Source organism: Daphnia carinata, chromosome 5 (assembly GCF_022539665.2).
Source record: "Daphnia carinata strain CSIRO-1 chromosome 5, CSIRO_AGI_Dcar_HiC_V3, whole genome shotgun sequence".
NCBI classification, from domain to species: Eukaryota; Metazoa; Arthropoda; class Branchiopoda; order Diplostraca; family Daphniidae; genus Daphnia; species Daphnia carinata.
The window spans coordinates 7,994,507-8,258,118 of NC_081335.1; the positions used below are offsets into that span (position 1 = coordinate 7,994,507).

A 263,612-nucleotide genomic window follows, 5' to 3' on the forward strand; every position below is an offset into this window, starting at 1 on the left:
ATATGTACATGTACCCTCTCTCTCTTTCTCTACATCTACAGAGAAGAAAAAAAAAAAAAAAAGGGGGCGCAATAGATGTATAGGCCTCTATACGGCTGTGCGTGTATACATCTACGGCTATAAGGTTGTTGAATAGGCCAAAAAGAGACAATCATCCAGCTGATGTTGTAGGCTTGCAACGACCAGGAGGTATGGGGCAATAAAAAAAAAAAAAAATAAAGAAAAGGACTTCACCGTGTGGACCCAATCGAAGTGCTGCGCTGCACAATAGGTCCCTTATCACAATGACCTGGCCTGAACTTGAACAAAAAAAACACATGCAGTTGTGGACTGATGATAGAACCGATTGGAAATGTATCCATATCAATTTTTTTTTTTTGCTTTGGCTCGCGCATGTGCTTTCATAGTTCATGCACCAACAAAAAGAACTATAAAAGACCTGTATCTACATATCCCCTTTCCATCATGCTCCTCCTATTTATTTTATTTTTTTATTTTGCTCACAATCGAATGAAAAGACAACATCTATTCTTCGGTGCGACAGCCGGTGTTTTGATTTCATTCCACATGCACAGCACAATGATGATCTATTCAACGTGTATAGTTTGAAGACAAGAAAGAGCAGCAACCTTATCTGCACGATGAATAGGGATCGCTCACTACAAGGAACTTTCACTGGCTTCTTTTTTTTATAGATCTACCTTTGATTGGACTAATGTCTCAACACTTGCGATGGGCGATCTGGTCGCACGTGCTGTTGATAGCATTGATCTCTGTGTTGACGTTTCCCACCCTGCAATTGAGCTTTTATTCTTTTGATTTCCAATCCTGCAGCTCCCACACCTGATGGTACAAAAAAGGCTAACGAATTGATAAAGGTTCAAAATTGTATGTTTACATTGTGCAATGTGCATAGGTACGCAACTCTTATCTTATTTTAATTCAGCGGTGAGAACGGACTGGCTTTAAGACGGGGCTATAGCATTAAAAAAAATATTAAAGAATTCAAATTTAGTACATACGATTGAGTTTTCGTATGTAAAATGGCTATACCATATCTTATGCTTTGATTTTGGAAAATTACGAACATTTAGCGCACCCGTGAAATAATTTCAATGCCAACTTGATATACTGGCGTTTTAATCGTCATAACACGTTTCTGATCGAGCTTTTCTCTAATTTGATTACATTTATCGATGGCCAAGGTCTTCACGTGATACGCTCAGGTGTCCAAGCGTCTCGCACATACGACTTTAGCTGAACAACAATTTTTTTTCGAAGATAAAAAGAAAAACACAATAAATCATTCAATCATTCGTTTATGATTCATTGATATGGTCTTCTCATAGAGACTTGCTTTAATGGAGTTCACCTGCAGTTCTTGTATAAACACATAGTCCATATACCTGCTGGGGATCCTAAAAAAAAACATTGTATAGAGAGAAAGCCAAACCAAGTAACCAACCATTTCACCCTCTGCTATGGGAGGCTAGCACCAATGAGGACAAAAATATTCGTCCTGGCCCAAAAGGTATATACCTGAAGAAAGGCGGAGCTAAGTTCTGTTTGCCTACCTAAACGGGAAAACCAATGTGCACCGAGCATCTTCGAAATGTGTTTTGAATTTAAAGAACTAGCCAATCCCTTATAGTACAGGCCATTCGTCACCCTTTTTTTAAATGTGCGCTTGCCTTTGGCTTTCTTGAAAGGTTCAAAGTGCGCGCAGGTCAACTGGATGCTCTTCATTAGTCGGACGTCTCGGAAAACGAAGGCCTATGGAAAAATCTAAGAAATCTTTGCTAATGAAAGAACTCAGAAAAAATCATTTCCTGCACAGCAGAAAGTATCGACAGAACAAATAAAAATAAATAAAAAGGCAAAGCGCTTTTTAACGCAGCGGTAGAGTGTTCGCCAACGAAAACTACACACCCCAACGCATTAATTTTAAGGTATAAAATCCAAAACATGTGCCATTTTTTTTTATGACGCTGTATAACATCTGGTATAATCTGAATGCCACTGTTACTCTAAGTGGTCATCATTATTTGAAGCTTTTCTACCTTTGGGGCAAAAATGCTACGTATGCTAATACCCACTCACCGTAGGCCTATACTGAATTCATTAACGTTTTAATAAAAAGAAAAATAATATGTGCATAAAGTATGCACCTATAACAAAGAGGATTGGCAAAACATGGGAGTAGAGACAAATGCATTTTGAGGAAAATCAATGCTAATTTTTGGAGTGCTGTTCCAGGTTTATGCTGTTCAGAATTTCCGGTTCGCTTTTTGTTGTTGGGTATTTCGCTTGGGCCTTTTACAAGCGACTGGCAGACGTCTATAGTTTGTTGATTGTTTTTATGGTGCCGGTTTTAAGTTGCTCTGTCGCGTTTGTTGTCCGTCTTCAAAAGTTCAACGAACTTTTTGCAGTCCACCATTCTTTTCCCCTTTCGAACTATTCACTGTATAGTTTGCATCTTTGTATAGCAGTGCCCATTATCGATCCAATGGCGGGCAATGTTTCGGACATTCAAGTCACTGAAAAACGATACTCGTGTAGCATCGTAGGTAGTTGCTTATCAATCCTTTGAGGGACATGATTTTTGGCTATTTTCAATTTCAAATTACTATGACATTTCCAACAAATCCATTAAAAAATTTGATCCACCTAATCAATCGACAGGTTGGCCATGTGCAGCTAATATGCAAATGTGTTTTTTAGCGATAAAATTCTACGTTGCATCGATTGCAAAAAGACGAGCTACATGAGGAAAAGAATAATGTTAGCATTGGATTCATTTGCTATTAGTTTGTCTTACACACTACCGATAGCACTATGTGTACGGATATAACACGGTTGGTTAAAGCAATGCTTACGTTAGTGAAACGCTGGAAAACAAAAACTATAAACAAAGGTGACCTTTGCTGTCAGAAAAGTCAATGTTTTTGGCTGTAAAGTTTAATAATAAAAAGAAAGAAAGAAACTGAACTGTCTCAGCATTTTTCTCCCCCTCTTTTTTTATTTTTTTTTTTCTTTCCCTTGTTTTTTCCCCTCATCTCTTCCGTCAGTGCGCGCGACGACGACGCCCACGTGACATAGCTCCGGAAGTACAATTTTCTTTTCCACCCTCCTCACTTTCTCCTAACCCGAAATGCGCGAACCCCAACGGCTCGTCGTGGTGCACTTGGTTTTTTTTTTAAAGTATTGAGACTGTACCTTTTCCCTTTAAATTTTTTTTAACCAGTTGAGGGTGCATCACCCAGCAGAGAGCAAAGTGATACGATGATATCCATATCCATTCTTCATTTCAAATCGAGCTTTTTTTTTTTGGGGGGGGGGGGGGGGGGGGGGGGGGGGGGGGGGGGGAGGTTACTATCACTTGTTCCACACTTCCTGGAAAGTAGAAATAGTTTTTAAAAGGATTGTGTGTGTGTGTGTGTGCAAAACCGGAATACTTCCACAGGGGGTCAATGGACGATATAGACGCAGTTCCTCGTTTGTATCTGATATCTGTTACAAATATTAGGCTGAAAAATGTGTTGATAGTACGCACAGTTTGCATATCAGGCAAAATGAATTTATATGTCCAATATAATCGAAATGCCCCATATTCATAATGGTACTTCCGTTTCCTCGCAGATTTGCATGTGGACATTAAGAAGATCATCAAACTTTAAAGCTCATAAGTGAAAAGGAAAAAGAAAAACGAATCCAGTTCGTGTTCCAATAACTTTCGACTTGGTCTCCAACTTTTCTTTTGGTGGAATGAGATTTTTTTGTGTGTGTATTTTTTTTTCCCCCCAAGTTCGAAGGGACAGTCTCATTAAGGTTGATGGATGTTCTCATCATCCGACTCTCTTGGCTATACAACGTTCGGCTCCGGCGTCTTGAGCATAGGCTTCGCTCATTTCGCCATAAAGTACATTTCCTGCTTTCTTCCAAAGACTGTCTCATCTCTTTGAAGCACCCAACCATCCAACTTCCACCCCACATCTTCTCCTAGTTTGGTATATAGTCCCTATGACACCCCCCCCCCTCTGTCTCATCATTCCGTTCTTTCCTCTTCTCCCTTTAAGGAAAGAAAAAAAAAACTTAACCGGAATTACGTTGGTCACGTGAATTGTGTTTGCCTCTGTCCCTCCTTTGCCAGTGTGTTCCATGGTGATTTTCCACACAGCCACCTGCAACTCATTAAAAAATCATTTTGTTTGACCTAACGCTCACTAGATGTCTCTACAGTAAACTCAACCAGCGCGCCATTTGAATGCGGAAACGTATCATTTTTACAATTGTGCATTACCGTGCGCATTACCGAAAACATTTACGATGGCTTTCCAACAGTCGTTACATCTAAGTGTAATGCAATTCTAAAGCGCTCGTGAATGTTGGCTGTCAAGAAGAAATGTCAAAAAAACAAAAAAAGAAATCTAATCAGGGAAAAATGGCGACTGTGCAAAACGTTCATTTTTGAAAATATTTTGACGAAAAAAAAAAAAGAAAGAAAATTGAAGACATTCCATGCCGTGTGAAATTCGAAAAGCATTGACTCAGATACACCGGAAAAAGCCGGGGGTTTGCCTCCTAGACACAGGTTGATGTATGTGTTTGGACGCGGATTGTCTATACTGACACCGTTCACGCATCGATGACGATAACGCCTGCCGCCTTTAATAACCGACAAAGGAAAAGCGCTGGCAAAAAAATTTCACTTCCTTTTGCCCACGGCCTTTTTTTTTATAATTTATTTATTTTTTTTTTTTCTCTTTCGTTTTTTTCCCCATTTTTACATTACCGTATATATAGTCAATACACAGAAAGGGGGGGGAGGCAGGCAGCAAAAAGAGAAATGCATGTTCCTTAACTAACGATACAGTGAAGCTCTCAAGTTCAGAGGTCGCGTGCTTTCCTCTCCTCCTCCCTCCCCCCCCTTCTCCGTAGCCGATGTGCGTTCTTTTGCGGGCTTGCGGCTTTTGCTAACTGAAACTTTTGTCACTGGATGCTTCGACTCACAACATACATGTTCATTTTTTTTTTTTTTTTCAAATTCTCATTCTGTGTAACTTGGCTAGACTCTTGCCTCCTCCTCCCCACTGTGCTCCTCTTACACCTCCACTTCATTTTCGTACTGTCAAACAGAAAAGAAAATGATAAGGTCTGCAGACAACACCGATGAGCTCCTCCTCGTCTCCTTTCGAATGCCTTCCGCTTTTGATGCGGTCCGTCAGAAATGAGAGCGAAAAAAAAAAAAAAAAAAAGAATTAAGAATAACGACCCGTCGGCCCGCGTTTCGAATCTCAAACGATCCAATATTTTTTCAAACGGCAGTCGTTTCTTTGTCGAAGCAGGACAAGACAATAACGAAAAAAAACCCTTCCATCGGCATTTATTTTGTGTTTTAACCCGAACTACCCGGTTTTTCTATGTACTATTTCATTATCATGGCGTCTCGGTTCCGCTAGATCGTCTTTCGCCCTCATGTGCGCACAGCCATTCCAAGCCGGAGCTTCTTAGTTCTTTATTTTTTACTTATTTTGTTTGCCGTTATCAGGCTTGAAACGAATTTGAAAAATAAAATGAAGCCATGCATTTGCGTCTTCAAGTTCGTTTCGAAAGCTAATGATTGCATAATCCAGTTTACGCGTCGCTGAATCAATTGGATACGGCTCTTTCTATGGCTTAAATATGAGCTAGTGGGTTCGATACGATTACGAAACTCTTATTGAAATTGATTCGTTAGGTCTGTGTACTCGTACTAATTTTCAATTACCATTTCACTTGTAATAGAGAATAATCCGCTGACGTAGGGAATTACAATAAAAAAGGCATCGACGTGAGGTGGCATATTTACGTGGTATTTGTTTTCATTTTGTTTCACTAATATATTATTGATGTACAATGCGAAAAATGTTTTTTTTTTTTACATTAATGCTAACGTAGATCAAAGTAAATTTTTTTGCTCCGATGAGCTAAAGGTATGAGGTGTTTGAATAGGTACAAGTTAAGGATGATGACGCCACACAAGAGGGCGATGATGCTGCCGAATGTAGCGCGAGGTCCGTACACGGTGTAGACGTTGGTCAGGTAAAGCGGACCTAAAATGCGTGCCAACGAGCCACCGGCTTGATAAATGCCCGTCCACGTTCCCTAGAAACAAAATGAAAATCAAATTGTAATTCGCAGAATAAATTACGTTCGGATTTATGGACACAGTCGGGCATAAGAGTTTGCCTTTGAATTATTTTAGGAAATTCATGCGTCACTTGTTGTTTTAGATGACGGGAAATGCTATGCATAAATTACCTGCTGGCCGTCTGGCGGAAGAACTTGGGTCATGGTGCTCGTACTCATTGTCGCTACAAACGAATATTTAAATTATTTTAAATTGAGCTTCGGAGAGAATAGCATTTTAAAAGGTAAATCACCTGTGAATGCGTAACCGATGGCTATGAACATGAAGCCGAAAATCAGCTGTTGGGCACGGATGGCTGGCGTGTACAAACACCACGTTTGGCTAATAGGACATCCTGAATGCGATAGAGTGGATTGGCTTGTTTACCATGCCTAAAACGTGTTCCAGATTTCGAAAGTCGTTAATCAACTCACCTAAATGGGACGTTGAATTGGATTGGGGCGATCTCGGCTCGTGCAGGCCTAGCGCGACAGGGAAATCGCCACTCTCTGTCATGTTAACTGGTGGCTTCATACTCAACTGTTCCACAACTGCGAAGTCTGTATCATCTGCTAGTACATAAATCAAGATAATTGCGATGCGTTTTTTTCTAAAAAAAAGGGTTACATTACGTACTGAGCTGTTGCTGCATGCGAGGAAGAGGGCCAGGATAGGGCAAAAGAACCACGTGACACAGTAATAATGGAACCAGTCCGAATAATACCAGAGTCTTCCTTTCAGTGATTCTAAAAACGTGTCATTAATTTGCATATTATATTATTGTGTTTAAAATATGCTTGTAATGTTTTTTTGTTTGGTAGGGGCTGACCTTCTGGCCAAAGGACCGGAGGATGCGAATGATATGACGGTGAGAATGCAGCCAATGGATAGGACGATGCCAACTTTCTTAACGGCTTCGTCATCGCTGTAGCCCAGCTGATCCATCGCAATTGGAGTCGCAAGCCTTTTTTTTTTTTATTTTTAAAAGAAAGGAAAGAGCACGTGATTGTATTATTTTTATCTAGAATTTGTTTAAATTTACGTTTCAATCATGATCAAGATGAAGCCAGCCACCGAGAAATTAAAGATGCAAATGAAGACACCGATGAGATCCCTCTTCTTTTCATCTGAGCTATTACTAGAACTGATTCGTGCGAAACCTAAAAATGCGTAATTGTTAGGATCTAAAGTGCATTTAGTAATGCACGAAGGTGAATTTGAATTCACGATCTAAACCTTGATTTCCCAAATTTTTTTTCTGATTGATCAGTTTGTTCCAGTTGGCCTCTTTCTCGGCCATGTTGAACTCCTGGAAAATGCAAGGAAAGAAGAGGACGACTTGAACGAAAGTCAGCGAGGCCGCCAACCATCCAGCGGTCGTGTACATGTTCCAGCGTAGATCCGTCCTTCCCATCGGAATGAGGGCCGATTGCACCGCTTTTGTACCGCACAATTTGAATAGCGAATTTTTGTTTTTCGTTAGCAAAAAAAAGTAAAAGGCCAAGTAGAAAAACGAAGGGAGAGCGTTAGAAAAACCAGTTGAAACCTGGTCCGACGATGAAGCCGATGGTAGACACGAGCGCATTAATGGCGATGAAAGTCGTCCTCTCTTTCGCCGTCGTCGCTTTTGAAATGTACGTGATGCACAGCGTCACAGAACCTAAACAAAATCACGCATCAAACTGATTCATTTGCATTTTTAGAAAGGCCGTATGAGAGGCTCACCTGCTGCAACTCCGACGATGAATCGAGCGAAAATCATCCAGTACCTCCTCGGTTGAGGTAGATCACCGAGGATGGCGTACATAACGAATCCCATCATGTTGAGAAGGCCGGTGGTCATGCACAGCCATCGAACCGAACCCAAACGATTGCCGAGCCAACCGACGATCGGTGAAGAAATGAGTTGGCCTATCGGTTGGGCGGCGATGACCCATCCCAAGACTCTTTTATCAGACTCTTCGTCAATCTAAAAAAAAAAAAAAGGACCAAAAGTTTAAAGGGAAAATTCAATCAATTTCAAATTTGCATGTTTAACAGTTGCGCAACGCATAAATGACCTGCAAGAGATACGGATAAGCTCCCGTGAGGACGATCGAGAATCCCAGGGTAGAGATGAATCCAACGATGTTGATGATTACTAGACTGAGACGACGTCGCAATCGTTCGTGTCGCGTTTCAAAAATGTTTGAAGTATCAGAACCCTGATTTTCATCTTTCCTACATTATTGAAATTAAACAAATTATTATTTTTTATTTTTTTTTTTTAAACTTCAGCGGTTTTTGCCAAGTCATTGCGTATTACGTAACCGTAAAACTCTACACTTGTGCGTTCTTTCTGACAATATGCGACATCATAAAAAAAATAATGTACACACACATAATCAAATGCAGAAACAGTGTACGGTACAGAGCAAAATGTCTTTTCTCCTCTAAACAAGGACACTTGACCAAATGAAATCCAATCCCCGTTGATTAACAACGATGGCGACTATAGTGCCGACATCATCTCCAGTTCAAGTTCGATGTATAAATAAAAAAAGCGAAATTGCTGCCTTGAGAATGCGCACATTTTCATAACGAGATCCAATCTCTTCCTGGAGATGGACACCCGCAAACGTCCACAAATGTGGCGTTTTTTATTGCCATATTGCAACAGGTTTCGCATTTCATTTCGGCTCCGGCATTTTAAAATTATTAATACACAAGCACACACACGCGCAATGTATATACTGGATAGTGTAACACAGCGCAGACGAAACGAGGCCTTCGTAGGCGCGATGGCATTTCAGCCTTGAGTATAAAGCAACTATAAGAGTGGGCAATCTGTCGTTTGTCCGTCAATCAACTCTTCGTTCACGTCTTCCGCACAGCTCCGAACAATCTTCGCCGATCATCGAGAATGAGTCCTAGATTGGTATCACGCTGCATACAGCCTATCCGATCCCGCCAGCGTTAAGCTGGCGGCTGAATCATTTTTGACGATTGTAAAGCAAAATTCATTTAGACTCATTTTTTTTTTCTTTTGTGCTTGAACGTGTGTAGGTATTGTCGTCTGTCAAATGGTTCGGTCTGGCCTGCATCCTCGTGATGGGAGCCCATCCTTCGCTACAAGCGGTATAAATTAAAACTATTTGACGTTGGTTTTTGATGGATGATCGTTGTTACGTGCAATGTTTCGCAGTCCATTATAGCGCCAGGTGGCCCGAGCAAGACCATATGCGACCCGCGTGCATTCCGCCAAGCCATTGTCAGTATTTGTACTTTCCAACGGCGAGACATCCATCCAGTCAGCGCTAGCCCTGACCGGTGTAAGCTATCTACCTTTTTCAATTCAATTTTTTCCTCTTTTCCCCCAAAATCTTTTAAATCGAATGAATGAATGTTTGAGAAAACACGGTTACCAAGCAATTTAATAGAAAAGAGGGGGGAACTATGATTGTTTGTGTGTGTCAGATTTCTACAATGTCAACGAAAGTGAAAGTGGAACGGAAAGCGGGTCGCAAGGTGAACGCCAGCCGTACGACAAGGTGGTGTTTACCCAGTTGGGAAAGGAGACTCTATTCTTCCCAGTGGAGGTGTACACAGCCAAAGTGAAGCGCCATCGTGAGTTCGCCCTGCACCGCAAATGCTGCCTCACCGGATGCTTTCCCATGGATTTTGCTGGTGTTTGCACGCACTGAACTCACCGAAATTGAATTTTTCGTGAAACTCTTGGTTGTGTCTTTTAGTTGTTTTTTTTTTCCCGTAATTCAGTTGCCACTGTTCGTAATTCTAATAACTTGACTCGTCGGGCGATGAACAAACGAATTCCACAAGCTATGACTCATTATTTACGACTCTTCGAAATACATACTATTACCCATTGAAAACAAAACAAACAAAAATGATTTCACTTACCACATGTAACTGTGTCTGTCCGTCATTTTCGTGTTGGCTCAACTGGTCTGCAAGCTGAACGGAATGTAAATCCTTTCAACCAAATTGTACGTTGCACAATAGCACTGGGTTAACGGGCTAACAGTGCACGCTGGAACTGTTCGACGGGCGATGAGCCACTAGCCCACGAGTACAGCTGAGATTACGCAACGTTGTGCACTACCAAACACAAGCGGACAATCGTTTTTTGTTTTGCTGTTGTGTGTGTGTGCGTGTGTGTCCGGCCTGTTGACTACTAGCCCAAAGTGGCGTGGCCTTCGAATTTCTGTTTTCCGGCACGAGCAAGGGAGAGAGAGACCTTTTAATGATTTCGTTGGTTGCGTCGAGTGAGCTTAAATGCACGGGCATGGATGCATGGCCGACATTCATTCGAACGAAGCCCTGCAAACAGGCGAGACAACTCACATTTCCCTCCCAACCCATGCATCCCGAATGACGTCACAACAGAGGCCTGTCCGTAGGCGATGCCGACGAACCGACTTCAATGTTCAATCAAATTGGGGTCGAGGAGAAAAATTCTGACAAACGTTCCCTCTATCCGCACATTCTTCAAATGATTCTACGAAACTGAACGTCAAGTATTCGAATTAAATACAAAATTACAAGATTGATCAGCTTCCTTTTTGTTTTGTTTTTTGTTTTCATGGCAACGGATGTTTTTTAAAATTTATTTTATTTTTTAATTCTATTTTCCTGATCAAGGTTTCTCATTTCAAGTAGGAAAACTGGGCCGTTTGGTACTTTTTTTTATAGAGAACCAGGCGAATGGTAAAAGTAGGTCACACCTCTACAAACTGCTTGGCTAGTTGTTGCTGGTTCACGGTCTGGCACGAACGTCGATATTTGCTGTCAACTTTGAAAGGAAATCGCTCTTTTCTACGCGACTCTTCTCGTCAATGAGGCCACGATTGCACTTATCACAACGGTCTTTTTAAATGCCAATTGAAACTTTTACGTTTCTACGTACTATTGCACTGAAGACTTAAAAAAAAAAGGGTTGATCTTTAATTTGTGCACGGATTCAAAATTAAATGAATATATTAGGTACTGGTTTTCATTCGGTAAGAATTTTGGCTGACATTCCTAGACTATGGCAGAGATGATTCCTGAGGTAGGAAAGGCTTTCAAAATTTCTTGGAGACAACTAAAGAATAAAGAAAGAAAATAAATAAAAAATGTGAACATGTCTGCATAATTTTACCAGTAAGTTGAGATCTAGAAGGCGATGAAGTGCGGAAACACTGCGGAAATATTGGAAGGAGCAATGCTTCATTGATCTTTTGGCCTGATTTGCCTCGCCTTTCAACGCTTATTCTGACAATGCGGCTGATCGCTTAGGCAACAAGAACTTTCAGAAGAAATCCAAGAGCAGCGTACCACATATACCATAATACGATGTAGGGAGCAGTAATCAACTGCTGGCGTGACTACTGTTAGCAGGGCAGAAGAAGAAATTGTGAAAGGTACTCAACGCCGCAAATATGGGCCAGTTCAATCACAAGGATCGTTGGGCCTTAGGTAAACTGTGAACCGTCAAGAGGCGTTGAACCTAGTAAAACAATATTAATGGCATTTATAAAAGTTTACACCAATTTCACGTTAATATCACTCGCAAGAGGTACTTGAATTTGATTGACCGCATACAGTGATGTAAGAGTGGAGATGACTCCAATTAACTGGGTCCATAGAGTACGCCGAACTGACGGATCTAGACAAATGTCAGAGAACTGAATTCGGCCACCTTTGCTTTGGTCAAGCCCAGCCACTGCATTCAGGGCAAGGGCATTGGCATACTATTGCAATGTACAATATCATCTGGGTAACAAATGCAATACTAGCAGCCGCAAGAGCAAAACACAATAATGGAAAACGTATCCTAACTAAATACGTGCGCCCGCTTTCTTAACTACCTTGCTTTGAGTGAAATCCAATGCATCGTCTAAATATTGGACCATACCTTTCTGGTTGAAATATGAAAAGCCTACAACTGATTTCTAGCCCAGCTTGCATCCTCTCCCCCTATCCTCGTATTATAGAACCGAATGAAAAGACAAGACAATTTTGTTAGGTTTAAAGCAGTGCATTTTGAAACTAGAACCAAACTGTGATATATACAAACACATTCACACACACACACACACATCATACGCAACAAGAATTTTGACAAGATTATTCATACCAAAGGTACACACATTTGCACACACACATTCACACAGACATGCACACAATTTTGAAAATGCACGCTACTAATAATTTAAATTAAAGGATCATCACCTTGGCCGTTTCTTTTCAGGAAGAGTTTCTGCAGCATCTTCTTCCCGCTTACGTTTACCCACTGGTTTGGACGGTCCAGGATTGACAGGTGTCACACGCTGAGCCTTAATTTCAGCCAAAATCTCAGCCAAAGTCTTATCATCCTCTTCATCCTCCTCCTCCTTCTCCTTCTCTTCCGCCACATTCTCAGCGTTAGCTGAAATCCCAATCCATGCCGCAAGCAAAGCTATAGCTTCCTCCGCTTCCTCTTTCTCCACATCCCCATCCTTGGCCAAATTTTCTGTCCAAATATCAAGAAAAGCCCGAGCAGCTTCCTTCGCGTCCGCATCTATATCCCAAGTCATAGAAAAAGCCTCAACCTCAGCATCCAAAGCCTCCTCCCCGTCCGCATCTATATTCCAAGCCATAGCAAAAGTCTCTATATCAGCATCCAAAGCCTCCTCCTCCTCCTCTTCCGGCTCATCCACATACCCATCCTCGGCCTTAGCCAAATTCTCATCGCAAGCAAAAATTAACGCTTGAGCCAACTTCCTCACCTCCTCATCCACGTCCGCAAGCCCAACCTTAAACACAAACACAGCCCAAGCATTAGCCAAAACCCAATCGTCCTCCTCATCCTCATTCCCGTCCTCAGCCTTAGCCAAATTCTCAGCCAAAGTCTGAAGGAAAGCTATAGCCGCTTCCTTCACATCCTCACCCACATCCAAGGGCCCAGCCTTAATGGCAAACTCAGCCCAATCCTTAGCCAAAACAACGGCCTTAGCATCAGCCAGAGACCAAGCCTCCTCCTCTTCATCCTCCTCTTCCACGTATCTCTCTTCTGGTTTCGGGAATACAGGTAAAGACATCTTCTTGTTAGCTTGTAAATAGGTTGTTTGAAATGTGGGTTTGAATATGGTAAGTAGGAGAGGTCTGCCTAGCTATTGGTTAGATAGTTCAGCAATTAAACTTTGCTACTTTTCAAATTCAGGTAGACGATTGTATGTAATGCATTCCGCATGGCGCTGAGGCCATACGCGACTGTTCATTCTTGAGAAGGCCAATAAGCCCTTGCCCGTGCAGTCTGTACACCATCCGGCGGACTTTAATTCAAATTGCTCATAGTCCGCCTTGGCTCGGCTCTCCCGCCACTCGCTTCCCCGTCAATAGGGGGTGGGATGGCCTGCATGAGCAAGCAGGCCACCATTTGGGCAATTTATACTCAAGAACGCATTGCAGACCAGGCAAAGCCTGGGTTGGGCATGCTGCAGCCAGTCTCACCTGAAGCGCGCAGGTTCGTCCCGAGACTAGCCCCATTGCCGCAGCATTAATGCTGCGGCCTAGGCCCATACCTAGGTAAAAAGAAAAAAAAGTTTTTTAAATATAGCTCATTGGAATTTAGTCTACTTAAAATGTACGGCTAATACTTCCCGTTGGAGCGGCAGCAATCGCGTTTTCGCTGCTTAATATCTTCGGTTATCACCGCCAGGTGCAATATCGGGATTTCGATGTCTTCGGTCCTCCTAATAGAGGAAAAACAGTCGTGTAGTTACGATACCATATTATAACTTCCGTTTTCGGCCACCAGGTGGCACTTTCCAACGGTGTTGTGTTCTTCGACTGCTATTGTTTTCTTTTTCTTTTCATTTTCAGTCCATTTTTTATTTTCGTTATTTATTAATTTTCTATTCCGTGTGTGTGAAAATTAAATTACTTGAATGTTATTGTGTGGTTGCAATTCAAGCCTTCCCTCTTTGGTGTAGCGTTATTTGGAACGGCTGTCTTACCAAACGTGAAAAACGTCGTAACACAAAAAGTTGTATTTTTTTATTTTGACATGTATCTAAACTAAAAAGCGTTTCAACTTTTTACATAGATCATGTAACGCAGCAAAGCCATGCCCTTAACGTATGCAGTAGCAGTATTGGCTGCTGCGTTGTTCTTTGCTGAGTTATTTTTTGTTTCCTGTTATTGTGGGTAGTGAGATTTAACGGTAAAACTTCCTTTTCATGTTTGCTTTGGTGAAGGATGAGTGGTCCTATTTTGGCTTTGTTTACAGATTCTATTCGCCACTCCCTTGATATTGTCTAATAAGTTGTATGGAACACAAATATTAGAAATGTTAAATTTATTAGTTATCTTGTTGTGCTAATGTTTGAATTTTGTTACAGTTCTAGCGAACCAGCCACAAGGGTGCTGTATCGGTTTGATCAATGATGACGATCCCACCAGCGAGAATCATGGGCAATAGAGCCAGAGCTGCAGAGGATCAATGCAATAAGCAGCCCAGTATGTGCAGCAACAACAGCAGCAGCAGCAGCGATAACAAACTCTGCAACATCAAGCATCATAGTAGATATTAACTTTTATACCATGGTAGAAGTTTTGATCTTTATTCATCCACTGCATAATCAACCAGTATGATATGTCACCCGACTATGAGAGAATGCACAAAAGCATTAGGTAGTTCCTTAATTATATGGTATCTGTCCTAAATTGATTTTTACATTGAAGATATTTTTTTCTCGAATCAAGACATTCTTATGTGGCTGAACCATGGCTGACGTTCAGTAGTTATCAACCTGTGGTTCCTAAAACAGCTTCTACTTTTCTCCTTGAAGGGACGAAGGGGATACTTGTCCACTACTTAAGAGGAAATTTAACAACAAATAGACGTGTAATAATGTTCTCAACAGACTAAACATTCTCAACATACAATTAACAACAATGATGTAACTGATTCATTGAACTAGACAAAAAAAGGCCTACCAAAATAAACAACAGATTTTGATATGTAGATCAGTACGCACGGAGATGAAGCGGCTTTAACCACATAACATGTTAATTGACACGAAAGATTTTGTTATGAACCTGTGGTTTCTAAAACAGCTTCTACTTTTCTCTTTGAAAACGAAGGGGATACTTGTCCACTACTTAGGAGGAAATTTAACAACAAATAGAAATGTAATAATGTTCTCAACAGACTAAACATTCTCAACATACAATTAACAACAATGATGTAACTGATTCATTTAACTAGACAAAAAAAGGCCTACCAAAATAAACAACAGATTTTGATATGTAGATCAGTACGCACGGAGATGAAGCGGCTTTAACCACATAACATGTTAATTGACACGAAAGATTTTAAAACAACGATACTTTTAAGTGTTAACCCTACAAGGTCACACTTGATTTCACATTAAACCGCAGGACTTTACGTTTCTACGTACTATTGCACTGAAGGTTTAAAAAAAAAAAGGAGTTGATCTTTAACTTGTGCGTGGATTCCAAAATTTAATGAATTTACTGTTAACTGGTTTCCAGTTGATGAGATTCTTTCCGAGATTTTTCGGTGAGATTTTTGGACTACAACAGATATTATTCCTGAGCTCGGAACGGCCTTCAAATTTTCGATACAGTTTGGTCTTCGTGGCTCTGTTTTTCTTCGTAATTTTCACGAGAAGTCAACTAAAGAATACGACGACGTAAGGCAACAAAAACAAAACATTAAATATCCTCCATTTAAAATCAAAATGTGTATATTATGATTTTACCAGTAAGTTGGGATCTGGAAGATGATGAGAAGTGCGGAAACACTGCGGAAACATTGGACTGAGCAATTCTTCATTGATCTTTTGGCCTGATACGCCTCGCCTTTCAACGCTTAATCTAACAATCCGGCTAACCACTTGGGCAACAAGAACTGTCAGAAGAAATCCCAGAGGTGCGTACCACATATACGAAATACGATATAGTGGGAAGTAATCATCTGCTGGCGTGACTCCTGTTGGCATGGCAGAAGGAGAAATTGTTGAAAGGTACTGCTCAGTTGTGGAATCAATTGTTGCGTTCAAGAACTCGGCGCAGCCATCGTTTCTTAAAGGAAGACGTGGAATGGGAGGCTTCGGACCACCAAATCCAATCCACAAACTGAATGCCAGTCCAGTAACCAACCCAGTAAGAGCTCCCTGCAAATTAAATAGTGTTAAAATGAAGTTAGGATTCAATGGCTTGATTGATAAATAAACCTTTTGTTCGACGACCGTTGAAAACATCCCGATGGTGAAGAGGGCAAGTAGCGGTCCACCCACGACCCCAAATATGGTCAGAGATGCTTGCAACACACCGCCTAGGTATTCAGCGACAAACGCAATGGCTATGCTGATTCCTCCATAAGACAAAGCGACTAGTTGGGTAACCCACGCTAAACGAGTGTCAGATGTTTTCTTGAAGCAACATGGCTATGCAACATTAAATAAATTTCACGTTGCGGGAGAAAAATCGTAATGAATTTATCTTTAAATGTGATTACCACAAGGAAATCTTGCACAGTTACGGCAGCCAATGAGTTAAGTGCTGAGCTGACAGTACTAAGAGAGCCACTGAAAATGCCCGCTATAAAAAGGCCAGCTACACCGGGCAAATGACCCATTGTATCCACGACGAAATAAGGTAGTAACTAAAAGCAATTGTAATTAGACAATCGTAATCGTAATGTGAAAGGTCAACCTATCACTTGATCAGGAGAACGTATATGTTTTTCCACTAGAGGGTCACAATTGGCGTAGCGCGCAAACATTGAGATACCGGCAAAGGATGTAGTTAAACTCAATGCCGTCAATATCGGCCAGTTCAACCACAAGGATCGCTGGGCCTTACGTAAGCTGTTAACCGTCAGAAGACGTTGAACCTAGCAGAAAAATATTAATGGCATTTATAAAAGACTTTATTTTTTACAATTTACCGTCAAAATCAATCGCAAGAGGTACCTGAGTTTGGTTGACCGCATATAGTGAAGTAAAAGTGAAGATGCCTCCAATTAACTGGGTCCATAGAGTATGCCGAATAGACGGATCTAGACGAAGGTCAGTGAACTGAATTCGGCTACCTTCATTAGCGATGTCCCAAACTTTGTTCATTCCTCCAGCATCAATCGATCCTTTTACACAAACGCAGATCACAGATGCGAACATCAAAACTGACTTCAACGGTAAAATAAATACCAGTGATAATAAGTGATAATAAATTATTAAGGGAAAAAAATTACTAAGAATGCCTCAATACCTGAAATACATCAGTTATGAGGACAGCTTTCATTCCACCAATAGTGGAGTAAAATGTGCAAACAACTCCAACAGCTATTATAGAGGCAACTTTGTCAAGTCCGGTAACTGCATTCAGGGCAAGTGCAGGAGCATACAAAACTATGCCAATGTATAATACCATCTGGGTAACAAATGCAACACTAGCAGCCAGTCGTGTTGCAACTCCAAAGCGAAGCTCTAGATACTATAGCATTTTTAATTTTTTTATACTGTAACTGTACAGCATATATTGAAACTTTTAACACTATTACCTTATACACACTCGCATGTTGCAGTTTATAAAAGACTGAAATAAAAAACATTTATATGGTTAATCACAATCAACTTCAACACTTTACTTAGTACACTGACCTGGTAGGTAAAAATATGCTGCCAATGGTGTACCAATGATGTAAGCAAGATTGATGACAACAAATTGTGTGCCATACATATAATTTTCAGCTGATACTCCTAGCAATGTAATAGATGACATAAAACTAGCCATCAGAGAAAATGCAACTGGTATGAACGACATGTTCCTATCAGCAAGCAAATATTCCTGGAACAAGCATGTGTAAATAAATTTCCATTCATTAAAATATTACATGTTACAGCTTGTTACTTTAGTTGTTCTTTGCTTCCCTCCAGAAAACCGGTAATAGATGCCAATCGATGCGGAGATGAGGAGAAGTGTAGACAAAATTATATAGTCAACAACATTCAATCCACTATAATTTTCGTTCATTCTTGAATTGTTGAAGCGAGGGCAGAATGTTTCACCTTCCAGTTCGCGGTAAGCAAACCAACTAAAACTTTTTTATGGAGCAACCATGAAAATTAAATCTAAACAAAGGAAAAATTGATTAGCATAATAAAAAGGTAATTCACGTTGAAAAACGCGAATAGAAGCAGCATACAAACGAAGGGCGAGCAGTATCGTTCGGTAACAAGTACCTGAATCTCGCTCACCTTGGGCCAGTGTATTCTGCTAGATTCCCCGCGTGCAGCAGACGAACGTGCGGGAAGGATGGGATCGATTTTATGCTGATTGGCTGGTTACCCGGGTTGTACTATTGGAGTCCCATGGGCTTCTGATCGATTTGTCTAACTGGGATGCCTCACTTCTCTTCAACTATTAAAATCCGCAGACCACAGATCCACAGACAAGATGTTAACCTGAACTTCTATCTGAGTACCAGGAGTCCCACCGTCTCAATAACAATAACTCTAAGTTCAGTTTTACGTCGTATTTGTACTGGAAGCCACCTTGTGAACTGTGTTCCTTAGATAAGGAACGTGTTCTTGAAAGTATTTTACAGAGTACAAAGGAGTGCATTAAAAGGCATGAAATCTCAGCACGTTTAAAAATTCCTGGTATTGTTTTATTTGGTAAAGCAAGTTAGCGTTTGTCATCTAATAAACCGGAGCGTTTGCGCTAGTGTCAGCCAGGCTTTTAATTAGTAGATAGAGTTCTGTGTTTGAGGAAATGGCAAGCATAATTTTGAAAGAAGCTGAGCAGTGAGTACAAAGTCTAGCCGAGCAAACAATAAAAGCATGATGTATAAGGATACATAGTGTCCTTGTACTGTACACCCTGATGAAAGTACCCGATATCTACAGCCTAATTTATAATTTGGCAGCGCTGTTTCCCTGCTTCCATTCACAACGTGGAAGCTCTCGACTGTCATATTGGACACAGTTACAGTACAGACTACTGACACCCAATCATTCTTTTGCCATTCTCTTGGTCACATTGCCCCGTCGACAAAAGGTGATTGAAGCACCGGTTCCCCATCTGCATCCCTGTTTAAACAGCCTAACATAATTTTTGTTTCATATTTCGTATTTAGTTGGAAAAATGGTAAACTTTAACGTAGCTGAAGCTTTGTCTCGCGAATCAGTCTGGTATGAGAAGTTTCGCTATGAGGATGCTGAACGTCAGCTTCAAGAATACCTAGCAAAGGTATTTATTAAATATTAGTCGAGTTATGGTTGGTATGTCAAAAATGGAAATTTACTTGTGAAATTCAAGGGTTCGTCAGGAACATCATCCTGTTCAGTTGTTGCTGAAATAATGAAAGCCAGAGATCAAATTAAAAACTCACTGGCTGCTGTAAGTTAAGCAGTCATGAATTTAAAGTAAGCTAATTTCATTGTATTATTGTGTAGGTTGAGGATTTACCTTCCTCTGGCTCTGCCATTCCATCTTCTAACTTGACCAGTCGACTTCATCAGCTGGAGCAAGAAAATAAAGAATTGAAAAAGGTAACTGATGATCTCCGTTCATTGGTATTGAGCTTGGAATCAAGGGTGAAAACTTTGGAAAGCTCCAAACCTGCATCACAATCACAAGTTTCAACTGCTCCAAAACCAGTTGCATCAGAAGTTAAGCCAGCTGCTGCTGATGATGATGACGATGTTGACTTGTTTGGTTCAGATTCTGAAGATGAAGAGGCAGAGAGAATCAAGCAGGAGCGTGTTGCAGCATATGCTGCCAAAAAATCCAATAGTAATTGTGATTTTTGTTTAAGAAACTTTGTAGTCTTCATGTATGCAAAGTCTTTAATTATCTTTTTTAACACTTCACAGAACCTGCATTGATTGCAAAGTCCAACATCATTTTGGATGTTAAACCATGGGATGATGAAACTGATATGGCCGAAATGGAGCGTCGGGTGCGTGAAATCAAATCCGATGGCCTTCTCTGGGGCACATGTAAGTCTAAAATCGTCAAGTATTCTCACATAATCTAATCTTGTTTGTGTCTTAGCAAAACTGGTGCCACTTGCATATGGTATCAAGAAACTTCAGATTTCAACAGTGGTAGAGGATGACAAAGTGTCTGTTGACTGGTTGACTGAAACTATTCAAGAAATAGAAGATTTGGTCCAATCGGTTGATATTGCGGCTTTCAACAAGATTTAAGCAATTTTCCATTAAGCAAATATATCTGCAAACCCTCTTCGTGAGTTGTAGAAATAAAAAGCTATTCCATGGGATTCGAACGGAAAGTTATGCGAATTTATTGTTATAATCAACAGAGTAACTAAATGGGTTGTAGGGTAAAGGTTTGATGAAATTAGATATGAAACAACTGAGACCTTGAAGAATGGAAAAAGACAGGAAGGAGAGTTACAACAACGCAGTGCCTTAGTAACTGTACAATTGCGCAGCTAATACAAACTAGAAGTTAGGGGGATGACCGGAGTATGGATTAACAAAAGGCTGTTGACCCATATTAACAACTCCATAAGGCATTGGGTTGGGGACTTGATTAGGAGGGAACGGAGCAGGCTGGCTGCCAGGCGGAGCAAAAGGTGCTAACGATGGACTCTGCGGAGGAGCTTGAGGTTGCGGAAACGGATATTTCATCGCCCCGGTTGCATGCATAGCGCCGCCAGGCTGAACAGTTGATCCAACGCTTATTCCTGTATACTGATATCCAGGACCAGGCATTCCCATGGTAATATTACCATGAGCTTGTGCGGCCGGCATCTCTCGCATTAGGCTGCGATACATGTCAAGTGATTCTATCAAATGACTTCCTAGTTTGGTAAGATGAGCGTGGCGCCGATCAAGTTTCTCCAGTTCGGCATCAATTAGGGGTCCCATCGCTCCACATTGATCTACAATAATATAGTTGTGAAGTTTTGATATTCAGTTTCCTCGAGGAAAAGAAAGGTTGGTTTGTAGTAGGATAAAAACGAAAATTACCTTCTAACACTTTTAACTCTTCGGGATCGTTTCGTTCTCCTGTGGGGTCTGCTTCATGAAGGGCATGAAGCATTCGATCTATTTTAGCTTCATCGATCTCTACTTCGGCTTCACTACTAGCCGTCTCTTCAAGAGTGGCTACGACTACTTGCTCGTTAAACTGGACTCTCTTAGACGTATCCCTTGCTACCATAATCTCAGGTTCAACATCCAAGTCGGTCGACACAAAATTGGCCGGGAAAAGGCCTTCTCCTCTTTGATTCGATCCCTTCCACCAGTTTGGGTCTGAATCATCAATGACGTGAACTATGCAGACATGTGTGGTTAGTGATGCTAGGTTTAATCCTTTTCTAAATGTAAATTACTGATTTCTCCAGCTTTGAATGTCAATTCATTATCTTCGGCGGCCTCAAAATCATACAGGGCACGAACTTTGCGGCGCTCTTTCACGGGTGAAACTGGAGCAGCTGTTGCCATCGAAGGATACAAGGATGAGGAAACTTTTGTCGTCACTTCTGCTTCTTTGAGTGACAACGCAATTGCTACAATGTGGGGAAAAAGTAGGTCATAGTTTCCAATTATATGTAGAAAAAAAACCTAAAACAAAACATACCTTTTGCTATATCTTCTTCTTCTTTAGCTGCTACATCTGAATTGTGTATAACTACTTTCTTTACCTGGTAGATAAAATGAATAATTTAGATAGAACTTGTAGAATTGTTTGATTTTAACATACTGGATCAGATGTCCCCATGAAATCAGAACCTTCTTGCCTCAAACGATTATATAGGGCAGGTATGAGACTAAGTTGAGAATCAGTTTTGAAATCACCTTCAGCCCATTTTTTCAAACATTGTTTCAGTTGGGAAGCTACTTGAGGGTGTAATTTGTTTTTTATCAGCTTATACAACTCTTGCTCAGAATCTCTTGAGGCCAATTCTAGGTGGAATGGTTTATTGCAGTTGCTAACACAAGCATCTAAAAGCTGTGGTAAGCAACAGAATGTTAGTAAAAAAATATTTGGATTTGCTATGAGATTTTTTAGCTCACAATAACAGCTTGCTTAGCAACATGTGGATTTTGATGATACAAACGCTTGATAATAGCTCTTAAACAATCTTTGGGTCCTGTGGTTATGGCTTTCACTTTGTCGCAGACATCAAGAATCGTCTCCCAGTTATCACCCATATTTTTCTCGTCAGTTGCTTTTTCTGCAAAACAAATAAAAAAAAAATTTATTTTATTGGCATGGGACAAATTACACTAAACATTAAAAAGAAGACTCATTTTCTGTAATGAATTTCCTGCTCTATATTCTTAAAAATGTACGTGAAAATTTTCTTACCGACATCCTGATCGAATGGTGAACTCCCGGAGAAAATGCCCATTTTAAAATGTCCCTTTATAGTAGATATTTGTATTTAAAAGACAGGATAGGAAGAACAAGTTAAAAGAAAAACACAGGAATCGACGGATGAGTAATGAGTAAGCGATAAACTACAGCGCAAATCAAGTTAAGACATCTGTCATTCCAGGACTGCGCTGGTCGTTGTTATATCGTCCGTTAGGTGGCTTTGTGGTATTTTTTTTACAGAAAAATTTACAAACTCTGAATGCAGATGGCTTTGAAAATTTGACCCCCCTAGTCCATCCATAAAAAGTCCAAAAGGCAGTTCGTCGTGCTTATTTATCAAGAAGTAGTCCTCTTGCTTTATTATAAGCTTTACACCAGTCTTGCACGTTCACGTTGTTTATATATTGGTTCTTCTAAATTTTGGGTAAGTACCGTCTTGTGTGTATTTTGTCTATATATCTTGGTGCGGTGTGTAGGCGTATCTGATTCTTTCACAAAGGAAAACGATACGTTAATTGAATGCGCAAAAATTCATTGATGATCAATGGTCATTGACCTAAAGATCGCGTATCTAAATAAAAGGAATTGAATTATTCGTCTTTAATGTTTGGCAAACGCCAACCGTTTAGAATGCGAAATCGGAAGAGATTTTAAACAAATATTCAGAGAAACCCCTAACTACCGTTTTAGTCCGAATGTCAAGTATGAAAAATTGTATTAAAGACGAAGAAACGAACAAGATGGATGGTTAAAACTCGTCATATGTTTGTGTGTAACCCGCTCCATCACACCGCGAGCGCATGTCCTTGAGATGAACCAAAGTTAAAAACCCCTCCCCCTCCAAACAGAAAAAGAAGAAAACAACAAGAAATGTAAGATCATTCCCAAGGTCAAACTACCTCATTTTCGCCCTCTAGCATACTGAGAAATCCAACGTAATTTATTTTTGCACTCGCCGTAATACGAGCGCGCGAGCGGCGTCTCTAATTCCGTTGCATTTCACGTCAAATTGCCTGTAGCTTTTAGCAGAAGACACAAGGGGAGATCGTAATTAATGGCTCCAGAGGATCCACCCCAATCAGACGTATTGAGACAGGTCAATGCCTTTTTGATTTCTGAATCGGCTTACCGTTCTAAACAATGCATGGGTCATCGACGTTTCTTTTCCTGATTCCAATGTAAAAAGCTGCGAATCGTGATGAAAACAATCAAGACGATGACCTCGCCAAACGCCTTCAAGGCGATGAAGAGAAAATCAAGTTTTTTTTTTCATAATGCTATGCTATTGCTTTTTATCAATGGATTTGAATTTATTGGTTGGGTTTTCCATGAGACTGAAACTCGTGCCCCAGCTCACAGTCGATGCGACATTTTGCTTTGGAAATCACACAGGAAAAAAAGATAAAAATGGGAGTGGCCTGGTGGAATTTGCAATCGCAACTCTTAGTGGCCATCCAGAAGGACGACGTAATGAGAGCCAAAGAGTTATTGGCCGACGGAGTCGATTGTGATGCCCGTTTCCTCTTTGGTAGCCACAGGCGACCTGCACTTTGCCTTTGCGTCGAACGCGACAGTCTCGATCTCGGTATGTATTTATCACAAACGTCTACGAATTACCATAAACCGGTTAAGGGAATTCTAACGGAGCTTTTGTTTACTATTGCCACAAACTAGTTCGTTTGCTGCTTGACTGGGGATGTTCTGTCAATCAATCAGATACTCGAGGACAAACGGCGCTTCATTTAGCCGCCAGCAGAGGACAATTTGTAAGAGAAAAAAGATTTATTTATTTTCAGACCTGTTAAATTTAACGAATGACTCATTCCCTTTTTTTTTGTTATGTAAAAAAGGGTTTGTTGGAACATCTTTTGAGAAGTAAAGCCAGCGTTCGTGCTCTTGACGAGCAAAAACGAACACCGTTGCATTGGGCAGCTCAACACACGTCTCCAGAAATGGCTTTGCTTCTCCTTCAACACCAAGCTGCAGTAGATCCCCTTGACCAGGACGGTCGGACACCATTACTGTTAGGTTTGTAACGTCTTGATAAAATGTTTATTTTTTTAAAGAAACAAGAAAATTTATTTTCTTTTTTGTTGAAAAATTATTATTAGCATGCCAGAATCCTTCCAGCTCAATAACAGCTCAACAACTGCTCAGACACGGTGCCAATGCAAGAGCCGTTGATTTATTAGGGAACACAGCGTTACATTTGGCTACTGATCCACCGTTGATAAGGGCGCTCATTGCATCCGGTGCAGCCGTCGACGCTTGCAATCACGCCGGACTGACACCACTGCATTTAGCCGTTCGTCATACGTCATCGCGAAATGAGATCGTTTCCTTGCTGGCTGAAGCTGGATGTCAAGTCGATCAACCAACGCCCTTGGGTATATTTTAAAAGCTCACGTCTATCGCTCGTCGAAAGAAATAGAATGCTCTGGGAAGTCTTAAGAAAATAAGAAGATTCGCTGTAAAAATAGTAGAGGTTATGATTTAAACCCAAGGACGACAAACAAACCGCACACTTCCTGGCCGCGGTAACCTTCCGGGGATATCCTTGTCTGAAGCGATTACGTCGTTTCAGGACGTGTTGAATTCATTTTTATTGCTTTAGGATTTAAAGAAAAATAGTTTGCAATATGGAAGTTTAAATAGCCCTTTGTTAATTTGCTCCTTTAAATTTATCGTATTTTCCAAACTGGATAGAAACATTGGGCATTATTCATGTTTATCCTGAAATTTAAATGCCATTTGTCTTATTGATCCATTCAGGTCAGACTGCCCTACACACTGTTGTTCAAGAAAGAGATGAATCGAGTGCCATTCTATTATTGCGTTACCATGCCCGACCCGATACAGTTGACCGACTAGGATTACCTCCGCTCTTTCACGCTGCCCGCGATGGTAATCTCCGTCTGGTCCAAGCTCTTTTGGCTGCTGGAGCTTATCAGACGCTTCGGGATCCTCATTCGTGGATGCGTCAGCCTCATTTATTAGCTGAAATTCGTGACAAAAAAATTCTCCAACTTTTGCAAACGAGTGCCAACGCGTGTCCTCGATTGACCTGGCTCGCACGCTCTGCATTCCGGGAGCACGCCAAAGAGAAAAGCTGTTTTCTGGCTTCCCAACTCCTTTTCCCTCCATCTCTGATCCAGTTTATCGATTTCTCGGATGTCTTCGAAGACTGGATTTGAAATGAGTTCGTTCCCCTTATTTAAAAACGAAAACAATCTGCAATGTCGGTAACATCAATTGTATTTTTTTTTTTCATTTTTTGTTGTTGAAATTGTTCTTTGAAATAAAGAAAAAAAAACACATTATTAACGTGATCATGATAAGGCATTATTATTATTATACAATGTGTACGGCTTTTATGGTGGAATAGTCACTTGTTCGTCGATTCATCATGGTCTCGCAAAAAAACAACAACAATAAGGGGAGCGGGAGAAAAATAAAGTGAAAGCTAGATGAACAATAGATTTTATATAGTGATATCAGATCTTAGCTTGGTCCCGATCATCTCAAAATACTCCTAGGCTGAATTACAAACTTTCCAATCTGATTACGTTTTTTTTTTTTAACATGAGGAAATCCTTAGATTTTTACGATAACAACTGCGTCATGAAGGGAGATTTTAGGTACTTTATGTTTTTTACTTGATGAAGTCATTATCAATAGCTTGACATAAGCAAAAGGCGAAAACAATGCCCAAGATTTGAGTCACACCCAGACCTACTCCAACACCGATAACAATCTCCATATTCGAATGGAAGTATTCGATAATGCGCGAATAACATCCCTTTAAAAAGATTGGAAAATATTTAGCATTTCGCAAATAATAGAAGCAAATGTATAAAATGAAATACCTTCATACGGTACGAGTTGTCATCAGTGGGGCTCGTCATACATCGCGGGTCTTCTGGCTGGAAATCGATCAACTTGCCACGGAGTTTACAGCACGAAACGGGCAACAAGTGGCCAGCAGTCTTGTTTTTCATCCACGGTGTACCGACAAAGTCAGTAAAGTTGTTGACGCCGCAACATGATAGTTGTCCCTACGCATGAAAGACAATGGGAGTAAATCAAAATCATAAAAGGGGAAACGTTACGCTGTACTGTCATACTTGCATCAAGTTCCACGAAGTCGTCAGCGCATCGGCATCCTGTTGAGTGCTATAATATTCTTTCAGTGCAGTCATCATGTACGATTTAATTTCCTTTTCAGCCTACGTCCACAATAAGTAAGTTGATTCAATAAGCTGAAAATGATATAGCAAATGATATGTTACCTCCTGTTGGTAAGTTGCCGCCAGACTTCCTGCGGTAATTTCCAAGGCCACGATCACCAAAACGAAGGCGCCGTACTATATAAAACATACAATATAATACGAAGAAATGAATGAACACATTCATCAATTAAAAATGATTCGTACCAATCCAAGAAGGACGCGAGACTCTTTGACGGCTCCGCAATAGCCCAGGAAGCTGACGATGAAGACGAAAGCCCCAGCCGCAATCAACAAATAGGCACTCTGGGTGATCACTTGTGGCTGGACCAAGTTCTGTGCCAATACAAGAAAAATGTAAGTTTCGAAAGACAGATGGAGGTAGTTGTAATTGCTAGTGATGTCTGTTTTACCTGCACATTTTCAGCTTGAGTAAATTTGATCAGAGTGAGGAAAGAATTCTGGTCGGCGGCTAACCAGATCCCAATTCCTAAAACAGCGGCTCCAGCCCACTACATCCCATAAACAGTTGTATCCTTTAGAATCTGGTAACCCAATCACGTCTCTAACGTTCTCATAAAGCCAATACTCACAAAAAGGGCAAAGTTGAACAGACACAGGACGTATTTCACCACGGTAGCTCCGCAATCGAGCGGCATTTTGTTTTGTTTTCTTGCTTCAAGTTTGCCTCGTGATAAGTCAAGATGAATGCTTTCCAAACAATCCAAAAACAGTTATGAAATCACCTTTAAATGAAAAAAAAAATGTTGGTAAATTGCCATCAGTTGTGCGTGACGGCGAAACTGACGTCACAGTTTTGTTTCTTAGTGGTACAAGGTAACGGGATTGATGAGGGCCCCTTAACCAACTCTGGGGATATTGCGACATGCTAATGGCGCGCGGGAAAGAGTAGAAAACTCCCATATTTTATGCACATGACTGTTGTGTGCATGCACAATGACGAATTTACAACCGGATATTCAACCACCATCATTTCTATAACAAATATTTTCTCATTTCACGTGTAAGAACACACAAAAAATGCCAAGGAGATGGTTAAATTTCTATGCACACGGTTCAAAACCCAAAATATTCCTGAAAACTTGGACGCCGATGAAAAGGCATACAGCACAAAGACACACCGAAGGCACGCCATCATCGATCAATCTACTGAAACCCGTATAACTTTCTAAACCTCTTGCACATAATGAAAAAAACTGTCCAGTTGAAAACTTTGCTATCATTTCCCGTTCATAAAATGTTACAAGAAAAAAAAAGGGAAATTTGAAACGTAATGATGGATATCCTTTGTTCGGAGGGAGTAAAATTAACAGGGAATGGCGTGTGAATCTCGATACCACACTGTAAATCTTTTTACGAGTACCCTTAGCAAGCAGGGTCGGGTCAAATGTACGTGGAAATACATAGATGTGATGCTAGCTGTAAAGGAGTGAGATTTGGGGAGGTAACACAACACGTACGTTCGTACACCAACGTCAATTCAGTGGGGGAAACGAAAGACAAGAAAATAAAAAGGGGGAGTCCCTCACACACACAACGCCTGGCTGCTGTCGCCACGCTGATGGAACAAACAACCTGATGGTGAAAACTTTCAGAAGACGACTGACCAACTGGCCGATTTATGGCCTTCTTTTCAACTAACCTTTTCCGCGTAGAAAGTTAAGTTACTTGAACAGCGTCGTGCAAGTTTGAAAAGGAATGAGTGCAACAGTTGATTCCTATCAATGCTGGAGGTAGGAAGACACTGCGACACAAGACACACACTCACACGGGGACTCTTTGTGCCTGAAAACTGAAGTTGCCAAGGTACTAGCTGAGAATATCCTGTTTGTGTGCACACATCCACCTAAAACGAGACTGTTGCTTCGAAAAAGGAAAATAAAATAAAAATAAAACGAAAATGCTGTAGGGTATAGGAGAACGCAAACGCCCCTTTTCCTACTTGCACGACACCTAGCGTTGCGGCCAATTTCATTTTGCCGACAATTGTTTGACGAGTAGAAAGTCATTTACTCAAAGCCCAAATCAGGATCAAGTTTTGCTAACGCATCTAGTCAATGCTTTCTAAATTTTGAAATAAAAAACATCTTCATTATACTCGTCTTACGTTTTCATTTGCATAACGACTGATCTGGACCAATTGCAGAGGTCAAAACGGTCACCACGCGATATTTTCGACCTTTTGACATTTACGTTTCATTTCTCACTTATTTATTCAAGATGTAGACTGCTCGCAAAAAACATTCTGTCGACGACGTCGATATCTAACCAGAAATCTAGAATATCAATTTGTCAAATAGGCGGGAAAAATAACGGTTTTTTTCCTAGCGGACGTTTGAAACAGCTTTTACGCCATCTAACGGTTGGTTTAACAACGTGCATTCACGAACGTCGACCGTTGCAGTCGACGGTCGCCTCCAACAGTCTCCAACAATTCACGGTCCGGTAAAGAGTGAATTTTTTTTCGTCAAAGAGTGAATTTTTTTTCGTCATGGCTTTAACAAAGTTGAACCTGTTTACGAGACCAAATCTAAGTAAGTTCTTAATGCCATTAATGTCTCAAAGCAAAAATTCTTAAGATAATCGATAACGCATTAAATTGTAATTTTGTCCTGAAGCTATGCATAACTTCATGTACCTTTACGTAATGGATGTTGACCCGTAAATTACTTAATTTCAGGTGTGCAGTCATTGAGTGTTGTTTTAACTCGATACAATACTACCACTACTGCCCCTCCCGCTAAGGTAAACAAAGAAACAACATTGATGCTGAAAATGTTATCCAAGTTTACCATTAACCATGACTTTTGCTTTTGTCAGAATGCAGACAAAATTTGGGCCACCTAAAGATGAAGACTGTATCTTCACCAACCTTTATGGTTGCCATTATTGGAGATTGCAAGGAGCCCTGAAAAGAGGTGGCTAGTACAAAATGAAAGGAATCTTATTGAAAAGAGTTGATTGGATTCTGAGTAAGCAAACTAAAGTTCTTGTTAGAAATTTTATAGAATGTCATAATGTAAACTTGTGAATATGAACCCAGTAAGAGAATTTATGTTGTTAAGAGTTGGTTTCAGTTAATGGCAAATGTGAACTAAAACAGATAAAATGAAAAAATCTGGCCTACGTAGACGTGGAGGCGTTGGTTTTCCAAGCGGCATGAAATGGATCTTCATGAATAAAGAGATAAAAAACATCTTCATTATACTCGTCTTACGTGTTCATTTGCATAACGACTGATCTGGACCCATTGCAGAGGTCAAAACGATCACCACGCGATATTTTCGACCTTTTGACATTTACGTTTCATTTCTCACTTATTTATTCAAGATGTAGATTGCTCGCTAAAACATTCTGTCGACGACGTCGATATCTAACCAGAAATCTAGAATATAAATTTGTCAAATTGGCGGGAAAAATAACGGTTTTTTCCTAGCGGTCGTTTGAAACAGCTTTTACGCCATCTAACGGTTGGTTTAACAACGTGTGTTCACGAACGTCGACCATTGCAGTCGACGATCGCCTCCAACAGTCTCCAACAATTTACGGTCCAGTAAAGAGTGAATTTTTTTTCGTCAAAGAGTGAATTTTTTTTCGTCATGGCTTTAACAAAGTTGAACCTGTTTACGAGACCAAATCTAAGTAAGTTCTTAATGCCATTAATGTCTCAAAGCAAAAATTCTTAAGATAATCGATAACGCATTAAATTGTAATTTTGTCCTGAAGCTATGCATAACTTCATGTACCTTTACGTAATGGATGTTGACCCGTAAATTACTTAATTTCAGGTGTGCAGTCATTGAGTGTTGTTTCAACTCGATACAATACTACCACTACTGCCCCTCCTGCTAAGGTAAAAAAAGAAACAACATTGATGCTAAAAATGTTATCCAAGCTTACCATTAACCATGACTACTGTTTTTGCTTTTGTTGGAATGCAGACAAAATTTGGGCCACTTAAAGATGAAGACCGTATCTTCACCAACCTCTATGGTCGCCATGATTGGAGATTGCAAGGAGCCCTGAAAAGAGGCGACTGGTACAAAACGAAAGAAATCTTATTGAAAGGAGTTGATTGGATTCTGAGTAAGCAAACTAAAGTTTTTGTTATAAATTTTATAGAATGTCATAACGTAAACTGGTGAATATGAACCCAGTAAGAGAATTTATGTTGTTAAGAGTTGGTTTCAGTTAATGGCAATGTAAACTAAAACAGATGAAGTGAAGAAATCTGGTCTTCGTGGACGTGGAGGAGCCGGATTTCCTAGTGGCATGAAATGGAGTTTCATGAACAAACCTTCTGACGGTCGACCCCGATACCTTGTTGTCAACGCTGATGAAGGCGAGCCAGGAACGTGCAAAGATCGTGAGATTATGCGTCACGATCCTCACAAGCTTATCGAAGGATGCCTCATCGCCGGTCGGGCCATGGGAGCCCGCGCTGCCTACATTTACATTCGTGGCGAGTTTTACAATGAAGGAACTAATGTACAGGTCGCAATCCATGAGGCCTATAAGCAAGGATTAATTGGCAAAAATGCTTGCGGATCTGGTTATGATTTTGATGTCTTTGTTCATCGTGGTGCAGGTATGTTCCCAAAATAGCTGCAGCAACGATAAGTTTCTAAAACTGTTCTGTTATAGGTGCTTACATTTGTGGTGAAGAGACTGCTTTGATTGAATCTTTGGAAGGCAAGCAAGGTAAACCCCGCCTGAAGCCTCCTTTCCCAGCTGACATTGGTGTCTTTGGCTGTCCGACAACCGTCGCCAATGTAGAGACTGTTGCAGTAGCCCCGGTACGCAGCTTGTCATAAATTCTTATAATTGCATATGAACTCATTCGGAAAACCTATTTAGACGATTTGTCGGCGTGGTGGCGATTGGTTCGTGGGTTTCGGTCGACCCAGAAACTCCGGTACGAAGCTTTTCAACATCTCGGGTCATGTCAACAACCCGTGCACCGTTGAAGAAGAAATGTCCATCCCATTAAAGGAATTGATCGAACGCCACGCTCGTGGTGTGATTGGTGGATGGGACAACTTGTTGGCCGTAATCCCCGGAGGTAGCTCCACACCCATGATCCCCCGCAAGTATGTTGAACAAAAAGCCGCCGTTCGTCAGTCATAGTTCTACAAATATTTTCTTTAGAGTTTGCGATGATGTGTTGATGGATTTCGACGCCCTGGTAGCAGCGCAAACCGGTTTAGGTACGGCCGCCTTGATTGTGATGAACAAGCAGACTGATGTCGTTCGAGCCATTGCCCGTCTCATTGAATTTTACAAGCATGAATCGTGTGGTCAGTGCACACCTTGCCGCGAAGGCACTGGATGGATGAATAAGATTATGTATCGCTTCGGTAAGAACATGGCAAAAAAATTCTAAAATGTTATCTATTTATTGGTTTTTCTAATCGCTTTCTGTATCAATGGATTTCAATTTTTTGTAGTTGAGGGTAACGCCAAACCAGAAGAAATCGATATGCTATGGGAGCTAAGCAAGCAAATTGAAGGCCATACAATTTGTGCTTTGGGAGACGGTGCTGCTTGGCCCGTTCAAGGTCTCATCCGGCACTTCCGCCCCGAAATCGAAGCTCGAATGAAGAATTTTGCCGAACGTCAGCAGTGTCAAAAGGTTGCTGCTTGAAAAATTGTAAAAATAAATGGGAGAAAAGTAGAAGCTGTTTTAGAAACCATAGGTTCATATGAACCTAGTGAATGTCAGCCATGGTTCAACCACATAAGAATGTCTTGATTGAAGAAAACTATCATCAATGTTAATGTCAATTTAGGACAGATACAATATAATTAAAGGAACTACCTGATGCTTTGGTGCATTTTCTCATAGTCGGCTGAAATACATCATACTGGTTGATTATGTAGTGCATGAATGAAGATCAAAGATTCTACCATGGCATAAAAGTTAAGAGATACTACGATTACTCCTATTTCGTCAAAGTGTCATTTTCAAGAACAAAGTCGACAGAATTCCAACACAATAGTCCGACTTAACAGGGAAGGAAACTTCGCCGTTGTCATCAGCATCGATCCCTGAATTATGAAACAAGACAAGAGAAGAAGGTTAAAAAATAATGATTAGGATATTACCCCTGAGCTACGAGGCTGTGTATTGGCAGTATAATGGTAACTGGGTGAAATTCCGGCCGACCCCGGTTAGCCACTGTGGTGCGTCGCAGTTTGTTGATGCCGTAAGGCCTGTTGGTGTTGCAATGCCTGTTGTTGCAGTGCGCGTTGTTCCAGTGCGTGTCGTTCGAGTGCATGTTGTTCCAGTGCCTGTTTTTGCAGTGCCTATTTTTGCAGTGCCTGTTGTTGTTGCATTGCCTGCTGTTGATGGCATGAAAAGAAAAAGAAAACAATAGCAGGCGAAAACGTAGAACACAACACCGTTGGAAAGTGCCACCTGATGGCCGAAAACGGAAGTCCCTAAACTTTATCGTCAATGCACGACTGTTTTTCCTCTATTAGGAGGACCGAAGACGCCGAAATCCCGATATTGCACCTGGCCGTGATAACCGAAGATATTAAGCGGCGAAAAACGCGATGGCTGCCGCTCCAACGGGAAGTATTAGCCGTACTTTTTCAATAGCTAAATTCCAATGAGCCATTTAAAAAAACTTTTTTTTCTTTTTCCCAAGGTATGGGCCTAGGCCGTAGCATTAATGCTGCGGCAATGGGGCTAGTCTCGGGACGAACCTGCGCGCTTCAGGTGAGACTGGCTGCAGCATGCCCAACCCAGGCTTTGCCTGGGCTGCAATGCGTTCTTGAGTATAAATTGCCCAAATGGTGGCCTGCTTGCTCACGCAGGCCATCCCACCCCCTATTGACGGGGAAGCGAGTGGCGGGAGAGCCGAGCCAAGGCGGACTATGAGCAATTTGAATTAAAGTCCGCCGGATGGTGTACAGACTGCACGGGCAAGGGCTTATTGGTCTTCTCAAGAATGAACAGTCGCGCATGGCCTGCGCGCCATGCGGAATGCATTACAACAATCGTCTACCTGAATTTGAAAAGTAGCAAAGTCAAATTGCTGAACTACCTAACCAGTAGCTAGGCAGACCTCTCCTACTTACCATATTCAACTCATATTTCAGACAACCTATTTACAAGCCAACAAGAAAATGTGTGTACCTGTGAGAAGAGAAGAGTTTTTCGATAGACCTGGGCCTGGGAATGTGGATGAGGTGGTGATGGAGGCGCTTAGGTATTTCATGGAGGCTTTGGATGAGGAGGCGCTTACATATTTCATGGAGGCTTTGGATGAGGAATCGGCTGAGGATCGGGATAGGGAGGAGGATTTGGCTGAGGATCGGGATAGGGAGGAGGATTTGGCTGAGGATGCGGAGGTGGAGAAGGAGGAGGATGAAGACGAGGGAAATTGGGATAGGGCTTGGGCTGAGTTTTTTAATACTGCTGAGCCTGTGGATGTGAATGAGGAAGAAATAGAGGCGCTTGCGGATTGGCTTCTCGCTTTGGATGAGAAATTAGCTGAGGATTGGGATGAGGAGGAAGAAGAGGAAGAGGAAGAGGAGGATGTGGATGTGGATGAGGAAGAGATAGAGGCGCTTGAGGCTTTGCTTGACGCTTTGAGTGAGAAATTACCTGAGGAAGGGGATGAGGAGGTGGAGGAGGAAGAGGAGGATGTGGATGAGGAAGAGATAGAGGCGCTTGAGGCTTTGCTTGACGCTTTGAGTGAGAAATTACCTGAGGAAGGGGATGAGGAGGTGGAGGAGGAAGAAGAGGAGGAGGAAGAAGAGGAGGATGTGGATGAGGAAGAGATAGAGGCGCTTGAGGCTTTGCTTGACGCTTTGAGTGAGAAATTACCTGAGGCCCTTCCTCAGGTAATTTCAGGCCCTTCCTCAGATGAGGAGGTGGAGGAGGAAGAAGAGGAGGAGGAAGAGGAGGAGGAAGAAGAAGAACCGGTGAATGAACAAGCGGAGAGGGGTAAAGCTTTGGCTAAGGCTTGGCTTGAGATTGGGACTGGGGATGAGAATATGGATGTGAAGGATCGTGAACCGTCCCAACTACTATCTAAGCGCAAGCGGGAGGAAGATGATCCAGCAACTGTTCCTGAAGGTAAACGTCCAAGGATATGAAGCTCCCCTTTGATTACCCTAAATTATTTAAAGCATGTATTGGCAAAATTGTGTGAATGTCTGTGTGAATGTGTGTGTGCAAATGTGTGTACCTTTAGTATTAAAAATTTTGTCAAAATTCTTGTTGTGAATGATGTGTGTGTGTGAATGTTGTTTGTATATATCACAGTTTGGTTATAGTTTAAAAATGCACGGCTTTAAACCTCCTAACAAAATTGTCTTGTCTTTTTCTGTGGGGGTGGGGGGCGAAGAGTGGTTAGAAAGCAGTTGTAGGCTGTTACTATTTCAAACAGAAAAGTATGGTCCAATATTAACGACGAAGAATTTGCAGTGAATAAAGGTCGAGTCAAGGCAATTGCCTTTAAAATCAAACAGGCTAAGAGAACTTGTGTGCATATTGACTAGAGGTATTTAATGTCCTAATATTGCCAAATAGACTACAAAGAGAATCGATGCAGATGATGAATCTGTTGATGACAACCTGTCAGCAAGGATTTTGAAACAAGTTCAGAGACAAATGCAAAATGTATATTGGGCATTGACATTTTGCTTGTCAGCTGTTATTACTTGCTTACTCTGACGATCACAGCAAGCACGTACTGGCCGGACAAACCGATTCAAAGTGTTCAATATTTTGTATCATCCTGCATATTGTACAATGCATTACAATCCAGCAGCAGCGTAGCGGAACGAACGAAAGAAAATTGCCATCGCCTGTGCGATAGTGACAACCGAAATAAGCTCTGACGGGAAATTTACGTCAAGAAAAATGTAAGAGGTTGGCTACTGGCCTAGCCCTCTAACAAACATTGGGAATAAGGAAACATGCTAGATTATAAGCAACAAATTTAGCTGTGGGTGAAACATTCAACTGCAGTCAACCACTGACTGAAGCGAACCCTTCATTCTGCTGTTAGTTTTGCACTTACCGCACTTCATAAGTATTGAGCTGTCAACGCCAAGTTCAATCCAATTTGATGTTTCCTTTCATTGGTAATATAATAGATGTGAGGTAGAGGGGAAAAAAATCCTTTTCCAAACCATGTTTGACCAAATTTATAGTAAAATGATAATACGTTGGCTGTGTGATACATATTAAACATACGAACAGTAACTTTCCCATTCACACCGCGCACATACACACTGACAAAAAGAAAACAAAAATGTGACAATATTATAATGATTTATCAACAAAATGTGAAATTTAAGCGAATTTTTTTTTTGTTTGTTTGTTTTTTTTAAGTTTTTTTTTGTTATTATTTTTCTGTTTTTGTTTTAGGTTTTGTCTTATCAATCCTCCATTCGACTGTCGACAAGGGCTTCGGGTACCACTTGGTCTACAACTGACAACTCGGGCCTGATGGCGCCATTGCCAGTTGCTTCCGGCTTGCTTTTCACTTGATCCACTTTGGCTGTACGCAACGTTGCATTAAACCAAGGATGGCGTAATATATCAGCAGCTTCCAATCGCTGGCAAGGATCACGTCGGAGCAAATGGCGGATGAGACAGCGGGCCCTGGACGAGACAAAGTCGGGGACGGTGAAATGTCCCCGGATGATTTTCGTAAAGAGTCCAAACGGTCCAGAGTCTTGGAACGGATAGCGGCCGACGAGCAGCGTGTAGAGGATGATGCCCAGAGACCAAAGATCAGCTGCACGGCCAGAGTAGCGGGCGCCGCGACTCAACAACACTTCCGGTGTCACGTAAGCCGGATATCCGTGCTTCCGCCAAACGCCGTCGTCCGAATCCGATCGTTCCAGCACAATCGCTTCTTCCAGCGATTCCAATCTTAACTTGGACCTTTTTTTAATCGAAATCAAAATTAGTTTCTCGAAATATCAGAACTTTTTTTTCTTTAAATTTTACCTTTGTGGATCGGCAAATACGAAACGTCTGAGCTTTAAATCGGTTAGCACGACTCCGTGTTTATGACAATCAAACACTGCCTGTGCGGCTTGGCGAAAAAGATTTCTTGCTTCGTTCTCTTTCAGCCTGCGCTTCGATCTCAAGTACGAATGTAAATCGCCGTACGAGGCTGGCGAGAGGAGATAGAGCTTTGGCGTGTGTGCATCTCCTTCGGCATGGATGACGTGACAGACGGGCGTCACAACAGCGGAATCCCTCAAGCGATGATGAGCCTCTAGCAACGTGGCCGTCGACGGCGATGTCGAGCATTCGCGGCAAAAGTAGGTCTCTTCTGTGACCGTGTCGATGCAGCGACGCAGTGGTTGACTTTGAGGAGACACGGCACCTTCGATGCATTCCAGCAGTAAATAACGTTCGTTTAACAGAAGGATTTCAGCGGGGGAGACTTCGGGGGCCGCAGCTGGGATTTTGGACAAGAACGTCGGCGGCGAGAGGGGCGTCGGTGGGATAGCTTCAATCACATTTCCATTTGTGGTATCAGCCGAAACGTCGTCTGATTTTTGAATGGCCGTTTGTAGTGGTTTCCTTTGGGCCAGCTCGATATTGAGGGGGGGCAGAGTCGGTCGAGCCACCTGCATGGTTGCTAATGGCGAATAAACAACTCGGTCGTGGTGGATGGCACTGGGAGAGGTTGACACTAGACACAGCTGAGTCGGGTCAGGTAGGCACCAGCTGTTGATGTGAGTATTTCCAACAGCGTTGCAACGTTAACCAACGATTGACAAACCTGAAAAGGAAACGGGTAAAAAACGACGTTAGCTTAAAATATTTCATCACGAGGTGCGTTTCGTCACAGCTTTTGCTGCTCCAGCCACAAAAAGTGATTTCCCGCACGACACGTACACCAAATCATTGCGCAATAGTTTGACGGGAAGGGAATGGGGGCGGGACTTAGATACTTGTGACGTTTCGAAAAGTACCTCCCCCTTTTTTTTTTTGTTCTCCATTGAGAATGTAAAGCACAACAAAAAAAGGCAAATCCAGAAAATACTCGACGGTGCTGATGACGACACACGAAACAAGCCTTTGCAATCCAGGCCACCATCTTGCATCATGGCGCGATTGTAATACAAGGCCAGCCACAAATTTCGGTTTCCCTCGAATGTGAGAATTTTAGGTCCGAGAGCTCTTGACCGACAATAAGGTTTTCGAGGCCTTCTATTGCAATCATTTTTATACCCATTGTTTGTTTTGTTTTTTAAACTGTGAAAAAAAAGGAAAAACGAGAAAAACATTCACGTCCATAGCAAACCGATGGCGATGGCAAATATTTACGTTTTCCAAATGCGAACCACGGGAAAACCTGCTTAAGTGATATGGATTTGATGTGACAACAAAAATAGTCCTATCACCGAGACTTTGCTCCCACTCAACGTCCCACAACTACGACTGTCCCATCAAGTGAAAAGTCCGACAATGATTTCGAAATCTGATGAACGTTGGTAAACCATTGCACTTGTTGGGTGAAACGTGTTGCCCTTCTTTTTTTTTTCTCTTTGAATAACGAATTCCCAGTCTCTGTAGCATACGTGCACTACGGCATGAACACGTAAATGAAGGGTACGTGCAAAGCAACACGAACAAGTACACGTAGGATACGTGGAAACAAACACGGACGGTTTCAAACGAGCGCACTCGATATCTGCCGCTAGATGGCGAAAGATAACTGCCGGCCTTCATTTCTAGAGGACGTCACGCTAGCACACCCCAACAATAAGGTATGCCCTTTCGTCTTTCTCTTCGTAAACTGGATGGTGCAATCACTGACTTTAATTGACGATTCCAGATGTTCAAAAAGGAAGGAGCGACTGTTCAGTGCCACAAATAAACACGCAAATATTCTAGCAAATCCTAAAGGATTAGCTAAAGAAATCTTACCAAGTAAAACGATGAAACCATAGATGAATTCCAAGTGGGTCAAAATGAACATCCAGTTGCCAAAATGAAAAATTCTTTTCGAGGTTTTTGGGTTTCAGGGCTGGGAACAGGGGTTCCCAATTTTCGGGAGTCGTCTCGTGAATTTGGTAAGCTTAAATTTGGAGATACGGTAGGAAAACTTGAAGGTAATAACGTGTCGAATGGCTTCGACGGTAATCCCCACCGTTAAAATGGAAACAATTAACCAAAACAGAACGACGACGACGGTCCTGAAAATTGGGATTGGCCCTTCCCTTTCCTTCCACCGAAAAACTGAGAAGATGATAGGCGTCACACAAAACGAAGCGGGGTTGCAGTCTGCCCCGGTTGTAAGATTCCTTTAGCCTTTTTTAATTTTTTTTTTTTTTTCGACTTCGCAAAGAGCGACAGCAACAATCCTAAAGTCCGATCGCCATGATGGTCGAGCGATGACTGCGTCTGAAAGGCCGTGAGAGGCGTATGGAATGTCTGATTCTATTGGTGCACAAGGAACAACTCCTACGTCATCAATGGCCGCCCAACCTCTTACACCCAGCTCATTCCGCCTCGGGCCACCCGACGTTCCTTTTTAATGCATGTCGCAATTCCTCGTCTGTTCTTTCATCATACTTCCATAGTTTGAATTGAATCCTCCCCATTTTTGCTTTTAACGATGTTCATTTTCTCGGTGCTATGGTAGACATTTTCTCCTAGTTGGAGAAAGCTCAACGAATTCTTTCAATTTCGAGTAACAACTAGAATTGGTATTGAACAGTCTTGATCGAAATAAGCAGGGCGGTCTGCGCACGCGCAGTCAGCCATCACGTGACGGCTGTTGAATGACGTCGCTGGCCCGATAAAGGCGGGCCAAGTCCAAAGTCTGCCTTTGTAAGGCAAGGCGAAAGACACAACAGTTCGACTTGACCGTCGAGATATTATTTTCTGCTTCTTTTTTTTCTTTCTCTCTCTCTCTCTCTCTTTCAGAATACTTCCAGTTCTTTCCACTGTATTCGATGCTGAAGAGTTTTGTGTGAGACTAGTCTAATAATGTAGCTGTTGCCTCATCACTCTTCCAGTCCATCTCAAGGCAACGACATCACCCTGCAATGCGCGTTGCCAAGTCGCCTGCTAAAACACTTCGTCTTTCATTTATTTAACACGGAAGTTGGTCGGAATTGCTTATAGTTGGCGATGACGGCAGAGTGTTTTTCTTTTTCATGCAAGGACGCGGTGCAAGGCTGAGGTTGCTCAATTCCGCTGATTATTGATTAGGTATAGCTGTTGGTTCGTGTTTACAAGGATAAATGATTATCTCGATTCAAAGTGCATATAAGGATGTAAAGTTTATTTCGATATCTACCAGCATCGCAATAAAACTGTTGGGTGTTTCGACACATACAAAACAACAAATCTATTTCTGCTTGCACTCGTACGTAAGAAACGTTGTATAAACGACGCCTGCTCAGACAGGTGTCGGCAACACCGGGGTGCTGACGTAAAAATTAAAATGACGCAAGTCCATTTCGATATCGCGTTGCAATTGCTCCCACGTTCAAAAAGTGGGGTTGCCTATGACAACCGTCAATTGGATATCATGTTTGTATATTGAAAAAATAATCTTTTCAATATTTGATGGCCAATTTTTTGTTAAGTTAACCGAAATCTTTGCTACTCGAACCCGCGATTTAAAAGAAAATCAAAGATGAGTAGGAAATCTTTCTCGAAGGTGTGGTTGATTTCACGAATGTTTTGGAATACAACTGTTGATCATTTCCTTATATGGCGTCACATGAAAGAACGCGTACATATACATTTTGAAAGCAAATTTTTTTTTTAAACATTTACCTATTTGGAATGGAAAGCGATAAGCATTTCTTCTGTACGAAAAGAACATCTTTCCTAACCAAAAGGAAAACGGAAAATAAGAATAACAAGACGACTAAACTTTAAAGAATCCCCTCTGTCTCCATAGAAATGGAGAATGGAAAGGTAGACGGATGATAACACGACGAAAAAGAAAAAAAAAAGAGGGAGAACGATTGGCCTGAGGACATTTGTTTACCTATTTGAGTAGAGCGTGTTGGCTGCCGGCCCGTGCAACACCTTAGATATAAACGACCGGGGGTTGTGCTGGCTGAGGGACGTGAAAAAAGAACAAGAGGGAAATGAAAGAAGAAGAAGAAGAAGAAGAAAACCACCTGAGCAGGTTTTTTCCTTCTTCTTCTTCGTCTTGCCTTTCGGTACGACAAAACACGGCAGGGGAAATATTTGTATTCAGTCAGTGACGGAGCCAACTTTCCAACAGTCACAAGCTCCACACGCGTTCTCTCTTTTTCACCCAGTTTACAAAGAGAAAATAACAACAATCATCTGAAGATATAACGAACCATCGTTTTGTAAAATCAAGATGGTTATTCCGTGGATGGCATTCGTCATCTCCTCTGCTCTTCTGTGTCTCACTTCCGCATCAAAAGTGTCAGGTATGTTTTGCATTTGTTTTTCCAGTGGGCGCTGCGTTTTCGTAAACAGAAAAGGTGAAAGGTGCTGTTCAAGCAGACGACATCGTATTGCGTAAATTCGAGTTTGGCCATCACATCGACAAAATCCACTTTGATTTAAATGGCAAAACGACATTTTCAATGTAACACACATGTATGTTTCAATCATTAACCCGATCATTCGCCTCGCTCGTGAGAATCGGCTGCTCTTATCCCGCAGAGATAAAAAAAAATAAAAAATTCATTGACGTGGGAATTATTTTCTTGTAATGGAATAAAAAGTGAATGTTATTCCCTAAAAAACCGCATCTTAGCTCAACCAAGGCCATAATCACTGAGACTTGGAATATTCCCTCGGCTAGAGATTGTTAACTTTTGTTTGTTATTTTTTTTCCCTCGCATACAATAGGCGTACAACACAAAGTCAAATGCGACACGGCTGAAATGGCAGTAGAAATGATTCTACCTGATACTGTCACTGATGTTTATCTGGAAGGAATGAAAGAATACGGCAAAGACATTGGTAATCTATTGGCCTTTTCTTTTTCCTGTTCGTTACGGCGGATGGTTTGCAACAGCAATTCGTCAAATTCCGCGTATTTCTTTATCATATCGTTATACAGGTTGCCAACCGATGATGGAGGGTAACACGGCCTCTTTCCGCCTGTCCATCGCCCAGTTCTACCGTTGCGGAATGACCAAAGTCGTCGACCATACGAACGTTAGTTTTTTTTTCTTTCTTCTTCATTTTTTTTTTTTTTTCTTCAATTCGAAATTTTCCACGGCGGGCAAGTATACGGTATTCACATACCGGATGTTCATTTAGCCAAGTATTTTCTACAGGAAAAAAAATCAAAGTAAAAAAAAAATCTTGTAAAAAAAAATCAAGGGCCATCGAGTTTACTATCATCGGATTGTGGTCGAAAGTGAATCGCAAGAAAAGGAATCTATACTCGTTAAATGCGGGTGGATGCCACATCATCCGGAACGCCATCGCGCCAAACGTCAGGGGGACCAACTGTCACCGGATTTCCAGGAAGATGAGTATGAAGAAATTTTTTTAAGGCACAGTCATTGAGTCAAGATGTTAAAAAAGATTTGAAAAAATTATCCTATGAATCAAGGGAGTATGACATCACTGTAATTGAAGGACGAGCACCAGAGCCTATTTTGGGCATAGCCGTGCGCCAAAATGGCCAATTAGTCGGTTCGGATTTGAATGTTCAACCGGGAACCCTCCTGCAAATGGAAGTTTATCTGGATCCTAACAGCACTTCTACTTACGGCCTTAGAGTTTCTTACATGGACGTAACGGACCGACGAACCAAAGAGGAAACCATTATTCTCAACGGGTAAGTGAATTTAACTTTAAAATCATTTTTCAAATCACAATAAAATTCTTTATTCACTTAGATGCTCAGTAGATCCGTATCTCTTTGAGAATTTCAATACCGTCGATGGAGATACATTGACGGCTAGATTTAGAGCTTTCAAGTTCCCCGAGACCAACTTTGTCCTTTTCCGGGGTACCATTGATGTTTGTCTCGACCGTTGTTCGGGGGTTAGTAAACATTAAGATTTTTGAGTGTATATATTGCCCATTACGATTGTCTAACCATGCGTTTCTATTACACAGGTTGAGTGCAGTAACGACCAATTGGCTTTCGGTCGTAAAAGGCGAGCGGCATCACAAACAACAGGGGCAGCCAAGTTGGACCGGACCGACCGAGTTTTCGAAGTTTCAATGACCACCTTGGTCAAATTCGATGCTGAAACAGCCCTTCAGAAAGGTATTGAAATATTTATAAAAGTCATCCTACGTTTCAATAATGTTAAACGTAATTCCATTAGACGTGTTAGAATCAAGCCAGGCCAAAGGAGTAGACACGGTCGAACAACCCATTCAAGCACAACAATCGCAGTCACTGCTCAACGAATCTGAGCCGTCATCGAAAGCGTCGTCTGCTCCTCAGCAACCATCTGGTCACGTCGAACCACAACCAGAGCCTATTGCCGAATCTAAAGTATCACCATCGTTGGCTGCCAAGACTGATTCAACATTTTCGCTGGTCCTTTGCTTTATTGCTTTTGTGGCTTGCTTGTACAACAAGTACTAATCAAACTATTAGAATTTTATAGGGGACTAAACATCGATTAACTCACCTAACCCAAAATTTTTTAAATGTACTCTCCAAAGTGATGCAGTTGCGTTTCACCAGCTATTGTTGCTACCTTTGTACTATTGAATCGATTAAAAGCACCCGCCCGAAAGGCGTTTGCAAAAATAAAATCTAAATTGGTGGTCTCGCTTATGTTTGGGGTAGAGCACACTTGACGTCATCGACCCCGCTCCACTTTCTCGCAAACATCTCTGTGCCTCTTTTCTCTTCCATTTTTTTTCTAAACAGCGTACACATACCATTGATAGTTGCATTTTTTTTGGGGTGGGCTTCGGGTTCATTCTCTCTTTTAAAACGTGTCGTTGGCTTGCGAAAGAACTCCTAGTTGGGTATTGAGGTCAACAATAGGCTACTTGCTTCTAGGCGGGCCGAGGCCCCTCGACATAAGTTTCCCTCTCGGTCCCGTTTTTAACGTTTGATATGACATTATGGTTGTTGAACGAAATAGGCCAATTCTTTCACACGGCCTTTGTGCGCAATACGAAACGTTGGCTATAATGGTTTACAGTTGTCTTTTGTTACTAAATTAGGCAATATAATGTTGAAACTGAAAGGGATTCCATGTGTTCTATATTGGGATTGAGGACTCCCCGTTTGAAAAAAAAACAGGAAAAAAAGTGATAATTTTCCCCCTGCAGTCTGGTTGTTGTTTCTTTAAACCAGTATAGCTTGTTTGAGATGGGAAATATTTCGGCATTTCCGGTGTTTTGCGTCAATGGCCGTCTATTCTTGGCACATCATGTAACTTTTGGTTGGTATGGTACAACCCACAGGATGCAAGTGACGCCCTGCAATGAGGCAATATGGTAATCAGAAATGATTTGCCCAAAGAGACGAACGAAGACGATACGATTTAAATTACTCAATTTCTACGAAAAATCATTTACATTGAAAGTCGGAAAACCCAAGTTTATATTTCGTTTAGAAAGGACAATTCATTCACATTTGTCCTTTACACACTTTTAAGGACGCAGGTTGAATGAAAGCAGATCATCATAACTGAACAATTCCATTCATTTCGCCCTCGCCATTGACCGCTATTGTGGTCAGTAATTACACGAACTTCACTGACAAGTTTCCATTCAAACGCATGAGCCATTTAGAAAGCAAGCTTTAGCGCAGATACTTGGTTTGCCTGTATCAAGCAAACATAGCCTCTGTGGCGCAATTGGCTAGCGCGTTCGGCTGTTAACCGGAAGGCTGGTGGTTCGAGCCCACCCAGGGGCGTAACTTTTTTTCCCTAGAATAAGAAATTTTTCTCTTATGGTTTATAAAATGGGGACTAGTTTAAGACTGAATCACTGGATGACACGTTAAATTCATAGGGAACACGTGTAGGTGTATTGAGAGGATATCGTTTTATAATCGAAAAAAGATACAATTTCACAGATCTTGCCATGTAAGGTGTAAGACAATATATCATTGGTAAATGGACAATTTTCGCATTGACACAGGCGAATGGGTGAAAACTCGGCACAAATGGATGAGAAGACGAAAAGGAGAGAAATAGAAGAAAAATCTTTTCGAACTTGAAGATGAGAAGAAAATCGAAGCAAAGTTTAAGGAAATGTGGCAATAAGCAAGGGAGAAAAAGTCGAAAGATATCGATGGAAGAGGAGGAATGTCAAGACGGCACATATTCATATTTTTATCAAATGTCATGGCACTTGATCTCTACTTTTTCTAGTATCCACAGTCAGCAACTGCAAGTTCCTGTTTTGTTTCCGCCTTTAAAATCCCTGTTGCGTCACAAATACAGTCTCTTGCCATGAGGTCTCACTAAATAAATGTCTCATAAATATCTGGATAAATAGAACATGGAAGGAATGCTTTTGCTCCAATAGTTCACATCACTTTTAAATCAAGAAAAGGGAGAGAAAAAGACTGGTGTAGGGTACGCATTTGGGTAAGTGGGCAAGAGGGGAAACAGACCGACTAGCTCTCGTTACTTCACCATATTACCTCATTGTTTCATGTAAAAGCAAGACTCATTCTTTCCTCTTGCCTCACACAGTGATTTCTTAATAGACTGTGAGGTTTTTGGCGTTGTGAACAAATCTTTTTCAACTTTAAAAAATTAAATAAACTTTTCGAAAAAAACAAAATCGAAGATCATTTCTTCCAATACAACCAGAGAACTACCTGGCACAGGGCCAGCACTAGAACGACCAGGTAAAGGTCACGAGATGTCGATCCACGCGCCATCCTCTTTGGACCCATCATCTGATGTTGTTGCAACACCATTGACTGAATGCTGTTCTGAATCCGGTTCAATTTGTCCTGCGTTTCCCGATGCGATTCTTCCAGGTACTGCAGTACATGATTCCAGCTATTTGCACAACAAAATCTTTTGTAAATGATGTTTATTTTTTTTTGCAAAACAAAATTTACCTGGTAGGGCCACTCCTCAACTGGCGCTTATCACCCATCAATCGACTGTCGTCTTCAGAGCTATGTATCTGATCACCTTCGGCTGAGGAACTGATGCTTCCGTCAACATTCCTTCGTCGTATGGCACTTGTTCCATTGGCATTAGACTCATTCAATGGCTTCCGAAATTCAGCACCGTTTGGCGATAAGACCAACTGTTGCCTAATTGATTCGGATTGCCTTTCGACACTGACTATGCTGGCCTCACGAATCATTGGCGTTCGATGCCGAGTTTTAGTGGCAATAACAAAGTTACTTTCGTACTGGACAACGTCATTGCGCTGATCCCAAGGGCGGACATCGGCATGTCGGTAATGCCATGAATCAGTCACGGGATCCAATTCAAAGCAGCGAGGGATCCACGTTTCATTTTGAGATATTCGCAATTTGGTGGCCTTTCTTTGCTCCTCTTCCAAAATTGTTTTCTCGCTTGTAGCCAATTCCTAATCAATGGAAAGCGGAAATGTACAATCCGTTTTATTATACGAGATGAATAAAATGCTGACCTGATTTTCTTGACGAATGGCGGCTGCGACTTTGCTCCACAATTTATCCGATTCATAGTCAAGCTGTTCTTCCGGTGCTACAGTCCAACGTTTGAGCCTCGTAGCTCTGACTTCTGACGTCGGGTTCCACAGCGTTTGCTTCTCGCCCGTTCGTTTATCTTCGATGGTGATGCAGTCATCCCAATAGCCGGAAATGGTGGCCAGCGTTTCTTTGCCCAGTCGAAGTTTGCCCGTTACGTAGTTCATGAAATCGGCGCCGCCAATCATTGGCTGTAATAAAAATCGGAATGAGGAGTACTAAAAAAAATTTAATGAATTTATGACGTTAGATGGCAGTACCTTGAGTTTGAATTCCAAATCGGCCCGGTAGCCCGTCTTTTCGCATTTGAGATAGACTTCGCCGCCCATTTCCATAGTGAGCGTTCCCAACAAGATTCCCTTACAATGAGCGTAAGGCATGGTGATGACGTAGTCCTCACCACGGGGAAGTAACGTCAGCCGGGCAGATCCATCCAAAAGGGCGGACAACGAATTCCCTACAGATAAACGATGTGTTAAGTGGTCATTAGGTCTACATATATTGGTAAGGTTGTACCGTAAAACTTGGATTTAGCCAGTATAGTGGCCGAGAGAGTAAAGCCATCTTTACGGTTGGTGACGTACAAAGCCGAGATGGGCGGATGGTGAGACACCTGTTCGGCTATATAGAACGTGGTCGATCCATTGGGATGCTTCCAACAACATCGAAAAAGCTCTCCCAGAATAGGATTGTAGGGTTTCTTTAGTCCCTTCGGCTTTTTATAGAAACCAGAGAGATACCATTGAACCACCGTTTTCATTCGCGTGAAAGGATCATCCTCCAAAACCGCCCTACAATGAAAAACAAAAAATGCACCATAATTAAAAAGAATACTAAATTAAAGGTATGGTGAAAGGAGGGTCAAAGTCTCACCTGGATAAGATGTCCGCGTGATAATAATAATCAGACAATTTATCGAGAAATGAGCGCGGCTCTAGGATGAACGTAGGCAAGACTACTTTTGACAAATCCATTCCTGGACGCACTTGTTTGACAAGGAACCAAATTAAGCTCTTGTTATCATCTGCTAATTCTTCCGTCAGCTCGCCAGTCTTTTAATAGAAATTATATTAGGTTATGATATCATTTTTTAAAAGATAAGGGCACATTACCGATCCAAATTCTTCTTCCTGTTGGATGACGTACGTCGTCTCGATAGGCGATTCATCGAGTGATCTCAACTCATCTTCCTCAGATTCCGAATCTGAATGATGCGAATCGTGGCGTGTACGAGGAAGACGTGGCCCCATCGTGGCGAAATCGGCAACATCCACCACAGAACCGGACCGACGCTCAGCTTCCATCATATCATTTTCATCCGTATGACTAGTATCGTCGAAATCTAAAGAGGAACAAAAAAGCCAAGAGCGGCAAGGACTCAAAAAAGCTGTAATTAAAAGCATCTACACTAAGAAAAAACCGCAAATGCCTTGGCCCATTACCACAATCTTGTGGTTCTAACAATTTCCTCAACGAATCGTGCGGAAACCGAGCAAAATAACGAATTTTTCGCAATTGCGGTGAATTGTTTAAACTCGAGCAGGTGGATTGGGCACTCATAGGAGTTGATTCATTAGAGGAGAAAGAAGGTGAAATTATGGAAACCAATGGAACTCTTAGGGATTCAAGTGCTGGATCTAGCGCTATTGTTTACGGTGGCAGGATTGAATTGTTTAAATGACAAACATCATTCACTTCCACCACCAATTGCGCAATGCAAGTTCAACGTTCAAAATATCGTTTTGATCGTACCTTGATCTTTAAAATGTTTTTCGAAATCCGAATCGTTCCAGTGAATTTCGCCGCTTTGAGAGGCTGGCGCACCACAACTTGGCTGTCCAGACGTAAGGTCCGAGACAAGTCCTTCGGCCACATTGGTGCTTCGAGTGCTCATGGACCGGATCAGCAGCGACGAGCACTTCAAGGCTAATTCAAGAGCATCCATCCAACACTTGCCTGCCCCTTGCGACGACACTCGAAAAATCAAATGAGAAGTGGGGAGCGGTTGAATTGGCGCGGCTGTATAAAAGTAAAATGTTTTTAGTTTAAAATTTTTGGGCTATTCTTTAATGTTTGCTAATTATTGCTTACGAATTGTTTCCCCGAGGGGCCCTTTAGGCGCCCATATCGATTGGTCCAGAGGGTGATAGAGTTTGAAACAGAAACCGTCTTTTTTCGAGGGACGTTCTATCAATTTGCACATGCTCAACAGAATCGTCCCCACCCAATCCTGCATGAAATTTATAATTAATAATTTATGGTTAAAAACATGACGTAGGATGGCTAAAATAATTCACCTTTGCCTTGTCACTTTTGTAAAGCAAAATGACACCTGGTTTCAGTATGCACCACAGCTTTGTCCAGCTCTTCAGCATTCCCCTCACTAAAACAAGATTGTGTTTTAAAAACCTGGTGTGTATAATGTTTTACCACGTAAGTGAAATAAGGAATTACCTTTGAGCCAGTCTGCTAAGACAACAACAGCTGGGTCTTTGAAGGAACACAGCAGCTCGTTGGCAGCTTTTTTCTTTTCGAACCTGTAGTTTTTCCTCTGCAGCTTGTAGGACTCTTTCCTTGCCACCATATATCCAGATGCTGGAGCTGTTCCAGGACTGCTAGAAGGCGCTGGATCTCCATTTCCCGGTCCCTGCCAGTCAAGTTGTTGAGTCTCATTGCAAAGAACTGGATCTATAACAGACTGCGGCACCTGGGCACTCTCTGTAGACGAAGCATTTTTGAACTTGTTTGGTGTGGATGTGTAGGGATTTGGTGAAGAAGGCTGTGAAGGAATAGGTTCTACAGAAGAACGATCCATTTCCTGAGTACAGCCACAGATTACCTACCCTAAAGTGAAGTGGTTGAATTTTGTGCAATATGGGAGGTTACCTATTTCAATTGTCCTCAGACTTGTTATAAACAAATACTCAAATAAAATGGAAAACAAAAACACTGGACTGCTTAAACTTCAACATCTCGCAAAGTTTCATTCGAAAAACAAACAAAATCCAGTGATTATGGATCGAACGGATTACCTGCTAGCATTAGCCAGAGAGAGTGTGTAAATGTCAATAACAAACGTACGTCGTGACGACGACGACGAGTAACTACGTTGAAGAAAACACCGGGCTAAAATAGCAAGTTAGGACATGCACAGTTTCACTCGCTCCATTCGAAATGAAGAAAACAAACGATGCTAGCATCACTAATAGAAAAAAATTGTCGTGATAGTCAGTCACGAGATGCTGACGACGGCCAGGCAAGGCAAAATTCAATAAACAGACAGCACGGCACACAGTGCAGCATTAACGAGAGGAGCATACAGTTCGGAGCAGCGACTATGGCAACCGGACAACATGGGGGAGGATCAGAACTAGCAACCATCCGTTGCCTTTCTGACATAAAGCGTAACGCACAGCGCGTTTGTCAAGCCTCAAGACCGAGAAAAGATAACGCCTTCCCTGAACAAGTGTGCATGAGAAAACAACCGCCCGCTGAACCGCTTCTTGCCGTCGCTTGTTTTTTACTAGTGCTCTTTTTTGGATAAGGGAATAGAGCTGATGTTGCTTGCTACGAGTACGATCGTTAACGATGACTTGAGCAAGAGCTCGTTAACGAACAGTAGGGCCACATCCTCTTTTTATTGATCCAACCATCATTATTTTGGCTGACTCTAGGTTTCATTAAAGATCATAGACTGTTGACGTCTCATAAGGTTAAAAGTATCTTTCTTTTTGTTTTTGTTACCCATTCCCATTGTGCAAATGTCTCTAACTGGGTAACTGTAATACGCACTCCATGCTTTTATCGAAACATGAGATAGACTATCAGTTGTGTTCATTACGTCCATATGATCAGATTGCAAAAATAAATTGCTGCATTAACAAAACAAACAATTTGTGCATCGACTCGTGCACTCACGTTCTGCATCAAAGAAAGCCTAACAATAAAGACCTGGATGCTGAACGATCTTAAGCAATGAATCGATCAAGGCAATCGTGTGCTCTTTCATGCGAGATGCGACTGCAAGCTATTTCCTCACAAGATTGGAATGCAATTATTCACGACAATCTGATGTACGCAAGGCATTCGCCAACCAAGGCGCACTGCGCTATATAGCTGCTGCAAACGGACGGCCAGCCTTTTTTGTAAGAGACCAATTTCAACGATCGAAACTTCTTGCCTGGAACGGAAATCAATATCTTTGCCGCAACCCTGCAACTCGTCTATCGTATTCGACGTCCTGCACCAGTACTATTCCAGGTATGACCTCAGGCAACAGTTGACAGTTGCAGCATAACAATAAGTACGTTTCGTGCATGACTGTTCCTTACAAAAAGCACTCACCGTTCTATTAGTTCAATTTAATACTTTGTTTTCCCCATCCAATAGCTGACACAACAACCGCGTCCGAACTTTTTTTTCCAGGTAATGCTAACATGAAACTTTCTTGCTACGCTAGCACGTGAAACAACGTTCCTTGTGGGCAGCCAGAACTTTAAGGTACTGAGAAAAAGAGAGCAAAGGCACAGTCCTGTTTTTTTGCGGTGCTATTTTATCGCCTAGCTTGAAACTACTTGAGAACGTGCAGAAGACGCATATGGAAATGATCGTTTATTCAAAAACGGATGTTTACAGTAAGAATCTGGTAGAAAAGAAGAAAAGCAAAGGGTAAATTTAGCGCTTGTTCCTTTTATTGCCAGGGGGCGGGCTTTGAAGCTGGAAACTGGAGTTGGCGGACTGCAACGACTGCGCAGAGCTACCAAAAAAACCTAAAGTTGCCAATACAAAAACAAAAATAAAGGGGGAGGAAAAAAAAATAAACAAAAATTGAAATAAAAAAAAGGGGTGTTTCAAAACATTCTTCATAAACTGTAAAATAGTACAAGCCAGCAAAAGAAGCTGACAGCTACTGGATTGGTTTATTGAAATTGGTCCATTCTTTGGTCCAAGAACTTGTACCTGCCGATCGGCTTGGCGTTCCGAAGGTTAGACTACCTGCACTACTACTCGGCAGAACAGAACTACTATTAGCTAACGAGGAGCCAAAACTCAGGCCTCCACTAGTGCCACCACCTATGCCGGAACCAGAACTTTGAACAGCACTGGTTAGATGATTCAACGTTCGAGATAGCGGATCCGAAGTGCCTATCCACATTAGAATGGAAATGAAGTACTGAAAAACTAGCGATTAGCAAATGTGTTCCATACCTCCAAATGGCGATGGCCCACTTCCAATTTTGTTCAATTGAGTAACTAATGACGATTTGGAAGGGACATGGCTCTTAGAGGCAAAAATATCTGCCGGATCACCCAAGACCCGTCGTCTGTAAGTTAAATAATCGTCTTTGTAGTTTTGAAGAGAGGTATGAATCACGTGGACACGTCCAGCCAACAACACAAAGGCCTCGTGTAATTTTTTCATCGTCCCCATCAATTCTGAAACGAAATTTTTGCAAAAAAAAAGGGAAAATGTTATACAGAAAGTGCTGTGCCACAATGCGTTCTCTACCTTGAGGTGTTAATGCTTGTTGTTTGCTCATGGCCAAGAGATTTCTTTCTGTATCTTCGATTTGTTGCCTACGAAAGGGCAGAATGAAGTGAAAAAGCTTCAGAACAAAATTACAAAATTAATTACTTGTAAAACTGCATTCGTTGTTCGAAATCGGTCACTAAACGCATAAAGTATTCAAGAGGCGCAGTGTTGTCCAACTGCATGCTAGGTGCTGTTTCTTTCGTACGCTGTGCAATTTCAGCATTTTTGATTTCCTAAACACCAATTAAAATGAGTCCTCTACTTCTTACATGGAACAGCATAGTGCGACTTACGAGTGCTACATCATGCTTCAGCTTGTGAACCAGGGCAGAATGCTGTTGAATGTTATTGGCCAGATTGGAGAGGATATTCTTCAGCGTTTCAACTTCTTCGCCAATTTTTTCTGGGGCTTTGCTACTCCCTCGACTGACCTCGTCTTTTTTTGCTTTTTGTTCTTTCACGTGCTTTCTATATATCAAACAAAGATTTCACTTTTAGAGCAAAGAAAATGCTGGTTGTCAACTTACTTGAATTCTTCTACTGATTGAGCTATCTCAGCAGGGACTGGCATTTCATTAAAAGCTTTGGAATCAGATTTTCCTTGTGAGTTTGATGCTAGAGTCGAAAAACAAATGTTTTTAATGAAGTCAACACATATTACTTGAAAAATGTGACGTGACAAGCTTACCAGCAGGATCACCTCCGAATGGTGTGGAATTAATACCCCCAAGGCCAAGAGAAGGTGCTGTTGTTGTAGTTGATATGACATTGGTAGAAAGCCCAGATGAAGGTGCACTTGATGCTGAGCCCAATCCAAATCCTGAAATGTTTAGTCAAATTTTAAAAGGAAAACATTAGACCAGTTGCTGAAAGAACTTTAGTAATAGAGAACATTTGGTATATTTGGAATACTTCATGACGTTCATATCCAAATGACTATGCCACTAAAATTTAGGTTTATAGATTTGGTAGCATTGACAAACATATTTTAAAAACTATTCGGAAAAGAGACCTTATAACCTAACTAAAAAAAAACAGACTACTTTCCAATGTGAAGAGATTCTGAATCCCTATTCATTAACTTAAAAGGGCCTAGTGTCTATAAATCACCTGTTGCATTAAATCCTCCAAATCCAAAAGAAGCTCCTGTCCCTGATGTAGTGACAGTTGCAGTGTTTGAAGGGGCACTTGTAAAACTGAAAGCCTGTGTGGCTTGTGGTGTTGATCCAAAGCCAAAACTGACCGTTGAAGTAGTATTGGTCGCCCCTAATTGAAAACCTCCAGCTTGCTGAGGAGCAGTAGAGGTTCCAAACGAAAATGGTGCAGCGCTGCTAGTTGCAGTACCAAAGGAGAACGAAGAACTTGATGGTGCAGGGCTAAAGAAAAAGGAAATAAGACAAGAAAAAAGAAAAGGTTACACTACTAGGAATTCAATGTACAGCATCAAGTCAATTCTTACTTGCCAAACGATGGGGCACCAAACGTCTGTGCTCCAAACGCGGAAGGTTGTGAGGGTTGATTAGAAGGAAAATTAAAAGACATAGTGATATTTTTTTCCAAATTTTTTACAACATTTAAATAATGTGGCAAAGCCAAACGACAGCAGAATATACTCAACAGATATTACTAACGTTTATCGTTAGTCATTTGTTTTTTTCTCTTGTAACAGCGCTGCCGGATTGATTGAACTGGAACCATTGGATTGGGACAGGATTACAATAAATTTCTTTGTTACATAACACGCAATAAGTAAAAAAATTCTATAAAAATAATTCAAAAAATGTAACGAAAGATGAAAAGCAGCAGAGAATAACAGCAGACGAATGTCTCCTTGCAGCTCACAACAGTAAGGTATGGTACAGCGGCCACCTGGTGGCCGAAAACGAAAACGGAAGTTATAATAATATGGTATCGTAACTACACGACTGTTTTTCCTATATTAGGAGGACCGAAGACGCCGAAATCCCGACATTACACCTAGCGGTGATAACCGAAGACATTAAGCGGGAAGAAACGCGATTGCTGCCGTTCCAACGGGAAGTATTAGCCGTACTTTTTCAATAGCTAAATTCCAATAAGCCATTTAAAAATTCTTTTTTTTCTTTTTACCTAGGTATGGGCCTAGGCCGCAGCATTAATGCTGCGGCAGTGGGGTTATTAGGAGGACCGAAGACGCCGAAATCCCGATATTTTACCTGGCGGTGATAACCGAAGATATTAAGCGGCGAAAAACGCGATTGCTGCCGCTCCAACGGGAAGTATTAACCGTACATTTTAAGTAGACTAAATTCCAATAAGTAATAATTAAAAAACTTTTTTTTCTTTTTCCCTAGGTATGGGCCTAGGCCGCAGCATTAATGCTGCGGCAATGGGGCTAGTCTCGGGACGAACCTGCGCGCTTCAGGTGAGACTGGCTGCAGCATGCCCAACCCAGGCTTTGCCTGGTCTGCAATGTGTTCTTGAGTATAAATTGCCCAAATGGTGGCCTGCTTGCTCACGCAGGCCATCCCACCCCCTATTGACGGGGAAGCGAGTGGCGGGAGAGCCGAGCCAAGGCGGACTATGAGCAATTTGAATTAAAAAGTCCGCCGGATGGTGTACAGACTGCACGGGCAAGGGCTTATTGGCCTTCTCAAGAATGAACAGTCGCGCATGGCCTGAGCGCCATGCGGAATGCATTACATACAATCGTCTACCTGAATTTGAAAAGTAGCAAAGTTTAATTGCTGAACTATCTAACCAATAGCTAGGCAGACCTCTCCTACTTACCATATTCAAACTCACATTTCAAGCAACCTATTTACAAGCTAACAAGAAGATGCCTTTACCTGTGTTCCCGAAACCAGAAGAGAGATACGTGGAGGAGGGGGAAGAGATGAAGGAGGAGGATGAAGAGGAGGAGGCTTGGTCTCTGGCTGATGCTAAGGCCGTTGTTTTGGCTAAGGAATGGGCTGAGTTTGTCATTAAGGCTGGGCCTTTGGATGTGGATGAGGATGTGAAGGTGGCGGCTATAGCTTTCCTTCAGACTTTGGCTGAGAATGTGGCTAAGGCTGCGGATGGGAATGAGGATGAGGAGGACGATTGGGTTTTGGCTAATGCTTGGGCTGTGTTTGTGTTTAAGGTTGGGCTTGCGGACGTGGATGAGGAGGTAAAGAAGTTAGCTCAAGCTTTAGTTTTTGCTTGCGATGAGAATTTGGCTAAGGCCGAGAATGGGTATGTGGATGAGGCGGAAGAGGAGGAGGATGCTGATATAGAGGCTTTTACTATGACTTGGGATATAGATGCGGACGTGAAGGAGGCTGCTCGGGCTTTTATTGACATTTGGAAAGAACATTTGGCCAAGGCTGAGGATGGGGATGTGGAGAAGGAGGAAGCGGAGGAAGCTATAGCTTTGCTTGCGGCATGGATTGGGATTTCAGCTAACCCTGAGAATGTGGCGGAAGAGAAGGAGAAGGAGGAGGATGATGAAGAAGGTGATAAGACTTTGGCTGAGATTTTGGCTGAAATTAAGGCTCAGCGTGTGATACCTGTCAATATTGGACCGTCCACACCAGTGGGTAAGCGTAAACGGGAAGAAGATGTTACAGAAACTCTTCCTGAAAAGAAACGGCCAAGGCGATGATCCTTAAATTTAAATTATTAGTAGCGTGCATTCTCAAAATTGTGTGCATGTCTGTGTGAATGTGTGTGTGCAAATGTGTGTACCTTTGGTATGAATAATCTTGTCAAAATTCTTGGTGTGTGTGATGTGTGTGTGTGTGTGTGTGTGTGTGTGTGAATGTGTTTGTATATATCACAGTTTGGTTCTAGTTTCAAAATGCACTGCTTTAAACCTAACAAAATTGTCTTGTCTTTTCATTCGGTTCTATAATACGGGGGTAGGGGGAGAGGATGCAAGCGGGGCTAGAAGTCAGTTGTAGGCTATTCATATTTCAACCAGAAAGGTATGGTCCAATATTTAGACGATGCATTGGATTTCACTCAAAGCACGTTAGTTAAGAAAGCGGGCGCACGTATTTAGTTAGGATACGTTTTCCATTATTGTGTTTTGCTCTTGCGGCTGCTAGTGTTGCATTTATTACCCAGATGATATTGTACATTGTAATAGTATGCCAATGCCCAATAAAGTTGTCTTGTCTTTTCATTCGGTTCTATATATGCGGGGTTGGGGGGAGAGGAGGGAAGCGGGGTTAGAAAGCAGTTGTAGGCTATTGATATTTCAACTAGAAAGGTATGGTCCAACATTTAGACGATGCATTGAATTTCACTCAAAGCACGGTACTTATGAAAGTGGGCGCACGTATTTAGTTAGGATACCTTTTCCGTTATTGTGCTTTGCCCTTTAATTAAATTAAATAATTTATACTTCCTTATTTTCGGTAATTGCTGTTATTCAAAATATTTTTCATTTTACCATTTAGTTTAATAATTGATTGAAGTCATACGCTGAGTTCCCATAGCAAAGTCATGATGGGAGGGGTGTATTATATTGCGAAACCTGAACTGCAATGAAGAATGGAGTGTACTGTACTGTATAGTTAAGTCGCCAAATAACGCGAACTAAACACAGTTCTGACAACATAGACTCGAGAAGTCTCATACTTTCGAAGCATTAGTCTACAGAGTAAGTTTACCGTAGCAGAAAATCCATAACTTAAAGGTTTCAAACAGCGTCTGAGTACACTATAATTGGATTTCAAATGTGTAGACACAAGTAGACTAGAAAAAAATTTATCCCATTACATCTGCAACGCAATAAAATTTTTTAAAGAAACTAGTCCTTGCACGGTTGCAGTAGTTTCCCTGTAGATATAATAGGTTTAGAACAAACAAAGCAGTTGCGTATAAAGAGGAGACAGTTTTGTTGACGGTCGACCCAGTTGAAAAAAGTGAACGAACTAGACAGGCTAGCACGCTCTCGATTGCCAAAAGACTGTCATTAAATCGGTGCACAGCTCCGTTAAGAATGTCCGTACAAATTTCAAGTAATGCAGTGTCAGTTTATTGGCAGAATCAAACTGAAAATTTGAGTGAGCTGTTGAAAAGACTCTTCCATAACATTCGCTGTGCAAGCCGTCGTTATCGTGTTCATAGCGAATACGATCGACTCAACGATCCAATCATTTCTAAAGCTTATTCAACAATGTTGTCAGCCGAGAGTACGTGCTCTGGTGGACCGAAACGCCGTTTCTTGAGATGAAATCTCGATCTTCATGGACTTGAACTCCACAATCGCGTAACATCTTTACCAGAACTATTTGGGGGATTTTGCTTTTACAGAGATTTTTTGCTTAAAGTAGATTGATGTAACAATTAGCTTTGAAATCGGATAAAAACATGCTGATTACAGTAAACTTCCCGATAAAAAGATGGAAAATCATAAATATTTTCTCCTAAAACGACCTCATCTGGACCGTAAATCTGGCTATAGAAAAAGTATGGGATAGAATTTTGAATTTTAAATTTGCGCTTAATTGACTGCAAGTAAATTGTAAAAGCTTGCTTTACGTATTTAACGGTAAGACATAATTGGCGCAGTTACTATGGTGACTAGGCCTATCAAGTATTCCGTGAATCGTGTGCGTCTATACGTTCTAAGTAGCACCACCTTTTAATCGGGACATAACTTTATTAGACTAGTTTCAGAAGACCAGCCATCCTAAAAAAAAAATGTGGGGAAAGGTGTAACTTACGTCCTATGTACTTACTGTGCTTCCGTAATTGTACATCTTGCTTATCTGTGTGCCTGGTAATGGTGGTCTTAATGATGACTGTTAAAATTATATCAGAGGTTATTCAGAAGATGATTTTACTTACAATACTACACCTTTTTTTCTAAGGCTTATTTTGAAAATAGGTGCACACGTTAATTTTTAATTAGTTATACTGTATCGTTTACTTTAGATTATTTCAACTGAAAATTAAGAAAAAGACCGTTTTGAAGTTCGGTTCTACTCAGGAAAGAAGCAGTTACCCATACGTTCTATGCTGGCGCCCCCTACCGTTGGACATTATCGGTGCTTAAAAAAGTTACATTTTTTCTGCGTGCACCTGGATTTTAACAATTTTTCCTGGAAACGTGAAAAACATGCATCAAGGCCGGGGTTCAGCTTTTCAACAGTTTCGTGTTTATATTCCATGTCCGTTTGTTTTCTTTTTAATGGTCCCACTGTCATTGCACTGCTGAGCAAAGATGAATCTTGATCACTCGCTGGTTTAATGAAAAAAAAAAACAACTGATCTATTTTCTATTACTGCGTCACATTTTTGTCCAAAGAACTTTTATGGGGTTAATTATTATTATATGTAATTACCAAGGCACTCATACAGCCAAAAAAAAACATTAATTTTATAATAACGATTTATGAGAATTAATATAGCACATGTTATGAAACCTTCTTGATTTGGTAAATATATTCGTCGATTATCTATTTTTGTGTAAACTTTTACGAAAGATATTTTTCGTTTATCACAATCTTTCTGAAGCCGTAGAGTGCTGGTTGCATAAATAACATGCGCAAACTACGAGCGTTCCGCAGCATTTCAAACAAACTGCAACCCTTTCGCGAAATAGGTGACGCGAAAATTTTTTAATCTATGGAATTACTGGGGTGAATAGAAAACAAAGTTAAACATGGCAAATACGGAACTTGTATGGTAATAATATAATGTATTTCAGTTAAAATCTGGAGATTCTGAAAGGTTACAACAGAAGGCTTTTTGCTATTAGAGCTATATAACATTTCATAATAAGCTGCACTTAGTTAAAGATCGTAGACGTATCACAGAGTTTAAAGTCTACAAAATTCGTCACAAAAATGAAGCTCAGGTTAAAAGGGTTGCGACTATTACCGCTCAAATTGTGCTTGCGGGGTTGGATTGTTGAGGAAAATTGTTTGCCATACAGTTTCAGGTATCGCGCTCAGTCAGTATGGTCTAAAACTGTGCGGTCTTATGTTACTAGAATTAGTTTGATTAATTTGACACTATGGCATGCAATGGTAAACTTTAAAAATAAATACAAAACGTGCCCATTGCAGTATGCGAGATTATTATCCACCGATTACGGAAAAATGATCTTTTTCCTGGCCTATAGCACCGCGGATTGCGATTTAACAGCTTTATAAGTTTTGAACCCGGCACGGCGTCGAGTTCCACAGAACAAGATCATTGACGTCACTAATCCCAAAAGCTGCGAGGAAAAATAATAATAAGCTTCACATCCGGAATCTGTATATACCTGATCCAGAATTTTTATATACCTGGATGAAAGCAATAAAGAATCCAATTATGCCCACTAGATAAAGACGCTCCTTGAACCAAATTTGGACTTTCTGATAGCAACCGGAGGGAAACCACATCGAGACTTCTTCTAACTGGCCACAATCTTTGAAAAATATTGTCGTCATTGCAAGAGTTGGTAAATTAGTATTTTACTAACATACCATCCATGTACTGAAATGACGGGATGCAGCAAGAATGGGGCACACGTGAATATCCAGGCCAAGCAGAAATATTGAACCAGTCCTCATAGTGATGAACACCACAGCAACTGAGCTGAACAGAAAAAAATAAGTTGTTACATAAAATATGTAATATCAGGGAAAAATAGATTTAATTTTAATTTACCTGATGCTGAACATGATCCCAAGCTAGAGTGATTCCAGCATAATGTTCAGTTGTATTATACTGTGTCTGAATACCAGTAAGCAGTTCTTGTTGAAGTGATACAGAAAATGTCTCGCTGTACGTGAACCCCAAAATCCCACAAACCAGTTCAGCTCCACATAGCAGAGCTACTAATATGAAGTACTAATTGTGGAAACATAATTCAATGTGAATACAAAAAAACAAAACAAAATGAAAATAAAAAAAAGCTTGAAGTGAACGATCACATTGTTTCATACTGAAATGAGGAGGCAGGAGCTCTTGAACCAGGCTCCAGAACAGCCAAAAAAGGCAGCAACAAATAAAACTGTACCACCCATAAGAACTACAGAATCTAAACTCAGAAGCTCATGTTGAGGTAGAAGTGAAAGATATCCATTGTAAGATATTCGTAGCCAGATGGCAACTCCTATTACTCCACCACCAACTATCTATTTGCAGTTCATGAAATAAAATCAAATGTTAAACAGAAACCTAGGATAACTAAAAATATAATATAAAATTTTTTCTCCATCTACATAATGGGGATTGACCAATTTCAAAATCAATGATCTAAACTCCAACAGCACCACATTAGACCAGCTGGCATATAGTTAGATATTTGCTTTACAGATAGAATAAACCTATTTTGTAACTACATGAATACAGTTTCAAAGTACCCAAATTAATCCATTTAAAAGGCCAAAAATTGTCCTAACACACGCAAAACACATTCTCCGAGATTTCTTCATCTTTGTTTGACAACAAGGATTTGTTTTCGGATAACTGAGGCACCAGAGGAGAACTGTCTGCTATCTCCGCCCACAACACGCATCTTTTTCTGTGTTGCTTTCTACCAAGGCTCGGCACCGATTGCCTGAGACCAGGCTTAGTTCCGGAAGAAACTGGCGTTTAGCTGAAATACCTCCCTCCCGCCTCACCCAGAAAAAAAATAATTTATGAATGCATTTTACGTGTTTCATGCCAGTACCTTTCGGCAGAGACGGGTCTCAGGTAATAGGGCCGAAGCCCAACTTTCTCCTGCACTTTGGCAGTTTTTAGAGTCAACGGCCAGTTTATTTGTATGCGATTTTGCAGTGATGATTTGTATACGATACGCACCTATGATTTCTTTTTTTTTATCCTTTTGTGAATTCGTTTTTTTAAGCAGCACAATTGAGTTTGAATTTTCATGTAATTTTACAATTCAAAGGCGATGATCGAAAAATTGACTCAACATTTCGACATGGTTTTTTTAACGGGAAAGTGTTTCCATTCGGTACGTACCTTTCTCAGCTAATACGATGCTAGAATTTCATTTGAACTTCCTATAGGCTCATTATTCATTATTTTGATAAGCTACCGTTCGGATACATGATGATAAACAAATAACTTATGGATTGCTCAAAAGTACCCACCTCAAAGAGAAACAATTATGGAGCCATAATTATGGTGTTTCGTTTTTTTTTCTTTCTCTCTCCTCTCAACCGATGTAAGGTTTCATCAAAATGGCTCATAAATACTGAATACCGCTCTTACATTGAAACTTCTTGGTAAACGCGATCGTCCATCTATGTAAGTTTTCCAAATGACGGATAATACACCAATATAAAAAGAAATCTGTGGTTTTAAAGATGCGACCTATATCAACAGAATAATCAAATGATGCAGATGAAAAACACGGAGAACAAAAGCTGTATAGGAATAACCAGCGTAGCTTTTTAACCAGTAGACCAGATGAACTCTTCCAGGCGTTCTGAGATCGGCAACTGGCGATTCAGGGTTTCAATGCTATCCATAGCAGTTGCTAGTGCCAAATGACACCGTGTCAAAGAATGTGATACCTCGTGGATTCGGGCTAGTTTTTCAGCATATTTGGCGTACAGTTTTTGCCTTTCTGTTAGAGCCATCATTATTGCTGCTAGTTGGGCTTCAATATCTTTTGAACTTTGGGTTAGCTGATTCTGGTCAGAAGCCACTAGATCTGCATTTTGTTTCATGAGTCCTTCAAGAAGTCCCACAATACTTTGCAAAGCTCCACTATCAAGGCGATCAACAATGTCTGGTTCCCTGGGGTGAGTTGTAGACAATGAACTCCGAATGATTGGCAAAAACAAAGGTATTCTCTAAAAATAAAATCGTAAAAGATAATCAACTTGAGATGAAAACAATTAGGAAAATCATTTTGCTATTACTCCTAAATTAAGAATTTCAGAGTCTTCTTCGCCATCATCAAGCATCGATTTTTGGGAGACAACCACTATGTTTCTTCCTTTTAATGGATGTGCAGGAGCATATGAAACTCCATAATTTTTAGCACTTCTCGTACTTGGTTTTCCTTGATGTTTGGGAGATTCTACACACAATGAAAGGTGGTAAAAATCATTTGTTACATAATAAAAAATATATCCCAAAATGAAGTTCATCCAACACAACTTTAAAAGTATTTCAACTGGTTCTTGATAATATTTTAAATAATAAAGGATAGTGATGCAAAGGCACACCAATGGAACTTAAGTATTTTATCTATGTGAATGATTCTATATGAGCTGCAATATAACACTTAGTTCTCAATAAAAGAAATGATGCTGCCTCTGTACCTCCAATCGGCCTGTTGACGGTATATGAAACATAAGGAACATCAACATCCGAAGAACACAGACTTGGATGTGGAGAAGAGCGGTCATTCTCATCAGAAGTTTGCGCCGTATCCTGTCGTGCTTTATTGTGAGGATTGGTGGTCGAGCTTCTCGGCACTCCTGACGACTGACTAGGAGCACTTTGCTCAATACCCATTTCGGGAAAGCAAGAATTAAAATTCGGGATGTAATCAGGAGAATGCTGTAAAGCAGCCCAAACGACAATAACTACGTGCGTACAGACGAATTTGGGTGGAACTGCGAAAAAGGGATGCGGAACATGGTAGTGACACCGTGCTCTCTGTAAAATGTGGGATTTTTCGTGTATTAAAGATATTCGTCGTCACACCGAAGGGACCTTGAATTCATTCACGATGTCAATGTATCTTTTGCTGCCAGTCTCGAGCCAAAACTCTCATTTTGCAAACAAAGCCCACTCAAGTTACCTGTCGGAATTAAACTTCGACATTTTCTGTTGTTTAATGCCTCTGATGCAAAATGCAAGAAGGACAATCTTAATGTCCGATGGATTTCTACAGAAGGAAGGCGAAGGAACACTTTTGCCAACGTTAAGGCGCAGCAATGGCGGCTTGAGAAATAGAAGAAAATCATTGCTGAAGGAATTTTGCTCTGTAATTAAATCGTACATGAGCTGGATTGGCATAAAGAGTAAAGTATATTATTTACCGAAGGAATTTGAGCCAAGACGTATGTAAGTTCTAGACATTTTAATGAAATCATTATTTTCCTAAAGATGTAATATATCGATCCGTAGTAATAGCCATCTCAGCGTCCCCCAAGTGTCTGTCAAAAAAATTTTGTTTAACAGTTATTTGGCTTTATTTGCAAAATTTTAACTAAACAAAACAACACGGGCTGTGCGAAACAGTAGGACAAATTTTGCAGGGCAGTTGTGGCCGAGTGGTTAAGGCGACTGACTAGAAATCAGTTTCCATCTTGGAGCGTAGGTTCGAATCCTACCAACTGCGAACTTTTTTAATTCTCTTTATTTGTAAAAATCGAAGAATTCACATCATGTTTTGAAAACTGTACGATAGTAGTAACAGGAATCTAGCGTTCTTCTTCGGCTTCTCTATTAAGAACGCGCCAGATACCTCTTTGCGAGTCACCGGATCAGTCAGAATATCTACGTGAACGATTTTTCTATTTACACCCTCTTTCGTCCTAACGGGGGAGTTGTTAATGATTGATTGGCAGTTTTCCGTGAATATCCGACACCGAAAGCTTTTCGTTACTTATTTATTATTTGTTCTAGGAAACCTGCAACTGCAAAGACGAATGCAGACGGAGAAGCCAGATGCACCTTCGGAATTGACATTTAACAAATGGAAGAGAACGCAATTTTCTCTTCGCCTAAGCGCCTATTGCACATCTGTATTGTTTGGAGACGATACTAATGACGAGTTAGATGTAGTTTACATTAACTAAAAATGGTATGTTTAATGTCTATAGGCTACTTTCAAACAAAGTTTAGTCTACTAATGTTTGGTTGCTTGTCTTTGATAGAACGAAATCCGACCATTCACGGGATATAAGTGATTGAATGTTATCGAAAAAAAAAATGAATTATCGCGTGAATCCCCAACTGATAGCCTCATTTTGTTTTGGCCTGTGAAAAGTGAATGCTGTCAACTGCAAGCTTTACGTTAACAAGCACTGACAATATGCAAGTATTCAACTGTATCACAAAGGTATGAGTTTTTTTTTCCATTCGTTTAAACTCCTAATATGAGAACTTAATGATTACTGTTTTGTTATTACAAGCTTTATATTTTATGTTTTTTGGGGGTCATTACCTGTTGAATTGCGATCGACCATGGCACCAGCAAAGGCCTGAATTCACCAATTACTTTGACCGACAATGAAGGATTCAGCCGTTTAACGAGAGACATGCACCCGTCTGATATGGCACGTGACTCTTGCCCAGAAGATTATTCTCCTTGCACTTGCGTAGCAAACGGACCATCCGCCCTATACGTGACCTGTACAAACGCCTCGATCGAAGAAATCCAAGATGTATTTTACCGCACACGAACCGTAGACCTTTACAGAGTTGAATTGTTCCTCACAAGATCAATGTCGGGTACAACTCATTTGCCAGCCGATTTATTGCAAGACAAACGCGCCCAGGAAATTTTAATGTTTTGCCCAGTTGATGCTGAACCCAAGCTCGGTCTTACTTTTGATCCTGCGGCTTTTGAATTTAGTCGGTTCAACACGAATTACTTTGCCCTCGACGGGTGCGATCTTGCATCTCAAACGGACATGCTCTTTTTGAATGATTTTTCTATTCTCGACACGCTGATCCTGTATCGTGTTGATAACATCGGATCCGTCTCAACTCTGCCGACTTTTACTTTGCCAGCTCTGAAGATATTCGCCATTATGAATTGCACTGGTCTGCAAAATGTCACTTTCCCGGATTTGACCCCTGCTACACTAGAACAACTCGTTGTGCAGCGGAGCCATTTAGATGATTCGACAGTGAATGATATTTTGGTATCTGTGGGCAGTTCGTCTTCCGCCAGCTCGTTATGGGCTATCAGCTTAGAAGCCAACGCGTTGACCAAACTGCCAAGGATCGCCGCCTTCTCAAAATTAGTTTATTACGACGTAAGCTCCAATGTCATCCCTTACATTAGCCAATCGAGTTTGGTCTTCAGCGATCCCGTGTTCAGTCTTGATTTAAGTAATAACTCCATTACTGCAATCGAAGGTGGTGCTTTCCTAGATACATAAATCAATTATTATTTGCATTTGTGCTGTATGAAAAAAAGCAATTTTCTCCATAGGTGAACTCGCGGAAACATCTTGGGTCATGCTGGAATATAATCAATTGACGGAATTTAGAGAAGACGTTTTCCTACCAATGTTGCAACAAATGAACGGGACAAGCGGAGAACTCCGCGTTACGGGAAGTAATTCAAAGAACTAATCTTTTAGATCATCAAAGCCTTTTTTATGCTAAAGAACCACTATAACTTTGTCTTTTAGATCCGTTTGACTGCGGCTGCAGTTTAGCTTGGCTGATTCGTGACAATCCAACTCTCATCACCTACGTCAAAGGTGGAGTTTGTGGTGGCTTTTTTAGTTCGAGGACCTCAACCCAGAGTCTTACGTCAACTGCTAGAAATTGATATTTGTCGTGCCACCCGCAAATGGTATAACATCGCTTTGGCTGCCGTTTGTTTGACGTGAGTTGAACGCAATAGAATTCCACACTTTCATCCTTACCTTCCGAAGGTTACGCTTGCACTGATAGGAACCGTTCGGGAAGTATTGAAATAATTAAAAATTAAGTATAGCACCATGCGATTTTCCCATACTATTTTTTAGAACAGAACGGAATTTGGAATATGAATGACCCCTATTTCTATGTAAGACTTGATTCTATTTGATGATATCTGATTTAAGTGAATAACTAGAGCACACATAATTTTTGTTTAATTTTTTTTTATTGAGCAGAATCAATTCACAAGCTAATGCCACCAGACGTCCATTCTTGTTTCTATTTCAGTAAAAATCCAAATTAACCCCGTTCCTACCAACTACCCGCCGTCTTCCAAAGACAAAACAACCTCTGCAACGGCTCTCTCCACTTTTAAACGAAACGACACGAGTCACCAAAACTGCACGTTGTGCAGTTTGATACTCGCCCAGTCGCCTCGATGTGTCCCTTATAACGGTCAAAATGTAGGGCGTCGCGAAGACGGTGGCGATAAAACACAAGGTTATACCGCTTCATCTTCACACCCCTAAACATTTTTACTGATCACAGAGAACACTAGTTGAAGAGTGAACATTGCTTTGGGTGTCTTGCTTTTTCGGACCGCGGGTAATAGTCTGAACAGAGTACATTTGATTTTACTTCTGAAAATTGAAACAAGAATTTAGCCAGGATAGCATAGCCAAGAACAAAACAAAATCATTTAGTGAAACAAAAAAAATGGTGTTTGTTAGACTGCTGGTTCTTTACGTTTGCGAAAGACAAATTTCTTTGCCCATCGTTTTAATTTAGAGCCCTTTTTCTTCTTGATGGTGTCGTCGGTCTTTGGCAAATCCGTGCTACTGATCGGGTCAACGTTTTTTACCTCATCAGCGACGGCGCTTGCCTCCGGTACGACCTCCTCCACTGAGTTGATATCTGTGTCGTTTTGTGCGAGGTCCGTACCGCCCATCGTATCAGTTTCTTTTGCTTCAGTGACGCCACTTGCCTCAGCTACGACCTCGTTGGATACGGTGGTATCAGCCTTCGTTTGCGCACTGCCCAACTCGTCAAGTTTCTTTACTTCAACGACGCTTGTTTCTGCTACAACTTCCTTCAATGTGATGGGCTCTTCAGGAAGCACTGTCACCTGCTCTTCTGCCAAATGTACTGGCTCTTGAGCGGCCTTCAGAGCATCGTTCCGTCGTGCAGCGAGACGAGTTTGCTTCCACATTTTCCAATACAGCTGATTTTCAATCGTCCTGAAAGCTTTTTGCGACTCCTTTCGCGCCTGACGTAATCCATCCATCGACAAGAATAATTTCTTGATTTCAGTATCAACTTCTTGTATCTGTGTTTGTAACTCAATAACTTCGGCAGACGATTGCTGGCTTACATCAACGTCCGATGAAGATGATGGGCGTAGAGCAGAACATTCCAGGAGTGGTTGGTCTTGTGCACAACGTATTGCTGTTGTTGGGGTAGAAATTGTGGCCGCTTCACAGCTATCCAGCACCAACCTCTCGCTTTCTGCGCGCAACGTTTCAAGGAATTCCTTGCGGAAATCGAAAACGTCCTGTTCTTTCTCTGCGACTTTTTCACGCAAACTCGCAAGTTCCTTATTGGCTGACTCGAGCTCAGTTTTAACCAGACCATTGCTTTCCAGCAAGCTCTGATAGTCAGTCTGTAGCCGACCGAGTTTCTTCTTGAGGTCTTCGTTACTTTCACTGAGTTTCAGTTCGCTTATTCGCCAATCGGATTTGCGTTTTCGGACAGAGTCGTTCAGCCTCTTCATGTCCATCTTCATTGCGATATTTTCTCTGTCTATTTGGCCAATAAGCTTTTCGAGATCTGCAATTTTATAAATTAAGTAATCTTTTTCACTTAGTTGTTCGTCTACGATCTGGTTGGCAAAGTCAAGATCAGACTTAAGTGTGGCGATGGTTGACAGGTGTTTTTCAACCAACGCTTCCCCGTCCTCTGCAGATTTCTCGATAGCTTTATAGGCATCCATGATCTTACGATTTTCGGCAGACAAAGAATCTAGTTTTGCCATCAAAAGTTCTTTGTCTTCCATCAATTTTGACTCGTTTTGCAACTGAGTCTCCATGATTTCACGTTGTTTCTCTTGTTCAGATGCACTAGTCCGCAATGAAATTACCTCTTGTTTGAGTCGCTCGTTTTCATCCGTCATTTCTTCCAGGTTTGTCAAGATGGAACTTAATTGTTGAAACTTTTGCTCAAATTGGCAAATTTCATGACGCATTGCCTGGTGTTCTTGTTCCAGGGTTTCAACGTAGTCTTCAATTCCATTCTTGGTTGCTGGGGAATGATGGAGTTGGCGGCTTTCTGGATTTTCACATGAAGGAGGACAGTCAGGATCGAGTGAATCGGGTTGCATTGCTGGTTGAGAGGCCACGGCTATCTCCTGGCTAGAGCTAGGTGACGCTCCTTCTGGTGATTGGGCCGTTGTGGCAACTGATCCCGGTCCGGTTTCTGGTGACTGGTCTGGGTAAAAGTAGTTGATCACGTAAAAGATCAATCCGTGCAACACCCATAAAAGAAATCCGAGAATTACCACGATTGTTTCGCACATTTTCGGTTTCGTAGTTATGAACTGTGTATCGGCAAACGAATTAATTTCGATAGAGAAACGCCCTGCAGGAACCCTTCTTATATGCTTTCGGAAAAGTTTCGATGAACTCACGATTCACGACAGGTCTTGTTTTTGCCAAATAATTAATATCTGTATGATTTCTAACAAATAATGAGTGTTGTAATATTTTGTAGATATTTTTACAATCATGGTTCTTAATAACTTATGCATGCATCTAACTTAATATTTTAACTGCTGAACTAATTCTGAAAATTATTCTGGGGAGAGTTTGTGTCGGTTAAGGTCTCTGGAAAAATTTAATCGTGGCAAACTCCATAGATGGCGTTTGCGCAGGTTAGCTGGAATAAATAAATAAATTTAGTATAAAAATTAATTTAATATAAAAAATTAAATCGAGAGTTTTCGATGTATTTTTTATTATCAGTGGTGGATGTAGGCCAGTTGCTGAATTACAAATCACTCTTGAATTCTTTCACTGAAATCATTATCGCAAACGTTTACTGCGCTTGAACTGGTACGCGAATCTTCAAACTCTCAACTATCGTGTTAAAATCAATCAATAATCCGGCCTATGACAGGTCTCTGCCAGTGATACACGAGTTTTTTTTTCTATCCTAGTACTTATCAACAAGCGGAATATATTTTAGTTGCTGACCATTATGCACGACATGGATAAAGTCTTTATCTATGATACACGACATCGATTTCAAACTGCAATCGTTTTCATATGGCAACAGTGTGGCACAAAAGCGCGGCAAATCACCCGCCAAAGGCTGTTGGCTCCTCAGTGTTCATTGAGCAGTCTTTCAAGCTGACAGTCGAAATACGGATCGTGTAGCTTGAATTGGAATTTAAACTATAGCTTAAGGAAATTCAATATTTTTCTGTTTCTTTTTAAATTTACCGGTAAAACATTGTCATGTCGCCTGCTGCGCAGAATCAAATAAATTTTCCTTGCCGAAAATTAAGCGTACGTCGAAAGATGGATTTTGACCATGATCTCGCCAGTCCTACAAAATCGCCTCGTAAAGGTAAGTCCTTTTAAAAGACTTGATTGAATTATTCAACAATTGTTATCGTTTTTTAATTATATACTTTTTTCTGCAGAAACAAGTGATATAGTTACTGAGACTGAGCAGTCAGTGAGGTTGACTCGATCTTCATCGAGGAGAGCTCAGACACCAATCCCCTCCATACCTCATGCTGTTCGCTCAAGTCCAAGAAAAGTCCATAGAAATCTCTTTAAAAATACTGATGATTCTTCTCCTGCAAAAGGAGCACCATTGAATTTGATGACCAAAATATACAGTCCTAAAAAAACTGCTGTGAGAGGAAATGAAGAAAATCATGAAGGAGGTGCCATTGAAAAAAAGTCATCTAAATCTACTATGTTGAGTTCTCCAGTTAAACTAAAACTGCATCACCCAAATGGTATGCCTCCTTAACTTTACCAAGTCTTTCAGTTGTATAACTTTTCTTTGTTTGAACTCTATAGTTACAAGCTTTGCTAAGGCACGCCAAGCTCTTCATACTACAACTCCAAGCACAATTTTTTGCAGAGATAAGGAGCTGGCCGTAATTGAGAATTTTATGAGGCCACTTATCGATGAAAGAAAACCAGGCAGCATGTACATATCAGGAAGGCCAGGAACTGGCAAAACTGCATGTGTAACACACATCTTGTCCAACACAATTGTGAGCACACTGGCAATTTGAATTTAAAAACACTTGCTAGCATTTGTTCTAATTTTTATCTCCTTTGGCACACAGTTCTCAGGAAAGTTCAAGTCAATTTTTGTCAACTGCATGTTACTTCAGACCCCTGCCTCTATATTCCAACACATTGCCCAGCAGCTGGATCCAAAATGGAATGCTTCTGCCAAAGAAGCGTTACCATTTCTGGAAGACAGACTCACAGACACGGGACCTATGATGTAAGAAAAAAATTCAACTCTTTCGCAAAAGCTCAGATAAAATAATATTTTTCATTTCCTCTCATCTGCAGTGTTCTCGTTTTGGATGAAATTGACCAAATGTCAACCAGAGATCAATCAGTCTTATATTCAATCTTTGAACTGCCGGCATTGAAAAACTCCCGTCTGATTTTAATAGGCTTAGCTAATGCTTTGGACCTTACTGACCGTGCCTTGGTTCGACTGCAAAGCCGAGTAAATTTCAAGCCCGTTCTTCTCAATTTCTCGCCTTACTCGAAACAAGACATTGCAACCATTTTAAGCCAGCGAATCCAGGAAGCTGTCACCGAGGATGTTGGCAATGTGATAGCTCCTTCGGCTCTCCAGTATTTGGGGGGTAAAATATCCTCCACCTCCGGTGACCTCCGCAAAGCCATCGATATCTGCAGGCGAGCTGTCGAGTTGGCTGAAACGACTGCAAAAAAGCAACTGGTGTTGGCGCCGTCAAATACTGAATCTCAAAACGGCGGATCTGTTCCGGCTAACAAATGCGTGAACATTCCTCTTCTTTGTAAGATGATGGCTTCAGTTGAAAGTAGTGCCTTCTGCTCTGCCAACAGCGATGACATGGACGATACTCCTCTGCAACAGAAGCTTATTATTGTGACGCTTCTCGTGCTAGTCAAATTGGGAAAATCGAAGCAAGTGACACTGGGAAAACTTCATCAGTCATACAGCAAAGTCTGTTCCAAATACGGTGTGACAGCCATAGACTTTGACGAATTCGCGCACACCTGTTCTTTGGTCGAGAGCCGAGGCATAGTGACGTTGAAAAAAAAGGGTAATACTCGTCTTGCCCCTATATGTCTACGACTTGACGAGCGTGAAGTAGAGTCTACACTTAAGGACAAAACTCTTTTATCTTCAATCCTGGCACAGGGATCTTTATTTGTTTAAAATGCAATTTGTGAATTTACATAACTCTGCCTATGTCTGCCTAATCTGACGACTGTTCGATTACGTAACAGAAAACTACGCTTTTATCTTAAATACAATTCTTCGATTTTATGCATATGAATCAACGGTCAATTCAAATTTGATATTCCATCTTGATTCACAAGAGTGTTTAGACATACTTTCCGGCCACTTGGACATTTCAGTTGAAAGCTACTCAGAGGTGCAGCAATAGACTGAAGCAGGATGTGTAGAGTAGGACTCATCACTTGAAATCCAGATTTGGTATGAGAACAGCCAAATGCCAAATAGCTCTTGACAAAAAAAGACCTTTGCAATTTGGGAGCCAAGCGAATTTTAAAGTATAACCATTGCTTTGCTTAAAATATTGTATGCAGCAATGGCCTAATGGTTATTAGTTTTTGTCGTTGTTTGCTAAATCTTTTAAATTTACATGCATTGATTCAGACTGCAGAAGCCAAACAAAGACAACAGTCAATCAATAGCTTAAATGACATCAGCTCTCGACTACGAGAGGTGGAAGTATAAGAATGTTTTAGCTTATAATTAAGATTAATTTTACCCAAGGCCTATAACATCAACATCCTTTTCAAGAATCGCCAGTAATTTCAAGTGCCATTTTATTTTTTTGGGAAAACCTCATACAAAGAAGGTTATAATGAACAGCTTCTACGAAAGATGTCAAACGGAAATGGACTCAAGGTCACAATAGGAGGCAAACCGCCGCTGGTTAGGCTGACTTCGCGTGATGGCGCTTTGGAAGACTAGATGGATTGGGTATATGTGCAGCTTTTCAGTCCACGGGCACTGATTAAAACAGGTGGCCATAGCATGTGGGCCGCCGTGCAGAAGCAAAGAGTGGATCGACGGCCAACTGTAATGTACAGTTTGGCGGGTAGTAAGTGGGTCTACGAGCAGAGAGGGGGTTGATGGACAGCGGCTGTGCGGGATGGGCAACTACAGTGGGCATTTTGGCGGGCAGTGAGTGGGCCGAGGACAAAGGGAAATAGGGGATCAACGAGAAACTACGGATGACATTGAGAGGGTTCTCAGGCAGAGATTGCAAAGGGGGTAGACGGGTAGTGGCGAAGCGTGGGTAAGATTGCGGCGGGAACTCTCAAAAAGCTGTCCAAAACTTTGTACTTTTAGACGATCTAAAAACAGTGTGACAGAAAGCAGTTCCTCTCAGTTTTTAGGTTTAGATTGTTTTACTCATTCGATAGAAGATTTATAATCCAGCAACAGATTTTCAGTTATTTTTTCGCGATGTATATTTTTTTTCCATTCTTAAAGTTTGCTCCTCGTATTTGGCAGAATACACAATGTCTTTCGGTCAATTGTATGTCTCGAAACAAGTAAAAAAAAAAAAATAAACATCCCAACAATTAATATCACTGACAATTTAAGAAAAAAAAACGATAGAAAATGGCGCACAAACATAATACGATAGTTGTATAAAAAAATAATTGGCAAATTGAAGAAACGAGCATGTCATTCATTCAGGGTTTTAAACAGATTCAAAAATGTCATTATGGTTCGACGATATCAAAATCCCAACGAACGAGAAAGGTTAGTTGAGATAAAAAAGTGACATTAAAGGTCGAGGCAATTCACATCAGCTTTGAAAAATCAACGATAGATGGACAATGCAAAAACCCAGAGTAATCGATAAATAAATAGTACATGACCATTGCAGTTGTTGATCGCTTAGAGGAAAGAACACGTGAGAGAGACGCTGAAATTCATCACGTAGCCTGCTTAACGGACGTTTGTCTCCATAACTATCACGTCAAGTAATTAGAATGTCAACAAGCCTCTTGGCCTCAGTTGATTTGTTGATTGTTGGCAATTAGCATCAGCTAATCACTGGGTAAACGAATAAAAATATGGCTGATCGTGGAAATCTTTTCGGCCGTCCACGTGGTTGATTATACCCCCATCAAGCAAACCTTGTCCATACTTCTCTGCCTGGCTGCGGTCACGTGCCAAACCCATCAAAAGTAGCCAATCCACCATTTCATTGCCACAAAATACGTCTCTGTATTCCTTGAGTTGCCACCTGTTTTAAATCAGTAATTATGGTTAACATTCATAACAAAGAAGACCGACTTAAATTTTACTTGCGATCGCAGACTAAATCTCGGATGCATTTGTCCATGTAGAACATCATGAACTGTTCGCAAGTGTGATCGACGGCCTGTTCGTTTCTTTTGTTCTCATCATCGGCTGCTGTTAACGACAACAAACTGGCGACTGTCTTCAGTTGGCTGCGTCGTTTCAATCTATGGATGCCACCAATTTTGAAACACAATTTTCATACAGAATGCTAAACAAACTCACCCTGACCAAACGGGAGCAAAGAGACGACGAGGTTCCAAACCGAAAATAACGAAAACAAATATGCCTTGACCGAAATTAAGCGTCTCGTCTAAAAAGAGTAACATGACGTAGATGCCCGTCATCTCTTCCATAACAAGGGTCCAAACGCAGACAGCAATGCCCTTTTGTTAATCAAAAATCGTTGTTTTAAACGTAAACCAATGGAAAATCAAAGAACGATTACGTACGACAAACATGGAAGTGCCAAGAGCCAAAAGAAGGCCAACGTGTCTCGTGATGTGAAATTCATCATCACGATCACGGACAATGCCAGATTCTTCCGGCTCCGTCAGCCGCATTCCAGCCACCATCGCCTGTGAGTTTCTGCCCAACGACGCAAGGGATCCCTTACGACTCTGAAGTTCATCGGCCGGCAAATCCATCCCATAACCGGGTGCATCATCACACGGACTAAATAAACTACGGTAACAGTAATGCACATGAAATTATTGTTTTAATAATTGTGAATATTTTTAAAGGTTTACCTTTCAACCATCAAAGCTGCGGATTTGTTGTATTCGTTAAAAGAAGGATTGCCGGTGGAAAAAGATTCTTGAACTAGCAGGGCACCTTTGCTGATTGGAAGATGATGAAAACTGTTTGAGTCGATGGACGTGGTGCTGGTACGAGTGCTGCTTCTAGGTGTGTACTGATACGCGTCGAAAAGAAGTTCGCTTGGCTTCGACAACGAAGTCGATGATGAGCACGTGGACATTCTGCTGCTGACGCTAGACGCCACTCTAGTTATGGATGGTTGTTTGCTTAACCGCTGCTGCCATACCAAGCAAATGACAGTGACTGTCATCCGTAAGTAAATTGCTATAAACAATTTGTCATCCGATAACGTAATGCCAAATATTACCTAAAAAACTGACGATCAGGACAGTTGAGGCTACCAAAGCCTGTAGTTTGCCAAACTGGAAATTGGGGTTGTCACCCTCAAGACGGTTGTGAGTGGCGAATGCGCAAAGGCAAGAAGACAGCACCACAGGTATTCTGTTAGAAACGTTGTTAATTGGTTTTCTAAATTGATTTATGCGTTCAACATACCCCCATCCGACAACCAGAAGAAAGGGACGACATCTATTGAGGACGAAGCTTAATTTCTTCATGCGCAGAAGAAGTAGGGTAACGGCTAACAAAGCAGACCAAATCCTCGAACTGAAAACGCCGATGGCGAACGTCATGAATTGCAAGTGCTTCTTCCAAGGTTCGTCACGGCCCAAAGTGTACCATAAAATAACACCAAGGCAGGCCATGCTTTGAGTGATTGTAAGGCATAAAGTGATGAAATGAGGTGCCTTTTTCCATTTTTTACTGGCCAAGAAGATCACTTGCATAAACAGCTAAACATCATTAAAATGAATTTTATATTAATTTTTTCTTGTGTCTATGTTAGATGGATTTCGTGGAGCAGACATACCGTGCAAACGAGTCCGATTATTGCGATACGTATTAAAAACGAATCGAGTAAGCTGATGTAATCTGCAGGATTGGCTGATGAGAGTGAAATCATTTTCGACGAGACGACGCTAATTGGAAGCGAGAAGAAAGTCCCGGCTACCATAGCCGCAGCAATCTGTTTCCGGTAATAGATTAAAATAACAATTGATGGATAAAGAGGGGAAATGTGTTTTTTTTTTTTTTTTTCCATAGATGTGTACCATATCAACAGCTACGTTGTATTGCATTGCGTAAAATAGAATTCCGGGAGCTGAAGGGAATGTGCCCAGGAGAAATCCCAAATTACTCAACTCGAGTGATGCATTGCCATTTATCCCCGGATCTAAATGAAGAGTCACTTCACGTGTTACGATAGGCATAACTAGACTGTTAATTGGGATATATCATTAAATGACCTTGGTTTAATTATTTAAAGAAAATTGTTGAAATGGATACCATTTGACACCAATAAGAATGCCGGGTACGACGAATTTGGCACCACCAGAACCTTGTGTTTTGTCAACCTTCATTTATTGCGATTGAATGGCAATAAAAATGGAACGAAAACAAGAAATTAGAAGAAAACAAGCGCTTGGATTTGTTACTAAATTTTGGTTGATGTTTACCATTCGCAAGCCAAGGGCGAAGAGCGCAGTAGCACTAAACGCCGAGCTGAGCACCTATTTATAGTCAACTGGGTTAGAAAAACTCCGAATTGTAAGTCGCATTTTGCTAAATTGATTACCCCACACAGGTTTTTTAGAATGGCAGGTATTTGGTGATCACAGAGAAAGTTGACAGCGATACCCATGACGGTCATTGCAACAATCGGAGTAAACAACATATTTTTCCAGACAGTCAAGAATATCTGGCGTCATTGGAATTTTTGAAACAAGGTTATCAATTTGTAAACATCGGGCAAATTTTTTTTTTTTTTTGGATACCTTGCAGCCATTGGCATGACTTCGCCTTTGATTGGAGCTGGATAGCGATGCAGTGGAAGATGTGCTAACTTTACGGCTGAGCTGACTGTCGCTTCCGGTGGAATCATCCGCCTGTTGAATTGGAAGCATTTTCTGTGAAAGACGTCTGCTCTCTCTCAGCCTTTCGCCCACTTCCATGCAGAGAAAACCCAAAGGATTGAGCAATACTAGCGAAATGGGCGCCATCACGTACTATGATTTTGGGTCAAACCAAAATTTGAATATTATTCAAGAACGAATTATTTCTTAAATTGTTTTTAATTTTACCAGATATTTGGCATATTCTGGATGACTATTTCCGTAAACGGCCGCCACTGTAATAAGAAAAATAACCCATTAGCGTGACGTCATCCGATGATGTGGTTAACAACGCAAAGCGCATGTTTTCAAAAGGAAACGTAGAAATGAACAAATTGTTCTTCCCTATGCGGAAGATTGCATAAAACCGGATTGCAAGAGTTGTATAACAGTGACATCTGTATGATTGTCGCAACCACTTTCCAAGCATATTGTTATACACAGAGAAAGTGCCTTGTAAGAAGATGGGACTAAAAGTATTCAAGCAAGAGAACGGAGCAAGAAGAAAAAAACAGAGGGAAAATGTTGCGAGTCTATCGAAGTGAAAGCGCGGAAACGAAAACTGGTTCATTCGTCCGTATGATGACGTCACCATTTAAGTGTCTCAATCGAATCTAATGGCATTTAAATTTCATCGCCGTCTTCCATCAGGAAATGTACAAGCAAGTAGTGATGGAATGCAAACTAACCGATCGGATATCCCAGAGCGAAATCATTGCTCTGCGTGCAGAATATGGCAAAGAGCCCAGCTTTGGAGAAATTCATCGGTTTGGTCAGCAGGAGCGTGAATATTACGACAGCAACAAACACGGCAGCTTTGCTGATCAGTATGGCCATCAGAAACATCCAATTAACTCGGCTATTTGAAATGGATTATTTAAATCTATGTATCTATTTCACAGTGAATGGTGCGTGAAACAATGTACCTGAAATCCAGCTCGGCCAGAGCCGTGAAAATGATACAAGGCAAAGCAAAATTACCGACAAAGGTATTCAAACCTTTAGATTCCACCTGGCCGATTATACCCCACCTACCACTCAAGTACCTGTACATATTTAAAAAGAATTTTCTTTTTTTTAAACCAAGGTCTCTTGATATGTCCATACATAACCATAACTGGATTTCGATTGAAAAAAAAAAATATTATAGAATGACATACCCAAGGACGATGACAACAAATGTCTGAAGTAGTACAGGATATAAATTTTCGAATTGTAGTCCACCGACATCCACGATGATATTCATTTGTTCGTCGACCTGCTGGCTCAAGTTGGCCATTGTGTTTGCCCACTCAATTGGTCTCTGGATTTCTCAGGGTAAGTGACTTCAGCCTTGCGTGTTCTCGATGGATTGCTAATGGAATTTTTTTTCTGCAGGAATCGATCAATGCGAAATCTCGATCACCTACGCGCATACGTTCACCGTAGAGAGTAGGTCACGGTCAAGAGACGACAAACTGTTTTTGGCGATTTCATGCTTTTTAGAGACTAACCGCGTTTAAATGATGTCGTCGGCTGTGCTTGGACGGAAGGTTTTGGTTTGCTCCCGATTTCACGTTCTAATGCGGACGATGCGCCGTAAGCGGAAAGGCTATAGAGGTACACTCGTAACGAAGCGTGTTATGGGTCTTGAAGAAAATTGCACTAATTGACAACGACGTGCGGTTTTGTGGCAACCATGCAACAGCGTAATTTGCAGGGGAAATCCCGGTACGACCTAACTCTAAAAAGAACAATGAAAAACAAAGGAGCAAACGCACGGTTATATAACATTACATTGTTGCAGAACAATCTCTATATTATTTCAAACATCTTTTTATGAACGCCTCAAGAACGAAGCTATAACCTTGGATGGGCGTGAGATTCAGAAACGCACAAGTACTTCGCCAAAAAAAGCTTCAAATAATCTGGAAAAATCGGGTTCTGTACTAGCATGTATGCAAATCAACGCGGAAGAATTGTCTATTTCTCTTTGCACCCACGCCCACATTTTTAACAAATGTGCAATCGTGTTTGTCACGGAAATCGAGTGTTATTACTATCAGGTAATTGTCCTTCGGTACACTTAAAATTCTTTTAGATTAAAATTAATATGGATGAACCGTCAAGGATTACCGTTACTTCCAATCATCAAAGCTCCATACCTCAAAATTAGGAAAGACACAGCAACGTACTGGACATTTAAGTCAATTGCGCTTAATGTCATCCTTGACTTCATCATATATTCGGTATAGTTGGAATCATCCTTATTCAAATTTGTTTATTCAATTTCATAACTTACCGTAAACGATTTCAAGATGGGGCAATTAAACACCTAAATTCACTGATGAAACTACTTCGCGTGGAACTTTTATATATTGGGCCGGCCTCTAATGGAACCGGTGAAGGGAGAGGTGTGATCTCACGGAAGGTTTGTTGTCGACTGCGTTCCGTCAACCGCTCGAAAGCCAACCTAATTGTGTTCTCTTTGGCTCTTCAGGAGAAAATGATTGTGGCAAAGTGAGCATGACGACAAACACCGTTGGGGACGTACGCCCTACGGAATCAAATGGATATTTCACTTGGCCATCGACGATTTCCAAGGCTTTAAAACAGATCCGGTTCGTGGTATAGTTTTCGATGTTTTTCTCCTTAATCGTTTCACCTTCTAATATGTCGTTATTTAATTCTATTTTTCGAAAGGCTCCAACGGTCAACTCCAACTTCATCTACCGGCCATAATTTGATGAAACTGAGTAGTGAAAACGCTAGTGAAAATGCATTAGACTATGTCCGTCTGGAGTGGGATGGCATTAACATCCAGCCACACGTTATTAGAGAGAAATGAAAGTTTTTGCGTATACTCGTCGCGGCTGTAAGTTTTCCAATTCGCTTCCGCCCAGTCTAGTTTCTTTACACTGACACAGTCCAGGTGTTTTTTTTTTTATTGGCAGATGTGCAATAAGGAAACAGCATAATGATGGTGATATTTCAACACATCATTGTAGAAAGGAAGCCATTTCTAAATTTGTGACGGGTGAAATTGCTTTAACCAAGTCAAATAGAAAACAATCGATCCTTCCTTACGGATACAGCAGCTTTCGATGTTCGCGTGGGATATGCTTTTACTGTTTCTCCAGCGGTTAGTAAGTATCTAGTGTAGAAACGGTAGAATTAGAATTTAAAGTTAGTTTACGTTTGTAACGATCTATGTTTGAAGATGATTGTACTATTTTGAATAGTTACGAAAGGTACACACGCAAAAAAAGGTGAATACCGGAATTTCCGTTCGTATCTCAAGATTCTTTTTTTGTGTGTGTTGTGGATGGCGCTGAAAGGATTTGTATATGATAACCGAATATCCTCAACCTAGTTTTCTTGCAACTGATATGTTAAAAACGTTTTTTTTATGGTTCCTCCATGACCTAAATTCGTTTCCAGGAGGTGTGTATACATTTCACGTGTGAATCTGTTCTAATAATGGGGATTTCCAACACGATTTTCTGAAGGGATTTTTCAGTGTTAGAGGAAGTGATGATCACTTAAGTGTCAAAGTCGAGGCTATTTCCGTGGTTTGTGGCAATGATTGATTCGGGTATTTCTCATTAATTATATTCCTATAGAGTATGGTCTGGAAGGGAAAGATGCAAATCCATCTTCCGTTAGACTGGAGCTTTGTATTTTCATCATCAAGTGAATGCAACTTTCTCTGGGCTCGGCTGATATTGCTAAACTGTTATGATACTCCAATGATTTCCACACGTAGTGCAGATGCAACAAGGAAATGTTGTGAATGGTCACGAGTTTGTTTCTTGTGCCGGCACGGAAATCGCCTACACGCTCACACTTTTATTCACGCTGTTGTGAAATGTCATATGGCCGATGTAGCCATAAAAAACGTTTAATAAACTAATATGGGATATGGAATATTTAGAAAACGAAAGGTAAATAATAAGTCTACCGGCATTTTCCCGCTACTTTCTTTATGGCTACCCACAACATTTTCTCGCTAAAATGTGTGTGTTTTTGCATCATCGTTCTTTCATCACCATGTGGGAAAAAGTCTAAACACGTTTTTCAGAACACACAACCGATTTTCTCATTTTTCGAATAAACACGTACCCCGAGAGATTACGAATTCGATATAATAAAACACTGGTCAACAAAAACATCGAATTTTTCTCGACAGCGTTGGCCATGGGATCGAGAGACGATTCTTATCGTTGAGTAAGGTCATTTAAAAATCAGTCTTGCCCCGTCGAACTTTTAGGTCTATTTACTTTTTAACCACAACATCCTTGTTTTGTGTTTTCCTTGACGTCATGAGAACTGATTTCAAGCATTTCGATTCATTCTCCTTTTTTTGGGTCAGAGTCATTTACTTTCAAACGAAGGCTCGTGTTCATTTCAGGCCCATTATCTGGATACAAAACAATAGTTCATTGATCTCGACTTTAAGAGCTTCACCAACAATACAAGTCGTATAAATAATGGATGTAGTGCTCGGCCCCCACACGTATACAAATTAATATTAGTTATTTCTATTTTGATTTAGTAGGGCGTGAGACATAATACAGTTTTATCGTTCGTTAAACTGAAATGACCTACCCCAAGTCAATGATGTCTCGTCATGGATTGTCACTATCGTCTGATCAACATTGGGGACTAAACTTTCTCTTTTGGATGCCTGCAGAACATGCAACGATGCTTACTATACTCTGAAAGACCCCCATGTTCCAAGTTCTTTCCCCCTATAATCTACCTGAAACATCGTTCGTTTTTTTCCCCTATTGCATCCTTATTGGCGTCGGTCCTTGGCACATCCTGTTCGTGATAAATTCGATGTGATTTGAAGCGTTTCGAAGATAAACTTGAAGATAAATACTGGGTTTTAAAAAAATGCGAAAAGAAAAGGTTTCCATGAGATGTCTTGACAATGAATAGAAAATTAAACATAAGGTGTTATTTTCTGGGTAGTAATCTCGTGTTGATTGTGCCAATTTAGCTAACCAATTTAGAGAAAACTGAAAATGAATTTTTCTGAATACGCTGGTTTTCTACTCATTAACAATAGATCCCGGGCTGGGTCAACATTTCCATCAGCTGGGTGTTACTGGAGATGCAAGAGTTCTCGTTCATTTAAGAATGCCCGAAAAAGAAAGGCAGTTGCGAAAACCATAGCTTATATGACAAAAATGGATTTTATGCACGTTCATTATTTTTTTGATTCAGGGAAACGCGAATTTCACTTGTAAAAAAAAACTAAGACTTCCAAGAGTGAAACTTGGTGTAGCGTAATTTTAGCAGGAAAATGCGGGGGAAATAACATGCACAATAAACGACTCCGCCTTCGTGAATTAACAGGAATAAATTTTTTATTAGTTTTTAAATTAGTGTTTTTTACCTTTTTAGGATTTGAGTTTATGAACGCGCCGGTCAGGCGACGGTCTTCTGCTAGAGCAGACGCAAGTCTTTGGTTTTCGTACTCGCGTGCACAGGCAGGCGGGATTCCCAACAGTGTGCACAACGATATATTTAAATTTTTCTTTAATCTTAAATTTTGGTGTTTCCTAACCAAAAGATTTGTTCTAAAAAAATGTCGGCATATTTTGGCCTTCACGTCGGGCGTACCAACTCTTGCGTGGCCGTCTGCAAGGTAAGTTGCAATTCGGAAAAAATTCTTTCCATGTTGATATAGTGACTACTCTTTTCTACAGGATAGTAAATCTGATGTCGTAGCTAACGATGCCGGTGATCGTGTCACGCCATCCATCGTCTCATTCTCTTCTGAAGAGATAGTAAGTTCAAATAATAATGATGGAAACAATTTCCCATTTTCACATCTTACTAATCAATGCATTACAGGCTGTTGGTCTGCCTGCCAAGCAAGGTCTTTTTAGAAATATGTCTAACAGTGTAGTCAAATGCAAAGAACTTCTATGCTGGAATGGAGAAGAAGATGAATTGGCCAAACTCCAGTCCACATCTGTCTGCCCAGTTATCGTAAAAAACAAGAAGTTGTTATATGAAGTAGAGGTAGATGAAAAGAAGAAGTTCTTTTCTCCGGAAGATGTCTTAGTTCATATTTACAAAAAATTATATGGTAAGTCACTGTAAAAATTTCCCACAGAAAAGATTAATACTACTTTTTAATTTTCAGATATTGCTATTCACCATTCTAATGTGGATGAGGAATCCATGAAAGCAGTAGTGAGTGTACCACTTTCTTTTACTTCTGAACAGAGAAAAGCTGTGTGGAAGGCTGCCGAAAAAGCCGGTTTCAACATATTGCAAGTTATAAGCGAACCTGCCGCTTCACTACTAGCCTACGGAATTGGACAGTCCAACAAACACGAAACTCTGTACGTATTTACCTTAAGAAAATTGCCATTAATCTTTGGATTAGTTATTTATTTATTTTTTCACACAAAAAGTTGCTGCTTGGTGTACCGCTGTGGTGGAGCGACGCTGGATGTCTCTGTGGTTAATGTTCGTGGAGGCATGTACACCATTGTCTCGTCATTGCACAGAAAGCAAGGGGGTGACAAGTTCACGGCTCTTGTAGCCAATTACCTTGCTGACGAGTTTCAAAAGTAACCTTCTTAAGTTTATATTTTTAATGCCAAAATAACTGACCCATTTATAACATAGTAAATGGAAATTGGACCCTCGAGAGAGCAAACGATCCATGTTCAAATTGATGGGTGCTGCAGAAGAGTGCAAACATGTACTATCGACGTTGAACACTGCCCATTGTTTTGTTGAATCGCTTCACGAAGGAGTTGATCTTAGTGCCAATGTGTCTCGGGCTAGAATAGACATGCTTATTACTCAACTTTTCCCAGAATACATTGGACCTATTTCTGAAGCATTGACACAGGCTGGCCTGACTGCTGCCGATGTACACAAGGTAATTTGATTTCCCGCAGTACCGCAAAAGAACAGAATCAATCAATATTTCTACTAGGTAATTGTTTGTGGTGGAACGGCAAAAATGCCCAGGCTGCAACAAGCTATTCAAGAAGCTCTGCCTAAAAGCGAGTTACTCTCCAATTTGACAGCTGATGAGGTGATTGCTGTCGGGTGCAGTAACCAAGCTGCCGTGATTGGAGAACCTTGGGATACGATTTGTCAACACAAGCAAGTCGCAGTGCCATCAATTAGTAAAAGCATTTCAGTGCGCGTAAGTTGAAACATAAAGTTGTTTATCGTTTTAAATAACTTATTGCATTGGCAATGAATACCAGTGCGGAGACGAAGACGAGAGTCAAACAACGATGGTATTTTCTGCTCAAACGCCACTTTCGTCTCGCTTTTCTCTGCCTGTCCCACTAGGCAAGAAACATAATGTCGCCATTCTTGACGTCTTTGAAGAAACTGAACTTGTGGCAAAGGTAACATAGCATTTTACTTGTTTCTTTTCCAAGTTGATGTAGCAATAAATGTTTAATTTTGGCAGCTAACTTTAAACAACCTACCAGAAGCGCCCAGCGTGGCTGCCAATTTTCATCTTTCCAGGTTTAATAAGATGAAAAATTTTGCCCGTTTTCTGAGTTTAACAATTGTTTTTATTACAGTGACGGATCTCTGCACGTAACGCTAACGGAAAAAATCACAGGTGTCACGACAGCGGCGACCATTGGCACAACCATTGTGGCATGACTAAACAAAAGGTGAGGAACAGGTTGAAACATTGAAATCATAAGGCTCGAGGATAATTGCAACACAGTTGACTACTGAATCCTATCACATTCGATCAATAAACAAAAGAAAACGCATTTGATGATTGGAACGCTCATTCGTCTGGTGACTGGTGGATGTAAAAATAAACATAAGCTGGATCTCCGTCAACTGATTGGATATCATCCGCTAGAGATACAGTTAGGATCGACATATCATTGTAGCAACGCCATTCGCCGTCTTCACAATATACGTGCGAAACATAGTGACCTGAGAAGACAAAAATACATCGCAATTTCGCGGGCACATTAGAGAAATATAATTAATACCAAAATTTTTTGTTTCGCCAATGTGAACAATCTGGGCAGTTAGGGCATACTGACTGGGCAGGACATCTTCGGTATTTTCCATGAACCGCCGAACATCCAGTACTCGGGGCGGGACGACATGTTTGGCAAGCTTTGCATCTTTTGAAAAGCGGTTTACCGACATAATCAGCTTGCTGTAAATAGAAATTAAGATCAAAGACCCTTGAGAAAATTATTAATAGCAAATAAACCTTGGCAGTGTTCTGAATTTCGAGCTTATTTTCATGCTGGTTGCTTTGCAATTACTGCATGCCAGGTCACGTTCTTCTTCAGCCATGTAAGCTTCCAAACATTGCTCCAAGTTACACGAACTTTCGGAGAGTGGTAAGCAAATGGAAGTGTTTTTCTGGACGTTTTTCTTTTTCTTTCCACATCTTAGAAATTGCAAATGTAAATTTCGGCCAAGCGAGAGAACAAAATTGCAAGATTATTTACTTGGCGCAGTGGTATACTTCAATCATTTCACACTGGAAGTGTGATTCAACTGGATTTGCAGGTCCAGGCGGAAGCGCCCATTTCATCTGTTCGATGAGCCGTACAAGGAATTCATTGGCATCTTGCTGTTCTCGAACTGAATAGCTCGGATGTAGCGTCCACAGATTTTCAACAAAATTCCTTCAGAAAATGAAGCAACATTATTTGTTGTTCGTTTTGCACAGTGTACATTCGCGTTACTCACTGGGTATTAACATTGACTGCATGAGACAGTCCCGTTTTCCGTGCATCTACAATTTTGGCAAATAAAACACAAAAACATGGCAAATTTTCCACCTGTTGAAAAGCACTGACGAGATCGTCCGTAAATCCAGGTAAAGCAAATAAAACTTGAAGGATTGCGTTAACGTAGCACGTATTTCCGAAATTTCTAAGACTGCAAACAAGAATTGATTTAAAAATCATTTTCATATTAGATTTAAAAAACAACAATGGACATACCCGATTTCGTAAGGCAGAAAAGACTGTGATGACAAACTCCGGCTTCTCGTTATCACTGACGGGCCAGGTTGAGAGATGGCGAGGTTAGGTTCATCATGTAGTTCGTCAAGGTTCACAAGCTTGGGAATGTTGGATACTTGTTTATTTTCAACAAATGTTGGTGAGCGGGCGGTTTGATTGACTCGATTATTTCCACCATAAAAGGACTTAACAGGAAAAGACTGAGTACTAGATTCCATTGCAAGATCCAGTGCTTTTTTATTTTCCTGCTGTTGCTTCTGGGTACTGGTAGGTGAAGCTCGTTTTCGAGAATTTTTAACATTTGTCAGCTCATTTTCAATCAGTGGTTTAGATTTCTTCCTACTGGTGTGAGTTTTTTGAGCACTATAGGTCCAACAACTGGGTTTGTTAGCTTCTAGATCAATAGGATCTTCAAACAATGCAACAACAGGCTCAACAGCCTGTGTGGGGCAAGCTTCTTTTAAATTTAGGTTTGCTGGTTTAGCTAATGGCTGTACATCAGGGAAAGGTTCAATGCAGGTGTTTGCCATCCTTTATCAAAAAAACAAAAAAATTTTCAATGATTGTTGAGAATGCTATTATGTTAAGCAAAGATGGTTAAACCCAAGTTTTTTTTGAAATTGTTCTGTATCTTCTCTGCTATCATCATGGCTAGATGTAGATCCCAAGTTATAAAGCCGTGGATTTGGTAACCAAAAGCTAACACTATTACGTTCTTGATGAGGCAGATGTTTATCTCCTTTAGACCTAAAGAACATATTAAAGAAAATAAACTTTATTGGGTTTCATAAAGATTCACATATGAATGCTTACAATGATGCTTGGCTTATGTTCCTTTTAAGATTATCGAACAAAATTTCACTCCTTTCCTTCGGATTCTTTTGAAAAGAGGAAACGTATCCTGGCATTTCATGAAGACATGGAAATTGAATTCAAAAAGCACATGTAGTGAAGACTGCTCGCTGCCAAATAATGACTGAAACAACACAGCGTTGCGGGATTATATACACCACTAAAGTTTTCCTCTTTTCTTACAAAATGTAAACTGCAGTTTCAATTAAATAGAGAAAGATTAGAATAAGAAGAATGAAAAAATGAAAATAAAAAGAACAACATATAACTTTACATATCGATGAACTTTGTATCGATTTTTCCTGCAATTGTTAAGTCACGTATAGAGCCGCTGCTTCTTTGTAAACGGCTTAGCAGTGGCCAGAGTAGGAGAATCGGCGGTGGCGTGATCGGGCGAGTCTGCAAGGTGAGTGTTATTATTGTTATCACAACTGTTTTCTGTCAACAAAAACAACCTTAATTGTTGGCAACAGATAGCCTAAGGGGGTAGGAACGCATTTGGCCAGTTGTCATTAACTGATTTGATAACATTTGCATCTATTTCATTGATGGAATAGACATTGGCGTCGGTGCTGGAGGGACGCTTTTTCTGTAAACAAAGAGATCCTGACAAGTCTGCGCACAAGGCCCAGCATATTCGCTATCGGGAATAAAATGTTGTTCAGGGGACAATGTCTGTGTGACATTTTAGCCTAGGTGTATCCCTAGTTAGTTGAAGGTTCATTGGCTCCTTTTGGCTTTCTTTTTTCCCTTTAACTGAAACTAGAATAGTCTTTTTTCCGGTTTTTTATGGGGTTCTCCCGTAATTCGCAAAGGCCGACTAGGATTCTCGCTTGTCGCGTTGTTGCAATAGTAATGAAGCCTTGCAAATAGTATCTATCATACTAAGTATTCATTTGTTTTTCTTTTGCGTTCGGTAGGTACTAGTAGTGAAATTAGGCTTCGCATGGTCATTGACTCTCATTTGGGTAAATTCAAACGCCTCACCTATCAAGTTCTCACGGAGATTCGTGTCTCAGGTGGGTTCGCCAATGTAAGGTGTGCAGCACACGAAACGGGAGACAAGTAATAAAAAATAATAAAATTAAAAACAAAAAAGAGAAACAAAAGCCGTGACCCATATTACGGTCATTCGTCTGATACATAGCCGGTGTCGCATGTGTCTTGTTAAGCCTTTGCCTTCTTCTCCGTCTTGGGCGTTATGCAGAGGTTACTTTCAACGACTGTTAGATGGCGTTGCGAATGTTTAGGAATTTACGCAGCAGAGCCGGCCGGGACAACGCGTTCTCGATTGTTCCCGTTTCGACTCGCACTTTCAGAAGCTATTATTGTTGTGGTTTTTTGCCCCTTGGGTTACTGACAAGAATGTCCGAAGATTATACAATCAAAACAAATATATGATCTCGGGTTAAAAGGGAGAAAGTAGATGACATCCATGTATATAGAACCGTGATTGCCATACTAATCTCTTACGAATTTCGCAACGACGAATGGCGTCTTAGACTGCGACTGTATGAGAGAATGGGAAGTGCATAGTCCCGATGAACCGAGTTCAGTGTTTATATCAACAAAGATCGAGGCCATTGGTTTGCGCTATCAGATAGCCTCAAAATTGACATATTCAATCTGCGGAAGATTTGATTTGAAACTGTAATCATTCAAAAATGCCGAGTGGGAATGGGCTTTTCTAGGAAATGTCCACGTTTTGACGCGTAGTTGGCTATTTGTCGTGACAATACAGACACGAAGACAGCAGTGGTAAAGACACTTCTGAATTGAACCGAAACCAAGACTGGTGTGCAAAACCGGTCAGGTTGACCTTCTGAGATTCCATTTAAAATGTTTCAATGTGCAACATTAAACCCCTTTCTCCGGTTGCACATTATTCTTCGGGGGGTGCTCTTGAGGGCTTTTTTCTTTAAATTATTGAAAGAAAACTAAAAGCGAAAAGAACAATAAAACTCCATTGTTTTCGATCTGTTTCCAGGGATCAGGCGTGTGTTGATCCAAGTTGCTGCTGCCGACTCGCAGATTCAAAAGAAAAACGCTTTTTGTTTTGAAAGCGAGCAAAATCCGGAAATATGGATGAAAATACCAACGAGAGCCAGCGGATGCGTCATCAGTCGGTGAGATTTGCTGCTGGCGAAAGCTCGTCGGCATCTCAGCTTCTCTACTCTCCGCGCTGCATGCCCATCAAATCGGCGTTGAAACATTCGTCGTCTTCTTCAGCTGCTTCCGGATCAACCGATTCGGGATTCGCCGGCTCTGCCTTCGCCGACAACGAAGGTGAGTTGTTCTTTCCCTGTGACACTCTTAAAATATATCGCCATCTTGATGGATTGCAATCGGGGGGGAGGACCTGTTGTTGCTTTTGGGGTCTCCCCCTCGTTTTGAACGCCATCCAACCAATTTGGTCAAGAATGGTTGCTGGAAGCCAAAGTTTGTGTTGTGAGAGAGTGTATTCCTTATTCGGGCAGTTGCCAAGGGCGTTTCAAAGTCGTTATTAGGCAAAAGACGTGAAACAGCTTTTGGAAAAGAAAATGTAAATCCTTAAAGAAAAAAATAAAGGCAAATTCTTGAATTGTTTGTGTGTGAAGAAAAACAACCTCAGGCAGTTAAGTTATTAAGCAACAAGTGGATCACAAGAGCGACGAGTCCGCGGTAAAATATTTGGAATAAAATGGAAAAAAGACGGAAAAGAAGAAGGTGACCTTCACCAACTGGTGGCGAATAAATGGGGGGAAAAAAATCAAATGAATGGAGAAAAAAAAAGATATTGCGTAGAAAATGAAAAGAAGAGTAAGCGAAAAAATAAAAAAGACGGTGAAGGTTAAATTTTCGTGTACGCCATCGTGAAGCCCTTCCGGCTGCCATTGCTCTTCAAACGTCCTACTCCCGCCAACTGGTTATAATCGCGAATTTTTTTTATCCCTCGCTTTTCTTTTAACTGAAAGAAAAAAGAAAAAAAAAGCTTTCGACCAAAAATGAAAAGATTCCGCCCGTTGGCTTTCTTCGATAACGTAACGTTCCAGTAGAGCGTCAGGGCTATTAAGTTATGTCACCGTTTTGGCTCTAGCGATGATGAAACGCATCGATGCCAAAATCTCTTAGACTCGAAAAACTAAAAATAAATCGGCGCAGACATAAAGGCTACTGCGCCAAACGTCCTCTACCACCTTAACACCAAACAATTTAGAACAAGACAGCAAACAAATTGGCAAAAGTTTTTCTAAAAAAAGCAAGTCCTTTTTTTTTGCCTTCCATTCTAGTGGCATGGCAACTGTCAACATTTTTCCACTGAATCATCAACATGCGGTGGATCATCCCATATAGTCACACGTGTCTTTAATAATACGCTTTTCATATGCGATACACATGGATAATGTGACTCATTTTTTGTCATTGGACACGCACATTGTAGTACCCGTCGCGAGATGTGGTTCGGGCCGCGTGACAGCTGTGTCGCGTCATCTGAATTTAGAGAGAGAAAAAATAAGGAGCGACCTTGTAAATAACTTTTTTGCACGAATATTATAACAAGCTGATTAAACGTATTTTTATTCCCGCTTGGCTTTTTCCGTTTCCTATCGTTTTGGTTAGATTTGCCTCTAGCTTCTCGACGTCCTCCAACGTTTTCTACAATACATCCCAGACGATCACGTGACATTTTTCTCAGTCTCCACTTTAACGCCCCTATAACATACCCGCCACCAAAACAAAATGGCGTCAAAAGACCTTGGTCAACTAGTCGTTTAGCAAAAAAAAAATAAATAAAAAATAGAAAACCACCGCCAAGGAGGAATAAATCTACCTCCATTCCAGAGAGGGGAAAGACGCAAAAATGTATTATGTTTAGCACAAACTGCGCAGTTTCTGAGCATATTTCGCGCCACGCAGTCAGTTGTTTTTTTTTTTGTTCATCTGCTGCGGACAGGAATAAGGTTTTTTTTTTGTTGGATACACAATGCGCATGCGCAACAGCCAAGGAATGGGACCGGAACTCGTCGATGCGGCCATCTTATCCAAGATGGCTGCGCCCATGCACACCGCCTGCCTTGCTTCTAAACAAAGAGAAACAAAGGTGGGGTATACGTGTCTGTGTGCACGTTTGAAGCCACGCGTTTTGTTTTTGTTCGTCTCGTTGGCATCGAGTGTGTTGGGGATCGAGAGAGAGTTTCAAAATGAGGCGACTGAAATAAAACAACTACCATTCCGCTCCATGGCTGGTTTTGTTATTCGATAACGACTGCACACCAAAATGGTGGCGATTAGATAACCTCTTTTTTTTTTGTTTTCCTTCTTTTTTTTCAATTCTGTTGTTTTTGAGTTGCAAAATGACAGTTCACCTGAGGTCCTTGGGATTTTCTGGAGTGTGGGAGGTGTTTTTGTTGGTGGGGTGACCGAATATGACATGATGAGATAATACGTAATGTAAAAATATTTAACAATTTCATCAGTCGTTTACAATGAGATAATGTCTGATGTGAATGAAATGCTCAATTTCCTCAGTCGTCATTAGGAAAAAGTGCGTTTTGTTTTTCCTGTTGAAGGTGAATTCAAAGTCGTCATATCAGACACCGGACCTCTTCTGGTCCGGTGATCCACACGCCAGGGAATTTTCCTTTTTGTTAGAAAAAAAAAAAAGGGGGGGGGGGTGGTAGAGATTTTCGGGAAACTGGAAGACCCAGACAAATCTCACCATTTAAAAGGAAAAATGAATTAGTTTGAAAAAAAAAGGCGTAAACGATTGGTTGTTTTCCACGAAGGCCAAAACATTTTAGTCATTATCGGAATCCCAGAATATCTGCGCCAATGCAACAAAGAAAATGGGCCGAACTGCTAAAAAGAAAATTGAAATCACATTTAATTTAATGCGACCCCAAACCAACATGTAAGAAGAGAACGGGTTAGATAAAAATCTTGTTTTTCTTTAATGTTGTTTTGGTTGTTTCGCCTCGATGGAACACCAGAGGGCTAAACCACGTTGTTGTCCCCGCCATGATGGCTGTTAAGTGCGCAGTTTTTCGAGAAAAAACACTGTAGAGATGTCGCTAGCGTCGCTGCTTTGGGGATATCGGATGATGTGGTTTAGGCCCACCCTTCCTGTGTAAGCTCCTCCTACCGTCGTGCGGGCACACAGTGGGAATAGCAACGACAGGGGAAGGGTAGGACTAATATATAGAGGACCCAGGTAGTGCCTCGTGTCTGTGTGCGCGTTAGTATTAGTCCGGCATGCGAGTGAAGCGGGTGAAGAGAAAGACGAACGCGGGGCGTCCACCACCAACAACGACATCGACAGTAGACGAGCGAATTGCTGGCTTATCTTGCAGTCGATAAAAGGCAGGGCTGTTCGATTTGAAGTCATCTTGTGTCATTGAAAATCAAAGAAAAAAAGGAAGTCAGAATTTAAAGAAAAGTTAGTTCAATGAGCTACGATTCTTATTCAGCCTACAATTCAGTGCCGTCAAATTCCTTTGTTATCGAAATCAGCTGTGAAAATGGTGGAAAAGTACGGCGACGATAGTTCAGATAATGGTAAGAACTCATATTTACGCCCACGTCGTAATGCCGCCTGTGTGCTATTGATTGTTGCAAAGATGGGGCGTTAGCCGCCATCGTTTTTTTTTTGGCAAAGTTGTTGTTGTACTAGAATTTTCTAGCTCCCTCCTTAACGCCATCTTGCCCCACGTAAAGGAAAACCGGGTCTGGAGGTGACTGACCCGAGTGTGTGTGTGTGTTTGATTTATGTGTTCGTTTTGATTCGCGTGTTAAATTTAGCCGAGTTGGCATTGACCGATATTGTGATGGCGATGTTTGTAATGACAAATGTTTACTGCGTGCAGGAGAAGGAGAAAATGAGATGGTCGTGTTGGCGGCTGATCGTCAGGCGGCCATCCAGCGTCAGAAGGAAGAAGCCAAGAAGCGCCGGAGGAAGAAGAAACGGACTGGATCCAGTCTTTTTGCCTCTACCTTTAATGGTAAAAATAAGGTTTAAAAATGTTGTTGCCATGCAAAAACCGGCTGGAGGATCTAAATTTATCAAAAAACCTTTAGAGCTCTACCGACTGACTGGCGAGTTTTTGGGGCAAGGAGCCTACGCCTCGGTTCAAACGTGTGTCAACATCTGGACTGATGTCGAATATGCCGTCAAGGTAATTCTTTCTCGATGTAATATTACACTTATGGGCATTTAAAGAAAAAAAAACTGGTTATTGACCCCGGTATCCTTGACATGGGTTGTATTTTGAAAAAGTGAAAGTTGAAACCTAATTTTTTTTTTGTGTGTTGCTGTTGGCTGTTTTTTGCAGATAATTGAAAAAGTGCCGGGTCATAGCCGCGACCGCGTCTTTAAAGAAGTCGAGACGTTTCACCACTGCCAGGGGCATCCGAACATCATTCAATTGATAGAATTTTTCGAAGAGGAGGATCGCTTCTATTTGGTTTTTGAGAAGATATTGGGTGGTCCGTTGCTGTCACACATTCAACGGCGCGTCCACTTTACCGAGCACGAGGCGAGCTTGGTGCTGCGCGACTTAGCCGCCGGCCTGCAGTTTTTGCACAAGAAGGGCATCGCCCACCGGGACCTCAAGCCGGAAAACATCCTTTGCGTCTATCCCGACCGTCTGACGCCGGTCAAGATCTGTGATTTCGATCTCGGTTCGGGCATCAAATTCAACTCGAACCTCAATTCGCCCATTTCGACGCCTGAACTCCTCACTCCGGTCGGCAGTGCCGAGTTTATGGCTCCAGAAGTTGTTGACGCTTTTGTCGGCCAGGTCATCAGCGGCTACGACAAGCGATGCGACTTGTGGTCGCTCGGCATCGTCATGTACATCTTGCTGTGCGGCTACCCACCGTTCTATGGCCACTGCGGCGCCGATTGCGGATGGGAACGTGGTGAATCGTGCCAATCGTGTCAGGGCTTGCTCTTTACCAGCATCCAGGAGGGTTGTTATGATTTCCCCGAGCGCGAATGGGCCCACATCTCGCAAGAGGCCAAGGATCTCATTCGCGGTCTTTTGGTTAAAGAGGCACCACGTCGTCTTTCTGCTCAATCTGTCTTGGAGCATCCATGGGTCAAGAACGGTGGTCCCCGTACTCCCCTCATCACTCCCCAAGTCATTCGAAGGTATTTGAGCATTTTTTTAAATTGTTGTGTAATTTAATTGAATTTAATTATCGATTAAATAGGAACAATAGTGCCCGGGAATTGTCAGTGTTTGCAGAGAGCGCCATGGCCGTTAAACGGGTGGTAATGCAACATTTTAGCATGAATTTGGCCTTGGAAGCGAGATTGAGAAGCCTGGACGAAGATTCTGGACTAGGCCAGGAAACCGAAGTCATCGAGATGGATGTCGACAGTCAGTCGGTAGAGGATGACACCATTCAATTTGGCCATTTGTCTCTGGATTCGGAGAATGTTGTCGTGCCCGTCAAATCGTCTATGAGTAGCGCGTCGATGGACCATTCTGCACGCGGGGAATCGCGCAAGAAAGTAACGTTCGGTTTGGCTCCGCCTACCGGATCACGATTGGCTCAGAGACGTTTAAAGTCGTGTCTTAGTCTGGACGCTCTGACTCCCAACGGCAATTAAACGACAAACTTCGACTGTCCCACCTTGTCTACAAAAACCATGATAATTTTGCGTATGACTTCTCTCCCTCCCACTCCCGTCTCTTACCAATGTTTCAGTTATTTCTTTTTTTTTCCGTCTATTGCTTCCATCACCCACAAAAACTAAACAAAAAAAAATAACTACTTTTGTAAATACTTTGTAAATATGAAAAAACAACAAAAAAAAACTTTAAGTGAGCTTTTTTAGTTTGACCGTTTTTCCACATGGTATATATCGTTTGGCGGAAAAAAGACAGAAAAAAAATCATTCTTAGTCCTCGTTTTTTACCGTCCAATTGAATGGAAACCACAAAATGCAAAAATACTTCCTTTTCCCTCCCTTTCCCCTCGAGTGACTCAGGTTTCAATTGGCTCGGACGATAGGGGGGTTTAAAAAAATTGTGTATGATCGTTGGACATAGTTAATCTTTTAAACAATGGTAGATTGTAGGCTCAGCCATATTTTTCCGGTTTTTTTTTTTCTATTTTGATATCGGGTCATATTCAAATCCCCCTACCCCTTCCCGCCTACCTTTTGGTGTTGGTCTGGTGCGATTTCCGACTTTTTCTTTGCCGACAGTTACGTTGTTTATTACAGCCATTTCTTATTTTTCTCTATTTTTGGGTAAAAAAAAATTCATATATGATATTTTAATCACGTTTTGTTTCCCGGTTTATTCTGTGTGACTGTCGAAAAAAGGCTGTTGTAAAAAACACGACATCAACGTGATATATCCACAAATGGGTGATTGGATTATAACGAACGCGGGAGTTTCGGGTTGGTTTATTTTAAATTTTCTTCAATCTTTTGAAAAAAAAACGAATGTACGCTTGTCATAAGTGTGTGCATGTTGTTGTACACCTCCGAGTACAAAAGTGACTTAAAAGTTTTTCCATTGCATGGTGACCATCACGAGATGCGAAACGGAAGGTGTAAGATGTGATGATTCTTCCTCGAATTGGCATGTGCTATTAACATCTTTCTGTTGATGTCACGTATGATGATCATATGTTCCCCCCAGTTTCTCCATGTGTCCTTTTGGGAGAGGACACTACTGGTCTGAAATCGAGATCCTATTTAAAGCAACAAAAATGTAAAAAGACGTAAAAAAATACAATTGGATTTCAAACGCAGTGTTTTTAAGTCTATTTACCTGGGATGTTGATAAATGCAATTGGGGCGAATTTCCTTCTGCGATCAATGCGAATTGTTTCACTCTAGAACTACTACAACAAAGTAGCATTGGCTTTATTTTGGACACTGTCATCGTTCGACAAGGCGAGCTGGTGTAGAAAATCAATTTTCATAGCCATGGACGATTTGGGTGAGTTTCATTTGCTGCTATTTTGAAATAGTTGGTCATTTAAAATTTAAGCCTTTTGTGGGCCTTCAGCTGGGTCAAAGCATTCAGCCATGTTATTTTTATTTCAGCGCTACTCGAAAGGGTATTTCTTCGAGTTGGTAGCGCTGATACCGACGAAAAATTGGAAGCTGTCATCTTAAAATTTCTCTGTCCCGTGTTGCTCAAACTAACCAGCACCGAGGAAAATGTCCGGAAAAAAGTTATGGAATTGTTGGTTCATTTCAACAAACGAGTCAAAAGCAGACCGAATCTCCAGCTGCCAGTGGTTGATTTGATGAATCTTTATCAAGATCCTTCCTGTTCAATCTTTTTATCGGTAAATTCATTCACATATAAGTAGCCCACTTCTCCTTGGTAATTAATTACTGTGAACCTTTCGGCAGAATTTCGCAATCATCTATATAAAAATGGGCTTTCCTCGATTGGACTTGGCAAGCCAGGCAGAATTACTGCCAAAGCTTTTCAACAGTATTCATGGAAAACCCTTACAGCATCAGGACAGTCTTCTCTTCATTGCCCTCCCAGCCCTAGCTCATGCAAACCTTTCCACAGAGGTACAGAAGCAGCCGTACCTCTTTCTGCAAGAGAAGGTGGAACTTGCAAAATACATTCGAGACTTTTTTCTTGATATTGTATTGTTGCCCTACGGGTAAATTGTTTTTTTTTAAACATTCCTTTTGCTGGCTGTCTAACTTATTCATTATGGTCTCAGATTAGTCCACCCCAGCGCAAATCCAACGACTCCTTCTAATCCTCCGCCGGGCATGAGCGAATATGGCTGGAAAAGATCACTTGGAGAGGTTCAGCTCAAGCCAGAACAGCTGGAAGAAACAAAACTTGGAATTGTCAAGTTCGTCTCAAGTGGAATTTTCGGCGAACAAAATATCGTTCCGCATTTGGTTGTTGCGGCAGCCGATACGCGTTTCAGTGTAGCTAATGCGGCCGATAGTTCCCTTAAGAGGATTGGCGGGTTGGTAGCAACGCTTCGGTTATTTTGGGGTTTTAATATTCATATCTTATTCGTGCTTTTTCAATCTTTTTCAGAACTGTTGACTGGAACGATGTGACTGTGATAACCGTGTTGTATCAGCTTTTCCTGGGCACGCGTAATTCAAAAGAAAACATTAAACCAGAATTTCGGCGCGTTCCAGCTTGCACTCGTCTACGACTCAAATTGTTTACCTACCTAATTCGGTCACGCGAAGCCAGCACACAATTCCCTGCTTGTATTCAAGTAAAAATGCACATAAAACTTTGTCCGTCTGGGGTATTAAATATCACTTTTTTGCAGTTAACATTCGAAGGGCTTTTTGGAGAGAATTCAAACGCTAAATTGAAGGTCATGGCGCTCCAATTTCTTCATCAAATGCTTTCCAAGTTAGTTTAGAATATGTTGTGTTAACTATATTGATGTTATCTTTTTTTAAATTTCATTTTATAGCTGCCCAGTATCTCGGCTTTCACCGATATCTCCCGTATTGATTTCTGGTTTAATGAAAATAATCAACGACACACAGGGGGTCAGTAAATCCTGTTATACGTAAACCCCTTGTACATTGCATGAATAGTCGTATCATTCTAATTTCAGGAATCGAAACTGCGCGGATCAGCTTTAGTGGCCTTGGGCAAACTTGGGCAGAAACTTCCCGAAGCTGTTACCAAAGATATGGCAATCATCCAAATGCTCTTTAATGCCATGGCGACCGTACTCAGCATTTTCTATTCTCCTCCTCTCCTCATTGGACATTTTCTTTTTGCTGATCAATAGGAAGAGCCTGAGACGAGAATGGCCGTTCAAGAAGCTCTTTCCATCATGCTACCGGCATTTAAACATCTAAGCAGCTCAAATGCTGCTATACTGGAAGCCTTGTTGGCGACTTCATTAGAATCCCAACAACATCTTTTGCGGCTTATTGCCGTTCAATACGCTGGCGGAATATTTCATCCAACCCACGTTACCTCTCGCTATCTCCTTCTAATCGCCGCCGGAGACGCGTATGCAACGGCATTTTAAATGTCATAGATTCTATTATTTACCTGTGATTCAAAATGTCATAGGAAGGAAGAGGTTAAATCAGAGGCTATGAAATTGCTTTACTCCAATCTGCCGAAATCGGCTGAAACCTATGATACGGAATCCATGGAAGTGGATCAAAACGAAAAATGGCTTCCTGATTTCGTCGAGATGGTTCTGTGCATCTCGGAAAAAGCATCAGCTCGAATGAAAAGCCGCAACGCCGTAACTTACGGAACCCGTACACTTCCGTTTGAGATTGCCGCGTACTCTGAGGTGAAACATTTAAACAAGTCATCGTTTGGATTACGTATTTGTAATTAACATTTCTGTTCAAAGATGCTTTCATATTTAAGGCTATGCTTGGCAAACAGCGCCTTGTTGACTCCCTCGCTAGATTTGTTAAACGAGCCCGAACTGATCAGTTCTGCAGCTCGCCATTACATCGAAAAACTCGTTAGTGAAAACGGACTAGTGACAGCATATCTAGATCTTGCATTAGAACTATTGGCTGCAAATCCATCGAAAATTCCGCTTCAGTGCGTCCTCGAAGTCGTGGCTGGAGTTCCAAAGGTGTCGGTCGTCTTGCTTTCGAAACTCGACATGTTCAAAACGCTGCAGCATCACAATAAGGAGGACGTTCGTGAAATGATTTCACAGCTAATTGCTGTCATTGTCTGTGAAAGTTATGACACGCTGCAGGTTGATGCATTGATTCACGATCTTTGCCGCAACCTCAAAGACAAACCACTGGAACAACAGCACGGATTCATCTTGACGTTGGGCTATACAGTGGGACGAATCGTGCGTAACCATTTGTCTGGGCCTGGAAACCGCATAGAGCTGGAGAAGAGTTGCCGCTCTCAACTGTCACCACGACTTTCGACCGCCACATCCTTGGTGATTGATTTTCTTTTTGAATCACCACATCCGATGACGTTGAGCGCCGCTTGTTTGGCTGTCGGTGAAATGGGTCGTTGTGGTCCGCTGCTCGATTCCACCGGAGACTCTTCTCGCGCCGTGGACAAGCTGCTCAGTGTTGTTGGTGATGCAAAAATCAACGGAAGAATTCGAGAGAAGGCTGCCCTCGCAGCGGGTTATCTCTCGCTTGGCGAACTTGAATATCCTCGTAGAAAATACATTATCGAACACTTCCTCACGTCTACAGAGGTAATTCGTTGTAACTTAAATTTTAGGCATTTATTTACGAATTCACATTTTCAGGAAATGAAAGATGTCGAAATTCAATTTACAATCGGCGAAGCTCTAGTCTGCGCCGCTTTAGGTGTCAATTCACCCGAAAGTCGAGATCCCTGGACTGTGAAAGAAAAAGACTTTACCGAGCAAGAAAACGCTCCTTCCCAACTCGATTTTCTGCTCGAAGAATTGTTGAATAAATATGTCTCGCATCTAAATCCGAACATTAAGCAGGTGAATATTACTCGTGATTCAATATGGCTTTGTCCAACTTAATTTATTATAATTTGATTTCGTGAAGGCTACGTCCATATGGTTGTTGGCTTTGGTCAAAAGCTGCCCGGAACGGCCTGAAATGAAGGAGAGATTATTGCGTATTCAACGTGCGTTCATGATTCTTTTAGCTGAAGGAGGAGATTTAGTACAAGACATAGCTTCTAAAGGGCTAGGACTTGTGTTTGAATGCTGTACCGTGGAACAGCAGAATCTATTGGCTAGTGAATTGGTGGGTTCGTTGACAACAGATCGCCGGCCTGCTATGCAAGTCACGAAAGATACCAAAGTTTTCGAAGAAGGCAGTTTGGGAGCTAATCCATCTGGGTAAACATATATATTACATAAAAAGAAAACATCTTTATTTACATTTCATATGATTTGACCAGAGGCCAGTTGTCAACGTATCGAGAACTTTGTTCGTTGGCTACCGATATGAACCAACCCGATTTGATTTACAAGTTCATGCATCTGGCCAATCACAATGCTATTTGGAATTCGAAAAAGGGTGCCGCATTCGGGTTTGGTTCAATTGCCAAAAAAGCTGGGCAGCAGCTTGCGCCTCATTTACCTGTTATTATACCCAAACTGTACAGGTATCGAACAAATGAAAAGGAGATTGGGATTTCATGCATTTCATTAAATACCGAATTTGTATTGATTTATCGAAAAAGGTATCAGTTCGATCCAAGTCCAAGGATACGACAATCCATGGCGTCAATTTGGGAAGCTCTGGTCAGCGAACAATCCAAGACTATTGACCTCTACTTTCAACCGATCCTCGACGACCTGATTGTCCATTTGACGTCCAATTTGTGGCGAAATCGCGAATCTTCTTGCATGGGCTTAGCTGATCTGCTACGTGGTAGGACGCTTGAAAATGCGTTGGATAAACTCGTTCCCATCTGGAGTACCCTCTTCCGTGTAGTTGACGATATCAAAGAATCGGTTCGCAAAGCTGCTCAAACAGCACTCAGAGCCCTTAGCAAGGTAATTTACCTGTACAAAGAACTTAAAGGATGTGTTGATAATCAAAACATTTCAGATGTGCATCAAAATGGTTGACGTTGATGCGGGTAAAGTAAACAGCAAACGCACTGTCGAACTTCTACTACCTGTTTTACTTCAGGAAGGATTGACTAGTGGCGTTGAAGAGGTTCAAGCAATCACGTAAGTATTTTTTTATTGATGCCTTATCAATTTTTATTTATGATTTGTTTATTACTTCAGATTGGAGACATTGATTAAAGTGGTAAAATCTGCTGGAAATTTGGTGGGAACGCATTTAGCTCCGTTAACGTCTGCGTTGCTGGAAGCGACTCAAGTAGCTGAGGGTCAAAACTTAAACTATTTGAGTGTTCGATTGGGTAACCAACTGGCCACTCAGGAGAAGCTCGATTTGGCCCGTATTTCAGCGGCCAAGAGTTCCAATCTTTATGAAACCATTCAGCACGTAATTCAGCAATAATTAAATATTATGTTACACGTTAATGAAAGAAAAGTACCTTGAACAAACAGTGCATCCAGTATGTTAATCAAGATAACACACCCGGGGTCGTGGCTGCCTTGGTAGATTTATTGAAAGGCTGCCAGGGGATTACCACCAAAGGCTGTGCAGCTCATGTTATTTGTCTCCTAACGCAGCAATGCCAAAATGACATTCAACCGTTCGCAGGTAAAGATAAGTGTTTATATTTTGGTGGCTAATAAAACTTTCACTATCTAACCATAACAGGAAGGCTGATGGCCGTGCTAGTTAAAGGATTAGGTGACCGAAATGTGGCGTTGAAAAAGACGTACGCAATAGCCCTGGGGCATTTGGTTCGAGTGGCCAAAGATTCGAGCGTTGTTAAATTGTTGGAAACGTTAGAAAATCGATATTTGGAAGCAGAAGATGAAGATTCTCGATTAGCATGCATGCACACCTTACAGGCTATGGTACGGCATAATCCAGACGTTGTCAAAAATCATTCAAATCAAACCGTCCCTATTGTGTTTTTGGGTAAACACACTTTCAAAACCCCTGGTAATTACCGATTTTTGAATTTTCACGTATTTTCAACTTAATTCGTATTATCTTCTATTTTTGGAATGCAAAGAGACAACGCAACTGATTCAATTGTGGGAAGAGTTGTGGATGGATATAGTGCCGGGAACGGAAGCCGGCCTGAGAATGTACTCGAATGACATTATTGGTTATCTCCAGCGTGCCATAGTGTCTCCATCGTGGAAATTGAAAGCTCAATCGGCTGCAGCCATCGGATCTATGGCGAATGCCCTCAAAAGTAATTTAAATCCGGCCCAGCGAGCCACCCTTTTTCGTGTACTTCTCGATGGGGTAGCTGGCCGTACTTGGGAAGGAAAAGAACATTTACTCCATGCTTTAGCGTCCCTTGTCGCTACTCAAACCATCAACGATGTTGTTCTCCGGGGTATATTTCATATCTTTTTATATAATATTTTGATGATGTTTATAGAAAAAGAATGATTGTATTAGATGAAATCACCGGTGTGGTGTTGAGAGAGGCAAAAAAAGAAGCACTTCCTTATCGCCGACATGCTGTCCAGGCTCTTGGACAGGTGGCTGAATCTCTGCAGGCTGATATATTTCCTGCAATTTACGAAATGTTTCAACCACTGTTTGAAACAAAAGAAGGTGAAATTGGAGAAGAAGAAGAAGAAAAAGAAGAAACGGCTCAACGAGATATGCTTGATCTCCATGAGGCGGCCGTCCTAGCATTGGGAAGAGCTTTCCCGTCTGATGCAACGGTCCAAGGTATGACGGTCACTTAATATAATCTTTTTGAAATGTGAATATTTATGTATGCAATCACAGGAAATTGCTGGAAAATGTATATGTCGTTGCTGCGAGCTGCTGCAATCAATACCACGCGCCAGGTTCAGTTGTCCATTGTCACATCGTTGCTTCAGGTGGCTGGTCGAATGACCCCCCTTTTCCTTTCGGATTTCCTTAAAGAAGCCAATAAAATTTTGGCTCCCTCGCTTGACGTTGCCAACTACTCAGCACTTAGAATTGAAGGGCTGAAAGTTCTAATAATCGTTTTAAAGAAGATCCCTGATTGTGATCCCCCGACCCAAACGAATTTGATGGATGTTATTCGCGAAGTGTATTCTCTCCGAGTTGAAGAATTTCTGCGGGATACGTCCCCCGAAGTTAAATCGCGAGCCGATGAAGCCAAAAGATTGATGGCCGAATGAGCAACATATGTCCATGGAACTGCATAATACTTCTAGCTGAAATACACTTGTATATTTCTGAGTATTTCCCCATTTCCGCGAAATCATCAAGTGATTTACAATTAGGCAAACCAACGATGCATAATATATAGCTAATTCTTGCAGGAAAGTAGAATGCTGCTCAAAAACCAAGAATGCCAGCATAGTTTTTAATGATAATGAACACATAATATATTACTGCAGGTCGTGTGGCCTAACGGATAAGGCGTCGGACTTCTATATCATCAGTCATCCGAAAATTGCGGGTTCAAGTCCCGCCACGATTAAGAGCTAATTTGCCTACAAAGCTATTAGAATTTTCATTTATCATGGTAATAGAACAAACTCTTTAACGTGTTTGAAAGAAATGGATTGTGATATTTTCGAAACCGCTCCGGAATCAGTACGAACGCTGCTAGATTACAGCGATTAGAATATACGGTAGCATTATGACGCCTTTCGACGAGGACCAACATACAAAGTATGGAGGAGAAAGAAATTCCCTGGCTTAAAAATTTTTTCTGCAAAATATTACGCACACTGGACTTGGTACAATATCAGGGGATACAGTCAAACTTGAAAGCTTATTCCGGGAAAATTGCTGTTTTTTTTGTTAAGTCAGCCGTTTTTTAAGACAGCTAATAGTTCACAATGCTAGCGCGTCAGTATGCTTCTGCGCTAAAATAAAGAGCGCTAGCAGCACTTTCTTTTATTTTATTTTCAAAATGGCTGGTTTTAGGAGAAAACCAATAGCTGAATCGAAATCAGCGTTCAATTTTCATTGTACTGTGTGATCTTCTTCGTAATCCAAGAGATGTCGGTTTTGGCCGATTTTGACAAAAGTGGGAAGACTATACCCTTCCCACTTTTTCATTTTTGGCCAAATTTCAAGTTTCGCTTAAAATACATGATTTCGATGCAAAATTGGATGCTAATCACGGAAATCATATTTATTTTTCAATTGGTCTTATGGTTTATTAATTAAACGTAAAAAACAAAGAATAAGAAAAGTCGGGCTTATTCCGTCGGGCTTAAAATTTTTTTCTGCAAAAACTCACACACCCTGGAATTGGTTGAATATCAGGGGTTATACTCAAAAATGAATGCTGATTCCGCGAAAATTGCTGTTTTTTTTATTATGTCAACCGTTTTTTAATACAGCTAATAGTTCACAATGCTAGCGCGCCAGTACGCGACAGCGCAAAAAATAAAGAGCGCCTAGTATAACCAACATATTCAATATGGAGGAGAAAGAAATTCCACCTAAAACATTCAGCAAAGCTAAAAACCAACTGCAGTCTTCATGCTGGAGTATATTGCCCTTAAAGTTAAGGCTGAAATAAAATAAGTCCTTTGCTAATAAAACGTTGAGAGATTAACAAATCCCTAACTTTTCGCCCGATAAGGGACTTGAACCCTTGACCTCAGGATTAAAAGTACCGCGCTCTACCGTCTGAGCTAACTGGGCTTGGGAATTTACTTTCGTATAATGTTCAATCACTCGCAATGAACATTGTTCCAACAAAAATTTTCTACTATTTGACAGTATTTGGTGAAATCGGCAGGTGCCTAATTCAGTCAATGAATCTCCTGAAGTTTGATAGTCTTCCACGGCTAAATCATGGGACGTGGAATACTCTCCTAATCCCGCATTGTTGGCCAAATATCAAGAATGCAGACACAGTTTTCGATCATAATGAACACATAATATATTACTGCAGGTCGTGTGGCCTAACGGATAAGGCGTCGGACTTCTATATCATCAGTCATCCGAAAATTGCGGGTTCAAGTCCCGCCACGATTAAGAGCTAATTTGCCTACAAAGCTATTAGAATTTTCATTTATCATGGTAATAGAACAAACTCTTTAACGTGTTTGAAAGAAATGGATTGTGATATTTTCGAAACCGCTCCGGAATCAGTACGAACGCTGCTAGATTACAGCGATTAGAATATACGGTAGCATTATGACGCCTTTCGACGAGGACCAACATACAAAGTATGGAGGAGAAAGAAATTCCCTGGCTTAAAAATTTTTTCTGCAAAATATTACGCACACTGGACTTGGTACAATATCAGGGGATACAGTCAAACTTGAAAGCTTATTCCGGGAAAATTGCTGTTTTTTTTGTTAAGTCAGCCGTTTTTTAAGACAGCTAATAGTTCACAATGCTAGCGCGTCAGTATGCTTCTGCGCTAAAATAAAGAGCGCTAGCAGCACTTTCTTTTATTTTATTTTCAAAATGGCTGGTTTTAGGAGAAAACCAATAGCTGAATCGAAATCAGCGTTCAATTTTCATTGTACTGTGTGATCTTCTTCGTAATCCAAGAGATGTCGGTTTTGGTCGATTTTGACAAAAGTGGGAAGACTATACCCTTCCCACTTTTTCATTTTTGGCCAAATTTCAAGTTTCGCTTAAAATACATGATTTCGATGCAAAATTGGATGCTAATCACGGAAATCATATTTATTTTTCAATTGGTCTTATGGTTTATTAATTAAACGTAAAAAACAAAGAATAAGAAAAGTCGGGCTTATTCCGTCGGGCTTAAAATTTTTTTCTGCAAAAACTCACACACCCTGGAATTGGTTGAATATCAGGGGTTATACTCAAAAATGAATGCTGATTCCGCGAAAATTGCTGTTTTTTTTATTATGTCAACCGTTTTTTAATACAGCTAATAGTTCACAATGCTAGCGCGCCAGTACGCGACAGCGCAAAAAATAAAGAGCGCCTAGTATAACCAACATATTCAATATGGAGGAGAAAGAAATTCCACCTAAAACATTCAGCAAAGCTAAAAACCAACTGCAGTCTTCATGCTGGAGTATATTGCCCTTAAAGTTAAGGCTGAAATAAAATAAGTCCTTTGCTAATAAAACGTTGAGAGATTAACAAATCCCTAACTTTACGCCCGATAAGGGACTTGAACCCTTGACCTCAGGATTAAAAGTCCCGCGCTCTACCAACTGAGCTAACCGGGCTTATGAATTTACTTTCGTATAATGTTCAATCACTCGCAATGAACATTGTTCCAACAAAAATTTTCTACTATTTGACAGTATTTGGTGAAATCGGCAGGTGCCTAATTCAGTCAATGAATCTCCTGAAGTTTGATAGTCTTCCACGGCTAAATCATGGGACGTGGAATACTCTCCTAATCCCGCATTGTTGGCCAAATATCAAGAATGCAGACACAGTTTTCGATCATAATGAACACATAATATATTACTGCAGGTCGTGTGGCCTAACGGATAAGGCGTCGCACTTCTATATCATCAGTCATCCGAAAATTGCGGGTTCAAGTCCCGCCACGATTAAGAGCTAATTTGCCTACAAAGCTATTAGAATTTTCATTTATCATGGTAATAGAACAAACTCTTTAACGTGTTTGAAAGAAATGGATTGTGATATTTTCGAAACCGCTCCGGAATCAGTACGAACGCTGCTAGATTACAGCGATTAGAATATACGGTAGCATTATGACGCCTTTCGACGAGGACCAACATACAAAGTATGGAGGAGAAAGAAATTCCCTGGCTTAAAAATTTTTTCTGCAAAATATTACGCACACTGGACTTGGTACAATATCAGGGGATACAGTCAAACTTGAAAGCTTATTCCGGGAAAATTGCTGTTTTTTTTGTTAAGTCAGCCGTTTTTTAAGACAGCTAATAGTTCACAATGCTAGCGCGTCAGTATGCTTCTGCGCTAAAATAAAGAGCGCTAGCAGCACTTTCTTTTATTTTATTTTCAAAATGGCTGGTTTTAGGAGAAAACCAATAGCTGAATCGAAATCAGCGTTCAATTTTCATTGTACTGTGTGATCTTCTTCGTAATCCAAGAGATGTCGGTTTTGGCCGATTTTGACAAAAGTGGGAAGACTATACCCTTCCCACTTTTTCATTTTTGGCCAAATTTCAAGTTTCGCTTAAAATACATGATTTCGATGCAAAATTGGATGCTAATCACGGAAATCATATTTATTTTTCAATTGGTCTTATGGTTTATTAATTAAACGTAAAAAACAAAGAATAAGAAAAGTCGGGCTTATTCCGTCGGGCTTAAAATTTTTTTCTGCAAAAACTCACACACCCTGGAATTGGTTGAATATCAGGGGTTATACTCAAAAATGAATGCTGATTCCGCGAAAATTGCTGTTTTTTTTATTATGTCAACCGTTTTTTAATACAGCTAATAGTTCACAATGCTAGCGCGCCAGTACGCGACAGCGCAAAAAATAAAGAGCGCCTAGTATAACCAACATATTCAATATGGAGGAGAAAGAAATTCCACCTAAAACATTCAGCAAAGCTAAAAACCAACTGCAGTCTTCATGCTGGAGTATATTGCCCTTAAAGTTAAGGCTGAAATAAAATAAGTCCTTTGCTAATAAAACGTTGAGAGATTAACAAATCCCTAACTTTACGCCCGATAAGGGACTTGAACCCTTGACCTCAGGATTAAAAGTCCCGCGCTCTACCACCTGAGCTAACCGGGCTGATGAATTTACTTTCGTATAATGTTCAATCACTCGCAATGAACATTGTTCCAACAAAAATTTTCTACTATTTGACAGTATTTGGTGAAATCGGCAGGTGCCTAATTCAGTCAATGAATCTCCTGAAGTTTGATAGTCTTCCACGGCTAAATCATGGGACGTGGAATACTCTCCTAATCCCGCATTGTTGGCCAAATATCAAGAATGCAGACACAGTTTTCGATCATAATGAACACATAATATATTACTGCAGGTCGTGTGGCCTAACGGATAAGGCGTCGGACTTCTATATCATCAGTCATCCGAAAATTGCGGGTTCAAGTCCCGCCACGATTAAGAGCTAATTTGCCTACAAAGCTATTAGAATTTTCATTTATCATGGTAATAGAACAAACTCTTTAACGTGTTTGAAAGAAATGGATTGTGATATTTTCGAAACCGCTCCGGAATCAGTACGAACGCTGCTAGATTACAGCGATTAGAATATACGGTAGCATTATGACGCCTTTCGACGAGGACCAACATACAAAGTATGGAGGAGAAAGAAATTCCCTGGCTTAAAAATTTTTTCTGCAAAATATTACGCACACTGGACTTGGTACAATATCAGGGGATACAGTCAAACTTGAAAGCTTATTCCGGGAAAATTGCTGTTTTTTTTGTTAAGTCAGCCGTTTTTTAAGACAGCTAATAGTTCACAATGCTAGCGCGTCAGTATGCTTCTGCGCTAAAATAAAGAGCGCTAGCAGCACTTTCTTTTATTTTATTTTCAAAATGGCTGGTTTTAGGAGAAAACCAATAGCTGAATCGAAATCAGCGTTCAATTTTCATTGTACTGTGTGATCTTCTTCGTAATCCAAGAGATGTCGGTTTTGGCCGATTTTGACAAAAGTGGGAAGACTATACCCTTCCCACTTTTTCATTTTTGGCCAAATTTCAAGTTTCGCTTAAAATACATGATTTCGATGCAAAATTGGATGCTAATCACGGAAATCATATTTATTTTTCAATTGGTCTTATGGTTTATTAATTAAACGTAAAAAACAAAGAATAAGAAAAGTCGGGCTTATTCCGTCGGGCTTAAAATTTTTTTCTGCAAAAACTCACACACCCTGGAATTGGTTGAATATCAGGGGTTATACTCAAAAATGAATGCTGATTCCGCGAAAATTGCTGTTTTTTTTATTATGTCAACCGTTTTTTAATACAGCTAATAGTTCACAATGCTAGCGCGCCAGTACGCGACAGCGCAAAAAATAAAGAGCGCCTAGTATAACCAACATATTCAATATGGAGGAGAAAGAAATTCCACCTAAAACATTCAGCAAAGCTAAAAACCAACTGCAGTCTTCATGCTGGAGTATATTGCCCTTAAAGTTAAGGCTGAAATAAAATAAGTCCTTTGCTAATAAAACGTTGAGAGATTAACAAATCCCTAACTTTACGCCCGATAAGGGACTTGAACCCTTGACCTCAGGATTAAAAGTACCGCGCTCTACCGTCTGAGCTAACTGGGCTGATGAATTTACTTTCGTATAATGTTCAATCACTCGCAATGAACATTGTTCCAACAAAAATTTTCTACTATTTGACAGTATTTGGTGAAATCGGCAGGTGCCTAATTCAGTCAATGAATCTCCTGAAGTTTGATAGTCTTCCACGGCTAAATCATGGGACGTGGAATACTCTCCTAATCCCGCATTGTTGGCCAAATATCAAGAATGCAGACACAGTTTTCGATCATAATGAACACATAATATATTACTGCAGGTCGTGTGGCCTAACGGATAAGGCGTCGGACTTCTATATCATCAGTCATCCGAAAATTGCGGGTTCAAGTCCCGCCACGATTAAGAGCTAATTTGCCTACAAAGCTATTAGAATTTTCATTTATCATGGTAATAGAACAAACTCTTTAACGTGTTTGAAAGAAATGGATTGTGATATTTTCGAAACCGCTCCGGAATCAGTACGAACGCTGCTAGATTACAGCGATTAGAATATACGGTAGCATTATGACGCCTTTCGACGAGGACCAACATACAAAGTATGGAGGAGAAAGAAATTCCCTGGCTTAAAAATTTTTTCTGCAAAATATTACGCACACTGGACTTGGTACAATATCAGGGGATACAGTCAAACTTGAAAGCTTATTCCGGGAAAATTGCTGTTTTTTTTGTTAAGTCAGCCGTTTTTTAAGACAGCTAATAGTTCACAATGCTAGCGCGTCAGTATGCTTCTGCGCTAAAATAAAGAGCGCTAGCAGCACTTTCTTTTATTTTATTTTCAAAATGGCTGGTTTTAGGAGAAAACCAATAGCTGAATCGAAATCAGCGTTCAATTTTCATTGTACTGTGTGATCTTCTTCGTAATCCAAGAGATGTCGGTTTTGGCCGATTTTGACAAAAGTGGGAAGACTATACCCTTCCCACTTTTTCATTTTTTGCCAAATTTCAAGTTTCGCTTAAAATACATGATTTCGATGCAAAATTGGATGCTAATCACGGAAATCATATTTATTTTTCAATTGGTCTTATGGTTTATTAATTAAACGTAAAAAACAAAGAATAAGAAAAGTCGGGCTTATTCCGTCGGGCTTAAAATTTTTTTCTGCAAAAACTCACACACCCTGGAATTGGTTGAATATCAGGGGTTATACTCAAAAATGAATGCTGATTCCGCGAAAATTGCTGTTTTTTTTATTATGTCAACCGTTTTTTAATACAGCTAATAGTTCACAATGCTAGCGCGCCAGTACGCGACAGCGCAAAAAATAAAGAGCGCCTAGTATAACCAACATATTCAATATGGAGGAGAAAGAAATTCCACCTAAAACATTCAGCAAAGCTAAAAACCAACTGCAGTCTTCATGCTGGAGTATATTGCCCTTAAAGTTAAGGCTGAAATAAAATAAGTCCTTTGCTAATAAAACGTTGAGAGATTAACAAATCCCTAACTTTACGCCCGATAAGGGACTTGAACCCTTGACCTCAGGATTAAAAGTCCCGCGCTCTACCAGCTGAGCTAACCGGGCTGATGAATTTACTTTCGTATAATGTTCAATCACTCGCAATGAACATTGTTCCAACAAAAATTTTCTACTATTTGACAGTATTTGGTGAAATCGGCAGGTGCCTAATTCAGTCAATGAATCTCCTGAAGTTTGATAGTCTTCCACGGCTAAATCATGGGACGTGGAATACTCTCCTAATCCCGCATTGTTGGCCAAATATCAAGAATGCAGACACAGTTTTCGATCATAATGAACACATAATATATTACTGCAGGTCGTGTGGCCTAACGGATAAGGCGTCGGACTTCTATATCATCAGTCATCCGAAAATTGCGGGTTCAAGTCCCGCCACGATTAAGAGCTAATTTGCCTACAAAGCTATTAGAATTTTCATTTATCATGGTAATAGAACAAACTCTTTAACGTGTTTGAAAGAAATGGATTGTGATATTTTCGAAACCGCTCCGGAATCAGTACGAACGCTGCTAGATTACAGCGATTAGAATATACGGTAGCATTATGACGCCTTTCGACGAGGACCAACATACAAAGTATGGAGGAGAAAGAAATTCCCTGGCTTAAAAATTTTTTCTGCAAAATATTACGCACACTGGACTTGGTACAATATCAGGGGATACAGTCAAACTTGAAAGCTTATTCCGGGAAAATTGCTGTTTTTTTTGTTAAGTCAGCCGTTTTTTAAGACAGCTAATAGTTCACAATGCTAGCGCGTCAGTATGCTTCTGCGCTAAAATAAAGAGCGCTAGCAGCACTTTCTTTTATTTTATTTTCAAAATGGCTGGTTTTAGGAGAAAACCAATAGCTGAATCGAAATCAGCGTTCAATTTTCATTGTACTGTGTGATCTTCTTCGTAATCCAAGAGATGTCGGTTTTGGTCGATTTTGACAAAAGTGGGAAGACTATACCCTTCCCACTTTTTCATTTTTGGCCAAATTTCAAGTTTCGCTTAAAATACATGATTTCGATGCAAAATTGGATGCTAATCACGGAAATCATATTTATTTTTCAATTGGTCTTATGGTTTATTAATTAAACGTAAAAAACAAAGAATAAGAAAAGTCGGGCTTATTCCGTCGGGCTTAAAATTTTTTTCTGCAAAAACTCACACACCCTGGAATTGGTTGAATATCAGGGGTTATACTCAAAAATGAATGCTGATTCCGCGAAAATTGCTGTTTTTTTTATTATGTCAACCGTTTTTTAATACAGCTAATAGTTCACAATGCTAGCGCGCCAGTACGCGACAGCGCAAAAAATAAAGAGCGCCTAGTATAACCAACATATTCAATATGGAGGAGAAAGAAATTCCACCTAAAACATTCAGCAAAGCTAAAAACCAACTGCAGTCTTCATGCTGGAGTATATTGCCCTTAAAGTTAAGGCTGAAATAAAATAAGTCCTTTGCTAATAAAACGTTGAGAGATTAACAAATCCCTAACTTTTCGCCCGATAAGGGACTTGAACCCTTGACCTCAGGATTAAAAGTACCGCGCTCTACCGTCTGAGCTAACTGGGCTTGGGAATTTACTTTCGTATAATGTTCAATCACTCGCAATGAACATTGTTCCAACAAAAATTTTCTACTATTTGACAGTATTTGGTGAAATCGGCAGGTGCCTAATTCAGTCAATGAATCTCCTGAAGTTTGATAGTCTTCCACGGCTAAATCATGGGACGTGGAATACTCTCCTAATCCCGCATTGTTGGCCAAATATCAAGAATGCAGACACAGTTTTCGATCATAATGAACACATAATATATTACTGCAGGTCGTGTGGCCTAACGGATAAGGCGTCGGACTTCTATATCATCAGTCATCCGAAAATTGCGGGTTCAAGTCCCGCCACGATTAAGAGCTAATTTGCCTACAAAGCTATTAGAATTTTCATTTATCATGGTAATAGAACAAACTCTTTAACGTGTTTGAAAGAAATGGATTGTGATATTTTCGAAACCGCTCCGGAATCAGTACGAACGCTGCTAGATTACAGCGATTAGAATATACGGTAGCATTATGACGCCTTTCGACGAGGACCAACATACAAAGTATGGAGGAGAAAGAAATTCCCTGGCTTAAAAATTTTTTCTGCAAAATATTACGCACACTGGACTTGGTACAATATCAGGGGATACAGTCAAACTTGAAAGCTTATTCCGGGAAAATTGCTGTTTTTTTTGTTAAGTCAGCCGTTTTTTAAGACAGCTAATAGTTCACAATGCTAGCGCGTCAGTATGCTTCTGCGCTAAAATAAAGAGCGCTAGCAGCACTTTCTTTTATTTTATTTTCAAAATGGCTGGTTTTAGGAGAAAACCAATAGCTGAATCGAAATCAGCGTTCAATTTTCATTGTACTGTGTGATCTTCTTCGTAATCCAAGAGATGTCGGTTTTGGTCGATTTTGACAAAAGTGGGAAGACTATACCCTTCCCACTTTTTCATTTTTGGCCAAATTTCAAGTTTCGCTTAAAATACATGATTTCGATGCAAAATTGGATGCTAATCACGGAAATCATATTTATTTTTCAATTGGTCTTATGGTTTATTAATTAAACGTAAAAAACAAAGAATAAGAAAAGTCGGGCTTATTCCGTCGGGCTTAAAATTTTTTTCTGCAAAAACTCACACACCCTGGAATTGGTTGAATATCAGGGGTTATACTCAAAAATGAATGCTGATTCCGCGAAAATTGCTGTTTTTTTATTATGTCAACCGTTTTTTAATATAGCTAATAGTTCACAATGCTAGCGCGCCAGTACGCGACAGCGCAAAAAATAAAGAGCGCCTAGTATAACCAACATATTCAATATGGAGGAGAAAGAAATTCCACCTAAAACATTCAGCAAAGCTAAAAACCAACTGCAGTCTTCATGCTGGAGTATATTGCCCTTAAAGTTAAGGCTGAAATAAAATAAGTCCTTTGCTAATAAAACGTTGAGAGATTAACAAATCCCTAACTTTTCGCCCGATAAGGGACTTGAACCCTTGACCTCAGGATTAAAAGTCCCGCGCTCTACCAACTGAGCTAACCGGGCTTATGAATTTACTTTCGTATAATGTTCAATCACTCGCAATGAACATTGTTCCAACAAAAATTTTCTACTATTTGACAGTATTTGGTGAAATCGGCAGGTGCCTAATTCAGTCAATGAATCTCCTGAAGTTTGATAGTCTTCCACGGCTAAATCATGGGACGTGGAATACTCTCCTAATCCCGCATTGTTGGCCAAATATCAAGAATGCAGACACAGTTTTCGATCATAATGAACACATAATATATTACTGCAGGTCGTGTGGCCTAACGGATAAGGCGTCGCACTTCTATATCATCAGTCATCCGAAAATTGCGGGTTCAAGTCCCGCCACGATTAAGAGCTAATTTGCCTACAAAGCTATTAGAATTTTCATTTATCATGGTAATAGAACAAACTCTTTAACGTGTTTGAAAGAAATGGATTGTGATATTTTCGAAACCGCTCCGGAATCAGTACGAACGCTGCTAGATTACAGCGATTAGAATATACGGTAGCATTATGACGCCTTTCGACGAGGACCAACATACAAAGTATGGAGGAGAAAGAAATTCCCTGGCTTAAAAATTTTTTCTGCAAAATATTACGCACACTGGACTTGGTACAATATCAGGGGATACAGTCAAACTTGAAAGCTTATTCCGGGAAAATTGCTGTTTTTTTTGTTAAGTCAGCCGTTTTTTAAGACAGCTAATAGTTCACAATGCTAGCGCGTCAGTATGCTTCTGCGCTAAAATAAAGAGCGCTAGCAGCACTTTCTTTTATTTTATTTTCAAAATGGCTGGTTTTAGGAGAAAACCAATAGCTGAATCGAAATCAGCGTTCAATTTTCATTGTACTGTGTGATCTTCTTCGTAATCCAAGAGATGTCGGTTTTGGCCGATTTTGACAAAAGTGGGAAGACTATACCCTTCCCACTTTTTCATTTTTGGCCAAATTTCAAGTTTCGCTTAAAATACATGATTTCGATGCAAAATTGGATGCTAATCACGGAAATCATATTTATTTTTCAATTGGTCTTATGGTTTATTAATTAAACGTAAAAAACAAAGAATAAGAAAAGTCGGGCTTATTCCGTCGGGCTTAAAATTTTTTTCTGCAAAAACTCACACACCCTGGAATTGGTTGAATATCAGGGGTTATACTCAAAAATGAATGCTGATTCCGCGAAAATTGCTGTTTTTTTTATTATGTCAACCGTTTTTTAATACAGCTAATAGTTCACAATGCTAGCGCGCCAGTACGCGACAGCGCAAAAAATAAAGAGCGCCTAGTATAACCAACATATTCAATATGGAGGAGAAAGAAATTCCACCTAAAACATTCAGCAAAGCTAAAAACCAACTGCAGTCTTCATGCTGGAGTATATTGCCCTTAAAGTTAAGGCTGAAATAAAATAAGTCCTTTGCTAATAAAACGTTGAGAGATTAACTAATCCCTAACTTTACGCCCGATAAGGGACTTGAACCCTTGACCTCAGGATTAAAAGTCCCGCGCTCTACCAGCTGAGCTAACCGGGGTGATGAATTTACTTTCGTATAATGTTCAATCACTCGCAATGAACATTGTTCCAACAAAAATTTTCTACTATTTGACAGTATTTGGTGAAATCGGCAGGTGCCTAATTCAGTCAATGAATCTCCTGAAGTTTGATAGTCTTCCACGGCTAAATCATGGGACGTGGAATACTCTCCTAATCCCGCATTGTTGGCCAAATATCAAGAATGCAGACACAGTTTTCGATCATAATGAACACATAATATATTACTGCAGGTCGTGTGGCCTAACGGATAAGGCGTCGGACTTCTATATCATCAGTCATCCGAAAATTGCGGGTTCAAGTCCCGCCACGATTAAGAGCTAATTTGCCTACAAAGCTATTAGAATTTTCATTTATCATGGTAATAGAACAAACTCTTTAACGTGTTTGAAAGAAATGGATTGTGATATTTTCGAAACCGCTCCGGAATCAGTACGAACGCTGCTAGATTACAGCGATTAGAATATACGGTAGCATTATGACGCCTTTCGACGAGGACCAACATACAAAGTATGGAGGAGAAAGTAATTCCCTGGCTTAAAAATTTTTTCTGCAAAATATTACGCACACTGGACTTGGTACAATATCAGGGGATACAGTCAAACTTGAAAGCTTATTCCGGGAAAATTGCTGTTTTTTTTGTTAAGTCAGCCGTTTTTTAAGACAGCTAATAGTTCACAATGCTAGCGCGTCAGTATGCTTCTGCGCTAAAATAAAGAGCGCTAGCAGCACTTTCTTTTATTTTATTTTCAAAATGGCTGGTTTTAGGAGAAAACCAATAGCTGAATCGAAATCAGCGTTCAATTTTCATTGTACTGTGTGATCTTCTTCGTAATCCAAGAGATGTCGGTTTTGGCCGATTTTGACAAAAGTGGGAAGACTATACCCTTCCCACTTTTTCATTTTTGGCCAAATTTCAAGTTTCGCTTAAAATACATGATTTCGATGCAAAATTGGATGCTAATCACGGAAATCATATTTATTTTTCAATTGGTCTTATGGTTTATTAATTAAACGTAAAAAACAAAGAATAAGAAAAGTCGGGCTTATTCCGTCGGGCTTAAAATTTTTTTCTGCAAAAACTCACACACCCTGGAATTGGTTGAATATCAGGGGTTATACTCAAAAATGAATGCTGATTCCGCGAAAATTGCTGTTTTTTTTATTATGTCAACCGTTTTTTAATACAGCTAATAGTTCACAATGCTAGCGCGCCAGTACGCGACAGCGCAAAAAATAAAGAGCGCCTAGTATAACCAACATATTCAATATGGAGGAGAAAGAAATTCCACCTAAAACATTCAGCAAAGCTAAAAACCAACTGCAGTCTTCATGCTGGAGTATATTGCCCTTAAAGTTAAGGCTGAAATAAAATAAGTCCTTTGCTAATAAAACGTTGAGAGATTAACAAATCCCTAACTTTACGCCCGATAAGGGACTTGAACCCTTGACCTCAGGATTAAAAGTACCGCGCTCTACCGTCTGAGCTAACTGGGCTGATGAATTTACTTTCGTATAATGTTCAATCACTCGCAATGAACATTGTTCCAACAAAAATTTTCTACTATTTGACAGTATTTGGTGAAATCGGCAGGTGCCTAATTCAGTCAATGAATCTCCTGAAGTTTGATAGTCTTCCACGGCTAAATCATGGGACGTGGAATACTCTCCTAATCCCGCATTGTTGGCCAAATATCAAGAATGCAGACACAGTTTTCGATCATAATGAACACATAATATATTACTGCAGGTCGTGTGGCCTAACGGATAAGGCGTCGGACTTCTATATCATCAGTCATCCGAAAATTGCGGGTTCAAGTCCCGCCACGATTAAGAGCTAATTTGCCTACAAAGCTATTAGAATTTTCATTTATCATGGTAATAGAACAAACTCTTTAACGTGTTTGAAAGAAATGGATTGTGATATTTTCGAAACCGCTCCGGAATCAGTACGAACGCTGCTAGATTACAGCGATTAGAATATACGGTAGCATTATGACGCCTTTCGACGAGGACCAACATACAAAGTATGGAGGAGAAAGAAATTCCCTGGCTTAAAAATTTTTTCTGCAAAATATTACGCACACTGGACTTGGTACAATATCAGGGGATACAGTCAAACTTGAAAGCTTATTCCGGGAAAATTGCTGTTTTTTTTGTTAAGTCAGCCGTTTTTTAAGACAGCTAATAGTTCACAATGCTAGCGCGTCAGTATGCTTCTGCGCTAAAATAAAGAGCGCTAGCAGCACTTTCTTTTATTTTATTTTCAAAATGGCTGGTTTTAGGAGAAAACCAATAGCTGAATCGAAATCAGCGTTCAATTTTCATTGTACTGTGTGATCTTCTTCGTAATCCAAGAGATGTCGGTTTTGGCCGATTTTGACAAAAGTGGGAAGACTATACCCTTCCCACTTTTTCATTTTTGGCCAAATTTCAAGTTTCGCTTAAAATACATGATTTCGATGCAAAATTGGATGCTAATCACGGAAATCATATTTATTTTTCAATTGGTCTTATGGTTTATTAATTAAACGTAAAAAACAAAGAATAAGAAAAGTCGGGCTTATTCCGTCGGGCTTAAAATTTTTTTCTGCAAAAACTCACACACCCTGGAATTGGTTGAATATCAGGGGTTATACTCAAAAATGAATGCTGATTCCGCGAAAATTGCTGTTTTTTTTATTATGTCAACCGTTTTTTAATACAGCTAATAGTTCACAATGCTAGCGCGCCAGTACGCGACAGCGCAAAAAATAAAGAGCGCCTAGTATAACCAACATATTCAATATGGAGGAGAAAGAAATTCCACCTAAAACATTCAGCAAAGCTAAAAACCAACTGCAGTCTTCATGCTGGAGTATATTGCCCTTAAAGTTAAGGCTGAAATAAAATAAGTCCTTTGCTAATAAAACGTTGAGAGATTAACAAATCCCTAACTTTACGCCCGATAAGGGACTTGAACCCTTGACCTCAGGATTAAAAGTCCCGCGCTCTACCAACTGAGCTAACTGGGCTGATGAATTTACTTTCGTATAATGTTCAATCACTCGCAATGAACATTGTTCCAACAAAAATTTTCTACTATTTGACAGTATTTGGTGAAATCGGCAGGTGCCTAATTCAGTCAATGAATCTCCTGAAGTTTGATAGTCTTCCACGGCTAAATCATGGGACGTGGAATACTCTCCTAATCCCGCATTGTTGGCCAAATATCAAGAATGCAGACACAGTTTTCGATCATAATGAACACATAATATATTACTGCAGGTCGTGTGGCCTAACGGATAAGGCGTCGGACTTCTATATCATCAGTCATCCGAAAATTGCGGGTTCAAGTCCCGCCACGATTAAGAGCTAATTTGCCTACAAAGCTATTAGAATTTTCATTTATCATGGTACTGGACTTGGTACAATATCAGGGGATACAGTCAAACTTGAAAGCTTATTCCGGGAAAATTGCTGTTTTTTTTTGTTAAGTCAGCCGTTTTTTAAGACAGCTAATAGTTCACAATGCTAGCGCGTCCGTATGCTTCTGCGCAAAAATAAAGAGCGCTTGACGACCTACAAAGAAATTCCACATAAAACATTCAGCAAACCTAAAAACCAACTGCAATTTTTATGTTGTAGCATGTTGCCCTTAAAGATAAGGCTGAAATTAAATAAGTCCTTTGCTAATAAAATGATGAGAGATCATCAAAACCCTAACTTTACACCTGATAAGGGAATTGAACCTTTGGCCTCAGGGTTTAAACTCCGCGCGGTAACAGATGGGCTAACTTTTAAAATTTATTTACATCGCAATGAACAATTTTTCCAACAAAGAATTACTACCGTTTTACTGTAATGGTGAAATCGGAAGGTTTCTGATTTAGTAAATGAATCTCCACGAGATTTAAGGTCGTGTGGCATAATAGATAAGTCGTCGGATTTTTATAGAACTAATTATCTGAAAATTGCAGGTTCAATTCCCGTAACGATTAAGAAGAAAGATAGATACTGACATATTACCGTAAAAGTTTTGATGCAATTTCTATCATGAAATTCTGACTACGTTGTCCGTATCAAACATTTATTAACAGGACGAATAATTAAGTTTACTGTAGAAAAAGTCTATAAACACAGACATACATCTCTGTTCAATTTTTATTTGATTACACGGCACTAATTGCGTGTTTGTACAATCAAAAACCAGCAATCGATGAAATAATTGGTTTCACAGACGAAAGCCAACGTTCTCACATTTTTCATCTCTGGTGTCCGCGAGGCGTGTTGAGTCATATATAAGCGAAAGAGTATATCATAGTTTCGTTGCATCGTCATTATCAGTAAGCTTGCTCGGTAAATGTGCATCACTCGACGCGAACGTTGGGTTGCTTTCGTCTTCTTGTAAATTCGAAACCGGTTGCTTACATATTTCATACGGCTCTTCGCTTAATTCCTGCGTAAACAAATATATTTTGTGAAAACAAGGTTATGTTTGTTGTTTCAGAAAGGCAAATTGTATCTTTAGTTACATAATCATCTCCGACTTCAAATCGTAGGTACTATGGATAAAACATTTTAGTTATTTAATTAATTTTGAACATTCGAATATTTCAAAATCATAAAACTAATTACTTCTCTAATATTCTTTGGCATGAACCAATAAATGGTGTTTCCAGTGTTGCAAACGAGTCCTGGATTAAGTTTCCGGGGATCCTGAAATCCGGTTAGGGCACTGACAATTAAGCCAACGACGATGACTGTACAACAACCAACAGTTGAGTACCACATGTATGAAAGTTGATACAGTCCAAGGGGTTCTTCTGCAGAACTACTAAGGTATCATACAATGCAAATGGCTCTCGAAAAAGAAAGGTAAACATCGCAACTCTTATTATCACTTACGTTTGCGTCACGGATGACGCAGTTGTTGACGAAACTAAGCCGTTCAATCCCACTAATGTGGTAGTTAGAGTGTCGTTCAGTGAACGACATCCTTCAGTAGAATAGACCTTGCTTGTTAACTTAAGAAAACCCTGCGCTTTGACAACTTGCGTTCCAACACCAATCCACAGCATTAAACTCAAACTGGCTATTACGCCTACCCCGGCTCCCTAAAAAATAGGAAAGAATTTAATCCAGTACATCCAAACATAAATTCCTATGAAAAATCAATGACTTAATCGAAAATACTCACAACAGAGTTCGCCCAAGGGAAGAAGATGCCTAAAGTGAAGACTCCCAGAAGAGGTCCGCCAATGATCCCAAAAATACTCAAAGCAGCCTAAGGATCAAAGCAATTAAACATTTAGAAATGATATCATCACCAATGTCCTTCATAGTCTTCATTTCAATTTTCTCTGATGTAATTAGCATACTCTACATGATAAATTCTGTAGCATTCAAATAGAGTAACTAAGAAATACAACTTACTTCAAGGACATTGCCAAGTTGAGCCGCAACAAAAACCAGTCCAAAACAAAGAAGTCCAAATCCGATTGCCAACCCTTTAGATACTTTAGTGGCGCGTTCATCAGTCATGCCCACGCAACAAAAGGGTTTTACAAAATCTTCCAAGCAAATAGCCGCCAAAGAGTTTAATCCGCTAGAAACAGTACTGCGAAAAAAAAGAAAAAGATCACCATAAATGCATCAACAGTCTAGTGGAAGTATAATATATACCTTAAAGCACCGCTGAAGATTCCGGCAACAAACAGACCAGGAACACCGGGTATGTGACCCAACGTGTCCATCACAAATAAGGGAAACAGCTGATCCGGCTTACTGACGTACTAAGAAGGTATTTAAAAAGTAGTGGTCATTAATTTATTGTTACACGGAAAATAAATGTTATTTTTGTATATGTAAACTTTCAAGAAATGTGGCGTCATGGTTTACCTTGGCAGAGAGAGGATCGCAATCGGCATATTTAGCAAAAATGACCATGCCTCCATAACAACAAACCGAAAGGAGGACGGATAATCCAACAAGGTTGATCCATACAGCACTGCATAATACGTATGCAATATTTTAAATAAGTTGTAAAAAGTAGATGGGTTTAAAAATTAGAACTAAAGATTCAAAAAATGCAATACAAAATACTCATCTGAAATGAAACCTCACTTTCTAGCTTGCTTGATGGTCGAAACTGTCAAATAACGTTGCACTTGAGACTGATTAACTCCGTAAATCGTAATCCTGCGTTAAATGTTATGCAAGAAATGAAATGAAATTTCCAAAACTATTAATTATGATGGGCTAAATGTTTACCACGTGAAGTATCCTCCAACAACCAAAGACCAAACCGAATGACGTTTTCCGGGGTTAACATCGAAACTGTTGAATTTAAGACGCAGTAGCAACATTAGTTTTCGTTTCACATGCGCAATTGTTTTAGAATAGCCATATTACTCGGAAAATTCGACCCTTCCGGTTACTTGATTTGCATTCCAAACAGCAGACCAACCGCCCACGTCAACATGTCCCTTAGCAATCACCTGATTTAATACGTAAAGAGAACAACGGAAAAGGACGGGTTGAAATTTGTTTTTAAAACAACAGAAATGGCTCTTTGCCTACCGCTATCATCGCACCATACATAATAATAACTTGCAACGTGTCAGTCCACATAACAGCTTTCATTCCTCCCTATGAAAAGAAATTATTTACATACACAAGAATATATAGAGGCCTACAAAGAATTTACTTACGACTACAGTGTAGAAAATGCATACAACGAAAATGGCTGTCACTGAGAGGTACACATTGATTCCAGTCACTGTAAATAAAAGAGAATTAGCTATTGGGTTGTTCTTTTCTCTGTGCATGGCCGTTTGGGTGCGATTTGGGTTTATATTTGAATCAACGTTAAATTGGATTTTACCTTGGCTAAGAGCCAGTGCAGGGGCATATACCACCACAGCCATATAAAGACTCTAATGGACATAACCAAATGTAAATCAAATAAACGAATTTATTTTAAAATATCATTTTATATGTCTCGTTCCGAAATATTTCCTTTAGTCATCTTACCATTTGAACTGTAAACGTTGCTGAACCCATGCACCGGATCACTTTATGGAAACGTAATTCTAAATACTTCGTGAGAAAAAAAATAAAAAGGATTGTAACTTACACTGTTATTGGAATGATGTGTAAGACAGTTAGGATCTCATACCTCGTATGCAGAAGTGACTTGGAGCTTATAAAATATGGGGAGATAGAGATAATTCGTTGCGGGCATTACTATGAAAAAGATGGCGTAAAAATCTGTTACGATGAAAAATTCGAAAGTTGCTTACCGATGAAGTACGATATACCAATTAGCCAGTACATCGTGCCAAACTGGTACACTTCAGCTGGTGTGCCCAAAAGCGTGATGGCTGACATAAAGCTAAATTCAAAATAGTAAATGTGAAATAGTTTCAGCAATTTTAAACCATTAGCTAAAAGGCTATAGTCAATGACATTAATCTAATTTTTTAATGGTCTTATTGAAGTAAAAGCACCTTGCAATCAAAGACATTGCGACGGGGAAGGTCGACATGCTCCTTCCAGCCATCAGAAATTCAGACGTGGTGCTCTGCTTTCCACCGGCACTTTAAACCAATTGTTTTATTAACATCAATATCCAAGGTGTTGGTTTAAATCAATAAAATGTACATACCATGCATAATATATTCCGATTATGGCTGAAACAGATAGCATAGCCACAAATACCAAGTAGTCAGGCCACCCGAAACGCGAAATCAAAGCCTCGGGGTCTTCTATAACTGTCATTTTTTGTGATTGTCTGAAATTGTGGATTTTGGTGAAGAAATCTTCACAATCAGCAATTTTACAATCCCCCACACTAACTTTTCTTGGCTACTCTTTGCAGCTCAACTGTTATTTTCAAAGAATTGTACCAGTTCTTTCCAGTTCTTTAACAATCAATGTTCGAAATATATTGAAATATTGTGCGCAAGAGCTGTGGAAATTCCCACAGAAAAACTGAACGACTAAATGAACGCACTTTAGAGGAGCTAGTTGCTTACACGATGTAACGATTAACGTAGAATTTTTAATACTGCTTTACTTCTATACAATCAAAACGAGATACACAGAAATTGGGACTATAGAGCCCATTTGTTTTGGCACAGTAGCGGGAACCACCTTTCCGTTGCAACTGACATCGCGTTTGGCCTAACAATTCAATAAATCCACACAGAACAATCAGACAGTGAAATGCGGATCAAAATATACGTATATAGATATAACCTAATCGAGTCCTGTAAGCATGCTCATACTGCTTAACATGCGTTAGTTAAGCAGTAACACAATTCTTTAGTTGGGCCCACGCCCGTTTGCCCAGCGCGCATTAATGTTTTACCTGTTTGTTTTGCTTGTGTCTTTCAAACGGTATAAGCAACGACAAATCCTTCATGCATTATTTATCTGGTTTTTGTGTATGCTAGCAGTAAATAAGTCTATTGTTCGTTGCTTATTGTTTTCGTATTGTACGCCGAGTTTTCGTTAGCGTTTTGTTTTAAAAGCCCATCAACTGTTGTGTTTTCGATTTTCATCGAACGAAAATTGTTGAACGGAACGCTGCGGATCAACAGCGACTGGCAAACTAGAAAAATATGGAAATGGGCACAAGCAAATTCATCAAACGTCTAAATAGGACCCATCTATATATTGGGATACCATTGAATCAAAATAATTTGTGTCGTTTGCTGCGTTTAGATTTGGGAATCCCAACGTTTAATTTGGAATTCAATCAAATCTACCCAGCTTTAACTATGCTTTAGCGTTGATTCCGCATACATTGATTTTCCCTTTGGTTATGTACATTTACCTATAGGCACTCAGTCGAAACTATTCTTTTACCTAAAATTTTGCTTAAAATACCATTATTTCGATTCAAAATTGAATACTTATCATGGAAATCATATTTATTTTTTAATTGGTCTTATGGTTTTGGAATAAAACGTAAAAAACAAAAAAGCCCGAAAAGTCGGGCTTATTTTTGTTGGGCTTAAAAATATTTTCCTACAAAAACTTACAGTCACTGGAATTGGTTGAAATACCACGGGATATACTCAAAACTGAATGCTGATTCCGGGAAAATTGCAATTTTTTTTTGTTAAGTCAACTGTTTTTTAATACAGCTAATAGTTCACAATGCTAGCGGGCCAGTATGCTACTGCGCAAAAATAAAGAGCGCTAGCAGCACTTTCTTTTATTTTATTTTCAAAATGGCTGGTTTAAGGAGAAAACCAATAGCTGAATCGAAATCAGCGTTCAATTTTCATTGTACTGTGTGATTTTCTTCGTATTCCAAGAGATGTCGGTTTTGGCCGATTTTGACAAAAGTGGGAAGACTATACCCTTCCCACTTTTTCATTTTTGGCCAAATTTCAAGTTTCGCTTATTTTTTAATTGGTCTCATGGTTTTTTAATTTAACGTAAAAAAACAAAAAAATAAGAAAAGTCGGGCTTATTTCGTCGGGCTTAAAATTGTTTTCCGAAAAACTTACACTCACTGGAGTTGGCTGAATATCATGGGATATACTCAAAATTGACTGAGGATTCCGGGAAAATTGCTATCTTTTTTATTAAGTCAACCGTTTTTTTTAATACAGTTAATAGTTTACAATGCTAGCGCGCCAGTACGCTACAGCGCAAGAAATAAAGAGCGCTAACAGCACTTTCTTTTATTTTATTGTCAAAATGGCTGGTTTTAGAAGAAAACCAATAGCTGAATCGAAATCAGCTATTGGTCAAAACAGCACTTTATTTTATATTATTCTAAAAGCGGCGTATTTAACTTCCCTTAGGTCGTTTATGGTTTGTCTGGGCCAGAAACGAAACGGATGGTGTCATCTATTGAACGAGCTGTGTACTTTTCCTGATGTTCTGATGTCTTCAGCACAAGTAGTTTTTGTATACACTGCTTTTCGGGGAAACTGCCCACAGTAGGGCGTTCACATTAAATTACGTCAAGCCCCAAAGAAACTAAAATCAAAAACTTTGGTCAGGGAAAGGACGGGAGATAAGCAAAAAAGGGCGGACAAAAAGCGATGGTTAAAGGAAGAGCTAGTTCCACGAAGTCGTGTGACGTCACACATAAACGGCCCGTAGGGGTTGAATTACTCAAGTTGAAGAACAGTTGGCTTCTTCTTATCGTTCGTTGAGCAAGACAAGAAATCGTGTGCATCTTGTGTAAAGAAATCAAATCTAAAATTGTTAGTCCGTATATCCCAGTGTTGTGCCTGCTGTCTGACTATACAGAACTGTTGCATTTACAGGAATCTCGATATTAAAAAAAAACAGTTCAAGCTGACGTATTAAACACAGGCCGAGTGAATCGTCACAGCTGGTATAACAGATATGCATATCGCGTACTGTGACGTTCGCTTAGTTTTGTTTTACGGGTTTTTACTAAATGGCGCGCTCGTAGGTTACGCTCAAGTTTCACATGCTGTTCGCAATGCGGACCCCTCGGCTACATCGGGGTTGGCTGGAAGCTTAGATAAAGAAATGGTAAGTCTTTTGTTTGTTTTTTTAATAAAAAAATATCTGTATATAATGGGCGTGGGATGTGTTTTCATAGTGTATTGCTTTGACTAATCGTTTTCGAAGGTGAAATTGAGATCTGCGTACGAGAAATGTATGGAAGACCTGCGACAACAGGCCGAGGCGATTCAGAGATTGCAGAACCTCGTTGAAACACAGGCTGGCACGATAAGTCATTTGCAAGGGACCGTCAATCAACAGCAGATGAAGATTGAAAAGATTGAACTGATTTTGGAACATGCGACTCCAACGAACAGCTTCGTGGGAAAACCCACTTCCGTTGCTCATGGAAGTGTATGGGGAACATCGAATAGTTCATTACATCACACACCAGGAGGCGATACCGTCCTTAGATCTTGCGATGAGATCCGATTGTCCCGGCAATCAATGCAAAGCGGAATCTACCGGATAGATCCTGACGGCCAAGGCGGCGATGGTCCCATTCAGGTTTTCTGTAATATGCAAAATGGTACATACATTTAACTTATTTTTGATGATTTAAATTTGGTGAACGTTGAATGATGCTAATTAAACGCGATTTGACGATTGCAGGAGCGACTTTAATATCTCACGACGCTGAAAATGTAATAGACGTCAAGTCCTGTCCGACTCCCGGATGTTTCAAACGAACTCTGCATTACCAAAATGCTACTGTGAAACAACTGATTGCCCTGACGGGAATCTCGGCAACGTGTCAGCAACAATTCTACGTATAATACCTGATCATAATGGAAACATTCAATATTAGTAACGTTCTTTATTGATGATATTTATTTGTTTCAGTACGATTCCTGTACGGAAGAATCATTGACCAGGAAGCAGACGTACGGCGCTTCATCGGTTAATACGTCGTGGTGGAAGAATCGAGACGGTATTTTGCGGAACCATTGGCCGGTTAAATCTACTAACCACAGCGACGGCAATTTCGTCACTAATCGGCAAGATCTCCCTGTTATCGAAGTTCATTTCGGACCAGAATATGGTGTCTCTGGATTATGTTCCAGCCGGTTCCACATTGGGAAATTAATTTGCCTTGGACGTAGTCAAGGTATTTCAGAGATATAACTCGATATTCAAATTCAAAATTAGAACCATAAATATTAAACAATTTGAATTTTTGAATTTAAGACTATGCGTCGAGTTCCAAAGGTTCGCATGGAGGAGAAAACATAACAACCCATCGTACTGGATCTAAGGTATGCATTCCTTAAGAATCTCTTGTGTTTTTTTACCGTAAACTATGCTGGAGAGCTGGACATACACTTTGGTTAATTTCATTTTCAAATATTAAACAGGGAGAACCAGAGACAAGCATACGAACACGGAATCGAGAAAAACCTCAGGTAACCTGAAATTCTTCAAATTTCATTAAATTTAAATGATTAAAGCAAAACACTTGGCTTGTTTTCTTTCATTCATTTAGACTGGCCCGGTTTCTGGAGGTTACGTTCGTCAACCCAGTTCAGGTTCTAAGAAATGGCTCGCAAATGAAAATACAATTCTTTGCGTTAGGCTCCTTTGTCTTTAAATTAGTGAATCGTAATCATATTTTTATTTAGGCTGTATTTTTGACTTGCACTCGAGTTCACCGCAGTATCCACCCCATTTAATCGACGAGAATAACAACATCATTCAACCTGTATTGCAAGGAAAATCGCGAATCATTTCGTTGAACGTCGATGAGCAAGTCACGGTGGGTTGCCTGGGCATCCGTCACGACAAAGCCTCCGCTACCAACGTTCTCAAGGCGACCGGATTGCAGATCAACCAGGCATTTTGCACGACCAATTCGACCCTTCGTTTCGATCAAATCGAACTGCCTTATTCCCAATTGGGTTGCACTAATCAAAACAAAGAAATCCTCAAAGAAGATGGCGTCTGCGCCAATGGGCGGGGCGTTCGAATCCGCGTCGGCTGGAATTTAGGCTCAGATTTCATCCCGTTGTACAACACGTGTCACGACAAAATAACGTCGACCAACTATTTCTCCACGCACACCATTATTGGACGATCGGTCGATGCGGATGATAAAGCAAACACGAGGCCATCCTTCCGCGAAGCTGGATATTATCCAGGTGTTGATGTGAACGCTGCATTTGGCCAAGCCCAACAGAACAAGACGATCGCTCGTGTGGTCGGATCGGAAACATTAGTCGCCAAGTATTTGAATCAAAAGAAAAACTTTTTCTTGGCCAGAGGACATCTAGCGCCAGATGGAGATTTCATAGACGCTGGAAGCCAAGATGCAACATAGTTAATTAAATTTTTAAAAATGAAATAGTTTGTGTGACATTGTATAATTGTATTTATCTTTCTATTTTTCTAGTTATTATTTGAATATGGCGCCACAATGGCAATCGTTCAACGGCGGGAACTGGAAGTACCTGGCCTTATTTTATTCCTAATTTCTTATTTTGTTTTAATTTTCATAATTTTTTTTTATTAAAAAAAAGCATGTTAGAAACAGCGGTGAGGCAGATCGCCATAACGCGGGATCTTGATTTGACGGTGTACACGGGAACATTCGGAATTATGACTTTGACCGATGTGAAGGGAAAGCAACAGCCGATGTACTTAACTTTCGACAAAAACAACAACGGCATCATCCCCGTGCCGAAGTATTACTGGAAACTGATTCACGATCCTGCGTCCAAGACTGCGACGGCCGTCATAGGTATCAACAATCCACATCTCGATCGGATTGCGCCTGCCGATATCCTGTGTCCGGATGTGTGTAATCGAATCCCGTGGGTGAATTGGAAACTGACCGACATATCTAAAGGTTACATGTTTTGTTGTACGGCCGAAGAGTTGCGTAAGGCGATCCCGTTCGCTCCCGATCTCGTTGCTCCATTGTTTTTGTGAGATTAGACTTGTCACGAGATGGAGCTAGGATCAAGTGCTTCATTTGCATCTTTCTTTTCTTTTTACCTACCATGCATTTATTCAGATTTCTAAAAGAGAAAACAAACTAGCAGTTGTTGTTCGCAAATCCTGGTTGATAGAATACAATTGCTTTATAAAAAATCTCATGCAGCCACACGGATCTTGAAATTGATAACAAAGAGTCGCTTTATCTTATGAACAGTCAGGTCGCCGTGCGCATGTGCAATCGCAGAACTTGTGTGGACTTCAAAATCGACTTGAATTCCCCGATTGGATGAATTTGAAGCTTTTGTAATAAAATGGGTAGGAAATGCTACAATGCTGCATATACTCTGAAAAACCGAAGAGAAAATGGTATACGATGAACTTGACATTGCTCGCAACAATCATGGTCGTTAGAGGTTTGGATGGAATCAAACACAACATGACAACCTGTTGCGAGGTCAATAGTTATCTCGATAGTGAACAATGGCTTGTTTGCCCATTGAACCAGCCGATTATAAGATAACGCACTAAGAGCTAGGAATGAGATAAAACATGCATCGCTGATCACTTCAATCGGCTAAACAGTACACATAAAGTCTGGAATTGAAGACACGTTCAAACTTAATAAAATATGGTGTCTTTACAGTGGTTCAATCTTCTTTTGGTCCTCTCGCTGACTCAGTTAGTATCAGGTAAAATAAAACAATAAAACCCTTGAATTTGAAGGCCTAATTAAGATTTAAACAATTTAAAATAGGATGTACGTTTAACTTGGATACAAGTTCGCCTTCGAATCCACCTCATTTGATCGATGCCAATAACAAAATTATTTTGCCGGTGATGGTTGGCTCGTCGCGAGTCATCACACTCAGCACGGACGAGAAGGTGGCAGTTGGATGTTTGGGAACAGGCAACTACATCCAAACAACTGGAATGCAATTGGCTCCGGCCACTTGCCTTTCCAACTCCAAACTGCTTCTGGTAGACGGCCGTGAACTGTCGTATTCTCAGCTGGGATGTTTGAAACAGAACAAAGAAATCCTTCTCGAAAATGGCACTTGCGCTAACGGACTGGGCACGAACATCCGCATCGGATGGCAAGCCGGACCTGAATTTATTCCTCTTTACGACACTTGCCACGATAAAGTGGCAGCCGCCAATTACTTCTCGACGAGTTTCATTCACGGCAAGTCGGCGGCCGCCGACGATTCGGCTAATGAACGGCCTTCGTTCAGCCAAGGTGGCTATTACCCAGGCCTCGATGTGAACACCGCCTACAGCCAAACCCAACAAACTCAGACGATTGCCGACATTGTGGGATCCACTAGTTTGGCTAATCAATACGTTGTAGCCGGAAGTCAAGTTTTCCTGTCCAGGGGTCACATGGCTCCGGATGGCGATTTCATCGACGCTGCGAGCCAAGACGCGACTTATTATTTTTTGAATGTAGCCCCACAGTGGCAGAATTTTAACGGTGCCAATTGGAAGTAAATTAATTTATCAACAAATTATTTTCTTTTAAATTTCGAATTAATTGTTTATGTTTTATGAATTTAAAAAGCGTATTAGAGAATGCTGTTCGAAATTTGGCAACCAGCAGAGACGTGAAACTGACGATCTACACGGGAACGTTCGACATTTTGACATTGGCTGATATCAATGGCGTCCAACAGAAAATCTATTTGGAGTTTGATGCGAACGGCAACGGCCTCATTCCCGTACCGAAATATTATTGGAAATTGATTCACGATCCTTCTACACAGACAGCGACGGCCGTGCTGGGCATCAACAATCCGCACATTGGTCAAGTTCTACCGGCAGATGTCATCTGCCCCGATGTGTGTAATCAAGTGCCCTGGGTTAACTGGGCCTTGACCGACATTTACAAAGGTTATACCTTTTGTTGCACTGCAGCCGAATTGTTTAAAGCCATTAATTTCGCTCCGGATTTGGGGGATCTCCCGCTGTTTGTTTGAAATTCATTTCGTGGCAAAAGTTTTTTTTTGAACTTGGCATTTTTTGTTTTAATCACCTTGCTATATATCTGCAATATTTCTAAAGGTGATAAAAAAGAGCTAATTTTATAGGTATTGTACGCATATGGTACTGTAGCTTGCTAGCCATAAATTCACAATAAAACGCATTGTACCAAAAAAAAAAGTAAATTCCTGAAAGAAGATTTTGCAGGTTTGTAACTAAATGTATCTGTAGGTAATTCCCTTTTGGTTAATCGTTTTTGAAATACGCCGAATATTTGAGGCAATGCTAGCGCGCCAGTACGCTACAGCGCTTGCGCTAGGCTGCCTAAATATTTCGTGTATTTCCAAAATGGTTGACTTAATGAAAAAAATAACAATTTTTTCGGAATCAGCATTTTATTTTGAGCATATCCTGTGATATTCAACCAATTTCGATGAGTACCGATTTTTGGAGAAAAAAATTTTAAGCCCGACTAAATAAGCCCAACTAAATAAGGCCGACTTTTTTTATTTGCTCGATTTTTACGTTACACATGGCTAGAATACGTAAAGTTGTATTTAGGAAATTAACTAGAAATCTGATCGGTAGATGGCAATGACAGGGAAAAAGGCCGATTTTTTTTTTGAGGGGGGGGGGCTGTAAAACTGTTTGCAATATTTTTGTAGTTCCTATTTAAATATGGCGTCCCAATGGCAATCGTTCAACGACGGAAACTGGAAGTACTTGCCATTAATTATTCATAATTTTTTATTTTGTTTTAATTTTCATTAATTTCTGCATCTAAAAAAAAGCATATTAGAACAACCGTGAGACAGATCGCCATAACACGGGATCTGGATTAGACCGTGTACATGGGAACGTTCGGAATTAGGACTTTGAACGATGTGAAAGGGAAGCATCAGTCGCTTTACTTAACTTTCGATACAAACAACAACGGTATCATCTCCGTGCCCAAGTATTACTGGAAAATGAATCACGATCCTGCTTCCGAGACTGCGACGGCCTTCCTGGGTATCAACAATCCACCTCTCGATAGGATTGCGCCTGCCGATATCCTGAGTCCGGATGTGTGTAATTGAATCCCGTGGATGAATTGGAAACTGAGCGATATCTCCAAAGGTTACATGTTTTGTTGTACGGACTAAGAGTTGCGTAAGGCGATCCCATTTACTCCCAATCTTATTGCTCCATTGTAATATTACGATAATAAGAAAGGTTATGCCTTTTGTTGCACTTCAGCCGAATTGTTTACAGCCATTAATTTCGCTCCGGACTCGGAGGATCTACCGCTGTTTACTTAAATCTCACTTCTTGAATAATGTTTTTGGCGTGTATTCCTGCATCCTCATTGTGATTAATATTAAGATATTCGACCGGTTGTATTTTTTTCAAATATTGGTGATGATGAATTTTTCATGTATTATGATGAAACTGGAGTAACACAAAAAAAGGGCGGAAACATCTGAGGAATATTTAACATATGAAAACAAAGTATTTGCATGATCAATTTTGCAGCAACTGCAGACCTCTGTATTTTGGTGATAAGATTAAAGTGGAGTCAAATGTCTTTAGTGGTTGCGGCTTTGACCGCTAGATGGATTTTTTTTCTAAATATTTTGATTTAATGTTCAGGTTTTATGCCATTCGTGCTAAGGTTAGGCTCATTTCGCGGCATCTTCTTTTTCCCAAATTTGGCTTTGGCCTCTCTGACCATCAAACGCGTCAGCAGCTAAAGAGATTTGCATATATTATTAATGAGATACCCATGGAGTTTTGTGTGTGTGTGTCTTCAAACTTACCAACAGTCCCATTGCACTGGCTACCATCAGAGCGTAGAAAACATAATCCCAGCCATTTTCAAGGCTTGATAGCGCCCCAGCAATAAGTGGACCAACGGCGGCACCTTATCGAGAAATAACGAGACAAGGAATTAAAAACTTAAGGCTATAAATGGTGCGACAGAATTACGCAATGGAATAAAAAAATTCCCGTATAAAAACGAATCTGACATACAGTACAAATATTGGTATACTACAAAGATGGTTTTTACGGGTTGGATTTAAAAGAGATTTTCTAGGCTTACCGATTGAGCCTGTGCCGTCAATGATAGCTGTTACCTGAAATCATCAAACATTGTACAGATTACACACGTAATTTTTTTTTTTTTGAGACTTTGATACCGTAGCTAAAGCACGAGTGGATCCTTTTAGTTCTGGATGAGTACCCAAATCAGCAGAGACGGCCGTCGTGATGAGGGCGTACGGCCCGTTGGCAAGGAAACCCACCATGAAGAGCAAAAACGTATTCAATCCAGCGCTGACGTCACCAAATTCTCGATAGAGAAATAGCTGAACGAATAAACAAAACGTTTCAATTATAGACCCAAGAAACGTTTATAATTATGCAATGAAAAAATTACCGAGGGTATGGTGAGAATAAAGTAACCGGCGCAAGTAAAAGCGCTCATCCCAGTCAAATCGCTCAGAAGGCCAGCTAAGATGCCGCCGAATATTCCACCAATGTCAAACAAAGTGGACAATTCTGCTGCGTCTTGGCTGCCCAGTGTGTCGCCTTTAAAAAGGGAAATCATTTTTTAAGATTGGTTCCATCAAATAAAGGGAAATAGCGCGTACTCGAGTCCTTAAGATATTTAGGAAGCCAGTAGAGGAAGGTGTAGTTAATCAACTTCGTGAAGAACAAACTGAACGAATATTCAAGCACACCCTGCGGAATGGGAAAGAAAAAATAACAGTTATTGTTTAAGTCGTTTGAACGGTAGATGAGATGCTTACAGGAATTCGAACAGCTCGCCAAAAACTGATGGCTTTTTCATCACCAGAGTCAGAGCTTTTATTCATTGATTTGCCACTTTGCCCACTTTTAATTGATGTTGAATCGTGGCTGTTGCTATCGTCTCCTGCTTCTTGAATGACGATCTTCGGAGGGCTCGATTTCTTCAAACATGTTGAAATTATATGAACGATTCAATTCGGGTGTAATTTTAAAAATGAAAAGCTGTTCTAACGGGTTCGATGCTGTGGTTCGGAACGGGACATCCGACAGCTCGTGGGTCAGGAACGAGGAAGAAGAAAAGAAGAAGTCCAAGACTGAAAATGATTGTAGCAGGAACGGCGAACGAAAGGCCCCACGAGTACTCGACAAAGGCGCCAGCAATCAAAGATCCAGCAATGTTACCAATGCTGTGATGTGAACGCCAAATGCCCATAATAAGTCCTGGTTAATAACGATATTTATTATTATGATTTGAATAGCACAATAATTTGAGTTCTTAATTTGAATATAATTGTTGGAATTTATACGATTGTAATTTGCTTGCATTATACCTCTTTTGCTTTTGCCGAACCAGTTACCAACGGCAGCAACGCAGCCTGGCCAGCCAGTAGACTGAAATAATCCAGCTAAAACCTTTAAGAAAAAAAAAATATGTCTTAGTTAATATCGTTGTTAATTAATCTAGTTCGATTTGATCGGACAAAAAAAAGTGAGGACATCTGCCGAATAAACTGAAAATTGGGTTTGTTTTTTGTTTTTTTCAGAGATAATATAGAAAAATGTTTAAATCTAGACCTGGACAATGATGAAGTACGCCAACGAGTGAATGTCAGTCCAATATGCCAAACCGAAGAGGAATCCAAAAAGTCCAGATAACATCATGCCGATTGACAGAAAATAACGGACATTGACACGTTCACCAAGGGAACCCCTGAAATTGAATGTATTAAAAAAATATTATTCTAAGAATTTTTCATTGGGTTCATGACGTAGAGCCTTTAACTTACATAAGGTACATTCCGAAAGCGTAAGAAAAGAGGAAGGCAGAATCTAAAGCACCCAAAAGCGTATCAGCATCATCTCCATCTGAAGTAAAAACCACGTAGCGTAATTTTGAATGATTAATTATTCATTTAAGTATGAAAATGATTACCAAATGGACTCCAGCTGCACCACGTATCTTCAATGCCAGTTGTGTTTAAATCAGGCGGGGCGGTTAAGTTGGTGCAGTCCTGGTGCAGAACGCTCTTGACCACGCTGGTTGGCTTGCGTGCCATATGATAGCTGGCGTAGCTCAAAAACGTGAGCAACAAAACGTTGAACTTGTGCCTTTTCAATACGAAAAAATGAAGAAAACAAAATGATAGATATTAATCAACAATGTCAAATGTTGAATTTCAAACTCACCATCGCAATTTCCATAAATCAGAGAGATTCCGTAGGCAAGAGACTTTTTCAAGTAGACGGACACCGAGAGGGACATCGTAAACCTGTTCTAGAATCATTTCCCACCGATTCTCAACTGCGTCTGTACAGGCCTAGATTATTATTCAAAGTTATAATTAGTTGGCTTTATGCATATTATTTTTTGACAACACAATCAATTGTTTCTTATTTTACCTGCTGATGTGCAACGAATCGACAATGCAGGCAGCTGTCAACAAGATTTGTCCAGTTGTTGAAAAACAATGGATTCGGAAAGAATGTTTAAAGGTTCCCCGAAACAGCCAGTCTGTTTCACGTTGTTTAAATAGCCTAGAATTACCGGCTTGTAATAACCACGCCTCCTTGTCACTTGGCGCCGCAGACTGTTGATTACAAAAAAACAAACATACATGTTGCAATACGCCCTGACAAGATAGTACTCAATCATCAAGAGCCGATCAAAGATCAACGCGTAATAGGTTCATCCTCCATCGCCGCTTCAAAACTCATAGCACATAACATAAAGGTCAAGGAGAGATTAGAAATGTTCAACACTTAATTGTACGTGTTCTTCACGGTGTCGACGAGTACGATGCATACATCATAACCTCTTTGTTTCGAACTACATTTTTTGTTTAAATGACAGGTAAAACAAAAGTCTGTGTTGCTGACATTATTTATCAGCCCTCATAGATTGAAACGAATAGCCTGAAAAAAAAAATGGTCTTATTAGTTTTTTTCTTAGTCTATAAGGTAAACACGTGTTTTTGTTTCTTTTTACTTATTAAATTTTAACCTAGCTTAAGAAATTATAGCTACTCGTGATATTACATCGATCATTAAAGAATAAAGGCTACAACTATAAATGAGATTTCATCAATGACGGGGCTGTAAATACTGATATTCAACAGTTGATATAAACAAGTTGGCTTGCAAAGTAACAAAACAAAAACTTGTGTATAATAAACGCAACAATTAGCAACAAAAGAATGTCGACTACTAACGAAGGGAGCCTATGTAATTGTGCGAGTTGATGGAGAACTCCAATTCAGCAAGTAAGAAAAACGTTGGGCGGGATGGATTAAAAGCGTTGGGAGTGGCCAACGGGGGACAACAAAAAAAAATTCTTGAAATTATGCGACGTAATTCGTGACTAAATTATTTAAAATATGTAGGTATAAACCAAGGTGTTTAAAAGACTCTTCACGAATAAAATAATGGAGGCGGTACATGCACTTATCAGGGGGGGTGGAGGCTGTTAAAAAGCGAATGCAAAGCTTGCCAACGGATGGGGGGGGGGCAATCCACTATATATAGGTGAACTAAAACGGCGAAAGTCTTTTTTATTTGCTAAGGATTTAAGATATTTAACTTATTAAAAAAAATTTTTTTTTTTGTAGATTTCATTTTTCATTTTCAAAATGTCGTTTGTGAAGGTAAGCGGTAAAAATTTCTATATCATTGGGCTTAATGCCATTCGAGTTATAGTTGTAGAACTACTACGAGTTAGTAGTATTGATCATGTCTGCCACGTATTCATCCTGGAAAGACATGTGGCCCTCAAATTGGCAAATGGAGAAAAAAAACGGGTAAATTATTTGGAATTATTTTTAATATAAGTAAATGTTTTGAAATTGAATTAGCCAACTGTTCGGTTTGCTCTATTGGCTTGCGACAACGCCTATATCAAGTGGATAGTAATGAACTAGCTTACTGGCTATGTAGACTTGTGTGAAGGTCGGCAAACTAACTGTCAATCCATTTGTTTAATTAAACATACGCGTTAACTGAAGCATCAAGAAAAGAGATTTTTATTCTTTAAAAATTTTTTGTTTCATGGAAAATTAATTGTAAAAATTACTTTGGGCATTTTTTTTTTCAGCGGCTTGCGCGACTGTGCGTGGGACGTTACACTAAGTAAACTATCTTAGTTTGTTTGAAGGAGTCGCAAAACCTCGTAATGAAATAAATTGATCAATGTTCATTTCGTCCAAACGCACCTGTCAAATCTATATCGGTAATAGTCATCGCTGAAACCCACTGGAGCAAGATAATTAAGGGGGAAACAATTGCTGTTGATAGCCATGGGTGACGTCCGTCACAAAACGTGGACTTACGTAATTCGTAACACGTGCTTTTCACACGCGAAGCAGGCACAAGAAAACCGGCGGCCATTGTGGCCTACTTTTCTAGCGGTGCACCTTTGATACATTTTTATCTCGAAAGACATTCGTTAACTTAAAAATTGACGTCTCATAAATGAACTGACAGATGCCAATGTTGCAGTGGGATTTTTTATGCAATGATGCAATCGCGTAACAGATAACTCCACAACGTTGCACATTGTCCTAGGCACGTCTACAATGGATACCTTTCACAGACATATAAATAAAAAATTGTACAAATAACTACAATGTTGTAAGGCAACCAAATAATATCAGTAAATACGACCGCACAAATCTTACTGTCCAAACGGTGCTATTTTGGGCGTTATACAAGACGGAAAATAATGCAAGTAACTGCCAAACTTAAGTTAAACTGCAATTAGAAAATGTGGCCCTCAACCTATCCTGAATTGCATGATTTCGAATGATTTAAATCTAACCGAATCTAGCTTTCCTAATCTCTTAATAGCCTATTGCATTATGTCCTTTAGAAGGGTACGAAAAAGTATTGGAGACTTACTTGTTTGCTGTCTTCCTCTGTCAACCATATGAGCCGAAGGGTTCGTTGGATTGGCATGGCTATGTCTCACTGGTGAATGAGCTCTTGATTGTCTAACACCAACTGTTTCTCATGGAGGTGTTCATAAGATAGCAGGAAGGGCTGCGTTGCGGTTCTAAGTTTCCATCGATTCACCATCATGTTGCCATCACATCCACCTGCAGTGAAACGGAAAATTAATTGACGTGATATATATCAATGTCACCGTAAATTAGGTATAAAAGTGAAGTGCGGCAGAGCACTTTCTGACTACGCGTTTGAGGGTTTCTTACGGTGTTTGGCAGACGGTGTGTAAAAAACCTTTTAGCTCATCGTTGAGTGTTATTTACAGTTACACTAGATTGTTTCTGTTATTTTGGGATGGATCGATGTGAACAGGTATAAGATTACTTTGAAAAAAAAATTACAATGATGTCTACTTTGAGGGACAATGTGCCAGCAGTAACGTTGGAGATTTGTGTGCGCCAGGTTACCGCCTTTGTTCATCTAAATTTGACTGAAACAACCATTAAAATTTGAAGAAAGCAGACCACCCATGAGCGGGTCTTAAAACCGTTTAGCTTTGGCTTACAGATAAGCTAGGTTTATACATTATAATGCTTCTTTGTGTAAGGCACTACCGTGCTGATAAAATGGCTGCGGCGATTAAACAAAGAACGGTAGCCAACCTTTTCTTGTAACATTGTGAAGTCAGTTTTTTTTTAATGCAATTATGCTTTTTCAAAATCTAGAATTAATTAGTGCTGCACTAAAGCCACTAAACAAATTGAAAAAAGGCTACCATTAAAGTTTGGTCTCTCATACGAATATCTCGTTGAAAATGCATGCTACGGTTAACAATTATAAAGCCCACGTTCCCAGAATCCTCCTTTTTTCACCAAATTTCCTACCATCTTGATATGTATACGAATAACAAAGAAGATTGCGTGATATAATGCTGCTTTCTGACATTCGCAGCCTCTTATCGTTCACCAAGTTCTTGGCGCAATTAATTTCAGAGCTCGAGAGAAAACTCTTGATCTTATTGTTCGTCTGAACACAACCCGGAAAAAAAATGGCGTCCGTACTGTTCATGACGCCGTAATGGATTTCATTCAGACTGCATGACATACCTCATTATTTCTTCGGCATGTGCCATTTTCCCTGTAGTGGAGCAAACCCAAGCATTTCTCTTGTCACATGTTCGCTGTTCTGTTTATCTACAAACTTTAATAAAGATAAACATCAGAATGGGTTTGCCTAACATGGTGAAAACGAGATTCAAACCTTATGTTTTCTGTCTTGCCTGTCAGAGTAAGACGACAGATATTTTGACACAGATTAGGGAAAGAATTTCTCGTTTCCATTTCTTTATTTAGTTACGGTTTACGTATTGTACTTTTTAACTTACATGCATGCTTACAATGCATGGTTCAGACAGATAAGTCCCAAACCAACCTCAAAGGAAAGAAGACTAAGTGGCTAGAATTGAAGACTTTAATTTTTGCAAACGAAGTGTTTCGTTCTATTCGCAGATGGCGTTGTTTGCACCTTGCGTGGTTTAATAACAATGCCGCATTTTGTAGTGTTACAATGCCACTTTCAATGACGATTTGTAACTCGAAATAGATCTCTTCCGGTCGTACTTGAAATGAATTACAATTTTTTCCACAATTTTGGTGGTATTTTTTGCTTTTTTATTGTGCATTTAGGCAGTTTTCCAGAAGTGCTTCATGCTTGTTCAATAACATATTTTAAAAAGACAACACGTCATGTTACGGGTTTTACCAGTAATCAGTTACAATCTTTATTTACATTACATGCTTAAATAAAAAAAACATTGTTCTTTGAGTCAGTAGTAGTCCAACAGAACGTCTTGTATGTTTTTGTGGATCTTTAAAATTTATCTCCAAGATTTATTTGTGGCACGACCTTCTCAAGTTTTTTGTATAAAGAAACAAAAAAATGCCTATGGCTCTAGCTATTTAATTACCGGGCACTTTACTTGTTCCAGGAACCATTGAAAGCTATGAAACTAGCCAACTGAGAACAGAAGTGCCATCACGTTGTAAGAATAAAAATGCATTAATTCTTCTGCTACTAGATGGCAGCGACTACCAGGCCTGCACTTAAAATTTACGATTCCCAAACATCAATGGCACTTATTTCCCACGTGGTCTGTTGTGGGCTCGCGACTCAGGGTAGCCAATGACGGGATGGGCTGGTAAGTATTTTGATAGAAAACACTCGTTGAATGGTAGTAGGCGACAGGCCTGTAATCTGTATTAATAATAATAAGGTTGATCGTGCAAAGTGATACAAGGCTGCCTTTAATGGGCAGGGGAAATTGCATTAATTTTGTGCTATTCCCGACCCAACATACAGGTATGTCCTTACCCAAACAATTCTGCAATCACATTTAAGTGGAAAGATGAAGTGGATTGTCTCGTTGCTTTTGTCGCTTGGACGATTAATAAGTGTCCATAGCGATTTACTTCCTCGAACAAACTCCTCGAATCTCTGTTCACGTATTCCGATACAATCATGCCTTCATCAGTTCAATAACCCCCACGGCATAGATCGGAATTCTCAAACGTGTAATGTGGAGGTGGCCAACAATACCCATCTTCACCGTTGTGATAATCAAAATTGGGATTATGACAAAGTCTGCCAATCTCATGACGGATGTGGTGTACAACTTGAAGTGTACAGACATATGCCTTCTGAATCTCTCCCCTTGTACAGAACAGCATTCAATCTCACTTTGTCCAATATTTCACCTGGCAAAATTAACCTCCGGTTCCGTGAGACCCTGATTGGAAATTTTTCCTTTTGCATTAATGTTACAACAAGTCTAACCATTGCACAGCCTTTTGAGTCTTTGTGGTATGATTGTGTCTTTCACAGTCGAAAATTTGAGGGTCACCCGTTTCAGTTGGAATTCATCAACAATAACAGATATGGACTCTATTTGTTTGACATTCCCACAGGTAATTATCATATTGATGTACAAAATCTCAGGAACTATTAAATAATTCACCTATTTTCATGCAGAAAAGGATATCAGGAATGGCAGAGGCTTTTTGTATGTCCACATGCATCATAGCCCAAATATTATTATCACTTTTCAAAAAACGTCTGAGCTACATCTCAGCTCCTCCTACGTGGTTGTTGTTTGTCAATGGCTCCAAGACAGTTGCCATGTTACACTCCACCATTTGGTTGATTTAAAGAATGCTTCAACGTTTTCCAACAGGTGGCTTTCATTCAAGCTCCTAATACTTGCCACTTGCAGAATCCTTAATGTATAATGCATCACAATTTAGGTTTAAGGACTTGGTTACAGTTTCTTTGGGAAAGTTGTCCTTGTCTGGTAATTTTAGCATCCAAGTTGAGGATCCTGATTGCAAGAATGAAACTGAAAATTGTTACCAAGCAAAATCAACCTTTTTTATGATTCAAGGTACTAGTTGTTATACCAATTTAGTAGATAATCTCATTGCAAAATATTTTTTCTATTTGCAAAATAATGTCATGCAGATATCCAAGAGAGCTACATAGTGTTTTTACCCGCCCTTGGAATTTTGGCTTTTGTTACGTTTTGTGCGACAATGGGTTACCGCAACAGAATCAAACGAATCGTCTCAGGTTCGTTAACAATGAGTCAATTATGTATTGGTTTTGGCCAATTTAAATTTTTTTTTTAAATATTCCTCCCCGTTGTTAATATCAGGACTACGCAGTCCCGCGACAGAGCGTAAAACGATCCTGTTGGTGCACGATTCTGCCACAAGCGATTGCTGTTGGATAGAGGCTGTGCGAATGTTTCTGCAAAACTGGGGTGGTTTCGACGTCTTGATAGATTTCATCGAAATCCCACGCAGTCAGCATAAAGATCCGCTAATCTGGTACTCTGAAGCCATGGAGACGGTAGACGCAGTAGCTGTCGTAGCGCCCCCTGCCGACGTCTCATCTTTGTCGGATCAGCGGCCAGCCATTTACCATCACACTTTCGATTTGGCCCTCGAATTGGTAGCCATGCGCATCAGCCGACGCTTGAAGCTCAAGCAGCGAAAAGTCCTGCAGCACTTCGTTGTATTGGAAACAAGCGGCAGCGTTGTACCGGATGCATGCTCATCGTTTGCCCGATTCCGCGTCCCTGCAGAGCTACCCAATCTAATAAGCTACGTCGGTCGGGACAGTGATGAGAACAATAGCCTGAAGGCTTTTTTAGCCGATTGTCTTCCGGAGCGCTGCACCCGCAGCAAAGAATCAGCCGCGATAGACTCATTCCATGTGTTCTATCAGCATGTGCAACAAAGCAGTAAGTCACCAGATGGGCAGGTTCGTGACTCTTCCATCGTCGACGATGCGAATCACGTCGCCGAACATTCGGCCCTGCTTGAAACGACGAACGAAGATCGTGACCGGAGGCGCGAACAGCTCGATCGTGAATTCGGTTCCGGTATTGCAAGCTTGACTACATTGACGACTCTCGGTTGAGCATTCGTGCAGAATCGACATACGAAAAAAAGGGGGGAACTGTTCCATTCCTAAAACAAAACAAAATTTAACTACTCTCGAACAAGAGAGGTGATTTCAAACTGTTTCATTCCTGAATGAAAAAGATGAACTTAGTTTTTCTTTTTCTGGACCAAAATAGCACACACAATGAATCTCGTTTATTGTCTGGGGTGTCATTTGCACACTATTGCATTTATAAACAAACCAAAATCAAAATCAAAATGGGGAATGATATATAGGTTGTGAATATAGCATATTATTTTAGATGGGAATCTTGTTTACTCTGTTCGCATTTTTTTTTTTGTTGGCATGGTTGCGTTCTTCTTTTGTTTTGTCTCGGGAAATTAGAAATCCTGTTCTCCATTTTTTTCCATTTGGAATCATTTAGTTGTGGCCCGAGTTATTTCTGTGAATGACGTGAAATCTTTAGATTAACCGAATTCTTCCCTCCCCCCGGGTTATGTGTCATAGATAAATCATGTAATAATAGTAATAATACATCTGTTCAAGTTCGCTTCCTACGTAGTGGCTTGAAGTATATGGTACACTAGTATTATCTAATACAAGTTTATGATATTTTCTTTTCTCGAAAATGTTTTGCGTAAAAGTTCTCTCCGGAATTCAGCGTAGCATCGCGAAGCACCGAACTTTTTAAAGTTTTTTCTCGAATTTTTTTCTCTATACATAGTTTGTTTCTCGCTTTCCAAATGATGCGATCGAAAAAAAAGGAACGAAAATAATTTTACGAAACTTTTAGAGCTGATCAAAAGAACATGAGTGAGAGACAAGTGGAAATGAGAGACATACATCTGACATCTCGGATCATTTGTACGTAATGGTTGTACAAGGGATCTATTCCCAGGGCCGTGTCAGAAACAACACCACTCGCTTGATAATGATGCTTAAAAATATGCATGAAATTAGAAATCAATATTGACAAAGATTTGAGATGTCGAAGTTTACAAGCACGAAAGAGTTTTGCAAACGGGACAGACAATCGCAAGAAAGAAATATGGCTGCCAAAAGTTCAATCAAATGAACCCAAGAAACTCGAGGAAAAGTTGAAAGAATTAAAATGCTAGTCAAAACACGTATTACTTTGATCGTCTCAGACGTCAAAGGAACCGTCAGGTGTGTCAGTTAACTCAGCCGGCATGGGAGGCTGACAGGAATCTGTTTTAGTGTTGTAAACAATTCGCGTGTCCAGTAAGCCTCCGGGCAAAGAGCCAGCCGATGTTCCGCGAGGAACCTGACGCAGCGCCCTCGTTGCTAGGTAACCCAGTACGGCTATGTAGGCCACCAACACAATCTGCACAACCAATAAAAAAAAAACATAGGTCAAACACGTGTGAGTAAAAAAAAAGGCTTTGACTACAAGATTAATCCTTTCAAACCAAAGAATTTACACAAAAAGAGAAGTGAGGATATCAAATGATGTGGGTGCAAATAGAAATCTATGTACAACAAATATGGAGGGTTTGCCGAACGTGTGTCGTACATAATTCCCGTTCGCGTATTTTTTTTAAAGGATTCTCGGAGTGCCAAAATAGATTATGCATTGCAGCGAGTCACGATGCGACATTTTCTTGTTGGCCTTCACATTTTTGATCAGGCGTTGCCGTGATGGAATCGATCCGGCCACGCAGTCGTTTTAAATATATATGGGATTGTCGTAGACCCGGCGACAGGCGCTGACAACATGGAGCCCATTTTACGTTGCTGACAGCCTTGACAGTTTGCAAAAGAGCTGATCAACCGTTGGTATTTGTTTACGCCCGATTGATAGCAACATAAATATCGATTCCAAATTTAAAAAAAAGCGAAACATGGCGTTTTGTCTGCCACGTTCTGTTGATGACAGCTTCTTAAAATTCTCAGGGGAAAAAATGCATATTGGAAGAATGAATTGACACAATACATAAATTTTAAAATGGAATAATTATTGAATTTTAATGAATAACCGTTGGTCAAACGGTTTAAGTGTAACTTGTATCGTATGACCAACTGGCGATATGGCAACATTGTAAGAGATGAAACAATGGCAGTAATGCGTCGCGACCTATTTCTGTCGATATCTCGCTGTTCACGTACAGTTTCGCTCGTCCAGGGATTTCCAATTAGCCGATATGTAGAGGAACTTTGTCCTGCCTGGCTTAATCGATTGATTGCATTCGAAATTGACCGAGAAACACATAGCCATCTCCAACGTCGACGGCAATCATCAGACTCGTAATCGCAAGTTGCACCGGTATGAAATAGGGTTACAAATCAGCGAGCTCGCTGTTCTCTCTGTACACTAATTAGAAATTCATATGCAGTCCCTCAGGCGAGCAACGATTGGTTACAACAAACACGAATTTCAGATGTTTGGAGAAACACAAGAGAAGCGAATGTATATGACATTTAAAAAATTGCACTGAAAATGTGCAATTTTCTGAATGATTTTTTTGTTCTTTTTGAAATGGCGCCTATTACCGCACTTACAGCGACGAAGGTGACGGCCTCCCACGGAGTGTGCGAGATGTTGCGTCCGTGTCCGTAGGGACCGGCGTGATTGAGCGCCGCCTGGTAAACGGACGGCAGCAGTTGCGGCTGTGGGCTAGAGCACGGGTGTCCTAGCATCCTTTTTTTTGCACACCCCGAAAAATTAGAAAATTAATTCAAGGATATTCATTTATTTACGGGCATCAACATTTTATTAAATTCTGATGACCCAATGAATTTAAAAAATTCCATTTTGTTTGTACCTGAATTGAGCGCAGGGATCGGGGTTGTGTCGCGTGCTAGGCATTTCTGAAGTGTCCTCAGTGTAATGCGCCTAGAGTGGTCCTTGAATAGTGTTTTGCTAATTCCAGGGTGGTTCTTCAGAGAAGCATTACATATCTTTTCCGTGGGCGTTGTCGGTGAGCTGTTTCCCCGTATTTAATTAATGAGAAAAGTGGCTTGTGTAGGTGGCGAGAATCACAAAGGAGAAACCATTTCTTATTCCTTGACGTCTCTTGCAAATTTGATGAGCTCTGTGCTTTACGGGAAAGAAAAGAAAGCATTTGTTAACTAAACAGGTTTCAATGTGGGATGCAATTGTGCGACTATATTCAATTATTTATTAGACGAGAATAAAATAGGCTGCGCTTTATTCCTTATACTTACTGTACATAATTACACACATGTTCAAAAATATGTAGATAAGCAAGTCGGTTCTTTAACAGGGAAGATCGTGTCTATAAGCCATACCACATGATATGGGCTTTTATATTAAGCAATAACTTCAACAGAAGACTTATTGTTATATCAACCAATCACTCGAGGTATTTCTTCTGGCACCTTTCTTATTCGTGAAAATAAAAAGTACGAATATGAATAGATTTCTTTTTAATAATATGAGACGAGGGAAAACTTTTGGTTCAACAATAGATCCACACAACAAAAACGAACCGGATTTTATTTTTAGGATCCATTAAGCTCTTTTGTGTAAAGCCTCCGGCATAGTTCGAATACACCGCAGATTTTTCAATTGGATAGTCTTTTTTTTTATTATTATTATTGTAAACTCATCATTTTTCAGCGTCGAGAAAAATAAATCAACGCTTCAGCAGCGTTGCCAGATGATTTATAGCTAACCGTATAATATGACGGGTTATTGTACATCATTTATTCCCGTTGGGGATCCTATATATATATATATATATATACCATAAAGTCTGCAATAATAATAATAATAATAATATTAAAGAAAAAAAGAAAGTTTTCATACCCACAGGGTTTGCGGGATATATTCCCCACACTGTACATTCAGTTTCGTTGACGTGAAATCAATCAGATATTTTATTTTGTATTTTTTTTTTGCAGTAATATTGTGAAAATGTAGACGGGATTATATCTGTATATATGGTAGATATTCGTGTATGATTCCTATTATTAAATAGGCAACGACGTCGTATTTTATGTTTATTGGATTTTTTTTCGGAGAGGGGAAGGCGAAAGCCGGGCGAGAAAAAAAAATATTCAATTGTTTCATTCTGGAACTGTCAAATAGAATAATGTTAGCCAATTTTATTTCTAAATGGAATCAAAACAAAAAAAAACTATTTATTTTGGCCGGATGTTGTCACGCCATCCGCATTTTGTGTCCTTTTATTTATTACGTTTGCGATTTCTTTTTTTTTTATGGCGTCATATAGGAATTGCGTGGCCGACTTCGAGTCACATGGATGCTGTTATCGTTCACGTATAAAACAAAAAAAAAATGGAAGAAAGGAAGGAAATTGATGGAACGCCATAATAACAGGGTTAACGAAGGGCGAAAATCAGTGCGAAAAGCGACAGCAGATGGCATTTATATATATGAAACATGCGGAAACTATAATTTTTGCTGTCAGTTTATGTTATAGCACGTCGTCAGCAGCCGGACGCCCATAAACTATTTCCGGTGTCTATTAATTGCTGTTATTCTTTTCCCTCAATTCTTATTTTTTTATTTTAAACGAAAATTATATTTTAACTGGCTCATTCATTTGCTAAATTATATATATCATATATATCATATATATCATATATATATATCATTTACTAAAAAATATATATATAGAGGCTTGCCTATTTTGAAATGAAATATGATTGCTGAAAGGATTCTATACATGGGACGTCATTAAGTTTTAAGATTTGATCATTAATAGTGGGGAGTCTGTGCTGAGCATTTTGCCCTTGTACCAATTTTGGGACGATAAGACTGTCGCCCCAGGGCAGAGAATCAAGAAGCAAATAAGGGATTAAGGATTAAGTTTCCGTACCTGCCACATAGTGTTCCGGTCGGAAATTTATGGAATATAATTTTGTACTCGTATTCGACATTATCCAGCGTTGTCCACTTTCAAAGTGACATTTTTTTTTCTTACTTCAAATAAACAAGTTTAGAAAATTAAGCGAAATCATCGGTATTTTTATGTTGTATTGACATTAAAGGTCAAAGGGAAAGAAAGTTACTGTTGTTCGATTGCGGTGAACAAAGTTTTGCAACTCTGTCGCCCCAAACGAATCAAATTTGCCGGTCTTTGACGTCAGGACAGCAGGAAGTCTTTTTGCAATGGTGGGGTTAACATCAGTCATCGTTTCCCTTTGATCAGCGAAGATCTATGTGTATCTATACATCAAGTTGAGATAGCAACATTTTTTGCCCGAAGGCATGTCTGAAGCTGCCTGCGGAATTTGTTCCATAGGACCATCTCGGAAAACAACGACATATTGTTATTTGTTCTGTTTTAGTCTTTGTTTTCATTTTACGCAGATCAGGATTGATGACCCTGTTGGCTTTTATTCGAACGGAGGTTCTCAATCAAAACAGATGCCAGCAAATGAGCTGTTATAGATCAAAGGTTATTCATTCTCCGCGCCAGACGCGGTGAGAAAACCAATCAAAAAAAGAGGGAAGGGGTGGAACCAGTGAAATCAAAGAAGCCGACAGCATATTAATGAATTCAACTCATTTAGTCCTGCATTTAGTATATAGGCTGTGTATTCTGGGGTTTCGTTAGATGTTTTTGGCCTTGGATGTGTCATGGCACACGTGTCATTCCAATCACCGAGTAGGTGGCTTTAAATAATTCTGTTGCTAGGTGGAGAAAATATTAGCTGCTATATAATCCGCTATAATATAATTCTAAATATGTTAAATATGCTAAAAAAATATATGGATGTTTAATTTAAAAAAGAAGTTGGTTCCTACAGGATTCGAACCCGGGTCTCGCGCATCACGGCCATTTAGCCACTTCGAAAAGAAAACCTGAGTTTAGTCTGTAAGGAATTGCGGATTTTTGCTTGGATACGCTGTTATAACACTGTTGGTTACCTTAACAGTCAATGCGAGCGTGTTTCGTGGTTTCGTGACATTCATCATTTGCACATTATTTTCGGTTATCAAAAGTTTCGCAGACAAATCTGCCTGCCTGCACTTGAATTTCCCTGGAAATCGTTTTCTCTCTGTCGGATCTTTTGCGTTTGCATTGAAGCCATTAAACCGCCGTTGCCTTGGCAACAACTCCAAAAACCAACCCAATTTTTTGTTTGTTTCCTGTCTCTCGATTTTATGGTTTCTCGCGACCTCGGTAACATGTTTTTTTACCCTGCCTCTTCATCATTATACCCATTTCAACGGAATACACTCACACACAACTATAAATGAGTTCCGATTTCTCGCACGCGCATCACGCAATTCGATGTAATTTAAAAGTCAATCGTCACCTTCGGATGTAACCATTAGATTAAGATTAACCACATCATTTTACTTCGTACAAATTGTAGGCTAAATCGATACGTAATTGTTTGGACACTCGACAATCATCCGTGTTTAGACCTCAAGTATATACACATCACACAAACACGAGGCCTTCCCCCTTTTCCCTATACTACATAACCGTTGTGGCGATTTAAGCATCTCTTGGCGACGGAGAGAGTAGCTTGATTACACACACACACACACACACAGCAGCAGACCTTTTGTATGTGACGCAAAACTATCGATCTCGCTGTTTATATAAAAAAAAAACTTTTGGCTTCGCATTCGTCAATTGTTGTGGGTGTGTGGTTGCCTCGCACGCACGCAGCTATTATGCTAATTACACGCAGCGCCAACGGCGTGTTTAGATCAGGTGTGTAGGTTACACGATCGTCGTTATTAGTTCAGCATTTTTCGGAGAAGATTGTTAATGTACACACATCGTTTTTGGAAATTGGACTCTCTAACATGTGTGTCTATTCATTTTGCATAGACAAATAGCGATGAAGGGCAGCCTGTTGGATCCGCGTTCGAGCGCCATTGCTAATCAAAGATGAAGTTGATTAGATGCGAATCAAAGGTTTAAGGTCAAGTCGTATCTCTATGTAGTATATCTCGGCTGTTTGTAGCCCTGCATCGGCTGTTTAGCACATCGATTCCATTAATGACCCCCTATATATAGACATTATACGTTTAAGCGTAATAAATGAATTGCATCATACCTAATTGCGTATTATAAAATGATGCGTGAAACGTATTACTCAGTCATCTGTAAATAATATAAGGCGAATCGATCTACCATCGTGTTCGTTATACAACGAACAAGACGTAAGACGTATCGTTTGCACTTTCTAAATCGATGCCTTAGTTAAATAGCTATAAATAGCCACCATTATTAGCCCATAATTCGCGTCGTCTATACACGTGGGCCTATAATATGCTATTAATAGGAAACTATTTGCTCACCTATATAGTCTTTAAATAGAACGTAGAAGCTTATAACATAAAAGACGATCTATTCTTATACAGGCCTATAGTGTTATATAGGCTATCTGTAGCTATAAAAGATAAAACATGTTATAGATGATGTGCGTGCGGTCTCGTTAGTGATGTGTCTGCGTCTCTCGTCACACGCGAATAGCCCGGAGCTGGGAATCGGTTTACGACCGTGATTTTTTTTTTTAGGGGAAGGGAGGGGTAGAGGGGAGGTTTGTTTCATCAGGGCTCGATTTTCACGAGAACCGATCAATAAAATAAATAGGGGAGCCGTCATAAGAGAATAGAAGGCGGTCCGAGTGACTGACGATCTATGTACATAACAAAGTCACACGATACGTATATACACGTATATATACGTATATAAATAGATTTGAAAATGAGTGAAATGCATGTGAAATATTATTATAGTAAATATCGGCGCTTATAAATAAGTGGTTTTTTAAATCTACTCTGCGTATGGAATTGAGTGCATAAAAAAACTTGGATGAAATGTTTAGCGACAAAAGACATTGTCGATTGGATAACGCTGAAAAATAGATTGTTTGCATAATCTATATTAAGCTAGTTTCAGATTGGCCTAGCTTTTTTTTTTAATAAACAGAGTGGCAACAGCGAGTGAAAAATAAATCATATGATAATGAAGCTTTGCAGGGCTTAACGGGGCTTAGATGTTGTAACCCATCATATTGACATAGGGGAGGTAGGGCGTGGTTGGAACACAAAACTTATTTTTGTTCCGTACGATTACAAAAATCGTCCAAGTAAACTAAAAAATATATAGATTTGTAGCTAATTATCTCAGCTACATAACCGTATTTTTTTTGGGTGGGTTCGGCAAAGATTAACATCTGCTATGCGTAAAAAACTGGAGGTACCCCAAGTTGTTTCAATTGCCAATTCTACTCGGCAATTGAAACAGGGCGTCTGGGCAATTGAAACGTGGGTTTTCCCATAAGAGAGCTCCCGGTTTTATGAAGAAACTAAAATGGCGATATCTCAGAATCTGGGATACGTATTTTGATGAATTTTTTACAGTAATATAGAGAATCTTAATCTTTATTTTTTAAGATATTTTATAACTTTCTATACTAACTAAATATTTTTTAAATGAATTTTAGTAGTTTTCTGAATTAGGTTCAGAAAACCGTCAGTAATTCAAAGAACGGGTAATAGTATGGAGATCAAATTTTTATAATCGAATATTGCATGTCCAGCCTTACATCATAATTGTTGTTAATGTCCTTAATTTAATTTTTAAAATTTAATTTCTTTCGTCAACGTTGTAAATAAAAGCGCAAACATTGTGGCAGACGACAAATGCCAGCCACCCAGCAGACGAAATAAAACACAAAATAAACAATAATTGAAAAAAGAGCTCTGCTAATACGCTGCGTAGGGAACACTGTTGCCAGACTACATTAAAGGAGACGCGCATACGGAAGGGTCGCAATTGGAACAAGGTGTTCCAACTGCTCCGACCATGGGTCTTCACGGAGTTTTAATGTTTATGGGGGATAAAATTTAGCTAGGAAAAAATTAATGCCATCAATTTATAGCTTAATGAACGACGAACGATTTAAGACCTTTTTTTAATGATTTTCTCCATCGTTTTAGATGTGAAAACGAAAAAATTGCCTGCGAAAAAACAAAAAATGGACAGTCAAAAAACAATTTTCAGGGATAACTCGAAAACGTTTGGAGTCTAAAGCCTCCAGTTTTTTCTAAAAATGTAGAACCCTAATTCCCGTTATTTCAAATTTTTTAAACGAAATCTCTTGCATACTTTAAGTGGTAGAATTTTTGTTTCAATTGCCGCGTGTTCCAATTGCGCCCTACCTCCTCTATTGCTGATTGATTTTCATGTTTCCTTAATAGTGTTCCATAAAGAAATAAGGAAAACGTCGATGATCGACGTTCATATAAAATTGACGATACTGCATTGGCTATCATGACACATGTGCGATCTTTCATATAAGATATTTATTAGATGAATAAACTATGTCATTTATTTTGATTTGTTTATCAGTGGTCATGCTGTAATGTATGTATAAAGGGAGTGGACGTCTATCACGATCGATATACGTGTCATCTATCATATAGCGGATGGACGACAAAAACAAAGCTTTGAAGTCTGCAGTAATACATAAATACGATATAGATAGGCATTAGTGTAAACTCAACTATATCTATATATAAAGCAAAAGAATCACGAGACTTTGTTTCATAAATATAAACAGGACAGTGATTTGAATTTTTACATGATGCTCTGTACATAGAATTAGATGTATCCACAATCGAAGCATTTTTTTTTTTATGTATCGATTATCGATAATTGTGATCAGGTCTGTACAGACCTGGACCTGTCTGACAAGTTGTTTTTCATGTTTCAGCCTGCAGTATGCAATGGCTGGACGTATTCTTTTTTTTTTTTAATCAAAATTTTAAATAGAAATTACTCATTAATCGAGTATTTAGGCAAACTTAATTTGGAACTTGGAAAATGATTTCTATGAATGAATAAGTTCTGATTGATTCACATATACCCACGTGCACTAGTATCTGTGTACGTATACATTGATAATAAATGGTGCTTAATGAACGGGAAAAAGGGGAGATTGCTTATTATATTTTCGTCGTACACAAGCAACCCAGTTTCCATCACGATAAAAGGGGAGATAGAAGGCCAGGGCCAGAAGACGACGAAATACAGAGATGAGTTGATTGATTGCTGGCCGTTCAATGTCTCTTGTAATTCAATGCATCCTCGTCCTGGCTTTATGTTTTGCATTATAAAAACTATTATGTGCAGATATAACATATTGTCGATGTTAGTTTTCAATTTACAAATTAAAAAAAAAAGAAAAATTGCCACATGTCCATGGAGCAAAGATCGTACATTCGCATGTACACCCCATATAAATGGCGAATGAATTCAAATCTTATATTTATTCTTACATAACATCAATGGCCATGATGTCATTGTTTAAAATATCGCCGATAGCTCATCATTTTCTTATTCTAAATGGGGTGAACCTGTGAAAATAAAGCCACACCGTTATAACGATTCACGTAAGGCAATTTCAGCTTCATTCAATATGCGCATAATTTAAATAAATAGATTTTTTTCCGTTACATAAGCGTTATATGCCTATAGATATACCACATTCTATGTACTGTACGTCGAATAAAAAGCCGATGATCTATCTATATTTCTCAACTTTATGTTTAAATATAATTGAATATAGAAAGGTAAGAGAGAGAGTAGCGTGATGTGATGTGCTTTATTTAGCGTGCCGTAGGGCTTTAAGGAAGAAAAAAAGAAAAATATACACGCAAGTCCATCAGCAGTCATCCGGCAACGTTTCATTGCGTGGCCGAGTGCAACTCCTTGTATATAAATGTGTGTACTGGATTACATTGAACGCGTTATTCCCTGCACACACGACAAGTCTATACACGTCTGATAATGATTTTTTTTTTTATTTTTACTGTGGACTATATTCTTTTTTTTTTAAATTTGAATTTGAATAGCATCTATATAATGCGGGAGATCTCGTGCTGTTTAATTCAACAGCTGGTTTTAGCTCTTCGAAATGGATGTTATATAAACAATGCATTTACGAGCCTTCTATTTTATACGATGCACACATTATTTTAAAAAAAGATACCTTTTGTGATATTTTAGTGCGTAAAATCCAACAAAAAAGAACAATGTGCCGGTCTTATTATGTAGCCTATACATATGTGTATAGAAGAAAGATTGATGAATCGATCTACACACACACAAAAAAACAAGCTGCCACGCGAACACTTTGGACGGATGGATCTCTGAAATGATTTTTTTTATAGCTTTCCTGGTTTTCTAATATAAAAAAAGATACCCTTTTATGTTTGTTTATAGACGTATAATATAATCTGATTTAAAATGGGATTGAAATCTCTGCTCGTCAAAAGAGATGCATGTATCCATTTTGTTTTATTAGAATTTAGCTTTGTGTTATTTGAACTTTCAATGTTAAAGAGGTTTATAGATATTTAAACAACGTTGTCAGATCATCGTTGGTGTTTGCAACAGGTATATACAACCTTAAGCTATAATACACAGGCTGCTTATATACATTAAATGTAAAGCTACGTGAAGTTATGTGGATGCTATAAAGGTTACATATAGTGCTTCCTGTTTTAATGCAATTGGGGCCTGTTTGACCATATATAATTTGATTAAAAACTAGAATTCAAACTGCATGACGTCGATGTCATGTTTCTTGCATATATTACACAAAACGTTTTCAAGTGCGCGGACCGGCTAATGAGATAATTGCATTGAAATGATCAGTTGAGGCAAACTAACCAGCAGAGTGCACATCTAATGAAATTATAAAAAATTGAAAGGCAGGCTTTATTTATATGTGCGAGTGTACATGTGTAGACGTTAAGTGAGGGCAGTCGAGCACGAACAGCTGATGTGTGTGTGTGTGTGTGTGTGTGTATGTGTGTGTGTGTGTATGTGTGTGTGTGTGTGTGTTGGAAATGTAATTAAAAAACGGTTTTGAAACTCACGAGCGTCGCAATTGTTCAATCATGCAACGCAGCCTTCTTGCCATTTTCAGTTGAACTCTTATTTGCATATTTCTTAAATTAATAAACGTTAGACCTATACACGTTTTTATTTTTTGGTACCATCCACATTTACATATTCGACGCGTGTATGCAAATAAGTCTTGTGTAACGTTTCAGCTGATTCACATGTTTCACATATAATGGAATTATGTTGGCAAATATGCAAGAACGACCAAGGGACACACGCCCATTTGATGGTATATTCTTAGCCTTATTATAACAGAGAACGTATTACACCCCAAACTCTTGCGTAGATTTTTTCGTACCATGTCTTTACGGATGATTACGTGTATGGATCGATTGGCAAACGGCTGATGGGTACTCGAATTTCTATTACAGCACGAATACAATAGACTTATGGATTACAATGATATTATACATATATAGGCTATACACGATATATGGGTATATTCATTCGTAATCAAAGCCCAATAGATTTATCTAAATATATACTTGGGATATATAAAGGAAGCAGATCGAGGCATCCTATGTATATCTGCACACATTTGTTTTGATTCCCATAAGCAGCCGATCCTCTTCATCCGCCTCTATAATACGTGTGATCACTTCTTAAATACATAATCCTTTCAAATCCCCCCTCCCCCAAATGCATCGATTATACATAGAGCTTATATATGTGATACAGTACTAGGTCCGTATCAGTCGTCCATCCATATTATATCGTTTCAAAATATAAGACCCACAGTCCAATGTCCGTTTTGTTCAAATGCTATATATACGCGACTATCTAAAACTTATAACGTTGTATAGGTAACGTCATGGGCGTGTGTTAACACGACCGATATATATATATAGTCAACAAACATTTTGTATCTTTGTAAAGGAGAGAATGGCACGAAACGTCGTATCATTTATGCAAAAAATTCTCTTTTGAAATTTATAAATCCGAGGGAAAAAAAGAAAAACAGTGTGCCAAGCTTTTCACGCCCTTTTATGTATTTACATATAAGGCAGGGAAGCGATGGAAATGTATCGTGTATCGACAACGACATAAGCTTATATATATATACTATATATGTATATATATAAAGTTTTTCTTTTTGTGTGTGTGTGTAAGACGTATCAGCTCTCTCTTATTTCCACTCGTCTAGCCCTATACTTTTTTCTTTTCAATTTTCTCGAATATCGACGTGTAGATATCAAAGTGCCTATATTTGTTTAGTTCTCATAGATCCTCTTTTCCCTATGCGCATAGACGGGCGAAATAAAGACAGACGTGAAAAAAAACGGAAAGAGCCATGCCACACGTCACACAAAGGGAAATATCACACAGACGGTAAGCTAACTTTGTTTTTGAAAATCACGGTTGACGATTTACGGCCTTCCCTTATCTCTCATTTTGTTTTATTTAAATAAACAAAAAAAAGTCAGCTTTGATTGTGCTGCAACTTTGGCGGAGAGCCCCATTAGTGTGTGTTATCTATTACAGTTTGACGTGCACGTATATATAAATAGATCTATAGAAAAACATCAGAACTATATGACGCGTATAGAACTGTGCGCATTCCAGCAGATGGTGTCCTCTCTTATGTTATCTCATTCTCTTTCTTTTTTGTATAGGTTTTTCATTGGACATTGTTTGGTTGCATAGGGCAGCACCGCTCTATACAGATCCTGATGGATTGGATCTATATAGTTTTGTTTGTTTTTAAACAGTTGCCCGGCTAACACAATCATTTGAGTTTGTTTATATATATATATTTTTTTATATAGGAGCTCTGGTATAGAGTAGAAGCAATCGTTTAATGTCAGATAATAAGTCCTGGACGAAATCCTATAGATACAACATCATTTGTTGTGTTAAAAAGAACGTCCAGGATAGAATAGCAGTCCTCGTTTCTTAAATGCAATGGAGGGGGAGGAAGGAGGGGGTTGCATTAAATGTATTAGATTTCACGCCCATTCGTTTGTATAGGGCAAGATCAGATTGTATAAATGAGGATGTGGAACATATCCACATCATGTTTTTATATCGGACATAATATTTAGAAAACTGATATCAAATAAGCCTCTTGTTTTTTTTTGTATGCAAATTACCCTGTATAAATGTGACTTTTAACAGTTTGGTTTTGTATTGACTTTTCTTCAAGGAAAGAAAAAATGTGTTTAAATTTAAAAAAAAAAGATAAATCCTATCGTTGAGAAGGTATAACAATAGTATAGAATCTCGTCTTCGACGGATACATAGTCCCGTGCTGTTGGTTAACAATAGGCTTTCACTGATCAAACTCGATAGGTTGCAATGATGCGCACACGCGCATCAAACGGATATATACGCAACACAATAGACGTGATGTACAGGATACGTAGACGTATCATTTTATATATATATTTTAGGTCTATACAGACTTTGTGTAATGTGAGAGAGACACTATATAAGGCTTTTCACAATCATGGATATACTCCATTCAGAAAAATCTATTTCTCTTTCTTTTTGCCTTTGTAGGTATTGTGCAGATAGATGGAGAGCGTTGGGTATACGATGTTGGTTGCGGGGCATGAGATTGATGATGAATCTATAGGTATGTGTATAATAGATAATGGACGTTTAAATGTAGAAACAGTTTCGCCTCTTTTGAAAGGTTATATGTTTTTATGTAACGTACTCTACGAGCTCTGACATATATAGCGCACTGACTGCACACATACAAGGACGCGTGGAAAACAAATGTGTGTTTCTATTCTACATAGCACTTTGGATGACGTCAATATGCCCCGAATATATTAGGCGTCCATCGTTTTAAATTGGCCTCACTTCATTTCATCTAAAAATATTTGTTTTTGAATAAAGTTCTCGAGATGTTTTCTTACGTAACTTATTTGCGCGTAGTATGTATATATTCCTTCCATGCCATACAGAACATGAAGCACTCGTTTACATTTGCTGTTTGCCGAGTTTTTTTTTAATTTCCTTGGAGGAAATCCAAACGAGTTTCTATGATAGAAAATGCAAATCATTGCCATCTCGTATTTATTAATCCAAGATTCGTCATCATTTCGATTTAAACCATAAATGAAAGATTCAACAGCTTTTATAAGCTGTTATATGATATGACTGACCTTTGTAATGTTATTACATGTAAACGTTGGCAAAACGAAGCCCGTGTTCTCGTACTCTCTGACATGCAATCAATATGTAAAAGGATATACACTTGGATGTGCTCATATTTAGCCAACGGGAGAACGCCATTTTTGAACGAACCCATATGTAACTCTGTATTCAAATCTGATTTCATTCAATTCAATATAATCATCATTTCTTATTATTTTTTTCTTTAAATGATTTTATATACATACACGTGAATGAACGGTTAATTGCAGAGCCGTAATCAAACAAAAGGGATCTATTTGATGTGCTGCAGCTCGATTTTGTGTTTATAGATATAGTTTCGTGAATTGATATCAATCAAGAAAAATATAACGGGCGATGAACAATGGGGACGTATAAAGAGACGCGTGGTGTATCGCTCTTAATCACAAAAGAAAACAGGTTGCTGGAAAAAAATTTAAAAAAAAAAAGCTCTCCATTTATTTGAATGTGTTCAAACTGTGCGGAATCAAAAGAGAAAACACCCAACTCATTAAAAAAAAATATAAATAAAATAAACAAACAAAGTTTGCCTTGAACATTGGACTTCCCACATTAACTGATGCACGCGCACACATCAAGAGTTTGGTTTTATTATATAATATAGTTCCAGCGAGAAGTTAAATCTGAACGAACTGTTGATTGAAACGTTTTCAGCCAATCTGTATATAAGAGCAAGGAAAGAGGGGGACCACGCACATAGAAATGGCAGAGGAAAGTTGCCCCTTTTATTTTCAGCAGGTCATCTTTTAACATATATACAGTCGTACGTTTATCATGTACAGATATAGAACGTAAAAGTAGGAACTTTTGATTATAGTCGCAAGTTTACCTTTTTCCCTCGCCTTGCTCTGTTTGCAAAGTCTATATGTGTGTTCTTTGTGTGTCTCTTTTGCCCGTGTCCCCCTTTTTTTTTCTTTTGCGAGGCAAGGGGGGAGGCGGAACTCTCTCTATACGCCATTGCAAATGAAACATTCAATATAACGAGTCGGCGCTCCGTTGTGTGTGTGTGTGTGTGTTGAGAGAGAGAGAGAGAAAAAGAAAGAAAGAAAGAAGAGCGATAGACGAAACAAAAGAGAACAAGCGAAAGGGGGAGATTCGCGTTGATTATGTCAATCGTTGATTTAAGCCCAATCCCGCGGGACCCGCTGTGCGTATATTTTGAATAAAGAACTTAAATGTGAATTTCAAAATCAATAAAAATGAATTGAGATGTATCAAGAGTTCGTTTCGGTCTCGCCCAATGGTCTAGGAAATCTACGTATGACGTGAACCAACTGTTGTTTGTATCGATATAGCACGTCCCGATATATATATATATATATATATAAAAGGCCGAAAACAAATAAATAGTACAGTATATATAAAGTTAAATGGTTCACCCGCGCAGCGCATCGAAGGCACTCGAAGAAATCCAATAAAGCAGTCAGGGACAAGTCTGGACAACGGTCGATATATAGTTATATATATAGCCTATATAAAGCCATTATATGAGACTATATCAACGTTTTTGAAATAAAGTGTTGAGGAAATAACGCTGATATGCATTTAAAGATATTTATATGAAATATCTCATATAACAGGATGTATAATAGAAACAGACCTGCCGTGGCAGATAAACCCCCCCCCCCCCCCAAAAAAAAAAAGAGAAACGATTGCTGCCGTCTATTTTTGGCTTCATATATATATATATATATATCGAGATGTATTATAGACTAGCTATCATATATACTGTATATATATATATATATATATAAGTTATATAGGAAAAAGGAGGAGAATAAAAGAAAGAGTGATGTGAGAAAAGCGCGAAGGCGACGATGCGAATAGCCGATTGGATGATTGGTGCGTGACTTGTGGAGAGCCATAGACATCCTTTTCGATCGTGACTAGCATTTCCTTCCATTTATTTTCTTTTCCTTGTTTTTTTTTCTCCCCTTTTCTTTCATTTTAAACCTCGAAATATATTGTGAAAAGCGATATAAAGAATCCCGAGTTTGTTTTCGTTTGTGACCGCGTCGAAATACGACATTCTGATTAGATGAACGTATTTATGTGCGCAACACAAGATATCGATGACATCAAATCATTAAAACGAAATCATCATTGATTTTTCACACAAGAGGCATTTCAACTGACCTATGCCTTTCTTAGCTATTAAATGGATATTATATAGTTTCAGTCTATCGAAATTTATTGCTTCGGTGATTTTGCCTTTTAATATCAAATGCTTTCATGAATTCTTTGATCCTTTTTTTTTCTTTTAGTCGTCGTCTTTATGTGTATAAAGTGCATTCTATGTGCGTTAAGCTCCCACCAGAAGTGACCAAAGGCTATACAGATACCGTAATAATATATAAGGCTGCTGGATATCCAGCTTACCGGCTCCATCTTTTTGTGTATAGAAAGAGTGGGTGCCTCTATAATATCGATGTGCTTTTGGTAGACAAGTTGATATTATATACAGACTACCTCGCAGTTCAATACGTTTCATATAGACTATACTGGGGATAGGTAGATCAAGGTCGTATGATGTTACAAATCATGATCAGTTTAACTCTAAAATTGATCGTTCAACGTGTTGCCATTTTTTTTTTTTTTTTTTTTTCGAATAATATACTGCAGGTCTGTACATGTAGTAGGGCTATATTCGTTGTGCATTATTAGATGCATATTAGTAATGTCCATTACGCGGAAGTGCATCGCCATAGGATCAACGACTTACAATTCAAAATGCGAGTCACATTTGTTCTTGATTGTCTGATCGCGTTGCTAGAAACTTTGTCGGGAGCGTATACAACTTTCTCGATTTTTTTTTTTACACGCAAAAGTTCTACATGTATTTCAAGTTGGATCTATATATCAAAACGACTTATATGTATATATATATATATATACCTATACGTACATAGACATGTAACCTATCGCCATAACCGGTTGTTGTCGGACGTCGTTATTTTGCGAGTTAAAATACAAAAACTTTTGCAGAAAGTTCAAAATGAACAAAGTGCAACATGCATGTTACGTATACATTACGCTGGAGAATTATGAATTTTATTTTTAGTATCTAAAACGAGGGGCAAAATGAGATTCGTAACTGCACGGGTGCGAGAGACGAAGCCAATTCAACTGATGATTTCGCCACACACACACACACTTCAATTTTATTTATTTATTTTTTAATATACTGCTAGATATTTCGTTGCACTTTGCATTGGTGTGTGTGTGTGTGTGTGGGTGACGCGCGTTGTGTTTATTAAAAGCCAAACGGAGTCTGTAATATTACGTGCGCCAGGGACGTCAATCTATTATAGGCTGCAGATGCTTCCGTTTGATATCTGCATATCATAAAGTATCTATAAAGACCGCGACCTCTTTGTTATATATTTAGAGTGTATATCTGGTGGGACGTGCGTTGATATAGAAAAAGCTTGGCAAGAGGGGGGCGGGCAGTCCTTCTTTAAAAGATGAATGGGAAAAAAAATGAGAAGGCGAATATGTCTTAAAAAATAAATAAATAAAAGAACCAAAGTGTGTAAACGCGGAACGATGTTACGAAAAAGAAAAACGATAAAATGTAGTAATATAAGGAGAGAAATAAAAAAACGCGTTGGCATCATAAAAAGAGAGAGAGAGGCCATATTTGGTTGGATGTATCGGATGTGGCTCGATCATTAGTGCCATGTCAGTTTATTATTTATTATACATATATAGAGAGACAAGATGTAATATAAAGCCCCCTACCCCCAAAAAATAAAAAACATAAGGCAAAAGTGTATCATCCAGACAGATAGCCATCAGTGATGATAGGAGGATAGATTTTTTTCCCTTAATAATAGCGGAGACGACGTAAGAGGTCGTATAATGAAGTGCATAATTAAACAGGCTTATCATTTAATTTTAACACTTCTTTTTAAAAAATATAATGCGAGATGCGCTTTTCTATTGTGATGCAAATCAATGTTCCTATAGCGATGAACAAGAAAAAAAAATTTGCTTGTTGATCAGCTGTGCATAGCCTATACGAACAAAAGCGATGGGGTACGATGCGTAAAACGCAGTCTATCATTGAGTACAAACATTTTCAGTTGATTATGTACATATTGTGCAAGATGGCGATGGGCGTGTATGGCTCTATGTGATAACTCAATTCTTCTTTTTTATTTTTTTTTTTCCAACTGAGGGGGGAACCCTTTCAAAAATCAACTGGTACACATGCGACAGTGATTTATTCAATATAGCACGCCATCTCTTTTTTTTTTCAATATAGATTTCTTAAAAACCTATATGAATTCAATTTCTTTCTTTTTAAGATCCATAAGCCTGAAATCTTTTTTTTTTTTACAATTTTTCCTCTTAAAAAGGAACGAAATCCGTACGTAAAATTGTCTAATTGAAACTTCAAAAATGCACGAGGGAATAGTAAAGAACGTACCCAGCCACTCGGTTGATTTTTAAAATAATAGGCACACTTTAAAGTAAGAGATGGAGAAGAAAGAGGGAAGTTTATCGTTGAAAAATTTAGCCTACCTGTGCAATGCGCGCTGTCTCTCGTTTTTGTTCGGCGCACCAAAGAGAAGAAACTACGTAACAAAAGAAGGTAATAATCAATTGAATCGTCAGGTAGGTTTGTTTTTGAAGAAATTGAACTGGGAGATGGCAGCGGGAAAAACACTTGTAGTCGTACGGACGTCCAACGGGCCATTGACAAAATGTTGTGTCGAAGAAAAACCAAAAGGACGTACCCAGGTCCTAACTGACTGGGCGCACGCGCAGTTCGATTTCACATAGCCATCCGATTTATCGCTCTAAAATTATTTAGAGATAAATAAATAAAAATGGACATGTTTGTATAGTACGTCTATTGCAAAAAAAAAAAAAATAAAGAAAATTAATGTGATTTTTGGATCGCAGAAATTTCATGTGGCAGTTTCCATCGATTCAATGGAGAAAGGCAATTTTCAATTCAAAAATGATTTTTTTTTTAGGCCAAATTATAAAGGTCTGATGCAACAGGTCACTTGTTTTGTGTGTCTATCATTGACGTTGATTTATTTTAGTATGTAACACCGCAACTAGTGCATGGCGTACTGTTGATTTCAAATTACACGCTGAAGCCTATACCGACCCCATTTGTTTTTATCTCGTTTCAACAGAAACCCATCCCGCAAATTTATTGATTCAAAAATTGGAAAAAAAACAAAAACAGGCGGACGTCAATAGATTATTCACAAGCTATATATATACTGTATATATATGCGCAACACTTTGGGCTGTATCGCGATACAGACACCATGTGCACTACATTGTATATATCAATGTCGCTTGTAATGTACGAAAACTCGTTCCGCATCGCTACGCCCCGTATATTCACAATTTCGACTGATGCTGAAATTCCAGGCATCCGTCAGCGTGTGTGTCTCTCTCTATACACACGACAAGCAATCTCGTTTGTAAATGCTTCAGGCTATAAATCTACGTAGAACTTGGTAAGATCCATATAGACCCTCTATATGGGAACATCTTAGACCCTCCCCCCTTAAAAAAAAGGTCCACTTTTACTTCATCTATATGCGTGTTTTATACACAAAGCGTGAGAGTGTATAGTATCATGGTAGTGTGTATGTATACGTAACGACAAAGGACAAAGAAATCGAGTCACGAGCCAGCGCCCTTGAGGCAAACGAGTAAACTAGATCAGCCATTGGGCTCTTCATTTTTGCACTGTCGTGCACGTAGGGTACGTGTATATAGATATAGCGAGTGTGTGTGTCAGCGTATACATAGAGATTCGTATTGCACAGAAGAAACAAAAAAGATTGATTGGGATGAACGTTGCCGTTCACGTTCGTTTGCATATCTCTACGAACGGAAATACGTGTTTAATTTTTCGCTAATTGTTTTGGATAGTAATGGCTGTTATACGTGCATAGAAATGCAATCATTTTGTGTCTGGAAAGAAAAAAAAATGAAAGAAATATTTACAAATGAGCAGTAAACACTTCAATATAATCAAACGAAAAATGAACGTGGGTCCAGTGAAAAGCTTTTCGTGTTTTGTTTGTTTGTTTCTTAATTAGTGCACACCATGAGATAGAAAACCAAGTGCTTTGCATCCTACAGTCAGTTGCAAGTACATTTGAAAAAGACGTTCTTCTACTTTAAACACTCATGGTTCTTGTCTGATGCACCATTTTTTTTTTAAAATATATATATTTAGACCATGTACTTAAATGATCAGCCAACGATGCGGATGGCTGCATACTCGTATAATGACAATGAAAATTACAGCTAAAGAGGGATTTTTTTTTATTGACAGACAAGAAAAGTATGGGAAGGGTAGCATCATTACGTGTGTTCACGGATGGTAGTGTATTTCGTTGCTAATTGATCCCCCCTCTTCCGAACAGGACTGCAATGAGGTCCCTGTCGAAAGCACCGTTCTTCCCTTTTTGCCCAGCTCTTTATTCTTCGGTGATGATGGCCGGCCGGAATCGTCTTCTTTCTGGAGCCGATTGAACATATATGCGCGTCTCAAAGGAAACTGACAGCAAAGACTGCATTTTAGCTCTCATCACGACCAAGGCTCTTTGACCGCTATCTCGCTTTGTTGTATATGGAACCATCAAAAAAAGGAGGGAAATGTATTGTCCCGATAAAACCCTGTGGAGCACTCGCGGTATGATGTCATTTGCTCTTGTGAGCGAGAACAGACAGTTAATTTTGAAGGGAGAGTTTGCGACGATTTCACTTCTGATAGTGAACAGGGATAATCTTAAGTGCGTGATGTTGTCATTTACGTTGCACGAATTATTGATCCAACAAAACATCATTTTCATATATCCCTGGGATGTGTGGATTGAACCGTTTCCCCATTGCGCTTCATGGTACGTTTTTTTTTCTTTTTACGTGGATGACTACTCAATTTATTGATCAAACGGGAACACAATTTCTCCTCGATGGGTTTTCCATGGTCACATATGTGTTGTTAGAAATTTGCAATATTAGTTCCAGCTAAGCCATTCTGGTTGGTCCACCTTTCTCTTTTGTTCACTTTGCACCTAGTGCTAGTAGCATTCGAAAGGCAAGAAAAGAGAAAGCCTTACGAAGAAGAAAAAAAAAGGCAAGCTAGCTCACGGCGGTTTGCTAGAAAATATTTGGTCACTGGAGATGTTTTGATTCACACGGTTACTGCCATTTCAAAAGGAATTTTGGTTAGATTTGGACGCTTGAGGCTGTTAGCAGACGCAATTTCAAGCAGACGAGAACGGACCCAATAGTTTCTCCCGCCGAGTTAACGAACCTCGTTTATCGGCAACTTTCACCCGCACACACTGCGTTCAAAATAATTCCAAAGTCCTTGTTATTTTCTCGTGCCAGCCTCACCAGTTGAGATCAGGACAAATGTGGGCTCAGTCGTGACTAGGTCATCTTTTTGCAGTCGCCTAAGTATGCGCTGATCAGACAAACTACTACAAACATTTAAGCTGTTTTCACCGAACTAACGTCCCACTTTTTCGTGACTGATTGGCTAGCAAATAATGACCACCGGAGGTAGTGTGATGTCAAAGTTTTATTTGAACTTTACCAACCATGCCTTATTAATGTGTAGGTATGCCTTCTGGGAGCCAGGGATGCTTGGTTGGGTTTTCGAAACCGACTGTGTTTACTGGTGCCTCAGCCATGTTTTTACTGGTCTACCTGGCATTATGGAAGTACCATGACAGCACCAATCCTCTTTTAGCTAGTGCCTCAAGTTTACCTGGTGATGAGTCAAGACCATTACCTGGTGCTCACAGCCCACGTGACTTTTTGGAGCAAATTATGTCTTGTGATCTGGACGAACCAGTATGAATGCTTAAAAATCATTTGGAATTCATGATCTTTTAATTTTTTTAATTCAGAAAAAGAAAAATGTTTTTCTGGAAAAAAATAAATCCATGCCTATGATTTATTTTGTCACACCAACATATGCCCGATCCGTCCAAATGGCAGAACTGACCAGGCTTGGTCAAACATTGAGCAGTGTTCAAGCTTTGCACTGGATATTAGTGGAAGATTCCACCAAATGTAACCCTGTTGTTGGACAACTTTTAAGGAGATTAGGTTCATATTCAACTAAGCTCATCTCCTCCCACATCTTTTTCCAAGAGCTTTTCTGTTGGCATATTGTTAGGAATTCCATTCACACACTTGGCAAGTGAAATGCCAGCTGCCTACAAGAAGCTCAAAATTCCACCAAGAGGCGTTTCTAATCGCAGAGCTGCCTTAAAATGGATTCGAAGAAACGTCAAGCAAGGTATGTAGCATTTCTTGACGAATAACACTTAAACGAAATCTTACAACTAATCCTTCAATATATCAGGTGTTTTATATTTTGGAGACGACGACAACACGTACGATGTGCGGTTGTTTGACGAGATAAGAGATACTCGAAACATCTCCATGTTTCCTGTTGGATTAATTGGCGATTATGCTGTCAGCGCCCCTGTGGTTCATGATGTTAATCAATAACAAACCCAGTTTTGCCCTTTTTCGAACTATTAATTAATTATTAATTTTCTTTGACAGGGAAAAGTGGTAGGATTTTACGATTCGTGGCCAGCTGGGCGCCGATTCGCTGTTGACATGGCCGGATTTGCGGTTAACATTAAGTTACTGCACCAATTTCCTAATGCGACCTTCATTTATGAAGCTGGCTTCGAGGAGGATAGCTTTTTACAAGAAATAGTCACGGACGCAGATTTTATCGAAGCAAAAGCAGCTAACTGTACTGAGGTAATACTCGTGCAATCACATCCTTGGATTTTTCCACTAACCACGATACATCGCAAACAGATACTAGTTTGGCATACTCGTACCGTCCAAGTGCCTGCAGCGATTTTACAGCCACCCACCCAAACTCTAACAGAGACTTCCATATCGGGGCTGCTTCGTAGATTGAACGACTTGCAGTTGGCCACTATCTCTTCAAAAGGTAATCACAATTGTTATTATCAGAGGTTCCATTCGTCATGTTTTTTTATTCTTTGCAGGCAAACCGAGTTCCGTGCATTATCTGACAAATGTCTGACATTTCACATCAAAGGAAAACAAAATCTGTGTTTACTCAGTGCCATTCGGGAGGAAAATGAGATAGGATAATTGACGAGAGTGCACCCTATTGAAAAATTTTATGTTGTGCGAGACCAAGAGAAATTTATATCATTGCATTTTTTTTTTGACTGATGTGTAGTTTTTTAAATGGGAAAATTTGGATTTTCTTATGTCCCTTATACTCATTTATGAATTCCACCTGTGATAGTTTATATTATTGTCTGAATCTCCTACTGCAATTTGATCTTCCTAATGGCGTAGTTGTAATAATAACTTGGCCCCTTTTTACTGCTAATCCAGAGAAAACGAATTTGAAATACATTGATATTGCGGAGTTAATGAAAGCGTTGCATACGACGTTTTGCCAATTCTTCCATATTCAACTTCCTCTTACGTAATTTATTTCGTAACGCCGAAAAGTAAAACTACAGTATTTCGAATTAATCTCTGGTGAAATGCTACTATATTAAACGGATATTCCAATAAAAAATTTTAATGTCGATGAAGTATTCGCCCCACATGCAAGCGCCGTAAAAATACAATCTTGACCTGCAAAACCCACATTAAAAATTAAATGCAAACCTCCCCTTCTAGTGATGCAGGTACAGTTCTACTAAATTAAACGCAGAGAACGGTTTGCCGTTAGAAACACAACAAGAATTCATTTGTGATATGCAACTACATACTGCTTTAAAAACCTGGAACACGTCACCTAAAGAACATATTTCAAAACGTACAGGGAATCTTCGAAGAATCATGGTTGTTTAAGCTCCATTTCCGATTCAAATGTCGTCGAACCAAATTTTTTTGTTAATTAGTTAACTGAAAATTAACCAGTTAAAGCTTTACCGCGATAGAATTTATTGAGAAATGGTCGTCTGTCTTCGCTTTAGAACGCTGTCTTGTAGAGAAGGCGCTAGAAACTTGGGTAAAATGCAGGGACCCGCAGATCAGTATCGCATTTTACCCTAGTTTTCGATCCGCAGATTTTATAGTTGTTTACCTTAGCTTGTTTACTTTGTCGTCAGCTCCGTACCTAAGATGTTTCAATGGAAACCAAGTTTCCCACAAAAGCCGAGTCCTCCAACCATCGAGCAACAGAATGAAGACATGAATAAATGTATCAACAACCTGGATGCGGTTAAAATGCAATACTTGCAAGGTAGGCTTCTTTATAACTGTAGTACAAAAAACAATTCTCTTATGATTTTGTACATGTTTCAGATAGTGAATTTTCGGCAAATGCTGAAACCAATACAAGTTTCCAGAAACTAGGAGACCTTCTTGCATATAAGAGGAATGTTGATACTAATATCCAAGATTTGAATGACATGTTTCCAAGACTGATAAATATTTCCAAACAGCTACAAGATATGTCTGACAATGTGAGACTTAAGGCTTACCAATCAATAAAATAGGGTCAAAGAGGGGCAAAGTTAGAGTTATTTATATTCATATATCAATAATAACATAGACTGCATGCAAATTTGCAGTGTCATGGATTTGCATGTTTGAATAAGTGATGGCCTTCACCTCAGTTCCTTGAGGATGTTTCTTCAAATCAAACATTTCTCCATAACCAGTGGCTATGATTTTGAAGTTGATACGGTCAAACTCTGTGATCTTCACTTTCTATGTGGAAGAGAAAATGTGTGATGTTATTCTTTTATTGTCTGCTGAATATTTTACCCTTGCAATAAAAAAGGGTTCTGCACTAAAAAGGAAGAGGAATTCATCTAGCAGATGGAAGAGCAATGACTGTAGATCCTCCCCCTGGGCTTCAATTTCATGCTTTTCCAAGATCTCCACTTTATCAATCTCAGTCATGTAACCAAACTAATTAACAATTCAGTGACAACCATAAAGACCATAAAGGTTAACAGCAATTTTACCATTGCCTGAGCACATTGTTCAAAAGCTTCTTCCAAGGAATCTCCCCAAGCATGTAGCCTATGAAAATTACAATTCCATCAACAAAAACAAAAAATAGGCAAGGATACTTACTGAACATCAGCTGTGTGGTCCAAATCTAGAATGTACAATGATGACATTAGAATTCATTTTCAGATGTGACATTAATGCTCATTAGTTCATTACTTACATTCATATTTAATAACGGGAATTTCCTTATCTTCTTTCGTTAATTCAGTCATTTAAATCGTTTCTTGCAAAAGATTGTCTGAGGAAAATTTAAATGTAGTTAGAATACAGTATGAAATTTTTTTTTGCATTGTAATTTTGTTTTTTAAATAAATTTTTAGTTAATTTTTTCATTATTTCTTTTTATTATCCCAAACCTTGTAAAAACGACTCAGAAGAAAAGCAGAGAAAAGGCAGATTCACGTTTTTAAACTTGAAGCAACACTTGCGAAAGCATGGAATCAAAACACAAGTGTTTTCCAGTTTCATCAGCTTCTTGAGGCAGTCGCTAGTTATCGCGGTGGAATCAAGAACTTATTTTTTTACCGCTAGGTGCTTTCCTATTTCTCGGGAAAAGGAATCCAAATCCCAAATGGTTCTTGCCCTTCTCGAAGCGATAGCCACATCCAACGGTCTAGTGTAACTTCTCATTTTGTAGTGGAAATGGGAAATTAACGCCAGAGAATAAAGGAAAGGGTTCGTTGGCTGTCAATTCCCTACGTTCAAGCAACAGACTTGGATGGTCGTCATTGTTGCCTATTTTTAGGTATGAATAGTAGAAAACTGGTCAGTATTAATTGTTCTAACCTTGACTTTGTTTTATTTCAAGTCTCAACGTGGAGGACGGCTTTTTGCCTTAATTCTCTCTTCAACCGCCATTGACTATTTGTTTCCACTCGCCGTTGGTTTTTCTACTTCAATGTGCTCAGGCATTAACCAGGTAAAAAACCTTATTATGAAAATTTTGTCTCGTCATAGACTTCCATAGTAGCCAGACGTACCACCATCTTCTTAAAGCACAAAATATTAGGATCTGTGAAATGTTTGTACTGGCTTGATACCATTTGGCAAAATTAATTATCTTACCATTTCCAGCTAGTTTTAAAGCCACTTTAGCCACTTTAGATGAACCTACACTGTTCCACTTAAAAGTAGAGAAAACTATAAATTGGCGATTACAAGTTCTGTATTTTCATTATTGTTCTGACCAAACTGTGCTTATCCTCTAAAGATGAATGAGTTTAACAACTTTGGTCAGTCAGAATTAAGCTTCTTGAGGAAGCAGAAGCAGCAAGAATGTAGAGCAAAATCATCCAGTTCTTAACCAAAACAAATAGTATGTTTAATTGATTTGGCTCACAGGGAAATTTGCCAAAACGTTCGAATCGTTTTCAGCCGAGCAACAGTGTTGCGCATTGGCGAGCAAGTGGCCAAACTGAGTACGCAGTTGATTCTCGTGACTTTTCGCCTGCGAACAAGCAGTTATTTTTAACGTAGTTGGCTTGCATATTCGCGTTAACGAAAGCCCCTTGAGAAATTGCCCTGGTTACACCTATGCGTGCTCTTGACACGACAACAGTACGTACATGTGAACTATCGACTATAAAATCACTTAGATTGTGTTCCAGGTAAGTTGCTAAAAAGAAAACTGTGTGACCTGTTGACCTTGAGGCCTGTTTGACTAGAACCAAATTTGAGGTTAGTAGGTCAAGCCCTAATCCCCTATTTGTAGAAGGAAATAAAGCCATTGGTTTGGTCCAGAGATTCCTCTTACCTTGTACTCGCCCTGTTGTACAAAAGAAAGCAAAGTTTTATTTTCCTATACTTGTGTATTTATCGTGGGTTACGATTACGCAAGTGGCTTGGATGACGAACATCAACATTTCGTAACTATGTTTTTTTTTCTATCTTCTATTTTACATAGCGTTGCCAGGAGTGGCGGCACCGATACCTGGTAGCTCATTTGGGCAGCGAAGATTATTGTCAAGCTCAGCATGAAAGTCAGAACGCCATGAACCGATAAAAAATTTGAATCAATAGAAATTCGCCAATTACATTCAGTGAATGGACTAAGACAACAACGAAAGCGAGAAAGTAGTGCGTGCCGAATTCTTAAGTTGTGAGAGATTGTCCAACAAGTGACGAGACTCATCGCTGCGAGTCGCAAGTGCATTCGTGTACACTTCTTTTTCCCTTTAACCCACTACTCCAGCAATCTGGCGTCACTGGATCGATTAGAGATATTCTTCCGGTCCGGCTTCCGGTTCCTCCGACGACGACCATCAGCGGCCTTGCGGGCTGAAGGCTGGTGCACCAAAGGACAACCACCTTAATTCATCGACGCATCATCTTCTGTACAGAAGAAAATATTTTTCTAGTGACAGACTGTCTCCCCAAGTTTAGCGCCACCAGTTAGAGCAGTCTCTTTCTAAGTTGGGTCGATCGACCCTAGTGCCATCAACAAGTTTCTGGAGCATTGAAAAAAAGAAAAAAAGAAATTTTCATATTTAAAGAAAAAACAAAGAACAGATCTATCTATTTTTCTACGAAATATTTTTTTTTTTTTTTTTTGCCGTAAGTGTCTCGTACGTCGTAATATCAGCCGCCCCTAAGTTGGCTTTTCTGGTGTTGTGCGACGGAATGCATCCAGAGTCGTGTTCCGTCAATTCAGTGTATCCCATCCAATCTGGTTCGCATCTGCTCTATCCTCAAAAGAAGAGAGTGAATGAAATTGTGGCCGACAAGGACAGCGATTGCAAGCCAACAATGAACACCATGAGACAGAAAATCATCCGACCTGCTCCTTCTGAAATCTCCTATAAGGAAATGCGCTTCCTCATCACCGACCGTCCCACCGACCAGACGATAACAAACTTCATTGAAGTATGAATTTTTTTTTTTTAATTTATTAATTCATTTTGATTTAATCTGTTTTCTTTTTTTTTTTTTTTTTGAATTGAAAATAGGAATTGAAAAAGCACAATGTCCTGGATGTCGTGCGTGTGTGCGAACCAACCTACAAAGTCGAAGAGCTTCGTAAGGAAGGAATCGACGTTACTGATTTGGTCTTTGATGACGGCACATTTCCTCCATCTGAAATTGTCGAACAGTGGTTTGACCTTCTTCGAAGACGGTGAATTCATTATCTCCGATTCATCCTGTTGTTATACTTAAAAATTTTGTTTGTTATGAAAGATTTGGCGCTGATCCAACCTCATGTGTCGCCGTTCACTGCGTGGCCGGCTTGGGAAGAGCACCTGTTTTGGTCGCGTTAGCCCTAATTGAGCTGGGAATGAAATATGAGGATGCTGTCGAACTTATCCGAGAGTACGTTTCCTTTTTAAAACACAGTTGATTTTGAAATCTAACTTGATTTTTTGAAATGTAGAAAACGTCGTGGTGCCATCAATTCCAAGCAGTTGGCGTACCTGGAAAAATATCGTCCGAAATCACGTCTCAAGTTCCGAAATGGACACGCCAAAAATGGTTGCTGCATACAGTAATCTTGCCAACACGAGAGCTGAGAAAAAAAACAAGCAAACTAAACGTTGGATGGCTCTTCCGTTCCCCAGTCATTATCGATAATCTACTCGACATTAAGGATAAATCAATAAAAACAAGAAATATGAGGATATGTGACACATAGTCCTCGCCTCCCCCACTCCTTCCCCAAATTCAAAAAAAGACCTATCTGCTTTGTACGACAATTAGTTCATTTTCTTTTCTTTTTTTTTGTTGCGGTTTCCCGGTTGTATTTCATTTCGAAATTCACGTTCATGGATTAGCATGTCTTTGTTTGAAAATGCACGAAAGACCTTCCGAGTCTTTTAATCTGGTGTAATCAAATCTTCCCTCTTTCTCTGTTCTACTTCTGATCCGGTGTCGTCCTACCGCTTCCCCCCAAAAAATTGTGTGGGCTTCGGCTGGCCCTTTTTTTGGCTTGATCTTCTTGTACTACTGTCTTTTTTTTTTGTTGTTGCCACCCGACTTTTCAACCCTTAATTGTAATCTTTTTTTTTATAGATTTGTGGATCTCTGTCTGAATTTCTTTTTTTAAATTTTCATTTCACACTTCACTTTCCTGCTCACAATTTGCTTACCAACTTGAGTGATCTTGGTTGTTTTTCGCTTTGTTTCACTCTGTTTGGATTTCTTTTCCGTGAATCAAATGAATTTGGAAGGCGTCAAGCCAAAAATAGGGGACAGTCGGAATTGGTAAAGCGTCTTCGTTTTTTCTTTTTTCATGAAACAAACAAATCCCCTTTTCTCGAAACTGTGTGTACAACGGCGTTTGTGCCACCGTCTTGTGTGTGCTGTCCAGTCTGGAAAAGCAAATACACTCGCTTCAAGCGTCACTTACGACTTACTTTCTTCACGATTTGGATCGCTTCAAAGAATTTTTTATGTATTACTCTATTAATGGGGCACCGCCGATCGATTTGTTCGTATAATAAACACATTCATAGCGCTGTTCCCAATTGCTGCTACTGTTGCTTCCACTGGACTAGCTTTCGGTTGGGCTGACTTTAACAGCACTGGACGTGCTGCCCTGGTTACTGCCACGATCGAAAGTCGAAATAATACTTGCATTTGTTTCCCTTCCTTTATCAGGTGGCGAGGATCGAATCGAGCCGATTTCTGAACTAAACGGACTCGTGCTGTCGCTTTCTTTCGTCTTCGAACCGGATTCGACATGAGCAGGTGCGGAGCCTTTGGCAGAAATGCTGAGGACGTAGAGCGATGTGTCGTTCAATGAGTGAGGAGAATTCGCTACATTGTAACTACCGAGCTGTCCTCGGCAGTGACGGTAGAACAGTATCATTTTCGACATCATTTTCGACATCAGTTTCCACAGCATATCTAGGATACACGTAAAGAGCAGAAAGCAATACGCGACGGCCGCAATAAACGCAATCCAAATGAAGATGTCGGCGTACACATTTTGAAACGCTGTTTTAATTAAAGAAACGTAAGTGTTGGGTAAAAAGTGTTGGTAATCTCGTAAGAATGTCAACGTACTTTCATCGTCAAAGAAGTTTCCACTCATGTCACGTCTATCGATTCGGAAAACATGGCGTCCAGGTATTCGGTTAGCGTATCCTTTGTATTCGTAAGCTTTCGTGCCGTTGCCGGCATTGAAGCCCACCTACGGCAGTCGACAAACTTATTATAAATTATGGCAACTTGCACGAAAAAAGCTTTTCGAGGCTTACAAAAGCTGGGACACCTCCTTGGCCAGTGTTAGTGTCGCCTCCGGCTTCAGCATGCGTAGTCCAACCAAGATGGGCGTAGTTAAACATGGCGTAGGTAACAACTTCGTCCGTGACAATGACGGCTTGGAAAGTGTTTGTCTATAACCAGGTAATTTTTAGTTTGTGATGCACTCAGATTCTGGGGAAACATTAACTTACAATTTCCAATGCGTTAAATCCACCAACAAAGCTGACATTCTTCCAGGTGGCAATAATGGCGTGTTTTGGAAAAAAGTTTGGTTCGGAAAAAGCCTCCCGAATGTCCCACTTAATTCTCTCTCTCAGTTTAACACCTGATTCATCGAATCTAGCGGGTAAATCACGCTCTAACCTACAAATTTTATTGCGTAATGTAATTGCTTGATTCATTTCGAATTCAGTTTAGTTGAACGATGTTAACTGGTTTTAGCCTACCGAAAGTAAACACCAGGCGCCCTCTTGTCTTGATCGCTCTCCTTCGCTCTACCAATGCGCCAGCGACTGTAGAAAGGGCTGATAAACGATGGACCGTTATCTACTGGCCAAGTTTGAACGGGGAACTGCAGGGGTGGCAATGGGGGCGATCCCATTGGATCACTGAAGCTGAGGAAACCATGGATAGAAATCTGGTACGGGCAAAGTCATAATTCACTAATTACTTGATAAACTCAATGCAGGTGACAATGAGATCAACTTACCCATATGGAATCAAACTTCGAACCTGAGAAAGGAAGCCAGAAATTGAGTTGCTTCTGAACTTGGGCGCTATTGTCGTTGATCTCCCTCACGCGATCACCATTTTCCCCGTTCGCGTCTTTGTCGTAATACGGGTACATGTTCTCTTTACGGATTTCATCTAGTTCCTCTTTCTTCAAATCGTACGACTGTTGAGGTTGGTAGGCGGGGTCATTTAATTGGAGTTGCCTTTCAACTCGAGAAGGAGCCAATCTGGATGTCATAAGATCTTCAAAATCCAAATTTAAAAAGAATTAGGAAAAAGGTAAAACTACACGTCACTTTCTCTTTATGCATTACAGATATATTACATTTGGACGTATATATAAAAGATAGAATATTGGTTTACCGTTGTTTATTTTTGCCGATTCGATATCAAAATCGTCCTCACACGGGCCTTCCTGTTCGGAAGCATTTGCAGTCAACAAGCATGCGGCCAAAGCCACAAAAACAAAAATCTTACATCGATTATCCATGGCCTTCAACTTCTGAGTTACTAACTGTTCACCAACTAGCCCTACTTGTAAAATGATCGAGTATTTACAAGGAGAAAATTTTTTTAGTAATGACATCCACAGCACTAAAATTCTTATCTGAAAAAAAAAAACTACAATACACAACAGAAGAAATGGATTACCTGCTGCGAATTTTCTTGTTTTAACCCGCTTGAGACAGGTTAGGCAACCACAAATTTTCGGCCCCTCGGTGTCTCGTGCTGGATTTTTTTCCCGTCTATTAATTATGCCCTTAGAATGGACGGGTTTTCTTCATTAGAAAGGTAAAGTAGTGCTCTTAATCTTTCTGATTTTTAACTTAGAATTCCTTCACGGGCATTATAGCAAATGTCACAGATTTTAAATTATTTCTCCCCTTTTATTACCCCACATATTGTAAGGAACGGCCAGTCGTATTCCTTACATTCTCGGTTTGCCCAGTTGCAAACCGAAAACCAAACCGCAGTCGAAAATGGCTAAACCGAACCGACTTAGTACATAATTTTTCCCGATAAACCGCTAGGGCTCCAGCGAATGAACGATAACGACCATTTCGGTTTGCCCCGATAAAAGACGATCGGGGTTTGATTTTGATAATAATATTAAAATAGTCTTAGATATTTATAATATGAAATTCCCATAGCTGCTAACGCATACAAATTTCCGCCATAGAGCATTATTTTCTCAGATGTTGGGATATATATAAATATATATGGTAGTGCACTGTAGTGTGAAAAAATCTGTAGATGAATCCTGAATATACTGACTGCGATTTACCATTTGCTCTATTTTATTCTTCTAAAGTACGGTGACGTACCGCAACATTTTGATGCTTTAAAAATATGCATTAAATAATTGTTAGTGGGTTATCCAATATTTAAAATGCATCTCTACTCTATAAAGCAACACGGGTTCTGAGTGCGCGGGTAAAACTAACTAAACTAAAACTAAGAAAAAATGCGTTAAAATACGCTAACGCCTACTATGCCCCGGTCCCAAAGTTACTAGTGATAAAAAGAACCGTGCAACATTTGATGCTCTAAAAATATGCATTAAATAATTGTTAGTGGGTTATCCAATATTTAAAATGCATCTCTACTCTATAAAGCAACACGGGTTCTGAGTGAGCGGGTAAAACTAACTAAACTAAAACTAAGAAAAACATGCGTTAAAATAGTCCCAAAGTTACTAGTGATAAAAAGAACCGTGAGGGAATTTTTTAAAAATTACAGATAGGACTGCTTTTAAAGAAGCTTCTGGATAGTTCTATATCTCCAATGCATTATACCTCTTTCAATATGAAGGGTGAAGATTAGTCCTATTTCTCGAGAATTGCCTATGGGTCACTGTATAACGTCACGTCCGATATCACGAATGGTTTGCGATATGTGTTTCACCCAACTGCGTCACCCCACCACCAATTCTTCACCCGGCTATATAGGAAAAAGATTTCTAAATCGCGTTGACGAAATGTCAGAGATTTAATTGCTTGTAACTTAATTAATTCTTATCAAAATTTATTATGTCTTGCGAAGCCTTACACACTTCAATTTACTTAACAAAGTTCATTAAAAGAATTTTTAAAATTTTGGGTCTTTGATTGGTGATTTTTTTTTCACGTTTTATTGTAGCGGGTTTCGAGGACTACCAAGGGGCGCTGTTGAAAACCCCGATACCTTCTGAGTCGCTTACCCGACCCGTACGGAACGGTAAGCTTGAGTTTTGCCGATGCCCAAATCCTAGCTTCATCAAGCTTCGCCGTCGCTAGCTTGCAAATACTGATACAGTTTTAAAAATGTTTCACGAAAATAGCGCAAAACAATTAACTGTTGCGGAAAGGTCTGTGGTAACGGGGCCTGGTACTCATTAAATCAAATTTCATGGGGGGGGGGGGGAATTTGCAGTGGTACAATTTTTTTTTCTGAACGATACAATAGAAACGGAGAAAAATAAATTCCTATCATAACTAATGCTTGTTTTGAGTTTTTATACTAAATAATTTATATTTTTCTAACTCCCTTTTTTTAGCTAACACTAATTTCAATACCACTGACTAATAAAATTAAATTGCCTAAAATTGTTAGCGGTGCAAATTAACCAGGACGGAGCCAATTGGTTCTCGTAAGCTAAAGGGCAAGCCTGCGAATTCATAGCTTGCACAAGTTAATTTTAAGTCGCTGACGCCTTTTCATGAAGACTCACGACTTAATTTTTTAACGTTTTGTATCTTTTAAAATACTTTAGCCCAGCGAATTAATAATAACGACAATTTTGATTAGCTGTTTATTAATGAATTTTTTTAGGGAGATGAGTTTCACAAGCTTGGCATGTCGAAACTAATTGAAACTCTAAAGGATGACGGATTCCGTTGCAAGTGATTAAGTATCAGTTTCGATCGATGATTTGGAATTTTTGTGTGAAAATGTAAATATTGGTTTAACACTAATTATTCATGTTTATTTTAAAACATTTTTTTTTTGTCTTTTTTTTTGGGGGGGGGGGCCTGCGTTTCATCGACGCTGGGCTTTTCGTTACGCCTCGGTCTCAATCGAAGGTGACGAGTGCGGGGAAATCCTTACATTTTGGGCCGTGGCGCTGGGAATACTACGCGGTGGTTTTCTGCAAGTAATTACATTTTCCGATTGTAGAAAAAAACAAACAAAAACTTGAGCGTTTTAAACTAACGAATTTACTTATCATATCCAAAGTTGTGTCGTTCGGCTCGTCTCTCCCGTAAACATTGGCAAACATAATAAAGGATGATGGCGACGGGTACGGCCACTGCCAAAACAGATCCAATGATGATGCCCGCTTGCAAAGCGTTGTACTCGGCTTCCGCTATTGATGTATTCGAAAATGTTTCTTGTTTAAATTAATGGAAATTTTGCCCATTTTTTTGTTTGTTTTTTTGTTTAAAAAAAAATAGAGACTTATTGAAAAGAAAATCATTGCTTCCACATTGCCAAAAAAAATGATGGGGATTTGCTTTGTTTTCTTTTCCTTATGTTATGTGAAAGGTACTAGCGTTCTTGAATGATGATCAATGTATTTTTTCCATTCGTAAGGTGAAAATGAGACGTTGTTAGTACAGACTTAACGAACGGCTGATGGAAATTCAATGACTTTCACGAATTTTTTCATAAAGTTATTCATCATTTGCGTCGAACTTGTGTAAAAAATGATAACGTTCTACCTTGGATGTGGGGAAAAAATAGCGTTTCTAGCGATGGTATCTTAATGTTGTACAAAAATGTCTGTTGTTCGTTAATCAATTGCCGTTGAGGGTTCTTCAGTTTACTACGTGCGATTTGCATTCGACTGGTATTTTGTTTACACTTCCGTATTTCGATGATTGATTTCTACATCCATGTCGTCGTCAACGAATTCTATTACTGGGGCACCTCTGATCGGTTCGTGCGTATAATAAACACCGTCATAGCGCTGATGATTGGTTTTCGAACCGACGCTAGGTGGCGCTGATTCCCGATTTCTGCTACTGTTGCTTCCGCTGGACGAGCTTTCAGTTGGACTGACTTTAACGGCACTGGACGTGCTGCTCAGGCTACTGCCACGATCGAAAGTCGAAACGGTACTTGCATTTGTTTTCCTTTCTTCATCAGGTGGCGATGATCGAATCGAGCCGATTCCCGAACTAAACGGACTCGTGCTGCTACTTTCTTTCGTCTTCCAACCGGATTCGACATGAGCAGGTGCTGAGCCTTTGGCAGAAATGGTGAGGCCGTGGCCCGAAGTGTCGTTCAATGAGTGAATGGCGTGAGGTAGTTAACATTTTTAGAGTCTTGTTCTCTAAGCCTTTCTTGTGATTACGGCGCTGTCGACGGAAGCAGCAGTAGGCGAGGATCATGAGTGGAACAAGCACAGCCAACACAATGCCGGCGATGATTCCAGCTTTTGTAGCTTCGTACTCCTTTTCAGCTAATCACACACAGTAGGAAAGGATTGGACTTAAGGAAAATCCTCATGGCAATAATACCTTCTCCTTCTTTTCCCTCCCAATGTTCTTATGCTATTGAGCCCAAATGTAGTGACCCCATGCGCCCTAAATGTTTGATCTATCTGGGTAATGTTCATTCGCTTGGGAATAACGAATTGTGTTTTACGAGGGAGCACCTGAGCATTTTACGGTTGTCTGATGAAAAGCTATGACATGATAAAAAAAAATTGAAAACGACTTACGTATGCATTGAGCGTCTCCCCAAAGAGCCCAATTCCACTCGGCAGATGCATAGCACCAACGCCGATCCTCTCCAACCATAACATAACCAGGATCGCAATCGAACTTGACGAAAGTACCGGGGGTGTAAGCAAATGTACTCTTGCGGCCGTTTTTAGGAGCTGGCAAGGCGCCACACGAAATCACTGTTTTAGTGAAAGAAATGTAAGTCTTGAGTCAAAAGTGCTGGTTAACTGATAAGCATTTGATGAATTTCCATACCGTATTTCAAGTTATTCGATTTGATGTTGACGATTTCATCCAAATAATATCTAACAAGGAAATTGTTTTCATATGCTTCCGTTTTGTTTAGTTCGTAAAATATAAATGAAGTGAACTCACTTGGCGTAAGTAGCATACTGGCGGTTCAAAGTCACTGCGTAATCATAGTAACACTGGTAAGAGTTACCACAGGTTTGCTCGATCTGAGTCGAGTTCAAACTCGAACTGTAAAATTAACAAAAGAAATTTAGATTCTAATTATTAGAAAAATTTGTCAAGCAGAATAAATAAATTGGAACTTACTAATTGGCCGGTAGTAAGGGTCGGACGTCGAAAATAGGCTGGAATGATGCATCGTAGAAAAAGTTTGAAGAACGACCATTTTCGTGGTAAAACAAACTCTTGCCTTTATAAGGGTCGAATTTGTCATCCACCGCCCCTGTAGATATGATTTTTACATGATTTTGTATCGATTTTTGAAAAAATAAACATTTGAATTACATTTCATTCCAAAGGAATTGTGAAGACTTTCCAAGTTGTTAATATCAAGCGATGGGCCGGGAGTGCCGTCTGGTAAGGTGAAATCATCGTAAAGGTCAGTGGACCAGTTGCCGAAAAGTCCTCTTGTTTGATTCTGCATAAGGTTTTTTTTTTTTATCATTCAATAAGTGCTTCAACAGGTGTGTTTATTAAAATGTTACCATGTAGCTGAGGGGCAGATATACGCGGGCTGACATGTGACGATTATTCTCAACAACTTCCACACCTGCACCTGACTGGAACATGATGACCACATGACTCTGGTTCAAAATCGACGTAGGAGTATACACCGTCACACCTGAAATTATCGTAAATCAATTAGCATATATGCTTCAATAACGATCATTAGATGGCAGCAGTATGTGCAATACCTTTGAAGTTTTGGACGTGGCGACTGAAAGTGTCAAAATAAACGTAACGCTGATCGACAATGACGTCTAAGCGATACCGCCATTGAGCGTAGGGGGGCCGAATTCGAACTTCCACGACGACAGACGTGTTCTCTTGGGCTGCAATTTAAAAGGTTTTTAATTATGTCATTCATACAAAAAAGTTTGGTATTTCTTTATGTACCTGCGACTGCAGTAAGGACTGTTGCACGGGCTGTACCATAAACGTTGTTGGGAATTGCTTCAAATCGGGCCTGGACGTCGAGCTTGTGACGGACAGTGTCTGCTCGGACAAGAACAAATTCGCCTTTTCCATTGAAGGTGTATGTCATGTTGTCAAACGTGTAGAAATGAGGATCTCCGAAAACGGCAGCTGTTAGAGATCAAGTATAGAAAATTAAGCATTTATTAAGTTATAAACATTTATCAATGGGACAAACCAGCGCCAGGTGGTTGATAGCCGACGCAGTCCTGCGAGGCACGACGTTCGAAACGATAAACTTCACAATCTTCGCTGGTTTCATCTTGCCAAAGACAACAGGTGTAAAACGGGGTGACGTCCATTTGCCAATGGGAAAGACTAGGTACCTTCATCAAACTCATTAAATAACATATTCTTTTATGTAACATTTAGCTTCATACTTTGCCGGCCTCATTCCAAGGCATCAAGCCTAAATTGTGGGATCGTCCAGGATTTCCGCCCCATTTGTTGTCTGACGTCATCATGAGCAAGCCGTCCTTGTCGTAACAACATTGTTGGCCAGCACCATCTCGACTTTAGGATTGTTAAAAAACCAATGTTTAAAATTGAACAGGAAAATTCAAAGTGCTCATTGTAATTGTACCTGGAGAGCCCTGTTCGGTAACACATCGAGGCACCTTGATGATAATAGCATTGTGCATTGCCGAAGCGATCACATTCAAAATCGGGGACATACCGTCCTTTGTCAGACGCAGCTTGGTGCATCATACAGGGACAAATAGGTAACTCGTAGGTGAATGGTCGCATTTGCCGGTCGTACTCAATCCAATTAGTACAACGATCGTGGGCCCATTTGTCCCCATCGAATCGTTTCCATTGAGGACTGAAGTACCAACCGAGCGGAATTGGGCGACTCCATAGGATTCTATCCATAGTTTAAAAAAAAAAAGTTAATTAAATCTCATATTAGCATGAAATAGAAGATTATTGTACTTACGGAGACATGCCAACTTTGGGGTCATATACAGTCAAATTTATTTGAACGAAACCAAACGTATATTGCCGAAGGTTAGGACCGTTGTCACGATTCGCAAAATCCAGTGGATAAATTTTCATGTCACCATTGTTGATTACACCATCCTATTAACACAAAATATCATATTAATCAATTGTACACAGTTAAGAAAGCCCAGAGTATTGGGTTCCCATACATTCCCCAGCTAGTGTTGGAAGATGAAGTGTTAAATTTACATGACTCAGCTTTACTACATATTATTACAACATAACAACATGGCAAATTTTAATGTTTTTTAAGATGTAGTTTGCTAAAAAGGTGCTTGGTATTTACCGCCAACATGTCAATGTATTCCATTTTCGGGATGACTGTATCTTCACGGTAGCCCCACACAGATATACGGACTTTGGCTGATTCATCGACAGTCAAGTTAGTCTTGTCCCAACGCAGTCGGAGCTCAGGTGGATTCAACTCGTGGAAAGTTTCCGTTTGGAACCAAACCATCTCAGGTGCCTGTGTAGGAGATTCTTGAAAATGAAGAAACATAAATTTTAATATCCATTTGACGCAGGTTTGAAGATGATCATCTTACCAACATAAAAACGTCCCTTCCAGTTGAAGTTGCCGCCATCGATGGAGATAGTCAAGTCGACGTAGCCAGTGGCGTAAACCCTGGGCATGATGCAGACGGCTCGATTTTGGTCAATGTACTTTCCAACGACATCTTGCGTATCAAAACGGCAAATGATACGGCGATCAGGGCTGAAACAAGGTCCAGTCACGTTGACCATCATACCACCCATCATATTGCCACTTTCTGGAGCAAAAACCAGAGGCTGGGACGTGTAAACAGCTAAAAGATAAAGAAACAGGAAACATCAGATAAGTTTATCTATAAGCAAGTTTGAATGTCAACGTACTTTCATCGTCAAAGCAATTTCCACTCATGACACGTTCGTCGATTCGGAAAACATGGCGTCCGGGGATTCGGTTAGCGTACCCTTTGTATGTAAGGTCGCGAATTCTCATGTCTTGCGAGTAAGGTTTGTATTCGTAAGCTTTAGTTCCATTTCCGGCGTTGAAACCGACCTACCTCAGTTAACAAAATTATTGGTAAAATATGGCAACTTGCACGAAAAATGCTTTTCGAGGATTACAAAAGCTGGGACACCTCCTTGGCCAGTGTTAGTGTCGCCTCCGGCTTCAGCATGCGTAGTCCAACCAAGGTGGGCGTAATTAAACATGGCGTAGGTACGAACTTCGTCCGTAACAATGATGATTTGGAAGGTGTTTGTCTATAACCAGGTAATTTTTGGTTTATGATGCATTCAGATTTTAGTAAAACATTAACTTACGTTTTCCAATGCGTTAAATCCACCAACAAAGCTGACATTTTTCCAGGTGGCAATAATGGCGTGTTTCGGGAAAAAGTTTTCGGATCCAACAATGGCCTCCCGAATGTCCCACTTAATTCTCTCTCTCATTTTAACACCTGCTTCATCGAATCTAGCGGGTAAATCACGCTCTAACCTACAAATTTTATTGCGTAATGTAATTGCTTGATTCATTTCGAATTCAGTTTAGTTGAACGATATTATCAGGTTTTAGCCCACCGAAAGTAAACACCAGGTGTCCTCTTATCTTGATCGCTCTCCTTCACTCTGCCAATACGACAGCGACTGTAGAAAGGACTGATAAACGACGGATCGTTATCTGTGGGCCAGGTTTGAACTGGAAACTGTAGCGGTGGCATAGGAGATGATCCCATGGAGTCACTGAAGCCGAGGAAACCGTGAATAGAAAGCTGGTACGGCCAAAGTCATAATTCATTAAGTACTTGATGAACTGCATGCAGGTGGCAATGAGGTCAACTTACCCATGTGTAATTAAACCCGAAACCAAAGAAAGGAAGCAAGAAATTAAGTTGCTTCTGAACTTGGGCGCTGTTGTCGTTGATCTCCCTCACGAGATCGCCACTTTTCCCGTACGCGTCTTTATCGTAAAACGGGTACATTTTCTCTTTTCTAATTTCATCCAATTCTTCTTTCTTCAAATCGTATGACTGTCGAGGCTGGTAGGCGGGGTCATTTAATTGGAGTTGCCTTTCAACTCGAGAAGGAGCTAATCTGGATGTCATGGGATCTTCAAAAATCCAATTAAAAAGAATTAAGAAAAAGGCAAAACTACACGTCACTTTCTCTTTATGCATTACAGATGTGTTACATTTAGACATGTTTCGCTGCAATCGAAACGGGTAATTTAAGTGTCTCCTTCGTTTCATCATATTTATTATATTCACGCAAACTTTTTATAAATTTTCCTTTGTTTTGTAGATCTTTGCTTTTACGGTGATGTACGTATTTAGCTTATCAAAAAGCCAATAATCAACAAGCTCGGCCTTTGGGCAACCTAGAGAAAGATTATGAGGTGTTTCCATGACAACCGTATCAATTGTATGATTTGTTGCCTAACGTACCAGGTGAGCTAAGTAAACACTTAGTCAACTATTCTCTAGATAGCACCTATATTCCCAAGTGAACAGAACCTGCTTGTTGTATGTCGCAATGAAAGAAGGCACTACTCTTATCAAGTGAATGTCGTGGGTTGCTATATCTTGCACCTTGACGTTGTTATATTTTTTCGACTTCGAGATTCCTGTTTCATCCGCTGTGGATAGAGAATGTTCACCTGGAAACGGAGTGACGCAAGCATCACCTACGTTTTACGATATGTCATTATTCCATATCACCCGCAAAACAGACAAATAATGTGGTTGGTTCTCGATTTTGAGTTGTTATCTAACGACGCCGAGCTTTGGGTGCGGTCAATGTGAGTGAAGAAATTTGAGAAACGTTGGAACAACTTTAAATTAAATTTTTGTGAAGCTTTTGATTAGGCTGCATGATCCTCAAATGGGCTATGCGTGCTCTGCTCAACAACCTACACCTAAGAGCTTATAGCAAAACGGGTATAGTGTTTTCAATGCTCAGATAAACTATAGATAGCGACTAATAGGACAAAAATAGATTGGCCTTTATGGATGCAACATAAGAGGGCTTAATGCAGTTTTGGGTAGGAAAGATGGAAAATTGATTTACCATAGTTTATTTTTGCAGATTCGATATCAAAATCGTCGTCCTCACACGGGCCTTCCTCTTCGCGGGCATTTGCAGCCACCAAGAATGCGGCCAAAGCCACAAAACCAAGAATCTTCAAGCGTTCCATCATGACCGGCAGCGTCTGCTTAGTTACTAATTGTTCACCACCTCACCTTATTCTTAAAATGTTGGAGTATTTACCCGGAGAAAAAGTAATTAGTAATCACACCCACAGCACAAACTTTTAAAAAAAAAAAAAACAGAGTTTCACTTGTCAAGTGTAGAACGGTTGTTTTGCGTGTGTGGCGGAACAGCAACGTCTATATGTTTTAAAATGACCGTTGAGCATCGTTATCACTGACGTCTGCTTATCACATTGTTGTCCTTTTTTAATCTTCCGTTATCTTCATTTCGTTTTTGTTAAACGACGAGAAATCTAGCAGGGATCGTGCAACGATTGTTGAATGCGCCACGCTAAGTTTGTCGAATGAAAACAATACTAGAGTAACAACTATGAAAACGTATTGGCTGTCCTGGGTTTTTTTAACGTTTACGTGCTGATTTCTATTGCGATGGCGTGAAACAAGATAAGAGCTCTACGTAAAAGAAGATGCACAAATAATACATAAAACTGTATTGGTTTACACCTGGCCGGTTTAAGCAATTTTTTTTTATTTTGGTGAAATTTTTCAACTTAAAGAAATATGCTATTTCATGTTTCATTTGACAAGACGTGTAAAAAGTAAATGCATCACCGCCAATTGAGAATTGTCTTAAAAGTCCGCTATCAAGATTTCCAAAAACGAGGTAGTTAATGAGTACTACGCTGTCCCCAAGTCCCATATGAACATGAAATACAAACATGTTATTATTTTGGTTTAACATTGCTAAGACAAAGTTCCACGTATAACGTGATAAAATAAAATTAACAAGAATCGTAGGCATTAGTAAATAGCGAACGGAAATACAGTGCACGAAAGAATCGCCTACACACTATTCGTGGAATTTAGAATTATATTAACATCTTATCGTGCAGCGATTCCAAAAGTGACCAGGGCGATTGCGTAATGTAAAATATATACGTCATGCAAATATCCTGTTGTCGAATTACTTATCCTAGTAGTCACCAAACAATTGCAATGCATGTAAAAACTTCCGGAATTATCGCATACGCAATATTAGACAGAGATAAAACAAAGTTTGATGACGTTGTCAACGACAGTATCGTCCACGTTCGTTACAGGAGAAAATGCAATCCGTGGCCAGAAGTGAAATCCAGAAGTTTACTGTGTTTTGCCAATTGGAATGACATTGCAAGTGAATCTCTTGTGACAGAACAAACATTAAAACAATGTTTTGATTCGAACAATGGATGTAAAGCAAATCTTGACAGCAGTTCGACTCTGTGGATGTATAACAGTGTGTTAGGCCAATGGCGTCTACCTGTTTTGTTGTTTCTTGCACCTGGGTTGAATCAAATGTCAGTTAAATTTAGTGAACATAAAAAGCTGCAGCTTTCTCAATGGTAAATCTCACCAATCGTATCTCGAAACGGGTGTTTGCAGTTAATTAGAGATCCACGGGAGGTGAGTCATTAAAAATAAAAAAAGTTATTAATTAGAGAGGCAACGAAACGTGGGTTGCTAGAATAGGGCAGCGATATGAAGATGGAGGTTGGCAGCTGATTAAAAATCTCGCACATGTCTTCATAAATCATTTTTCAGAAACCGAATCATAACTCTAAATTTGGTTTGGTCCATATATATATCGTGCAAGGTTGGGTTGAAGCTGCTAATAGCTTCGTGTAGAATACAGTTTTGAAACAGGAGAATGTTAACTGTTTGCCAAGATTAGTACATTCACGCCCTTAGGCGGAACAAGGGTGTCACAGGTTTCAGCCAAAAAAATACACTTTGATACAGTTTCTAGAATTAGAATACAAATCTGAAATTGCTTTGAAATTGATTGCAGCATGCAATTTTTTAAAATCTAATTTTATTTGATACCAAACATTCGAGGCGACTTGGCCTAAACGTGTACAACTTTTCAAGATTGTTCAAACGTCGAGAAAATCTTATCTTAAAACCAGTGAAAAGATGTATCAGTAAAAATGCAAAATACTTCCTACAGCTTTCTCAACTGTTATTGCTTCAATTATAAATTGCTAGTTAAAAATCCAAGAAAGGAACTGACAGGCAACAATTTTCTATACTTAAACCGCCAATTACCCCCAGCAGACGATCCGTTTCGATGGGGATCAAAAGAGAAACAAAAATGGGCGGTCGTAGCACTGAGGCCGTTCACTGTCCAATTTTTCAGCCAATTCTAAACGGTTAATTGCCTTCCTATTTCTTCATTTCCACGTTCTATCCATAGCGGTAAAAATGCCTGGGAGAACAGGAAAGCAGAACGGCCATTTATAACAATAGCACGGGATTATTTTAAATAGAGGCAAGGGATACGGTGAATAAATACCAGGTGGTTAGCCACGACTCAGCTTTGATTGGCCTTCATTTTTCTCGCTTCATGGCCGGCTGGTTCACGTTATTCTCCGTGGCAACAATGCACATCCAAACCGAATCCCTATCAAAGTTGGGAAGTTTGGCAGTTTCAGCTAGTATAAGAATACATTCAACAATGTGAGTAATGTTTCTGTATGGCTCAGTAATGGAGTTTTCGGAACTGAATTAGGCACATGCTGCCTTTCGAAACGTTGAGTCCAATGCGTGGGGAAAATGCAACGTCAGATCGTTTAATGAGGTTTTATTGGCTAAACGTATGGTTGTATCATAGCGAAAAGCTAACTAGATTAACGCAGCCTAGATAGTTTTTCTAGGGCACCTAAATTACTTGTGACTACTTTGTTGAATTTGTGAAAATATCACCTGTAGTACTGTTTTCCGTAATAAGCTGATCTGAAGCTTTAAATTCGGCAGATAATATTTGTTGGCTTTGTTCATTCCCTTGCCAGAAGATAGCGCAAAAGGCATTGACTGCTAAATAGCATTTTTTATGCCCGTATCCTTTGCAGTTCTCATTTTCTTCCGTCATTACGATGTTTTCAACTCCACCACCATTGCCACTATCTAACACAATTGTTGCACACAGAACACGTATTTCAATGCAGAATTAAACAATAAAAATGTGAAAGAACTAATCCAATGTTGTAAATAAATAAACAAAAAATAAAATAACTTAGTTTCCCTTGAAATTTTATGACAAGGCTGCCATCTGGTGGCAATATTTCAAAGTTTCGTACCGGGATGGGTCCACCCAAATCTCACTAGTAACAGGCTTTGTGTACCCAGTAAGCACTCAAGCTTCAACAGTTGAATAGCATAAGTTTTAGGTGGGGACTGGAAGTGGAAGTGTGTGGGCAAAGTTTTGCTTTTGAAGAGTTGGTTGAGTTTGTACAAAAATGAGTAAAACTTGTTCACGGTGTGATAAAGCAGTGTACCCAACGGAGGAGCTAAAATGTCTGGACAAGGTAACTATTGTGCTGAAATTCTACGAAAAAGAGATGTAAAAGAAAGTTAAAAAGAGAGGTTGATTCGTATATGTGATGTGGTGTACGTATGGGATTGATGCAAAACGCCGCAGGTCTGCCCGTCATGATTTTCAAGAGGGAGAGTCGTACTTCCACAGCATTCCTTACTTGTAGAGGAGCGACAACCTCGGGCGTTCAACATTTTTTTCCCAACTAGGTTTTCACTGTTTTCTTCCCCTTTGCCTTGGCTTTGGCGAAGCAGCTTTTTCACTAGCTTTTTTGGCTTTTACTTTTAATGACTCATAAGAGAGGCAATCTCCATGACCTTATTAGCATAACGAAGAATATTGTTTTCAGACAAAACGAATAGCGCTATTATATCCAACGAACCTGTTGCATGACATCTCAATGTGGAGATTTTCTTTCAGCATCATACCTTATAAGTACAAGCGTTCGGTTACGTATCCTTATATTGGCATAATTATATTTCCGTTCAAAAACCAAGTTGAGTTTTAACTTTGGAATTGTTACCGTTCGTGTCAATAGAAGTGAATTTCAATTGATAAAATTGTCGCGTTAAGTACGTAGGTTTTCCATTATCACGTTTGACGTACACTTAAAAAAAATATGGTTTGGCTTTGTTTTCCAGTCGAAGATAAGCAAGATTCGTTAAATGTAGAGAATGAGCTCCTATTCTTTATGATCCAAACGTACCGATATGATTGTTTACTGAGTTTAGATTCGGGACTAAAAATTTATTCTATTTCCACTCTCGTCACGTACTTTTAAAGTTACATTTTTTCCAACTTCCAATAATATTATAATCTAATTTTTTTGAAATTTCTTTTTCTAGTTATGGCACAAGACGTGTTTTAAATGTCAAACATGCGGTATGGCTCTCAACATGAAAACTTACAAGGGATACAACAAGCTGCCTTACTGTGAAGCGTAAGTTTCGTGTATACTTTTAAAACTTGATTTCATTTATATTACAAATGTCGTGTAAACATGTTTCAAAGAAAACATTAACACAGTCCTTAATCATTGGGTTTGCAGCGATATGTCATAAAATGTAAATATGGTCAATTGCAGACGAAAAATTATGATTTATGCCATATACGTGTTTTTTAAGGAGTAATTTGGAGTAAAGTTTAACTGCTATCATTTTGCATCATAATAGGCATATCCCCAAAGCAAAAGCAACAACTGTAGTTGAAACACCCGAAATGAGACGTCTTGCTGAGAATACCAAATTGCAATCACAGGTTTATTAATATAGACAATGTTTATTTAGAAAATGAATAAAAGAATATAATCTTTTAAAAAAATGTTTTAACAGGTTCAGTATCATGCCGATTTCGAAAAGGCCAAGGGTAAATTTACCCAAGTAGCTGACGATCCGGAAACTCTACGAATTAAAGCGAATTCAAAAATTATAAGGTTTGCAAAAAATGAAAATTAATCGATTGATTGCATAAGTTGAAGTTTGAATTTCTTAATAGTAACGTATCGTATCATGGAGAGCTGGAAAAGAAAGCTGCCATGGAACAAAAAAGGACATTAACCGGCGATGAAGCCAATGGACACGAGAATTCGGTCCCAGGTATTTACCATCACACCTCGTTCAATTCACGTATGCGAAAGAGACAAAAAAGCCGTTCATCGCTCAGAAAAGACGCGTTGACGTCATCGTGTTGCGAACTTGCATTGCAAATGCAAAAAATGCTTGGCGTAACGCATTTGAGTGACGGTGCCAAGAAGAGTTCCAGCTCACGTCTCACTTTAATACGCCCGCTTTCGATACCTGATGTTTTCATTGTCAAGCCAGCGCCACCTTTGAAATCGTATCGAACTGGCAAAGTTTGGTCGAAAAAGAGACCTCACGAGACGAAAAAAATCCACCTACAAGACGTGATTAAAAGTCGATCAGATTCGAATTTGCTTAAGCCCCAATTATCGTCTCGCCTTTCGAAAAGGCGGCATTCGTACGTGGAAGACGCTGTGCTAGGAACTGACACGATTCCTCTTCCCATTAAAAAATCATCCACTAATTTGCATTCCGTTAACTTTTCGGAGCTAAGGTCGAACATTTCGGCCTGTCGTGCGGTGCCTTGCATTAACTGCCTGATGAACGTTGATTACGTGTCGCACGTTACCCAAAATAGATTATTAATCAATAGAAATTTAACCACTTTGCTCAACGATTTCCTTCCTACCAGTGGTTTTCAGCATATCATTTTCTGTTAGCGCGAGCGTGGATGTGTTTATTTGTGAAGAATTTATTTTAGATAGCGTAGAGTTGGATGTTTGGGGCGTGTTTGTTTGTGTTGTAGTGAAAGGGGAAACTGAAGTCCTCGTTTGCAAAAACCAGCTCATGTGTGTTGCCGTGTTGTTATGTATTCATGTTACGTTTTTCTTTTTCGTGTTTGTCGCCTGATTGTAGTGGAAGATGTGCAACCTGACCCTATAGTTGAAGTCATACCACAGCATCAAAGAAGCGTACCCATTTCTCTACCATCACCTACACATCATCAACAGCAGCAGCAGCAGTATCAACAACAACATCACTCTAAATATCAACCGCAGTTAAATCAACATCAAGACAATCATCACCTTCAAACCCATCATAGGCAGGCGGAAATGAAGACGATGGCTTCTACCCGCACCGGCGCTACCACTTCAGAGGTTTCTCAAAGTACGCGTTCGGCAACTAGCTCCACTGTCGTCTATTGTTCACAACCAAACATGTTGGGTAAAACCTTTGTGCTTTTGTTCTGTTTTTTTCTTCTTTAACTTCTTTTGCTTCTTTTTGTTCTTTGCTGAGTTAATTTTTGTTTCTTGTGATTGTAAGTACTGAGATTTAACCGTAAAGCTTCGTTTTAATGTTTGCTTTGATGAGGGAAGCCAGGCCCAATTTTGGTTTTATTTAAAGATTCTATCCGCTAGTCCATTGATATTGTCCAATACGTTATGTGAATCACAAATCTTAGAAACGTTAAATTTAATAGCTTAACTGGCTGTTCTAACATTCGAATTTTGTGTTCTAGCGAACCAGCCGCAAGGGCGCCGTATCGGTTCGATCAACGACTACGATCCCATCAACGAGAATCATGGACAACAGAGTCAGGGCTATAGAGGATCAACGCAGCAAGCAACCCAGTACGTGCAACAACAGCAGCAGCAACAACAACAACAAACACAGCAACAAAAACTTCAACAGTACTACCAGCAACAACAGAGGCAGCATGCTCTTCACGTGCAGCAACAACAACAAGCAATGCAACAACAACAGGCGATGCAGCAACAGCAAGCAATGCAACAACAGCAAGCAATGCAGCAACAACAGGCAATGCAACAGCAACAGGCAATGCAGCAACAGGCTTTACGGCATCAACAAACTGCGACGCAACAGAGTGGCTATCCGGGGTCGGCTGGAATTTCATCCGGTTACCATCAGGCTGCCAATACACAGCCCCGTAGCTCAGGAGTAATATTCTTATCATCATTTTTAATATTGAATTTAATTTTAAAATGTGCCTTGTTTCATAATTCAGCGGTCGTACCGAGCTATGTATGACTATGATGCCGACGACGATGACGAGGTTTCGTTCCGCGACGGTGATGTCATTGTGGACTGCAAATCGATTGATGAGGGCTGGATGATGGGCACTGTTCTAAGGACCGGCCGATCGGGAATGGTACCGGCAAACTACATCGAACCTATCAACTAATGTTTTCGTTCTTTTTGCCCTTACCCCTGATCCTTTGGATCTCTGTCTTCTTTCCTCCTTGTGTCGAAAACCCTAGAAACCATCGTCCTTCCTGCACGCAACACATTCAAATTTCGGTTTGTTTTGTTTATGTTTTTCATTTTTTATATTTTCATTGTCAATAATAAAATTTAATAATAATTTTTGTTTTTTTCTATTTCAACAGAATTCCCGCAGCTAACATATCCGATGCCTGGTGATATTTAGTCTTGGTCTTCAGATTATTATATTTCACTAAAAAAAAATGGCAGCTACGTCACTTGCCCTTAAACATCTGAACACAGGACGGCGGGGTTGTTTTTCCAAGGCTTGCTTTCGGTATTCCGTGTTCTTCGTGATGTTTCTCATCAACTTGCATAAATATGTGCCTTCTCTCCCCTTTTATTTTTAATATTAGCCTTAGCCACTAAGCTATGGTCGGGTGCAAGAACGTGACAACATTTTTTTGCCTTCTCCCTCCCCTTTATACATGTTGGTACCAGATCAAACTTATCTCTTGTTAACCTATCACTAGTTAATGGTCACTCAAGGTTTGTATAATCAATCGCAGTTTTTTTTTTTCTACTTACTTTTTGTCTTCACCATTCATTGCTTGAGAGTTTCGTTCTTTAGCTTCCTATTGATGAGTCCGAATGTAATTTTTTGGCTGACAGTTTTGAAGGGATAGGGAAAACAGATATCTAATTTGAAGGGATAGCGAAGAGAGGTATCTTATGTTTCTCTTTCAGTTTTCCGGAGTGCCTTGAAAATAAAGAACGTATATTAACCTAACTCGTTTTTCATTCATTATTTTGATTAATTTTACGCTATTTTTCAAATTGAGTTTGTTCCATGGCTGCTCTACACCAGTACCAAAAATGACATAAAACAAATTTGTCAAAACGTAAATGCCTGCTGAGAGGAAGAAAACTGTTTGCCATTTATCAATGGAGCCCTTGGTTGTCGAAGAGGCCAAACACATGTAAGTAAACAAAATATTTTCAACCAAAAGTTAAATTTTAGTTTGCAATGCTGTACCGATTCCATTACTATCAGATTGACAACATAGGGTGCCAGAAATCCACAGATGCTGGCGACGCAATTTGTGACACCCATCATAGTACCGTCATAATTCGATGCAATGTCGATATGATTAGCCTGTAGAAAACAGCTTCCAACTTAAAAGAAAGGTAATTCAAATACTTAGGAAAACTTACTAAAAATCCTGCTTCCTAAATCTCCGAGCAAGAGAAAATGAAACACGTAACTGAAGCGCGTATTATAAAAAGGTTAAACTTCTAAGTGGCAAGTATATTTTTTAAGTAACAGTTTTTATAGGTAGTCGTTTGTCTTCATTATTTATGTTAAAATGTAATGTGCAGTTGTGGCCGAGTGGTTAAGGCGTCTGACTCGAAATCAGATTCCCTCTGGGAGCGTAGGTTCGAATCCTACCAACTGCGAAACTTTTTTATTTTTTAAAGAGAAGCTGATGAATGTTGCTAAGGAAAAATATTTAATTTTTTATTGTTTCCAACTGCAAATATATTTGGCCGGAATCCCGCATATTATTGTGAGAAAAACATGGAATGGTATTCAGGATGCCTTAAGCTATGCCTTGTGCACCTTGCGTACATATAAAAGTCCGTTATGTGTCCCACTACTATGTCATGTCCGGAATCTACCTTTTTTTGAATGCACAAAAATCTATCTGTTGCTCTTAATCTAGCTGTCATATTCCAAATGAAAGAACAACAAAAAGATATTCAAGGAAGAACCCAAATCTTATTGTTTTACAATGGCTAGGATGAATAATCGAAAGTTTAGCTTCATAAAATCGCATTTTATTACCGCGTTGTCAGCCCGTTTGTTTATATTTTCATCGCTATATCTTTAAAATCTTTACTCTTCAGTTCATGCGTTTTTAAGCCTGCGATGATAAGGATTCTACAGTCTTTGGAGGCCCAGATAACACGTATTGAAAGCAAACAAATGTAATAAAGGTGTGCATAGTACAGCCCTATTCTAGCGTTTGTTTTGCGCTAGCGCATTGGTAGTATTTTAATTGAAAGAGGTTATCAGCTTCATGTGAAATTTCCCAAACGAACAGAAATAAACTGTTTTTATTTAAAATTATTTATATATAAATTATGTTTTTAAATTACTTTGTTTTGTACATAATTACGAGTTATGTGCAGATGTGGCCGAGTGGTTAAGGCGACTGACTCGAAATCAGTTTCCCTTTGGGAGCGTAGGTTCGAATCCTACCATCTGCGATCTTGTTTTTGAAACTTGCAAATATATTTTGAATGGGGTGTATTGCTGAATTCTAGAATTCAGGTGTGTAAGGTATTCATGCAGATGTGGCCGAGTGGTTAAGGCGACTGACTAGAAATCAGTTTCCCTCTGGGAGCGTAGGTTCGAATCCTACCATCTGCGTCCATGTATTAGTTTCCAAAAGTTTAATTATTCTAAAACCACCAATTATGGATAGGCTTTATCTTTACCTGGATTAGTATAGTACTATAATAGGTTGTAAATTTCCATTGCCATCAGCCAGCGTAGCACTAGTGTATTGGCCGATTTGTAGTTGTAAGTTAAATGTATTGCAATCCGTTTTACTCCCTCCCCTCCAAAAAAACGATTAACTAAATGAAAAAATAGCAATTTTTCCGAAATCAGCATTCAAATTTGAGTATATCGAGTGATATTCAACCAATTCCAATGAGTCTCCGTTTTTGCAGGGAAATTTTTAATCCCGACGAAATAAGCCCAACTTAATAATCGAAAAGTCGGGCTTATTTATTAGTTGGGCTTATTTATCAGTCGGGCTTAAAATTTTTCCTTGCAAAAACTTGAACTCATTTCAAACCGAATACGTTGAATATGCAGATGTGGCCGAGTGGTTAAGGCGACTGATTAGAAATCATTTTCACTCTGGGAGCGTAGGTCCGAATCCTACCATCTGCGTCATTGCATTTATTTATCTTGGTTGGTTTTCAAATTAATTTGCTGCACTTAAAGTTTCTACCATTGCTTTTAACCAACTTCCCATCAAGTTAGGTTTTTTAAAACCAAATTGAAATGTATTTTTGTATTATATATATATTATATATTGTTATAACAACCACATCAACTTCTTTTGGCACAAATGTTGTCTGATAGGTAGACAACGCAAAAATCTTTATACTAATGTACACGAAAATAAAATGTAACTTTCTAGAACGCTCAAAGTAAGTGTGCAGTTGTGGCCGAGTGGTTAAGGCGTCTGACTCGAAATCAGATTCCCTCTGGGAGCGTAGGTTCGAGTCCTACCAACTGCGCAAACTTTTTTTTAAATTAATTTTATTTTCGTCAGTTGGTTGTTCTAAAAACCATGAGATCAACTTTTCCGTAGAAAACTACAGTTTTCCGATGAACCATTTATTTTAGGAAATGTATAAAGGGCCTGTCTAACTATCTAGTGGTATTCAAAATTTGAAGCCCGACTTTTTCCATTGTTTTTTCAAACCCTATATTTTGCAATAAAAGACGAACAACATTTAAAATTTTACATTCATACTAGTAGAAATCATGTCTAGAAGGGGCCACGAGCATGTGGGAATCGTAAAGTTAGGCATCATTACTGCGTCCTCCTTAACAGTTAAAAACATGAAAACGTGACAGAATCCCTATCGGGAAATTGTAGTTAAAAAGAAAAATAAAGTAATAAAAGTGAAAAAAGAACTATGATTTCATTTTATTCAAAAACCTATTAGTTGGAGTAAAAAAACAAACAAACATTTTATTTGGAATCAGCTTTTTATTTTGGTTATAACAGGTTAGGTTTTTATCAAATTCCTATACCAAATCAAACAAAATAGACCAGTCGATTATGTTCTGTAGCTTTTGTCGATCCAATTTTTTGGTTTAGATATTGAATTTTGCTTATAAGCATTCTATCCTAATAGATATTGAATCCTAAAGAATTAATCGGAATAATTCATTACATTGATTAACTTTGGTAGATGATGGGCGACATCGTATTTTGGAACTGAAATTCAAGGGCGTATTAATCGGTCAAAAAAACCAAAAAATCCGGAAGATTTCTTTTGGCTGCCAGGATCAACACAATTCGGTACTTGGATGCCCTCCTTGCAAACTTTATCACGCAAAACATACGACCGGGCTAAATCAGTTCCGTTCCCTAAGATACAACCCGAAGGCCCAACGAATTCTTGCGACGTCTGACCGTTGTAATCACCACAAAGTCCGCAATGCTGTGCGCGATGTGTAGCCGCAATCATCGTAGTAATGTCATCCCCCGTGTAACGCAAAGTTAACTTGAGAATCGGTATTTGAATAAAATAGCGAGTGCTGATAAAGTTGACAACAGCGTATTGCGTAATGTTGTCCTTGTCGCTCAGAACGTAGGGCTTATTAGCTTCGATGTTGACTAGCTTATCATCAGCTTTGATTTCGAAACCATTGTTTGCTATTATAGATTTAAGTATGGGAGTAAATTCCAGTGTGTGACCACCTACGTAGATTTTTACGGCCATTGGCAGCGATACGTTGCTTTTCTTGGCGAATATGGCGTAGCGAGGTGTAGGGGAGCAATCGGCCGAGATGAGCGTGTAGCAACTGGTAAGCTCGTAATTAGTTTTCACTTTATCAAAGGTTACAACTTCCTGGGGTGCGACGTCGCAAACACCGACCCAACCGGCTTTCATGGCCGTCAGATGCCACATTTGGAACCGAGCATTGCGTAAAAGCATTCCGGCGTTTTTAAGATAATCCACGTTTTCGTATTGACTGAGGGATTGATCTGTGCGCACAAGGAGGTCCACATCATCTTCTCCAACATCCATCTTCAATTCAATTTGTCCTGAACCAGCAACATTCTTAGCCGGAGACAAGGAGTTGTGTGTGATCAAGTACGGCAATAAAACAGGCCTCAACAAAGTGCTGATTCGATCCAGGGCCGTCTGGCCGCGAGGTGACATGTTCTCGTATTTTATATCCAACTTGTAATTGCGGGGAGTGGCGTAAACGAGAACAGCATCGTAGCAAGCCTAGAATATAAACATGTACCAAATTGTAATAGCCACAATAATAAACCAATTAAAAAAGTACCTGACTCATGGGTCCAGCAGCACCAGACCGGCCAGCATCGTAGCGGTCCAGGTCGCAACGGTCATACGGGTATGTATTGCGGGCGATGGCTGCCTCTTGCTGGGCATCAGTGATGTTTCCAATGACTTTAATCGTTATAGTTGAGATACCCTTGGCATTTGCTTTAGGGCATTCATTAACCGGAGCTTCACCCCATACAAAAGTGACGTCACGTTGAACCGATGGTTGGACAGTCGATGGTGTTTCAAAAAGGTCTTGCGGAGGAACGGCCCAGGCTGTTCTGACATTGACACAAAGAGCACGGCTAGGAACACCGAGCGTGGGATTAGCGAGCCGGGCAATTTTAACAGCAACTAATGACTTGATATTAAAAGGTTCTTTTTCGATGTTTAGTTCGACGTTCCATTTGCGTTGCGGATTACCCAGTAGAGTAATGGAACCTTTCACGTTGCTATATGTCACTCCAGGCGGAGCTCGTTTCCATGGAGGTGGGCTGTTATCCTTTTTCAGTTTGATCTCAATAGCTTCAGCGGGATTTTCACGAGTCCTGTGGACAACCGCCTTCATGGAGCAGGAGCCAACGGGTGGATATAGGTAAAAATAATTGCGCATCTGCATTAAACCCATGGTCAAGAAGCCAGGTAAGCTGCCATGTGAGTTGATTTCAGAAGGTTTGAAAGATCCGTAAAGAACTTTAGCCACAGAAGCTTTGCCAGTGTAAGCCTCGCAATCATAAACTTCGAGATGTGATTCCAAACCTAACAGCGGATTGATGTTTTCACGAACTACAATACCTGCAAAATATTTATGTTATTATTCTTACTGCTCTATTGCACACAAGCCTTAGGTTATACTAACCTTTACGGAAACTGGAGCCCCGGGTAACCAAAGAATTCGATTCGCACTGAGGGCAAGTGTCTTTTAGGTAGGACACTGCTTTAGCGTCATCTTTGCCCGACAAAACGGCGTTGGTTTTGCTGGTGAAAAGGAATGATAAAGGCTTTTCCTCGGTAGCTGTATTCATTTTGATTTCGATTTGGGAGTCCGGGATTGAATAAACGAACTGAGCGTTCATAGGCAAATGAATGCGAGAGCCTCTGGACTTGACGATGCCCTGGGTGCCGTTTAGTGGGTTGTAAGCCACCATGTAAGTTATCATCTGTTTCAATTGAAAAATTTATAATGAAAGAAAACGAATAAAAACGAATTAAACCTTTACCTGCAAGTTAACGTCCAAACCAGCCTGAATAGTTCGACCGATTTTGTTTAACTGACTTTGATCTCCGTACGACAACTGATGACGACCGAAACCAGGATTACTCATACCAACAGCAACAGGAATACCGATATCATTAGCTATCCAGGTCATCTTTTGTCCACCCAACATCACCATACTGCGAGTCAGTTTGAAACCGCGGGAAATCAAATCTTTCAACGCTTTGCCTTCCATCAGACTAGCGAGTTCTTCACCACCCATATGGTGGTACAACCAATCGTAGCCCTGCGAACGTAAAATAACCTCCATTTTGAATGGAGCTTTTTGCCGAGGTGCAATCTTCAATGTCTTCTGTAGCAGATCTTTGAGAACATCCAATTTGAAATCTTTAGGGTCCACTTTACGGAAATAGCGAACATAAGCTTCGTCAACACCTATATAGTATTGATATAGTAATCAACTTTTCGAACTAGAGGGAAAGCCATAGAAAATACCTTCCAAACGAATCATGACTTCCAACGGGACATACCGATGTTCGGACAGACGATAATTCACCTTCGCCGATATGATTAGAGGAGCTCGAGATTCCTCACCGTAAACAGTTACAAGCTGAAGACCTCCACCGAATCCATGTTTTTCGTCGTGAAAATCGAAAGCACGGTTGTTGGAAAGAAAGAAATCGGTTTTCAAATGATCGACACGACGAATCAACAATTCCAGATCACCAGAGTTACGCTTCAAGCAACTATTCTTGGAACCAGTGTAACTCTAATGGATAAATACAAACGTCTCATATTAAAATATTAAATTTGCATCGAAAATAAATTGCTTACACGGAAGGTAGTCAGAATGAAATTGAGGACTTCCTTGTTGGTTTCGTCTTCAATAATACCAACCAGTTCTTGTAATTCTACCAAGTTAGGCTTGGCGCGAAACAGGGTAGAAATGGCAGCAACTCGAATCTCTGTAGTTTCCGTCGTGTTATGAATGATGGGCATTATAGCTGACAAAAATTTTTCACGATTAGAAGCGGCCATTAACTGGATGGAAATGATCACGTGAGGACGAACGGTCCGTGATACAGAACCGCTTTTTGTATGTGGAACAAGACGTTCGATAGCCGGTATCAATTTGCTGTTACGAAGTGCAATCAGCGACACCATCATTTCCTGATGGGTCTTTGCCGCCTTAAAGGCGTCGTAAAGTATGCGAGCATATTTGTTGATGGTATCTGGCTTGCAAGGACGTTGTGTGTTTCCGCTGCAAGTCACACCAATGAGATGACTAAAAGCCAAAGTAATCGCACCTCTTAGTTCCCTATAAAAAAATTCAATTCACAGCTGAGAGCCATATTATCGAATTTAAATCAATTTCTTTTACTTTGTCTTGATACTAGAGCTGCTCTTGAGGAGATCCTCCCAGTTGGCTAGGAGCTTCTCAGATGGCATACGCAGGTAGTAAGGAATGAGTGCTACTGTACGTTGAGCTTCGATATCAGATATTTTGCCCCCGAGGATCAATCCTTTGATCATCAAGGCTGCCGGATTTGTACCCGTCAAAGGAAGGATTTCAACGTACAAGTTCCTAGATAATTACACAATCAGCAAATTTAAATTAGTATGCGGTAATAGTTTTATACTTGAGCTCATCGTCTTTTTCGATGCTTTTCCACACAGCCACTAAGCTTTCCAAGCTCATGGCGGACATTAATTGAATGCAATCCGAGGTAGAGGAATCCGTCAAAGCTTCTTCATTGAGAGGTGACCATCCAATGACACTTTTCAGCTTCGTGAGCATCGGAACAGCCTATATTTAAAGGAAATGCATTTTGTATTTACATATTTATCGATAATGTTTAAAGTTCTTTTACTTTGCTACGAAGAAGGAGTTGAGATTGTGGCTCCTCCGGATGGAAATAATCTTCTTCGCGGGTCAAATCAATACCATCAGCTGTTGGCATTAGATTCCTGAACGTGTAGCGAAGAGTGGCGTAATGTTTGGTCAGACCGGGAGCAGCAATGGGCTTAGTGAGAGGGCTCAACGATTTAAGCAGCAAGGTAGTGCTGCATTTCATTTTTTAAACAATGATGACGTTAGACTATTGACTACAACAACTTGGATAAATGGCTACTTAGCCCTATTGTAGAACGGGGTTCCCGTTGGAGGGTACAGCTGAAGAGCCTGATGGCCCAATGACGAGATTGATTCAGCTTTAACCGTATTGCTGGCCGTTCCACGGCTGAGCTTGTAGTAACTCTGAGTCGTAGCTAAGAGGTCGTTTTGCGGAGTTCCGGCGCAAGTAGTCGTTTCAACAGTATTGAATCCCATACTTGGGATATTGGTACATTCTCTCTGTGTACGTTGCTTGAAAAGCAGGAAGCGACCCTTTCCATCATCGCTAAAAGAGTAGCTTGTATTGCAAGTGCCACTAATAGTGTCCTGCAAATCCGATAAAGGTTGATTACAATTGGAATCATGATATTTGCACTATAGTCGACTTAACCTCAACAACGCGCATGTATGCTGTTTCTTCTTTACCGATATCTCCGATGTAGAAATCCATCTGCAGGTTAGTTGCCAAGGCTTTCTTGAAGTTCACCGACCATTCGGCATCCCACGAATCGGTATAAAATCCGGTAATCTGATCAAACAAGAAAAAATTGCAAATGAATATACCTTGCAAAATTGTAAGTGATCGTTATCCTGTCCTTGGTTTTGAAATATGTTATTAAACCGAAAATAACAAATCGTTTTATTACTTTTCCGTTTAAGAAGGTGAGTTTAAACGGTTTTTCTAACGATGCGAGATCGGGCTTCTTCAGGAACTTGATGGTGTTGAACAACGTCTCAGGTCCATTGTGCATTCCCAAGGTCAGATCCGATAGCTATTATTCGAAAAATTATTACTAGGGTTGGTAAACTAAATTTTATTGTTTGCATTACTTTTAGAGTAGCTATTCCCGGTTGTTTTTGGATGATGAGATTGCCACGAATCCCAAACGAAGAGCTGAACAACGTCGGCTCACGAACACCAGTCATGGTGTACGCCTGGTAACTGTACTGATATTCGTGCCCATCTTCAAACAAACCTGTGATACATGAATGAGCAAATGCCATTAACCAATTAATATACAAGGTAAAAATAGTAAAAATTATGCAAATACCTTCTGCTTTGCAGCGAATGGTAATGAAGAGCACGAGAATTAACACGCTCAAACGTGCCATAGTAACTCGTGAATGCCTGTATTATCGTCAAGTTGGAAAGAGTCAGACAAACACTGCAAACAGAATTTTCCACCAGACTCGTTTCTAGATTGGCGTTGCTCAGATTCGTTTACCCCATTGAAACAAAGGTCATCGATACAGTTCATCGAATGTGAAACAGGAAACTTTTCCTGATCAGAACAAAAACCCAAAGATCAAAGTTTGCTGGCACTCTTCATTCGTCAAGAATCAAGTACTTGAGGAAATCATTACAACACAAGGTCAATCAATGCTACCCTAACAAATAACACATGTACTGGTAAAATCCCTTTGACCATGTTAGCAGTAATAGACGCGAAAAAAGATGTTAACTGAAAAAAGGGTTTTCTGTAGGCTATGGTCGTGGCCTCGTGGTTGAAAGTGTCTTTCACAATTGTTTATTTTCCACTGTTCTTTTATTGTGCTTTGTCGACCACCATACCATACCAGCCTAGTTAAAAAAAGAGGAAGGGAGAGATTCTGTGGCGCGAACTCACAATGGCGCTATCGGATGGTTGTAGACAAACCACGATAAAAGAACAGTGAAATGTATTCTCATTGCCGGAAAACTATCGATTACAATTAGTGTAGGAATGCCAGAGCTCAGATGAAGATCGAAAGCATCGACGCTCTAATGTATAACCGCTTGCTGGTAAACGCAATTCTTTTGTCGAACCTTTCTAAATAAATACTATTCACATTGAAATTGTATGATATCTATATGGAGAGAAAAACGTTTCTAAACAGACGGGTATTGTTTCAGATGCCTACGAAAAGAACATATCTTATTGAGGGTTTCGGTTTGCCAAAGTGCCACCCTCGTTACACAGTCCAACTTTCTAATAAGACAACTATGCGTCCTTTTCATAACGAAGAACACTCCTATTGTAGGAGACGAGCCCCTTTCATTTGGTTCTATCCTATTGGCGACTATTTATACCACCAAGTAGAAGCAGAGATGCAACCGTCACAATCTCGTGATATGCGTTCCTCTGCCAAAAGGACTTGGAGTACGTAAAAAAAAGTATTTCGAGAACGTAGTTGAAAAGTGTAGATGGAAGCCAAACACAACATCAACTAAAACAACGCAACGGCTGTATAGCTTCCCGCTAAATAAGTCAAGACGAGAGTGTTCACAGACGTATTTCGGATCAGTCGAGGCCGACCGTCTGATACGGTGAAAAGTATACCTGAAACTGTGCTAAACAGTATTTACAAAATCGCTATGGCACTCCAACGATTGCAAATTCAACATTGTCGAGTGTTTTCAAGTTTAATTAATAACCAGCTTAATCTTCGACGAAATCAGTCTGTTTTGGCAACACCTGACGAAAATCCCAGGATTCTAATCACCGGTAAGTTTGGCACATTCATCAGTTAAACTAACAGTTATACGTTCAAATGTTGAATTGATAATAAAACTTTCTCAAATCAATTTAGGTGGACTGGGTCAACTTGGAACTGGATTGGCTAAAATCCTACGCGAAAAGTATGGCAAAGACAACGTCATCATGTCCGATATTCTTAAACCATCGAAAGAAGTGGTCGAAGCCGGTATAACATTGCACAAGATTCATTTCATTCGTGCTAATTTATTCATTCAAAATCTACAATACTTTCATTTAGGTCCGTACCTTTTTGCCGACATCCTTGACTTTAAATGTCTTCAAGAGATGGTAGTAAACTATCGGATTGATTGGCTGATCCATTTTAGCGCCCTACTGAGCGCCGTTGGGGAGCAGAACGTTCCTTTGGCCATTCGAGTCAACATCGAAGGTAAAGTCTGGCGTGTGAGCTATTAATAGTATGAATATGCTGAAAACTAGGTCAACGCATAGTTGTTGTCTTTTTGCTGTACCGAAATGTTTGCCTTGCTTCCTTTTGGCAGGATTGCACAACGTGATGGAATTGGCCAAACAGTATCGCCTTCGGATATTCGTTCCTTCTACCATAGGCGCATTCGGTCCCGAATCACCACGGAATCCCACGCCAAACTTAACCATACAAAGACCCAAAACAATTTACGGCGTTTCAAAAGTATACCATCCAGCGATTAAAAAATTGTTCGCAAATGATTGACAACCACATTTTCTTGATGCAGGTTCATGGCGAATTACTAGGAGAGTATTACCATCACAAATTTGGTCTCGATTTCAGATGTCTCCGTTTTCCTGGAGTTATCTCCAGCGATACCAATCCAGGCGGAGGAACAACTGGTAATAGATATGAGATTATAGTTAACAAACAGAACCCTTTCTAATTATTCTGCCTTTTAGATTATGCCGTTCAGATATTTCATGATGCCCTCAAAACTCGTCAATTTCAATGCTATTTGAAACCCGACACTCGTCTACCAATGATGTACATCACAGACGCATTACGGTAAATAACTAATGATAAGTTTGAATTGAATTTACCAGTTTAGCTATTTAACGTCACTTTAGGTCGCTCTGTGAATTCATGGCCTTGCCTCCGGAAGCACTTAAACAGCGAACGTACAACGTAACAGCAATGAGTTTCACACCTGAAGAAATTGTTCGAAGCGTGCAGAGGTAAGCGCTTGTGCTCCGGTAAGTAAAATGCTATCTCAATTAAGCTTAATTTCGATTCTATGATATAGGCACGTACCAGATCTTAAAGTATCATATGCACCGGATTCGCGCCAACAGATCGGTAAGAATGATTTTCAAGTTGTTGGCCACAGTTCATCTTAAATTTTCATTTTTATTTCGTTCTTTGAAAAAAAAAAATAGCGGATTCATGGCCTCAGGTGTTTGATGATTCAGAGGCTCGCGCTGAATGGAACTGGAAGCCTCAATATGATATCGATGGAATGGTTGATATCATGGTAAACGCACTCCGGCCAAAGTACCAACTTTGATGCAAAACGTGTAATGAAAGAGTCTTACACACTTGCTAGCAGCACCCTCGCAAAAGAAATGAGTTGAATATTATTTCAACTTGTAATAAAATGCCAACGTAGCTCTCTGATAGAGAATGATCAAATTGAAACCATTAGACTAAATTCATTTTTAAATCTTGTACATGTAAATGACAATCCTTTCTTGTCTATCAGTTGCAATCTGACTTACACTGAGGCAGTAAAAGTCTATTTGTGAACGTATATGTCTACTCATGACCTTCGAGCAATCCTCTAGGATTACATTGTTAGGAAAAGTTCCTCCGTTATAGTTAATGATATTCATGATTCTAATATACGAATTAATATTCGTCGTTCGTGTTTCTTCATTTGTTGCAAACTTCTTTCCTATCAGCATGAAACTAAAGAAATTGCAAAAAACAGTTGAAGATATAGTAACAAGGATGTTACATTAAAGGCAGCGTAGTTAACCGCCTCCCCAAGCTTTGTCATAGTAAAAACAAAATGAGATAAGCTTAAATAGATGATGATTTTATCGGTAGCGATATCTTTAAATCCATTGTCTGGCGAGTCAAATTGCCTGCCAACTGCTAGACTCTTCAGTGGCTTTGAGTGTTTGGACTCGTCTAGGCGTCCGTGGCAGCAACTGAAAGCGTCGAGATCCCATTTATGTGCTGCTAAAGTAAGTTCCACGAAGTGAAAAAAGTAAACCTCTGTAAAAGAAAAAAATCGATTGACGATTTAAAAATAAATTCAAATGGGGCTGTATAATGGTTTAAATTTACATTGATATCACCTTCGCAAAAGACGTTTGAAAGTCGATTTTTATTTAATTTAATTTTTATCTTTTTTGCAATGTGTCAATCAAAACGTAAAGGGATTTAGGTCTAGAATCGTAATGGTGTGGCATAGACAACACGTTCTGTAACCTTTATCTAGATCTAAATGTTCTTAAGCCTGATATATAATTGTTTATCTACCCCGATTCACCAGCCATAACAATACACGGATATGAGTGGCACGTCAAGCAATGCTGACGGAGATGAGAAAGGTAACCAACCGCATTTGTCACACGCAATCTCCATCATTGCAATAGACACCAAACAATCGACTGATAAAGCCATAAACAACGATCAGAAAGTAGCTAATGATTCAAAGGTAAAAAAAAAAACCGTTTCACAAGTATGTTACTAACCTTCACTAACCTTTGTGTCTGGACTGGTGTTCAACAGACCGACATCACTGAGCAACATCTCCATGGAAATGAACGTGGAGACAATGAGGAACCCGAACGTCCTGATGGTTTGTAAACGTCATGACGTTTCCATCTCCACCACTTTTCAAGGATAGATGGAAATATATGTGCGAAATACTTGAAAACCTTTCTCGATATTTTTCACAGAATTCTTCGGGTCACGACACGTTTTTGCTTTGATGGGATTTCTTGGCTTGGCTGCTGTGTACATGATGCGTATCAACTTGTCGGTGGCTATCGTCGACATGGTCAAAACTCCAAACACTACGACGTTCTTCGGCAGGAGCGGCAGCGGAGGCTCTAGCGGAAATAACAGCGAACAGTGCGAAAGTGATGAATCTGGTGACAGTGATGTAGGTATTCTATAATAGTTAACATGTTAGTCAATTAGAAAGTTCTTTTTTATCTCACTTTAAATGAACGCGTACTTACTAAACAGGGCAATGGCGAGTTTGATTGGGACGGTGAAACACAAGGCCTGATTTTGGGTGCGTTCTTCTGGGGCTACATGGTGACGCAGATTCCAGGTGGAATTTTGGCCGAGAAGTACGGAGGCAAATACGTGTTGGGTATTGGCATCCTTCTCACCGATTTCTTTTCCATGCTAACTCCATTGGCCGCACGACATGGCGGCGCTGGAGCAGTTATAGCAATGCGTGTACTCACCGGCCTAGCTGAGGTACTTGCGATGCTTTCACAATAGTCATCTTCTTATTTCAAATCAAATTTTAATCCGGGTTTCGCTGATTGATTCATTTCAGGGAGTGTCGTTTCCATCGGCTAATAATATGATTTCAAAATGGGTCCCCACATTTGAACGAACGACTATAGGCGCCTTCGTCTTGGCAGGTTTTCATCTTCGCGCGTGACGCCAACTTATTTCATGAAGTGTTTCAATTTTTTTCGTTTAAGGTACTCAATTCGGGACGGTGATCATCATGCCGTTGTCGGGTTTCCTGTGTAATCTCGAATACGATGGCGGATGGCCTTTGGCTTTTTATGTCCCTGGCGTAATCGGAATTCTCTGGTTCATTGCCTGGGTTTTCTTGGTGTATGATAGCCCGTCGGTACATCCTAGAATTTCGGAAAAAGAGAAACGTTACATTATCGCCTCTACTGGGGTTTTGAAGCCAATTCCGGTAGGCAAATGCTTCCCTGTTTATCACTTACATATTTCGAAAACTCGAAAGACTTTGATGTCAAGTTTTTTCCTATTACGTTTTAGTTTACAGCAACTCCGTGGTCAACAATCATGACTTCCATTCACCTGTGGGCTATTCTTGTTGCCCATTTGGGCCATAGCTGGGGTCTTTCCATGCTACTTACAGAACTGCCGACGTACATGAAGACCGTCTTGCACTTTGACTTGAAAGCGGTAAGCTGATTTTGAACTTAACATAAAAATAAAAATATAATTACAATTGACCTTCACGTCTTCTCCAAACTGAATCTATTCAATATTGTTACCTAGAATGGATTGCTTTCGGCACTTCCGTATTTAGCAATGTGGTTGTTTTCCATCGCCTTTAGTGTGACTGCTGACGCAATGAGAAAAAACAAAATTTTAAATACGACCAACACGAGGAAGCTATTCACTACCATAGGTAAATATTATTGTTATTCAATGGTGGTGAGCTTCCGGGCTAACTAAATCTATACCTACAGTATCTGAAATGGTTGCAATCAGATTTTTTACATGTTTGGTATTTTACTCACGTTTATTCAGGGCTCCTCATTCCAGGTTTAGGACTCATCGGCGCGAGTTATACAGGCTGTGACCGAGTTGCCACACTTACTTTGGTAAAATAAAAAGTGCAAAGCAATACCGAGTTTTTGCACAATATTTAAGATATTGGATATTTTTTTCAGCTCACCCTGTCATGCGGTTTTAATGGGGCTATTTATTCAGGATTTTTAGTAAGTTTTCCTAAGTATTTGAATTACCTTTCTTTTAAGGTGGAAGCTATTTTTTACAGGCTAATCATATCGACATTGCATCGAATTATGCCGGTACTATGATGGGTGTCACAAATTGCGTCGCCAGCATCTGTGGATTTCTGGCACCCTATGTTGTCAATCTGATAGTAACGGAATCGGTACAGCAACTGTTGCAAACTAAAGTTAAATTTTTGGTTGAAAATATTTTCTTTACTTACATGTGTTTGGCCTCTTCGACAACCAAGGGCTCCATTGATCAATGGCAAACAGTTTTCTTCCTCTCAGCAGGCATCTACGCTTTGACAAATTTGTTTTATGTCATTTTTGGTACTGGTGTAGAGCAGCCATGGAACAAACTCAAAGATACCCATCCACTGGAGCAGAAGAGAAACGAATCTATTGGCTCCTTCACCAGCTCAGGAAAATCTGGCAAATCAGACTAATACAGAAGAATGGTTAATTAGATTTTTCCTCTACTTCTATCTTTCTCTAATACGACTGAAATCTGAAAATAAAAGCAAATGCTATACATTTTTCTCAAATTTTTACATCAGCATTGGTGCTTATAAGCTCCCTGTATGGGAATCCTGTTATCGATTTTGGATTGCTATGAGTCATTTAACAACACAATATTAATTCACTTACACAGTAGCTTCTGTTAGAATATATTTAACAGGTAGTTTCTTAGTTAAAAATAGAAAAGACTTCCTAATCTACCTAACAAAATGTAACTTAATACCTGTGTAAGGAGAAGGGTCACATTGAAGCCTGTTTCTTTCAACATTATGCTTGCAATTTTCATAAATGCAGCAGTCTGCTGTCAATACCATAAGAGCATTGCTTTGTTGTTTTACATGGTCTATGCAAAAAACTGCAACCCTTTTTTAATTATTCTCATCAAAACAAAAGAAATACAATGTTTTGTCTTACGGGGTTTTTCACATTTGCCGACGGCTGCTCCAACTCACACTACGCCAAAGAAAAAAGGCTTGAATCCGAACCAACCAATAACATTCTTGTCATTTATCTTCCACATACACGAAATAAAAATTCAATTTCAATAAAAAAAACTTGAAAATATACTGAAATGAAAAGAAAAAGAAAACAATAGCAGGCGAAGAACACAGCACCGTTGCAAAAGTGCCGCCTGGTGGCCGAAACGGAAGTTATAATAATATGGTATCGTAACTACACGACTGTTTTTCCTATATTAGGAGGACCGAAGACGCCGAAATCCCGACATTACACCTAGCGGTGATAACCGAAGACATTAAGCGGGGAGAAACGCGATTGCTGCCGTTCCAACGGGAAGTATTAGCCGTACTTTTTTAATAGCTAAATTCCAATGAGCCGTTTAAAAAAACTTTTTTTTCTTTTTTCCTAGGTGTGGGCCTAGGCCGCAGCATTAATGCTGCGGCAATGGGGCTATTAGGGGGACCGAAGACGCCGAAATCCCGATATTTTACCTGGTGGTGATAACCGAAGATATTAAGCGGCGAAAAACGCGATTGCTGCCGCTCCAACGGGAAGTATTAGCCGTACATTTTAAGTAGACTAAATTCCAATGAGCAATATTTAAAAAACTTTTTTTTTCTTTTTCCCTAGGTATGGGCCTAGGCCGCAGCATTAATGCTGTGGCAATGGGGCTAGTCTCGGGACGAACCTGCGCGCTTCAGGTGAGACTGGCTGCAGCATGCCCAACCCAGGCTTTGCCTGGTCTGCAATGTGTTCTTGAGTATAAATTGCCCAAATGTTGGCCTGCTTGCTCACGCAGGCCATCCCACCCCCTATTGACGGGGAAGCGAGTGGCGGGAGAGCCGAGCCAAGGCGGACTATGAGCAATTTGAATTAAAAAGTCCGCCGGATGGTGTACAGACTGCACGGGCAAGGGCTTATTGGCCTTCTCAAGAATGAACAGTCGCGCATGGCCTGAGCGCCATGCGGAATGCATTACATACAATCGTCTACCTGAATTTGAAAAGTAGCAAAGTTTAATTGCTGAACTATCTAACCAATAGCTAGGCAGACCTCTCCTACTTACCATATTCAAACTCACATTTCAAGCAACCTATTTACAAGCTAACAAGAAGATGCCTTTACCTGTGTTCCCGAAACCAGAAGAGAGATACGTGGAGGAGGGGGAAGAGATGAAGGAGGAGGATGAAGAGAGGAGGAGGCTTGGTCTCTGGCTGATGCTAAGGCCGTTGTTTTGGCTAAGGAATGGGCTGAGTTTGTCATTAAGGCTGGGCCTTTGGATGTGGATGAGGATGTGAAGGTGGCGGCTATAGCTTTCCTTCAGACTTTGGCTGAGAATGTGGCTAAGGCTGCGGATGGGAATGAGGATGAGGAGGACGATTGGGTTTTGGCTAATGCTTGGGCTGTGTTTGTGTTTAAGGTTGGGCTTGCGGACGTGGATGAGGAGGTAAAGAAGTTAGCTCAAGCTTTAGTTTTTGCTTGCGATGAGAATTTGGCTAAGGCCGAGAATGGGTATGTGGATGAGGCGGAAGAGGAGGAGGATGCTGATATAGAGGCTTTTACTATGACTTGGGATATAGATGCGGACGTGAAGGAGGCTGCTCGGGCTTTTATTGACATTTGGAAAGAACATTTGGCCAAGGCTGAGGATGGGGATGTGGAGAAGGAGGAAGCGGAGGAAGCTATAGCTTTGCTTGCGGCATGGATTGGGATTTCAGCTAACCCTGAGAATGTGGCGGAAGAGAAGGAGAAGGAGGAGGATGATGAAGAGGATGATAAGACTTTGGCTGAGATTTTGGCTGAAATTAAGGCTCAGCGTGTGATACCTGTCAATATTGGACCGTCCACACCAGTGGGTAAGCGTAAACGGGAAGAAGATGTTACAGAAACTCTTCCTGAAAAGAAACGGCCAAGGCGATGATCCTTAAATTTAAATTATTAGTAGCGTGCATTCTCAAAATTGTGTGCATGTCCGTGTGAATGTGTGTGTGCAAATGCGTGTACCTTTGGTATGAATAATCTTGTCAAAATTCTTGTTGCGTATGATGTGTGTGTGTGTGTGTGTGTGTGTGTGTGAATGTGTTTGTATATATCACAGTTTGGTTCTAGTTTCAAAATGCACTGCTTTAAACCTAACAAAATTGTCTTGTCTTTTCATTCGGTTCTATAATACGGGGGTAGGGGGGGAGGATGCAAGCGGGGCTAGAAGGTAGTTGTAGGCTATTCATATTTCAACCGGAAAGGTATGGTCCAACATCTAGACGATGCATTGAATTTCACTCAAAGCACGGTATTTATGAAAGTTGGCGCACGTATTTAGTTAGCATACCTTTTCTGTTATTGTGCTTTGCTCGTTAATTAAATTTAATAGTTTATACTTCCTTTTGTTGGATAATTGCTATTGCTCAAAATGATTTAGTGCGCGTTTAGTGTCATTCTTTTCTTTTTGTTTTACCATATAGTTAAATTTTTGCTTAGACTATGTGCTCAAATTGCAAGAAGTTATGCGCTGAGTTCCCATTGCAGTCATAAACGGAGGCGTGTAATATAATGCGGAACTCCCATATCTGAAGTCCGCGCTTTACCTAGACCCATTGCTTGCCCCTCATTGTATCCATTACCAAGTTCACACGTGTTGACAGAAGCGTCTGCTTAGTCCGAGATTCACAGTGTGAGTTGTGTTACGTTAGATCATCCAGTTTTCATCTATTTTACAAAACATAATGGGTAAGGCTAAGAGACTGAAAGTGTCCAAGACAGGTAGATCTGAAGGTCTTGATCAACAGATTTCAAACGAAGAATTTGCAGTAAATAAAGGTCGAGTTAAGGTAATTGACTTTTAAAAGAAACAGGCCAAAAAAACTTGTGCGCATATGACTATGACTAGCCATGACTAAAGGTATTTAATTTCCTAATATCACTAAATAGACGAGGAAAAGGACTGATGCAGATGATGAATTTGTTGATGACAAACTGTCAGCAAGGATTTTGAAACAAGCTCAGAAACAACAGCAAGAGCTTGAAGAAGAAACAGGAGCAAGTGGCCCAGCGTTCAAAGTAAGCTATTTAATATATTAAATTGTAGACATTGTTCAGTTTAATTATTCTTTAGGTACGAGCCACATCATTGGGTGCAGACCTTGAAGAAGATGAATGTAACAGTGGTGAATCAGACTTTGAAAATGATTCACAGTTTGGGGAAGATGTGGTAAGTTAAACGATTAGCTCTATTCTGATGTAGTTTCTAATGTTCTGTTCTTTAGCAAGTTGATGAAGAGGATGAAAAGGCACTGGCAATGTTTATGAATCCTAATCCGGCACCCAGAAGAACTCTAGCTGACATTATATTAGAGAAAATAACAGAGAAACAAACAGAAATCCAGACACAGTTTTCTGAAATAGAAAGTAATGCCAAATGTTATTCATGTATCAATAACAAAAGCTAAACATTTAAATGTTTTCATTCGTAGGTGTCAAATTTCAAGACGTTGATCCACGCGTAAAATCATTATACCTCGGTGTAGCATCAGTTTTACATCGCTATCGGAGTGGAAAACTACCAAAGGCGTTCAAACTCATCCCTTCTTTGCAGAACTGGGAACAAATTCTGTACATTACTGGTATTTCTGTTTGGTTGTCTATCGTTGAAGTTTATAACTAATTCATGGATTTATTATGATAATGTTGGTTTGTTTCATCATAGACCCTGAAAAATGGAGCGCGGCTGCCATGTATGCTGCTACACGGATATTCACATCAAACTTAACGGAAAAAATGGCTCAGCGCTTTTTTAACTTGGTACTTTTACCACGAGTTCGCGACGACATTGCTGAGTTCAAAAAATTGAACTTCCATCTCTATCAAGCTCTGCGCAAAGCCCTTTTCAAACCTGGGGCGTTTTTCAAAGGATTTCTTCTACCACTTTGCGAGGTTGTACAAGCAAAATTTCAAAGTATTATTATGTTGTCTTTACTTTTCTTATTATGTACCCCAGAGTGGCACCTGCACCTTAAGAGAAGCTATCATTGTGGGCTCCGTCATTTCGCGATGCTCCATTCCTGTCCTACACTCTGCTGCGGCCATATTAAAGCTAGCTGAAATGAACTACAGTGGATCGAATTCCATTTTTCTGCGGATCTTTTTCGACAAAAAATACGCTTTGCCGTATCGTGTAGTTGATGCAGCTGTTCACCATTTCGTCAAGTGAGTATTTTCTTGTCGAATGCAAATTCGATAAAACTTGTTAGTTAACGTTTTGAAATTTTTTTTTTTTTTTTTTACAGATTTCAGCTCGATTCAAGGGAAATGCCCGTTTTGTGGCATCAGTCGTTGTTGACGTTTTGTCAGCGATACAAAGCGGATCTTAGTAGTGAACAGAAAGAGGCATTGCTTCAGCTCATCACTGTTCACAAACACCATACGTTAACACCAGAAATCCGCCGTGAACTGTTGCACTCTGCTTGCAGAGACGAAGAAATGGTTGATTAATCCAAGCATAGAGCGATCAATAAATTTGATATCCGACCTTTAGTCACGTCTCTACTACACACAAATGTAAAATTCATCCGTTTCTGCGGATAAAACTAGAAGTATGAAAAATAGCGTAAAATTAATGAAAACAATAAATGAAAAACAAGGTAGGTTAGTGTACGTTTTCTATTTCCAAAGCACTTCGGAGTGAAAGAGAAACATAAGATACCTCTCTTCGCTATCCCTTCAAAAGTGTCAGCCATAAAATTACATTACGACTCGAAACTCAAGCAATGAATGGTGATGACAAAAGTAAGTAGGAAAAAACTGTGATTAATTATACAAACCTTAGGCGAAACCGTTAATTAACTAGCGATTGGTTAACAATAGTTTGATCTGATACCAACATGTAGAAGGTGGTGAGGAGAGAAGGCAAAAACTGTTGTCACGTTCTTGCACCCGACTATATCTTAATAGCTAAGGCTAATATTAAAATAAAAAGGGAGAGAAGGCACATATGTATGCAATTTGATGAAAAACAACATCACGAAGAACACGGAATACCGAATGCAAACCTTGGAAAAACAGCCCCACCGTCCTGTGTTCAGATGTTTACGGGCAAGTGGCGTAGCTGCCCTTTTTTTTGTCCAATATGGAAAGTTGAAGATCAAGACTAAATATCACCAGGTATCGTATGTGGTAGCTGCGGGAATCCTGTTGAAATAGAAAAAAATATTATTATTATTAAAATTAATTACTGACAATTAAAATACAAAAAATGAAAAACATTAACAAAACAAACTTCTTCATCAAACAAGGGCTCCATTGTTCAATGGCAAACTGTTTTATTCCTCTCAGCAGGCATCTACACTTTGAAAAATTTGTTTTATGTCATTTGTGGTACTGGTGTAGAGCAGCCATGGAACAAACTCAAAGATACCCATCCACTGGGGCAGAAGAGCAACGAATCTATTGGCTCCCTCATCAGCTCAGGAAAATCTGGCAAATCAGACTAATACAGAAGAATGGTTAATTAGATTTTCCCTCTACTTCTATATTTCTCTAATACGACTGAAATCTGAAAATAAAAGCAAATGCTATACATTTTTCTCAAATTTTTACATCAGCATTGGTGCTTATAAGCTCCCTGTATGGGAATCCTGTTATCGATTTTGGATTGCTATGAGTCATTTAACAACACAATATTAATTCACTTACACAGTAGCTTCTGTTAGAATATATTTAACAGGTAGTTTCTTAGTTAAAAACAGAAAAGACTTCCTAATCTACTTAACAAAATGAAACTTAATACCTGTTTAAGGAGAAGGGTCACATTGAAGCCTGTTTCTTTCAACATTATGCTTGCAATTTTCATAAATGCAGCAGTCTGCTGTCAATACCATAAGAGCATTGCTTTGTTGTTTTACATGGTCTATGCAAAAAACTGCAACCCTTTTTTAATTATTCTCATCAAAACAAAAGAAATACAATGTTTTGTCTTACGGGGTTTTTCACATTTGCCGACGGCTGCTCCAACTCACACTACGCCAAAGAAAAAAGGCTTGAATCCGAACCAACCAATAACATTCTTGTCATTTATCTTCCACATACACAAAATAAAAATTCAATATAAATAAAAAAAACTTGAAAATATACTGAAAATGAAAAGAAAAAGAAAACAATAGCAGGCGAAGAACACAACACCGTTGGAAAATGCCGCCTGGTGGCCGAAACGGAAGTTATAATAATATGGTATCGTAACTACACGACTGTTTTTCCTATATTAGGAGGACCGAAGACGCCGAAATCCCGACATTACACCTAGCGGTGATAACCGAAGACATTAAGCGGGGAGAAACGCGATTGCTGCCGTTCCAACGGGGAGTATTAGCCGTACTTTTTCAATAGCTAAATTCCAATGAGTCATTTAAAAATTCTTTTTTTTCTTTTTCCCTAGGTATGGGCCTAGGCCGCAGCATTAATGCTGCGGAAATGGGGTTATTAGGAGGACCGAAGACGCCGAAATCCCGATATTTTACCTGGTGGTGATAACCGAAGATATTAAGCGGCGAAAAACGCGATTGCTGCCGCTCCAACGGGAAGTATTAGCCGTACATTTTAAGTAGACTAAATTCCAATAAGTAATAATTAAAAAACTTTTTTTTCTTTTTCCCTAGGTATGGGCCTAGGCCGCAGCACTAATGCTGCGGCAATGGGGCTAGTCTCGGGACGAACCTGCGCGCTTCAGGTGAGACTGGCTGCAGCATGCCCAACCCAGGCTTTGCCTGGTCTGCAATGTGTTCTTGAGTATAAATTGCCCAAATGGTGGCCTGCTTGCTCACGCAGGCCATCCCACCCCCTATTGACGGGGAAGCGAGTGGCGGGAGAGCCGAGCCAAGGCGGACTATGAGCAATTTGAATTTAAAAGTCCGCCGGATGGTGTACAGACTGCACGGGCAAGGGCTTATTGGCCTTCTCAAGAATGAACAGTCGCGCATGGCCTGAGCGCCATGCGGAATGCATTATCAATAATCGTCTTATCTAAGTTTTAAAAGTAGCAAAGTTTAATTGCTGAACTACCTAACCAGTAGCTAGGCAGACCTCTCCTACTCCACAAACTCGAACTCACATTCTATACCTTCGATTAAGAAGCTGATAAGAAAATGGCACCCGTTGCACCTGAAATGCGTAAGGTGTTAGCGACCAGTGCGAAAATTGCAAGTCTCCATCGCGCTATGTTCGGCAATAAGGTTCTAAAGGCAGCACCAAAACCAGAACAAGAAGCAAAGCAGCTGATTAATAAGCCAATGCCGCTGATTGACAATCCAAAACCTATCGACTTGTCGGCTAAACGTAAGCGGGATGACGCACCATCACCTTTTGTATATAAGAAACGTTTTGAGGGAACCAATTCAAAAGAAGTCATTCGGCTTCCACCAGTATTATCATTAGACGATATAATCAAGTTACAAACTAAGCCGAAACGGGTTGGGCGTATTACTAAGCAAAGGCTCGCTAATGGTAATAATGTGGCAAAAACTAAAGTTCCCAATCTCTTGCAGGCACCTGTCATTGATCCAGCGGTAGCGGCCAGAGCCAAGGCAGGCAGTCTTTACGCCAGTCTGTTTGGGGGTAAGTTTCCACCACCAGCAAGAATACCAAAGCAGCTAACTGATAAGCCAAAGCCCTTGGTAGACTGTCAGATCCGATCACCATTGCCACCATTGCCGAAATCAGATCCTGGCTTGCCGTGCCAATCACCATCCCGAGAATTACCCAATGACTCGATGGCCAAGCGGAAGCGGGAAGAGGATGGGCAAGCAAACCTTCCTGCGGAGAAGCGCTTCAAGGATCTGAATTTCAAGGACTACAAAGACCCTGTCCGCTTCAAGGCTACAGCTCGACGTTCAAAGGCACAGACCAAGGCGGAGATTAAAAACCTACATAGTAGCCTATTCGAGGGTTTGCTTCCATCCAAGGACCTGACGAGTAGGCCAGTTCCGCTGTCGCAACGTCCGGTTCGACCGCCGCTGCCTAAGACTGACCCAGAATATGGTATGCCCCCATGGTGTCGGCAGAGCTTTTACAACTATAATTATCAATTTTCCTTTGACTAGCCTAAGTTAAGAGTAGCTTATATTCCCAAAATTGCGTATGAATTTGTGTATGAATGTGTGTATGCAAGTGTGTAAATTATTCGGTACAAATCATCTAGTCAAAATTACTTGTTGTGTATGTGTGTGTGTATGTGAGAATGAATGTTGTTTGTATGTACCACACTTTGGTTGTAATTTTAAAATGTACAGCTTTAAACACCTTACCAAAATTGTCTTGTGTTTCACTGGCATAGGGCGGGGGTTAAGAAAGTTAGGTAAACCCAAAAAAAACTAACAAATGAAAAACGAATAAAACATAAATTGTTAGGCTGTTCCAGTAATAGCAGTCTGACAAAGAAGTAGGAACTTAAGCCGATCGTTAAAGCAAGTAGAAAACGATCTCTAGAAAATAGAATTTATTGAGATAAACCTTTAACACGCATACACATTACATTTTTGTTTTTCAAACACTAAGAGCTTTTAATCTTGATTGTAAGGTATGACATTATCACTCATAGTTGGTCGGAGGGGATCGACTCCTATAACAACCAGCAATCGATAATATAGCCAAACAATGCTACTCAGTTTTATCAAATTTTTCAAATACGATCAGTTTAGTTTGGCTAGCCAGTTGGTCTGTTACAGCGCTTTCTGCTTTTCGGGTTGGTATTCCTTTCAAAGTCTATGTGGAGTTGGATATGACGGCTAATGAAGAAAGCGCCAGTTCGAGTAGCGCATCAGAAAAAAGTTTTCAAGCCAAGAGCGAAGATCAGGCCTGCCAGACGGAAATACCTTCGGATTCCGTGACTGTTGTTCGGTTGAAACAGGGACATGGCGAAGACAATTCGCAGTCTTGGTGGAATAAGCGAAAACAGCGAATTTTCCGCAAGAAAACGTTGTACATGCGCATCCCAATACTGAAATGGCTTCCCAAATACTCTGCACAAGACTTTGTAGCTGATCTTGTGGCCGGCATCACCGTCGGAGTAACAGTCATTCCACAAGGTTTAGCTTACGCTACCGTGGCTGGACTCCCTCCCGAGGTATTAAAGCATTCAATATAGTTGTTAATCAATGCTAACTATATTTATTTATTTCTATTAGTATGGTCTGTACGCCTCGTATGTAGGATGCTTCGTTTATCTGTTATTCGGCAGTACACCTGTGGTCACTATTGGGCCAACGGCCCTTATGTCACTCGTCACTTACGATTCCGGGGCTGCGCTAATGGGACCTGAAGCAGCTATCCTTCTCGCATTTCTCACCGGTTGCATTGTTCTCCTCTTCGGCCTGCTCAATTTCGGTAAGAATCGAAATGTGTAATTGTTAGCTGTTATGGAATTCATAGTGAATAGTTGTTTCCTATTTGCAGGTTTCTTGATTGATTTCATCGCGGCTCCAGTCGTGGCCGGATTCACGAGCGCTGCTGCCTTCACGATAGCGACGACACAAATTGAAGCCCTTCTCGGCCTCAGATTTGATGACGAAGGGTTCCTCAATACGTGGATAGCGGTATTTGAACACATTGCAGAAACTAAAAAATGGGATGCTGTTTTGGGTTTTGCTTCCATCGCTATTTTGCTTCTACTTCGGGTATAAGCGTTGCGGAAGGTATTTCAACCTCTTGTTTCACGCATCTTTTTTTCCCCGTAAGATAGGTTCTTGATCAAGTCAAATTGGGTAAAGAAGGAGAAAGAAAGCGATGGCAAAATTGGGTCAACACGACATGTTGGCTAATTTCGGTCTCGCGTAATGCTATCGTCATCATCGCCGCTTCCATTTTGGCTTACGCTCTGACTGAACCTGGACAGAGTACATATCCTTTCACCCTGACCGGTAATTTCACGCATCTCTCAATAATTTTTTTGTTAAATGCATCCCCTGCAAAAATGAAAAACAATGCTATTTCGCCATTAAAAAGCAGCGCATTTCCTTTTGCAAAACTTTCCCTTAAATAGCTAACGTTTATACATTTAGGTGAGATTCCTAGCGGATTCCCTCCATTCCGAGCGCCGCCTTTTTCGTTTGAGGCAGACGGAAAGACATACTCTTTCGTGGACATTTGCAAAAATCTAGGCTCTTCGCTCTACATTTCTCCATTGGTCGCCGTAATTGAATCGATTGCGATTGCCAAATCCTTAGGTAGGGTATATTAAGGCAGCTGCCATACGGAGATGATGTTATATTATTCTCTTTGAATCATGTCTTGGATTGCGTGGAATTTCAAATGGATAGCCAAGGGGAGTCGCATTGATGTCAGTCAAGAGATGATCGCCATCGGGACTAGCAATATTTTAGGATCGTTTGCGTCATCGTATCCAGTGACAGGCGCATTTTCACGCACCGTCGTCAATGCCGCCAGCGGCGTCCGCACGCCTTTCGGCGGACTCTACACTGGTAACTAAAACCTTACCTCGTTATCAGAGGGTATTTATTTTAAAGAAAAATCTGTTCGTTTTTTATTCAGGGGCTCTTGTTCTTCTGGCCATTACGGTTTTGACGCCTTATTTTTTCTACATTCCAAAAAGCTGCTTGGCAGCTGTCATCATATCCGCTGTTATTTTCATGGTGGAAGTCAGCTTAGTCAAGATGGTTTGGAAATCAAAAAGTTAGTGAAACGATTCATTTTTTACTGCCATCGTAATCCCCGCACGTTTTGGACTAATTTCAACTGGCTGAAACGCAGGAATTGATTTAGTGCCTTTCGGCTTTACGTTCGTCTTTTGCGTCTTTGTCGGTCTGTCGCAAGGCATTTTGATTGGCACGGCCATAAATCTTGGCATGCTCTTATACAGCACGGCTCGTCCACGGATTAAAATCCATAAAATCAAGGTAAAGAAAAAAAAATTATAGTGGTGGAATGAAGAATTCAAATGTGTTTTCTTATCTGTCTGTAAATATTTTGCTTTTAAAAAAAAAAGAACCCAACGACCGAGTATCTTCTTATCATACCGGATCGCAGTTTAGTGTTCACCGCCATGGAATATTTCATGTCCAGTGTACGAAAAGCTTCGGCGTTATATCCTGGTATTATCGTAGTGATCGACATGAGCCACGTCTCCGCAGCGGATTTTACCACGGCTTATGTAAAATGACACATCAAAAAATGATATCATCATTCCCCTAACCAAATCCAAATGTCGTTTATACACAGGGCTTTGACAACATGATCAAGAGGCTGCAGAAACACGGACACAAACTCATTTTGACCCGACTCAAACCAGACGTTTTGCTCATTTTGTCCCGCATGGGGTGTGATTTCCATATGCACAACGAAGGTGAAGATATGCAAATTTTGCTCAGGGATATTTCTACACGTGATGTGTGTATATCTGTTGACCCATTGTCAACCAAAAACCCTCCTGTGGCAGAGCACACGTCGCTAGAATCACTCTCTTCGAGCGTCGAAGGAAATAGCGGGACGGACCATGTACCGCCCGTCACACGAGTTGATAATCACGACGGAACGCAGTGAATTGTTCTTTAAATATTTTGCCATCTGTTATCCGAGTCGAACTTATTAATAGTCAATTAGCCCAACAAACGGGTGCCGACATTGTGTAGAGACTGCACACGCAGCGTGAAATTTGCTTATCTCGTGAGTAAATATAAAAATGAAAAACCCGCCCCAATCTTGATGTGGTGCACATAATACGGAATAACGATAGCACCACATACATCAACCTTGGCAGAATGACGTCTGTGTTTTTCGATAACTTCCGTCTTTCGAATTCGTCTCGTTTGTTTTCGATTTTCGTGTTTCTTATCTTTTATTTTCAAAATCCTCGTGACGGAAGGCATGAAACGAATAGGGTTAGCTTTTCGCGATATGCAACACTGCACGATAATAACACAAAACAAGGGCAAGACAAAACGAACTTCAGGTGAGTTTAGAAGGAATGGCCGTGAAAGGTTAATTTGCAGTATCTCGTGAAATGTGCCGCAGGTGGACCTCTTGCATAACTACCAGCCGTATGCCAAATATCTCGGTACTTTGTCAAGCGAAGGTCGTTGTTGACGGCCACTCACCCTGTCGTGAGTGTAATACATTGTAAAAAAGGAGATTTAGTGTTCAAGACGAAGATAATGGTCCTGTTGCATAAGTAATAGCCACAATGGTCGTTTTCTGGGTTTCGCCTAAGACACGTAATAGGAGGTGTGCTAAGTAAGGCACTGTGAAACTGAATAGGTAGATTACGGTACGTACTGGCACTTGGGTAACTTGCGTTGAAATACCCTCTTGGGAGTGCAATGCAAAATCAAACTCCTTATTTTTTTTTCTTCTTTTTCTATTTTTACGGTTGCTTTACCAGGAATGCGCCGTTTTATGGAAGAATGAATATAAATAGTTAATTTTTTTGCCTTCCGAGAATGATTTCTCTTTTTGAGGAAGTCCAGCGGTCAACTTGCTACCCATTATGAATTTACTTATCAAGGGAATATGCTGGTTTTGGTTGGTACTTTTTGTTCAGGTTTGGACGTTTCGCAATAATTCCATAAGGCATAAAAAAAATCATTTTAACGCAAGGCTTTCGTATGTTTGCATAGAATATTTTGTTTCCTGTTTCTAGATACTTTTGGGTGTATCTTGTCCAAGCCAAAGAACTCCCAAAAAACGCCCTTTTTCGTCAGAAATCGCAAGACATTCAAAAGTGCACTACTGGCAAACTTAGGGCAATCGCTTCGAGTTTATGAGACTGGCAGGTAATATTTCATGAATATTTGATCCATTTCGTAACTCAGCTTAGCACGAGACATTCCCATAATTTACAACTTTGGAATTTGAGATCAGATTAAAATTTGAACTTTCGTATCGGTTTTAATGGTGTGGTTAGTGTAAAGCATTTGCTTATTGACGTTTGCTGTTGTTGTCTACGTATCTGGAAACTTCTAGTTTTCTCTCGATAAGCAACCAAACGTGGGCCACATAAACTAAGCCACACGTATTATTTGTTTACGGCTTCAGCGATTAAGCAAATTTTCTTTTTTTTTCTATCAGTTGGGAACATTTTGCGCAGGAAATTCTTCCTTGCAATTGCAATAAAATAGCGAATTATTCGTGAAAGCGAGGTGATCTTGCCGCAATAACAATCTATTTAAATATTTAATAAAAGAGTCGTTAATAATGTTGCTGAATTAACTTACTAGCAAAACACACGCGACCAGCTGATTACGTCAATGAAAGATTATTTTGTCGTGTCGTTATCGCCTGCCAAAAGCCATTGCTGAAATGCGATCAGTTTATAGCCACAGGGTTTACTAGTAGTAGATAAACGATAACTTAATTCCCCCACAGAATTGATCTCTTTTGTTGTAGATGTCATTGGTTTTCCCATCGCACTCCTATCGGCAGAAAAAGTTGGATCTGTCTTCTCTCTTATAGCTGACCGTCGCAGTGGTAGACTCGTTCTGTCCTGAAAATGGAACGCAACGCCGATTCGAGTAAAACATTGCCCCCCCGCAATAATTTTGGCCTTTGTATTCTGATATTTTGGGCTCGTTTTCAACAGGTAGCGACAGCGATGCGGAAAGTGAAACTCACGAACCGCAGACGACCATCACCGTTGTTCGATTAAAGCCCGGACACGATGGAGGGGACGGATCGCCACAGCAATCGTGGTGGGCAAAGCGGAAGCAACGCATTCTGCGGAAGAAAACGCTTTACATGCGCATGCCCATCCTAAAATGGCTGCCTAAATATTCGATTCAAGATTTCGTGGCAGATCTTGTGGCCGGCATCACCGTTGGAGTGACAGTCATACCGCAAGGATTAGCATACGCAACTGTGGCCGGTTTACCTCCTCAGGTAAATAATGAATAACTTTGCATTTTGTATTAGGCTGTCGCACCGTATAATTTTTAATGAATTCACTGTCTTTAGTATGGATTATACGCTGCTTATATGGGGTGCTTCGTGTACGCTGTGCTGGGCAGCACACACGCCATCACGATAGGGCCAACGGCCCTGATGGCCCTCGTTACGTACGACTCGGGCGCTACGCAAATGGGGCCTGAAGCTGCCATCCTGTTGGCCTTCCTCACCGGATGCATTATCCTCCTCTTTGGTCTTCTTAATTTCGGTAATAAACCTTGGGATGTCAAAACATACACACAGATTTGAAATGTGTATTTTTTGTTGTTGTGGCCATTTCGACGTGCGATTGATAGGTTTCTTAATCGATTTTATTGCGGCTCCGGTTGTGGCCGGATTCACTAGCGCTGCAGCTTTTACAATCGCCACAACCCAGATCGAATCTCTTCTTGGGCTCAAGTTTGATGACGAAGGTTTCCTTAATACGTGGATCGCCGTATTCGAGAACATCGAAAAAACGAAAAAATGGGACGCCGTCTTGGGTTTTTCATCCATCGCCGTTTTGCTTTTGCTTCGGGTATTAATTTAAATCATTTTGTTGTTTTCAAAAATTTTAAAATTCTATTCGTTGATGGTTAGATGTTGGATAAAGTGAAATTGGGTGAAGAGGGTAAGATGAATCGATGGCAAAAGTGGTTCAACGCCGGATGTTGGCTCATTTCGGTATCGCGGAATGCTATCGTCATCATCGTTGGATCCATTATCGCCTACAGTCTGACCGAGCCCGGAAGTTCTAGCTTTCCATTCACGCTAACCGGTGCGCAATAAACTGAATAGAAATATTTATAAATCAAAGTGAAAATATTCTATTTGATTCTTCTTCGATTAGGTTCGATTCCGAGTGGATTTCCTCCTTTCAAACCGCCCGTCTTCTCGTTCACGAACGGCGACAAGACGTACACGTTCGTGGAAATATGCAAAAATTTGGGATCTGCGCTCTATGTCACCCCGTTGGTTGCAGTTCTCGAATCAATCGCCATCGCTAAATCTTTCGGTATAATTATACTATAATTTTTTTTTTTTTGTAGGGCCTTTAACAATAATTTAAAAAAAAACTTTTTATTTATTTCTAACTGATCATAGCCAAAGGGAAAAGGGTCGATGCCAGCCAAGAAATGATAGCTATAGGTGCCAGCAATATTATGGGATCATTCGCATCGTCGTTCCCAGTCACGGGATCGTTTTCACGCACGTCCGTTAATTCAGCCAGTGGCGTGCGGACACCTTTCGGCGGTCTATATACCGGTAATGTCTTTTCATATTTTTTCCCCCATCATTTTTATTTCATGCGTGACATAATGATTTGATTCGTTTAGCGTCCCTCGTTTTGTTGGCCATCACCGTCTTAACGCCTTATTTCTTCTTTATTCCGAAAAGTTGCTTAGCAGCCGTTATAATCTGTGCTGTCATTTTTATGGTAGAAGTCCACATGGTGAAGATGGTCTGGAGATCGAAAAGTAATGAAGCACTTGCAATCAATTCCCTCGTTTGTTCGTGTGATAAACTTATTAAATAATTAATGCGCGCAGGGATTGATATTATTCCGTTCGGAGTGACGTTCGTCTTTTGTCTCTTCGTCGGGCTGGAACAAGGCATTCTAATCGGCACGGCTGTTAATTTAGGCATGTTGTTGTACACAACCGCTAGGCCACGTCTACGAATTCACAAACATCAAGTAATCAAAGAGTTTCTTTTTTTCAACTATTAGCATATTAAATTTATTTTAAAAAAACTTAAAAATATATTTGATTATGTGCAGAATCCGACGATGGAATATCTACATATCACTCCGGATCGCAGCTTGGTGTTCACAGCCATGGAATATTTCATGTCCAGCGTTCGGAAGGCCTCTGCGCTTTATCCGGGCATTATCGTTGTCGTCGACATGATCCACGTCTCTGCCGCAGATTTCACGACCGCTTACGTAATTATTCCTTGTTTAATTCAAAAAGTACAACTCGTTCTGCTTACTGAACTGTTTACGCCGTTTATTTTTACAGGGATTTAACAATATGATTAAAAGCCTGCAAAAACACGGACATAAACTCGTCTTGACGCGGACGAAACCCGAAGTATTGCTCATCCTGTCGCGAATGGGATGCGATTTGCATGTCCACACCGATGGCACAGACATGGAAAGCTTACTGAAAGGTACATTGTGATGGAAACTCTTTATTCTCATATACGTTAAATAATTTTTGTGCGTGGTTAAATAGAAGTTGTAACATCGTCATCGGTGCCATTGACGTTGTTGGACTCGTCATCTTCATCGTCGTCGTCTTCCCCCACGGACAAACGGGATTCACGAATTGAAGAGACGTCAATGAGCACATCGGTCGAAGTAGAAAAAGAAGTCTGATCAATTCAATTTTTTGTGTGTTATGTGTATGATTTGAGTTGTAATCACAGTTTGCTATGAAAAAAGAAATATATATATAATAGAGTGAGGTAATAAAACGAATCGAACCAGTGATGACATTGATACGGTGTACAATCCGCATTTCTTTGTATTTGATAACGTCCAGTATATAGACACGATTTTTAATGAGATGGCTAATTAAGAGTATTCGTCATGGAACCTTGACATTTTGGTGTGTCGTGTTCTAGTTTCATTTTATTTTTTTTTCGCAGTCGGGATAAATTTCACTTCACCTTGTAGCTCCATTTTCAAATTTCGAGACAGGAATTTTCAGCGAATTTTCATTTCTATTCCAGTTTCTAACATAATTCTTGGTGATTTGCATTTAGCCAAAAAAGTATAACGTTGTTAGCCTTGCAGGATTCACGTCCCATGGCGCCATCGCGTTGACATATGATTTGATCCGCAGCTTTTACAGCTGGGCCACTAGTTAGTACTCGCCGGTTTCTATTCATTAAATAAAATTCAATTGTATTTTTAAATGTAGTCTTGCTAAATGTTTCAGAATCACAAAATAGTTAATTTTCTCAATAGAATACCTCAGTAATGATTTCAGCGGATGCGTCATCGATTGAATACGGCGGTGGGGGATCATCTTCACTGATGTAATACGGTGGCGGTGCACTTTCGACGTTGTGTTGCGTCGCTATGGAAACAAAAGAAGGAAATTCTTGCGTCGCGATATCGCCGTCCGGCTGATATTCAGTTCCGTGACAACTTTCGTGACAATCAACAGTCGTTGAAGCAACGGATGGCTGTCGGAGTCGCCGCTGTTGAGCGTGTTTGGCTTTGCGGCGATTCGCTTGTCTCGGGCAATGACAACAGATGTAATAAACGGAGATGCAGAGCGTGATCACGACGATACCAGTGATGAAACCAGCCACTAAAAGACACTCTCCTATCCACTCGTCGTCTTCGTCATCCATTTTTGTAAGACCTTATTTTTTTTTAAATTTAGTTTTCGTACGATCGCAGTTTTTGAAAATGCGAAAAGAACACTTTGAAACGCGCAATTGAACAATGCAGCTGGGAGTGGTCGTGATTTAGCTTTTATAGACTCGGCAGGAAAATGAGCGTGAGTGTTGGACACGTAAGGGCGGCGAAGGTGAGCAACATTTTGGAAAACTAGTTGTGCGTGGTTTGACTCATAGTCACGAAAGAATAAGAAAAAAATGGCGATAGTACTTATCGCATTTGCGCACAGCAGTCGGGAAAATTGAATTTGTTCTAACTATTGCGCTAGGAATTGATGAAGGTGATATGCGGAAAAAATAACAAACGTGAATGGCCCAAGTGTATGAGTAACCTTAATGATATCCTTATAAATAACCTTCGATGACAGAAAATGAAAAATGAATCGAATCCAGAAATTTCTTTTGCATACAGTTCTGTAGCCCTGCTTTATTTGCATAGTGTGGAAATATGACGTCATTTTTTTAAGAGGGAGGAGGGCTTAATTATATGGCGAAATTGATTTGAGATTTTCCAGAGGACTGGTATTTTGCGTATTTTATCGTTTCGCGTCAATTAGCGTTTACGAATAAGGTCCATGTTCAAGGCCAGGTGATTAGTTTTTTTTTATTTAATCGTGACACGTAACTCCTCGTTTGGGGCACACGCATGACTCATATTACGAGGAATTTTACATGACATACGCAAACGATTTTTCAGTTTTTTGTGGGGGAGGAGGTCACGCTCGCCCATAGGAGAATTGATCTTCATATAATCAACGTCAAATATGTGGAGTGTGGACATTCAATAAATGACCGCGATATTGTTTTTCCAAAAAATGTTACAACGATAACACATGTTTCTGAAAAATGGATCGGAATGTTGTTATTTTAAAAAATCGTGAATAACTTAAATCTTTGGTGAAATTCATTTGGATTTCCTGCATTATTACTCGCTAATGGCACGATATGACATTGCCCACAATTATGCACAAATGAAAAGGCTTGCATTTTGGCGAGTGGTGCAGCAATTAATAATACATGGCCAAGATTTTCCATTTTGAACTCGGCAGGAGTTCCATCCCAATCGGAACCTTCAACCTGCTGCATGGCAAAATAAAAATGATTTGTCTGGGGTGAGCCAAATGGGCAAAGGATTTGAAACTGCGATGCTAGCGATCATTCGTAATAAGGTTTCAATAATGTCCGGTATTTGCTAGCGCAATTTCTGGCTATTCAATAGCAGTAAACATTGCGGTAAGGACGCTATCCAGCCTACTGGAACACGTCCACCAAAAATATCTTGCAAGCTTGTCTTTGGCAAAATTATCTTGGCAAAACATTCCGCTATTTAAAGGGTAGGCCCAGGCAAGTTGAAGTTCCAGTAGAATAGCATAGTTTACGAAGTCGTCAGTATTAAAACTGTTCCCGTGCAAGAGGCATTCTTGAAAAGGATAAGCTGTCACGTCCGCAGCTTGTAGAGGGAAGCCAAGTGATAATGGCGACAACGTCGGGATGTAATCTCAAACAATTATGCGATCATTGAGTTCTTTGGCTATTGGCGGATCGCGGAGGATGTTGCTCAATCGAGTCGGATGTCCTTCGTCTGGCGAAAACACGCAAGATGAAGAAGAGAAAAGCCTCTGCGATGGATTGATCGATTCGATTTCCCCGCCAGCGAATCCACTCCGCGATCGCATTTGTCGTTCCATTTTCATTTTTTGCAAGTCGCTGGGGGATAAGGGCAAGCTTGCGGAAGCGATCAAACGTCCAATCATCCGTCATCGGTGCTTGTATCAAATCTTCTGCTGATTCCTTTTGCTTGTTGCTGCGTACATCTTGAACTGCCAGACGAGCAATGGTCGCAATAAACTGTGGGTGTTGGCATTCGTATCAGGACTTACATTGTTACAATGGATTGATAATAACACGCCATTCATGTACTGCCGGATAGAGTTGACAATACTGTGTGTACTGTACGGTTGCCATGGTGATCAGAGAATGGGTGCAGCTTGGGCAATACCTGTCCAAATCTACTCCGTCTCCACCTTTTTTCCGTAAGACCAAAGAATTCGATGATTTGGGCATTCTTCTAGGATTTTAGCAAGTTCTTCTACAGAGTTACAAACTTGAGGTGCTCTTTAGCAAAGCGTACAAATCAGCCGGCCGTTCCAATCGTCTTGCTGCGAGACATCTACCGACTCTCGGTCGAATGACAGAGCTTATGGCTAATTCTGTCAGGTTGTTCAAACAGCTTTTCGGGTGTCGAGTTCTGTAATTCCGGAAGTTTAACGCCCGATCTGGATCACAATGCAATATATGTTTGGTTATCCGCAAACTGAGCCAAACTCGGGATCTTCTACATGATATGAGTGCTGGACTAGCCTGTAGAAAGAAAAACACAACAAATAAAAAGTGGGAGTTAGGAAACGGCATAAAGCCTAATAAAGTACACTAACACCATACTTCTATGGAGGTGATTTTCTCATGACTTTTTGAATTGTGAATAAGTTTTGGTCGTTCAAGATAGGGGATGCATTCAGCCTCAACCAATCCGAGTAAAATAAGCCTCAATGAAGGGATTTCTTCAAGCGAACCCAATTTCACAAACTTCTTTGCCATTTTAAATAACTTTGGTTTACTCAGCTGTTTGCGGAGGATCACGTGTTCCCGTCATCAATGATCTCTCCTTGCTCAAAAATTATTCTTTGGAGTAGAAACAGAGGCTTTTTGGCATCTATCTTGTTTTCAATGTTGATGTTAAGTTTTTTCGTTGTTGTCGTCTAGCTGTTGTCTTGCCTGTCACTACACTGTAAACTCAGTTACTGCAAAACAAAGGTGAAATTAACAACTACTACACAACATTTGATTTTTAGTATCACAATTTACTTCAACAAGCTGAATGGTCAAATAAAAAGATTGTCCATCAGTTGCAGTCCCAGAGAAACGTAGGATAAGACCAATACGATTTTTATGTATTGAATGGTTTACATAGCCATCTTTTTTGAAGATTTTTACATTATTTTTCTTGAATTCTAGCTCAACTTTGTCATCCCAAAATCTCGATTACGGCCTTGGGAATAATTTGCAACTTTAGGTATAATTTACGCTATTATGATTTTGTGATTTTTAGGTAAAACAATTAAGCTTCATTGTAAAGGTAAATGATAAAAGTTCGATACCTGATTAAAAGTACTGCCTCTACGGTTAGGCGTCTTTAAGTCATGTCAAAGTATTCAACTTATTCATCACCGCATAGCAGACGACATAGTCAAGTGTCAACATTCGGAGGTAGAGCTTGGCCCCGGTCTACCCATGGGTCTACCCATGGCGGCATTAAAAAAGTAAAAAGGTTTTTGCGGGTTTCGAATTGGGTCATGGCTCGATGATTAGCTGCCTGCATCCATGAAGCCTATTGGCCATGGGGAGTCTCACGAACAACCTACGGGCTACCAATTCTCCACCAAGTTACCGGGTCGATCTTTATATGTAGTGAACGGTACTACTAGATCGAGCATCGTCTGTAAGGTGTCTAATTGTTGTGCTAGTGTCATACGTGTAGTTTTGTTATTGTAGTGTAGTAGTGTCGTGTAATTAAGCTGATTTGAAGCATATCTTGCACTGGAACAGTTGAAGCATATCTTGAGTGTTGATGTTGGAAGAGATTTCGATGCGATCTTCAGTGGTGACACACATGCATAGATGGACAATTAGGACGGGAGGGCATGGAGGGTGGGAGGGCAAGGAGGGAGGGAAACTTGGAGGTGGCGGGAATCGAACCTGGGGAAACTGATTACTAGGGAATGGCGATAGCCACTGTGCCAGGACCGCACATCCCATCCAAAACTTTTTTCGCGAGTCATCTGGTTAAATACATTATTTATGGCATTGGTAAATTCCAAAGCATGGCGCCCTGCTATAGTGCGCGACTCTCATGTCAATTTACGAAGGTTCGAATCTTTTCAATGGAAATATTATTTAAAGCGGTTTTAAAAATTATTATTTAAAAAATAACAACTAAAATTAAGTAACAGAAATTTATTGTTCGAAAGCAACACAAATAGTCAATATCTCATGTTTGGCTTATGTCGAATTACGATAAGTCCCATCGGCTATTCGCATTTTTTAACATCACTCTGAAATCAAACGGGCTCTGCCCCGCACAGCTTTAGTCGGGCCGCCCGCCCTGAAAAATGGATGATCGGGGTCGGCGGAGACACGTTCACTCGTTTTAACTAATAATAATATTACCTAATAACATAACTGCTGCGTGTTTTTGGAAACTGGGAAGTTAAAAACGTTATCATCCACCCAGCACGCGAGAGTGTTTGAGTACGCGAGGTATTCAATTTTCGCATGATGGTGAGATTGGTGATACCAGACGTGCACGTAAATGCCACAAGACTCAGGCCGGACGTCAGACGTCAGATGGGAAACATTTCGTGAATTCATCGTACTCTGTTAGCGTGGAAAAAACATGATGGTACTCATGTCGCACGTGGCATATGCTAGTAGGAAGGACGTAAGCAAGTTGATACGGAAATATGCTTAGAGTTCTTACGTCCTTTGGAAGAAAAACAATGAATGATCACGTTGCCGTCGGCCAACGTTTAACGCTATTCTGTAACGTGGTAGGCGACATCCAGAAGGATCCAAGGTGTAGCATTTGGCGATAGAATGGCAGTTACAATTTGAATGCATTCCATTTCATTTATCTGATCTGTTTCAATAGTGAAACCAGTTCCAATCAATGTCAAACATCGGTTTGACCAGATAGGGTAACTAATGCTGCAATTTGGCATGAATATATTTAATATATAATGTGGTTGACTTATTGAAATTCTATTTTGAATATCTAAAGAATTTTTCAAAGGTTCAGCATTTCTTCACCGGAAATCTCCATTTGCATTTGTTTGCCGGCCCAGGCAAGCCTATCGGAAGTGTTTCCTCATTGCGTGGGAGCCGAAACAGATCTGTAAATGAAGGTTTCGAACAAGGACAAAGCTTGTGGGTTATACACTATATAATAGCTATATCATTCTTTCCACTTACTAAGCCCCTAATCTCTAGTTCTTCTTAAACTTTTTATATACACCCTCAGAATCAATAAAGGTAAGAACGTTTTCCTTTTACTACAAAGACAGCGGTAAGAACAATGTAGCCTAATTGTTGGCACGATTCCGATTCTCCAGATTTCCTTTTCCGCCATCTTTCATGTGGTGTTCGCCATTGTTGGCTCCTGAAGGCCGACTTGTGTAATTGGGATATTGCAAATATATAGAATAAAAGGATGAGATTTGAAGGACGATTAGAACTCGAAGGTTATAGCGGTTCCTCTGTTTTATTTGTGACACACTATCGCAAGGCTTCGCGAAAAAACTCGACCATCTGGCATCGTGCAGTAATGTAATGATTTTATTTGTTATGTGGTTTGCATGAGGAAGAACATTGGTTTACGGCCTTCTACGAGGAAACTTTATTTGAATGTTTTTCCAGCACATTTGTAACTTGGGAACGTGTTTGCACACTTCTCACAGCTTTTGAAGTTTGTCGCAACGTCTTTCGTCATCGATAGAATAACATGGATGACAAGATAGTTTCAACATATGAGTCCATTTCAACAGGAAAAACTGTTGAAATCCACACCGTTTCACACGGTTGTGAGCAGATCGAAAGTCCGAAAAAAAGAAGCAATTGTTGGGGCCTATTTGTTGTAACTTTATGATACACAGAGTTGCAATTTTAAAACATCTGGACGAAATGAACATGCTTTTTCATTCTTACACCTTTTCAATATTTGTTGCATCTTCGAGGTTTCTTTATGTTCGTGGCTCCTTTATTTGCGTACAGCTGGCAATCCTAAGAGGTGAAACGATTTGTATGAATAGACATGAGACCAGCTTGTTTGATTATAAAGGACAACAAATGACAGCTTGCAAACAAGGACGAAATTTTGCGTATTTATGGCTCCTTTGTGTATGCAACGCTGCGTACATAGAGACAAGAACAAACAATGAGCTTCAACTTTCACTAGAGATCAAGGCACTATGAGCTTCCAGTCACGCAAAACACCCACGATTTCATGGAATATTCATTTCTTCAAAATAACTGCATTTCAAAAACTGTATTTCGTACCCCACTGAACCGTTAATTTTTGTTTTTTTCTTGAAGTTATTTTGAGCCATGTTCTTATATACGCGTCGGTGAAGGTGTGCACACTCGTTGCGGTAGGCCAGTCGTGAACAACGGCGGCGGAATTCAAGTTCGATAAGCAAAGGGAATGTTCGTACGATTATCGGAACGATGAGTTTACGGATCGCAAGGCTATATTTGCGGAACACTCTTTACGCACAAGTGTGTAATTCAGCTAAAGCGTGGTTTCTCTTGCTTTGTCCAGTATTTACGCTCCAACTATCTGGGTTAACCCGATCTCTCTTTATTTCAAATAAAAGCTCGTTTTTGTAAGCACAATGTCGTCATTTAATGACTTTCTCCTTTTGCGACAATAACACTGTACCGATTTCTTCATTATGGCTCTATCGCATACAATAAACATCAAATTTTTTTTTCTAAACTAATGGTTGGGCTTGTTGCGACAAGTCTATGTCAGGAATCTATGGATAAATAATATCATTTTAATGTGTGCATTTTGTTTATTTTGAATGAACGTATTAGAGTTGTATATAAATCGCGTTGTTTGTGCAACAAATTAAATACACTGTACAGTACACTGAATTCCGATGTCGACTTTGACGTATAAATGATTGATCGGATGTCACGTCCAAAGAAAAAAGGTGTAGGAACTTCACCGTTTAAACACCGGGAGCTGGTAATGTTTTGACTTTGACACTCAAAGGAGACGACAGTTGGATTGCTATCGCATTGTCATTGGTTTTCTCTGTGGCCGGCGTGTCATCGACTGTCATCACGACGCTAGGGCGATAGTCGAAAGGTATGATGTAGCGAGCTGTATCCATCTTGTGATTCTTCATTCCCTTGTAACTGCAAAGACAGCAGCGGAAGATGGTGAAGAGCAACACGCACACCACTAAGCAAGCGCACATGGCCACCACAACTAAAGTCCACGGTTCTTCCATTGCGAATTGTGTTCGTTTTAGTCCAGTTTAAACATGGCAAAAAATCACGGGCCACTCAAGTTTGCTCGGGGAGCGATGTAAACGAATCGAAGAAAGAATGGAGTATGATGAAGCATTGCTTCCTCTCCTGCTGGTTATATACGGCGGCCTCCAGCGATGGTTCGTTAAAGAGAGAAGGGAAAAAAAAGGGGAACTTCCCGGGAAGTACCTCCGATTGCCTCAAGCGTTTCGAAAACCCCGAATTATTTGTGTTAAAATCCCGAATTTCTTTGCCAGCTGCCTTATAGGAGTCGTGCTGCGTGAGGTTGTTGGGTATACATTGACCAAGTTTCGCTCTGCCCTTCAGAGCGCACGTACATGTATTCCAACTGTACAGAGGGAGGATTGCGTCATTGGAAAAATGTTAATCACGCTGTTTTTGTTTTCTTTGGGTTTTCTATAGAGGTTTGACATTGACACTCTAGATTTCATGCGCATCCTTTTGCAATTTTTTCGAAAACTGCTCAAATGGTATTTTCCAAGAGGACATAATGATGAAGAGAACGTTTCGATAATAACACCCGGAAATGCTTTGCCACGACACACGCACATCCATCATCTTCTTGATGTTACATCTTAATTACACGTTCGATGGAAAAGACATTATAGAGCAGCCCAAGTTTTTGTTTCAAGGTTGTTTTTACGTTGAAAACATCATGGCCTTCCGTGTTTTAATTTTATTATTGTTAGTATATTTTCATGTTTTAGAATTTCAAGATGCAATCGATTTTACTATTCTCATCGAGAATGGTGAATTTTTTGCGGTCGTTTACCCAAGCTGTACAAAATATCTCTGTTGTGCCAATTATTATTGTTTTTTGTTCATCTAGTCATTAAAAACTAATCAAATCAACTATGTAAAAGCGCGAGGCCTTGGCACACATTTTTCTATCAGATTTCACAGATTTCTCCCCCGAAGTTGGATTGCAGATGGTTAGACTTGTGTAGTCGAGAAACTCTTTACGAGCTCATGCAAAATTCAAGAAATTTTTCATCATGTTTTTATTCACAAACTTTTTTTATCGCTTCCAATCCTTTTAATCGAACAAAACCGGTAAAAATTAAAGTCCGCTTTGAGGACACAATTATAACATCAAGTAAACATTTCATGACTACCAAATTGTACATGAAGGTGGCTGAGATCAATACCCTTTCAAAATTTCATTCGTTAAATTATCAAGTTACAAAATACATAGTTACAGAGTCTTGCATGAAATTCTGCTGGAAGGAATTTATAAAAACACGTATGTAGCCTACATAAATCTCCTAAATTTCTTAATTTTAGGATTGTCATATCTTCAACAATACAATCCCAAAAGGAAAACGTTAAAAACGCGCTCACATACAACAAAACATGACCCACGTCTCCCCTTCTCTGAATATGCATATAGCGCTTTGCATAATTCGCTGAAATAAAATCAAGACGTCCGGATTAAAAGGACACAACGGCCTTATGTGCTTCGCGTTTACTGGCTTTCATTTTTCTGAATTTTGCAATGCAACAACGTCTTGCGTCACGAATGGGGGATAACCCATAAATTCGTACCAGCCTGCGATGTCTCGCGCAGTTTGCATTCAGCAAACAGGCACTTCGACGCGAGCGGTAACTTGAATTGCGTCATTTCCACAACCAAAACACTCTTCCGTGAGTGTATAGTCCAAAGTATAGCGACTAAAAAGGCAAAGGTAAAACAATAATAGAACTTAAAAAACATGCCTTTTAATAAGAATTATGTACTAGAGCTTACCTTGTTAAAACACTTCAAGTTCTGAGAATGACACTCGTTTTGACAACATAGTTATATTCACATAGCTTTCATGATGGATAGACCACCTGCTTTCGTTCGTCCCTGCAGTGTTCTCTTTGGCATGGAAAATCAGTAATCAATTACACGCTTAAATAAGAGCGCCGAGTTGTCGAGGTTCGGCTGGACGACTTGATTGGCAGCACATGCACGCTATACAAAAGGAGAAAGGTAACAACAAGATGCAGCCAGTGGCTATGAGGAACACTGCAAACGGATCCATCACTGTGCAGTGTGAATTTTTATTCGATTTTGTAAAACGTAGCTAGTTGAATAAAACACTCGTCAACGACGTGTGCTGAGGAATGATGGATTGGCGAAATAACTTCGTACGACCTCCGACTGTTGACTGGATTTGAAGTTTTCTTGGCTCAACTGACCGGCTGACCGTCCGAAATTTTTTTCTTTTGCAGAAATATCTGGTGTCATTAAGTATACTGCGCGCCACTATGTATAGTAATGGCACGCGTGTGTCTTCTACGCCGTGTTCACGAACGCCACTGTGCGCCGGCCACTCCCAAATACCGCGGGTTATTTATTTATTTTATTTTTTTTTGCGTTCACGGGAAAAGCCGAAAATGACGGTTACACTCGGGAACGTCTATCGACCTTTCACCAGGAACGTTATACTTGTTAATTGTTGCTGTGCGGACCCGCACAACGCAACGTAGTCCTAGCGGAGAGCTGATCTATATTTAATCAATCGCTTCTTTGAAATCCATTTCTATATTTTTATTTCGTCGTTTGCTTGTATACTAGGGACAAAATTATTTTCCCAGAAACGTTGGGTGGAAACTGATATCCTAGAGAAACCCAATAATGCAGTCCTTTTCAGAGAAAAACATTAATATCAATACGGACGTACCACGTTTGTTAACGATTTAACCGTCAGGCGATTTATGAGCGACGCAAAGTGTTCATTTTATAAATTAAAAAAAAAAACGTCGTTATATCCAACAGGTATGTTCGTAACGAACAGTGGTATACATGTAGTCCCTCTTACTCTTGTAATGTAGCCAGCTGAACGTACAATCGATGTAATGGGGAATGGACCTGCCAATCATTAATTCAGTTCCAATGTTGGGGCAAACGGAACGAAGGTTGCAGTTTCCACAGAAACACTCAATAGTTATTGCGATGCTCTGTGAATATACAGTCACCACCAGAAGAATTGGATCACCCCCGTCCAATTTTGCTGTTTTAACACGCGTAGGATAGGCCCTACGGTGTCTCACGCCGGATTTCTTTTCGTATAGAAATATTGGACGCAAAATCATAGACATAAAATATTGGATCACCCTAAAATCGCACGCATGGAGTGTTCCTACCCGCGGCTTAGCCTTAGGATATGGGGGTGGCAAAAAAAAAATTCACCTGAATTATTTTACCTTACTATTTCTCCCACCTTTGCACCCCATATCCTAAGGCTAAAACAGCAAAATTGGACAGGGGTGATCCAATTCTTCTGGTGGGTACTGTATATAATCATGGATTTTTATTTGTGGACTCAGTGATTCGATTTTAAATTGTTAAATTGTAAACATGTTTGGCTAATTGGTGAATTTGGTAAGACCGGTTGTTATCGTGCATGCCCGACCCAGATTGCAACCAGCTTCAATGATGTAGTCCGCATCAATCGAACTTGGGGAGAAAAGGGTGTGGCACTGTAATATAATATAATGGTTATGTACGTATTTTGATTCAGGGGACTGTCAGTTACAAAAGAATATCCGTACTTAAGTGCGTCTATTCTGCAATTCAGTTATATCAAGGACTGCGTGCGATACTGTAGCCTTTTATGACCCATAAAAATGTATTGCTCATTCAGTGTATTATACGTTTTGATTTTCAATCCGTTCCTTGGTGGCTTTGATCTCTACGACGCGAGAAACCAGATGGAAGCAGTGAATTTTTAATGACCAATTTTCGTTTTCTCCTCTGTTTTTTTTTTCTTAAGGTTTTCTACAATTGAACAACCTTATTTGATAACCTGCATCTGTTTGATTGATCGTGACCTTGTGTGATTCGCGTGATTCGGTCGATTCTTCCAATTCGGCAGTCTAAAGACGTCCTTAGAAAAGGATAGTTGTCAGGTTGAGACTGGAGAATATCAACCATATAAATATTTAATAGATATTTAAAACAAATTTTTCTTACAAATCGCTCCAATCCACATCATACGGGAAGGGGGAGCTTTTGAATTTTTTGGCGGTGTGAATGGAATATTGAAGTTTGATTACGACGAGACCCAATCACGCGTCTCGACGGTTGCGTTGACTGGTTCCAACCGGATTTCTAGCAACTGTGTGATTGCAGTCATCACGCGAGAAATTAGGCAATCGGAGTACACTGACCATTAATTTTCTCTTGCACCAGAAAGGCAACCGGAAAAAACGCACACAATCCTGATTGGAAAAAATATATATACATATAAATAATGATGAGGATATTAATTAGATAGCAAGTTATTTTGAAACACGTTGATGGGAATTACCAGGAATTGTTTTTCCCACTCGTCGAAACAAATTGAACGAAAAAAAAAAAAAAAACCAGACGAAATTTAGTAGTTGAACCAGTTGTGCGATGCAAATGAGATTGTAAACGGCTGTCCCAGTATGGAATTATTTATTACGACAGGAATACGTCTGATTGAAAAAAATTGATTTCCATGTGAGGTACAGGGCAGAATGCAAATTAAATGCAGCACGGATAGCGCAGCACGAGTAAGCATTGCATCATAGCAAGACAAAAAAAAAAAAGACTTGAACGATGATGTAAGAGTGCATGAGTTTCTTCCTCCTTTGTCGACGAAAGAATTTTTTTTAGAATAAATAGGCACTATTTCAAAGTTGTTACATATTTGTGATAAGGCGAAAAATAACTGTTCATTCAGTATCAGTGTGAACCAACTTATTTATACGTTGGCCAATGGTTCAGAATGAATTCATTTTTGCACCTTATATTACACTCAATGTCATTTGTAGACATTGCATGCTTTTTGATAGGGCATATTACTGAGATGAAAGTAGTTTTGAATCTTTTGCGGCTCGAACCTGAAGTGAGTTAACAGACTTTTCTCTTTCAGATGCGCTGCCAACTGAGCTACCACCAGTGACGTTTACACGTTGTTTGTGACGTGTACGTTTGTGATCCCTTTCTACAATTACACTGACGCTTTTTGAGGCATCAGCCCGCACTGTGTGGTAATTTGCATTTCCATTGTGCAATGTGTGATACCGTGCGAATTTGTCAAATACGGGCTATAATGATAGCCTTGTTCTTCCAGTCTACATTTATTTGGAAAATGTGCTATCGCTTGGTAACCTAAATCCAATACCGTGAAGCTGCTGTCTGTTTCTCACGATAAGCCGCGAATTAGGCATAATCAACAATGTAAAACTCAGCTAATGTTTCTGATCATGACCTGTTTTGTTGTACTCAGCAGGAATCCCACGGTTTGGCTCAGCTTCAATTGTTCTGCTAAAGCAAACAGATTGTGGTTGTGATTTTGAATTCAAACAAAATAGTTTATTAGTGACAGGTGTATGGTGCATCAAATAATAAACATAAAGTCGAAAACCTTGGGTAGTTGCCCAACCGTAGAGAACTTGCAAGCTCAAATAATAATACATCTAGACATTGTATTTTTTTTTTTTTTTTTCTTGGACATTCCAGCAAGTAACATATAACAATTCCACAGGTAAAAATTCGAACATTTTTTGCTCCGTACGCACGAAAAAGAAGCTCGGTCACTCACCGATTCCTAGTAAAATCTGAAAGGCACTCAACAAAATCGGTTACATTGAACTTCTAAACGTTCCAATTCACTGCCCATGTCTTCGGTGCACAACGCCAGACGCGATTCTTCACCAAAACTTTGCCAAACGACATCTTTATCAGGGCCAGGTTCTTCTAACAAGGGTTTCTCTTCAAATTCTGGCGAATTTGTTGGAGAGGCAAATGACTGCGACACGTAAAATGAAACTTTAGGATCTTGATTTCCCCATTGAGGATCTTTGTCTCTGTCGTCTGCATCGTAGCCTTCGTAACACTGTTGCAACATGTCATCTGCTTGAAGGTTATTCAACGATTTTTCTTCACCGTCAAAGCGTATCCGACTTGAAGAATTTTGATTCAAGTTCAAAGCTCTGAGTGATGATGACGGTGTCATTTGCGATAAACTCAGCTCGTCTTCAGTTGGAAAGAGAACCATACGAAGAGGGACCGAAGTTACTTTCTCATCCAGCCGATCCTCCGATTCCGATGACTGGTCATCGTGCCTGTCTGATCGGCTACGGCTCTGCTGAGCTTGTAACTTGGTTGTTTGTTCGGTTTCTGATGATGACTCGTCATCTTTAGTTGGCCAAGTCCATCCAACCATGGCCAGGCGATGCTATGTAGTGCTAAATGTGTTTAAAGAAGATGTGATTATCGATTACGCACCAATTTATGAAGAACTATTTTGTACGAACAATCTTTTTTGGTTTCAAAAATGTATTCATTACGTTTCTTACGACAGCAGATTGTGTTACTGACCTCTTTGCTGTTGCAGACGTTTTCATAATGGCATCCAAAAATGCATTTGCGCAGCTCATCTGTTCGCATAATAGCGTCGTTTCAACGTAGTTAAATCCCCGACGTTTGGCAGTTTAGATATCTAATTTTACTTCATTTGGGAAGACTATAAACAGAATTCGTTGAATTTGCGTCCCTCGAGAATTGCCAACTTAGCCTGAAGATTTTGTTAAAAGCCTACGAAGAGAATCGGTCCTCGAATTATCGTTACATTCTGAATCGATACTGTGTAGAAACTGCCTCTTGGTTTACCTGTGCGAATGATTTATGCATTGTTATGTACGTGTTCACGTCCTTGCTTTCTATCGAAGCTGTATATCAGTGGACAGTCACTTTCCCTTCTTTAATTTTTGAATTCTTTTGACTATCTGGAAGAGCGTAAGTCCGTAAGTAATGTAAAATGTTAAAAACAACCTCGAACAAGACAGTAGCATCAAGTTCCTCCGTTTCATTAATATTTTACCGAAAAAAAGGAAAGTGAGATTGAGAAATTTTTTCTTTGCACCTGTTGTGGCGCTTGGCGCTTGGCGTCCACGCCAAGCGACGCAATCCATATTGGCCAATCTTGTAACAGGGTAAACGCCATATTTAAGGAGCATAATCTTCGAAGTAAAACGGCGCCATTTGAAATTCTAATGTGAAGAAAGGTGGTTAACATTAGTTGAACGTCTGATGCACAACGTATTGTCATTTACAAGTGTCATCCGATAGAAAGACGCAGAGGGCTAATAGCTTCCGACCAAAGTGCCACGGCGATAAGACCAAACGATAGCCATACTTGACTCTTAACTCTTCCCAGAGTCGAAAAGAAAAAAAAGATTTTTAGAAGCATCGGTTTGGCTTGAAGCGAAAACAAAATGATCAGGGCGCGTGCATCTAAAGTCGATTTAGACAATCGAAAGGATGCTCTCAGACACGACTGTCGTGGAAAACGACAATCAATCGCAGGGGACGAACCTTGTCCCGACGATAAAAAGGCACGCTATTTTGCATAATTGAAAAGACAGAGAGTGGTAAAACAAACTGCCATTTAAGAAAACATCAGCATTGTATTACCCGATTTAGAGGATCGCAGAGTAAATTTCGAACCAAGTTGCATAGAGAAGCGGCGCGGATATAACTACATGCCGGGTGGAAATGAAAAAGGATTTAAGCCACGGTTTTCGCAATAAATTCTCTTGATTTCGTCTAAATCATCAGATTTTAAAATGTTGGCTTGTTTCTTCTCTTCCTCGCTCCATTCTGTTCGTCGCTACAATAAAAAAAAAAAGGGAAATGATTAGATTCGGATGTAAAAAAAAAAAAAGGTAGTAATAACAATCATGACAAGAGGCAACAATGATTAACGTTTTGAAAGGGGTTGGGCGGATGACTACATCCGGAAACAAGAGAATGGGGTTGTTTTAAATAGGATGATCGATCGAGAGAGAGATCTTCCAGTTCACACAGATGCAAATTGGGCGGCTGTAAATTTCACACTGGTTTAATAGAACAGCTGTCGAGGGGTTCTTTATTCAGAGCTACTGCTGTGTGGTAGTAGCACCCACGGGACGTGGCTAGACAGCTGCGGGAGCAACCCCTATTATTTACGTTTCCTGCGTTAGACAAAAAACGCACGTCCGCTTTAACCCCCTCCCTACCCGAGCAAGTATGCTAATGTACAACATAGCCTCGACAGCAATGAAAGGTCCATTCATCTTCCACAACGCGTAATAACTTGGGGCGACAAATTTCCTTCGGTGTCATAATAATGAAACAGGATAGCAAACATGTCGTCTGACACAATCAGTAATTCCACGAATAAGCTTTCAGATGAGGTATCCCTATTGGGCGAAATAATAGGAAAACAAATGATGATTAATTACCCGATTTCTGAGGAGTTTGTTCTTTTCATCTCGTGTGATCTTCTGATTACAGATTGATAATTTGGCGGATTTGACTATCAATGCTTGCGATTCAGTCGCGGATGCTCTGACTATCTTCACCAAATCATCATATAAAGAAACTAGTTTCAAAGCACTTTGAGGGTTCAGTTGCTTAGGAATATGGCCCTGTTTTAAATAGGAATGTTTTTTATGCCATTGGTAAAGAAATAAATGGACAAGACTTACGTCAAGAAGTGAAGATATGTACATGTAAATAGCCTTGTAATCTACTTCACAACACGATGCTGGGTCAGGGTGCTCTTCAAACATAGCTATCCATTTGAGCATTTGTGCAGGAACGGTAGAATGTCTTTGAGCTTCGATACAGTCCCTGATCATAGTGATCCATTCTTCGATGGGGGATGGTTTGATGGCACTTCGTTTTTTAGGAGGGTCACTAATCGACAACGTGAAGGCAATGCGGAAGTAAGTTTGTATTTCATCAAGCAATTACCTTTCTTTTGTATCTTCCTTGACCGGTTCTGACCACTTGCTCAGCTCGTGGAACATTTCTCGTAGGCCAGTTTCTGAAATCAAATTGGCGGGGAACATTTTTCGGACCTCTTCATATTCCCCGCGAAATCCATTCGTTTTAAGATATTCTATTATCTTGCTTAGATTCTCGTCATCCCAAACGCTTTCACGAGAATCGTATCTTATTTTTGCCTTTTTGTTCAATGGTGATGTGTCCAGTTGAAATCTCTTGTGTGCTCTTTTCCTTTTCCCCCTTTGGACTGTGGTTGATAATGTTCTTTCTGTTCCATCAGCGTTAGAATTATTTATTCTACCCATTTTACGTCAACCCTCAACCGACAACTTTAGGTAAGAATACTTGCCGAATGCTCGAACCACTCGTACAAGCAGACGAAACCAATCCGCTAGCTAACTAGAACCAACTACTAGATGGCGTTGACGGGTACAACAAGTTTAAAAAAAAATAATAATAAATCAAGTCGAGTTTTACGACAGGACAGAAAATGGCACAAAATGGTTTGAATGTATCCAAGTCTGGCGTGTAATAATACTCTGAGCCTAACTCAGTTTTCCAGTCAAAGCGGATGACAGGCGAGCAGGCAGTAGAGGGAGGAAATGTCGGGGCGAAAAGTCCTACTAAAACAGCAGTAAAACGCATCAAATAGGATTACACGGACCAACCCCGCGTCAACATTGATAAGCACGCGAAACCCTATCCGGTAAGTCAGGCCTCTTCTACCCCACCCGTTGCTCGGACAAACGTATTCCTTCATAGCGACAGAGCCCCGATGTCCTCCCTCATTTTCAAATCCCAATGTTTTCTTATTTTCATCCATTTTTTCCGGTCTTTTTTTTCAAACTGAGAAAAACCCCTTTTACCTTGATCTTTTTTCTTTTCAAACTTGTTTTTCAACATCGTCCTTTTTTTTTTTCTTTGTCACTCACCATCAACTTGGCGAATCCGTTTACTTAAAAAGAAAAACTGTTCTTTTTTTTTTTCTCTTCTGAACGTTCACGTTTTTTGTTGTTGGAAAACAACTTGCGTCATTCAAAAAGTTGGGCTCCGAGCTTTTGGGACGTTCCAGTCAAAATGCGCGACGTATGCACAGCAACGGCGGACACAAGTTCTGTATTTCGATAAAAAGCACGACAACGGTGCACACGAACATCACGCAATTGAACGCTTCGTTTCGTCTCTTACCGAGAAATCAAACTTTTGGATAACGTCAACGCTCTTAACGATGGCTCGTCAACAATGTATGGACTACTAAAAATGGGTTTGGTTTGTTTTCGCTTTGTAATTGCCAGCACGCGCGCATTTTCGGGCAGTTGTTCATAAAAATGGACCGCAGAAATCTGAACGGGTTTTACTATTGTCTGTTGTAAAACTCATTTTTTTTTTTTTTTTTTTTTTTTTTTTTGAATAGCAATGCGTGTATTATAGTTCTGTTTAAAGACCGTCGGAGCGCTTAACATAATACGCGTGTATAATCGGCCAGACCTGTTTATTTCGCATCATTTTTCCCACTGGTATAATTAAAAGAAATGATATTTTGTTGTGTTTTGTTTGTGAATTGCTGCTTATAAACAAATGAAATGTATCAAGGGAGTCTATTTTTTAATTAGCTTTTTGATATTCATGGTGTGATATAGGCTGAGCGAGAGTTATACAGGTCAGAAATGAAGAGCCGGTTTTATTTTTTTTTTTCTTCGGTTTCGAACCTGTGGCTTTTGATTGCTGACACATTAAGAAGGAAGGCTGAAGGAGGGGATAATTAACGGGATAAAAAAAACAAAATAAAAAAATAATTTTCTTCCTCTTTTTTTTTTTCTCTTTTTGTCGTTAGGAACGGGCGACAAAAAGTCGGGTTTCAAATTTATTGATCCTGTCAGCCCCTACTGGAAGGGACAACAACAACACGTAGACAACACATTCTATCTAACCCTTTCCTTTTTGTTTTCTTTTGTTTGTTTCTTTTAAATTTTTGAAGTCTGCCATTTAGCGTATAGCATATTTTCCCGTCTAATTAGAAGAGCGAAGGTTTTTCACCAAAATGCGATTCGAAAAGTACAAATGTCATTTTTCTATTTCTCTGTTTAACCGTCTGTCCCAGAACTGAGCCACCTCATTTAGAGCATGTTAAATAGACGATGGCATAGACGAACAGTTCAAATGCTGGCGCATACTCAAGAGCTTTGTTCAAGCCCCTTTCTATACGCATATACCTGCCCTATACTTAAACGCTGTAATGCGCAGCATTTACGTGTAGACGTAACGCGTACAAGGATTTCCAGCCCTATACTCGCCCATGTTTTTCTTTAGCTTTTTCAAGACGATAATGATTATTTATTTGATTGACACTGAGAGTATAACGTCTGCAATGAATAGAACTCATCCTGGGTAGTTTTCCCTTTTTTTTTCCTCTAAAAGTAGACGTTTGAAAATGTTTGTGGCGATTTATTACACAAGTGCAGTGTGAAAAGAGCGGATGTTTCACTTGTGTCCACCTTTATGTTAAAAAAGAAAAAAAAAACGTAGACGACTTTAGAAAAAAAAAAGAAATAAATATATATATTTTTTTCTTGTTAAATAGCTAAAAAAACGACGAAACCTGTACCTTTTTATTTACCTTTGTCCAAGGTTAATTTACGACTTTCAAAGCAATAACATGTGTCTACCTTCATTCTCTCGTCGCCAGCAGCCCCCCTTCCTATTCTTACGTATTGTTAAAAGCCGTTCTTTTTTTTTTCTTTTTTAAGTTTGTAGCAAAACAACAACAACACAAAAAAAAAGACAACTAGAGTTGGTTATTTACAACGAAAAAAAGGCGTACATTGGCCTACATAGAACAAGATTGTTATAGACTTGATGTGTAGCTACCCTTAAAAAAAAAAACAATGTGCAGGTACGTTTTGATGCGGCGTATAGTACAAATAAGCTGATGAAAATGTGCTAAAACTCTCATAAAAGCTGCAAAACAAATCAAGTTGTTTATGAATTTATTGCTAGGCTTTGCTGCTACATCCAGCAATCCCTGTGTTCTCGATACAGTTTAAAGATGAATTATATTTTGAATCCCATTAAAAAAAAAAAACTAACAAGACGTTGATTATCTTAAAAAAAACGGCGATTGGTAATGTCGTTTTCCGATCCTTGTTGGACACGATTCGTGATCGAATCGATTACACCATGTTCAAAATGATGGAAAGCCAAAAAAAAAAGGGAAATTAAATTGCTTTTGTCATATCGAATGGGGCGGGTACAGATAGAAAAGACGAACACAACAATAAGTAGACAAGGGAATAAAATCTAAAAAAAAAAAAAAAAAAAAAGGGCACACAACTATGTGAGCAACTAATAATAGTGGGGGCTCCATAAGATTATGTTCGTGATGAATGGCCCCCGCTCGATTCCAATTTTTTCTATATAGGGACTTAGCTTTTAGAGATGTATATGTAATATAAAAAAAAATACTATTTATAAAAAAAAAGGAAGACATGCATTCAGGACATGGATATGCAGTTAGCTTCGTTATATGTGTACACCGTCTTTCTTCTAAAACAATATTTCCTCTCTCTCTCTCTTTCTCTCCATCATCAGGTATTCATCATCGAACCAAAATGCCATTCAGCCACATCATAGAGCCGATCCGTTTTTTTTCCCCTCTTTTATTATAATTCTTTTTGTTGTTGTTGTTGTTGATGTTGTTGTTTTTTTTTCTTCTTCCCTTTTGTCTTGTTGTCGCGAGACGAGAGCTATTAAAAGTTACACGGACGATAATCGATCGATTCTCTGACGAGCATTTATTTTTCAAAAGATTAAAGCAAAAAAAAAAAAAGAAAGATGGAATTTTTTCAGGGAATGAAACACACACACACACACAAAACGAGTCCTTCGGTTGTCGTCGACCGATTTTTGAAATGTTTTTCCTTTTTTTTTTTTTTCTTCTTCTTCTTCTTTCAAGCTGCTGGTTGTTGATGTGTGGTGCACATCAGTGGGCGACTGGCGCCAGCGTTCTGTCCAGCCAATGGAAACGATCCGAAATTGATTGGCTTCGAGCCCGCGCGCAACGGCCAAAAAATCTACCAGAAGAAGGCAGGACACCCTCATCCATCGAGCAAAAGAAAAAAAGAATAACTCGTATGTCGGACATAATCGACAAGCTCCGAATGCCTGAATCGAGTGGTTATGCTTGTCTTTCTTTTTTTTGTCTTTCTGATTCTCGTTTTTCTTTCGCTATCTATCGCCTCATTCTTCTCCTTCTTCCTCTTAATACCTCTGAATTTTTTTTTTCTCATTGTCTTTGAGTCTTTTCTATCCCACTCGACATACAACGATTCGGCATAACTCTGGCCGGTGATTACAGGGCTCCGAAATATATATATATATCGAGAATAGACGAACAATCACACGTAATACATACACAGCATTTAAAGCAAATCTGTATACAAGTCTATTGTCTCTCTACATCCTTCTTTTCTATGTCCTCGGTTTTTTTTTTATCTGTATAAGAAACACGTATACGTATTTGTGTATATATCTACTTTGTTCGCTTTGCATTATAGGCCTTGTCGTTTAAAATGCGCATTCAATGACGAACTGATGTTACGTTGTTTTAGAGGCACGCCTTTTTTCGATACAGCTAATAGTCTGTGTGCATAGGTACATTGAGGCTGTACGGGCGCTGTGTGAAAAGGGATTAGATCGTGTCGCAGTTTGTACTTAAAGCAGGGCGGCGTATTTAAAAACATTGACGAACGTAAAATGGTGTGAGAGTCGTGTGTGAAACCGACGCAATGAAAATTCAACGCATCACGAAGAAAAAGACAAATGTATAGAGCATATTATACTTGAATGCGTAACGAAATCTATATAGGCCTATATGTATAGAACGTAAGGCGCTTATGTTCGACCGCCGATGCAAAAAGCCAAATGTGTAACACGAGCAGAGGCCTATCTATATTTCACATTGATTTGGGTGGTATGTATTAAAAAAAAAAGAAAGAGTTGACACGCATCCAGCCGAGACATATCAGAGACAATCTGAGAAAGATTTTAATAAAAAAAGAAATGTGGATGGGGGTAAACGTACATAAGAAATGGCTGCTGTGTGACGTTGATGCTCTTATGTATATAGGCTACAGCGTATACGTTCTATATACAGTATACATATAAAGAGTGTGTACCTATATAAGCACAGAGAGGCTGCGACGCGAGTAGTGGAAATCACTTGTCAAAAAGCCTTTGTGATGCTCGACGTCTTTTATAATACAATAATTGTGGGGAAATGGCTCTCTCTCTCTCTCCCTTTTGTTGTGTACACATTTTCACGTCAATACGTACATATAGAGGAGGAGAGACGGCTCTGCATGTGTATACGTGTCGATCGATAGTGCTCTCGCCCCATATGCTTTGACAATGCATCGAAAGAAATCAAACCACTCTCGTGTTTGACACACGTAAAACGATGAAATGACATTTTCAGCTGTAATACAGATCCGATTGAATATTTGATGTTGATAGGCATTTGCGATGTTGGCAAATTATGGCCGCCCATATGCACATCAATCCGAAAAATATACATGTACAGCAAAGGACTTAAGTGTTTACATTTCGTGTACCCTCGTTGGACATTGAAAATAAAAGCGATCAATTATCCAAAGGGGCGAGATAAAAGGCCAAATGAACAATTCACGAGCTTAAACGATAGAAACACAAAAGAAAAAGGCCCCGAACACACATCCATTACCGACAACAATACGCGAGACATGGAAAAATACAAAATATAGGGAAAAAACAAACAAACAAAACAAAGACAAACACGAACGAAGAAAAAAGTTGCAGAGTTAAAAGGCCAACTCTCACTATATGCTATATAGATGTGGGAAGTTGTACAGATGCTGCTTCAATAAAGCAACATCGAGTACACAGAAAGGCCCATCGTAACAACGACATTCTTCTTCATGTATTTACAATCGTCGTCTAATGCGTTCACGATTTCTACACAGTGCGTGCACCTATACAAACCGAGATTGCATGCTGTGTAGAATAGGCCTAACATAATACACGCAGTGGAGAAAAATCAAAAGTTGCTGTAAATACGTTACATTAAAGAGCGAGGGGTAATTAACAAGGACACGTGATCATTTCTATAGCACTAAAAAGAGTTTTATTTTTGTGAGGGAGAGGGTGTGTGTGTGTGTGTGTGTGTGTATGTGGTCGAGGTCCCTGAAAATGATGATGAAAATATGAAGTGCTTTTTTGGACGCTCTTATGTTATAGAATGAATAAGAAAAAGAGAGAGAGAGAGGGCGTTCGTAGGGGCGGGTTAATGGTCATTCAATGGTTGATGCTTTCAGTGTATATATTGGCCTCTCACTCTTCTCACCCCCTCACTCGGGCAGTCCACACTATTCACGTGCACACACAATGGAGTGATTAGAGGGATAGTCAGCCCCCAACACTTTTTCTTTTTTTTTTTTAATAAATGGGTTCGAATTTATTTGATCAAGTGCACAGCCAATTGAAACGTCTATTTAAAATAAACTGTAACATTTTTATTTTTATTTTTTTTTTTGGGGAGGGGGGGGGGTGATCTAAGAGATTCGTAATGGGAAATTTGGAAGATAATCAAAGGTCATTGGGGTGAAGTGGACAATTGGAAAAATTATTCAATACGTTGAAGTTTATAGGTTATGACATAAGGCGTGTCAATAACGAATGAAAACACTTGACTTTCCGTGTATGAATGTAAACTAGTTATTGGAGAAGTCTTACACCAAAAGGGACCCCACCATTTTGATTGCGTTAACGGTCCCCCCCCCCTCTCGATGGTCTTCGTGAAACGATAAAAATGTACACAAAAAAGACGTCGAATGAGTAAAAGGCCGATGAGTGATGATGTTTAAGCACTCGGCCATCGTTACGGTTCAGCTTCACGGCCTTCTAATTCCCCGTGCGTGCTGCATCAACAAACCCTCTCCATTCCACCATAATAAATCTACTCCAGCTACATATACACACACTAAGAAATAAAAAATATAACATAACTGCCCATCGCGTAAACTATCCCGTAAGACCCATGTAGAACACACACGTATATACTGTGCACACACTCGTATACGTACAATAATTATATATAGAGCTATTTATATAGGATGCGGTTTTGTGTGTTACATCATCGACCAACGCTATATATACTGTATGTGCACTACACACAACAAATGTTTGAATCTCTGTGTGTGTTGGAACCCCCTCGGTTTAGAAATTGGCCGTTCTCCTCCCCCCTCGTTTCCTTTCTGCATCAATAAGTGGTGTGCTACTACTAGACTTGCATTTTCGTTTTTTTTTTTTTTGGTCTTCTTCCATTTTTTTTTTTGTTACAGAGGGGTGTGTGTCTGTGTGTATATATATAGGGAATCTGTTCACTATATATATATAGAGTTGTGCACTTGGCAGTGACGTGCGATGGGGGACCCCCACGGTTGCGTCCTGATGGCCGGAACCGGCCGAATAATGGCAGCGATTTCCGATTGACACCCAACGGCCTATAACTCGATAATGGAAGGGGAAGATAGAAGAGGAGTGGGGGGAGGGAGTGAAAAAATAAAAAAAAAGAAGAGTGAGAGGGGTTATATAGAATATTTATATCTAAAAAGGTTGAAGAGAGGGGAGCGAATGAATAGATGGGATATAATGAAGAGGGAGGGGATGAATTGAATAAGAGGGGTTGGAAAGGCAGAGTTTTCTATATGCTCAGTCACTGTTACGTGCACACACACACGCACACTATATAGAGTGGCGGAGGAAGGAAAGAAGCGATCTGACCGCACCAAATAAAAAAAAAAAGGGAGAAAACCAGAGGAAATTGTCGTTTTCCTCTTGAATTTTTCTGTTGGCCCCATTTATTTTGTTGTCGTAATGCTATTTTTTTTTTATTTTTTGGGTACGGAAATGTGCAGGGCATGGACATCGCACATAGAAATAAGCCAATGCGGTTGTTACATAGTTATCGCACCAATGTTGCCGGTCTCCATTGAACGTCGGACGATTGATTTTCTATCGTGTCCGCTTTTTTATTGCAATAGATGGCGACACTTGTCTCATGGACTATCATTTATTTGCGCAAATCAAATGTGATTTCCCCTTCGTGAAAATTAAAAGCAATTTCCCTTTAGATCAACATCAAATCGGCTAAAATTTTTGATATTATTTTAGAAGCCCCGTAGAACGTTAAAAAAAAGCAAATCAAAATCGTAACGTACCCTGACTTAAGCCGTCCTATCTCCAAGCAGCCGGAAAAACAAAACAACTGGAAGAAAAATATAAATAAAGACATTGTTAACAAAGAAGCGCGCTGTATGCAAATGTACGTAAATCCAAAAAAAAAAAAAAAAAAAAAAAAAAAGTTTTTCGAACGAGAAGAAGAAGATGGAAAAGAGACACAACAATATCTAAAGCGAATGACGAATGTGGCTACTAAAAAGCGAAACGCAGAGGAGGGCGCGTTCGATGTAATGAAGTTGACACGAGTCTCTTTCGCTCCGTTCTTATCATCCAACTCTTACGTAGCATCCCTAACTTTTATTTTTCGTTCATCTTATCCTCCCCCCACTTTCTTTTCTCCTGCTCGTCTTTTGTTTTTTGTTTTTTTTTCAATTTTATATATATATATATATATTTTTTTGCTTATATGTATATACGTCCGTCTGTCTGTCTCAAATGGACAAGTCGTGTTCGACTAGTTGGCCATCAGTCCCTTCACGTTTGTTCTTCGGCAGGCCAGCACTATAATTATAAATTCCCTTTTTTTGTTTTTTGTTTTTTGTTTTTCTTTTGAAATTTTATTTTTATAATCAGCATTTTTTAGTGTCACCGCCGAAAGCAGTTTGTGTGTGTGTGTGTGTGTAACAAACGAAAACAAGACGCGCATTATTGCACACGGCCGAAATTATCGCGTGACATCCGACTTGTTCTATCTATCGCTAAAAAAAAAAACATGTTGAAGGTCTTTTCCTCCCCTCTTCTCTTCAAATTTATATGCATGGCTCGCTGTTTTAATAGATGCCAGCAGGGATGGGCCAATAACAGCCAATGACCGCAACGAACGCGTTCCAAATGCTGTTGTTTTGTTTCTTTCTTTCATTTCTCAGTATAGGACAGCAATAAAGAATCGATCAATAGCTCCTCTCGTATCACCTTAATGACGAGCTGATTCCCACGAATTGTTCGAGAACTATAAGAAACCAGTTTCATTCATTTTCTAGTGAAAATGTTATACAATGGCTTCCTTCTTTCTTTTAGATTTCTTTGACACACACACACACACACACACACAAGAATCACACAGTGAAAAAGCAATTGTGACTTAATGATGGTTGGCCCCGTCTTCTTGAAGTGTGTGTGTGCGTTAGAACGGCAGCGAACTGGCGATGAGCGATGGTGATGACAAAGTGCGTATACCATCCATCAAGCCGAGCGAGACGTTGCACGTATACACAGCAGCATATTGTGTATGACCTCACTGCTGTATGTACGACCGATATATAACCTTTAGACATACACACCCACCGTCATAATGTACACGTGTCACGTTGAGCGACATCGTTCTATATATGCATTTCTTTTGGGAAGGAAAACTTGTGTATAGACTCCAAAGTGGCATAAAGAGCGAGACCCATCGCAGAAAGAAGTTCGGGATGTAGGGAGACGTCGGAGTCGGGACACGAATTTTACATTAGCCCGAGCATATGAGCCTAATTCAAACATAGATAGACACACACACACACGTGTTACAATAATACACAGTCGATAACGTGTACACGTAAGAATCTCTCTAATAATTTGGCTTCCATAACGCGTATACGTGTTAGATTGAAAGGGGGAAATGTATAGGGAAACAAAAGACGATGGTAGTCGTAGTACACAGTTGGCTTTTAAATAAACGATGCATGTACATTTAAGGTAATTATTGAAATTCAGGGCGTGGCTGGAATGAACCCTTTTTGTTTTGTTTATGCGTTTTGGAACCCCAGGACCAACTGCGACACGAACAGACAAACAGCGGACATTTTTTCTTTTTTTTTTTTTTTGAGGTATCGATGTTTCAAGTGTTTCTTTTTATTATTATTTTCTTGTGTGTGTGTGTGAAGTTGTTAGTCAGCTGCGTACGAAAGCTGTACGTGTTATTCGCAAACCGCGGCAGATCGTCTGCTGTTTATTGGCCTCGTCTATTTGTTGACTCTCGTGTTTTTCTTTGCTCTTCTTTACAGAGCTCTCCAGAGAGAATGAGAGAGAGAAGCGAAAGAGTTTTGTTATCGTTCGTCTAATATTGATTTTGCTGGCCATTAACCAGTGTCAACATCACTCGGTCAATTCCAAAGGCAGAGCTGAGAGCATCTGTCTTTCTCGCTTTCTTTTATTTATAGACGAGTTGGACGGACGTGCACAACGAATCTCGAACTTGATTGAACCTAATTTCGGCTTTTAAAAAGATAAAATGGGGGGGCAGAACATTCAAACAGCAATGCCAAAATGAAGGTAAAAAAAAAAAGTCCCAATCTTTTTAGAGAGGGGAGGGGGGGAGAAATAAGCGTGGGAAATTCGGGAATAAGGTGATTGAAGAAAGCCGAGGTAATACCGCGAATTTCAAAAAAAATAAAATAAAATAAAATGAAATAAAATAGACCGGACGTGACGTCTAATTTATTTATTTTTTTATTTCTTCAGCAGCTTTTGTTGTACAGGTAACGTTTTTTCAACGCCTTGCAATACATCTATAAAAAATCAGCCGGTTTGTCTAACACGCATTCGACCTTGTGTGTTGTGTGTACAAAAGAAATTTCTCTCCTCGTTTTCTCGTATATAAATACAACCCGATTGTGTGTGTAGTATACACGTAGACAGCTATTACGCCACATCATCGTTCCAATAGAACGAGAGAGAGAGAGATTTATTGTACGTGTATATACATTTGGAATGGGAGGGGGGGGGGCCCTCCACGAAGAGAAGGAACACGCGTACAGCCTCGACCACTACCGGGCATTTTCAATTTCGTTGTTCACGTTTCGATATGGATTTGTAGAAAATGTTTGGACGTGTTGTAGTAGACGCGTTGCTGCTCCTGCTATTCTTGTCGACAAGGGCATCACATTAGCAAAAAAAGAAGAAGAAGGGCCAGCGTGATTTCTTGCATCTCATTCGTGATCGGCCGATTTCTCTGTAATTCAAAATCATCTCAGTCATTCTTCTTTGATCTCCGTATATATATTTTTTTTTTTTTTTTTTTTTTGCTTTTGCCTCTTCTTTGGCGATGAATCGTTATTTATTTTCTAACGATTTTGTTTGCCCACCATTTTCTTTTTCTTTTGCCTTTCAGCGTATATTCAAATTTCAAAGGAAAAAAAAAAGAAAGAGAGTGCAGCACGTTGGGTGGTCTTTATTTTCGTTTTGAAATTCGAAATAAGAGCCACGGCGAAATCGGGTTTTTGATATGCCAAATCGAGTACGGCTAGCTTCTTTTATAGCGCAAGAATCTGTTTTCTGGTCTGTTAATGTTCGATGAACGAAGATGGCGATGGCCTATTTCCATCAGTAACACGTGTTTCAAAAGGGGGGAATTTCCCTCATATTATTATTTTATATTTTTTTTTTTTGGGGGGGGGGGGGGGGGGGGAGGATGTTGAGACGTTTTGATGTCGAGAAAAAAGTCCGTAACAAAACACTCGATATCGAAGTCTATTGGTACTTCAATTGGTCGAAAATGGGGAAGCAAATTTCTAAGAAGTGGGTAGTTTGCTGGGTATGTATACGTTTGTTGCATCATCATGTCCAAAGAGATATCGCATGAATATAAACGTATTTATTGTTGCCGTGTTGTGATGTGGCGAAGGCAAAACGAGCGCCGTCATCGGAAGTCGCCACTTGTCGCCATTTTCATCCCATTCTTATTTTATTTTTTCATTCGAAAGCTCATTTTTTTTTTTTTCCTTTCGATTCACGACAGATAGATTTATTGTAGACGCGTTTGAAAAATATGAAATTGCCGGCGGATGAATGTGAATCACAGCTGACGGACGCTGGACGACTCACTATATTCAATCAATATACATCCCTTTTTTTAGATTAATGAAAAAAAAAAAAAAAAAAAAAATGAAGGAAAGATTTAAATGTGTGTAATAATATTATGTCGTCCGTCTGTGTTTTGATGGAAAATATTGAAGAATAAAAACGGGGCGAAAGTGTGGACGAGGAAAGATGGGGGACTTGCTCGTCAAAGTCCTTCACATGAGTATTTTGGTCCATCGCCAGCAACGTATATACACAACACATAAATATTACACACATAGTCCGAAATGGCTCTCGGCTGTTTATTGATTCGGTTCAGTTTTAATATATTTCAAAAAAAAAGAAAAAAAGAAAAAAAGAAAAAAAGAAAACAATTTTTTAAAAATTTATTTGGATTGGCTGCTGGCTTTTCCCACTTTTAAATTGAATTACATCTCTATTTTCTTTTTTAAAAATGAAATCACGTCTAAAACGTCTGTCTCATTAGCTTTCATTTAGTCACACACGCACAAAAACGAATGTGAAAGAACGACAATCAATGATCACAAAAATATATAATGAAGACTTTGCGTTTAACAGAGAACCCCCCCCCCCCCCCCTCTTTAAAAAAAAAAAAAAAAAAAAAAAAAAGGAGATCCATGGCTTTTTAGTTCGGAGAGAGGATCGAGCAGCTGGAGCTGTTTGATAAGAAACTCGGCTATATAGAAAAAAGAAAGAAAAAAAAGAGGGAGAGGGGGGGGGGGGGAAGAACGTCTTGTGTGTAAAGGTCTTCCATCATCCTTTTTTTTTTTGGGAGGGAGAAGGAAGCCGACTTTGTTGATGGGCCAGTAATTGGACGGTGCTCTCATTTCTGGCCCTTCTCATCTTCTTTCAATATTTATTTTATTTCTACGTTTTTTTTTTCGTTTTTTTTTTCGCCGACTTTTTCTTATAACTTGAACTGACGTTGTGTGTGAAACGGTCGTGTGCCGCAGCTCATCGCTCACACGGACCTTTTCCTTTTTTTTTTTTTTTTTTTTTTTTTTTGGCGCTGGCCTGTACGTTATTTAAATATACAAGTGTTTATTTGCATACGATGACCACGCGTATTCCTCTACATTTTTTTTTCCGCGGCTGTGTCTGATACGTACACAGACGAGTGTTCTCTTTTCTCCGCAGAGGATCTCGAGGATTCCGAGCGCATCCGCTGGGAGAGGTTTTGTTTGCTGGCAACAACAACAACAACAACAACAGCTGAAGGAAGCAGAAAATGAGAACAGGGGGATTTGTTTTTTCGGGATGCGCATCGCAAATGGATGATGCCAAAGCATTTTGTGTTCCTCTTTCTCCCTGTGGTTTAATGTAGTGCCTATACCTAACGAATTGAATCCCCCCGAGCGCGAAAGTCGTTCAAATTTGAATTCTTTAAATTTTCGCGTGCGCGCCAACGTATAAACAAGTTCTTATATATCGAAAGAAATGATCGATAAAACGAATCGTGTATATAGATGTGAAAACGATCTATAGCTTTTGTGACAGCACCTTAGATATCATGTCAACGAGTTTTTTGGATTACAATCAGCTTATGTATTTATATAGTGTCGAGATCTATTCAATATATACACGATGCTGTGCGAGTGGGGTTTTGTTTCGTGACGTGGGACGCGGTGTAAAGCCGCTGCAAACCGGGCGATGGGTTAACGAAAATAGGAAAGGGAGATTTGAACGTCGATTCGATACAACTCTCTTTATATATACGTGTATATATAGGAAACTGTTTATGGATGGAAAATGGCGTGGGAAAAGCACACAGTGGGACATCATCACCAACACAAAGAGGCCCAATGTGCATCGATTTCGATTCGTTAACACGAGTTGAACACAATTTTCTACATTTCCCCCCCAAAACACAATTTAAAAGGAATGAGTCTCGATCGTTTTGTTTTGAAAAAAAAAAAAAAAGAAATGATTTTGTGCACTGGGCTTTCTGTCTATAAATTTGATGTTACTTTATAGAGGAGAAAAGAAAAAAAAATGAAAATAATCGGATTGGTTGGGTCGGTTGATGGCGTCTATCCACTACACGACATGGTGGAGTCGGGCTACTCATTTTCTTTTGGCTCGTGTCTGTGTGTGTGTGTGCGACAGAGGCGAGAGTGAGAAACATCGGACTGCTGCGCAACGTGCGATAAGAGTTTCCAACAGCAACAAAACACATCTATATACCACCGAAAGGGATCAAACAAAACAAAACAAAACAAGAAAAAGAAGTCGGAACAAAGTCTTTCTAGCTCTCAGCTGTGTGTTTATGCACACACCCAACGAACCTGTCCCACTAGACGTGCGGACTATCCTCTGCACATTAAAAGTCTTTTCGTTTTATTGCTGTCAATGGTGGTGATGACGACACATTTCGTTTCGAATGTCTGTTAGTTTGGGCGGGAGGGGGGGGGGGACGTGAGTTTAATTCCCTACTCATTTAGGTGAGGGGGGGGGGAGAGATGTGACTGTTATTCTAACTCGTTAGATCTAAAAGCCAATTAGGTCCATTTTTATTTTTTGAATAAAAAGGGGGAGGGCTTTTTGAATTGATGTCTGAAATTTTAGAGTCCGGCTTTTATAGCGTAGGACAATAGGATGATGCGCCCCGCTCTTTACTGCCACTTGAATTTTTTGTTATTGTTCGTGTGGACGGCGCGTTTCAATCCATTGAAAATAAAAAAAAATAAAAAATAAAAAGACTGGCCGGCTTTTGTTTTCGCTCTCGACGATTGGAAAAAAAAAATTCAAAAAGGGAAGAAATCCTTTTAAATGGCATTGAAAAAGAAAAAAAGCTGAAGGAGGGGACGTGACAAATTTATAATCCAGCTTTCCTATAAAATGCAAACGTTGGACTTGCATATACGTGTGTCAGAAGCGCACAAGATAATAGATTTAAATGTATCAAAAGGGGGCACAAACGGCCTGTGAATGGTGGACATTAAACATCGCCCCTCTTTAAACTCTTTATCGCTCCAAAGGCAGGAGACCTTCTTATTTTTTTTCATTGCTATTTTTATTTATTTATTTTTTTTTTGAAAAAACTTCCCATCCTTTGGCGGAGGGATTATTAAAAAAACGTCCGTGTGCATCATTCTAGAATTTCAGACAAAAGACAAACGCCAAGAGAATACACACACACACACATACACACTCTTCCCCCCCCCCCCCCCCCTTTCAAAAAATAATAATAATTTCGTCCTGATGTTAGACATCACAGATATTTACAGAACGCGTCGCAAAAAACCGACGGCAATATCAATGAAATGTCGGCTTGTTGATCACGTCGTCGACGCAACGACTCCCGCGGGATAATATAACAACATCTACCCCTCCCCTTCTTCCTTTTTTTTCAGTTAATCCTACACTATCTCCTCTCTCTCTCTCTCTCTCTCTCTCTCTCTCTCTCGTTTTCATCAGTGTTCCAAGAAGTATCGAGAGACTGGTATAATACATCGAAATAAAAGACTATATACTGTATATATATATATATATATATATATATCATTGTGTGTTTTTATACGTTTAAAAAAAGAAAAGGATCATCGTGTGTATAAACAACACAACAGCAAGCCGATATATATATATATATATATCCTCTAGGGCTTTTTGTCTATACATCCACTGCGTATAAGATATACAACTAAATACAAAATATATACGCATTTATATATATCGCCCTCTCTCTCTTCGACACCCCTTGTGCCATCGAGTTAAGCTGCCTTTGCCCTTCTTTTGATTTCTATTCACGTATAGAGATAGCGTACACACATACACACACCCCCGCGATGATGTACACTAGCGAGCAGTGCGGATGCGTGTCTGATATTAAACGAGATTCGATCTTGACCTAATGGAGAGAAACATAAAACACGTATATACTAGGCCTATATAAAAAAAAAAAAAAATGATGGCAAGGATTTTCATTGATTCTATGTCGTGGCTTTTGATAATAATGTACGGGCTAATATTTTTGATCTTACATTTAAAAATTTTTCTTTTTCATTTGAGAAAACAAAAAGTTTAAGGATCGATTGTTAACAGATGTTCGTGTAGAGGCAAGTTGTGACGGTGTGTGAGAAGAGGCAGGCCCAAACCTGTGAATCTCATCGAGAAAATGATATGTTACCCCCAGTCGAATGTATATATATCTATAGACGTGTTTTGTTGTTTCCCACAGAGGCTGTATATAGGCCCAACACAGGGTAGCTGTCAACTATTTGTGAAGGAAAGTGTCAGAATTGTAGACAACGTGTCAACAACTCATCTCTCCACACCGCGTTACTCTTTTCCCTCCTTTTCGAAGTGTAGACGTGAAATACATACGATGAGCTTTGCCCATTATACGGAGTGTTAGAACGGACGCCCCTCTTCGCCTCTATTTGACGTCTATTATTATTATATAAACATGCGAGAGTGAAACTGTTAAATCTATTTGGCCTTACCCCACGTCAGACGGGCCATACGTGCATCAAATGTGCGATGTGCAAAAAGTGAAAATTGGCCATAAACAAGAGCTCGAGTTTCGTGTCTCATGAAGATGAGCCATTCTTGTTTTCCCATTGGCAATCGTCCCACTTAAAAAAAAAAAAAAAAAATAGAAATGAGGAACGGTTTGGCACGTCATCTGGCCATCAGAAACATTACCATCAGAGTTGATATCCATGTTCACCCAAGTAGTTATATACTATACAATTCTGTTCATTAATTTGTTGGCCAAAAAAATGCACAGAGTTTGATAAGGCAAGGAGAGCCAAGTTGAAAGCGGACTCTCAAGAGTTTCGGGGCCCCTCGACTGGCCAACTTTGAAGAGCGCTAGTTGAACAATCTTGATAGATTCTCGTCGTATTTTTTTTTTTTTAGAGAGGGGAGGAAGGTTAAATCTATAGGAAAATGTTGCAACTGTATATGCAGTTTACAAACGTTGCCCTTCACCACTGTACACACAGCACCATAATAGCCAAGTACACATATGCACAGCACCGTCTTATATATATATATTTTTTAAAAAGAGGGGCCGGTCGTGTTTATCAATTGATAAAGAGAAACAGAGAAGGCCAAGGCGTTCCAAAACTCTTAATGGCCAAGTGTATCCATGTTACTTTATGAGAGAGAGAGAGAGAGAGAGAGAGAGAAAGGGAGAGAGTCTAAACAATTTGCCGTGTTCATTTTATAGACTGTTTGTTATATTGTTACAGCTGATTTAATGTCTATCCTTCCTTCTATTCGAATGCAGGCAAAAGTTGATGCTTTTGTGTGTAGATATTTTATTTGAAATGAAAAAAAAAAAAAAAGGGGGGGGGGTATCTACACAAACGCAAATGGTTATAACAATTATAGATGAGCATCCGCCCTCCATTTAGTTGAATAATTGCTCAGGACGAGTGGTTGCATATAGGGCACTCGTAAACTCGATAAAGATGTGGGGGGGGGGGGGATGCCGCCATGCAAGAGAAATCATGCGAAAACAAAAGACTTGGTACTTTATGTGTTGCTCCATTTTTTTTTTTTTAAACGTGGAAAAGGTCATTCGATTGAATACTTAACACATTGTGAAGATTGTCTGTAAATTGTTTGGAGCAAAAAAAAAAATAAATGATAATAGATACGTTTCGAGAAGTCTCTGTATTATGCGGCCGGTCAAAAGTTGGATTGCAGACTATACGTTATGTACATTTTCGAATATGAAGTGCTGTGTTTCAGCAAAGAGAAACTTTGTGTATACGTACTTAGTAGCCTATAGAAATGCGAGGATGATCAAACTATTTAATTGACTTGGTACTTTATGTGTTGCTCCATTTTTTTTTTTTTAACGTGGAAAAGGTCATTCGATTGAATACTTAACACATTGTGAAGATTGTCTGTGAATTGTTTGGAGCAAAAAAAATTGAAATCGAATTGATGTACACGTTAACGAACCATTTCTTGATTGTAGATACGACGGCAAGAAAAGTTTAGATTTCTAGAGGCGAAATTGTAGGGATGTATTCTAATAGGCAGAGAGAATGGGTATTGTATTAAAACGTATATGAATGGATGTAGCTTCTGGTGATTTCTTTGAGAAAAAGAATGTTGGGAGAAGAAAAACGAAACAAAAGAGAAATTGGTTGAGCGGTAGCTTCTTGTTCCGGTTCATCTGTTCTACATATACACACATCACAATCTTCTATAGGTATGGCGCCAATTCTCAGACTTTTTTTTTTTTTTTTTTTTTTTTGATTCCTGCCGGCCGCCTTCATTTCTTATTTTTTTTTTCGATTTACATATTACACATCCTGTTGCTCTAGTCCGAATGTCTCCTTTTTTTTATCTTTATTTGTTTTGTTTTGTTTTAGTTTTTTTTTCTTCTTCTCCACCACCAGCTCCTCCTCGTCCATTCTATTTTACCTTTTGAATGGACCGCCAGACCCATTTTGATAGACATCGAACTCGCGCGCTCTCCATCACTCGGCGTGAGCCCTTTCCATCCCTTTGGCCCATATATTCGAAAATGCCGCGCCGTTTTTTGTTTTTTTAAAATATATATATATATATATATATACCGTCTATTAGGATTTCTCTCTCTCTTTAGATATATTAAGTGGACTCTTCTTCTTTTTTTCTTTAAAAATAAAAAAAAAATAAACCCAACAACTGACAGACCCCAAGTAGAAGCCAGGGCCGGTTTTCTCTGTGTGTGTGTGTGTGTGTGTATTGAGCGCCTGTTATAATAAAATAAAAAAAAGAGAGAGAGAGAGAGAGAGAGATACGGTTAATACACAGCACTCGTTCGGCCCTTTTTGGCCTACTGCTATACGATCTTAAGTAGAAACTCGTGTTCTGTCACCGGCTTTACGATGCGGTCGGTGCGCGTTCTTTCTAACCCCTCATTCCTCCTCGTCTTCTTCTTCTTTTTTTTTTTTTTTTAATGTATTTTTTTTTTTATTCTTTCTCTTGTTGTTGGGTATAGAAGAAGGAGGCCCCGGTTTCGTGCATTAAAAAAAAACAGCTGACGTGCGTATATGTATAAGATAGACCTGTTTTGTTTGTTGGCCATCCAATTTTTATTAAGATGGCTTTTTTTTTTTTGTTATTTTCTTTGGAAAATGTTAATGAAGTGAGCAGCTTTGTCATTAGGTATACATCGTTAGTCTAATAAAAAATTATTATAGCTCGGCATTTTTTTTTTTTTTTTTTTTGCGTGTGGTTGTGTCACCTGATGAGGAGCCTGTCGCAGTTGAAAAATCGGCTTGGATATGATTTTGCGTATATGGTCACTGTGTAATGCCAATCTACCGCAAAATACACACGAAAGAATGCATTTTTCTTTTATGGTTATCTGTCATTTGAATTTATTAGCGAAACAAACGAGGAAAAAAAAAACATTAAATAATAAAAATGCCGTGTGTGTGTGTGTGTCAAATGAAAATGCGCAGTTGCCCAATGGTGGATTGTTTGTTCTTTTCATGGACGTCGGCGTTTGGCATTTGTCTTCACGTCGTGTTTTCTTGTCTCTATAACATTCCAAGAAAAAAAAGCGAAGGAAAAAAAAACAAAAGAGGGCGGAGTATGTTATTTTTATTTTTTTTTTTTTTTTTTTTTTGCTTAGTTTTTAACCACTTTTTGTTTCTATTGGCTGTTTGATCGCAATGTTCTTAACGACCGTCGATAAATTTCGGCGACATGTCGCGTACGTTTATTTATGCCTGATGCATTTATTATATCGTGTCCACTCTCTCTGTTTTTCAGAATCCCGGATGTCGCCATTACGCTATGCGCCGTTGGACATTTCATTTGCCAAATTTGAAGGGAAAAAGAGACAATCAATTGGTTTAAACAAGTTAAAATGTACAGGTCCATTTTCCGAAAAAATTTCGAAGTGAAATGCAATGGACACGTTGCACGTAAGCGCACGATGCCTATAACCTTTGCGTATAGTCGCCATCTTCATGCAATATGAACGTTTGACATATGTTCTGTGTGTAGTGCGCATCGAATAATATCTACAAGTCATCAGGGGATAAACACACGCGCGTTGCCAACAAACACAATAGAGCAAGAGACCCGAGGTGCATAGCGTAGACATCAATATGTATCGCATAAACAGAATTCTAGATATAGCGTAGGGATGTGTGTATGTGTGTCTGTGTGTGTGTGTCTGTTTTGAAAGGGTCTAATATTTATTTAGAAAAATAAAACAGGGGGGAGAGTTAATGGATGGCAGGTGTGACGAGACACGAATTTGCATAGAACATAGATGGAAGCGAAATACAGAAAGGGGGGGGGAAATGGAGCAACGAGGGGTCTTTAATGTAACATCAAAATGCAGAATATTACACGATCAGTCATGATGTAAAACGTCGTAAATAAATTGTGTGGGTCACCTTCAATCATTGATAATAGAGACCCGGTCAGTATATGATTTTACATTGGTATTGCCCAACCAACGACTAAGATGCTCGACGATGTGACCTCATAATGTGACCTCACGATGTTTAGCATAATGCTGAAATAAATAAATATTATTCGTTATTTATTAAAAGCCTCTTTGATTCATTATGAAATCGATTGGCTCCGATATTCAAAATTGATGTCACCTACGTACGCAGTTCTCCACGTACGTGTATATGACACAGCATCGGTTCGATATGTACATCTTATATATGATGCTTGTTTGATATGTTCGATCCCACCCCCCGGCCGCGCTACATAACGAAACACGATCTGGTCTGATGTATAGAAGATCAGACGCTTGCGCAATAACTTTGTCTTATACATATACAGTATATATACTGTATATATAAATCAAATAATAAACGGATAAAATATTAAGAAGGGTGGACGATGCCGTTACGTGTGAAAAACAGTGAGTCACATATATAGTGTTTGTATATACGCGCCAGTTCTATATTACAAAAACATAAGCCCTTACGGCACTTGCGTGTTGATGACGCGCGTGTCGGACACCGGCATCCACATCACTTTTGCGTGCTGCTGCTGCTGCTGTGTTTGCATTGAAAGAGATAAGAACCTGCTGCATCGTATAGGATATTCTCCCTATTTTTTTTTTTTTACCCAACCACCGACCCTTGCAGCTCGCACACAGTTGCAGGATATTGCGTCAGGATCGTTGACATCACAAAGTAAAGTAAAGAAAAAAAAAAAGGGCAATCGATGATGGCGGTGCGACGCTGTTTACGTATAAACACAGAGCTCTTCGTCACCCTGCCCGCCCCTCGTCCCCGCTTGGTATGATAATGTCGATCGTGAGGGATGTATCACACCCAAAGTCACCTCATTTGAATGTGTAGCTCCTCTTTGTTTTATGTATATATACTGTATCTATAAGCTGCTCTGACGTCATCTTTGATTTGTTTAAAAGGCTTTTAAATTTTCTGAAGTTTCGATTGGAACGTCCACGAAAGACTCGGTGTTTGATCCTTTGGCTGTGATCGGTCGACATCGGTGTCAAATGTTTTAACCGCCACGTGCCATTCTAATACCCTGGATGTCTCACACAGCCTCCCACACTCGGCTCGTTCTTAATAAAACAACACGAGTGGCGTGAAGACGTTGATGACATCAGCAGCTCACGCGTCGAAACACTCGAAACGACGAATGGTCGCACGAACAAAACAAAAAATTAAGGGGGGGGGGAGGGGGAAAGAATAAAAAGGGCAAGGGAAAATGATAGAAACGAGCTACGAAAAAAAAATGGAAGTCCATCAAGAGCGAGAGAGAGAGACGAGGACGAGCAGACCGAATTTAATTGAAAATCGTAATAAGCCTACGGGGGGGGGGGGGTGTGTGTTAGGGACACGGCGTGTCGCTACAAAGTAGCTCTTTTCTCATTCATGTGTATTCAACGGAGGATGGCGACAGTTGTTTAGACAGCAAACAACGACGCCCACCCCCGTCAGTTTATAGTTGGGGAAAAGCTCGGGAGGAAACAAAAAGAAAAAAGGGACGGCAGCTTTCGTTTTGTTTGTAAAGGCGAACGTTTTCTTTTGTTATTTCCTTTTTTTTTTTTATTTTTTATTTTTTTTTTTGAGGAAGAAGGAAACAGAGAGAGCGGCTGGTTTTCTTTGGGGGCTATATATGGTAATTGATATTGGCGTAGAGAGAGAGACGCCACGCGTCGCTGCCAAAAGTCAGTAGAGGCCGTTCTGAAACGAGCTGTTGATTTAACGGCGACACGCCGTTCCTATAAATGAAAACATTTCGATCACGTCAGTTTCTTCAAGTCTTTTTTTTTGTTGTTGTTGTTGTTTCTGGAGATCGTGGATCCGCTTAGTTTTAGGTCAGCTGTATATGTCGTGACGATCATTTGAATGGACAGAATTTTATTTTGTTTTTTTTTTGTTTTGTTTTTTTTTTTGCTATTCGGGTCTAAATTTTGATCGAAAATGGAGAGATTCTTATTTTCGTCTCCCTTTTGCGTTTTATTCTCAGGCGTTTCATTAACGAGCCCCAACGCCAGTTGGAGCTGTCAATCTAAAATAGGCACCCGAAAGAAAACAGCGGCACGTTTTCCCTAATTTGTTGTTCTCTTTGTCGTCTTTATTTATAGAATCAACGTTGAATGATTTCACCATTTTGATTATCTTGATCGTTGCCTGCGCGCTATATCTTTGCAGGCCGTTTTAGAATCATCACCTGCTTCTTTGAATACGTTTGGACAGGCTCATTTCGACGTCTTGTCTGTGCCTATTCGCTTTTAAAAAGATAAAAAAATAAACTCTAATCAAACATGCAAAATAAGAAGAAAAAAAAAGGAGAGGAAGTCTGATTCCCGTGTGGATATACAGAACGGCAACTATTTAACGCGAGTTGATTGACACGCACTCACCGTGTCGGGGTGTGTATATATATAAAGTGCTACGCTCTGCAGTTTCGGTACATACGTAAAATCCTCTGGAGACGTTGCCAGAGAAAGAATCGAAGCATGTACCGTGTCAGAGTCTTCCTCTCTTCGTGCCCCCCCCCCCCCTTCCCGCACTCGCGACAAAAATCAAGAGATTTTTCGAAGCGAAAATGACACAAAATTTGTGTGTGAGTGTACGTGTGTGATGTAACAACTGTCGCGCAGCCCACAACTAGAGAAGGAAAAATGAAAAAAAAAAAAAAAATAATAATAAACAAAAGGAGCAGGAAGAGAAGAGGTACAAATAGGAGCAGTGAATAAGTCCACTTCAAGTTCAGGATTTTCTATTGAAATCCGCATGCATATGTTATAATGTGTTGCGTGGGCCGTGGGCGCACGACAGCAGACACTTTCACTCCGTCCGCTTTCATTTTTCGTTTTTTTTTTTTTTTTTTTTTATTTCTTTCCTTCATTATTGAAACGCCAAAGATTCAGGGAAATGATGTAACAGAAGTCACTGAGACCGTGTTCCTCGAAAGGAATTTGCATGGTCTGCCCTCTCAGAAGGGAAAAGGTTTAAAAGACACTCGTGAATTTTGTTTTTACATCTTTGAAAGCGCATAGCTCAGACTATGAAAAGCGTATTTGTATTACATGAATAACGTCGATGGCTGATGGACGCAATGCGGATGATGCGGGCCATCGAACCACTCGACGTTACTTTGGTGTTTCATTGCAGACAACTCGCTTCGTTTAAGCGTCTATTAGCAATGAACTGCTCTGGCGTTCCCAACAGTAAACGAAGATGAACTTGTTGCGCATTATAAGAAAGCTCAAGGTGGAGGTGCGAGAAAATTCATAACGTTTGCTCATTCATGGATTATGTGTTTTGCTCGCGGATAGAGCTCAAGTTTAAGGCTCAGGTGGTAGATGGTCATCATTTTTGTTTTTGTCTTCCAAATTGAGTTTGGCTTTTTGATTTCTTATTTAATAGGCCGAGGCTTAATGTCAGACACTTAACGCTATGAGTTTGCTTTGAATTACAGACGAGCCTCTATTTTCTTGCATTCTATTCGCAATGAACTGCTGCTTCCGCGTTCTGGACAAAAGATGCAAGTTGTTCTGGATGCA

At 39.9% G+C, this 263,612-nt stretch overlaps 45 protein-coding genes, 7 long non-coding RNA genes and 26 other non-coding genes across 102 annotated transcripts; 41 read left to right on the top strand and 37 right to left on the bottom strand.

Annotated features, from left to right (window-relative positions):
• Window positions 1-5,765: 5,765 nt before the first annotated feature.
• LOC130702933 (major facilitator superfamily domain-containing protein 8-like) lies at window positions 5,766-10,505 on the bottom strand. Its single transcript, XM_057524563.2, has 12 exons — window positions 10,070-10,505; window positions 8,230-8,389; window positions 7,895-8,138; window positions 7,716-7,829; window positions 7,406-7,606; window positions 7,212-7,329; window positions 6,999-7,133; window positions 6,806-6,915; window positions 6,604-6,738; window positions 6,423-6,524; window positions 6,301-6,353; window positions 5,766-6,144 (listed from the first exon to the last, which is right to left on the bottom strand). The coding sequence occupies exons 1-12, from the start codon at window positions 10,093-10,095 to the stop codon at window positions 5,929-5,931; spliced, it is 1,614 nt and encodes a 537-aa protein (XP_057380546.1). The 5' UTR covers window positions 10,096-10,505; the 3' UTR covers window positions 5,766-5,928.
• Window positions 8,962-10,042, top strand: LOC130702934 (uncharacterized). The gene is made up of 4 exons (XM_057524564.2): window positions 8,962-9,086; window positions 9,215-9,286; window positions 9,354-9,480; window positions 9,626-10,042. The coding sequence occupies exons 1-4, from the start codon at window positions 9,072-9,074 to the stop codon at window positions 9,850-9,852; spliced, it is 441 nt and encodes a 146-aa protein (XP_057380547.1). The 5' UTR covers window positions 8,962-9,071; the 3' UTR covers window positions 9,853-10,042.
• Window positions 10,506-12,378: 1,873 nt separating the features above from the next.
• On the bottom strand, window positions 12,379-13,230 carry LOC130703085 (nucleolin-like). Its single transcript, XM_057524703.1, has one exon. The coding sequence runs from the start codon at window positions 13,228-13,230 to the stop codon at window positions 12,379-12,381; it is 852 nt and encodes a 283-aa protein (XP_057380686.1).
• Window positions 13,231-15,019: 1,789 nt separating this feature from the next.
• On the bottom strand, window positions 15,020-18,383 carry LOC130702887 (putative sodium-dependent multivitamin transporter). Its single transcript, XM_057524501.2, has 11 exons — window positions 18,366-18,383; window positions 18,071-18,291; window positions 17,821-18,007; window positions 17,721-17,755; window positions 17,429-17,653; window positions 17,134-17,346; window positions 16,881-17,054; window positions 16,677-16,823; window positions 16,393-16,605; window positions 15,919-16,332; window positions 15,020-15,832 (listed from the first exon to the last, which is right to left on the bottom strand). The coding sequence occupies exons 2-11, from the start codon at window positions 18,191-18,193 to the stop codon at window positions 15,767-15,769; spliced, it is 1,797 nt and encodes a 598-aa protein (XP_057380484.1). The 5' UTR covers window positions 18,194-18,291; window positions 18,366-18,383; the 3' UTR covers window positions 15,020-15,766.
• A 738-nt stretch (window positions 18,384-19,121) lies between these two features.
• Window positions 19,122-20,453, top strand: LOC130702894 (elongation factor 1-delta-like). 2 transcript variants are annotated; one of them, XM_057524508.1, is made up of 6 exons: window positions 19,122-19,219; window positions 19,299-19,411; window positions 19,481-19,561; window positions 19,618-19,957; window positions 20,038-20,163; window positions 20,219-20,453. In XM_057524508.1, the coding sequence occupies exons 2-6, from the start codon at window positions 19,307-19,309 to the stop codon at window positions 20,371-20,373; spliced, it is 807 nt and encodes a 268-aa protein (XP_057380491.1). In that variant the 5' UTR covers window positions 19,122-19,219; window positions 19,299-19,306; the 3' UTR covers window positions 20,374-20,453. The 2 variants fall into 2 exon arrangements, with proteins under 2 accessions (XP_057380491.1, XP_057380492.1); XM_057524509.1 differs by lacking the exon at window positions 19,481-19,561.
• LOC130702888 (signal transducing adapter molecule 1-like) lies at window positions 20,448-22,688 on the bottom strand. The gene is made up of 7 exons (XM_057524502.2): window positions 22,508-22,688; window positions 22,213-22,373; window positions 21,899-22,147; window positions 21,776-21,839; window positions 21,528-21,704; window positions 21,163-21,468; window positions 20,448-21,074 (listed from the first exon to the last, which is right to left on the bottom strand). Exons 1-7 carry the CDS (start codon window positions 22,548-22,550, stop codon window positions 20,632-20,634), a joined length of 1,443 nt encoding a protein of 480 aa, XP_057380485.1. The 5' UTR covers window positions 22,551-22,688; the 3' UTR covers window positions 20,448-20,631.
• A 113-nt stretch (window positions 22,689-22,801) lies between these two features.
• On the top strand, window positions 22,802-26,088 carry LOC130702892 (ankyrin repeat and protein kinase domain-containing protein 1-like). 2 transcript variants are annotated; one of them, XM_057524506.2, is made up of 6 exons: window positions 22,802-22,944; window positions 23,909-24,101; window positions 24,191-24,282; window positions 24,367-24,544; window positions 24,628-24,903; window positions 25,289-26,088. In XM_057524506.2, exons 2-6 carry the CDS (start codon window positions 23,924-23,926, stop codon window positions 25,708-25,710), a joined length of 1,146 nt encoding a protein of 381 aa, XP_057380489.1. In that variant the 5' UTR covers window positions 22,802-22,944; window positions 23,909-23,923; the 3' UTR covers window positions 25,711-26,088. The 2 variants fall into 2 exon arrangements, with proteins under 2 accessions (XP_057380489.1, XP_057380490.1); XM_057524507.2 differs by having other exon boundaries at window positions 22,806-22,940.
• On the bottom strand, window positions 25,754-28,610 carry LOC130702895 (CD151 antigen-like). Of its 3 annotated transcripts, none has more exons than XM_059495234.1 (8): window positions 28,407-28,610; window positions 27,336-27,490; window positions 27,156-27,254; window positions 26,950-27,078; window positions 26,806-26,880; window positions 26,641-26,742; window positions 26,383-26,571; window positions 25,754-26,315 (listed from the first exon to the last, which is right to left on the bottom strand). In XM_059495234.1, the coding sequence occupies exons 2-8, from the start codon at window positions 27,399-27,401 to the stop codon at window positions 26,169-26,171; spliced, it is 807 nt and encodes a 268-aa protein (XP_059351217.1). In that variant the 5' UTR covers window positions 27,402-27,490; window positions 28,407-28,610; the 3' UTR covers window positions 25,754-26,168. The 3 variants fall into 3 exon arrangements, with proteins under 3 accessions (XP_059351217.1, XP_059351216.1, XP_057380494.1); XM_059495233.1 differs by lacking the exon at window positions 28,407-28,610 and adding an exon at window positions 28,293-28,393 and having other exon boundaries at window positions 27,336-27,488; XM_057524511.2 differs by lacking the exon at window positions 28,407-28,610 and adding an exon at window positions 28,127-28,273 and having other exon boundaries at window positions 27,336-27,488.
• Window positions 28,611-29,181: 571 nt separating this feature from the next.
• LOC130702898 (uncharacterized) lies at window positions 29,182-29,961 on the top strand. 4 transcript variants are annotated; one of them, XR_009004472.2, is made up of 4 exons: window positions 29,182-29,297; window positions 29,444-29,508; window positions 29,584-29,735; window positions 29,867-29,961. It is a non-coding gene; the product is annotated as an uncharacterized LOC130702898 (long non-coding RNA). The 4 variants fall into 4 exon arrangements; XR_009421005.1 differs by having other exon boundaries at window positions 29,829-29,946; XR_009004471.2 differs by lacking the exon at window positions 29,867-29,961 and having other exon boundaries at window positions 29,584-29,805.
• Window positions 29,962-30,346: 385 nt separating this feature from the next.
• LOC130702889 (NADH dehydrogenase [ubiquinone] flavoprotein 1, mitochondrial-like) lies at window positions 30,347-32,585 on the top strand. Its single transcript, XM_057524503.2, has 8 exons — window positions 30,347-30,405; window positions 30,552-30,616; window positions 30,705-30,849; window positions 30,980-31,351; window positions 31,408-31,559; window positions 31,621-31,853; window positions 31,912-32,120; window positions 32,211-32,585. Exons 1-8 carry the CDS (start codon window positions 30,363-30,365, stop codon window positions 32,405-32,407), a joined length of 1,416 nt encoding a protein of 471 aa, XP_057380486.1. The 5' UTR covers window positions 30,347-30,362; the 3' UTR covers window positions 32,408-32,585.
• A 3,567-nt stretch (window positions 32,586-36,152) lies between these two features.
• On the bottom strand, window positions 36,153-39,187 carry LOC130702891 (tribbles homolog 2-like). The gene is made up of 3 exons (XM_057524505.2): window positions 38,678-39,187; window positions 36,740-37,526; window positions 36,153-36,673 (listed from the first exon to the last, which is right to left on the bottom strand). Exons 2-3 carry the CDS (start codon window positions 37,375-37,377, stop codon window positions 36,163-36,165), a joined length of 1,149 nt encoding a protein of 382 aa, XP_057380488.1. The 5' UTR covers window positions 37,378-37,526; window positions 38,678-39,187; the 3' UTR covers window positions 36,153-36,162.
• A 1,793-nt stretch (window positions 39,188-40,980) lies between these two features.
• LOC130702890 (uncharacterized) lies at window positions 40,981-43,494 on the top strand. The gene is made up of 8 exons (XM_057524504.2): window positions 40,981-41,175; window positions 41,603-41,716; window positions 41,817-41,914; window positions 42,083-42,237; window positions 42,318-42,545; window positions 42,607-42,754; window positions 42,830-42,983; window positions 43,045-43,494. Exons 1-8 carry the CDS (start codon window positions 41,103-41,105, stop codon window positions 43,308-43,310), a joined length of 1,236 nt encoding a protein of 411 aa, XP_057380487.1. The 5' UTR covers window positions 40,981-41,102; the 3' UTR covers window positions 43,311-43,494.
• Window positions 43,495-44,526: 1,032 nt separating this feature from the next.
• Trnan-guu (transfer RNA asparagine (anticodon GUU)) lies at window positions 44,527-44,600 on the top strand. The gene has a single exon. It is a non-coding gene; the product is annotated as a tRNA-Asn (tRNA).
• A 482-nt stretch (window positions 44,601-45,082) lies between these two features.
• LOC130702886 (oxysterol-binding protein-related protein 8-like) lies at window positions 45,083-49,309 on the bottom strand. The gene is made up of 11 exons (XM_059495248.1): window positions 48,843-49,309; window positions 48,686-48,771; window positions 48,480-48,618; window positions 48,141-48,407; window positions 47,501-47,730; window positions 47,262-47,440; window positions 46,905-47,179; window positions 46,649-46,845; window positions 46,310-46,579; window positions 45,765-46,246; window positions 45,083-45,702 (listed from the first exon to the last, which is right to left on the bottom strand). Exons 1-11 carry the CDS (start codon window positions 49,201-49,203, stop codon window positions 45,486-45,488), a joined length of 2,703 nt encoding a protein of 900 aa, XP_059351231.1. The 5' UTR covers window positions 49,204-49,309; the 3' UTR covers window positions 45,083-45,485.
• A 1,677-nt stretch (window positions 49,310-50,986) lies between these two features.
• LOC130702989 (nucleoporin p58/p45-like) lies at window positions 50,987-53,569 on the bottom strand. Of its 3 annotated transcripts, none has more exons than XM_059495512.1 (10): window positions 53,381-53,569; window positions 53,032-53,297; window positions 52,610-52,741; window positions 52,449-52,536; window positions 52,215-52,389; window positions 52,024-52,154; window positions 51,898-51,965; window positions 51,597-51,824; window positions 51,459-51,533; window positions 50,987-51,157 (listed from the first exon to the last, which is right to left on the bottom strand). In XM_059495512.1, the coding sequence occupies exons 1-10, from the start codon at window positions 53,461-53,463 to the stop codon at window positions 51,063-51,065; spliced, it is 1,341 nt and encodes a 446-aa protein (XP_059351495.1). In that variant the 5' UTR covers window positions 53,464-53,569; the 3' UTR covers window positions 50,987-51,062. The 3 variants fall into 3 exon arrangements, with proteins under 3 accessions (XP_059351495.1, XP_057380596.1, XP_057380597.1); XM_057524613.2 differs by having other exon boundaries at window positions 51,348-51,533; window positions 53,381-53,568; XM_057524614.2 differs by lacking the exon at window positions 51,459-51,533.
• A 5,002-nt stretch (window positions 53,570-58,571) lies between these two features.
• On the bottom strand, window positions 58,572-60,413 carry LOC130702914 (tetraspanin-9-like). The gene is made up of 6 exons (XM_057524534.2): window positions 60,249-60,413; window positions 59,829-60,020; window positions 59,551-59,733; window positions 59,367-59,478; window positions 59,184-59,308; window positions 58,572-59,113 (listed from the first exon to the last, which is right to left on the bottom strand). The coding sequence occupies exons 1-6, from the start codon at window positions 60,318-60,320 to the stop codon at window positions 59,012-59,014; spliced, it is 786 nt and encodes a 261-aa protein (XP_057380517.1). The 5' UTR covers window positions 60,321-60,413; the 3' UTR covers window positions 58,572-59,011.
• Window positions 60,414-60,902: 489 nt separating this feature from the next.
• LOC130702956 (BLOC-1-related complex subunit 5-like) lies at window positions 60,903-62,457 on the bottom strand. The gene is made up of 3 exons (XM_057524584.2): window positions 62,169-62,457; window positions 61,764-61,924; window positions 60,903-61,694 (listed from the first exon to the last, which is right to left on the bottom strand). Exons 1-3 carry the CDS (start codon window positions 62,362-62,364, stop codon window positions 61,290-61,292), a joined length of 762 nt encoding a protein of 253 aa, XP_057380567.1. The 5' UTR covers window positions 62,365-62,457; the 3' UTR covers window positions 60,903-61,289.
• Window positions 62,458-63,114: 657 nt separating this feature from the next.
• Window positions 63,115-63,196, top strand: Trnas-aga (transfer RNA serine (anticodon AGA)). Its single transcript has one exon. It is a non-coding gene; the product is annotated as a tRNA-Ser (tRNA).
• A 546-nt stretch (window positions 63,197-63,742) lies between these two features.
• Window positions 63,743-65,590, top strand: LOC130702954 (uncharacterized). Its single transcript, XM_059495200.1, has 3 exons — window positions 63,743-63,919; window positions 63,993-65,146; window positions 65,223-65,590. Exon 2 carries the CDS (start codon window positions 64,119-64,121, stop codon window positions 64,965-64,967), a length of 849 nt encoding a protein of 282 aa, XP_059351183.1. The 5' UTR covers window positions 63,743-63,919; window positions 63,993-64,118; the 3' UTR covers window positions 64,968-65,146; window positions 65,223-65,590.
• A 594-nt stretch (window positions 65,591-66,184) lies between these two features.
• On the bottom strand, window positions 66,185-68,029 carry LOC130703086 (GRIP and coiled-coil domain-containing protein 2-like). The gene has a single exon (XM_057524704.1). The coding sequence runs from the start codon at window positions 68,027-68,029 to the stop codon at window positions 66,185-66,187; it is 1,845 nt and encodes a 614-aa protein (XP_057380687.1).
• Window positions 68,030-68,839: 810 nt separating this feature from the next.
• On the top strand, window positions 68,840-71,031 carry LOC130702773 (cell division control protein 6 homolog). Its single transcript, XM_057524386.2, has 5 exons — window positions 68,840-69,081; window positions 69,158-69,481; window positions 69,546-69,745; window positions 69,821-69,984; window positions 70,056-71,031. Exons 1-5 carry the CDS (start codon window positions 68,970-68,972, stop codon window positions 70,918-70,920), a joined length of 1,665 nt encoding a protein of 554 aa, XP_057380369.1. The 5' UTR covers window positions 68,840-68,969; the 3' UTR covers window positions 70,921-71,031.
• Window positions 71,032-72,239: 1,208 nt separating this feature from the next.
• On the bottom strand, window positions 72,240-78,236 carry LOC130702793 (integral membrane protein GPR155-like). The gene is made up of 19 exons (XM_057524412.2): window positions 78,103-78,236; window positions 77,315-77,544; window positions 76,982-77,226; window positions 76,748-76,867; window positions 76,511-76,680; window positions 76,011-76,057; window positions 75,705-75,935; window positions 75,506-75,628; window positions 75,387-75,440; window positions 75,217-75,284; window positions 74,982-75,147; window positions 74,741-74,896; window positions 74,368-74,663; window positions 74,180-74,313; window positions 73,803-74,115; window positions 73,506-73,737; window positions 73,279-73,439; window positions 73,059-73,220; window positions 72,240-72,997 (listed from the first exon to the last, which is right to left on the bottom strand). Exons 3-19 carry the CDS (start codon window positions 77,098-77,100, stop codon window positions 72,802-72,804), a joined length of 2,748 nt encoding a protein of 915 aa, XP_057380395.1. The 5' UTR covers window positions 77,101-77,226; window positions 77,315-77,544; window positions 78,103-78,236; the 3' UTR covers window positions 72,240-72,801.
• LOC130702798 (uncharacterized) lies at window positions 78,118-78,656 on the top strand. The gene is made up of 3 exons (XR_009004431.2): window positions 78,118-78,231; window positions 78,301-78,421; window positions 78,504-78,656. It is a non-coding gene; the product is annotated as an uncharacterized LOC130702798 (long non-coding RNA).
• A 2,624-nt stretch (window positions 78,657-81,280) lies between these two features.
• Window positions 81,281-83,578, top strand: LOC130702775 (heat shock 70 kDa protein 14-like). Its single transcript, XM_057524388.2, has 10 exons — window positions 81,281-81,456; window positions 81,518-81,598; window positions 81,666-81,903; window positions 81,961-82,162; window positions 82,235-82,393; window positions 82,452-82,710; window positions 82,768-82,983; window positions 83,048-83,194; window positions 83,260-83,318; window positions 83,378-83,578. Exons 1-10 carry the CDS (start codon window positions 81,397-81,399, stop codon window positions 83,460-83,462), a joined length of 1,506 nt encoding a protein of 501 aa, XP_057380371.1. The 5' UTR covers window positions 81,281-81,396; the 3' UTR covers window positions 83,463-83,578.
• LOC130702772 (ubiquitin carboxyl-terminal hydrolase 17-like protein 6) lies at window positions 83,002-85,820 on the bottom strand. The gene is made up of 8 exons (XM_057524384.2): window positions 85,619-85,820; window positions 85,409-85,552; window positions 84,785-85,336; window positions 84,528-84,719; window positions 84,284-84,463; window positions 84,040-84,222; window positions 83,810-83,982; window positions 83,002-83,750 (listed from the first exon to the last, which is right to left on the bottom strand). The coding sequence occupies exons 1-8, from the start codon at window positions 85,711-85,713 to the stop codon at window positions 83,596-83,598; spliced, it is 1,674 nt and encodes a 557-aa protein (XP_057380367.1). The 5' UTR covers window positions 85,714-85,820; the 3' UTR covers window positions 83,002-83,595.
• A 1,887-nt stretch (window positions 85,821-87,707) lies between these two features.
• Window positions 87,708-94,405, top strand: LOC130702776 (MAP kinase-interacting serine/threonine-protein kinase 1-like). 2 transcript variants are annotated; one of them, XM_059495293.1, is made up of 5 exons: window positions 87,708-87,943; window positions 91,501-91,635; window positions 91,712-91,809; window positions 91,966-92,786; window positions 92,849-94,405. In XM_059495293.1, exons 1-5 carry the CDS (start codon window positions 87,739-87,741, stop codon window positions 93,249-93,251), a joined length of 1,662 nt encoding a protein of 553 aa, XP_059351276.1. In that variant the 5' UTR covers window positions 87,708-87,738; the 3' UTR covers window positions 93,252-94,405. The 2 variants fall into 2 exon arrangements, with proteins under 2 accessions (XP_059351276.1, XP_057380372.1); XM_057524389.2 differs by lacking the exon at window positions 87,708-87,943 and adding an exon at window positions 90,999-91,192.
• A 73-nt stretch (window positions 94,406-94,478) lies between these two features.
• Window positions 94,479-101,402, top strand: LOC130702763 (proteasome adapter and scaffold protein ECM29-like). Its single transcript, XM_057524373.2, has 22 exons — window positions 94,479-94,596; window positions 94,704-94,951; window positions 95,019-95,284; window positions 95,348-95,605; window positions 95,680-95,869; window positions 95,927-96,012; window positions 96,077-96,155; window positions 96,224-96,340; window positions 96,404-96,630; window positions 96,694-96,925; window positions 96,989-97,819; window positions 97,874-98,080; window positions 98,148-98,446; window positions 98,509-98,715; window positions 98,794-99,109; window positions 99,165-99,289; window positions 99,350-99,572; window positions 99,638-99,794; window positions 99,855-100,145; window positions 100,219-100,551; window positions 100,617-100,895; window positions 100,956-101,402. The coding sequence occupies exons 1-22, from the start codon at window positions 94,584-94,586 to the stop codon at window positions 101,336-101,338; spliced, it is 5,367 nt and encodes a 1,788-aa protein (XP_057380356.1). The 5' UTR covers window positions 94,479-94,583; the 3' UTR covers window positions 101,339-101,402.
• Window positions 101,403-101,559: 157 nt separating this feature from the next.
• On the top strand, window positions 101,560-101,643 carry Trnar-ucu (transfer RNA arginine (anticodon UCU)). The gene is given in 2 exon segments: window positions 101,560-101,596; window positions 101,608-101,643. It is a non-coding gene; the product is annotated as a tRNA-Arg (tRNA).
• Window positions 101,644-102,751: 1,108 nt separating this feature from the next.
• Trnak-uuu (transfer RNA lysine (anticodon UUU)) lies at window positions 102,752-102,824 on the bottom strand. The gene has a single exon. It is a non-coding gene; the product is annotated as a tRNA-Lys (tRNA).
• A 252-nt stretch (window positions 102,825-103,076) lies between these two features.
• On the top strand, window positions 103,077-103,160 carry Trnar-ucu (transfer RNA arginine (anticodon UCU)). Its single transcript is given in 2 exon segments — window positions 103,077-103,113; window positions 103,125-103,160. It is a non-coding gene; the product is annotated as a tRNA-Arg (tRNA).
• Window positions 103,161-104,268: 1,108 nt separating this feature from the next.
• Trnak-uuu (transfer RNA lysine (anticodon UUU)) lies at window positions 104,269-104,341 on the bottom strand. The gene has a single exon. It is a non-coding gene; the product is annotated as a tRNA-Lys (tRNA).
• Window positions 104,342-105,785: 1,444 nt separating this feature from the next.
• Window positions 105,786-105,858, bottom strand: Trnak-uuu (transfer RNA lysine (anticodon UUU)). The gene has a single exon. It is a non-coding gene; the product is annotated as a tRNA-Lys (tRNA).
• A 252-nt stretch (window positions 105,859-106,110) lies between these two features.
• Window positions 106,111-106,194, top strand: Trnar-ucu (transfer RNA arginine (anticodon UCU)). The gene is given in 2 exon segments: window positions 106,111-106,147; window positions 106,159-106,194. It is a non-coding gene; the product is annotated as a tRNA-Arg (tRNA).
• Window positions 106,195-107,302: 1,108 nt separating this feature from the next.
• Window positions 107,303-107,375, bottom strand: Trnak-uuu (transfer RNA lysine (anticodon UUU)). Its single transcript has one exon. It is a non-coding gene; the product is annotated as a tRNA-Lys (tRNA).
• A 252-nt stretch (window positions 107,376-107,627) lies between these two features.
• Window positions 107,628-107,711, top strand: Trnar-ucu (transfer RNA arginine (anticodon UCU)). Its single transcript is given in 2 exon segments — window positions 107,628-107,664; window positions 107,676-107,711. It is a non-coding gene; the product is annotated as a tRNA-Arg (tRNA).
• Window positions 107,712-108,819: 1,108 nt separating this feature from the next.
• Trnak-uuu (transfer RNA lysine (anticodon UUU)) lies at window positions 108,820-108,892 on the bottom strand. Its single transcript has one exon. It is a non-coding gene; the product is annotated as a tRNA-Lys (tRNA).
• Window positions 108,893-109,144: 252 nt separating this feature from the next.
• On the top strand, window positions 109,145-109,228 carry Trnar-ucu (transfer RNA arginine (anticodon UCU)). The gene is given in 2 exon segments: window positions 109,145-109,181; window positions 109,193-109,228. It is a non-coding gene; the product is annotated as a tRNA-Arg (tRNA).
• A 1,108-nt stretch (window positions 109,229-110,336) lies between these two features.
• Trnak-uuu (transfer RNA lysine (anticodon UUU)) lies at window positions 110,337-110,409 on the bottom strand. Its single transcript has one exon. It is a non-coding gene; the product is annotated as a tRNA-Lys (tRNA).
• A 252-nt stretch (window positions 110,410-110,661) lies between these two features.
• Trnar-ucu (transfer RNA arginine (anticodon UCU)) lies at window positions 110,662-110,745 on the top strand. Its single transcript is given in 2 exon segments — window positions 110,662-110,698; window positions 110,710-110,745. It is a non-coding gene; the product is annotated as a tRNA-Arg (tRNA).
• Window positions 110,746-111,852: 1,107 nt separating this feature from the next.
• Window positions 111,853-111,925, bottom strand: Trnak-uuu (transfer RNA lysine (anticodon UUU)). The gene has a single exon. It is a non-coding gene; the product is annotated as a tRNA-Lys (tRNA).
• Window positions 111,926-113,369: 1,444 nt separating this feature from the next.
• Window positions 113,370-113,442, bottom strand: Trnak-uuu (transfer RNA lysine (anticodon UUU)). Its single transcript has one exon. It is a non-coding gene; the product is annotated as a tRNA-Lys (tRNA).
• Window positions 113,443-113,694: 252 nt separating this feature from the next.
• Window positions 113,695-113,778, top strand: Trnar-ucu (transfer RNA arginine (anticodon UCU)). Its single transcript is given in 2 exon segments — window positions 113,695-113,731; window positions 113,743-113,778. It is a non-coding gene; the product is annotated as a tRNA-Arg (tRNA).
• A 1,108-nt stretch (window positions 113,779-114,886) lies between these two features.
• On the bottom strand, window positions 114,887-114,959 carry Trnak-uuu (transfer RNA lysine (anticodon UUU)). Its single transcript has one exon. It is a non-coding gene; the product is annotated as a tRNA-Lys (tRNA).
• A 252-nt stretch (window positions 114,960-115,211) lies between these two features.
• Window positions 115,212-115,295, top strand: Trnar-ucu (transfer RNA arginine (anticodon UCU)). Its single transcript is given in 2 exon segments — window positions 115,212-115,248; window positions 115,260-115,295. It is a non-coding gene; the product is annotated as a tRNA-Arg (tRNA).
• A 1,108-nt stretch (window positions 115,296-116,403) lies between these two features.
• On the bottom strand, window positions 116,404-116,476 carry Trnak-uuu (transfer RNA lysine (anticodon UUU)). Its single transcript has one exon. It is a non-coding gene; the product is annotated as a tRNA-Lys (tRNA).
• A 252-nt stretch (window positions 116,477-116,728) lies between these two features.
• On the top strand, window positions 116,729-116,812 carry Trnar-ucu (transfer RNA arginine (anticodon UCU)). The gene is given in 2 exon segments: window positions 116,729-116,765; window positions 116,777-116,812. It is a non-coding gene; the product is annotated as a tRNA-Arg (tRNA).
• Window positions 116,813-117,617: 805 nt separating this feature from the next.
• Window positions 117,618-121,610, bottom strand: LOC130702768 (sodium-coupled monocarboxylate transporter 1-like). Of its 2 annotated transcripts, none has more exons than XM_057524380.2 (19): window positions 121,111-121,610; window positions 120,953-121,042; window positions 120,746-120,837; window positions 120,622-120,689; window positions 120,477-120,542; window positions 120,328-120,379; window positions 120,155-120,222; window positions 120,024-120,092; window positions 119,856-119,941; window positions 119,715-119,780; window positions 119,568-119,642; window positions 119,343-119,451; window positions 119,127-119,236; window positions 118,878-119,061; window positions 118,642-118,728; window positions 118,350-118,558; window positions 118,080-118,275; window positions 117,977-118,006; window positions 117,618-117,900 (listed from the first exon to the last, which is right to left on the bottom strand). In XM_057524380.2, the coding sequence occupies exons 1-19, from the start codon at window positions 121,221-121,223 to the stop codon at window positions 117,760-117,762; spliced, it is 1,911 nt and encodes a 636-aa protein (XP_057380363.1). In that variant the 5' UTR covers window positions 121,224-121,610; the 3' UTR covers window positions 117,618-117,759. The 2 variants fall into 2 exon arrangements, with proteins under 2 accessions (XP_057380363.1, XP_057380362.1); XM_057524379.2 differs by having other exon boundaries at window positions 118,080-118,278.
• Window positions 121,611-123,615: 2,005 nt separating this feature from the next.
• LOC130702765 (uncharacterized) lies at window positions 123,616-127,012 on the top strand. The gene is made up of 10 exons (XM_057524376.2): window positions 123,616-123,971; window positions 124,071-124,473; window positions 124,557-124,714; window positions 124,788-125,052; window positions 125,133-125,200; window positions 125,300-125,347; window positions 125,428-125,470; window positions 125,564-126,257; window positions 126,331-126,384; window positions 126,458-127,012. Exons 1-10 carry the CDS (start codon window positions 123,819-123,821, stop codon window positions 126,867-126,869), a joined length of 2,298 nt encoding a protein of 765 aa, XP_057380359.1. The 5' UTR covers window positions 123,616-123,818; the 3' UTR covers window positions 126,870-127,012.
• A 430-nt stretch (window positions 127,013-127,442) lies between these two features.
• On the top strand, window positions 127,443-128,954 carry LOC130702779 (uncharacterized). The gene is made up of 3 exons (XM_057524393.1): window positions 127,443-127,567; window positions 127,633-128,362; window positions 128,437-128,954. The coding sequence occupies exons 1-3, from the start codon at window positions 127,507-127,509 to the stop codon at window positions 128,849-128,851; spliced, it is 1,206 nt and encodes a 401-aa protein (XP_057380376.1). The 5' UTR covers window positions 127,443-127,506; the 3' UTR covers window positions 128,852-128,954.
• Window positions 128,955-130,215: 1,261 nt separating this feature from the next.
• On the bottom strand, window positions 130,216-133,482 carry LOC130702774 (glucose-6-phosphate exchanger SLC37A2-like). The gene is made up of 14 exons (XM_057524387.2): window positions 133,269-133,482; window positions 133,056-133,186; window positions 132,802-132,977; window positions 132,656-132,734; window positions 132,444-132,579; window positions 132,200-132,281; window positions 131,881-132,089; window positions 131,648-131,809; window positions 131,489-131,579; window positions 131,275-131,426; window positions 131,036-131,203; window positions 130,939-130,972; window positions 130,655-130,758; window positions 130,216-130,584 (listed from the first exon to the last, which is right to left on the bottom strand). Exons 2-14 carry the CDS (start codon window positions 133,151-133,153, stop codon window positions 130,477-130,479), a joined length of 1,599 nt encoding a protein of 532 aa, XP_057380370.1. The 5' UTR covers window positions 133,154-133,186; window positions 133,269-133,482; the 3' UTR covers window positions 130,216-130,476.
• Window positions 133,483-138,085: 4,603 nt separating this feature from the next.
• On the top strand, window positions 138,086-140,813 carry LOC130702769 (uncharacterized). Its single transcript, XM_057524381.2, has 5 exons — window positions 138,086-138,766; window positions 138,831-139,032; window positions 139,103-139,239; window positions 139,317-139,424; window positions 139,510-140,813. The coding sequence occupies exons 1-5, from the start codon at window positions 138,208-138,210 to the stop codon at window positions 140,277-140,279; spliced, it is 1,776 nt and encodes a 591-aa protein (XP_057380364.1). The 5' UTR covers window positions 138,086-138,207; the 3' UTR covers window positions 140,280-140,813.
• Window positions 140,438-159,985, bottom strand: LOC130702789 (uncharacterized). 3 transcript variants are annotated; one of them, XM_059495298.1, is made up of 4 exons: window positions 159,830-159,985; window positions 143,048-143,322; window positions 142,785-142,923; window positions 140,438-141,609 (listed from the first exon to the last, which is right to left on the bottom strand). In XM_059495298.1, exons 2-4 carry the CDS (start codon window positions 143,089-143,091, stop codon window positions 141,409-141,411), a joined length of 384 nt encoding a protein of 127 aa, XP_059351281.1. In that variant the 5' UTR covers window positions 143,092-143,322; window positions 159,830-159,985; the 3' UTR covers window positions 140,438-141,408. The 3 variants fall into 3 exon arrangements, with proteins under 3 accessions (XP_059351281.1, XP_057380391.1, XP_057380390.1); XM_057524408.2 differs by having other exon boundaries at window positions 140,439-141,609; window positions 142,776-142,923; window positions 143,048-143,317; XM_057524407.2 differs by having other exon boundaries at window positions 140,439-141,609; window positions 142,776-142,923.
• Window positions 159,986-162,512: 2,527 nt separating this feature from the next.
• On the top strand, window positions 162,513-164,739 carry LOC130702781 (galactosylgalactosylxylosylprotein 3-beta-glucuronosyltransferase S-like). The gene is made up of 8 exons (XM_057524394.2): window positions 162,513-162,853; window positions 162,912-163,147; window positions 163,204-163,405; window positions 163,476-163,598; window positions 163,665-163,801; window positions 163,871-164,077; window positions 164,138-164,276; window positions 164,335-164,739. Exons 1-8 carry the CDS (start codon window positions 162,841-162,843, stop codon window positions 164,370-164,372), a joined length of 1,095 nt encoding a protein of 364 aa, XP_057380377.1. The 5' UTR covers window positions 162,513-162,840; the 3' UTR covers window positions 164,373-164,739.
• A 553-nt stretch (window positions 164,740-165,292) lies between these two features.
• Window positions 165,293-165,823, top strand: LOC130702791 (uncharacterized). Its single transcript, XM_057524410.2, has 2 exons — window positions 165,293-165,557; window positions 165,620-165,823. The coding sequence occupies exons 1-2, from the start codon at window positions 165,437-165,439 to the stop codon at window positions 165,811-165,813; spliced, it is 315 nt and encodes a 104-aa protein (XP_057380393.1). The 5' UTR covers window positions 165,293-165,436; the 3' UTR covers window positions 165,814-165,823.
• A 3-nt stretch (window positions 165,824-165,826) lies between these two features.
• LOC130702787 (protein archease-like) lies at window positions 165,827-168,200 on the bottom strand. 2 transcript variants are annotated; one of them, XM_057524404.2, is made up of 6 exons: window positions 166,693-166,816; window positions 166,497-166,574; window positions 166,400-166,424; window positions 166,288-166,345; window positions 166,085-166,231; window positions 165,827-166,027 (listed from the first exon to the last, which is right to left on the bottom strand). In XM_057524404.2, the coding sequence occupies exons 2-6, from the start codon at window positions 166,546-166,548 to the stop codon at window positions 165,848-165,850; spliced, it is 462 nt and encodes a 153-aa protein (XP_057380387.1). In that variant the 5' UTR covers window positions 166,549-166,574; window positions 166,693-166,816; the 3' UTR covers window positions 165,827-165,847. The 2 variants fall into 2 exon arrangements, with proteins under 2 accessions (XP_057380387.1, XP_059351280.1); XM_059495297.1 differs by lacking the exons at window positions 166,497-166,574; window positions 166,693-166,816 and adding an exon at window positions 168,141-168,200.
• Window positions 166,925-170,670, top strand: LOC130702784 (PRL-1 phosphatase-like). Of its 4 annotated transcripts, none has more exons than XM_057524399.2 (6): window positions 166,925-167,081; window positions 167,145-167,255; window positions 168,240-169,198; window positions 169,282-169,448; window positions 169,511-169,642; window positions 169,704-170,670. In XM_057524399.2, exons 3-6 carry the CDS (start codon window positions 168,956-168,958, stop codon window positions 169,816-169,818), a joined length of 657 nt encoding a protein of 218 aa, XP_057380382.1. In that variant the 5' UTR covers window positions 166,925-167,081; window positions 167,145-167,255; window positions 168,240-168,955; the 3' UTR covers window positions 169,819-170,670. The 4 variants fall into 4 exon arrangements, with proteins under 4 accessions (XP_057380382.1, XP_059351278.1, XP_057380383.1 ...); XM_059495295.1 differs by having other exon boundaries at window positions 168,249-169,198; XM_057524400.2 differs by lacking the exons at window positions 166,925-167,081; window positions 167,145-167,255 and adding an exon at window positions 167,773-167,943.
• A 52-nt stretch (window positions 170,671-170,722) lies between these two features.
• On the bottom strand, window positions 170,723-172,791 carry LOC132087971 (protein mesh-like). The gene is made up of 7 exons (XM_059495294.1): window positions 172,631-172,791; window positions 172,245-172,510; window positions 171,982-172,172; window positions 171,727-171,898; window positions 171,529-171,666; window positions 171,335-171,461; window positions 170,723-171,265 (listed from the first exon to the last, which is right to left on the bottom strand). The coding sequence occupies exons 1-7, from the start codon at window positions 172,755-172,757 to the stop codon at window positions 170,820-170,822; spliced, it is 1,467 nt and encodes a 488-aa protein (XP_059351277.1). The 5' UTR covers window positions 172,758-172,791; the 3' UTR covers window positions 170,723-170,819.
• On the top strand, window positions 171,556-172,914 carry LOC132087972 (uncharacterized). 4 transcript variants are annotated; one of them, XR_009420988.1, is made up of 5 exons: window positions 171,556-171,676; window positions 171,758-171,881; window positions 171,948-172,376; window positions 172,447-172,546; window positions 172,614-172,914. It is a non-coding gene; the product is annotated as an uncharacterized LOC132087972 (long non-coding RNA). The 4 variants fall into 4 exon arrangements; XR_009420985.1 differs by having other exon boundaries at window positions 171,948-172,546; XR_009420986.1 differs by having other exon boundaries at window positions 171,948-172,546; window positions 172,618-172,914.
• A 2,887-nt stretch (window positions 172,915-175,801) lies between these two features.
• Window positions 175,802-182,745, bottom strand: LOC130702792 (protein mesh-like). Its single transcript, XM_057524411.2, is given in 22 exon segments — window positions 175,802-176,543; window positions 176,545-176,711; window positions 176,973-177,155; window positions 177,232-177,281; window positions 177,352-177,456; window positions 177,535-177,670; window positions 177,733-177,865; window positions 177,933-178,069; window positions 178,143-178,280; window positions 178,345-178,533; window positions 178,601-178,748; window positions 178,803-178,935; window positions 179,006-179,287; window positions 179,360-179,502; window positions 179,711-179,904; window positions 179,970-180,230; window positions 180,298-180,466; window positions 180,535-180,672; window positions 180,733-180,907; window positions 180,991-181,181; window positions 181,254-181,519; window positions 182,476-182,745. Coding segments are annotated over 22 exon segments (3,906 nt in total). The 5' UTR covers window positions 182,606-182,745; the 3' UTR covers window positions 175,802-176,105.
• A 3,032-nt stretch (window positions 182,746-185,777) lies between these two features.
• Window positions 185,778-190,503, top strand: LOC130702777 (LIM and SH3 domain protein 1-like). 2 transcript variants are annotated; one of them, XM_057524390.2, is made up of 9 exons: window positions 185,782-185,962; window positions 186,816-186,910; window positions 187,143-187,227; window positions 187,302-187,402; window positions 187,465-187,565; window positions 188,406-188,714; window positions 189,010-189,449; window positions 189,517-189,809; window positions 189,899-190,503. In XM_057524390.2, the coding sequence occupies exons 1-8, from the start codon at window positions 185,894-185,896 to the stop codon at window positions 189,691-189,693; spliced, it is 1,377 nt and encodes a 458-aa protein (XP_057380373.1). In that variant the 5' UTR covers window positions 185,782-185,893; the 3' UTR covers window positions 189,694-189,809; window positions 189,899-190,503. The 2 variants fall into 2 exon arrangements, with proteins under 2 accessions (XP_057380374.1, XP_057380373.1); XM_057524391.2 differs by lacking the exon at window positions 188,406-188,714 and having other exon boundaries at window positions 185,778-185,962.
• LOC130702800 (uncharacterized) lies at window positions 186,200-186,483 on the bottom strand. Its single transcript, XR_009004432.2, has 2 exons — window positions 186,353-186,483; window positions 186,200-186,287 (listed from the first exon to the last, which is right to left on the bottom strand). It is a non-coding gene; the product is annotated as an uncharacterized LOC130702800 (long non-coding RNA).
• A 586-nt stretch (window positions 190,504-191,089) lies between the features above and the next one.
• On the top strand, window positions 191,090-191,171 carry Trnas-cga (transfer RNA serine (anticodon CGA)). The gene has a single exon. It is a non-coding gene; the product is annotated as a tRNA-Ser (tRNA).
• A 731-nt stretch (window positions 191,172-191,902) lies between these two features.
• On the top strand, window positions 191,903-191,984 carry Trnas-cga (transfer RNA serine (anticodon CGA)). Its single transcript has one exon. It is a non-coding gene; the product is annotated as a tRNA-Ser (tRNA).
• Window positions 191,985-192,065: 81 nt separating this feature from the next.
• Window positions 192,066-192,147, top strand: Trnas-aga (transfer RNA serine (anticodon AGA)). The gene has a single exon. It is a non-coding gene; the product is annotated as a tRNA-Ser (tRNA).
• Window positions 192,148-192,596: 449 nt separating this feature from the next.
• Window positions 192,597-192,678, top strand: Trnas-aga (transfer RNA serine (anticodon AGA)). Its single transcript has one exon. It is a non-coding gene; the product is annotated as a tRNA-Ser (tRNA).
• A 271-nt stretch (window positions 192,679-192,949) lies between these two features.
• Trnas-cga (transfer RNA serine (anticodon CGA)) lies at window positions 192,950-193,031 on the top strand. The gene has a single exon. It is a non-coding gene; the product is annotated as a tRNA-Ser (tRNA).
• A 459-nt stretch (window positions 193,032-193,490) lies between these two features.
• Window positions 193,491-199,619, bottom strand: LOC130702764 (uncharacterized). The gene is made up of 14 exons (XM_057524375.2): window positions 199,204-199,619; window positions 198,983-199,128; window positions 198,799-198,924; window positions 198,543-198,680; window positions 198,171-198,478; window positions 197,910-198,102; window positions 197,679-197,845; window positions 197,420-197,623; window positions 196,873-197,356; window positions 196,534-196,807; window positions 196,043-196,473; window positions 195,682-195,982; window positions 194,824-195,617; window positions 193,491-194,762 (listed from the first exon to the last, which is right to left on the bottom strand). The coding sequence occupies exons 1-14, from the start codon at window positions 199,262-199,264 to the stop codon at window positions 193,749-193,751; spliced, it is 4,641 nt and encodes a 1,546-aa protein (XP_057380358.1). The 5' UTR covers window positions 199,265-199,619; the 3' UTR covers window positions 193,491-193,748.
• Window positions 199,620-200,409: 790 nt separating this feature from the next.
• Window positions 200,410-202,218, top strand: LOC130702782 (L-threonine 3-dehydrogenase, mitochondrial-like). Its single transcript, XM_057524395.2, has 9 exons — window positions 200,410-200,637; window positions 200,723-200,836; window positions 200,909-201,058; window positions 201,171-201,319; window positions 201,384-201,498; window positions 201,559-201,664; window positions 201,727-201,834; window positions 201,903-201,955; window positions 202,036-202,218. Exons 1-9 carry the CDS (start codon window positions 200,508-200,510, stop codon window positions 202,161-202,163), a joined length of 1,053 nt encoding a protein of 350 aa, XP_057380378.1. The 5' UTR covers window positions 200,410-200,507; the 3' UTR covers window positions 202,164-202,218.
• On the bottom strand, window positions 202,159-203,988 carry LOC130702797 (uncharacterized). Of its 2 annotated transcripts, none has more exons than XR_009420989.1 (3): window positions 203,847-203,988; window positions 203,369-203,780; window positions 202,159-202,876 (listed from the first exon to the last, which is right to left on the bottom strand). It is a non-coding gene; the product is annotated as an uncharacterized LOC130702797 (long non-coding RNA). The 2 variants fall into 2 exon arrangements; XR_009004430.2 differs by having other exon boundaries at window positions 203,359-203,780.
• On the top strand, window positions 202,734-205,852 carry LOC130702771 (putative inorganic phosphate cotransporter). 2 transcript variants are annotated; one of them, XM_057524382.2, is made up of 13 exons: window positions 202,734-202,845; window positions 203,157-203,321; window positions 203,396-203,465; window positions 203,566-203,771; window positions 203,858-204,097; window positions 204,180-204,267; window positions 204,331-204,557; window positions 204,644-204,793; window positions 204,890-205,022; window positions 205,145-205,218; window positions 205,288-205,335; window positions 205,395-205,514; window positions 205,602-205,852. In XM_057524382.2, exons 2-13 carry the CDS (start codon window positions 203,175-203,177, stop codon window positions 205,797-205,799), a joined length of 1,701 nt encoding a protein of 566 aa, XP_057380365.1. In that variant the 5' UTR covers window positions 202,734-202,845; window positions 203,157-203,174; the 3' UTR covers window positions 205,800-205,852. The 2 variants fall into 2 exon arrangements, with proteins under 2 accessions (XP_057380365.1, XP_057380366.1); XM_057524383.2 differs by having other exon boundaries at window positions 203,157-203,303.
• LOC130702795 (uncharacterized) lies at window positions 205,658-206,478 on the bottom strand. Its single transcript, XR_009004426.2, has 3 exons — window positions 206,287-206,478; window positions 206,096-206,227; window positions 205,658-205,795 (listed from the first exon to the last, which is right to left on the bottom strand). It is a non-coding gene; the product is annotated as an uncharacterized LOC130702795 (long non-coding RNA).
• Window positions 206,479-209,021: 2,543 nt separating this feature from the next.
• Window positions 209,022-210,861, top strand: LOC130702778 (bystin-like). The gene is made up of 8 exons (XM_057524392.2): window positions 209,022-209,159; window positions 209,260-209,388; window positions 209,444-209,539; window positions 209,595-209,736; window positions 209,802-209,951; window positions 210,035-210,261; window positions 210,326-210,534; window positions 210,615-210,861. Exons 1-8 carry the CDS (start codon window positions 209,055-209,057, stop codon window positions 210,817-210,819), a joined length of 1,263 nt encoding a protein of 420 aa, XP_057380375.1. The 5' UTR covers window positions 209,022-209,054; the 3' UTR covers window positions 210,820-210,861.
• Window positions 210,862-210,973: 112 nt separating this feature from the next.
• Window positions 210,974-212,510, bottom strand: LOC130702796 (uncharacterized). Its single transcript, XR_009004428.1, has 4 exons — window positions 212,305-212,510; window positions 212,114-212,245; window positions 211,604-211,813; window positions 210,974-211,515 (listed from the first exon to the last, which is right to left on the bottom strand). It is a non-coding gene; the product is annotated as an uncharacterized LOC130702796 (long non-coding RNA).
• Window positions 212,511-215,080: 2,570 nt separating this feature from the next.
• LOC130702766 (sodium-independent sulfate anion transporter-like) lies at window positions 215,081-217,954 on the top strand. The gene is made up of 10 exons (XM_057524377.2): window positions 215,081-215,440; window positions 215,502-215,700; window positions 215,770-215,990; window positions 216,056-216,233; window positions 216,375-216,539; window positions 216,633-216,794; window positions 216,865-217,005; window positions 217,084-217,229; window positions 217,319-217,483; window positions 217,552-217,954. Exons 1-10 carry the CDS (start codon window positions 215,096-215,098, stop codon window positions 217,870-217,872), a joined length of 2,043 nt encoding a protein of 680 aa, XP_057380360.1. The 5' UTR covers window positions 215,081-215,095; the 3' UTR covers window positions 217,873-217,954.
• A 1,818-nt stretch (window positions 217,955-219,772) lies between these two features.
• On the top strand, window positions 219,773-222,671 carry LOC130702767 (sodium-independent sulfate anion transporter-like). The gene is made up of 12 exons (XM_057524378.2): window positions 219,773-219,839; window positions 219,908-220,203; window positions 220,279-220,477; window positions 220,566-220,786; window positions 220,849-221,026; window positions 221,099-221,263; window positions 221,353-221,514; window positions 221,586-221,726; window positions 221,799-221,944; window positions 222,029-222,193; window positions 222,270-222,420; window positions 222,486-222,671. The coding sequence occupies exons 1-12, from the start codon at window positions 219,818-219,820 to the stop codon at window positions 222,626-222,628; spliced, it is 1,989 nt and encodes a 662-aa protein (XP_057380361.1). The 5' UTR covers window positions 219,773-219,817; the 3' UTR covers window positions 222,629-222,671.
• Window positions 222,672-222,742: 71 nt separating this feature from the next.
• LOC130702788 (uncharacterized) lies at window positions 222,743-223,700 on the bottom strand. Its single transcript, XM_057524406.2, has 2 exons — window positions 223,228-223,700; window positions 222,743-223,135 (listed from the first exon to the last, which is right to left on the bottom strand). The coding sequence occupies exons 1-2, from the start codon at window positions 223,612-223,614 to the stop codon at window positions 223,115-223,117; spliced, it is 408 nt and encodes a 135-aa protein (XP_057380389.1). The 5' UTR covers window positions 223,615-223,700; the 3' UTR covers window positions 222,743-223,114.
• Window positions 223,701-224,248: 548 nt separating this feature from the next.
• On the bottom strand, window positions 224,249-226,879 carry LOC130702786 (uncharacterized). 2 transcript variants are annotated; one of them, XR_009004425.1, is made up of 4 exons: window positions 226,821-226,879; window positions 226,528-226,711; window positions 226,105-226,463; window positions 224,249-226,023 (listed from the first exon to the last, which is right to left on the bottom strand). XR_009004425.1 is itself a non-coding variant. In XM_057524402.1 (4 exons), the coding sequence occupies exons 2-4, from the start codon at window positions 226,258-226,260 to the stop codon at window positions 225,547-225,549; spliced, it is 552 nt and encodes a 183-aa protein (XP_057380385.1). In that variant the 5' UTR covers window positions 226,261-226,463; window positions 226,528-226,845; the 3' UTR covers window positions 224,249-225,546. The 2 variants fall into 2 exon arrangements, 1 of the variants encoding a protein (XP_057380385.1); XM_057524402.1 differs by having other exon boundaries at window positions 224,249-225,686; window positions 225,768-226,023; window positions 226,528-226,845.
• Window positions 226,880-237,101: 10,222 nt separating this feature from the next.
• LOC130702783 (uncharacterized) lies at window positions 237,102-239,914 on the bottom strand. The gene is made up of 8 exons (XM_057524398.2): window positions 239,534-239,914; window positions 239,266-239,476; window positions 239,020-239,205; window positions 238,211-238,406; window positions 237,850-238,136; window positions 237,660-237,786; window positions 237,407-237,522; window positions 237,102-237,331 (listed from the first exon to the last, which is right to left on the bottom strand). The coding sequence occupies exons 1-4, from the start codon at window positions 239,869-239,871 to the stop codon at window positions 238,275-238,277; spliced, it is 867 nt and encodes a 288-aa protein (XP_057380381.1). The 5' UTR covers window positions 239,872-239,914; the 3' UTR covers window positions 237,102-237,331; window positions 237,407-237,522; window positions 237,660-237,786; window positions 237,850-238,136; window positions 238,211-238,274.
• Between the last annotated feature and the right edge of the window lie 23,698 nt (window positions 239,915-263,612).

Coding starts and splice junctions, on each gene's coding strand:
- LOC130702956 (XM_057524584.2), bottom strand. CDS start 62,364: ATGGGTATTGAGCAAAGTGCTCCTAGTCAGTCGTCAGGAGTGCCGAGA. Junction 61,925..62,168: donor CGTCAACAGGCCGATTGGAG/GTACAGAGGCAG, acceptor CATTGTGTGTAG/AATCTCCCAAACATCAAGGA. Junction 61,695..61,763: donor CTGAAATTCTTAATTTAGGA/GTAATAGCAAAA, acceptor TTTTATTTTTAG/AGAATACCTTTGTTTTTGCC.
- LOC130702782 (XM_057524395.2), top strand. CDS start 200,508: ATGGCACTCCAACGATTGCAAATTCAACATTGTCGAGTGTTTTCAAGT. Junction 201,835..201,902: donor ATTGTTCGAAGCGTGCAGAG/GTAAGCGCTTGT, acceptor TCTATGATATAG/GCACGTACCAGATCTTAAAG. Junction 201,956..202,035: donor GGATTCGCGCCAACAGATCG/GTAAGAATGATT, acceptor AAAAAAAAATAG/CGGATTCATGGCCTCAGGTG.
- LOC130703085 (XM_057524703.1), bottom strand. CDS start 13,230: ATGTCTTTACCTGTATTCCCGAAACCAGAAGAGAGATACGTGGAAGAG.
- LOC130702764 (XM_057524375.2), bottom strand. CDS start 199,264: ATGGCACGTTTGAGCGTGTTAATTCTCGTGCTCTTCATTACCATTCGC. Junction 198,681..198,798: donor TCACCTTCTTAAACGGAAAA/GTAATAAAACGA, acceptor TTGTTTGATCAG/ATTACCGGATTTTATACCGA. Junction 195,618..195,681: donor GGGCTCCAGTTTCCGTAAAG/GTTAGTATAACC, acceptor AATATTTTGCAG/GTATTGTAGTTCGTGAAAAC.
- LOC130702773 (XM_057524386.2), top strand. CDS start 68,970: ATGTCGCCTGCTGCGCAGAATCAAATAAATTTTCCTTGCCGAAAATTA. Junction 69,082..69,157: donor TACAAAATCGCCTCGTAAAG/GTAAGTCCTTTT, acceptor TTTTTTCTGCAG/AAACAAGTGATATAGTTACT. Junction 69,482..69,545: donor AAAACTGCATCACCCAAATG/GTATGCCTCCTT, acceptor TGAACTCTATAG/TTACAAGCTTTGCTAAGGCA.
- LOC130702774 (XM_057524387.2), bottom strand. CDS start 133,153: ATGATTCTAGAACAGGTTTACGATGTCCCTCTCGGTGTCCGTCTACTT. Junction 131,204..131,274: donor TTATTCTCACCATACCCTCG/GTAATTTTTTCA, acceptor TTATTCGTTCAG/CTATTTCTCTATCGAGAATT. Junction 130,585..130,654: donor CCAGTGCAATGGGACTGTTG/GTAAGTTTGAAG, acceptor AAATCTCTTTAG/CTGCTGACGCGTTTGATGGT.
- LOC130702890 (XM_057524504.2), top strand. CDS start 41,103: ATGGTTATTCCGTGGATGGCATTCGTCATCTCCTCTGCTCTTCTGTGT. Junction 41,176..41,602: donor TTCCGCATCAAAAGTGTCAG/GTATGTTTTGCA, acceptor CGCATACAATAG/GCGTACAACACAAAGTCAAA. Junction 42,984..43,044: donor TGAAACAGCCCTTCAGAAAG/GTATTGAAATAT, acceptor TAATTCCATTAG/ACGTGTTAGAATCAAGCCAG.
- LOC130702891 (XM_057524505.2), bottom strand. CDS start 37,377: ATGCAGGTGGCTCGACCGACTCTGCCCCCCCTCAATATCGAGCTGGCC. Junction 36,674..36,739: donor GTATTTGCCGATCCACAAAG/GTAAAATTTAAA, acceptor GATTAAAAAAAG/GTCCAAGTTAAGATTGGAAT.
- LOC130702777 (XM_057524390.2), top strand. CDS start 185,894: ATGAGTAAAACTTGTTCACGGTGTGATAAAGCAGTGTACCCAACGGAG. Junction 187,228..187,301: donor ATACCAAATTGCAATCACAG/GTTTATTAATAT, acceptor ATGTTTTAACAG/GTTCAGTATCATGCCGATTT. Junction 187,566..188,405: donor ACACGAGAATTCGGTCCCAG/GTATTTACCATC, acceptor GCCTGATTGTAG/TGGAAGATGTGCAACCTGAC.
- LOC130702781 (XM_057524394.2), top strand. Junction 163,406..163,475: donor ACAACTTTTAAGGAGATTAG/GTTCATATTCAA, acceptor GCATATTGTTAG/GAATTCCATTCACACACTTG. Junction 164,078..164,137: donor AAGCAGCTAACTGTACTGAG/GTAATACTCGTG, acceptor CATCGCAAACAG/ATACTAGTTTGGCATACTCG.
- LOC130702892 (XM_057524506.2), top strand. CDS start 23,924: ATGGGAGTGGCCTGGTGGAATTTGCAATCGCAACTCTTAGTGGCCATC. Junction 24,545..24,627: donor TCGGACACCATTACTGTTAG/GTTTGTAACGTC, acceptor AATTATTATTAG/CATGCCAGAATCCTTCCAGC. Junction 24,904..25,288: donor CGATCAACCAACGCCCTTGG/GTATATTTTAAA, acceptor TGATCCATTCAG/GTCAGACTGCCCTACACACT.
- LOC130702895 (XM_059495234.1), bottom strand. CDS start 27,401: ATGCCGCTCGATTGCGGAGCTACCGTGGTGAAATACGTCCTGTGTCTG. Junction 26,881..26,949: donor CTCGCGTCCTTCTTGGATTG/GTACGAATCATT, acceptor TGTTTTATATAG/TACGGCGCCTTCGTTTTGGT. Junction 26,316..26,382: donor ACAACTCGTACCGTATGAAG/GTATTTCATTTT, acceptor ATCTTTTTAAAG/GGATGTTATTCGCGCATTAT.
- LOC130702766 (XM_057524377.2), top strand. CDS start 215,096: ATGACGGCTAATGAAGAAAGCGCCAGTTCGAGTAGCGCATCAGAAAAA. Junction 215,991..216,055: donor CTATTTTGCTTCTACTTCGG/GTATAAGCGTTG, acceptor CCCGTAAGATAG/GTTCTTGATCAAGTCAAATT. Junction 217,230..217,318: donor TTAAAATCCATAAAATCAAG/GTAAAGAAAAAA, acceptor TAAAAAAAAAAG/AACCCAACGACCGAGTATCT.
- LOC130702765 (XM_057524376.2), top strand. CDS start 123,819: ATGCATATCGCGTACTGTGACGTTCGCTTAGTTTTGTTTTACGGGTTT. Junction 124,474..124,556: donor TTTCTGTAATATGCAAAATG/GTACATACATTT, acceptor TGACGATTGCAG/GAGCGACTTTAATATCTCAC. Junction 124,715..124,787: donor CGTGTCAGCAACAATTCTAC/GTATAATACCTG, acceptor TATTTGTTTCAG/TACGATTCCTGTACGGAAGA.
- LOC130702768 (XM_057524379.2), bottom strand. CDS start 121,223: ATGACAGTTATAGAAGACCCCGAGGCTTTGATTTCGCGTTTCGGGTGG. Junction 120,223..120,327: donor TGCACTGGCTCTTAGCCAAG/GTAAAATCCAAT, acceptor TTTTATTTACAG/TGACTGGAATCAATGTGTAC. Junction 119,643..119,714: donor GTTGGAGGATACTTCACGTG/GTAAACATTTAG, acceptor CATTTAACGCAG/GATTACGATTTACGGAGTTA.
- LOC130702791 (XM_057524410.2), top strand. CDS start 165,437: ATGTTTCAATGGAAACCAAGTTTCCCACAAAAGCCGAGTCCTCCAACC. Junction 165,558..165,619: donor TAAAATGCAATACTTGCAAG/GTAGGCTTCTTT, acceptor TACATGTTTCAG/ATAGTGAATTTTCGGCAAAT.
- LOC130702789 (XM_057524408.2), bottom strand. CDS start 143,091: ATGCCTAGCACGCGACACAACCCCGATCCCTGCGCTCAATTCAG. Junction 142,924..143,047: donor GATCCCTGCGCTCAATTCAG/GTACAAACAAAA, acceptor TGCAAAAAAAAG/GATGCTAGGACACCCGTGCT. Junction 141,610..142,775: donor CCTTCGTCGCTGTAAGTGCG/GTAATAGGCGCC, acceptor TTGGTTGTGCAG/ATTGTGTTGGTGGCCTACAT.
- LOC130702887 (XM_057524501.2), bottom strand. CDS start 18,193: ATGAACGAAAATTATAGTGGATTGAATGTTGTTGACTATATAATTTTG. Junction 17,756..17,820: donor AGCATATTTTTACCTACCAG/GTCAGTGTACTA, acceptor TTTTTATTTCAG/TCTTTTATAAACTGCAACAT. Junction 17,654..17,720: donor AACATGCGAGTGTGTATAAG/GTAATAGTGTTA, acceptor AAAATGCTATAG/TATCTAGAGCTTCGCTTTGG.
- LOC130702763 (XM_057524373.2), top strand. Junction 95,606..95,679: donor TCCCTTAAGAGGATTGGCGG/GTTGGTAGCAAC, acceptor AATCTTTTTCAG/AACTGTTGACTGGAACGATG. Junction 100,896..100,955: donor GTCTGATGCAACGGTCCAAG/GTATGACGGTCA, acceptor ATGCAATCACAG/GAAATTGCTGGAAAATGTAT.
- LOC130702787 (XM_059495297.1), bottom strand. CDS start 168,198: ATGTTGATGTTCGTCATCCAAGCCACTTGCGTAATCGTAACCCACGAT. Junction 166,346..166,399: donor GACCACACAGCTGATGTTCA/GTAAGTATCCTT, acceptor TAATTTTCATAG/GCTACATGCTTGGGGAGATT. Junction 166,028..166,084: donor AACCCTTTTTTATTGCAAGG/GTAAAATATTCA, acceptor TCTTCCACATAG/AAAGTGAAGATCACAGAGTT.
- LOC130702788 (XM_057524406.2), bottom strand. CDS start 223,614: ATGGATGACGAAGACGACGAGTGGATAGGAGAGTGTCTTTTAGTGGCT. Junction 223,136..223,227: donor CCGCTGAAATCATTACTGAG/GTATTCTATTGA, acceptor TTTAATGAATAG/AAACCGGCGAGTACTAACTA.
- LOC130703086 (XM_057524704.1), bottom strand. CDS start 68,029: ATGTGCGAAACAATCGTGGTAATTCTCGGATTTCTTTTATGGGTGTTG.
- LOC130702886 (XM_059495248.1), bottom strand. CDS start 49,203: ATGGATCGTTCTTCTGTAGAACCTATTCCTTCACAGCCTTCTTCACCA. Junction 48,772..48,842: donor CTTAGCAGACTGGCTCAAAG/GTAATTCCTTAT, acceptor ATCTTGTTTTAG/TGAGGGGAATGCTGAAGAGC. Junction 48,408..48,479: donor GCCCCTCGGGGAAACAATTC/GTAAGCAATAAT, acceptor ACTTTTATACAG/CCGCGCCAATTCAACCGCTC.
- LOC130702888 (XM_057524502.2), bottom strand. CDS start 22,550: ATGGGCATTTTCTCCGGGAGTTCACCATTCGATCAGGATGTCG. Junction 22,374..22,507: donor ACCATTCGATCAGGATGTCG/GTAAGAAAATTT, acceptor TTTGTTTTGCAG/AAAAAGCAACTGACGAGAAA. Junction 22,148..22,212: donor TTGCTAAGCAAGCTGTTATT/GTGAGCTAAAAA, acceptor TGCTTACCACAG/CTTTTAGATGCTTGTGTTAG.
- LOC130702779 (XM_057524393.1), top strand. CDS start 127,507: ATGGTGTCTTTACAGTGGTTCAATCTTCTTTTGGTCCTCTCGCTGACT. Junction 127,568..127,632: donor GCTGACTCAGTTAGTATCAG/GTAAAATAAAAC, acceptor AATTTAAAATAG/GATGTACGTTTAACTTGGAT. Junction 128,363..128,436: donor TTTAACGGTGCCAATTGGAA/GTAAATTAATTT, acceptor GAATTTAAAAAG/CGTATTAGAGAATGCTGTTC.
- LOC130702767 (XM_057524378.2), top strand. CDS start 219,818: ATGGAACGCAACGCCGATTCGA. Junction 220,787..220,848: donor CCGTTTTGCTTTTGCTTCGG/GTATTAATTTAA, acceptor GTTGATGGTTAG/ATGTTGGATAAAGTGAAATT. Junction 221,264..221,352: donor CGCCATCGCTAAATCTTTCG/GTATAATTATAC, acceptor AACTGATCATAG/CCAAAGGGAAAAGGGTCGAT.
- LOC130702776 (XM_059495293.1), top strand. CDS start 87,739: ATGGATGAAAATACCAACGAGAGCCAGCGGATGCGTCATCAGTCGGTG. Junction 87,944..91,500: donor TGCCTTCGCCGACAACGAAG/GTGAGTTGTTCT, acceptor TACTGCGTGCAG/GAGAAGGAGAAAATGAGATG. Junction 91,636..91,711: donor TTTTGCCTCTACCTTTAATG/GTAAAAATAAGG, acceptor AAAAACCTTTAG/AGCTCTACCGACTGACTGGC.
- LOC130702954 (XM_059495200.1), top strand. CDS start 64,119: ATGCACCCGTCTGATATGGCACGTGACTCTTGCCCAGAAGATTATTCT.
- LOC130702783 (XM_057524398.2), bottom strand. CDS start 239,871: ATGGGTAGAATAAATAATTCTAACGCTGATGGAACAGAAAGAACATTA. Junction 239,206..239,265: donor ACATATCTTCACTTCTTGAC/GTAAGTCTTGTC, acceptor TATTTAAAACAG/GGCCATATTCCTAAGCAACT. Junction 238,407..239,019: donor ACAAACTCCTCAGAAATCGG/GTAATTAATCAT, acceptor TTTTTATTGTAG/CGACGAACAGAATGGAGCGA.
- LOC130702793 (XM_057524412.2), bottom strand. CDS start 77,100: ATGGCCAACTTGAGCCAGCAGGTCGACGAACAAATGAATATCATCGTG. Junction 74,314..74,367: donor CTTCTGGTTGTCGGATGGGG/GTATGTTGAACG, acceptor CGTTTCTAACAG/AATACCTGTGGTGCTGTCTT. Junction 74,116..74,179: donor CCTGATCGTCAGTTTTTTAG/GTAATATTTGGC, acceptor TACGGATGACAG/TCACTGTCATTTGCTTGGTA.
- LOC130702784 (XM_057524399.2), top strand. CDS start 168,956: ATGCATCCAGAGTCGTGTTCCGTCAATTCAGTGTATCCCATCCAATCT. Junction 169,199..169,281: donor CGATAACAAACTTCATTGAA/GTATGAATTTTT, acceptor AATTGAAAATAG/GAATTGAAAAAGCACAATGT. Junction 169,643..169,703: donor GCTGTCGAACTTATCCGAGA/GTACGTTTCCTT, acceptor TTTGAAATGTAG/AAAACGTCGTGGTGCCATCA.
- LOC130702771 (XM_057524382.2), top strand. CDS start 203,175: ATGAGTGGCACGTCAAGCAATGCTGACGGAGATGAGAAAGGTAACCAA. Junction 203,772..203,857: donor ATGAATCTGGTGACAGTGAT/GTAGGTATTCTA, acceptor CTTACTAAACAG/GGCAATGGCGAGTTTGATTG. Junction 204,558..204,643: donor GGGTTTTGAAGCCAATTCCG/GTAGGCAAATGC, acceptor ATTACGTTTTAG/TTTACAGCAACTCCGTGGTC.
- LOC130702889 (XM_057524503.2), top strand. CDS start 30,363: ATGGCTTTAACAAAGTTGAACCTGTTTACGAGACCAAATCTAA. Junction 31,352..31,407: donor CTTTGTTCATCGTGGTGCAG/GTATGTTCCCAA, acceptor GTTCTGTTATAG/GTGCTTACATTTGTGGTGAA. Junction 31,560..31,620: donor AGACTGTTGCAGTAGCCCCG/GTACGCAGCTTG, acceptor AAACCTATTTAG/ACGATTTGTCGGCGTGGTGG.
- LOC132087971 (XM_059495294.1), bottom strand. CDS start 172,757: ATGGATAATCGATGTAAGATTTTTGTTTTTGTGGCTTTGGCCGCATGC. Junction 171,899..171,981: donor GCGCCTGGTGTTTACTTTCG/GTAGGCTAAAAC, acceptor TAAAATTTGTAG/GTTAGAGCGTGATTTACCCG. Junction 171,462..171,528: donor AAGGAGGTGTCCCAGCTTTT/GTAAGCCTCGAA, acceptor CGACTGCCGTAG/GTGGGCTTCAATGCCGGCAA.
- LOC130702772 (XM_057524384.2), bottom strand. CDS start 85,713: ATGCCAGGATACGTTTCCTCTTTTCAAAAGAATCCGAAGGAAAGGAGT. Junction 84,464..84,527: donor GCAGTCAATGTTAATACCCA/GTGAGTAACGCG, acceptor CATTTTCTGAAG/GAATTTTGTTGAAAATCTGT. Junction 83,983..84,039: donor AAATTCAGAACACTGCCAAG/GTTTATTTGCTA, acceptor TTCTATTTACAG/CAAGCTGATTATGTCGGTAA.
- LOC130702933 (XM_057524563.2), bottom strand. CDS start 10,095: ATGACGGACAGACACAGTTACATGTG. Junction 8,390..10,069: donor GACAGACACAGTTACATGTG/GTAAGTGAAATC, acceptor TCAATAATGTAG/GAAAGATGAAAATCAGGGTT. Junction 7,134..7,211: donor ATCTTGATCATGATTGAAAC/GTAAATTTAAAC, acceptor AAAAAAAAAAAG/GCTTGCGACTCCAATTGCGA.
- LOC130702934 (XM_057524564.2), top strand. Junction 9,287..9,353: donor CCCATCCTTCGCTACAAGCG/GTATAAATTAAA, acceptor AATGTTTCGCAG/TCCATTATAGCGCCAGGTGG. Junction 9,481..9,625: donor CAGCGCTAGCCCTGACCGGT/GTAAGCTATCTA, acceptor TGTGTGTGTCAG/ATTTCTACAATGTCAACGAA.
- LOC130702786 (XM_057524402.1), bottom strand. CDS start 226,260: ATGGCAAAGAAGTTTGTGAAATTGGGTTCGCTTGAAGAAATCCCTTCA. Junction 226,024..226,104: donor AGAAAATCACCTCCATAGAA/GTATGGTGTTAG, acceptor TTCTTTCTACAG/GCTAGTCCAGCACTCATATC. Junction 225,687..225,767: donor TTTGCTAAAGAGCACCTCAA/GTTTGTAACTCT, acceptor TACGGAAAAAAG/GTGGAGACGGAGTAGATTTG.
- LOC130702989 (XM_057524613.2), bottom strand. CDS start 53,463: ATGTCTTTTAATTTTCCTTCTAATCAACCCTCACAACCTTCCGCGTTT. Junction 53,298..53,380: donor GGTGCCCCATCGTTTGGCAA/GTAAGAATTGAC, acceptor CTTTTTCTTTAG/CCCTGCACCATCAAGTTCTT. Junction 51,825..51,897: donor ACAAGCATTAACACCTCAAG/GTAGAGAACGCA, acceptor ATTTCGTTTCAG/AATTGATGGGGACGATGAAA.
- LOC130702769 (XM_057524381.2), top strand. CDS start 138,208: ATGAAGTGGATTGTCTCGTTGCTTTTGTCGCTTGGACGATTAATAAGT. Junction 139,033..139,102: donor GCTTCAACGTTTTCCAACAG/GTGGCTTTCATT, acceptor ATCACAATTTAG/GTTTAAGGACTTGGTTACAG. Junction 139,425..139,509: donor AATCAAACGAATCGTCTCAG/GTTCGTTAACAA, acceptor TGTTAATATCAG/GACTACGCAGTCCCGCGACA.
- LOC130702894 (XM_057524508.1), top strand. CDS start 19,307: ATGGTAAACTTTAACGTAGCTGAAGCTTTGTCTCGCGAATCAGTCTGG. Junction 19,412..19,480: donor TTCAAGAATACCTAGCAAAG/GTATTTATTAAA, acceptor GTGAAATTCAAG/GGTTCGTCAGGAACATCATC. Junction 19,562..19,617: donor TTAAAAACTCACTGGCTGCT/GTAAGTTAAGCA, acceptor ATTATTGTGTAG/GTTGAGGATTTACCTTCCTC.
- LOC130702914 (XM_057524534.2), bottom strand. CDS start 60,320: ATGAAGAAATCTCGGAGAATGTGTTTTGCGTGTGTTAGGACAATTTTT. Junction 60,021..60,248: donor TTTTAAATGGATTAATTTGG/GTACTTTGAAAC, acceptor AACTGCAAATAG/ATAGTTGGTGGTGGAGTAAT. Junction 59,479..59,550: donor GGGATCATGTTCAGCATCAG/GTAAATTAAAAT, acceptor TTTTCTGTTCAG/CTCAGTTGCTGTGGTGTTCA.
- LOC130702778 (XM_057524392.2), top strand. CDS start 209,055: ATGGGTAAGGCTAAGAGACTGAAAGTGTCCAAGACAGGTAGATCTGAA. Junction 209,952..210,034: donor ACAAATTCTGTACATTACTG/GTATTTCTGTTT, acceptor GTTTCATCATAG/ACCCTGAAAAATGGAGCGCG. Junction 210,262..210,325: donor TTCTTCTACCACTTTGCGAG/GTTGTACAAGCA, acceptor TATGTACCCCAG/AGTGGCACCTGCACCTTAAG.
- LOC130702775 (XM_057524388.2), top strand. CDS start 81,397: ATGTCGGCATATTTTGGCCTTCACGTCGGGCGTACCAACTCTTGCGTG. Junction 81,599..81,665: donor CATTCTCTTCTGAAGAGATA/GTAAGTTCAAAT, acceptor AATGCATTACAG/GCTGTTGGTCTGCCTGCCAA. Junction 83,195..83,259: donor AAACTGAACTTGTGGCAAAG/GTAACATAGCAT, acceptor TAATTTTGGCAG/CTAACTTTAAACAACCTACC.